Source organism: Eretmochelys imbricata, chromosome 1, assembly GCF_965152235.1.
Source record: "Eretmochelys imbricata isolate rEreImb1 chromosome 1, rEreImb1.hap1, whole genome shotgun sequence".
NCBI lineage: Eukaryota > Metazoa > Chordata > Testudines > Cheloniidae > Eretmochelys > Eretmochelys imbricata.
In genome coordinates, this window is record NC_135572.1 from 335,849,852 (window position 1) to 336,060,353 (window position 210,502).

Below are 210,502 nucleotides of genomic sequence, written 5' to 3' on the forward strand. Positions count from 1 at the left end.
CTAAGGAAGTTCAGATAAAAGGTAAGGTTGGCTGTAGGATCCTATCCATAGGAGAGATTCCTCCCTTTATGGGGTATCCGTAGGTAGCCATAACTAGGGAGAGCCCCTCGTTTAACAATTACTTTGGAGATACACTACCAAGCAGGAGTGGCACCAGAAATAAAGGGACAGTGTAAAGGCACACTGTCTCTGTGGGGCTGGGCAGTATGGTTACTAACTTTCTACTAACAGAAAACCAAACACCCTTGCCCTGCCCCTCCTCTGAGGCCCCACCCATGCCCCCACTCCTTCTCCAAGGCCCCACCCCCGCTTACTCCATCCCACCCCCTCACCCGTTTCTCGCTCTCCCCACCCTCACTCACTCATTTTCACTGGACTGGCTCAGGGGGCTGGGGTGCAGGAGGGGGTGAGGACTCCAGCTGGGATGCAGGCTCTGCGGTGGGGTCAGAAATGAGGGTCTTGGGGTGCAGGCTCTGGGCTGGGGGGTGCAGCTGAGATGTTTAGAGTATGGGAGGAGGCTCCAGGCTGAGGCAGAGGGTTGGGATGCATGGGTGGGGGCTCTGATGTGGGGCCAGGGCTGATGGATTTGGGGTGCAGGAGGGTGCTCCAGGCTGGAACCAAGGGGTTCGGAGTGCAGGAGGAGGCTCTGGGCTGGGGATTGTGCGGGAGGTGTGAGGGCTCTGGATGGGGGTGTAGACTCTGGGGTAGGGCTGGGGATGAGGGGTTTGAGGTGCAGAAGGGTGCTCTGGGCTGGGACTGAGGGGTTCAGAGGGCGGGAGGGGGATCAGGGCTGGGGCAGAGGGTTGGGTCACGGCGGGGAGGGGGTAGTGAGGGCTCAGGCTGGGGGTGTGGGCTCTGGGGTGGGGAACCTTTTTTCTATCACAGGCCATTGACCCCCAGAAACCCACCCACGGGGCGCGGAGGCTCGGGGCTTCCTCCCACAGTGGGACCAGGTGGCACAGCCCCGCGGGGGGGAGTGGGGGGAGAGCATAGAGGCTTGGGGCTTCCTCCTGCAGCAGGATGAGCCAGAGCAATGGCTCCAACCCCGTGGGGGGCAGGCATGGAGTCTCGGGGCTTCCCCCCACAGTGAGATGATTAGGCCCAGTGGCTCCAGCCCTGCGAGGAGGCGCCGAGACTCAGAGCTCCCCCACCCACAACAGGATGAGCCGGTGCTCATGGCTCCTGACCCGCGGAGGGGTGGGGGGCCTGCTGGCCAGATGAAATTAACCGGGGGCACTGGTGGATCTGGCCCACATGCCCTAGGTTCCCCACCCCTACTTACGTGTAAGAGCCAGGGGAGGGACATACCGTCTGCTTCCCAGGAGCCTGCAGAGCTGAGGCTAGCAGGGAGCCTGTCAGCCCTGCTGCGCGGCACCACCAACTGGACAGTCAACGGCCCGCTCAGTAGTGCTGACCGAAGCTGCTAGGATCCTTTTTCGATGGGTGTTCTGGTTGAAAATCAGGCACCTGGTCACCCTAGGGCGGCCCTGGACTTTTGTGGATTCTGTAGGATTTGTTTGGTTTAGGGATGATCCTGCACCTCTCCAGCAGAAAAATGTGAGGGGAAACTTCAAGAAATCTTCAAATTTTTCCTCTTTCTTAACATTCTACTCGCAGTTTTACTGAGGGAGAGGCCAGCCCAGCCCACTGAATTCAGTGGAACTGCTTGCACAAATAAGTGGTTTTGAAACAAGTCGCTTAGGTTGTAAACTATTCAGACAGGGAACATGTTTAACTGTGATAATATGATCACTGTAATTCGGTTTATGTATTCTGTATTATTGTTTTTGCTGGTCCTTTAATTATCATGATTAATTGTTGCTATTTGAGGTGTTACTCACTACATAAGAATTCCTCTATGGACAAGATCGTAGTATCATAGAATCATAAAATATTAGGATTGGAAGAGACCCTCAGGAGGTCATCTAGTCCAATCCCCTGCTCAAAGCAGGACCAATAAAAACTAAAGCATGGGCTGGGCTGAGATAATGTAATGTTTTTAATATTTGTGTCCTGTTTGTAAATTTCATGATCCTGTGAGGGAAGATCTGTTTACACTGACTTGAGGGTGATACTAAATCTCTATAGATGTATGTAATATTTTGAGCCCTAAACTCTCTGGGGCAAGATTGCCTTCTTATGTAACCCTTCTGCCAGGCTGAGTTGATAGCAGCAAGGGCCGCATTCAGTACACAGGGGTTCCCTCTCATCAAAGCAAATGCAAAACTGGCTTGAGCCCCCACCCAGTGACCTGGGAAAATCTTACACACACCCCTGGGCGCCTCAAAGAGGCAATACTTCCCCTCTCGCAAGCACAGAGTCTTGGTGTAGTAGAGAATCTTTAATAACATGAGGTAAACGACATCAGCATTAAATTGGGAAAACACCACAGCTAGTGTTCATTAACCAAACCATGAGCAAAGACCCACCCCAGCAAATTGGGCGACGTCCGTTCCCTCGGGTTCTTGAGTCCCACAACCCAAACGTCTCGAGTCCAGCAATCCAAAAATCACCCAAAGTCCAAAAAGTCCAGCCCCAGAGTTCAAAAGTTCATCTGCAGAGTGTTACTCCCCAGTCTGGGTAAAAATGTGCATGTGGGGGGGGGGGGGAAGAGGTAAGGGGCACCTTACGTGACCTGAAGCTGACTGACTGCCCCACAGGGCTCCGCTCCGCATCTCACAAATGGCTCCGCTTGCCATCTCACGAACGCTCTGCCAGCCCATCCACAAACAGCACCACTGCGCTCTAGATCTTCAGGCTCCCCACTACTTGGCACAGTGCTCAGTGATTTCAACTTGTAGTAGTGGGAGCCTTAGTGTTGCTGCACCATAAGGCCAAAGTGAATTCAGCACAGTACCTGTAACTAGACTCTTAATACCCCAAAATTAGCTCTGGCATTCTACAGTAGAGAGAGACAGAGGTGTAATTGATGTTTCAGGCCCTCACAAAGGGAGCCCACACCACCCAGTACTAATACCCCTCTCAATTCACAGAGTTTTGGAACCCAGGTCCCTTGCCTAGTGAGTGCTACTTAGTTGATGGTGAGTCCCTGCATCATACAAAAGGCCAAGTACAGTTCCACTGTCCTTGATTCTCATAATCAGGGTAATAACAATTTATTCTTCCTGCCCCAATAACAGAGACACTGGGGATCCCACAGCAGCCAAAGTGACCATTTGGGCAGCTATGGCCTCTTTCTAGGCGGGATGGGTGTGCCTATACAAATCAGATCAGCCCCTGACGTTCTTTTCCACAACTTGCCACACCTCACCACCAGATGTCAGGGTGGAGCTCATCCTGACTCCGCTTACAATTATATTGTGTTTTTATGATACCTATACTGGGCCACCATAGGAGCTACTTTAGTACAAAAAATAATCTGACTTTATTCTGCTGAATATATGTACATTACAGAAAAAACAATTAAGATCTAACATGGAAAAAATATGAACAGGTCACAAAATAGTATGATATGATAATAAAATGTATTTAGTGAGAGACTCCTCTTTAACACATGGTAATTCCTTAACTACAGAAAAATAAATATAATTGAGTCTTGACAACAATCTCAATGACAATTTTTTTGTCAGTCATCAAACTCACTCTGATGTGTTTTGACATACTAACAGTAGAGTCAAACTCCTCCCAGTATTCACCATCAGCCAGATAGAGCCTACTTTTTATGACTCCAACCAATCAAATCTCTTCCTACAGCTCAAGAGGAAACAAACGTCTGAAAAGCTTCTTGAATTATAGCAATTTGAATCAAAGCACTAGTCTATACTATAAAGACTTTGCTGGTATAACTGTACAGCATATACCAGTAAAAGGACCTAAACCATCTCCTTACACAACAATCTATACCATTAAAAGGACTCTTTACCACTATACATTTTATTTACGCAGGTGATTTTGCTTGCATAGCTATATTGATTGGGGTGTGATTTTTGTCCCCTTCTCTACTCCTAGCCAACATAGCTATGCTGGCAAAAAATTGTAAATCTGGCCTACAAATGCCTCTCCACTGCCTCAAGTCACTTGGAGGTGAGGACTCTGCACTTTATAGGATAATGCCAATAAAGAGGTGAAGGCATAGCTCTCAAAACGTTTGACTCTGACTGTGCTTTAAGGAGGATTGTCTTCTATCTACAGAATTATTGGCGTAACTAAACCATTAGAAGGGTTTTATAGCATTTATACTATAGAGTGGGACACAGTCTCTTTACAGCTTTCATTAAGGCAAACCTCTGAAAATGATCATTGTGTAGTTTTCTTTATTTGAACACAGGTCTCATTCCAACTCACATTATATCTTTGTTTTCTTCATCTCCTGCATATGTGGTTGCCAACCCTCCAGGATTGTCCTGGAGTCTCCAGGAATTAAAGATTTTTAATGAAAGATTATGTCATATGATGAAACCTCCAGGAATAAACCTAACCCTACTTGCATAGTGTGTGTTTCTAAAGATTTGTAAATGTTGAATATTGGTATTTTTATTACTTCACAGAACTTTGAAAAAAATGAGTGATGCTGGTGAAGAAAGTTCCAGTTCCAGTGACTCAGAAACAGAGAAAAAGGAGCCTATTTATGCCATACCTCCATCAATTAATATCCAAGATGAGGGATCCATTGATGTAACTGCAAGTCCTGCATTTCAGTATCTAGATGAGGTACTGTATGCCTAGCTTTCTAGAATACAAGTGTTAATAGTTAGTCTGAAATCCAATAACTGTTGGTAGCAACTGAAAGTTGTTACCATTTTTTGTTGTTTGGCCTATGTGAAACAAGTTGGTGGTCTTCTCAGTTTCCTAATGGATAGGGACCCACATCACAAAAACAACCACAACAAGAAGATCTGGTGTTGGCAGTTTTGGTGGAGATGTCAAGGATTAATGGGAGATGGAGACAGATTTGCGCTCCATAATAAAGGTGGTGTCTCGCGGTCAGAGTTGTTTGGGCTGGAAAAAGCTTGCACTGTGGTTGCCCATACTGAACTTCTTCTGTGAGTTAAAAGAGGACTTCATTCTCCAGTGCTGCAAATCTAGTACTTTTTACAAGAAAAATTTTCACTTTAGGGAAGAAATTATTAAACTTGGAATATTCTTCAATAAGGTGAAATAACCATCACAAAGCATTAATTTTACTTTTACAGATGATGCAGCTGACAGCCCCATCGGTAGTCTGCCTTCTTTCTTCCCTAGACATTAGAGGACAGGGATCACAGAGCTGTTTGGCTATATTACAAGATTAGAGCATGCATAGGGGCATATATCTTGCAGGATGGAATGCACACACAATAGTTTTTCTCTGTAGGTAGGGAGACCATGGACACGGTCTTGAGGAGGCTGTGAATGGTGCTGCTTTATTTTTATGGTATCTAATTATTTTTTGCAGCTAAAATGATAATTTTCACAAAGGCTGCATGGGGGAGAGGAAAGCTACAGTTAAAAAGCATCACAGGCTCTGTGAGCGGCTAGTGGTAGCAGAAGCCATTTGGAGCAAAGCAGCTTTGCAGGGCTGCCTTCATTAAGGGAACTGTTAGAGACTATTTAATTAAAATGTTTAGAGTAATAACTTGAAAGTTCTGTTAATTTGGTAATAATCATATCCTGGATTAATAAACCCTTTGGTCTTCAACCTCAGCATTTATTTACTATAAATATAAATACAACATCTTCTGAGTTTAAGGAGCCCAAGATAAAGTAGTTACTTTATAAACAGGAAGCATGCTCAAAGCTATCATAATAAACTCAAGGTAGCACAGTACATGACAATCTCCTAGATACTCAGTTCAATTCAAAGGGATCCCTTAATCCCCAGTATTTCTGAAGACAGCCTGAAGTAACAGCTCCAGAATGAGCTTCACAAGCTTCTCAGTGCTATGAACCTGCCTAAAGCTCAATCATATAGATCCATATTGATGAAAATGAAACTAAAACTGTAACATAGCTAACTGACCTTTTGGGAGATGAGGTACAGAGCTGCTGGGAGAGGTAAATGCACTTGCAAATTAGAAATAGGACAGGTTTCAGAGTGGTAGCTATGTTAGTCTGTATCAGCAAAAACAATAAGGAGTCTTTGTGGCACCTTAGAGACTAACACATTTATTTGAGCATTAGCTTTCGTGGGCTAGAACCCACTTCATCAGATGCATGGAGTGGAAGATACAGGAGCAAGTATAAATACATGAAAAGATGTGAATTGTCTTACCAAGCATGAGGTTAGTCTAATGAGACAATTCAATTGACTGCAGGATACCAAGGGAAGAAAAATAACTTCTGAAGTGGTGATGAGAGTGGCCCATTTCAGACAGTTGACAAGAAGGTGTGAGTAATAGTAGGGGGAAATTAGTATTGGGGAAATTAGGTTTAGGTTTTATAATGACCCAACCACTCCCAGTCTTTATTCAGGCCTAATCTGATAGTGTCCAGTTTGCAAATTAATTCCAGTTCTGCAGTTTCATATTGGAGCCTGTTTTTGAAGTTTTTCAGACTCCAACGTGAAACTGCAGAACTGGAATTAATTTGCAAACTGGACACTATCAAATATTGGCCTCAATAAAGACTGGGAGAAAGTTATTTCTCCTCCCTTGGTATCCTGCTGTCAATTGAATTGTCTCATTAGACTAACCTCACACTTCGTAAGACAATTCACATCTTTTCTTGTATTTATACCTGTTCCTGTATTTTCCACTCCATGCATCTGATAAAGTGGGTTCTAGCCCACGAAAGCTTATCCTCAGAAATAGGACAGTAATTCCAAAAATTCTCAGTTATTTCAACTTGTGCTCAGATTTACATGGAGAATACAACTCATGATGAAAGGTAAAAAATTATGGAGATACCTATAACTGGTCCCAAATTATTCTGCTTCTTTGAATGAAATGGTCAGAAAAAGCTTGTCAGGAAACAAAATTAGGAAATGAATCTCTTGATTTAGAATCTGCTAAGGACTCAGTCCAGCCCCTTCCCTATGATAAAGGCCTGTAGAATTAAATATTAACATATATCCACAGTATAGTCTTTTATGTGATGGTAAAATTATACAAAAGATTTTAGGGAAATTTCTGCATATTAGAATTGCTAGAAGTACAGAGAAGGGCAACAAAAATGATTAGGGTATGGAACAGCTTCCATAACAGGAGAGATTTAAAAGATTTGAACTGTTCAGGTTAGAAAAGAGACAACGGGGGGAGGGGGAATATAATAGAGGTCTATAAAATCATGAGTGTTCTGAACAAAGGGAATAGGGAAGCGTTATTTACCCCTTCATATAACACAAGGGGTCACCCAATGAAATTAGTAGGCAGCAGGTTTAAAACAAACAAAAGTAAGTACTTTTTCACACAGTGTACAGTCAACCCAGGGAACTCGTGCCAGGGGAATGCTGTGAAGGCCAGAACTATAACTAGGTCAAAAAAAAAAAAAAAGTTACATAAGTTCATGGAGGATAGGTCCATCAGTGGTTATTAGCCAAGGTGGCCAAGGATGCAATCCCAAGCTCTGGGTGTCCTTAAGCCTCTGACTGCCAAAAGTGGGGACTGGACAATATTGTTAACCACTTATGCCAAACAAACAATCTGTTCCACCTTGTATTTAGTTGTGATACACAGAGTATGTTTCCCAGACCTGAAGAAGAGCTCTGTGTAACCTGGAAAGCTTGTTTTTCTCACCAACAGAAGTTGGTCCAGTAAAAGATATTACTTCACCCACCTTGTCTCACTGATATCCTGGGACCAACACAGCTACAACAACACTGCATGTGAAGTTTGGCAAAGTTATAAGCAAGTTAAAACAGGGTCTTATGGGAAGTGTTGGAGAACTTTAGTAGGTGGTGCACTTATAATATTAAACTTGTATACAAAAAATGAGCATATAAAGTGCATAAGGCATTCGTGAACAGAGCTTTTGATGTGATTTTTTAAAAGGAGCTAATAGACTACTTTATTCTCAGGGTAATTTTCAACAATTATTACTTATACTTTGTTTCGGTCAGGCTTTTCGTTTTTAGTCACATTTCTTTTCTTCCAATAACATGCGTTTGGTTTTGTTCAATGAACTTATGGAGTACTCAGAGATAAAATGTATGACTTCAGTCACAAAGAGGTCTGTGCATTGATGCTGAGTTCAATTTCTATGAGTAGCTTTCAAAGTTTTCCACTTGAACGGAAGCAGATTGTCTCTGGTTTACTGGTTAGCCATTTATGCCTATTTAGTAGCAAATACTATACCAACAGAGACACCTTTCAGTATTTTAACATTTATTTTAGAATAGATGGTCCTTTTGGCAGTGAACCTCCTGTTCAACTCAGTCTTGCTTTTCACATGTAAATAGCAGATTGCATGTTTGACTCTTGCTGCACAAAGTATCTCTTATTATTTTGTAACACATTTTGACATTTAGCCTGCTTGCAATAGGTAAAAACTTTTTTAAATGGTTAAAGGGATGAATAAAAGCCACTTAGTCCATCAAGATGTGTTCCTTTTCAGCAAGTTATTTACTATCAAGATGACATCAAGATGACTAAATAGTTTCATTGCTTTTTCCATTAGCAGAGTTGTGGGGAGGCGGGGAGGAGGCTGTTTCATGCATTTGAATCTGATGTATGCATGGAAATGAACATCCAAGTGGTGTTCTATTTTATTTTTTTACTGGTGTGGAGTTAAAATGACTATTGCTTTATGTTTCCACCATTTATTATTGAAATGCTTTTGTAGTTAATCTTCATATCCTGTGAAGATTTCCTGAAATCCCATTTTCCTCCAGTGTAAGCGAAAAGAAATAAATCCCTGGAATCTACTCTGTATGGCAGGGATTGGCAACTTTGGCCCATGGCCTGTCAGGGAAATCTGCTGGCAGGCCAGGATGGTTTGTTTACCTGCAGCGTCCGCAGGTTTGGCCGATCACAGCTCCCACTGGCTGCGGTTCGCCATTCCAGGCCAATGGGAGCTGTGGGAAGCAGCGGCCAGCACATCCCTCAGCCCACACCACTTCCCGCAGCCCCCATTGGCCTGGAACAGCGAACCGCAACCAATGGGACCTGCAATCGGCTGAACGTGCGGACGCTGCAGGTAAACAAACCGTCCTGGCCTGCCAGCGGATTTCCCAGATGGGCTGCGTGCCAAAGGTTGCCAATCCCTGCTCTATGGATTACTTTAATTGGAATCTATTTTGTATATCATAGCTTATCATTTTAAGTTTTAATAGATATATTTATAGGGCAAATATGTACCCCATGAAATAAACTCCTCTAATGTCATCTTGAATTTGCTTCATTCTAGACCACATTTGTAGAATTTGGCCCTAAAAATAAATAAAATTTACCATGATTTGATTTAAAGTTACTTGTCCATTACCTAAGTTTTTAGATGCATTAACAATTAAGCAAAATTAACATAATTCTTCCAACAATTGACTGCAACAAAAAGTTCACTCCAAGTTTACAGTTACCCTCTGCTGTAATAAAAACTTACATACAAAGCCTTAATCCATTACCTGACCTATCTTAAAAACAAAATGTTCCTCATAGCTAACCTCCCTCAGACAAAGGCTTGAATGAACAGATGGGTTTTGCAGTGTGCCCTGAGGTATATCTATATTCTTCATTCATTGCAGCCTTTTCTCATGTCTTATACTTTATATTTATATTTTTTGTTTTTTAAAAAGCATCTCAGAATTTATGCTTAAGGCCTTTGTTTACTCTGTGGCAGCAACCCCCAAATTCCACAACAAAGTTAATTTAGTCTGCTGTAAAATACCCTTCATTCCCACCCTGTCTCCCTGTACACTCACATGCACACATACAACAATGGTTCTGAATTGAATTTGTCACTGGTTATTTTCAAGGATTCCCTGCTCCTCATCTCATCCCTACCACAATGCCTAATTGTTTTGGGGTTGGCGTCAAATTAAAATGTTTGTTGATTTTATTTATAGACCATAAAAAGCACCATACACAGGATCTGAGTTCTCTGCAAGTTATTCAAAATTACAAACCAAGTACAATTCAATCAGTTTACCCCATCTATCAAATGGCAGCTGATAATGACAGGTTTCAGAGTAACAGCGGTGTTAGTCTGTATTTGCAAAAAGAAAAGGAGTACTTGTGGCACCTTAGAGACTAACCAATTTATTTGAGCATAAGCTTTCGTGAGCTACAGCTCACTTCATCGGATGCATACTGTGGAAAGTACAGAAGATCTTTTTATACACACAAACCATGAAAAAATGGGTGTTTCACCACTACAGAAGGTTTTCTTTCCCCCCACACCCCACTCTCCTGCTGGTAACAGCTTATCTAAAGTGATCGCTCTCCTTACAATGTGTATGATAATCAAGATGGGCCATTTCCAGCCCAAATCCAGGGTTTAACAAGAACGTCTGGGGGGGGGGGTAGGAAAAAACAAGGGGAAATAGCCACTCCCAGTCTCTATTCAAGCCTAAGTTAATTGTATCCAATTTGCAAATGAATTAATTCCAATTCAACAGTCTCTCGCTGGAGTCTGGTTTTGAAGTTTTTCTGTTGTAATATCACAACTTTCATGTCTGTAATCACGTGATCAGAGAGATTGAAGTGTTCTCCGACTGGTTTATGAATATTATAATTCTTGACATCTGATTTGTGTCCATTTATTCTTTTACGTAGAGACTGTCCAGTTTGACCAATGTACATGGCAGAGGGGCATTGCTGGCACATGATGGCATATATCACATTAGTGGATGTGCAGGTGAACGAGCCTCTGATAGTGTGGCTGATGTGATTAGGCCCTATGATGGTGTCCCCTGAATAGATATGTGGGCACAGTTGGCAACGGGCTTTGTTGCAAGGATAGGTTCCTGGGTTAGTGTTTCTGTTGTGTGGTATATGGTTGCTGGTGAGTATTTGCTTCAGGTTGGGGGGCTGTCTGTAGGCAAGGACTGGCCTGTCTCCCAAGATTTGTGAGAGTGTTGGGTCATCCTTCAGGATAGGTTGTAGATCCTTAATAATGCATTGGAGGGGTTTTAGTTGGGGGCTGAAGGTGACGGCTAGTGGCGTTCTGTTATTTTCTTTGTTAGGCCTGTCCTGTAGTAGGTAACTTCTGGGAACTCTTCTGGCTCTATCAATCTGTTTCTTCACTTCTGCAGGTGGGTATTGTAGTTGTAAGAATGCTTGATAGAGATCTTGTAGGTGTTTGTCTCTGTCTGAGGGGTTGGAGCAAATGCGGTTGTATCGCAGAGCTTGGCTGTAGACGATGGATCGTGTGGTGTGGTCAGGGTGAAAGCTGGAGGCATGTAGGTAGGAATAGCGGTCAGTAGGTTTCCAGTATAGGGTGGTGTTTACATGATCATCGTTTATTAGCACTGTAGTGTCCAGGAAGTGGATCTCTTGTGTGGACTGGACCAGGCTGAGGTTGATGGTGGGATGGAAATTGTTGAAATCATGGTGGATTTCCTCAAGGGCTTCTTTTCCATGGGTCCAGATGATGAAGATGTCATCAATATAGTGCAAGTAGAGTAGGGGCATTAGGGGACGAGAGCTGAGGAAGAGTTGTTCTAAGTCAGCCATAAAAATGTTGGCATACTGTGGGGCCATGCGGGTACCCATAGCAGTGCTGCTGATTTGAAGGTATACATTGTCCCCAAATGTAAAATAGTTATGGGTAAGGACAAAGTCAAAGTTCAGCCACCAGGTTAGCCGTGACATTGTTGGGGATAGTGTTCTTGACAGCTTGTAGTCCATCTTTGTGTGGAATGTTGGTGTAGAGGGCTTCTACATCCATAGTGGCCAGGATGGTGTTATCAGGAAGATCACTGGTGGATTGTAGTTTCTTCAGGAAGTCAGTGGTGTCTCAAAGGTAGCTGAGAGTGCTGGTAGCGTAGGGCCTGAGGAGGGAGTCTACATAGCCAGACAGTCCTGCTGTCAGGGTGCCAATGCCTGAGATGATGGGGCACCCAGTATTTCCAGGTTTATGGATCTTGGGTAGTAGATAGAATATCCCAGGTCGGGGTTCCAGGGGTGTGTCTGTGCGGATTTGATCTTGTGCTTTTTCAGGGAGTTTCTTGAGCAAATGCTGTAGTTTCTTTTGGTAACTCTCAGTGGGATGAGAGGGTAATGGCTTGTAGAAAGTGGTGTTGGAGAGCTGCCGAGCAGCCTCTTGTTCATATTCCGACCAATTCATGACAACAACAGCACCTCCTTTGTCAGCCTTTTTGATTATGATGTCAGAGTTGTTTGAGGCTGTGGATGGCATTGTGTTCTGCACGGCTGAGGTTGTGGGGCAAGTGATGCCGCTTTTCCACTATTTCAGCCCGTGCACGTCGGCGGAAGCACTCTATGTAGAAGTCCAGTCTGCTGTCTCAACCTTCAGGAGGAGTCCACCTAGAATCCTTTTTGTAGTGTTGGTAGGGAGGTCTCTGTGGATTAGTATGTTGTTCAGAGGTGTGTTGGAAATATTCCTTGAGTCAGAGACATTGAAAATAGGATTCTAGGTCACCACAGAACTGTCTCCATTCATTTGCAAATCCTCCTACCTTTCTCCAAATTCCAGGTGAAATAAATAGGCTCTGCAACATGCCCTGAAAGTCAGTGAATATTTTGGATCAGATATGGGAGGGCATTCCAGTGCTTGGTCCCTGCCTGCCTCCTCTCTCTTATATCAAAGGGGACCTAGAATCAACAATCTGCTGATTATAACTGTGTCAGTCTATCCTGGAAAAAGACTGTTTCTTGGGTAGAGTAGTCCCAGACCATGTAGGTCTTCTTAGGTCAAAACCAGGATCTTAAAATTTATCTGGAAGCTCACAGGTATCCAGTCTAGGCCCTGGGAACAGATGTCAAGTGTTCTCTCTATGAGACACCTAGCTTAAGAAGTTGATAGCTGTCTTTTGCACCTGTTCTAGTTTGGGAATGGATGACAGTTGCAACATCTGAGTACAAAAGGTACAAAAGATAGCCTTCCGTCTAGGTGTAGATAGTAAACTGCCTTCTTAATCCACTGCTGCTACTTGATCTTCAAATGTAATTTTTGATCTAGATGTACTCTTCAGGTTCTACATTTGCATAGCTAATGGCAATTGAAAGTCCTTAATCTTAGGGTCAGATATAAGCTCCACCATGTTTTCTGATTATTGCTTCCATCCTACCAATATTTTGTTTTGATTTAACTTGTATTTCATTTTAGATTTGAAGTAAAAGTTCATCTGAGAATCTCCAAAGTGATCTTGGACTTTGGTTTTCAGACAAAATATGAATAGTTGCTTTAGCTTTTCTATTTTCAGGTCTTTGGGACCATTCGTGATTCCTTGGACTTAAACTCACAAGTCATTAGCCAATATTCAATTTTTTAAAATAATTTGTCTGTTACAGCCTGTTGTGTGATTAAGACAACTCTATTTTCCTTAACTATCATTTTTATTTCATTGTATTATTTTTTCTTCAAAATATATTAATAAGTAGCTAACTTCCTCTGTAAATCACAATTTAAAGCTACTCTCATGCTGTCAGTTTCTGTGCCCCTCAGACATATTGGAGTTTTGACAAGTACAGTTTTGCAAGAGGTTGTTTTTTCCAGCTTCTGGGAAGCTGTAAACAGGCCTGTTTGTGCAAAATAAAGTTAGATCACATTTTTCTAGAAATATTTTGTTACATATGATTAATGGTGCAATTCCATGATGATGAAAGTAAATCAGCTGGTAAAAAAATGAGTAGCAAAGGCTTATGAAAATATGAATTCAGATGTGGAAAGTGAAACATGATACAAGAAATACTATAGTAAGACCTACCAATATTTTGATTCACCACATGGATATTTGAAGACCTGAGCTAGGCCCTTTGGATTTGGTATTTTGGTACCTGCACTCTATCTACTGCCACTCCAAACTGGCCTGGGCTCTGTCATCTCATTATGAACACAGAATTGCTATGTATGAGGACCAATAATTTCATGTTTATGATGCTTATTTTCTGTAGCATTTTAACCAACTTACAAATTACGTTAAAACATGCATCTGAAGTAGTGTTTTTTTACCTATGAAAGCTTATGCCCAAATAAATCTGTTAGTCTTTAAGGTGCCACCAGACTCCTTGTTGTTTTTGTGGGTATAAACTAACATGGCTACCCCCGATATTAAAACAAAAATCACATGAAAAACAAAACTACATTAGTTTTTCATGCCAAAATTGAAGGTTGAATATAAAATTCCTGTCTCCTCTTAAAACAAACTGAATGCACGTGACCCTTCTGAGCTCCAGTGGGATGGCAGTTTGCAGACCCAGGGATGCAGAGGTAAAGATAGAAGCTGTACTATGGTACTTCTGCAAGTTCCTGAGGATTTTTTTTTAAATACACCATTCTGACTCATCTTGAAGAAAAAGCTGGAATGGAGTGAAGGTGCCACAACTTCTACTGCATTGTCCACAGAATTTACCTTATGTGGCAACTGCCACAAAATCCTCCTCTCAGACACAGAAATCCTGTTTTTCTGGAAATCCAGCTGTCTTCCCATCTGCCATGCCACCTAACTTTTTTCACTGGGCAGGCTTCAGTTGTCTTCTGCATGACTCTTCCTTACTCTGAGGAGGGAATTCTGCCTGTTTTCAGTTCATGTGGTCCACTTAGGTCCTGAATCTGTAGAAGAAGGAAATCCCCAAGAAAGCTTTTATGACCACGCTACTTCAAGCTGGTGACCCCCCATATCTTTCAAGGTAAAAACTGGAACTTACCCCTGCAGCTTATGTGAACCCACCTCCTTGGGAACCCAGTCTCCATGCCTACTCCCATCTCCATCTATTCCCAAGTGTTTGACCTCTTTCCACCTTGTTGACTCCTACTTCCTTCCAAGTGCCTGTCCCCATCCTGTTCCCATCCACTGGTGCTTTCCCCCCAGCCCCCTCCAGCTTCCCAGTTCCTACCTATTTCCACCCTTTTTCTTCTTTCCCAGTTCTGTCTCTTCCATCTTGCCAAATGCTGCTTCCAGTCTGCTTCTACTGGTGCATTGTCAGTAGACCCTTCCATTCATACTGCATTTGGCAGCCAGAAGGAGGCAGAAGGCACTTCCCTCTCGCAGGCCAGTGGCTAAGCAATGTTTTCCCTCAGAGTTTGAATCTCTGTTGTTCCATCCTCAGAGATTGATGGACCTGATAGAGATCCTCCACTCAAGAAAGACTTAGATTCTGACTTTAGTCTGCAGTAAATGGTGGTCTGCCAATACAGGTGCAATTATCACACTCCTTTTATCCTCATCAAATTGAGAGATAAAAAGGCATAAAGCGACAAAATCCCCATGAAGTTTTATGGGTGTTTTACCCTTTCCAGTGTCAGCTCAAGCTCAAAATGATAGATGGGGCTTGTGCTCATTAATTAAGGGCAATATTGTGGCTTTCACACTGTCAGTGAAATCCTGTTTCTGCTGCTTTGGATCTGTGCAGCATGGGAAAAGTTGTCTGACAAGGATTCTTCAGATGGAAGAACTTTTCCATGGTGCATAGACTAGGGATGAATGTAAATTTGTCTTACTTTGAATATATTTTCCTTATTTTTTTCCTCTGCTCAGTGCAGGAGGAAAGAAAGCAAGTCACCAAGGAGTTGGTTACATATTTCTAGTTCTTCAAATATTTGCATGGATCCCACTGTTTGTGTGTATATGAGAGTACAACACAGACAAAATCTCATAGTAACCCTTCCTTTTCTGACCTGCACAGATTTAGACCTGGCCCTGGCATATGTTAGAGCTGCCTAAGAACTACTTTGAACTGCACCAGCTGGCAGTGTAGTCCCCAAAGGGCCATCCACTCACTGAGAATTGGCAGAGTCCAATGGTACATTGGGCAAGCTCCCTGCACTGGATAGGGTGGAGTGACATAGAAGCTGGCTACATGCCTGACCAACCTGATTGCCTTCTATGAAGAGATAACTGGCTCTGTGGATCTCAGGAAAGTAGTGGACATGATATACCTTGACTTTAGCAAAGCTTTTGATAAGGTCTCCCACAGTATTCTTGCCAGCAAGTTAAAGTATGGATTGGATAAATGCTCCATAAGGTGGATAGAAAGCTGGCCAGATAGTCAGTCTCAACGGGTAGTGACCAATGGCTCAATGTCTGGTTGGCAGCCGGTATCAAGCGAAGGGCCCCAGGGGTCAGTCCTGGGGCCGGTTTTGTTCAACATCTTCATTAATGATCTGGATGATGGGATGGATTGCAAGTTTGCAGATGACACTAAGATGGGGGGAGAGGTAGATATGCTGGAGGGCAGGGATAGGGTCCAGAGTGACCTAGACAAATTGGAGGATTGGGCCAAAAGAAATCTGATGAGGTTCAACAAGGACAAGTGCAGAGTCCTGCACTTAGGAAGAAAGAATCCCAGGCACTGCTACAGGCTGGGGACCAAACTGCTAAGCAGCAGTTTTGCAGAAAAGGACCTGGAGATTACAGTGGACGAGAAGCTGCATATGAGTCAACAGAAGCTGCATATGAGTCAACAGTGTGTCCTTGTTGCCAAGAAGGACAACGGCATATTGGGCTGCATTAGTAGGAGCATTGCCAGCAGATCGAGGGAAGTGATTATTCCCCTCTATTCGGTACTGGTGAGGCCACATCTGGATTATTGCATCCAGTTTTGGGTCCCCCACTACAGAAAGGATGTGGACAAATTGGACCGAGTCCAGCAGAGGGCAATGAAAATGATTAGGGAGCCAGGACACATGACTTATGAGGAGAGGATGAGGGAAACTAGGCTTATTTAGTCTGCAGAAGGGAAGAGTGAGGGGTGGGATTTGATAGCCGCTTTCAACTACCTGAAGGGGGTTTCTAAAGGGATGGAACTAGGCTGTTCTCAGAAGTGGCAGATGACAGAACAAAGAGCAATGGTCTCAAGTTGCAGTGGGGGAGTGTCATGGTGTATGCACACCCCATCCCCCTTTGGGGCAGGGCAGAGGAGTGATATCACTGCAGTTAATCTCCCTGGTGGCCCTTGGGCAACTGCAGAGTTACAATGGCAGCCCTTGGACACAGGGCAGCACAGCCTAATAGAGTCACTGTGGCGGTCCTCAGACACAGGGCAGCATAGCCTACTGGCTAGAGTCACTATGGCAGGGAAAGGTGGAGGTGTCTACCAGATTGGTGACGGCCCAGGTAGGGTGGACTGGGCCCACCCAACTCCACCGGGCCCCAACCCAGGGCACTAATAACGATGGAGTGGTCCATCACTGGGTCAGCAGGAAATCCCACTGAAACACGCTGACCTCACCCGGGCAGGAGATACCACTCGCTCACCCTCCCTGGGTCACTTCCTACCAGAATTCCAGACACTGCTGTCTGTGTGGCATATGGGTCTCTGAGCTCATCACCGTGGATGGTTCTCCGGAGCTTCTTGGGCTCTGGGTCTCCAATTCGGCTCACTGGGTCTCTGGCTCTTGTAGGCAAGGGCTGTTACGGCTCTTCAGCTGGAGCTTCGGCCAAAGATCCTTCCCCTCCAGCAATCAGCTCAGAATGAGATGGCCTGCTCCCTTTTATACTGAGGCAGCAGTTGGAGCATGCCCAGCATGGCCTGGGGGGCGGGACTTCTGCCACCCATAGTGTGGGGTTAACCCTTTCTTTTCCAGTGCAGGGTTTGCACACCCTGTCACAGGGAGGTCTAGGTTGGATATTAGGAAAAACTATTTCACTAGGAGAGTGGTGAAGCACCGGAATGTGTTACCTAGGGAGGTGGTGGAATCTCCATCCTTAGAGGTTTTTAAGGCCCAGCTTGACAAAGCCCTGGCTGGGATGATTAAGTTGGGGTTGGTCCTGCTTTGAGCAGGGGGTTGGACTAGATGACCTCCTGAGGTCTCTTCCAACCCATATCTTCTATGAGTCTATGTCAGCCTTACAGCAACTGAAAGCTCACCTCTCCTAGGGAATCCTCAGCTGGCTATATACAGCTATTATCTGGCCTCTTTGCACTGCCCAGGCGTCACACTGGCCAGTATAATTCAAAAGATACCTTGTAACTACAAAAACCTTTAAGCTTTCTTAAGCCAAAATATTTTAAATCTAAATAATAGTGAGTTAAAACCGATATATTGTAAATAACCATATTTTTAAACCCTCTAGGTAAGGGGATAATTCTAAAAGTGCTTGTTACCAAACTATATAAAAAGGGTAAAATGCCTAGAAAAATTGCCATTTGCATTAGTAGTATTATAGGAGAAAAATATTTTTTCTGTCTTGTATATGAAGCTGAGTGAAAGTATTTAGAATAAAAAAAATCTTCTTGCTGTTGATCTATATGCATCTACTTGCTGAAATGTGCTCATCTATGTCTTTTCACATGGTAACCATGGTAGTGACAACATGTTTCAATAGCATGTAAAATCTGTGCCTTTTCTATCCAAACTCTAAAAACCTGACACAGCTGCAGGAAGAATTTTCAAAACATCAGCTTGTCCAGGCTCATTCTGCATATTATATGTTTGAAAGACTTCTGGAACAACAAAAAGCCATATAACTATGTTAGCACAGATAGGAAAGACAGATGTTGCCTTCACCTCCACCCACAGTAATCTAACAAAGTGAACTAATTAAGTGAACATTTTCTGTCCAGTTGAAATGGTCACTGGTGAGCCAGCACAGTGGTGATAATGTGAGCTGACATTTATTATAAAACCTTTTAGTGGGTGCCCAAAATTAAGCATGGTTGGTGGGAAATGCTGTAAGAACTGCAGATTGAATATGGCTACAGTCTGGCCCAAGAAAGATAAACATGGTCAATAGATGTTTGCTTGCTTCAAAAAGGCACCTGATGAATCTGTGAAATGTCACATATACTAACACACTGATAGCACTGTATAGGAGCTACTAGTTCAACTGCTTGGTGGGATGGAGTAGGGAGCTTCAGCTGGTGTACTCTGGATAGTGTTAGTGAGCATAAAGTAAGATTGAGCAGACCTCTTCATTTCACAAAATCATCTTCAGTCACGATACACTGGTGATGGACATGGCATTCGCTTCTCTCAGCAGGTGAAATACTTGGATAATATCCAAAGAAAAGAGCAAGTTAAGTTTCCAAATATGTATATGTATAATATATGACGAGCATAGTGTGGGTTCATCGAGTCGAGCATTTGAGGCACCAATTGAAGACTAGCACAAATGAGTCTGGATGGGGATTGTGCTACAGAGGCTCAGTAAAGCACTAAATTATTGCTTTTATTTACTGAAGAATTTTAAGTGATGAAGATCTGGTTCTGAGCATTTGTTGCTATAGAAAGCTGGAGGTTCTGAGAGGTCATGGCCTTACTATTAAGTGCTCTACATTCCCCTCCACTTTGAAGCATGGGGTCAGTGTGTAGAGGTAGAAAGGCCTTTGAACTCACAGAAGTGGGGAGTAGAGCCAATACAGTATGCTTCCTCTACCAGGACCCCACAAAACCCTTTCATGTGGCCATTGTATGGTTGGAGTTCTGATTTTGTGGGATTTTTGTTGCTCAGTCCTAGAGACTGAGGAACAGCTTCTCTGCATGATGTGATCCCTGCAAAACAGGCAGCATTCCTCTTGGATTTTCAGAGATATAAATACTTTTAGAAGCTACCTTAATTTCTGGTATACACTATCACCTTCACACAGATGTAAAGTGCAGTGCAAGTTTGGTGGGGCCAGCTAGTGGCAGCTCAGCTCCTGGAGAAGCCGTGAATCTAGGAGCAGGAGTGACGTGGAGGTGCATAACTTCCCTATGATTGGAGCTTCCTTTGATTTTGCAGATTCCTGAGATGCATGAGGTTTGGAGGTGTCACATGCTCTCTGCCTTCTCTACAGTCCAGATGCCTATGCCTTGCTTTTCCCATCTAAATAAGGGGAGCTGTGACCGTTTGCTGTATCAGAATTTGTGATTTACAATTTTGTAGTAAAACTATTAATCCATTTGACCTTGACATATGTCATATATATCTGGTGTGAGGACTTGAGGAAGGGAAGTAGAATCTGACCTATTGTCTTAAAACAGTTTTCTGTGGGATTTAATATTGAAGATTGTGGCCAAATTCACCTCTGGAAGAAGTAGTTAAAGTTGAGGGAGTTGTGCCCACTTACATTAGTGTTAAACTTTGCCTAAAACTTCCATCTGACTGGAACACACCATTGCAGCAAGGGGAATTCTTTACACATTCCAGGGATTGTATATGAATAGAAGAACATAAGAACAGCCACACTGGGTCAGACCAAAGGTCCATCTAGCCCAATATCCTGTCTTTGGCAGTGGCCAATGCCAGGTACTTCAGAGGGAATGAACAGAACAGGTAATCATCAAGAGATCCATCCCCTGTAACCCATTCCCAGCTTCTGGCAAACAGAGGCTAGGGACATTATCCCTGCCCATTCTAGCTAATAGCTATTGATGGCTCTATCCTCCATGAACTTACCTAGTTCTTTTTTGAACCCTGTTATAGTCTTGGCTTTAATAACATCCTCTGGCAAAGAGTTACACAGGTTGACTGTGCATTGTGTGAAAAAATACTTCCTTATGTTTATTTTAAACCTGCTGCCTATTAATTTCATTTGGTGACCCCCTAGTTCTTGTGTTATAAGAAGGAGTAAATAACACTTCCTTATTTACTTTCTCCACACCAGTCATGATTTTATAGACCTCTATCATATCCCCCCTCAGTCATCTCTTTTTCAAGCTGAAAAGTCCTAGCCTTATTAGTCTCTTCATGTATGGAAGCTGTTCCATACCCCTAATCATTTTTGGTTCCCTTTTCTGAACCTTTTCCAATTCCAATATATCTTTTTTGAGATGGGGCAACCACATCTGCACACAGTATTCAAGATGTGGGTGTACCATAGATTTATATAGAGGCAATATGATATTTTCTGTCTTATCTTTTCCTTTCTTAATGATTCCCAACATTCTGTTAGCTTTTTTGACTGCTGCTGCACATTGAGTGAATGTTTTCAGAGAACTATGCACAATGACTCTTTCTTGAGTGGTGATAGCTAATTTAGACCCCACCATTTTATATGTATGGTTGGGATTATGTTTTCCAATGTGTATTATTTTGTAACCCTTCTGCCAGGTGGAGCCAGCAGCAACAAGGGCCAGGTTCAGTATCTAGTGGTTCCTTTTCAACAATACAACACACAACCAGCTCGAGCCCCCACCCAGTGACTTGGGACAATTACACACAACCCCCTGGGTGCCTCAAAGAGGCAATACTTCCCCTCTCGCAAGCACAGAGTCTGAGTTTAGCAATAACTTTAATAAAAGGAGGGAATTAACTTAGCATTAATTTGGGAAAACACTACAACAATGGTTCATAAACACAAACCATGATCAAAAGACCCACCCCCAAGTAAGTTGGGCAGTGTCCTTTTACCCTCATTGTCTTAAATCCAGCAACCCAAAAGTCCCTTTAACGTGCCTGTCCCTTCTCTATACCCCACTCACATTTGCTGTCCTTTGGCCAGTGCAGCCCCAGAGTTCAGAGGTTCATCCGCGGAGTGGTGGGGGTAAGGAGGCACCTTACATACCGCACTGCTCAGGCACTCACTCATCATCCCAATAGCCAATTGCCATGCCTCTGCAGGGCTCTGCTGGCCACTTGCCACACCCCTCCACCAGCCACCCTGCTGATCATGCCTCACCACCAGCTTCCCTGCTAGCCATACCTCTCCATCAGCTGCCCGCTTGCCAAGCGGTCTTCAGGGTCCCCCACCCACACTTAACACAGCTCTCAGTGATTTCAGCTGTTACTGGGGGAGCCACACTTCTGGTGCACACTGTGCAGTCTCTTGCAATAAAGACACTCTCCCAAAGTAGGTCTAATACTTAGACCTAGGTATCAGTGATTTCAACTCTGTAATATGTAACAAGACTCTCAATTGAGTCTAAATTAGCTCTTTTATTATACCATGGAGAGAGGACAGGTCAAATGGTGTCTAGGACCCTTAAACAGGCCCAGCCCACCAGATACAAATACCTGTCCCCACCCTCTCTCAACTCATTGGGCTTTGGAACCCATATCCCCTGCCTAACGAGTGCTGTTAAGTTGAGGGTGAGTCCCTCCATTGGGGTATGCCAGGTACAGTTCTGCTGCCCTCGGTTCACACAACAAGGATAACAACACTTTATTAAAACCCTTTATTAGTCCTGCTCCAATACCAAGGAGACTGGGGATCCAACACCAGCCACAAATTATCTTTTGGGCAAGCAATCCCATCATGCTGAGCATCATGCAAATGAGATCAGCTTCTGAAGTCTTTTTCCACAGCTCACCACTAGATGTCAGGAGAGAGCTCATCCAGACTCTGCTTACACATTTATTAACGTTGAATTTCATCTGTCATTTTGTAGCCCATTCACCCAGTTTTGTGAGATCACTTTGTAACTCTTCACAGTCTGCCTTCGACTTAACTGTCTTGCATAGTTTTGTATCACCGGCAAATTTTGCTACCTCACTGTTTACCCCTTTTTCCAGATCATTTATGAATATGTTGAATAGTACTGGTCCCAGTACAGACCCCTGGGGACACCACTATTTATCTCTCTCCATTCTGAAACTGACCATTTATTCCTACCTTTGTTTCCTATCTTTTAATCAGTTACCGATCCATGAGAGGACCTTCCCTCTTATCCCATGACAGCTTACTTTGCTTAAGAGCCTTTGTTGAGGGATCTTGTCAAAGGCTTTCTGAAAATCTAAGTACACTATATCCACTAGATCCTCCTTGTCCACATGCTTGTTAACCCCCTCAAAGAATTCTAGTCGATTGGTGAGGCATGATTTCCCTTTCCAAAAACCATCTTGACTCTTCCCCAACAAATCATGTACATCTATGTGTCTGATAATTCTGTTCTTTATTATACTTTCAAAGAGTTTGCCGGATACTGAAGTTAGACTTCCTGGCCTGTAATTGCCAGGATCACATCTGGAGTCTTTTTTAAAAATTGACATCACATTAGCCAAGTCATGTGGTATAAAAGCTGATTTAAATGATAGGTTATATACCCCAGTTAGTAGCTCAGCAATTTCATATTTGAGTAAGTTTAAACTTTTAGGTAATACTTTGCTTTTTAAAAACAAAAACAAAAACAAACCCTTTTCTGTCATTTCTATGTCAGGTAAGTTTTTTTATTTTTTATTTTTGGCAGAATACCCCCTTTTTAAATTAAAAAAAATAATGAGTTGCAGTAGTTAAATTATAAACACAGTGTTCCAGGTGTGGTCTCATCTTATCTCATTTTAACTTCCTTTGAAAATGTCAGATAAATTTAAACATAGTTGTGGTCTGACACTTGCATGAAAAGCTTCTTAGAGAAAGAAATATTTTAACTCAACATCTTAAGTAGGTCTTTTCTGAAGTTTTGAGAGACCCCTGTGTCTGTCAAAAGACCACTGAACATGGCGTTTTAACTGAGATGAATAGAGTTATTCCCACTGTTACTTGCATGAAAAATGGCAAATCAGTGCTGTTTAATATGGCTTTCAGTTCTAAAGATATTCTTTGTCTTTCCTTCTCGGTAGTTTTCTTTGTTTAAACAACCCCATGGAATGCCAGGAAATTATAGCATGCTTGGCTGATCACTTTGAACAGATGAGTTTTATTTCGTATTCTGTGGAAAAGTGTCCCATAGGACCTTTGCTTGAAAACCTGATGTTAATAATCTTCATTACTAAGAATCCAACATTTAATTGTATCCAGATCAAAAAGACAAGTGCATTTATTAGATTAAAAATTTTATTATCATATATGTGTTTTTTGTAAATTGAAAGACATACTTTGCATTATTAAGCCCATGTGTAGAGAAAGAGAGTGTTTAGGTTGTATAAGATTTCTTTTTTAAATGCTTTAATTCAGAGATGCTAAACTTTGTCCAGTCAAGGATCATGTTAACAGCTGTACATGAGCCCAAAGATCTCACATAATTTAAAAACAGATCAGTTTACAGCTGCCTTATCTTTAATATGGAGATGCAGCCTATGAAAACTACAGGGTCTGGGACCCAATCGTTCTGCAGCAGTATATGAGTAACCTGATATTGATGTCTGAGAATTCAGCCATTGGTATTATGTGCTCGCCTGTAGTGTCCATAGACTGCACCTCCATAGCTGGAAGGTACCCATAGTCAGCTGTGTAAAATTCCACAGCCCTTTTGTCAACAGTTGGCCATTCTGAGTTCGCTTACTGCAGTCTGTTTCATCAGTGATTGAATTGTTATAGAACATCAAAGGAATAATTTGTGAGATACTGTGTTCGAGGATTCAGATCAAGGAACCTTTCAAACAGGTACTATAACTGCCGTATGGACATAATGGGTGTGAATTAGCCTTTATTCATACCAGTGTAAATTGAGAGTAACGCCATTGAAATCACTGAAGTTACACTTGTATAAAACTAATGTGAATAATTGGAGAATCCAGCCCAATAGTTCTAGGAAGGCAGTATCCAGCTTTGAAAATATCAACATTAGACTGATTTTTCCCTTTAACAACATGTCAAGAATCCTGTAAATAATATAAATAGTATTCTGATTTTTAAATGTCTATATTTTAAAAAAAGGATCATTAAACAAGAAACAAAGGTCAGTTTCACTTGTAACAAATTAGCTGAGTAATAAGTTTTCAAATACATTTCTTTTTCATTGTTTAGGAACAGTTAGTGCACTTTATACCAAGTGATTAAATACAATAATATTCTACTAAGAATCGCTCTTCTAGCCAGTGCATCAAAAACTTTTTTTTGTTTAAATAATTCCTTTTTATCCTGAAATATAATGTAACTTCAAAATGTGTTCTCGAGCAAAGAGTATACATCGGATAGTATTAAAATCTTCCATCCATCTTTTAAAATGAAAACATAATAAAGCAAATGACATTTCTCATCAAAATATTTATAATTCCTTTAAAATATATTAATATCTTATAATTTGGTCATTGTCACCATAGATAATTGTACATAAATCACTAATGCACAATTCAGTTTGGTATATCGAAAAGTAGTAAATGTCATGTTTGTAAGTATTGGACCTGACTACGCTTAAAAGTTTTGCTGGCATAGCTATGTTGGTTAGGTGTGAAAAAGTCATACCCCTGACTGATGTAGCTATGCCAGGAAAAGCCCTACTGTAGATGCAGTTATACCAGCAAAAAGTCTTTGTCCCACTATAACTTACTTAGTTCTGAGAGCCAGTATAACCTGTCTAAGTACAGACAAGGCCTTAATCTTATCAAATTTAAATTCACTATGTACAGTATTCATTATGATTTGGAAAATCTCTTTGGTTTGTAATTCATGAAATGTTTGAACGTCTGTTACATTTTATTTCTTACACTTCAGAACAACAATAACAAGAAAATCTCTGCTTCCCTTCTGTTCATTGTATAAAAGTCATTCATTGTGGGGAAACCCTACTTTGATTTTATATTTGGGTGTGTGTTTTTCTACATAATCTTTTCCCTGGTGATAAATAAAAAATTCTGACAAGTTAAAAAAAATTAAGTTTGAATCCTTGCAATCTCATAAAGTTCACCTTGAATAGAGGATGCAGAGGAAGGGAGATTTGGGTGTGAAACCACGCGGTTTTAGGCTGTAAGGGAACCAAACTCCATTTCTGTAGATCTGGAGGCAGTAATACAAGAACTCAATCCTTTCTGATGCTTCCTGCTCCAGTCCTGCTAGCATAGCTCTCTGACAAGCTGTGGAGCTGTTGACTTTCCTTCATCAAAGAAGCAAAAAGCGTGGTCTCGAAGCAAACAGCTTGGGGGACAACATCCTGTGGAGGTGCTGTTTCACTCCATACTTAGTCTACACACCCTTTCCATTTCCTTTTGTTCAACTCTGCAACTATACTTGGTTGGATGGTCTTTTGATCAAGGGGATGGACTGGGAACTCAGAAAATCTGTTTTCAATTCCTGACTCTGTGTCCAATGTTGCTTTGTGACTTTGAGCAAATTAGGTGATCTCTGCCTCAGTCATTTTAAAATAGGATACCACTTTCTTAGTTCGTGGTGGTGTTGTGATCATATATTTGTAATATTTATGAAGGCACAGATGATATAATGAGATCCAGATAAGCAGATACTGAGTTTCATCCTAAGTGGTTACATGTAATCAGAAATGTTTGCGAGATATTTTCAGGCAAAAAATATGGGTTTTCATTCAGCTACCTTTGTAGAAGTTTTTAAAAGTTGTAGATTGTAGAAACCTGGTATGCTGCGGATAGTAAAAGTACAACTGAAACATTAAAATCAATGCCTTCAAATTCAGAATTTAGCAATGCTGAAGTTTTAGCAACAGCTACTCTGAAGCATTAAAACTGTCTTTATGGGGCATGGAGGGGGATCAATAAACATTTTATGTTGAGATACTTTCTTTCATCTTGGAAGGATTATATTAGAAATGAATATTAAAATACTCCAATATTTGTATTTTGAATATGATACTGAATAAGTATGATGTTTTTAGTATGACCATTACAAACTGGTTACAGCGGAGGATGCTGATTTATGGCACAAAGGCTTTGGGTCTGATCATCATTTTTACCTGTTTAAAAGCTTGCCTATAACCATTTGGAAGATCATTAGAAACATCATGCCACGTGCCCCAGAAAATCCCGTTGCGAATACCTTTGTATTTTTTGTGATAGTATTTGCCATTTAGGTTGGCAGACAAACATTTATCAAACCACCAGCCAGAGCTGTAGTAAGCCCCACAATTTCCTGATGGATACTTATCATTGTCTTTGTCCGGAGTACTGAAGAATTTTTGATCGTGGTTGTAATGTTTACTGAAGTGCAGGGCATCTCCGGCTGTACCACTGTAGCCACTGACACTTAGACGGTACTTGAGATATTCATTGGCTACATAGAACTGTTCATATTTCGCATACTCTCGAAGACCATTGAAATCTTCAAGCTCAATTCTCAGCTGCATATCTTTGCTTTTGGTCAGGAGATGAATTTTATCATTCCCCAGCCAAAACTCCCTGCTGAGATTTCCAAAGCCATTTTTGTAGTCATTCCATGTTCTGTTGAAGTTAATGCTACCATCTAGACGCATCTGTAGCACTGTCCAGCCACCTCCCATTGATTCCATGTCACAGTAAACCTCAAAGCTATTATTTTTTGGATCAGGAATAACTCTGTAGATTCCATTACGCCTTCTACCTGCTGTGTAATGATCAGCACAGTCTCTCTGCATTAGTTGTATAACTAGGGGGAAAATAGATAGTATTAGTACGGACAGTCTTTTATTTAATATTTTTTAATATCTAGTAAACCACATCAAGCATTCCAGACTATGGTAATATAAAAAATTACATTTTAAATACACCGTGTATACTCTTCAGCACTTTTAGCAGTATCTTGCCTGGAAGTTCTCTCTCCTATTTTTCTTATTTATTAATGAATGCAAAAACAATACAAATGATTAATGTTGATCTAAAAATGCTACATAGCTCCATTAAATTGTCTTGCTGCTTATTTCTTGCATGTATATCCATAAGGAATAATGAGTTAAATTCCACAAAACTGGTTCAAGGAGGTGCAAAACACATACCCTGAGGGTTGCATCCTGTGGGATGACTTATCTCTCCAGAGGTCAAATAGTGTTTCTGCAGTCAGAGTTCTGGTAAGTGTGGGCATCTTTTATTCCCATCAAGGCTACTCCATAGGTATCCACCACCAGGAGCCTGTTGCATCAGATGGCTACGCAGCCACCTTGACAACACTGCATTTCTGGCCAATATTGCCCACTTTTCACTGGGCTGGCCTCTTCCCCTCTTCCCTTTTCACTCAGTGAAGTTGTTTGCTATTTTCAGCCGAAGTTGGCCCCCTCTGTATACTTTCCATTATTGGAACTCTTTTTCATGAGCTAATGGTGGCATATTTCAGTGGTGAATTTGGCCTAATATTTCCATTCTATTATTTCAAATGCTTTTTAACTCATGTATTCAACTATACCTTAATTTTCTCTTATGTATTGTAGAATTTGCTCCTCTTGTGGAATATATTCATTGTACTTTGTCATATTAATGTCTATAATTCAGTACTTTTCATGCTATAGTATGTCATATGAGAAGTTTATTTCATATCAGGATGACTTAAAGATGGCTCTTAGTATTGGCTGTTAGTCTAGACAATGGGAATTTTTCATATGTCAGTGGTCAGTTATTTACAATACTTTAGGAAATAGGAGGAAACTAGTAATTTTATGCCAATTCTATGATCCCTAGAAAGATGTAGCTAGAAAAGTGACAGTGCTTTCCTGTGCATGTAGAATTGCTGACTTCATAATAAAGAAATAGTCAGTATGCCTATCCATTTGCGTAACTCATCTTCCTATCAATAATTTATTTTATACAAAACATGTTTTCCAGGTGTTTCCTGAAGATTAGAAATCCATCTATAACCACTTTAATACTGATGCTGTGCTCAAGAGTTTTCACAGGATATGCTGCAAATGACACATTCCTAGAACTTCATGTTCCACAACAAAATATGTTCATTAACATAACAATATTTCATTGATGTCTTTCAGAGGAAGTGTTTTAAGTGTTGGAAACTATTTTGAGAATGTTTATTCCTACTATAAATTCATTTAAATGCATGGGTGTGTTTGATTACATGTTTTAATTGTATATCACCACTGGAAAAATACAAATGTTATTAATAATAATAACTGCTTATTAAGAGGAAATGAGGAAAAACTTCAGAAAGAGAGCATTTTATAATTATTTTCTCTGCAAAAGTTAGTAACTATTTTATTTAAGAAATTACAGAGAGAATAAATTGTTCTATTGAATCATAGAACAGTAGAACTGTAGGACTGGAAGCGTCATCTAGTCCAGTTCCCTGTACCCAGGTAGGACTAAGTAATAACTAGACCATCCCTGATGGGTTCATCTAACCTGTTCTTAAAAACCTGCAATGACAGAGATTCCACAACCTCCCTGGGCAATTTGTTTCAGTGCTTAACCACCCTGACAGTTAGGAAGTTTTTCCTAATGTCCAGCCTAAACCTCCCTTGCTGCAGTTTAAGCCCATTGCTTCTTGTCCTATTCTCAGAAGTTAAAGAGAATAATTTTTCCACCCTCCTCCTTGTAACAGTCTTTGATGTACTTGAAAATTGTTATCATGTCCCCCCTCAATCTTCTCTTCTCCATACTAAACAAACCCAATTTTTCCTCATAAACCATATTTTCTACATCTTTAATCATTTTTGTTGCTCTTCTCTGGACTTTCTCTAATTTGTCCACATCCTTCCTGAAATCATGGTGCCTAGAACTGGAAACAATACTGAACAGGTTATTTTGAAGAGTTATTTTGTCAAATGAGGAGACTAAATTCAATCTTTAAAGTGTGAAAGAGAAATCTTATTCTTTTATTGTGTTCAAATCTCAGTGTAACCTTAACTTTGTGGTTGATACTAATGCTGCCATGGAATGTACATATGTTGTATATGAGACAGAATTTAACACGGGAGTTAATTACATAGAATAGGGATGCCAATGTTACTCAAGGATATTCTAGGATTACATAAGTGACTTATTTATTCTCCTCCACTCTTGAGTTTTGTGGTCAACCCTAACTCATGAAAATAATAATAGTTATTAATGGTTTTCTTTGTTTTACTTTCATCCACATATCAACTGGAGTCATGGAAGATTTCTGATAGATAAAACTTTCTTTTTAACATCCAGAGACTAGAGACAACAATTTCAAACTTGAGTACCTAAAGTTAAGGATCTAAATCCATATTTAGGCCCTTAACTAGGGCCTCATCCAAAGCCTATTGAAGACAATGGGAAGACTCCCATTTACTTCAATGGACTTTGGATAAGATGGTAAGTGGCCTAAGTTTCAGAATAAATGTGAACAAAGAGTATCTGTCTCAATTACACATCTCCTATGGATCCAACCCTACTCCTACTTAAGTCAATAATAGTTTTGCCATTGACTATACTGAAGTCAGGATTCGGTCCTATGAGCGAAAACTAGTTGTCATCCTTTCTAGTTTCATAATGCACATATTACCATAACATTTTCACTATCACTGTTGGACTGTTTGTTATATATAAATGCTATGTATTAATATTTTTACCTGCCTGGATTTAGACTGTAGGTTGAACATTACTTAGCATCAGTTACCTTTTCTACATGTGTTATAGTAACACAAGAATATAGTAACACAAGACTGGCCTGGCCTGCGCTAGTGACCAAAACTGATGTTTCAGAAAAAGGTGGTGATGGTGGTGGTGATGAGAATTTAGAATGCACCTACCCAATCATGGAGAGTTGTACATAATGGGTAGGAAAAGTTCCTTCCTGACCTCTGTGACTATCTTATACCTGAAGCATGACATTTGATTACTGGTATCTAGTAAAGACATTGCTATTAAATAAAGTTGTTCTTGTGTCCTGTTTGTGTTTTTGCTGATCTTGTTTTTCAGAATTTCAGCAGTGCATTCGTTGTACTATCTGCAGTTTTCTCTGATATTCTTTAAATAGACTAGTATTGTAGATGGGAGTGAAGGAGGGCAGGTCCTGCAGGTATGCCTTCCGATAGACAAAAGACCTGTCTCTAATTTTATACGTCATACTTTTTTTAGCTTGGAGGATTGGTAAGCAGTTTTGTGGCTCAAAAATTTAGTGCAGTGACCTGTTGTTGTTTTAATCACTAGAGAACCCTTTTCTTTTTATGTATGGTATCTGGATGGCAGAATACACTTTTGTGAATGCCTCTTACTTCTAAAAATCCTTAAATGTAATATCAAAATTGTAATTACATATAGACAATGTAAAAATTAAAATGCTAATCATATTAATTTTGCAAAAGTAAAGGTTAACATGATATAATCTACCAATTCCATTTCTTTTTCTTTTAATAATCATAACAGGATTTTTAAAAAGATAAAAAAATAAGTCCCTCACAGCATGGTATTTAAAAGGAAATAAATCCCCAAACTCCCACATTATTGTCTCATTTTACATTGTTTATATATTAGATTCTTGCCAATATTCCACTATTGCTAAAATAGCGCTGTGTGCCTTCCATTTGAGAAGCATTAATACTGATTAGATTTTTAGCCAAGCCTTACATGTACGTGTAGCTATGGTAAATAATGATTTTGTTATCCATCTATACAACTTACACCTTCCACTAGATTCCTTTGTTGTTAGCTAACACTTTCCAGGCCATTTTACAACAATTCCAGGATATTTTTAGATGTTTCTTTTTCCAGTCTTTCATTATGAAAGTCAGATAGTAAAAGTATTGAAATCTTAGGGCCAGATCTTTCTCATTCCCTTCCCCTAATCCCTCAAAAATGTGAAAAAACATCCAAGCCAAAAATAGTTGTTCAGTTTTCAGTGTAATGCAGAATTAAAGTGGATATTTCCTTTTGAATACAATGTAAAATAAAATTTAAATATATAAAGGAATTTCATTTCCATCTTAATATTTGGGCTCTGAATTGCTATGGCAGCAGTATGCGAATATGAGTAAATACAATATGCATATCTGCTGAACAAATGTTAAAATAAATGTTCCCTTCGGAGGGCTACATTTTAAGTACTATGTTAGAGTCAAATCCTGAGAGGTACTGAGTACCTGCAACTCCCACAGGAGTTGAAAGCACTTAATATCTTCCAGCAAGTCCTTCCTGGCCACAATAAGAGTGAATTTTATAATGCTTTTTAATTTGTGAAGATGATAGGAAAGGTATTTGTGGTAAAATATGTTTAAATTGTTCTATTAAATAATTCTACAGAATACAGAAAATTTATAAATATAGCTTCACTTACCAGGACTTGATTGTATGACTGGACACTTAGAAGAACATCTGTCATCCAAATTGTTCACAACATATGTCAGATTTGCTACTTTGCTGTCGACATAACTTTCTACGTTGTCCATGTTGATGAGGCTTATTTTTTCCAGATGACCCTGCAGTGAGTGGATCCGATTCTTTGCATTCTTCAAACTGGCTGACAGTTTATTAACTTTGCTCTGTAATTCCTTTACTCTGTTATCTTGTATCTTACTGTTTTCTGTTGGGACTTCTGTATTAGGTGCCAGGAATTCAGTACTATCTTTTTCTTGGTTGTCATCTGCCTGCAACTTGCAGTCTTGGCAAGATTTCTTCAATTTGTTTACTACATCTTTAAGATTTTGTACTTCTTTGAGAGTCTTCTCAATCAGTCTGAACTGCTTGGGTAACTGGATGGTCATCGGAGGCAGGTTTATCTGATATGGACATTCCTCTCCTTCTTCACATTCCCCATTGGTTTTGAGCTTTATAGGACAAGCATCAATAGCTTTGCCTTCTTTAACATGCTCTGTATGTTCATCTGCAAGTGCAGAAACATTTGTAAAAGCAAGCAGAGCTGTCTTAAACAAGACTAAGTAAATGAGCTTCTTCATCTTTGCAGTGAAACTAGCTCAATGAGGAAGTATGCAAAACTGGAAGAACTTTTTATAAAGGCAGCTAGCAGCCTGTGAGTTAACAGATAAACTGCCTGCACTGTTCTCAGAAATGGGTGGGAGTTATTGCATCACAAGTTGCAGTGATATTAATAGCGGAGCAAAGTAAGTAGTCCTTGGCAAAAGTAGCTTATGCATAATAACATAAGCAAAATGATAATATTCATGTGCACAGATAGAGTATGAAGTTTATTTTGAGCTCTTATTTATTTTACTTTGATTTTTCTTTTGGAAACAAAGTATTTTCTTGCTTTAGATATCTGTTTTGATATGCTACAAAATTCCTGATTCTTAACATTGGAGTATCATAAAATTATACTTAAAAATTGACATTGTGGACCATGTTATGTCCTCTACCTTGACAGGTGGAGAAGGTCATACTGTCTGGAGTGGCTCACAAATGTGAGTGCCTACCTTAGGACAGACTGTCAGAAAACAGGGCAGATATCCCAAACTGGTGGTGTATTCTATAATTAGATTTCACCAAGCCAGTAACAAATATGAACTCCTGGATCACTATACCAGTCTTACCATGAAGTGACCAACAGTTCCCTCAGACTCTCCAGTCTATCATTCCACTCAGACAAACTGAACTTTGTGATAAAAGGTCACTAAACCAAAAATCACACCATATCAGGTTGCTCCCAGTTCCAAGAGACCAGTTACTTACCCCAGATCAATTGGTACTCCAGATATGGAGAAGAAAAGACTGTGAGGGGACATGATAACAGTTTTCAAGTACATAAAAGGTAGTTACAAGGAGGAGGGAGAAAAACTGTTCTTCTTAACCTCTGAAGATAGGGCAAGAAGCAATGGGCTTAAATTGCAGGAAGGAGAGTTTAGGTTGGACATTAGGAAAAACTTCCTAACTGTCAGAATGGTTAAGCACTGGAATAAATTGCCTAGGTAGGTTGTGGAATCTCCATCATTGAAGATTTTTAAGAGCAGGTTGGACAAACACCTGTCAGGGATGGTCTAGATAATACTCAGTCCTGCCTTGAGTGCAGGGGACTGGACTAGATGGCCTCTCGAGGTCCCTTCCAGTTCTATGATTCTATGATCTTACACCAAAGACAATTTTGGCAGCCAATTCTATAGTAAACTAATTATATGTTTATTAGCTAAGAAAAATGAATGAGAGTTATTGAGAAGTTAAAGCAGGTAAAATATATGTACAGGTGAATCCAAATGGTGGCCACGGTGTAATAAATTGCCAAGTTTCCCAAAAGTCTTTTCAGGGTACTCAGATTGTCTCTGTAGAGCTCTGCTTTGCATCTAGTTCACTTCCTTGTAAGAGTCCAAAGAATCCAGAGATGCAGAATCTTTCCTTGAATCCATTCTTATAGTTTCTTCTCACAGAAAACAAGCTGACAGGGTCACTACCCACAAGGGCTTTTCCTTTGATGACAGAGAGTGAGGAATGCATCTTGTGTCTTTGACCTCTGATCATTACACACAATGACCACTTGCTTTGAAGTTAGTACTTTTCTGTTAAAGTTCTTCATTTGCGTTCCACTGGCTTCCTTCTTGCTTGATGGGTTATTTATTTACAGGGGTATACACAATGTAAATGTTTGCTATTACATTATAACAGGAGACAATGCATGTAACATCCCATTAGTTTTCATGAAGTTTAAACACCAACTACACTTACACATTTAACAATTACTTTGATCTATACTAATATACAAGTGAATTGACCTGGGGCTTCGGCATGAGCTGGCACTTGGTCGCCTGCACCACAGAGAGAATGAATAGTACCCCCTCTTTCCTGGGACTTGGTGGAATCACCTCTGCTAGAACTTCCCAAAGTCACTGCCTTACAGCACTTGGGGGGACTCAACTTCTGAAATAAAAAATTGTCTCCAATACATTTCAAGAACATGTTGGATAGTCTGTGCCCTGATGTGTCATTTTCCCAACAGATGTGGAAATGTGAAAATGGCAGAGGTGCTTAATGATTTCTTTGTTTTGGTTTTCACCAAGAAGGTTGGTGGTGATTGGACATTTAACATAGTGAATGCCAGTGAAAATAAGGTAGGATCAGAGGCTAAAATAGGAAAAGAACAAGTTAAAAATTACTTAGACAAATTAGATGTCTTCAGGTCACCAGGGCCTGATGAAATGCATCCTAGAATACTCAAGGAGCTGACTGAGAATATATCTGAGCCATTAGCAATTATCTTTGAAAAGTCATGGAAGACGGGATAGATTCCAGAAGACTGGAAAAGGGCAAATATAGTGCCAATCTATAAAAAGGGAAATAAGGACAACCTCAGGAATTACAGACCGATCAGCTTAACTTCTGTACCAGGAAAGATAATGGAGCAAATAATTAAGCAATCAGTTTGCAAACATCTAGAAGATAATAAGGTGATAAGTAACAGTCAGCATGGATTTGTCAAGAATAAATCGTGTCAAACCAACCTGATAGCTTTCTTTGACAGTGTCAAGGTTCCTCCCCCACTCTGAACTCTAGGGTACAGATGTGGGGACCTGCATGAAAAACCTCCTAAGCTTATCTTTACCAGCTTAGGTCAAAACTTCCCCAAGGTACAAAATATTCCACCCTTTGTCCTTGGATTGGCCGCTACCACCACCAAACTAATACTGGTTACTGGGGAAGAGCTGTTTGGATGCGTCTTTCCCCCAAAAATACTTCCCAAAACCTTGCACCCCACTTCCTGGACAAGGTTTGGTAAAAAGCCTCACCAATTTGCCTAGGTGACTACAGACCCAGACCCTTGGATCTTAAGAACAATGAACAATCCTCCCAACACTTGCACCCCCCTCTTTCCTGGGAAATGTTGGATAAAAAGCCTCACCAATTTGCATAGGTGACCACAGACCCAAATCCTTGGATCTGCGAACAATGAAAAAGCATTCAGTTTTCTTACAAGAAGACTTTTAATAAAAATAGAAGTAAATAGAAATAAAGAAATCCCCCCTGTAAAATCAGGATGGTAGATACCTTACAGGGTAATTAGATTCAAAACATAGAGAACTCCTCTAGGCAAAACCTGAAGTTACAAAAAAGATACACAGACAGAAATAGTTATTCTATTCAGCACAGTTCTTTTCTCAGCCATTTAAAGAAATCATAATCTAACACATACCTAGCTAGATTACTTACTAAAAGTTCTAAGACTCCATTCCTGGTCTATCCCCGGCAAAGACAGAATATAGACAGACACACAGACCCTTTGTTTCTCTCCCTCCTCCCAGCTTTTGAAAGTATCTTGTCTCCTCATTGGTCATTTTGGTCAGGTGCCAGCGAGGTTACCTTTAGCTTCTTAACCCTTTACAGGTGAGAGGAGCTTTCCCCTGGCCAAGAGGGATTTCAAAGGAGTTTACCCTTCCCTTTATATTTATGACAGACAGGGTAACAAGCTTTGTGGATGGGGTGAAGCGGTAGACATGGTATATCTTGACTTTAGTAAAGCTTTTGATACTGTCTTGCATGACCTTCTCATAAACAAACTAGGGAAAATCAACCTAGATGGAGCTACTGTAAGGTGGGTGCAAAACTGATTGGAAAACCATTCCCAGTGAGTAGTTATCAGTGGTTCACAGTCATGCTGGAAGGGTATATCAAGTGGGGTCCCACAGGGATCAGTTCTGGGTCCAGTTCTGTTCAATATCTTTATCAATGATTTAGATAATGGCATAGAGAGTACACTTATAACGTTTGCAGACGATACCAAGCTGGGAGGGGTTGAAAGAGCTTTGGAGGATAGGATTAAAATTCAAAATGATCTGGAGAAACTGGAAAAATGGTCTGAAGTAAATAGGATGAAATTCAATAAGGTCAAGTGCAAAGTACTCCATTAAGGAAGGAACAACCAGTTGCACACATACAAAATGGGAAATGACTGCCTAGGAAGTACTGTGGAAAGGGATTTGAGGGTCATAGTGGACCACAAGCTAAATATGAGTCAACAGTGTAACGCTGTTGCAAAAAATGTGATCATCATTCTGGGATGCATTAGCAGGAGTATTGTAAGCAAGACACAAGAAATAATTCTTTCACTCAACTCTGCACTGATTAGGCCTCAACTGGAGCATTGTGTCCAATTCTGGGCACTACATGTCATGTAAGGTGTGGACAAATTGGAGAAAGTTCATAGAAGAGCAACAAAAATTATTAAGGTCTAGAAAACATGACCTATGAGGGAAGATTGAAAAAAATGGGTTTGTTTAGTCTGAAAAAGAGAAGACATAAAAGGTTGTTACAAGGAAGAGGGAGAAGTATTGTTCTTCTTAACCTCTGAGGATAGAACAAGAAGCAATGGGCTTAAATTGCAGCAAGGGAGATTTAGGTTGGACATTAGGAAAAACTTCCTGTCAGGGTGGTTAAGCACTGGAATGAATTGTCTAGGGAGGCTGTGGAATCTCCATCATTGGAGATTTTTAATAACAGGCTAGACAAACACCTGTCAGGAATGGTCTAGATAATACTTAGTCCTGCCATGAGTGCAGGGAACTGGACTAGATGGCCTCTCGAGGTCCCTTCCAGTCCTATGATTCTATGTCTGGGTAGTTGAAGTCCCCCATCACTATCAAGACCTGTGCTTTGGATGATTTTGTTCGTTGTTTATAAAAAGCCTCATCCACCACTTTTTCCTGGTTAGGTGGTCCGTGGTAGACCCCTACTATGGCATCACCCTGGGGTTTTTTTACCCCTTTTATACTTACCCAGAGACATTCAACAAGTCTGTCTCCGATTTCCTTTTCAACTTCAGTCCAGGCAGTCAGTCCAAGTATACACATTTTTGATACGTAAGGCAATGCCTGCTTCCTTTTTTCCCTGTCTATCCTTCCTGAGCAAACTGTACCCTTCTATACTAATATTCCAGTTGTGTAATACAATATGCTTGCAGACAAGCATTCACTTCCAGGATGCATCTGTCTCTGCCTGGGCCCCATCCTTGCCCAGAAGGATTGAGGAGAACACACGTGCGTCCCCAGCTCCTTACTCCCAGATCCCTGTAGTCACTTCTGATCTACTCAGGGTCATATCTTGCAGTATCATTAGTGCCAACATGGATGAGTAGCATGGGGTAGTAGTCAGATGGCCGGATGATCCTTGACAATCCCTCTGTAACATTTTGGATACAGGCCCCTGGCAGGCAGCATACCTCCCAGGATGCCATGCCAGGCCAACAGATGAGTGCCTCCACCCGCCTCAGAAGACAGGCACCAGCCACCACTACCCTACATTTCCTCCTGGGAGTGGTGGCTGCGATCATATGAATTAATAATCTCATGTTCACTAGAAAACAGCATCAGCTATTCAAGAAAACCTTCTTTTAACCTTGATAATGTGACTTTGTTTATGAATTAAAAGATTTTTAACTTGCCTTTTAATTCATGACTAAGATGAAAAGGATGTAGGAGGTATTTCTGAAAAAAAGTTCCAATGCTCCTTCCTCTGTTGCTCTTTTTCCCCCACCCCCTCAAAAAAAATTTCTCTAAATATTTTTTTCTACATTTTAGTTTAAAAAAATATTTTGAGCTGGTTGTTCACTGCCACGGTGTTGTCAGCGCTTATGATTTCATCTTGGATCTCACATTGGCTGGTCTGTTTCTTTTAAACTGCAGATCCTGGAGGCATGTGATTGGGGGGAGAATTTCAGCTTTCATTTTTTAAAAAAAGTAAGTTTCTAGCCCTCATGGTTTTGGAGAAATGCTTGAAAATGTGACTCAAGTGCACCCTGAAGGCTCAGAAACGAGAAGGCAACTCAAAATATATTCTGTTTTCAAAATCATGATTTTTTTAAATCATTTTCGTGATTTTGAGGCAGCCTGATCCATAACATTTAAATGCTTGGGATTGGCAATAATGCTGCTGTGTAACTGCTGTTTATATTTCTTGAAGATAACAGTTGTCTGTGTCCTTGCCAGCACATAGCTACACAGGTTTAAAATGTACTGTTATCCTTTTTCTTCTTTGTGGGTGAGCTGTTTAATCTCTCCTGCAGCTGAGGATATTTTCCTGCATTTCTATATTATAATGGCCTTTTGCAGGATAAGAAATATCACTTCTGTTTCCTCACTTGTAACTATAAAGATGGGTATTTTTATAGCATCTTTACCTTTCATTTGTTCATCTGCCTTCTGGTTTTCTTTAACAGTCCCTTTAAAATACATATCTGCTACCTCATTTAGCCCAGTAATAGGTCCACAGCAGGCTCAGAGCAGATGACCATTAATTAATTTATAATATATTTATATTGTTAAAGCTAACGAAATGTTAAAAAAATCTTGCCATCCTATAATGTATATACCAGATACTTAACAAAAGAAGAAGAAAAAATCAAATTTGCTAGATGGTATCCAAGCCAATGTATAGTTTGTATAGACTGCCATAGGAGTTTGTCTGAGTAAGGACTAAGTAAATAAGGATCTCAGGATTTGGCCCATATATTGTAAAAAGTAGAGATTAAACGTTGTTTAAACCTTGAAGTACTCTTTTGGGCAAAAATTCTGCTTCATTCTGAATAACTTGAATACCTTAATTTCAACAGCATATGGGATACTTGTGTAATAAAGTGTATTAGGCCTCCATGTTATCTCAGCCAGGTTTGGGACTTAGCTTAAGAGTTCTGGCAGTGTATTACAATATCTGTTTGCAACTTCCTGCTCTTTACAACTTGCATTGAATTCATATGAGACAAGTCTTCATTTGGAGTTGTGAGTGCTCAGCAGTTCTGAAAATCAGACCTTTATTTCCTTAACCAAATCCTCCTCCTTTTGACTACCATGTTAATTCCAATTGAGTTCAATAGAACTATTAATTTGAATAACATGAACAGAGTTTGGCTGTTCAGTGGGAGGTCGTCTGAATAAAGACTGAGTAAAAACTAAGGACCAGATCATATCATCAAATTTTAAACAGAAGTCCCTATTGAAATCATTAGGGAGCACTACTGAAACACCACTGGCACAGCATGGACCTGAATAAGGACCTCAGGATTTGGCCCAAGGTTAATACAGGAAATTTCCTTTTTCCTCTTTTCACTTATATATTGCCATAATTGTCTATTCTTTCAGGTTCTCATTTAGAGTAAAATCGTTTGAAACTCTTTCAACACCATTTAAAGGACATTACTGACCTCAAAACACAGAGCCAAAAAAGAACATGAGCTATACAATTCTATCAGATCTCTTAAAATCCTCAACTTCGATGATGTTCAGCTGAAGCAGATTTCCTCATAACTTGCTTAGGTTTCTGGCTTGATTCTTGCCTAAACATCAATTGTCATCATAACCATCAATGAGGTAAGAATCTTGAGCTAAAAATGAGTTTCCTTTAAAGGAGCAAAACTTGCTTCTTTGATTAAACCCATAAGACTAAACCATCTCTTCACGTATCATTGAATATTAGGGGATGGTCTACGACGGTTCCACAAGCTCATCTGCCCCACTTAAACTTAACATTTCCTGTTGCACCCAGATGACTGATACTGAATGTCAAATATTTTTTCAGCCATAGCAGGATTCCCTGAGGCAGGTGCAATAATGACAATTGTTTTTGTGCCTGCGCTTTTGAGGAGTTTTGTATTTTGAAGAATATTAACATTCTGCTTAGAAGGATATACAAAACTTGTCAGCCATCCTTATTCTTCTGTGTTTGTGTTCATACATCGAAACAATGAGTCCCTGGAGCAAGACAAACCCATCAGAAGCAAGAAAGAACACAGAAAATAGATTCTAAACTTTATGCAGCTGATTGATAAAGGGAGTTACTTACTACTCAAATAATGTTATATTGAAATCCCAAGCACAGAAAAATTGTAAAATGTTAATATTTGTGCCCTTGTGCCCTATATTGAGACAAAGGACTGTAGTTGGAAGTGACTTTTTAGGTGTTTGAAATGAAAGAATAAACAAGGTTAATTTCAATTTAAAATTATGACTATCATTCTATGTTTTAAAATAACTAAAAGAATGGTCAAAATGTTAGTTATTAAAAATATAAATGATTACAGGAAATGCAGCATAGAAATGAAAGATAGAGACTGTGATTATTTCTGTTGAGGTTGCAGAATTTATGTCAAATATTTTATAATAATTGCCTAAATAAGCAGAAATGTGTTAGCTGCACTATTTTGCTGGAACATTGGCATTTTTATAATGTTCAATTCAAGCCTTCCCTTGGAAGCCCTCATGTATTTCATTTTTATAATGATCACGGTTAATATCTGTTATCATTGTCTATGTCGAATACTATATTTAACTTCAATCTTTTGCTTCACATGCATGCAGGATGCTGGTGCACATGACACAGGATGATTAGACCCTCTGTATTCAAGGTACTTGATGCTAATGGGATTGAAGATGGGCTGAATTAAGGGTTTCTAGAGGCCCATACTGGTTGGGTAGTTCATAAAGAAGAAATTAAAAAAAAATATGAGGAAGCTAGTCAAAAATACTGAAGCTTGAAACTGAGTAAGTCAAAGTCCTTAGACTTGTCAATTATACCATAATTGAGTCACAGAAGCCCTATTGTGAAGGATTAAGCTGCTCAAGAGGGCCCTTATTAATTATTGTGTTGTGGGGGGGAAGGCCCCAAAATATTTTATCTTAGAGAAGTGGTCCCCAAACTTTTTACCTTGCGCCTCCCCTTACTCCTGTCCACGCCCCCCCAGAGCTGCCCCTCTGCCAAACCTGCCTGGCGCTGTAGCCCCAGATGCCAGGTCACAATGGCAGGAGCAGGGAGTAGGGCCCAGCCCCGCAGAACAGGAGCCGCCACTGCAGGGTAAGAGTGGGGTGGACTCCGTTTCTAACCCCTCCTCCACCCTGGGGTCTCCCCACTACACCAGGCTAGCATTAGGATTCCGGTGCCAGGATGGAGGATGCTGCTGCAGGTCGTCGGTGCCCTCTCAGCAGTTTAATATAGTGCATCCGTTGAATTATGAGGCTACATCTGCCCTTGCTTATGATTTTATGCCTTGTGCTGGCCATCTACACAGGAGTGAATCTCTTTCCAATAAAACAGAAGACGTGAAAACTTTATACAACTTTTGGAGGAAATGTTAGGGTCTGTTAACTTCTGATGCAGTGAGAGCCAGATTCTGCCACTTTTGCTCACATGAAATAATTCTTCACTCTGTAAGTAATTCTATTGGGTGGGTTCATCACCCACTGAGATCTGCATGCAGCTGTCCCCATCCCAGGGTCTGCCACTTCCATGTCACAGTTTTTCTCCGTCTTCTCCCCCAACCCCATGGAAGAAACTCCATGGGTCCTTGGTCCACAGTAGAGGAGGGGACAGAGATTGGTTGAGCTGAAGGCAGGAATTCGCAGGCTGGGAAGATGGACAGTGTCTCCCTCCAGCCCTGTGAAGCTTACCTGGAAAAGATAATATATCTTAGGGTTATATTCTTTCTTCCATTGAGTCTCCTTCCATGGCTCCTAGGAACAGCTGTGGCAGAGAGAGTTATTGGTTGCATCGCATCAATGAAGTTGTAGTGCCAGGGATGGGAGGAACAGAGCTGACGTTAAGCATAAGCAGATTAAGCAATTGCTTAGGGCCCCAAACAGCTCAAGGGGGCCCCCTATTAATTATTCCTGCTTAGGGCCCCTAATGGGCTAGCACCAGCACTGGGAGGAGATGGTTTGCTGGGGTCCAGAGCAGCTGTGGAAGCACAAGTCTTTTTCCCTATGGCTCTGTATTTCCTACAGATTCCTTAATTTGCATGGTTTCTGCATGGGGCACATGGAAAACCCATCCTCTCCCAATGGAAAATTGTGGAGGGATCTCAGCAAGAGAATTGTTGCAGATATATCTTTTCCCCAAATCCCCTCCTCCATGTGTCTTACAACAGGATGGGGTGATTCGGCCCAATTATTTCATAGGACTTCTCACAGAGTAAGAGTACTCAATGAGAGTAAAGAGGCAGAATTTGGGTCCTACCTTTTTCTTCTCTCATATAAGAGCAAGACTTCTGAGAGAGAGTGAGATAATATAAAAATGTAACAAAATGAGAAAGTTACATACAAAAGATAGCTACAAGTTAATAATCAGTTAAAAATAAGAATTAAATAAAAAAGTAGGTAAAATAAGAGGGTAAGAATAAATATAATAGGAAAGTAAAAATACAAGTAAATACAGTAATAAGATACATACTTCTATTATGTAGTTACATTTATGGAAGTGTAGGAATATAGAAAGCAAAGAGAAGAAACTCCCAAGCAACCAGCACTAGCAGCCAAATCTTTAATCCAATTTTCTAAGAATTCTTGATTTGGATAAGTATTTTATTTTACCCTGCTTTTGGGGTAATTTTTTTTAAATTATGGGAGAGAGTCTTGTTGTTTAATGCGTATGGGAATCAAAGAAAAGTGTTGTGTATATACCAAAAGGAAGAGAAGCAAAATGTATATTAGTACATTTGAAACTTAAAGGTTTTGAAAGGCCCAGGAATTTAAGAGAGGTGACCTGCCTATATTCCAAACTCCAGACCTGACATAATCTACTCCCAATACAATGAAGTGACCTAAATTGATTCCAGATTCTACCTTTAATTATACTAGATTGCTAGAAGAATTAGAAGGAAACTGCCACTTGTTTAGTCGGATAGCCTCGTCTTGGAGGCATCCATTTTACAGGAACGTGACAATAGCAAGTCTGAGAAACCTAATGAAAAATTGTTTAAACCAGCTCCTACCCTTGTTTTAGAACTTTTAAATATATGCAAACTAGAGTGTTGTATCTTTATTCATTTTATTTTTCTTTATTTTTCAAAACATACTGATATAATGAAGGCCAATATTTTCAAACCAGGATGCCAAAACAGTCTTCTGGATATGTATCTAGGCTCCTACATTAAAGTTCCGAGCAGCTACAACTTCCATTACCCTCACTGCTACCCAAACTGTGCTGGCTTCCTGATGTACTGCCAGGATTTAGCCATACATGTTTTGTTTATACACTGGAATTCTTACCAAATGTAAAGCAACTTAGAAACAAGTTTTCATTTCCTACATTAAGTGTCCACATTACCATTGTTAGGAATTACAAATTACTACCTGGTCAGACTACCCATTGCCACAGGCCCATCACAGTTTCTGGGGATCATAGGAACACTGCATCCACATGTTCTTTTCCTTGGACATACTACCTGCTCTCGGGGCCAGGAAGGAGGAGTAGAGCTGCAATGCCAGCTCTGTGATCTCCAGAAATTTCCCTTTACAAAAAGGGAATCCTCAGAGGGCCAGACCAATGCAAAGGAGTCCTAGTATGTATGAGATTCTGGCCCTTGGGACAAAAGTTTAAAAAAGTATTTAGGTGCCTGGTGGATTTTCAAAAAAGCATTTATCTGTATCTTTAGGCAAATACATTTAGCAGTCTGGCTTCTAATTTCTGTCAAGTGATATTATAATTTATGAAGTGAACCTAGGGTTCAGAAACACAGAGATAATGAGCTACATTGCAAATTGTTGCTACAGCTCTTACAATAGCTTAAGCATAGTATGATCTTTCTAAAAATATTATTGCACAGTGCAATTCCCTGATGGATACTGCATTTGCCTTACAATGGGGCTAGAACACATTTCAGTCCAGAAAATAAACAGTATTGTGTAATTAGCGAGACAAGGTGGGCGAGGTAATATCTTTTATTGGACCAACTTCTGTTTGTGAAAGAGACAAGCTTTTGAGCTACACAGAGCTCTTCTTTAGCGGTGACACTCTGAATACCTTTCCAAGAGCTCTGTATTTTGTTTAATATTGTATATTCCCAAGTTTTATCTCTGAGTGCTAATTAATTCTTGATTGAACCATTTCTTGATTAGATCAGAATTATCTATAGTAATCTCTCATTTTTAATGTTTTAAAATAATTTTACCTAAATTGTATCCACTCTGACCCATTTCAGTGGGACTTTGTGTAACTGTCTTGTGTTGTGCAGCATTGTAATGCATTTCTAAAGCATGACAATATTATAGTACTGTACATATCTAGTGTGACGGACGTTATAGGTGTTATCAAGATCAGAATGTGGCTCTCAGACTCAGACCCACAGAGCTACTTAGGTGCCAAAGTTCCAGTTTTAGGCTCCACTGCAATCCACGAAACTGCCAAACCCTGTAGGTCACTCTGTGACTAAATTTTCAGGGTAAAAGTTCCATCTGCACCTAAGTTTATTCTTCTGAGCATGCACACTGTGGTCTCCCTCTAGGCACCAGGAAGCCTATCTCTTGTTGTACCAATAAAATAAAAACCAGCAGGATCTTATTAAAGGGAAAAAGGCAAAATACCACATTTATTGTGAATACAGAAAGAATCCTAGTAAGCAGTTAGTTATAGTTATAACATTCCATTCAATCTCATATTTATTCACACATTCATTCATTCATACACACACACACACACACACACACACACACAGGTTCTGCAAGGTTTTTATCATAGTTACCAGCCTTAGAGTTGCTCATGCCAAGCCACTGGCAAGGTGGCCTGGACATGAGGAGGGAGCAGGGCCTTGTCAGATGCTCATCTGATGCTCCTGGAAGTTGGTTTGCAGAATCAGACCCCCAAAGTTCTCATTTTTTAGAGTCTATTTTTATAGGAATTTCTTCCTATGCCAGTCTATGGGAATTGCTGCTTCATGCTGTTGCTGAATCAATCAGCAGATAGCACATTCCTGACGGCTCCAAGATGTTATCTTGTTCTTTGGTTCTCCCATTCTTGAGGCTGTTGGGTGGATTCCAGTCTGCCCTCCGGGGGGGGTCCTCTGGTTATTTCCACTTGACGCCTTCTTCAGCCGATGGACACTGGATTCTTAGGCTGGCACCTCCCTGATCATTCAGTTATTATCCACACAAAGCATCCATCCACATACATCCTCTATCTCTATTTTAATCACAATTGTTAATACAACAAAAGGGCAGGGAGTCTCTGGGTGCTGTTTCTGTTGTTAGAGTATTGCTTTGAGTCTCTCTCTCTGTGAATTGCTTTGAGAACAGACTCTGTCTTAGAATGTACTAACACAATTAGCAGCTTACAAGTTTCACACATAGAGGGAGAGAAACAGTACCAAAAACCAAAAGACCTCTTAATTAGTAATACCCTGGAATTTAAACTCTGGGGAATCAAACTCATTTGTGATTTTAATACAGAACTTCTTTAATATGATCCAATATAATCCCCCTTTTGACACTAAGATTTATAATCGTCAGTGTCACTTTCTATGTAGCCTATTCAAGAGAAAGTACTGTGAGGCAATTTGAGTTTGTGATTCCAATTCATGCCACATACATGATCCTAGTGATGTATCTTTACTACAAGGTTCTGGGGCAACAGGCAAGGTGAGGCACACCCACTTTTGAGGAGTCCATTCGGTACAACCTCTAGTGTCCAATAGCTTCCCTCCCTCCCCAGCCCACTGGCTCAAGGTCCAAGAAAAAGGAGTATTTGTGGCACCCTAGAGACTAACAAAAAAGAAGATATTGTTAATGTTACTCACTTTACTGATTTCAGAATACATTGAGCCTGAGAGTGTAGTGGAATGGAAACCGTTTATACAAAACGAGAGAGGGGTTGCAGCATTGCAAGGCATACTCTCCGAGGAGGGCACACAGCAACATTTTGGGTAAACTTTACAAAACCTAGATAGCCTGTGACACATTTTCACTTAATTAAAAAATGGCATGCCAGTAACTATTGCAGTCTTGCTGCAAAGTGTTGCAATGATCTCTTTCTTTTTTAACAAATGCATCAAACCCTTAATATTTCCCAATATGACCCAGAACATTTTGTGTTCCAAAGTAGCTAGTGCAGGTATCTGCATTTCAGTGCATCCCATAGCTATGGCTGTGTAGTTTCCTATATCTAATATTTTTTTTTTCTTATGGATAAGCCATGTGGTAGTATTAAGCCATTACTAAAGATTCCATCGGCCTTTTAGGTTACCCAGACCAATTTGGACCAAGTCTACATTGGCATGTACTTGTTTTTGTATCAGGCTGTCCTGTAGCTGGGACAGAAAGCTTAATTTATTTTTAAGTTCCTGCAGGTCTTCAGTATTTTTTTTTTTTTTAAACACACAACGGTGCTAGCAACAAGACAAAACACAAGACAAAACATAGAACACAGAACACAATTTCTATTGTGACAGTAGATTCATGGTATTGGGTTGCTTTTCAGCTGGCATCAGCTTTTCCTGATTTTCTGAAAGACAAAAAGAACATGTTTCTACCCCTTTTGGGGTGGCAGATTATTGCTTAAAATATTTCTTTTACAAATACCCTTGCTGATTGCAGGCAAAACAGAGAAATTGCCCCCATATTTTCCTGTTTTTGTTCTATAGGCAGGCCAGGTTTCAATGGCTTTTATCTTTTAAGGGTTATGGGGAAATTATCCCACTGTTTAGTCATTAAATCCCTGAGTTTTCCTTCTTATACAGCAGACCAAGTTTATAATGTTTTTCCTGCTGTGTTAAGCTTTAAGTTTTATTTACAGGTAATAACTGAGAAGCATCATTACCATACGACCTTAAAGGATTTTTCCAAAAATCATACACACTATACGTTGTTACAGGGATACTTATTATCATTAAATTTATTAAAATTATCTTGTTATCCCATGCCTTTTATTTAGACAATTTGTTTGCTGACAGGTATATCCTTTATCTGCAGCTCCTTTGTGCTGCTAGTTCTTTCCTTCCTTTATCGTTTAGGTAATTTGCATTTTCACAGACACTTCCTGCTTTTGGATTTAAAGCCATCAGCAGCTCAGAGAGTCTATCTTAAAAGGGACACAATCAACTTTCACCAGAGTTTTGATTACTTTTAACTTCTGCTTCCAAAACACACAGCAATCTGAAAAAGAAAACCCAACCTATTGTGGCTCCCTTTGGAGCCCTAATAGCATTTTAATGAAGTAGCATGGTATGTTTGCATTTCTTTTGCCCCTTCTACAATATACCCTGCACATGTTCTGGGGCAAATGCACATTCCTTCCATAGTTTAACTTCTATAACATTATCCAGATCCATTTTTACATAAGGTGTCACTATTTCTTTTTTTGCTTACAGAGTTTTCATGTACCTTTATCAAAGTGACAGTCTTTTTACTCAGAGCCATTTTAAGACTCAGTGTTTCTAACATTGCTTCTTTTTGTTTTGTGCACCTCACCCCTGCTGTTGCTTCAGAGAGGCACTGTCTTTTTTTAATTATTTTTTTTTTACTACAACTCTCATCTGCTATTTTGTTACAAAAACAAATAAACAAACAAAAAGAATCCAAAATTTTTTTTTTTATATTCTCCTGATTTTGACTGCCCTGCTGCAGCCACAACTTAAAAACATTTTAAATTTTGTAAAGCATTGAGTTACCTTTTAAGGGTTAAATGCCAAATCCCAAAGCCAAACAACACTAATTACCTGTGTCTAGCAAAAAGGTCTGTCAGTTTTGCAACTTTGAATTAAAGAGTCAAATGGATTTTTAGTGGCATTATTTAAAACAAAAACAAAACTAACTGGTCCTTAGAACTTTACATATTTACACACACACAGACAGATACATACACGTTTTCTTTTCCTTAACATCCCTTCCACACTGCTCTGTTTTTTACATCTTACATTCCCTTTATACATTTGAGGCAGTTAAGTTCCAATAGAACCCTCTTATGTTCTTTTATCAAATTTGACTAAATTGTCCAGTCAAATGATTTTAATCAGATAGTTTATTTTTGCCTGGCTAATTTACAGACATTCCTTTGGAAAAGGGCCCATTTTTCTTTCAGAATGGCTGCAAAGAAACCAAGAATGCTCTTTCTCTAACAGGTTTCAGAGTAACAGCCGTGTTAGTCTGTATTCGCAAAAAGAAAAGGAGTACTTGTGGCACCTTAGAGACTAACCAGTTTATTTGAGCATGAGCTTTCGTGAGCTACAGCTCACTTCATCAGATACAAGATCTGATACATCACAGATCTGATGAAGTGAGCTGTAGCTCACGAAAGCTCATGCTCAAATAAACTGGTTAGTCTCTAAGGTGCCACAAGTACTCCTTTTCTTTCTCTAACACTTTTCCTTTTTAACATTTTCGGTTAAAAGTTGTTTGGGTGAAATACAAAGTTTAACTGCTTAATTCCCTCCAGCCTCTGCAGAGTTAACTTTTTTTTTTTTACTCTCTTTTCTCTTTGTAATTATGCCTGGGGGTGCCGTACATAGGGCCTTTCCCCCCTTTACCTGCGTCCCTCCAGCCTCTGCAGAGTTAACTTTTTCACTCTTTTTGTATTCCTCTCTTTCACTATTTTCAGCTGGCTTTGGGTATTTGTAGCCAGCACCTTCCAATTCTCTGCTCCCTTTTCCGTTTGTGCCTTTTCCTCTTTACATGAAGACAAGCGGAGGGAAGAATCCTTACATGCCTCCCACAACAACCAAATTGCTGCTGCATCTCTTTTGGCAGCACTAGAAGGTTTGTATATGAGGATATACTGAGCCAATCTATCCTCTAGGTCCGAAATAGTGCAGACATCAGCTAGGGCTTGTTTAGTCCAAGGACTGTGCCCACATTTTTGAAGGATTTGTTTAAAAGGTGTAATTTGTTTAACAAAAGGTGAGGTTGGAGTTCCTTCTGACTCCATTCCTCCCTCTGGTACTGGCTTACCCTGTTTTCTTTTAAACATCTTAACATGGATATTTCAATCTCTTTGTCACTGCTGGTATTACTTAGCAAGTGACACAGCCTAGATTCTGAAATCATAGCTTAATCTATGCGTTTTTCCCCTGCTACCTTCCCGGAGGCCAGCAGGTCCCCTGCTACCTTCCCAGAGGCCAGCAGGTCCAGTTAACCTATTTCTCCCTGCTACCTTCTCGGAGGCCAGCAGGTCTGGTTAACCTGTTCTTCCCTGCTACCTTCTTGGAGGCCAGCAGGTCCCCTGTTACCTTCCCGGAGGCCAGCAGGTCTAGTTTAATCTGTTTTCCCTGCTACCTTCTCGGAGGCCAGCAGGTCCCCTGCTACCTTCTCGGAGGCCAGCAGGTCTGGTTTAATCTGTTTTTCCTGCTACCTTCTCAGAGGCCAGCAGGTCCCCTGCTACCTTCTCGGAGGCCAGCAGGTCTGGTTAACCTAATAGAAATGCCTAGCTCACTAGAGCTGGCGGCGTGCACACTAATATTTACAATAACTGAGGTTTTTTACCAATATTCCCCCTTTCGCATTTCTCCACCAAAATGTTGTACCAATAAAATAAAAACCAGCAGGATCTTATTAAAGGGAAAAAGGCAAAATACCACATTTATTGTGAATACAGAAAGAATCCTAGTAAGCAGTTAGTTATAGTTATAACATTCCATTCAATCTCATATTTATTCACACATTCATTCATTCATACACACACACACACACACACACACACACACACAGGTTCTGCAAGGTTGTTATCATAGTTACCAGCCTTAGAGTTGCTCATGCCAAGCCACTGGCAAGGTGGCCTGGACATGAGGAGGGAGCAGGGCCTTGTCAGATGCTCATCTGATGCTCCTGGAAGTTGGTTTGCAGAATCAGACCCCCAAAGTTCTCATTTTTTAGAGTCTATTTTTATAGGAATTTCTTCCTATGCCAGTCTATGGGAATTGCTGCTTCATGCTGTTGCTGAATCAATCAGCAGATAGCACATTCCTGACGGCTCCAAGATGTTATCTTGTTCTTTGGTTCTCCCATTCTTGAGGCTGTTGGGTGGATTCCAGTCTGCCCTCCGGGGGGGGTCCTCTGGTTATTTCCACTTGACGCCTTCTTCAGCCGATGGACACTGGATTCTTAGGCTGGCACCTCCCTGATCATTCAGTTATTATCCACACCAAGCATCCATCCACATACATCCTCTATCTCTATTTTAATCACAATTGTTAATAGAACAAAAGGGCGGGGAGTCTCTGGGTGCTGTTTCTGTTGTTAGAGTATTGCTTTGAGTCTCTCTCTCTGTGAATTGCTTTGAGAACAGACTCTGTCTTAGAATGTACTAACACAATTAGCAGCTTGCAAGTTTCACACATAGAGGGAGAGAAACAGTACCAAAAACCAAGAGACCTCTTAATTAGTAATACCCTGGAATTTAAACTCTGGGGAATCAAACTCATTTGTGATTTTAATACAGAACTTCTTTAATATGATCCAATACTCTGACCTAAGCTCCAGAGGAATCCATGAGCCAGGGGAAGATAGGTATTTGTCCACCTAACTCACATATGGGGCCCAGGCTGGTCAGCATGCTCGAAGGCTGCCTACCAAAACAGTGGTGGGGCTGCTGCTATCCACCTTATAACTTTTAGCCCAGTAGTTATAGCACTCATGTGGGCAGGGGTGAAAGTAACTTAAAAGTCTTACTGGTACGGGGGCCTGGCTCCACACTCCTTTAAGGGGCGGGGCCTCAGACAGAAAGGGTGGGGCCTTGGGCAGAAGGGGCGGGGCTGGGGGGGTCAGCCTCCCCCAGCCAGCCCTTCAGCACTGCCTGGCCTAGGCCACCCGGGGCTCCTGAAGTGATTTAAAGGGTCCGAGGCTCTGGCCACTGCTGCAGTAATGGTGGCGGTGGCCAGGAGCCTTTTAAATCACCAGGCCCCAGGGAAGCTGCCCCTTTTGTCCCCCCCTTGGCGGCCCTGGGGGGCCAAAAGGAGCAGTTATGCTAAAGTGCTGCCACGGCAGCGCTTTAAGGACCCCACCGCTCTGGGGGAGAAAGGGTTTGCATGGGGGGATCTCCCACCTCTCAGGAGGTGGGCAGTAACCACTGAGCTATGGGTTGTTCTGATGTGGAGCTCCCTTAATCCCTCCTGTAGAAGTTGTTCCAATGTTGATTAAATAATAAAGAGTCATTGGGCCAGAGAGAGAGTACATGTGTGAGACTGACTCTATAGTCCAGTGGTTATGGCATCCACCAAGGAGATGCAGGATACAGTCCCCCTGCTCCAATGACTCTTTAATTATTTATCTACAGGGGAACAGTTTAGACAGGAGAGTGAGGGAGCCCTACATCAGACTATCCCATTGCTCTGTGCTCTTGAGAGGTGAGAGACCCCTGTTCAAATCATTTCTGCACCTGAGGCAGAGCAGGCAATTGAAACTGGGTCTCCCACATCCTGGGTGAGTGTGTTAGCCATTGTGCTAAAATTTTAAGGTGGATGGCAGCAGCAACATCACCACCTTCTCTTTCAGCCATTTTGTGTGGCGTGAGGAAGGCACCTCACTCATTCTTACAAGAAACGACTTAGGTGCCTAAGCTGCCTGACTCCAGGAGAGGGGTTCCTGTTCTGTATTGCTAGCAGATATAGGTGACTCCCAGCACTCCAGACCTAGACCCCAGACTTATGTCTCCATAAGAGTGATTGGGTTTAGGACACACTCCTCTAATCAGCATCTTGCATTGGCTATCTTCCATTGCTCCCCACCTAGCATGCTGGCTTTTAGAATCACATTCTGAGGTGCCTATCTCTCCCCATTCATTGTATAGGGACTTAACTCAAGCTTTGTGGATTGCAGTGATGTTCTTGTGATTTTCTAGGACCCTAAATTTTAGGTGCTGCAAAGTTTAGTATCACAACACCTATGTCTCTTTGTAGATCCAGGTCTCATTTCTTACTCAAGAAAGATGGAATAAAGCTATCAGAATTTGGTCCCAGATGCAGAGTAGTGGAAATAAAGGTTATGTCTTCCCTGCAAATATATATATATATATATATTTGTTTATATTTGACAATGGAATGACTAATGCACATTAACTATCTCACTGTAAAATCCTATTTGAGACAAGGTACTGTAATTTTTTCCACTAGATAGATAGGTGAGGTCAACACTACCCCTGTCTGTAGTTCATATCACCTAGCTGTGAAGCTACAGTGCCTTGACTCCACTAGAATTTAACAGTGAGATAACTAACTCACATTAATAATCTCACATTAAAACACACCTTTATTTGATAATGAAGACAAAGCTGAAGCTAAACAAAATTCTACAGCATCTCATAGGAAAATATGACTTCAGTGTGATTCATCTTTCACAAACTTTTAGAAACAGAGGTGAAATGCAAATATTTGTAAATTGTTATTCCAATTTAGCTTGCAGTATTTAAAAAAAGAAATCTAACGCTATATTTCAGGAATAAAGATTTATAAATATTTTATAAGTCTGGTTAAAAGGGTGTATATATCTATATATATATATAGATATAGATATATATAAGCTAAATCTGAGATCCAAATGCAAAAGCTACAGTTTAGAGATGTCATATATTTGTGACTCTTCCCGGGGGATCTGGGGTCCAGAAACCCAATAAATAGAAGATGCTGATTCGTATGTGTCTTCTTTTATTAAAATGTTTAATGGGCCTGATTCTTATCTCACACCAATAATTTTAAGTCAGTATAATTGTACTAAGAAAAAGGAGTATTTGTGGCACCCTAGAGACTAACAAAAAAGAAGATATTGTTAATGTTACTCACTTTACTGATTTCAGAATACATTGAGCCTGAGAGTGTAGTGGAATGGAAACCGTTTATACAAAACGAGAGAGGGGTTGCAGCATTGCAAGGCATACTCTCCGAGGAGGGCACACAGCAACATTTTGGGTAAACTTTACAAAACCTAGATAGCCTGTGACACATTTTCACTTAATTAAAAAATGGCATGCCAGTAACTATTGCAGTCTTGCTGCAAAGTGTTGCAATGCATACTGTTCGGATAGATGTCTAAGGGCCCAATTCTGCAGTCTTTACTCAAGCAAAACTCTCATTAACTTACATGTCTGAGATTTTTTCCTGTTGTTTTACACCTTGTATAGTCATTAACACTTGCGCACAGTGCCTGTAAAGCTCTAACAAGTCAAAATGGTGGCATTTTACACACAGTTTGCACAGGTACAAATATACGGTGCAAGAGTGGAGACTGAGGCCACAATGTCTGTTGGCTTCAATAGAATTACTCTGGATTTATATAGGTGCCACAGCGCTTAATTTGGCCTACCTTGTATTTCTTGGTCATACATACATTGGCTAAGAAGTTCAGAACCCATGGTTTCACCTACAGTTTTTATGATTCCCTCTCCCCAAATGCTAATTACAATATCTATGCTCGTCTGTGGTAGATGACTCTTGAATGGCTGAGAAAGGAGATTGAAGACAGAGCCCAAAGGAAGGACTGATTGTTGAGATACTTTGCAGTGTTAGTTTGAGCTTTTGTTGCCTTGAAAGGGATCTGACTTAGATGCTTTCAGCTGAAGTATGAACAGGGGCAGATGGACTGCAGGAAGGGCTGGAGATGAAGACTGTCTGCAGCATCATGCCCTATTGCAAGCGGGTGCTCTGGCATCATAAAATCCTCCTTCCATCCACACAGAAGAACATTTAACATGGATTTGAGGATGCTTTAAGTCTGGGCTAGTTAGCATGGCTGAGGATATGGGCTTGAGATTGGAATTTGCTTCAGCCCAGACAGGCAAACTGCCTACTTTGCAGTGAAAATGCAGACTACTCAATCCCAGATGCTGTTAGTCCTCCAGTCCCATCCCACAATTCTACCTGGGCAGTACTTTCTTGTGGAACTCCTCCCTTCTTCTGCTGTGCATTTTAACCCTGTTTGCCTGCTCCATTTCTGCTGCACTTCCACAGCATTTGAACAGAGATCTCATCTGTGACAAACGGGGGCTATGTTTATACAGTTTATGAATTTTGGTTAATATTGTGCAGTTGGTTTATGAAAAGCAGCTGTATCCTGAGTGCCTATATGTATGAAGATCTACCAGGTCCTGTAGCAGGTTCACAGCAGACAAATACAAGGAGCTAGTGGTGCTTAGGATTCAATTATACTATTCAGGTTCAAACAACTGGCAACAGTGGGTGAGCTCAAGCCTTGGAAATCCAGTTTAGCTTACTCTTCTGAAAGGAGAGGGGGAGACAGAAGCAATGAAAACTTATCAGGAGCAGAACAAAGGCAGCCAGCAGACCAGGAGGAGTTTAAATAAAGGAATTCACAGGAATAGAGGGAGCCAGGCAGGAAGAGGACACGTGGGGCAGAAGAAAGCAACAGAAGCTAGGTAAAAGGGAGATACCACCCGTCATGGAACAGCCTCAGGAATGGGACAGCCTGCCTGTGGTTCCTAATGACACCTAAGGGAAGGCTGAGCTAGAAAGGGAAATGTGTGCAATGTTTGTTGTTTGTATGATTAAGTAAAGAACATAAATGTGTTAGAGTCTGCAAAGTTTGTGTGTTAACTACTGTGTGCCCCTGAGAGTTAGACTGTAACAAAAAGTTTCACACCTTTGGGGTAAAGTTCCAGGAGAGGGTATGTTTAAGTCCAAGGGCATTCTAAAGCTCACCATTGTGCACAGAGGGGCTAGGCAGCTGTATAGGGCTCCAATTCTCAGGAGGGAGTGTTAGGCTGTAGGTCTGTACTTCCAAGAGTGTGCCTAGGGATCCTGAGATTGGGGCAGTGGCTGGACTGCATTCATGCTCTGTAGGCTTAAAATAGCCGGGGGAGCAAGGGACACAGCATGGATTCCCTTCACGGCAGTCCTAGTGAGTGGCCATGAGGGAGCACTTGCTAGGATCTGTGACACCATCCAAGAAATCCTCCTGTGCTGGCAGTTTGCCAGAAGCTGACACCTGTCTCCTGCTAAAGCTGTGGGGTAGTATCAATAAAAAACATAATTTAGATAAATGTACCCAACATGAGATTTTTATGTTTACTAGGCAGGAAAGAAATAGGAAATGGAGAGGCAAAGAAGTCAGCTGGGTGTGCTATGAATCACTTTGTGGTTTGTAGACTGAATTCCTTAATAACTTTCTCATTAAAAGTTCTTGTTGCCAAATGCTGTTTGCTTTCACCTGCAGGACTGCCTGCATTAATAATGAATAACTCCACTTGGAAGTTATTTACATATTGTTCTCATGTCATGGCCACAGACAGCAGCTTCATTCTAGGTGAGATTGAGTGAGTTTTCAACCTGTGAATGAATTTGTAGAGTGGCTCAATTTAATGCACTGTTAAGACCCACAGGATAGCCCACCAGAAATCCATTCCAGCTCAGGGGGTAGTACAGCCCTATTGTGGATGTAGTTACATGGGTCTGGCATGGGTAAGGCTTTGCTGTGGGGACACTCGACCCAGACAGGGCTAGCCTGGCTGCAGTGAAAACATGGCTTTTCTACACTGGGAAATTAACTAGAATTACTGTTGTGGTATGTTTCAGAGTAGCAGCCGTGTTAGTCCGTATTCGCAAAAAGAAAAGGAGTACTTGTGGCACCTTAGAGACTAACAAATTTATTTGAGCATAAGCTTTCGTGAGCTACAGCTCACTTCATCGGATGCATTGTGGTATAGTTACTCTGCAATAGCTATTCTAGAATGCTTTTGCACTTTAAATTTACAACCTGCTTTAATATTTAAAAAACAGGCTGAGGTCTGGTCTTTGTTTAAAATTTAGGTTGACACAGCTGTCAATCAGAGGTATAAAAAAACCCACAACCCCTGAGTGATGTAGTTATGCCAACCTAACACCCTGTGTAGACAGCTAGGTTGATGGAAGAATGCTTCCCTCGACTTAGCTACCATTGCTTGGGGAGATGGTATTCCTACATCAATGGAAAAACCCCTTCCGTCTGTTTAGGTTGTGTCTACACTATGGGTTTATGCCAGCATTGCTACAGTGATGCAGCTATGCCAGTATAGTCTCCGTAGTGTAGACATACTCAGGCAAAACGAAGATTCCACCCTAGAATCTCTAACAAAAGCCATTAAGATATATAGTAACTGGCCTGAGGCTCACACAGGGGGTAGGGCTTTGAAAAAAGGGAGTTTCTCTGAGAGGGGGGAAAGTGTCTAAGAGAAACACTTTCTGGAAGGCTAAGAGCTCTTGGGCTTACTAGAAGAATGTAAATGGGTATGTTCTGTTCCTGTAACTCAAGAGGGAAGCCCATCTAACTTAACTCGTAGCAAAGTGTAAGGTTAGATGAGTCTAGATATGTGTGTAGACTGCTTGTTTTAAATCCCTTTCTCTAACACTTTGCTCCATTTGCTAAAAAAAAACAAACTACTTGTTTTAAGAAGGCTGTTTGGCACTGTATAGCATTAGTGACAGGCTCCTGAAACAGGTCCAGTCAGACCTGCACAGTAATAAGTAGTGGGCAGGTAGAGAGTGGCATTCCCAGGTCATGGTCTAAGAGAGGGAGAATTGGGTACTTCCACCTCCAGACAGGTAAGGGCTGCAGACCTAACACCTTAGGGGGTACACTCAAAGAGAGCAAAATGGGAACAGAGGTCTAATCAACTCTGTAATTGTGATGTGTTCTTTATGCTCTTTTATGTATACTACAAATTATTAAATAAACAAGCATCTTTCGTGTGTATATTTTTATTTTATATGTTACCGAGAACTGAAAAAAAGTCTGCCAACACTAATTATAAAAGTCTAAGTATACATAAAAATGTTAATGTCTCGTGGATTTAATAACTGTCTATTCCCCTTTTCTAGTTATTTTCTGCTGGAAAGCTCCCAGGCACCAGAGTTGCTGCGCTGAAGGCGAAGTACACCGCTCTGCATGAGACTGTGATAAGGTACAATACTTGCAGATTTTCAGTATATCAGTTCTTGTTTCATTGTGAATACTTGATTATAGAGATTAGCCATGGCCATAATTATTTTTCTGAATTGTTTCATTAGCCAAAACATTACATGCTTAAAGTAAAAATCCCCCAGTGCAGAGGCGCTGCACAAGATCATATACATTGTTCAAGACCCGCTTTACAGTGATTGGACTTAAAAAAGAAAGCAGAAAGGTAAGAAAAAAAACCTAATATGGTTAAATGGCAAGATTTAAGAGGTAATTTTGACCTAAACAAGTATCCCTCAGAAATCTAAACATAGTGATGGCAATGGAAGAGCATAAGCTACAGTGGGTGAAATGTAAGGTAAAAATTAAAAGAGCTGAGAGCAAATATGTAAAGCAAATAGCCAAAGATATGAAAAACACAGAATAAGAAATTATTTTGGTTTATCAGAAGTATGTAAGCGGGGGAATAGTCCCGCTATTGTGGGGAACTTTCCTGGCTTCTGCGCTACCCCAGTGAAGTGGGCTAGCGAAAGGATCTGAGTCCTCACTCCCACTTCCTTTTCCCAGTGGCCTCCCTGCCCTTGAGGACTCCCCTTCCACTCTCCTTTCTGGAACAGTCCTTGTAACCCCAACAAGGCTGGGCCCAGGATTCCCGGGGGGCTCGACCCCCAACCCTGCTGTGGTCACTAGGACAGGGGCTAGGGTGTCCCCATTCCGGGGTACTCTCTCTGCACTGGGCACTTCTCTGACCCACTGACCATTACATACAATTTAAAGCAAATGCAAGTTATTTAATTAACAATTAATTTTAAAAAGAATAAGGGAAAGTGAGAAAGGTTAAAGGAAACACATCAAGCTGCTCTGTGGCAGGGAACATCACAAGCAGTGTCTCTGGAATGTCAGGGCAGTTCACAGTCTGTTCCTTGTATGTCCCAGGCCTTCTTCTCAGACCCTGGCTGTGCTGTAGGGATGCTGTGGGTTGGACACTTACTCTGGTGGTGGCCACACGCTCTCAGGCTCTAAGTGGTAGGACCCTTCTTCTCAGTGTCGCCCCTGCCCTGTCGGGGTTACGATCCAAGCCTGGCCTGCAGAGCTTCTTGGCTGAGGCCTCTCCCCGTGCTGGGCCCACTGCCAAGGGTCCCCCTCGCTCTCTCTGGCTGCTCACCGCACCCAGCTCCAGACTGCTTCAGCCCCAGCTCCACCACTCTGTCTCTGCACTGCTGCTGCTCTGCCTCCAGCTGCCTGGGCTGCTTCTTTGGCCCCTCTGCCTCTGGTTGCTACAGCTCTGCTCCCAGGACAGGTCTGCTTCCTGGGCTGCTTTTCTGGCCCCTCTGGCTCTGGTTGCTGCAGCTTTCTTCCCAGGGCAAGTCTGCTCTCTCTGGGCTGTGCCTCTGGCTTTGGGGCTGCAGCTCTGCTCCCCAACTTAGCTACAGGCCCTGCTTTCTCCTTAGCTCAGCCCCACTCTGTCTGGCCCAGGCAAATCCAGTTCACACAGAGGACAGGACCTCCCTGGCCTCCTGACTCCCTGATTAGCCTGCTCACCCTGTCATTCAGGCTGACATGAAGCATTGGCCTCTCCCCATTGTTCCTGGAGGCTGTCAGTCTCAGGGTCCTGATTCGCCATTGACCCTTCCCCCTTTTTAGTACTGGGAGCTAGCAACTACAACACCCCCACTGAATGTTAGTAAGGGGGCAATGGTCCCCTTACAAGTAGGAAACCTGAACTAATAAGGTTTAAAGGGCACACTTAAGGAAGATAAGAATATTGCTGAGACTCTAAATAGTGTCTTTATATCAGTTTTCACCTATTTTCACCTTATTTGAGGGCTTAAATGATGTCTAGGCCTTGTGCTGACCCTCTGCATAGGAGTGAATTTTACCGAGTGGGAACATTCTCAGTTACTTTAGATAGGATTATAAACAAATTGAGCTTCAAAGTGTAAGCCAAACACTGTTAGGTTGTTCCATAATTGTCCACTATGGGATTTCTTGCAGCTTCTCTTGAAGCAGAGGGTACAATCTGCTGTTAGGTACAACATACTCCATTAGGTTTCAGAGTAACAGCCGTGTTAGTCTGTATTCGCAAAAAGAAAAGGAGTACTTGTGGCACCTTAGAGACTAACCAATTTATTTTAGCATGAGCTTTCGTGAGCTACAGCTCACTTCATCAGATATCTTCATCTTCATCTGATGAAGTGAGCTGTAGCTCACGAAAGCTCATGCTAAAATAAATTGGTTAGTCTCTAAGGTGCCACAAGTACTCCTTTTCTTTTTGCGTATACTCCATTAGATTCACCTTTGATTCCACACTGCAATTCCTATCTTACTATTTTAAAAGTTGTTTCACTTTGAAAGAGTCATTAACTTGAATGAGATTCCCTGTTCTTAAAATGGGGATTACCACTGGAACGAAAAATATTTCTTCTCAAAACAGAAAAATCTTCTTGAAAGAGCTTAAATAGGATTCAGGTTGGTATGTAGGGACTCACACAAGACCTATGCAGTACAGTGAATTTCACCCTTTAAAAGCTAAAATACAACTCATCCAAACACTACAGATTCAGTTCCTGTTACACAATGCATTCTTAGTTCTTGTTGAACTATGTGGTTTTCATATTTTCTTCTTAGAATAGGAAGTAGTTATCTACCTTGCAGTGCAATGAATTGAATTTTTTCTGTGTGCCATTTCAGCTGTCTGTGCTATATGACCAGTTTAATGTTTTGCTTTTATACTAGTGCCTGTGTAATTTGAATTTCTATGTTTTGGTTGTTTTAATATTTCTATAATGTATCCAGTTGTTTGGTAAGCTTCATTTTGGTATATCAAAATTGTCTGAGCTAAAATTTGGTGTATAAATTCTCCATCTGGGAGATTCCAAATTCCTTTTGCTTTTTGGGTTTTTTTGTGTGCGGGGGGGAGGCATTCACTTCTTTTTAATTAGCAATGGTCAAATAGTAGTGCTTTGATTGTTTCTGATCTTTTGTGAACCTCAAAACCAGTTTTAACTTTTGAATTTGAAATTTTCTACGCTGTTAGTCAATGTGGCTGAACTTCTTTTAGCATAATGTAAAATTAATTTGGTAAATTTATTCGTATTCAGAAAGCATGAACAATAATTCATATAACAAAGATTTCAGTACAGTAAATTGCATAACATGAAGGTCTCATGATTCATTTATCATTGTAACTATTCCATAATAAGCAATGCATGTTAATAATAGTCTTACTCTTAAACATCAACTATTACAACAAGCAAAGTCTGCTACATTGATGGATTTATTACAAGACACTGTGTCACTATATACAGCCAGACGTTGGTAATACAAGCAAAGTCAGGCAATTCATCAGTGATGAAGTCAGGGAGGGTGATGCACATTAAACAGCATAATAAACCTGCAGATTAGGATCACTGTCCATCGTTGCACTGGGCTCCTAGAAGAAAATTAGGCTGGAGGGATAGGCAATAAATAGTGGGGCCAGGATTTAACCTTAGATGAATTGGAGTTTTTCTGCTGACTATAATGGGCCAGGATTTCACCCTGATATATGGCCTGTATTTTTCTGTTGGTGATCTTCTTGCCTCATGCCTGTCACCTCTCTAACAACAGGGAATGGATAAATGAAAGAATCTCTCTCCTAAGAGCCAAATCCCTTTCCTGGCTTGCAAAATCTCCAGTAACATGAGATGCCACTCCACCTTTTCACTTAATTGTGGGTTACACATAGGATTGTAGCCACTGAAGTTGAGACCTCAAGTAATGAAACCAGTTTGGCTTAACAGTGAAATCTTCGGTGAGCTTAAACACAAAAAGGAAGCTTACAAGAAGTGGAAACCTGGACAGATAGGAGGAGTATAAAGATATTGCTCAAGCATGCAGGGGTGTAATCAGGAAGGCCAAAGCACAATTGGAGTTGTAGCTAGCAAGGGATGTGAATGGTAACAAGAAAGGTTTCTACAGGTATATTAGCAACAAGAAAAAGGTCAGGAAAAGTGTGGGACCTTTACTGAATGGGGGAGGCAACCTAGTGACAGATGATGTGGAAAAAGCTGAAGTACTCAAAGCTTTTTTTGCCTCAGTCTTCACAGCCAAGGTCAGCTCCCACACTGCTGAGCAACACAGTATGGGGAGGAAGTAAGCAGCCCTCAGTGGTGAAAGAACAGGTTAAGGACTATTTAGAAAAGCTGGACATGCACAAGTCCATGGGTCCAGATCTAATGCATCCGAGGGTGCTGAGGTAATTAGCTGATGTGATTGCAAAGCCATTGGCCATTATCTTTGAAAACTCGTGATTCCCTAACCCTATATACATGAACAAGTAAAGCCCTACCCAGAGGCTTTGAAAACTCATGGCGATCAGGGGAGGTCCCGGACAATTGGAAAGAGGCAAATATAGTGCCCATCTTTAAAAAAGAGAAGAAGGAGAACCTGGGGAACTACAGCCTCACCTCAGCCCCTAGAAAAATCATGGAGCAAGTCCTCAAGGAAAGCATTTTGAAGCACTCGGAGGAGAGGAAGGTGATCAGGAACAGTCAACATGGATTCACCAAGGGCAAGTCATGCCTGACCAACCCGATTGCCTTCCATGATGAGATAACTGGCTCTGTGGATATGGGGAAAGTGGTGGACGTGATATATCTTGACTTTAGCAAAGATTTTGATACCGTCTCCCACAGTATTCTTGCCAGCAAGTTAAAAAAATATGGATTGGATGAATGGACTATAAGGTGGATAGAAAGCTGGCTAGATTGTCAGGCTCAACAGCTAGTGATCGATGGTTCCATCTCTAGTTGGCAGCTGGTATCAAGCGGAGTGCCCCAGAGGTTAGTCCTGGGGCCAGTTTTGTTCAACATCTTTATTAATGACCTGGATGATGGGATGGATTGCACCCTCAGCAAGTTCACAGATGACACTAAGATGGGGGCAGTGGTAGACATGCTGGAGGGTAGGGATAGTGTCCAGAGTGACCTAGACAAATTGGAAGATTGGGCCAAAAGAAATCTGATGAGGTTCAACAAGGACAAGTGCAGAGTCCTGCACTTAGGATGGAAGAATCCCATGCACCCACTACTGGCTGGGGACCAACTGGCTAAGCAGCAGTTCTGCAGAAAAGGACCTGAGGATTACAATAGATGAGTAGCTGGATATGAGTCAGCAGTGTGCTCTTGTTGCCAAGAAGGCTAACAGTATATTGGGCTGCATTGGTAGGAGCATTGCCAGCAGATTGAGGGGAGTGATTATTCCTCAATATAGGTGACCTCAATATAGGTCAGCATATGAGATACAATAATATAATTACAAGGTTTCTTTCTGGTTCCTTTTTAATGTATGATCCTAAATACTTTTATTTAACACAGTTTACAGGAGTCAGAGATCCAGCTGTTGCAGGAGGCAAAACATTTCACTGTAGAAATAGAACAGCAGAAACAGGCACTGGAAAAAGCTGATCAGTTCCCAGAAGGATTTACCAGTGAAGTCTCCAGGATGAGACAGCAACTTCTTAAATATCAGAATGAATATACTGCTATTAAAGAAAGAGAGTATGAACTTCAGTACAGGTTGAACAGGTAGGTGATGTTCAGGTTCACTTCTGTGCAATTTTTAAATAACTCAACACTAAAGAGATAATATGCAACATAACCCCATTTCTCCCTGTATCTTTGTTTGGATACATTATTTTCCTTCTAAACAGTTATAGTGTTGCTGTGTCATATTAAACAGTTGCCATGACTTTCCCCAGAGGTGACTACGTGTCAGTGGTGGATGTAATGACTCCTGAATGTAATTTGTATATCATTTTAAATGTATAGGGTACTTTGGAGTCCTTTGAGGTACTGTATAAATATGAGATTAAAATAATAATCTGTTTCACTGTGTTCTACAGACTTTGGTAAAGACTATTAGTGGAGCATATTGTCCCATCATTCTGTTAACCAAACTGGCACCATTATTAGGTTTCACTGGGAAACTTCTATTTTTTGGACTGTTTTTAGTACAAATGAAGCAAAATGTCTCCGAGACTCAGCGATTGGGCTTGTGTTGAAATGATATGATAAATATGTTTGCCTTCAGAACTAACTTTTTTAAACCCCAAAGTCTATACATATTCAGCCTTCTCTATTAAAGTAATAAAAGAAAATGTAAGCTATGTCTATACCGTCTGCAAAAGAAAAGACTAAATATAGTCATTTGTTGTGGAAAAAATAAATGCTTGACATTCTCTTGAAAGGTTGAGTCTTGTAAGTACAGCTTTACATTTTAAATAGCTGGGTTTGGTTGCAAAAAACACTGTCTGTGTTCAAATTATCTTTCCACTTCTATTCCATAGAGAAATGAAGTATAATTGTCATGTAGTATACTTGAAACTTTTATAGTACAATTACAACTGAATGCTATCTCTTTTGAAAAAAAAGTGTCTGTGTATATATGTGCTAATGGAATACAACCCATAATTCTTCTTTGAGTAGTTGTCCCTATGGGCACTTCACTTCAGGTGTGCATGCCCACCCTTTTGATGGAGATTTTTGGAAGTAGTGTCTGTAGGTCCACACCTGTGCCCTGCACATCCTCATGCTCTGGTCTGAGGGTATATAAGGCAGGGTGGACCCCTGCTGCTCAAGTTCCTTCTCAACTGCCTGTGGCCTGAGATAGAGTCTTGTGTGTCCCTTAATTAGCTTGCTAACTCTTTTTTTCCTTACTCAATTTTATTTAATCTATTTTATTTTTCATTTGTTTTCTTTGCACTCTGTGCATTTGGGGGGATAGCCCTCTATTCTTTTTTTCCCAGTAGCGGCGGTTTCCTGCCTACCTTGGATCCCTTTGTTTGGGGCCCTCCGCTCTGCCCCAAAACCACAGGGTTCAAACCAGACCAGACCTGTAAAAGGTCTTTTCTTTTCAGTAATGGACATTCTTGCTGCCTCCAGGAGCATGCACTCCATCAAATTGTAAGGTCTGCTCTGGCTTCAAGAGCAAATCTAGAAAGCTGAGGGAAGACCAGTTCAAGTATTTCTTGGGGCCTGCTACCATTTCACAGCCCAACTCCTCTCCCCCTACTCCTGCCCCTCCCTCCCACATCAGCCTTGGGAGATCCAAATGCCCTGTCAACCTCCACATGTCCAACTCTCAAGCCCAAGTCCCAAGGGACAGCGTTTACACCCCTGAGGCATTCCAAGAAGAGAAGGCATAAGTCCTCTGATAAGGAGTCAATGAGGGAAGAGAAGTTACCCCAAAGGTGGGTCAGTAAAGGGATCTCATGTCCAGATGTGGATACAGCAGAGGCTCCTAACCCCTTCCAGTACCAAGTCTCACCTACTTCCGAAAAAGGCTTCTCCTGCTTCCCGTGTCAAGAAGACATGCTTGATACCAGCATTGGTATCCAATTTGGAGCCCTCTAGACATAAGGACTCCTTCGAGAGGCCAGCACCAACCCTGACTCCCTCGATACCAGCTCCTCCAGTACTGCCCATGCTAGAAGGCCAGGAGTTTAGAAAGCCTGTGGATCACGCAGCTATACAATCCCCAGGACTGGCAGCTATATCACAGCAGAATGTTCAACAGCCCACTTTGCTGGTACAGATAGGGTGACCAGACAGGAAGTGTGAAAAATCAGGACAGGGGGTAGGGAGTTATAGACGCCTATATAAGACACAGCCCCAAATATCGGGACTGTCCCCATAAAATCGGGACATCTAGTCACCCTAGACAGAGCACATTCCTGCTCTCAAAGGACATCCTAGTCCTTCAAGAACCTGACTGTCCTCTCCTGGCAGGTACCAAGAGAAATTTCCTGACAGTACCATTAGCCCAGCCAATATCTCCATGCCTCAGGCACATGCATGTCCTCCTGTACTGACCCAACCTCTGGTTCCGGTGACACCTTCAGTACTGACGTGACCTCTGGTACCACTGCAGCTCCCCCACTTCCTCACCTCCAGAAATGGGTGAGGATACTTCTTCAGATTCTGAGGTTTCTGTTTAGTGTACCACAAATCTCCCATTGAGACCTCCCTCCCTTGAAATCTACTTGGAAGAGGAGCTTCCAGAAACTTGCAGTGATGAACCCATGACCCACAACCTATACCCCATCCTCCCTCACATTGGGCTTTTTGGAATCCTTGGACCAGATATGGTGACCTGTATTACAGAGCTCCCTCCAGCAGGAGGTCCCACTCAGAGGAGTATCTTCTGGTACACGAGGATCCTGCCTTCTCCTCTCCTCACATGACAACACTCTGAGGAACATGATCTGGGAGCTGAGGAAGAGGTACCAACATATAATTCCCCCTGGATGAGGCAGTGATGCCTCCTCCCCCATTCTGCACAGATGACTTTAAGGTCTTTTAGGACCTTATGAAGAGGATAGCAGAGTCCTTACAAATCTCCTTAAAGGAAGTGCAAGAACCCCAACACAGCCTTGCAGGTATCCTTCACTCCTCTCCTAAAGGCAGGGTTGCCTTGCTAATTGGTTGCAATCCTCTGGGTTTCTCACAGAGGTCCAGAACATGGCTGAAGATCATCTTTCTTTTGATGGCCACAAGCTCTTCATTGACGTCACTGAGTCCCTCCACTCACTGAAAGATTTGAGAGCAACCCTCTGCTCCTTGGGCATTGATGCTCCTGACACAAATGAAATATAGCAGATCACAGACAGCCCAGAGATCTTGTCCAGCTCAATACCATACATATAAAAAACCTGCAAAAATCACATAGGAAGAAGCTTAGGTACCAAAGGAAAAATCCCTCTTACCATCACCCCACCAACCTTTTCTACAAAGCAGTCCTTTTTGTCATGAGCCTGCAGATCTCAGACATGGATCCATGGGGTTCCCAGTTGACTGATGCCTGCTTGCTACCAATTGACTGGGTGGAGAGACCATGAAACCTGAAGCCACATCAGGGAGGCTTCCCTTGGGCCCCAAAAGGAGGAACACGAGAACCCCTGATTGGTCAGCACTTCCTATTTAAACCCAAAGAGAGGCACATGAAGTTGTCTGTGCAACGGGGTGAATTCCTGGCTGGCTGCTGCATTGGACCCTTCTTTTTCTTCTGACTCCTGAGCCCCACTTTCCTGACTTGTTCCTGGATCCTGCTTCCGTGCCTTGCTTCTGGTTCCTGTTTTCCTGACCTGTTCCTGATTGCTGCCTACCTGCCTTGTTCCTGATCACTGCCCCTGGTCTCTGACTCGGGTTCCGGCTTTCATCCTTGGCTTGACTCCTGGATCTGATACTTAGCTCAACTCCTGGCTCTGACCCTTGGTTTGACTGCCCAAGCCCCAGCCATGACACTTCTGATGGTTTGGTTGAGAGCCACGAATCACTATCCCTGGACACTGTATTCATAACCCTTCCCCCCTCCCACCTTTCCCCCTATGCATTTCAGACCATCATGGGAGCAGATCATGTTGGACAGATGGGTGCTAGAAATCATTGCAGCAGGCTACACTATTTGCCTCATCTCCATCCCCCCCCTACCTTCCACCCCTCTCAATCCCCTTTTGGGGACCCTTCTCAGAACTTAGGGTTATAACAGGAAGTTCCGTTCCTCCTTTTTCATGAGGGGGCCTTCATATCAACTTACTCAAACTCAGAGCTGTCCGATATGTATGCAGCCACTTCCTACCCTTCATACAAGTGGTCAGGATCATGACAGATGACAGAGCTACCATGCAGTGTATAAACCACGAAGAAGGAGCAAGATCCCCATCTTTGTGCAGAGTCAATAAAGCTTTGAAACTGGTGCATAACTTGCCACATTGATATCTCAGCAACTTACCTACTGGGTCTTCAGAACACTCAGTGGATATACTGAGCAGATATTTCTGCCAACACCGTGAATGAATGTTTAGTAACCCAGTCCTATGGGAAATCTTCTTCACCTGGGGCTTCCGAGTGATAGACCTTTTTGCACCCTCAACTAACACAAAGTGCTGCAAATTTTGCTTGAGGGATGGTCTGAGCGCCGATTCTCTGGGAGAATTCCTGGTGAAATCATTGCAGCTGTCTCCACTCCCAGTCGCAATTGCTGCTCTGCACTTTCCCACAATCACCATTACTTCTCAAATTCCTGAATAGAGTGAAGTAAGAGAAAGCTAAAACTGTTCTCATAGCTTGGCTGAGGCAAATATGGCTCCTAAATCTGATTTGCTTGTCCCTGCAATCACCTCTTCACCTGCCTCTAAGTCTGGATCTTCTGATGCAGGAATCCAGAAAACTGAAGCACCCCAACTTCTCTCACCTATATTTCAAGGCCTTGCTCCTGGATGGCTTACAAATCAGCTGCTCATCTGAAGTTCACAATGCTCTGATGAATAATAGAAAGCCACCCACTAGTAAGTACATTTCCACAAGCGTAGCAGGGGATACTGTATGTATTGCATAGAACAGATTTTTCTGCCAATTCCATATCTTAATTACTTTCTTTTTAGCTAATTTTGCTCTAAGAGGAAAAGGCACCTGGAAAAAGAAACAAATGGATGTGGGGAGAAATGAGGGAACATCCTGGGAAGCATCTGGAAAAAAATTACTTGTTAGGAGATAACCAAACCACTTGTATTTTCCAGAAATAATTGTTAAATTCAATATTTATCAAAACTCACCAATAATTCACAACTGAGCTGTTCAAAATATTTGGATTTTGACCTCTTTCTCTCAATATCTTCTAAGTATTTCATCAATTTCATATCACTTTTACAGTGATGGTGTATTTTAAATTTGTGTCTCTGGATGATATTTTTCTCCTGTATATCGTCTCTCTTTACAAAAAGCATTTTTCCATGTCCTACAGAAACAGACCTTGTGTATTTTTTGTTTCTGCAGTCTCTTTCACACTTTCTTTTCATGTGAATTACATACAGTATCTTGCTTGATTAGAAATATACTTTTCTGGATTAGTCACTCTCTGAGAAATGTACTGTAAATGGTAATCAGAAGCTTATTGTTATTTGTTTATTCAGTGTATGGGGCTAGAGTGGGGTCTAAAGAGCATTATGGGATGGGAGTGAAGAATCTGCACTGATACAAGCTCCTGGAGGCATCATACCTCAGTGGGGGAGTGCACACATCAGTGTCAGCTAAACCGTTTTCTAGGGGGCAATCTGTGCTTCCCACTCTAACAGAGTACTCCAGCTCTATTCCTCTCCCAGAGTACACGGGCCAAGATTGTGCCTAGCCTCTAAGCAGAGGTGCAGGAGTGGAAAAGGCTCTTAGTCCTGTCTATCTGCCACACATGTTCCTCAGGGTATGAATGCCTAGGTACCATGTGTGGTATCTGATGTGTACCCAAAGCAGAATTTAAGGCTGCTCTTTATGTGATGTACACACCAATGCTTACAGGCATACATATCTGCAAGTGTCAGTCTTCATATATGGGTTTGTGGGTGGGGAGAGAGGGTGTTGTTGTCCAGGAATGAGTGGGATATGCAAACTGGGCCGGGGGCGGGGGTTGGGGGGAAGAGATGGTGCAAATGGGGTAAGTCTGGTGGAGCAGTGAGAAATCAGTGGGGTTGGCTACAGAAGTGAATTAATATGTGAATGTGTGGCAGGAGTTAGTGAGCATATATGGGGGAGCAGGAGTAAGTGAGGTTGTGAGTGGGGAAAAGCAGGTAAGGGGTGTAAATGCATGCATGTACCCAAAGGGGCAGGATTGACAACTACCATTTGTGAATGGCTATGGGAATGTGGGGGAGAGTGAGTGGTGTTATGAGTGGCCAGGACAGAGTGGTGTGGTGTAGTTAATGAGTGAAAGTTCATATAAACTAATGTAGGATCGGCATGTATGTTAGCGTGTTTAATATGGTTCGTCACAGTCTCTTCAGATCAATACATGCATTGCCAATATCACAGTACAATGAGTGCTGTGCTTTAGACCCCTTTTAGTACATATCAAGTGCACCCTTCAAGTGACAGGCTTGGTTTCCATCACGTCTCTGTCAGGTGGAGCCCTGCAATCCAAACCACTCTTGGACTGGATCTCTGGGTTAAACTTCACACAATCAATTGTACTTGGCACCTGCAAGAAAACTTCTCTTCAGAAGTCTGTGACCAGCAGCTGATTAAAGTGACTCAAAACAAATATATTGTTTATTCACCTGACGGCATAGAGCAAACAGGGAAAAGGGATAAAACTATGCAAGCCCTATATGCCTGGTTCTTACCTACACTTTATTCTTTCCTTGCAAGTGTTGAGTAAGTTCCACTCAGCCCAACCATCCTTACTCCAGGGCTGGGTGTGACAGTCAACCCCTCCAGCATTCTCTCTATCTCTCTCAGGGTATGTCTACACTGCAATTAGACACCTGCAGCTGGCCCATGCCAGCTGATGTGGGCTCTTGGGGCTCAAACTGTGGTGCTATTTAAGTGTGGTGTAGATATGTGGGCTCAGGCTGCAGCCCGAGCTCTGGGTCCACCTTGCAGGGTCCTAGAACCCAGGCTCCAGCATGAGCCATAATGTCTCTATTGCAATTCAACAGCCCATTAGCCCAAACCTGGGAACCTGAGTCAGCTTGCATGGGCCTGCTGTGGGTTTTTAATTGTTCTGTAGACATACCCTGAGACTCATGTTTAGCCATTGCTGTCTGCTCAACACCTGTCCTTCATAGACTGAGGACTTCAAAGGTTTAGTATCCCCGTTGATCCCAGGTTCAGGCCTGGGAAGAATAAACCTTGCAAGTCTAGTTGGAGCCAGGCAGATGGGTATTCCCCAGTTAATAGCTTCCTGAATGTTTGCTCAAGGACCCTTTGTATTCTCCCTTATGGTACCTTATCTTTGTAGTCAGGCAGGATAATATCAAGCATCTAAACTGCAGTGCACATGATAATCATAAAATATAATACAGATAACTCCCTCATTCTTCACAGGCAGAAATAAGAATGTCTCCTTTTTGCTACCAGACTGAACAGAAAGTTAACTATTTTCTACACAGAAAAGAGAACAGAAAGCAAATCAGCATTCATTTCCATGTTGAGGGGAAAAGCTAGTCCACAGCCTAATCTAAATGTCGACAAGTCCTGCCACTGCAGCATGGGGCATCTGCTGCAGGCCAATTATATTAAAAAAATTGGATGTCCTGAAATCTTCTAGTTGGTAAAGACCTCTGATTTGATACCATATGTCAGAGCAATTATCAGATAATCTTGTCAGTATTTAAAGATGTTGGGTTTTTACTTTCTATTTTATAACTATTTTAAAGAATTTTCAGCTTTTTATTGTAAATCTAAATCTATGTTTCCTGTAGCACCTTACTTAGTGTCAGCATCTTTTCACCAAAGTTCCATGCTCAACTTGTCATAAAGGTATTAGATTAAAGGAGGCTAAAATTATGGCAAAGGAATATTTTTTTCTTTAGTCAAATGGTATTGATGAAATTGACTTTCAGATGTAAGCCACGATGTACAAAACCTTACTAACAGGTGATAAATTAAGGGGAAGATAATAAAATTTAGTCTTGGCACAATTCCGTGCAAGGCAATGGAGTTGCTTCTGTTTATAGCCAGGGCTGTTATGGCCTAATAAACAGTACAGAAAAAATACCAGATGAATAAAGGATCAGAGAAGCATTCAGCAAAGATCAGCCCTAATCTAATGTAACTTTTCTGTCTTGGTATGAGGTTAAGAGTTCCACTTTTGTGGGGTGAAAAATGAGAAAAAGTCTCTTTTCTTTCCTAGACCATGACAGAAATAAGAAGTGAAACTAATACGATACAAATTGTATTTTAAATAGTAATCAATTGAATTGAAAAAGGAAGGTGTATAAAATAGACAAGATTTATGTGACTATATTTTCTTTTGAAAATAATTTCCATTTCAAGCATAGGGGCTAATTCTATAACCCTAACACTGAGTAACTTCTTAGTCACACAAACAGTGCCACTGGAGTCAGCGGGGCTACTCACAGAAATACTCCTCAATGTGAGACAGGGATGCAGAATCAGACCTGACATTTTGTACAAGTCTGGAAAATTCTTTAACCTCTGGCAATTATTTCAGGATTAGCCATTCAGTTTAGTGTAACTGATTTAAAGGCAAAGAGGTAAGCCTTTCTCTATACTTTCCTACTACGAACTTTTCATCTGGTGGAGTTCAAGGTAAGGTTGTTAAAGACAGCAAGTAAGTAAGCCTGAACAACTAGTCCCTTGACTGTTCTTCAGCATGTGCAAGCTAAGCATGTTTTTAAAGTCTTCCAGAAATCTCATGCTGGTGTCTTGTCATCTCTAATACATTCACGTTACGGACATAGGGCCTGTTCCAGGGAAATGCTGAACACCTTCTGTGGACTGTTGAACACTCTCAGCTAAAGTCAATGGCAGTTGAAGTGCTCAGCACCTTGCAGGATTGAACTCAATGACTTAAAATGTTCTGTTCTGGTTATTGTGTTTATTGATTAACTAAAACAGATCTCTATTAACAACTACCATTTATATTTCCTAACCACTCTTGAGTTTATTTTTGTATCTTTATGGCAGTTTGCAGCTGTAGACATCTCTCAGGGTAAAGTCTGGAACTTATTTCAGTTAAGTGTGTGTGTGTTTAAACAAACTATATCTACATTAGTTTTGCATGCATTTGTAGTCATTGGCATGAAAATGAATAAAGTAGCATGAAAAACAAGTGTCTGCATTCTCAAACACAAATGCTTAGGCTTAAGGGTTCTGTTCTTTTCGACTGTGTATGAGTTGTTCTGGTTGCCAAAATGATTAGGGTTATAAGCAAGTAAAAATGAAGAACAGATTCACCAAAGGACATTATAGAAAACAGAATTAGAGAGTCTGATGCCTATTTCCTTTGTATATTATTATTAATCTGTGTAGCACCAGCAGTATGCTACGTGTTTTACAGACAGTTATGAAAATTAGGACCTGACTCAAACAGATTACAATATACAGAGGCTAAGGCTAAATGGTAAGGCTAAAATTACAAAGGCTAGAGGGTAAGGCCAAACAATAACTTTTACAAAAGTAAAAGAATACCGTTTGAGAATAATGAAGCCAGAGAGAAATCTTAGACTTTTGCAACTTGAAATAAACAGCTAAATCATGAGTGCACATGTAATGTGTATATGAAATTAATATTGTAAATGAAGTATTTTAAGTTTGACTCTACTTGATCTTTGGATTTTAATTTTTTAAAATTTAATATTTTAAATTAAATTTAATATTTAATATCTCTTCTCTTATTCCTTCTCTTGCTCCTGGACTTGCTTTTCGTGAAAGCAGTGGGGAATTCAAGGGAATTATAACTTTTGTGTTTGCAACCCTCTGTTGCCACAGAACCTGAGGTATTAAAATCCTTTAACCTTAAGATGACAAAGCTTTTGTTGTGAACTTACAATGGTACCAAAGGAATCTGTCCTCATGAGAGAAGATTGTGATGAGAAAGGGAAATTGTGCCAACTTCTTTCTCCCCTACAGTTTTAAGATTGTCCTTGTGATCCTCCTGGGGTGATTTTAAAGAGGACACTCCCTGGCCTAGCCAGCTAACAAGCACTGCAGTACCCATTTAATTAGTTTTGGTGGCAGCTAAATATAGGTGTGGGTACATTTTCAGAATGGGGATTTCAGTAATGCTGTTGTGATTATGCAAGCCCAAGCAATTCTACTAGATATCCAGCTAAAGTGCCTCAGGGTTGTAAATTCCCCTTATTAGTTATGTATTTAGACAACCCCAATAACTCAGCTGTGTAAGTGAAAATATTCATTCATTTGTGTTCAAATAGCAAAGTACCCCCAAGGGAAAATTATAGGGTTCGGTTGTGGCATTTGGGCGCCATAGTAGGGGGAGCAGTACAGAGCCCCACCACAAAACCTGGGGAGAACACACTGGCTGCTACACCTGTCTACAAGGGGCAAGTCTTACATTCTCCCTACCCATCTTTGGGGTGCTGTGCATTACAGGGGAATACAGAAGGAAAAGTCCCTGTGCCACATAAGGGGTAATGGCAAAGGCTTTTTGCACTGTTTTCACTACACACACTCGCACTGTGCATGGGCCAAGTGTAGTCTGGCCCACAGTGACTTGTAAAAATAATACTAAATTAGGTCCTAGTTCTTCAAGCTTCACTCATAATGGCATAAGTAGTTCCATTGAAGACAATGAAACTGCTCTTGTGCTTAAGTGTTACTCAGCAGGAGCAATGGTTGAAGAGTCAGAATTTAAATACATATTATTATTTTATTTTCTTAAGGTCTGTATCCTGTACTAACTATTGAGAAAATAATTACAGTATGAGTTGTAATTTTTTCTGTTACAAAGCAATCAACAAAAGATGCCATCTGAAATCTTGTACTTTTGGCCCCAATTTGTCTTCCTTTCTTTTATTAAATAATCTTATGTCTAGATGTGTATATACTAACAGATTCCTACTAATTCATCAGGATGTTCTGACTCACTAGTGCAACAGAATGTTATAGCCATAACCATATGTTTCCATTACTTCCATATCTGAAGAGCAATCAGTTGCGGCATATGAATATCCCGTAAGAAACTTTTACAATACATAACTGATTCCATGTCCAGACAGCAGAACCAAGAAGAATTCTAGCTTCTCAAATAACATAAGATACAGTATAAATAGAGCAAATTAAGCAGATGGGGAAAATTCAGCAAACATCAACTGTAACACATAATTCTACATGTTTAGACTTATTCCTAAAGTTATTCCTGATTTTGATCTGTCTGACCCATAAATTCCCTCTTCTGCAAAAATGCATGGAGGGGAATAAGTTCAAGAGCTATAGCACCTATGAATTTTGTCCCCAAGTTCCTGGGACAAAAAATGCTACAGATGTTAGAGAATTATGGGTATCTGTTCTTCAGAACTTTTGGATCCTAAACAGCCTCACTGAGTGATTCTCCTTCCAAGATCACCTCCACCTCTTCCCCCACCCCCTCTTGGCAGTGCCAATTGCCAAGCTGCCTTTGGCTGACAAACCATTGCTGTATTTGTTGACCACTCTTAGGGAGCAATTGCAGAGTATGTATCTGCACTAATTGGTGAGAAAAATAGTTACAATAAAAGTTATTTTTTCTCTTACAAAGCCAGCAGCTAAAGATGCCACTTTCCTCTTTATAACAACCTGTTACATACTTGAAGACATATCATGTCCCTGCTCAGTCTTCTCTTCTCCAGACTAAACTGTGATGCACTCTATATGATTTTATAAAGTATTTTATAAAAGTATGAATGTGAATATAATGTAACTAAAATATGCTTCATGCAAAAGGTCTCTTGTAAGGTATCATTACAAAGCTTATAATCTACTGAGTGTGGTAATCCTATTTGTATAAATGTATCTGAAACTAGAAATATGAAATATAACTTTTGATGGCCTATTGTAGTTATGCAAAGTGTGGGCCATTAATGGTGGTTTGGAATCTTGATGGCTCCCATCAACCAGGATAATTGACTGTGGATGGCTCTGTGTGCAGGGAGGCCTTCCTGTGAGTCAGGCTGGGAGGAATGAAGGCTTGGGGGTCTCACAGGACATATGATCATGTCACCTGAACTGGAATCCATCTTTAACCTGTTGCTTTTCCACTGAGAAGGAGGGGTGGGAACCCAGAGGAACAAAGGATTCCTGCCTTATGCAAAAGATATATAAGCGGGTGGAACAGAACAAGGGTGGGCAGCCATCATGAGAAATCCCCTACCTACCACCTGAGCTGGAACAAGAGCTGTACCAGGGGAAAGGATTGTGCCCAGATTAGGAAGGCGTCCAGTCTGTGAAAGAAACGTATTGAAACATCTCTAAGGGTGAGATTTCATCTGTATTCAGCTTCTTACTGTATTAGCATAGACTTGCGGGTTTTATTTTGTTTTGCTTGGTAATTCACTTTGTTCTGTCTGTTACTACTTGGAACGACTTAAATCCTACTTTCTGTATTTAATAAAATCACTTTTTACTTATGAATTAACCCAGAGTATATATTAATACTTGTGGGGGGCAAACAGCTGTGCATATCTCTCTATCAGTGTTATAGAGGGTGAACAATTTATGAGTTTACCTGGTATAAGCTTTATACAGGGTAAAACAGATTGATTCAGGGTTTGGACCTCATTAGGAGTTGGGCATCTGAGTGTCAAGGACAGGAACACTTCTGTAAGCTGCTTTCAATTGAGCCTACAGCTGTTAGGGGACGTGGTTCAGACCTGGGTCTGCATTTGCAGCACGCTAGTGGGTCTGGTTCAAATCAGGCAGGGTGCTGGAGTCCAAAGCTGGCAGGGCAGGAAAGCAGGAGCAGAAGTAGTCTTGGCACATCAGATGGCAGCTCCCAGAGGGTTTCTGTGATCCAACTCATCACAGTAAATAAACCCAGCTTTTTCAGGCTTTCCTCATAGGTCATGATTTCTAGACTTTTGAAAAAATTAAATGTAGTTCTCTGTGTGGGCTAAGTGAAACAAAGCATCATTAAATCAGCCCTCGGGGGGTTGGACTAGATGACCTCGTGACGTCCCTTCCAACCCTGATATTCTATGTTAAACCAGCTGTTTCTGCACGTTATAACTGGACCAAGGGTAATGTACAGATTTTTTCTTTTATCCTCCAAGTGCATATGAAAGTGAGCTTTACATGCTGGGCAGGCTTTAAATGTTCATTTCATAATGACAATCAGGTCATTTTCTTTTTCAAGGTTTTTATGCCACATGTCCCCAGCTAAGTTTAACAGGTAACACAGGTCACAGGACAGCATTCAGAAACAAGCACTTAATGCTCCAACTCCCATGCCTTTTTCATATATGTTTCATGTCTGATACAAGAACAGTGATCCAGTCAAAGGAAACCTCATGTTTAACCAATGTTTTCCATATTGCTTGGCTAGCTGTCTTAAAGTTCACAGAGTCTAACATTACACAGTCCAACAGAATTATGTTTAATTTCACTTCACATTCACATTCTGGTTTGCTTAAAACAGCCAGTATGTTGAGAACTTATCTATCTTCTGCATCTGTGATCTTGTTAGTGACAATGCTGATCCCATCACAAGTCTTCAGCTTTTATTTAATTTCATTTACATGATTATCAAGTACTCTTGGCAAGTGGAATGCTGTAGATGGCTCAAACGTGGTGTGATTCCAACATTTCTCAGGTTACATTTTAAATACTTCTTTAGGCTTATACGGTCAAGGATTTCCAATGTCAGATTCACTGCACAGAAAGCCTCAGTAAGCTTAAAAAGCTCTGTCCATCTGTGAAGTTGTTCATCTGTTTGTCTATGAGTTGTTCACCTAGACACCATATTTTTGCACGTTTTGTTTACTGCTCTTTTCAGATTTCCAAGCCTCTGCTTTACATTTGTGGGATGCTGTCTCCAAATGTTTTATCTCAATTTCCCTTATGACTGTTATCTCCTGGTATGTTGCATGTAGAACAAAATAATAAACCTCCACTTTCATGAAAGATATTTTTGGGATATTGGGCAGATCACTCCCTTGTACTTATGCTTGATATTTTACACATCATCATCATCATAGCTGTAGACTAAATCCTCTGTGTTTGCAACATAGCACTGTGCTTGTAATGCTGCTAAGGAAGGCATCCGAGCTGGTCAAAAATAAATATATAATGTCTTTTTAATAGTTACGTGAATTATGTAACATAATTTTATGTAATGCATGCTACTGTTAAAACCACATTTTTCAAGTAGTCAAGTTCAATGCACTTTGTTAAAATCCTGAACACAAAGAAAAATCCCAGACACAAAAAAAGCCATGGACACAAAGAAAAATCATGGTATCAATGACATTTTTTTCCACTGTGACAAACCTGCAGCCTTCAATCATAACATATGACAACCATTATGAAGATGACATCAACAGTAGAACATTCATTGGCTGAATAACAATGACTAGAACTTGAAATCAGTGTCCATGATAGCTGAAACCAGATTTAAGGGTGAAAGTAACATTAAGCACTTACCAGTATGGGAGCTCGAATACAGGCCCCTGGAAGGGGTGGGGCCTTGGGCAGAAGGGGCGGCGCTGGGGCTCGGCCTCCCCCAGCCAGCCCATCCGGGAGCCCCAAGCCCTTTTAAATTGCTGGCCCCAGGGCAGCTGCCCCTTTTGCCCACACCCTGTCGGTGGCCCAGGGGGGCAAACGGGAAAACAATGTTAAAGCGCTGCCATGGCAGTGCTTTAAGGAGGGTCCTTAAAGCACTGTCGTGATAGCGCTTTAACATCGGCTGGTACAGGCTGGTAGCAGCAGCCACTTCTTACTGGTACACTGTACCGGCCTACTTTCACCCCTGACCAGATTATACCCACATTACTTTATGGTTGTAAAACATGAGTACTGACAAAGCATCTGGAGAAATAGCTGCAAACATTTGAAAGGAGGTGATTGCACCATATCCTAGGCATGACAAGACTAAATAGACTAACAAATTATGATATCTGTAGAAGACTGAAAGTACATTGCAAAAAGAAAAGGAGTACTTGTGGCACCTTAGAGACTAACCAATTTATTTGAGCATAAGCTTTTGTGAGCTACATAAGCTTTCGTGAGCTTACATGAAGTGAGCTGTAGCTCACGAAAGCTTATGCTCAAATAAATTGGTTAGTCTCTAAGGTGCCACAAGTACTCCTTTTCTTTTTGCGAATACAGACTAACACGGCTGTTACTCTAAACCTGAAAGTACATTGTGTGACTACAATCATCAAAAGCATGCCTAGACAGAGAGGACATGGATGTTCAAGGAGACAATGGTATAACACACTATATAAAACCATCCAGGCAACACCCCAACTGGGTTAAATGGCGGCTCAGAATAGATTTGGTTGGAATCTGTTTATAATCTTGGCCCTACCCATGCTTGGTGTTGGAAAAAGATGATGATAAGCATGCTGATGGTGAAGATAGTCTTTATGCTAAAGTATACAGTTTTTTGCACTCAGTTGTTACTAAATGCTCTTCTACAGTTTATCTCCTTCAATATCTATTTTTTAAAACCACATGTTTTTGATTTCAGTTTTATTAAAGAGTTTAGAAAGTGCCCTGAGATATGAAAAACATCTCTGAGGTTTCTTTAGGTATCTGTGCTCTAATTCTGTGTTGATATTTGGATTATTCTTTATGCACCAGATTCTGCAATGAAACTTGTACCTATATAATGAAATTTGTTTTTCATACCCTTATAACATCTAGATCAATGTTATGGTAAGACTGACCTAAATTCAGTTTTAAAATGGTATCCAAATTGTCACAGATGTTATTTCACATCACTTTTTAATGTTGGATAGCATGGACTGTTAAAGGTCTCTTTTTATTGCTTTGCATATTGTCAATGTGCTGATCTCTATGATGATTTTTCTGTAGTTTACAAGAAGACAAAAGACTCCTGCAACGGGAATATGAGAGAATCCCCAAGCAAGGTGTAAGTATGAAATACACCTCACTAAAAAAAGTCATGTTTTGAGTCCTGTTGGATAGCATGTAAAATAAGAAAACTATGCAGATGAAGATACTATTGTAAAAACTAGAACAGTAGATTTTTGTAACATCTGGAATATGTGGAAAAATCAAGAGGTAGAATTCAAACGAAAGGCTGTGTTGTGTAATTCACTTTTGAGAACCCTAGGACAAACACGAAACATTTAACTTATAAAGACATGTACGGATAGATGTCCTGAGAGAACTGTTCAAATTACAATTCTACTAATTCATAGGGCAAATATTGAAGTAGTACTTCTGGAGGAATTCTATGCCACTCCGTGGTCGCAGAAGTCATGTCATCCACAAATTGCTTTGCTTCTCTGCAGAAAAATGACTTCTGAGGGGAAGCAAAAGGAAGCTGCAAGAGCAGTCACTTACCCCTCCCCAGCAGCCAGGAGCGGCCGGTGGAGACATAAATCATCGCAGGGGAGGAGAGATTGTGTATCCATGTGGGGGAGACATCACTCACTACTGGGGGGCAGGGCTGGGCATGCATGCGTGTGTGCAAGTAAGCAAACGAGGGTGGTGTAAAGGAGCCTTTTTGTAAATGACATGTGATGGGGCAAGGCCAGATGGCTATAGAAAAGTAGTGGGAGATAGATATATTAGCTCCAGGCTAAACAAATCCCTGGTACCAGGATAAGTGAAATGGCAGCTGCTTCAGGTCAATTAAGACATTTGGGGCCAATTAAGAACTTTCCAGAAGGCAGGGAGAAGGTTAGGTTGATTGGGACACCTGAAGCCAATCAGGGGCTGGCTGAAACTAGTTAAAAGCCTCCCAGTTAGTCAGGTGGGTGTGCATGTCAGGAGCTGTGGGAGGAAGTTGCACTGTTGGAGAGGCTGAGTAGTACACACCATATCAGGCACAAGGAAGGAGGCCCTGAGGTAAGGGTTAAGTGGAGCTTGAGGAAGTGACGCTGCTGGGGAGGGGCGGGTGGAGTAGCCCAGGGAATTGTACATGTAATGTTTCTAAAAGGTCAGCTGCCATAGCTGATACTATTAGGGTCCCTGGGCTGGAGTCCGGAGTAGAGGGTGGGCCCGGGCTCCCCCCCCACCTTTGCCCCCTGATTAATCACTGAGACTGGGAGACAATAGAGATGGTTCAAGGAAGGATAACTTCTCCTCACCTCCCTCGCTGGCTTATGATGAAAATGGCTCAGTAGACTGTGACCCTTGTCTGCAGGGTCACAGTGAGCCTCTGAGGCTAGCGAAATCTGCCAGGAAACGCGGGACCCACTGAGGCAAGGACAGAGCTTTGTCACAGACAGTATAGCCTTATAAATGCTTATGGTGCTTTAGTGATTAGAACTGGTCTAAGTTTTCAGACTGAAAAATTTCCCTTTCAAAATGTGCTCCATGAACTGTTTACTACTGACCTTTCTGGAGACTGTCAGTAGCCAATACAAATTGTGAGTTTGATACCCCAGCCCTCATTTGCTCTTCAGTTACCTATGATTGTAATACTGAGCATATGGCTGCATATATTTGTTGACTAATAACTAGAAATAAAGGATCAAACTTAGCTACATTATTATTAGACAAAGGGTGTTGGGAAATTTCCTCCAGTGCTCCCCACTCTCATTCTCCATCCATTGTATTGTAGTTTAAATAAATTCCCAGAATTTTGCAGAAGTTTAAAATATTGTGCACAGAATTTTAAAAAATTTGGTGCAGAATCCCCCAGGAGTAAAGTAGTAACAAATTATATTTCATATCATATACTGTAATACATATATCATTCAGAAGAACTAATCTTAATCCTTTCTTACAATATTATTCCCTTTCCACAAAATATAAAAGAGGTCTTTATATACTGCTTGCTTTTCTGATCATCTTAATCCTCCCACTGTGCTCAGAATTTATTTTTCTTCCATTCAAACAATACCAGTGGTGTTTGTTTCATGAAATTGCCCATCATCTCATTAAAGGCCTGATTCTGCAATTCTTGCACATTTTGAATAAAAAACACTCAACAATTAATAATTGCAACAAAAGGTAAATAACATTCTGCATGTGAAAACTACAAATTCAAGATCAGTATTTGGGATAGTGGGATGTACAGCTTTTCCTGGTGAAAAATCCAAATGAGCATTGCAGATGGTTCTTCTGGTTTCAGCTGGCTGACCAGGTTTAGAGCAGCGGATCTATTGACTTAGAGGTTCCTGGCACTGCAGTTTATTGGAGCTTCTGGTCCTCCAGTCAAAACCAAGTCTTCTTATCATATGTGCAATGTGATGCAGGTGACACATAACCAGGATTCATCACTGAATTTGGTCCACTGGTTGGATCATTAGCTTCCCCGGCGTGAGCCGGGTACTGGCGGAGAGCACGATATAGTAACCAACAGAAGCCAGTTGAAGGATTGTAATAGTTTTTACTGGAATTTTCCAGGCTTTTACTTTTACTTTGCCACTTTGAATCAAGCCCAGGTTGGTAGTAGCCAAAATTTAGCATCTACTGGCTGTACAGTGGCCTTTCTGAAATGAGCATTACAGTTGATGTTAAATCGACTATTGGCACAAAGGCCAAAGTCTGGACAGACATGAAAATTTAACTTCTGCTCTCACTAATAGGGTTGTCCTTCCATGTCAGAGTTGAGACATGATGATGGAGCAGTGTGCGGTAGTTAGCACTGCTGCTGCTTGTTTGAATCTGTTCTATGGGTGAATAGAGGTCTTATGGGCTATCAAGCCAAGACTTATAAAAGAAATAAATCATCAGAACAGTTGGAAGACCTAAGGCAGTATGTATGTATATGAGAAAATATCTTTAAGAGTTATATTTATTTTAAAATTTAAATTTATCTTACAACAAAATATAAAAGAAAATTTGGTGGAAATATGATGGAACCAAAGAATTTTAGGAGTTTTCATAATTGTGAAATAGGAAAACTAAACTCATGTGAATATGCAAAAATACCAAAGTATTCAGGCTTCTCAGTCTTTTAAAGAAAAGGTGCACTTCTCTAATGAAAATTCAGAAATTATTAAACAAACAATACAATATTTTTTAACAATTGTAAGCAAGAAATGTACTTTCCCCCCAAACCAATACAAATTTGAGATACCTGATCTTTGTCTTTACTTTTAAAGGAGACAGAAAAGAAAACAAAAGTGTTGAAAGAAAACTGTGAAGAGCTCCGTAAAGAAACAATCCAAAGGAGAATGGAAATTAAAGCACTGAAGGAAGATGTGACACCCAAGCAAAGGCTGATGTTAAGAGAACAGAAAGAAGTAGAGGAACTTCTTGAGCAGCAGGATGAGTTAAAAGTAACACAAGAATGAGTGTATGAGTGTGTGTGTATGCATGCACACGCTCAGGGAAACACACTGAATAGTCTGAATACTTCTACTGTCATTCGAATATGTACTACCATCAGTAGGCATGACATAACAAAACACAGCATTAATCAATAATCATGTATCATGCTGCTATTCCATTCCCACAAGTAGCCCTCTGGGAAATTATAGGCATAGTACTGACAACAAGTAGCTTTCATAATGGTCAGAACTCTTAGGCTAATTTCAGGTGTATAAATATTAATGAACAAGACAGAACACAGTATTCTGTGAGTTATAATTAGAGCGGGTCAAGAATTTTCAGTCAATCTTTTTTGATGGAAAATGTAGTTTCTGCAAAATTTTCTACAGGAAATTTTCAGTTTTGCTGACACTTTTTGATTTTTCCATCATGAAAATGAAATCAGTAACTTTTAATAAACACACACACACACAAGCTTGAGACCTAAGATAGGTAAAATTCAGAAGACGTGGATCGGTGAAAGGTTTGAGGTCAGATATTTCATGAACCAGGATGGCTGGAAATAGGAGCTTAATAGCATTGGAAAAGCAGGGCTTCCAGTCTTTCAGAAGGACACACAGCACTTCTTTCCAGACCTGTCAGATCTTGAAATATTGGACCTTAATAATGTGAAATATGTATTTATAGAAAAGGTATTTTGTGTCATTTTTAGAGTGTTTTGTGGCTTTCTCTGAGCTCTGGTCAGAACAGATTTGCCCTAAGAATTGGAGCTAGATTTTCTGGTGCTCCTTGACATTGAAAATCTAGGCCTATATATTTATAGCATATGTACATTATTTGTGAGTTTTGCAAATATAGTTTTGCATATCTGGTGCACTAGTCAGTAATAAAAATAGCAGCTGTGTTCTTTTGTGGGACACACTCATGTTACTGAAAAACACACATTTCTGTCCTAGGTCATATTAGTAGTTCAAAGAAAATGTTAGTTCTCTGAAATTATGTGACATTTAGAGCCTGTTGGTCTAACATTTTTGTTTTATTACTAGGATGAGCTAGTCCGCCTCCATGCTATTCCTCTCCAGCTTGGAAAAGATATGGACAAGATAAAACGCAAAACACTGTATGTTTTTAAATGTACCTAACTAAAATCTTTTCATTTTATTTTTATTATTTGTTTTCTCAGTAATATCTTGGTATAGAGACAACTAACAAAGTTTAAGTTCTTGATACAAAATTCTGATCAATGCATACAGTGTGTCCATAATCTACTTAATGAGCAATATCCATAAAACTGAGTCAAAAGGTATAGCATCAGCAGGGAAACATATCTTAGACTTGAAAACAACAATAAAAAAGGTTTTGGAATAACCTTTGGTCACAAACCATAAAAAGTCTGTTAATACTGCATATTGAGATGGTTGATATCAGATACTACACAGATCTTACCTGATATCCCACAGATTTTTTTTCATATGTGGAACAATACTATAGATCTAAATTGATGGTGTAAGCTAGCACCTAGCACTTTTAAACACATGCCAATCCTCAGCTGCTGAACATTAGCATAGCACCATTGGCTACAATAAAACTACATCCATTTTCACCAGCTGAGGATCATGTTGTGAAATTACCAGAGCATCCAGATTTTCTGGGAACAAGTATTTAGTTACAGTGCTCTGATCCTAGTCTTCCTATAAAAATTATTTGGTCTAATGCTTTAAATGGGGTAGATAATATCCACTCATCATCTGTTATGTTTTCCTCCTTATTCCTTACACACTTCTTTTTGCAGCCAATGGCAGGTTTCTCTGTTTCTATGTTGGGTAATTGGTACAGTAAAGCATGAGATATACTGGTCAAGGAAAAGCATACTTCTTTGAAATGCAACCAATTGCAATTTGGCTACCTTTTCTTAAAACACGTAGTGGCCAAACTGCTGTCCTAAGTTAGCATTCTTTGTACCTTATTAACCTATTATATTACACTGAAGTTTATTCTATCTCCTGACTTCATTCTCTACCTCTAATTATTTTTCTGATGTTACATTTTTGTAAATAATTCCTTGCCTCTGCTCAATTATTTAATTTAAAAAACTATACATTCCTTTTCTTTTTCTTTCTTCTTTGTCTATTTTTGTGTTTCTAGTTATCTAATTTCTTTGTACAAAAACGGATTTCACATGTGTATTGCCAAGCTGGACTGTGGCTTAGCTATGGATTTGGGAATGGCTTACTGCAAAAATATACATTTGAACCTAAACTGTAACTTGTGCTGTAGTGGTGCTCAAGTGAAAGAAGAGAATGGATAAAGCCCAAAAGGGAGAACTGCCCACTGTAACAAGTCATCAAGAGCGAGTGATCTGAATTCAATCTTCCAGTCACTTGGCATGCTCTCACCAACAAGTGTTAGCTAAGGGTACATGATGCCCTAATTCAGAGGAGCAGCAAAATGCGCTTCCGAATACTATCCCCATAGCCATGAGGGCTCCTGTCCAGGGCAACAGAACAACTGTAGCAGAAGAGATGCTGAGCAATAGTTCTGCTTCTACTCACTGCAGCAGGAATGAAAGCATTTGGTCTTCGGTCTATATTTCTAGAGCTGGATCCATTTTTACAGATGTGATATTATACTGTTTTAAAATGTGTTCTCAGAGCTATAGAGAAGAAGAAAAAAATTCTCGTTGACCATGTTCAGGAGTTAAATAATGCCCTTAAAAAAATGGAAAAAAAGAGTGAAGAAGTATTGGAAGAAAAGGAAGATGTAATGAAGGAATTGGATGGAAAACGAGCTTTGCTTGAAAGCAAAGAGCGAGAATTCAACCATTTGACAAAGTTACTAGAAATGAGCAAAGAGAATGAAGCAACAGCCCTGGCAGACAGGTTAGAATAGAAGGCATGAGCCATGTACTCAGAAATGGTATGGGTGAGCACTCATCTATTCTGAATGAATTATTCTTTTCTTGGTTATTGCTTGAAATAGCTTTATTACTGACTTCATAAAATCACACTATTTAACATTACTCTAATTTCACCATGGATTTATATAATTTCTGTTCATTGAGTTATGTTGGTGATCAAAACTTGATGTTATCATACAAGAGAGAAATGCAGTAAGGTCCTGATCCAAAGCCCACTAAACTGCATGGAACAGCTCATTGATTCAGTGGACATTGGATCAGGCCCTAAATGAGAATCCACAAGACAGAGGCTGATAACAATCTTCCACTGTGCCTGAGCAAAGATTGGTTTCAGAGGAGAGGGGTGCTGACAAAGGCCCATTTGTGGCTCCATGATTCTTCTGTCCCACTCCAGTAGGGAGGGGCAGCTTTAAGTTATACTGCTTGCAGAAGACCTGCCTCCAGCAAAGAATTGGGTATAGCAGAGCCTTGCTCTGCCACACCTCCTCCCCTCAATTCGCCTCTGACATGGTCACCACCTGACTCACCTCCTCCTGACCCCTGACATCCTCCCTCCCCACTTACACTGGGCAGCACAGCTTTGGTGGAAGAGGCAGCAAAAGCAGGTGGCAAAGCTGGAACGGGGGGTGGGGGTGGCAGAGCCACCTTTACCAGCTTTACAACAGCCAGAGATTCCCAGTATCACCAACCAGAAGTGTTCAAACATCTTGAGTCATGCCTCCCCAAATCATGATATTATTTAAAAATAGTACATTTGGGATTTTTTTATGTGCTTTCTGGTTTCTGACCCGTTAAGGTTCATGCTGGTCATGCTTTCAAGCATTTCTTTGGAACCAGGAGGGCTAGAAACCTGCTTATTGTTTTGAAGTGAATGCTGAGGTTCTCATATAATCACTGGGCTCTGAGAGCTGTGACTTTAAGAAGAACACCAGAAATCATGAGAACTGTAATAACATTGTGAGAGCTGGGAACAATGGATTACCCCTACACAGGGAGAATTCCCTAGGGGATTTCTCCAGGTGATTTAAATGAGTAAGCAAAGCAAAGTGAATTTAGCGGCTCAGAAAACCTAGCCCAGCGATTTTCAAGGGAGCATAAGGGTGCTAGGCACCCACATTCCATTGAATTCCGGCTGGATTTGGGCAGCCAGCTCCTTTAGACTCCCTTATAAATCCCCGCCTCTCTACATCTGGTAATCAATATAAACTGCTATAATGCTTCAAATCTCAGATCTAGGAGATATTATGCCTGAATCTAGCCAGCTTCAATTTTCTCCTTTCTTTGTGGGGAAGGATGTATACCTGTAATAATAGCCTTACCTTTAGCAGTAATCCTTCTGCCCTTTCTGTTTGTGTCTCACATTAAAGAAGATTGGAGGAACTGATAAATGGAAATTTACAAATGAACACAATTTAGACTCCCTTAGATATTAAATATACATTTTAATTCTCACTTTAAGAAATAGAAATAATTTCTCTCTTATACTATGAGTAATTTTTTAGCATTGTTGAAACAAAGCATGGGAGTGTTGCCATTGGCTTCAATGGCATCAGGATTTCACCCATTATGTTTTAGGAGAATGGCAATTAATGTGTGACAAGATAGTTTTTTCTATTTTATTTTGCTGCTCAGCTGCCATAATGCTTTTCCAAACTCAATGTAAAGGGGTCATGTTTGTTTGCATACATCTATTGGACAGGTTTTCTCTTTCTGAAATATTCTATATATCTATGCAGGGCTGGTCTGGAAATTGGTTTACGTAACTGTCTCTTGGAGAAGCAAAAGCAGCATGATAATCTGGTTTTTAAACAAAGAGAGAAAGATAGAGATTTGAGAAATTTAAAAAAGATGGAGATGCAACTGAAAATCGCTTATGATTCCTTGGAGCAAATTAAATTACTGCATGAGAGGCTCACATTAGAGGTCTGTATGCAAAACACTGATGAGAAGAATTAAAAATATTGCAATAGAAAATCAAATTAAGAAATGCTTTTAAAATGGTTGCACAAAAATAAAAGTAAGACAACATTTTAAATTTCTGTGTGCAGAATACAGGCTGTTGCTAACATTTGTACTCAGAGTTCTTGCATTTATAGCTCTCATAAGTACTACATCTGTTTGGCTGTATCTGTATATGTGAGTATTTGTTATCTGCACAGCGCCCACAACATGCAAGGCACTTTACAGCCATGAAAAAAATATAGTCCCTTTACCCAGAGGACCTTACTAACTAGATCAGGGGTGGGCAAACTTTTTGGCCCGAGGGCCACATTGGCATTGCAAAACTGTGTAGAGGGCCCGGTATGGAAGGCTGTGCCTTCCCAAACAGCCTGGCCCCCACCCCCTATCGGGCCCCTCCCACTTCCTGCCCCCTGACTGCCCCCCTCAGAACCCCTCACCCATCCAAGCCCCCCTGCTCCTTGTCCCCTCACCACCCCCTCTTGGGACCCCCCCATCCAACCCCACCTCCTCCCTGTCCCCTGACTGCCCCAATCCCTCTCCAAACCCCCATCCCCTGACAGGCCCCCTGGGACTCTCACTCCTATCCAACCCACTCACCCCCGCTCCCTGTCCCGACCCCCCCACCCCAAAACTCCACCCCATCCAACTGCCCCCTGACAGGCCCCCTGATACTTCCACACCTATCCAACTGCCCCCTGCTCCCTGTCCCCTGACTGACCCCTGGGACCCCCAGCCCCGGCCCCCTTAATGCTCCTCAGAGCAGCATGTCTGGCAGCCGCGCCTCCCGGCCAGAGCCAAACATGCTGCCGCACTGCCCTGCAGAAGCACACAGCTCCGCCGCCCAAAGCGCTGCCTGCACGGCAGCAAGGCTGCAGGGGAGTGGGAACAGCAGGGGAGGGGCTGGGGGCAAGCCTCCTGGGTTGGGAGCTCAAGGGTCAGGCAGGACGGTCCTGTGGGCCGGATGTGGCCTGCGGGCCGTAGTTTGCCACCTCTGAACTAGACAACATACAAGTACAATACAGGGAAAGGTTAAGGAGCAACATGAAGAAGTGTGAACAAACAACAGACTATTACACATATCTGCTAGTGCCACCATTTTATTGTAATCTTTGCTGAGGAGTAACTGGGATTTGTAGGCTGTTTGAAGAGGTGTGTTTTAGGAGGCTGGAGGCCTAGCAAACTGAGTCGGAAGTTTAAAGGCATGCCACCTGTGAAGTGCTGTAAGTATTGTTATCCCCACTTATGAGAGGGCAAAATAACTGAGTGGTTTGCTCAAGGTCACAGAAAAAATTAGTGATAGACATGACTAGAACCCAGGATTACATGGCTCCCAGTTCTTTACTTAAATCACTAAAGCACACTTCCCTTTATATTGTGCAGGTTTCTTGTATATTACAGTAAATCAGATTCTTCTTTGTTTTAACGTGATTCCAGGGAATTGATACCATTTGATGTTTGGTATTACGAATAAAGTACTCTCCTCTATGTTTCCTTCATTCCCACTCCAGTTACATGTCTGTTTATTTCCGCCCTCTTCCTTCATTTCCCCAATTCAATGTCCACATGGCTTTCTTTGTCTTCTTTTCACACTCATGCCTTCTGTCACTCTGCCCCTTATAAGAACAGTTTAATTCGTCTTGTCTACCAAGCACCCTCCTTCTCCTCCTTCAAATCCTTCCTTAAGGAATTCCACTGCTCAAGTGAGCTGTAGCTCATGAAAGCTTATGCTCAAATAAATTTGTTAATCTCTAAGGTGCCACAAGTACTCCTTTTCTTTTTGAGGAATCCTCCTGATCCTCTCCTCACTAGTTGTTCCCCAACTCTCCATTTCCTGAACTATTGTTCCGTGCCTTGTGTTGGCTTTGTTTTTCTTGTCTGTTGAAGATTGTAAACCTGTCTTTCAAAATTCTAATTCCCCCTTGGCAAGTAATTCTTTTTGCAGGATAGTAAAATATCATCTCAGTAAAAGGCTAGTGAGCAGATATGCCAGGCCTGGTACAATTTCATTACAATTTTGCATGGCTGTTGTAAGCTCTTTGGGGCAGAAAATGTTTACTATATTGTTTTAAAAGTGCTGTTTAAATTTATAAAGCTGAAACTATTACTTTATAATTTTACTTCCGCTATCCCACTCACCATTGCAAAAACAAAAAAGGAATTTCCTTCTGAATTCATCTCACTGCTTATTACTCACCCTGTGACACAATTCAAGTGGGAAAAAATGCACACGAAGTTGCTGTTGTTTTCCAATCAAGGATTATGCAAGACACAAGTTTCAGAGTCAGCTTATTTGAAATATTGCTTAATGGGCTGATGAGTGTCCCTCCAGTGATAATAAAGGCATTAACCAGCTGCCTCTTAGTAAGTCCAAGGAAATGGGACCTCTTCTGTGCTGCTGTAAACAAATTTTGCTGAAGAAAGAACCATAACTGGCCACTATGGTTGAATGTCAAACTCAAACTGACAAAAATCAGGGGCATTCTGAGTTTAAAATTCACCATATCCAGTGACATCCTCACCCCTGCTCCTTCCCCTTTATATCAGGTAACAAGGCTCAAGCAGCATAAAGGTGCTCTGAAAGTTCAGTTGCAACAGGCACTGTGGAAGTCAGCCGTAAGGTTGCCTCCCAAGAACCATCTTTCAAGCTCTAGCATAGAGAGTGTGCCTGGGGAGGGGGGCCACAGAACACAGCCCTGTTGAGATTCTGGACAGCATGGCCTGCAGGCCAGCCCCAAGAGACGGCTGTAATTTAGACAGGCCCTGAGGACTATCTCAGATATCCTGGGGGCTTCTCCAGCCCACAGAACAGTCCAGGATCAGGAGCGCACAAAGGTGGTGTAAAGCAATATGGCCAGCCTCAAGAGATCAAAAAGTATGAGTAAGACCCTCTCAACAGCTCAAAAATCATGTCAACCCCCGAAAATCATGAGCTTTAAAAAAACATCAAATCATGTGACCGTGGGCAAGTCACTTGGGTCAAATTTTCAAAAGTGGCATCTGATTGTGAGTGCCTCTGTTTTTGGGAATCCAACTTGAGACACCTTGAGCCTGATTTTTCAGCTCCCTTTGAATTGAATTGGAATTGTGGGTGCTCAACAAATCTGAAAGTCAGACCAAAGTTGTCTCAGATTGGGCACCCAAAAACTAAGGATGCCAAAATCAGGTGCTACATTTGAAAATTCTGGCCTTTATTTTATTGTGTTTTAATTTTCCCATCCATAAAATGGAGATAATATCCACCTTTGTAATACTATTTAAGAACCACAAATTAAGAGAGCTGTGTAAGTGCAAAATATTATTTATTATTTATGTTAGTGTATAGAATTTTGAATCTGGTTGTACTTTGAAAATGGCATCTTGGGGTTCAGAATTTATTTTGGCTGTGTGACTTCTGGATCCAGTGTACTCAGTTTGCAAGTGAAAAAAATACTATTTCTAACTGCCAGCATTGCAAACTCGACACAAGCTGTCCCTCTTACATACTGCTACTAGCAGAGGTTCTTCAAGACACGTTAGTTCCTCTGTGGCACCTGTGTTATCCCATTGTCTCCAAATTATACCCCAGTGAAACTTTGCAACACAAATGTTTTTAGTGGAATTACACAGATATAATTTAATTGGAACTTAATTTCTAATCAGTCTAGGCTTCATTATAATATCTGAGTCACTAAACAATTCTGATGATGATGAACAAGATGGAGTATATTCAGCTCACTCTATTATTTGTTTTGGCTTCTTCAAGGCTAACAGGAGTAAGAAGCCCTAAAATTGCATTAAAAATCACTAAAAGCAGCAGGTATGACTTTCATTATATACAAGGGATAAATATTGACCCCCATTAAGTCAATGGCAAAATTCCCATTGTCTTCAGTGGGGACAGGATTTCACTGAAAAAACTATCTATGAAGCTAGAAGGTGATATTTTTACAGTCACTTATCAGACCAGAACCATGCTTTATGTTGCAGTGAAACACTGACTCTCAGGAATGGCAGTACCGACCCACTTATGTTGTTGTGAAGTTTAGGATTTATGGCTAACATTTTCCAGTGAAAATTTGAGAAAATTACTTTTAATGCTATTATTTATTTATTGTTTGTATTACCATAGTGTTGAGGAGCTATGGTGATGGATCAGAACCCCATTCTGCGAGGCATTGTACAAAGACAGAACTAAAAGATGGTCCCTGCCCCAAAGAGCTTACAATCTAACAAGCTGCTTGAAAGATATTATCTATGTTTACATCTTTTCATATTCTGCTCTCACATCATTTTGTTTGCTTGATTTGTCTTTGTAGGTAGATGCTATCCCTAAAGATGATGGGACATTGGTGGAAAGAAGAAGAGAACTTCAAAAAGAAGTTGAAATGAATAAGAGAAATCTGGCCCAGGAGGTGAACAGCTCTCCTTCCTTATATTTCTTTCTACAGCAAATAGCTTTCAAACTACAAGATAAAAGGGCTGTTTGCAGAAAGTTTGCCAAGCATTTCCAGTTGTAGGTGTCCAGTGAGATAATGTACAATGGAATCTGTTTTATTTTAAAACACTGTCAAGGTATTTGTCGTATTTTTAAAACTTATTTTTGCTCTCACTATAATTGGTCACCTATTGGAAGTATGAGAGAGAAATATGCTTCCTAATTAAAATGTTCTCTCCATTATAGGATCCCATCTACACTACAGCTGGAACTGTGGTGGGTGTAATTGGCTTTGGATATGGCAGTGTGACCTTATTAAAGCAAACCCAGTTCAGTATGTCCACAATATAGATTTTCATGTAAATTGTGTGTGCTTGCCACCAACTGCCACACTGTCAACAGTATTAGTGCATTCTGGGAAAATCTAGGTGACTGTCTTATAATACCTCGGTTGCTGGTTCTGTCTGAAAGTGTTGGTGTGCTAAGCACTATAATGACAAGCTCACTGGAAGTGATAGATGGTGTTTTTCAGATAGAGATCTCACAATTCCCGCCTCTTGTCCACATAGGAGTCTTTCTTTTCATGCCAGTCCCAGAATTCATTAGCATAATTGTTTATTATGGGCATTTTAAGATGTTTTGACAATCTTGGTTGTTCAGGCTGCTGAATGTTCTGGGCTTTCTTATTTTCATGCTCAATAATCTAACGGTGGTTGGGCCAGAAATGTTCCACTGTGACAGAGCATTTTGGTGTATTATTGTAGGGCATCATGTTATGGTTCTGTTAGCAGTGATTTTTTTTTTAATACCCATGTAGACCAAAACCCTTACACAGACTTTGAAGATATAAGCAAAAAAGAGCATTTCAGATTTTGTGCCTACCAGCATTGATACTACAGTTCATAAATAATATTAAAGTGAAGTTTGGTTTTACTTTAGAAAATGACAACAGATGTTGAGGCCCATATGTTAGAACAATGTATTGCTGAAGAAGATCAGCTTTTTAAAGAGCAGGAACGCTGCAGAGATGAGTTAGCCCGTCTTGCACGCCTGACTCAGGTCAAAGCTGATGAGAGGGAACAGAAATCTAAGGACTCCTTAAAAGCACAGGTAAAAATGTATGGTTCATCTCACTAGAAAACTGTTTTTGAGTGTATTAGATTATATTACTTATCAATAAAATGATCAGTCAACATAATCTCCTGCTCCCACATCCCTTGAGAATTCTGTCATAACATGAGGTTAATATCATGACATTATGTTGATTCATTGTCACCTTATGATATAATATAATAACAGGACATCAAAATGTCATCATGCCACAATGCAATGTGATGCCACCTGATTTCAGGCGTCACAAATGCCTTCAAAACAAGAACAAGCTATAAAATAATGGGACAGAATCTAGATACCTCAGTCTAGAAATTCAGATCACAGAAGTTGCATATCATACTCCACAAAGACATGAGTATCCAAAGAATACTGATCGTCCTTCATTCCGAACGCAGGCTACAGTCCAAATTTTTCTGACATATTGTAGAATGTAATCCCTGACGTTACTTTTGGTATAAAAGAGCAAACTAGAACAGAACATAAGAACAGCCATACTGGGTCAGACCAATGGTCCATCTAGCCCAGTATCCTTTCTTCCGATAGTGGCCAATGCCAGGTGCTTCAGAAAGAATGAACAGAACAGATAATCAAGTGATCCATCCCATGTCACCCATTCCGAGCTTCTGGCAAAGCGAGGCTACGGACACTTCAGAGCATGGTTTTCCATCCCTGCCCATCCTGGCTAATAGCCATTGGTGGACCTATCCTCCATGAACTTATCTAGTTCTTTTTTAAACCCTGTTATAGTCTTGGCGTTCACAACATCCTCTGGCACAGGGTTCCACAGGTTGACTATGCGTTGTGTGAAGAAATACTTCCTTTTGTTTTTTTTAAACCTACCGCCTATTAATTTCATTTGGTGCCCCCTAGTTCTTGTGTTATGAGAAGGAGTAAATAACACTTCCTTATTTACTTTCTCCCCACCAGTCATGATTTTATAGACCTCAGTCATATCTCCCCTTAGTCGTCTCTTTTCCAAGCTGAACAGTCCCCATCTTCGTAATCTGTCCTCATATGGAAGCTGTTCCATACCCCTAACCATACTCTTTTCTGTACCTTTTCCAATGCCAGTATATCTTCTTTGAGGTGGGATGACCAGATCTGCACGCAATATTCAAGATGTGGGTATACCATGGATTTATATAGAGGCAATTTGATATTTTCTGTCTTATCTATCCCTTTTCTAATGATTCCCAACATTTGGTTAGCTTTTTAGACTGCTGCTGCAAAATGAATGGAAGTTTTCAGAGAACTATCCACAATGACTCCAAGATCCCTTTGTTGAGTGGTAACAGCTAATTTAGATTCCGTCATTTTATATGTATAGTTGAGATTATGTTTTCCAATGTGCATTACTTTGACTTTATCAACATGGAATTTCATCTGCCATGTTGTTGCCCATTCACGCAGTTTTGTGAGATTCCTTTGTAACTCTTTGCAGTCATTTCCTTCTTATTGTGCATAGGGTTGCTGTCTGCAATTTACTGGCACTGTGACATTGCATATATGCTATGATGTTGCATAATTCATACCAAATATTAACTTCTGTTCATAGAAACAACCAGGGAGGCCAAAATCTAATCTATCTATCTATATATCTATGTATTTGGATTTTTGCCAAGTATATAAGAGTGCCTGTCCAGTGCTCTTGGCACCCGTGACAATCTTTTAAAAATACTTTAAATAAACAGATACATCAGTTTTCCCATATCAGATCAAAATAACCCAGTAAAAGCATAAATATAACCACTTAATGCACCACACCAGACCTACTGACCGGGGCGGGGGGGGAAGGAGAAACAAATGGGGCAATTGCCCGGAGGCCCGGGTGATTTAAAAGGGCCTGGGGGCCTCTGGCCACCACTGCTGCCGTGGTAGTGGCAGCCAGGAGCCCAGGGCCCTTTTAAATCACCACAGGGCTCCTAAGCATGTCTGGGGTGGCAACCAGCAGCGTATTAATGCCTGGGCCAACAAAGCCTAGGCCTAGGGCGGCAAATTTGCAGGGGCGGCAAATTTTTAATAGCAGCCAGAGGCTGCTTCCCCCAGTGCCGGTTTGCGCCCTCCAGCCCCGTCCCCACCCCAACTCCACCCCTTCCTTGCCCCCTCCTTCCCCCTATTGGTCCCCTTTCCCAAATCCCCGCCCCAGCCCCGCCTCCTCTCCTGAGCATGCCGCGTTCCCCCCTTCCCCCTCCTTCGCAAAGCTGTTTCGCGCACAAGCACTGGTAGGGAGTGGGGAGAAGCAGGACCCGGCAGCGCACTCAGGGGAGAAGGCGGAGGTGGAGTGGAGGTGAGCTGGCAGGAGGCGGGGGAGCGGCAATTATTGCTGGGCCTAGGGGCGTCAAAATCATTAATCTGCCACTGGTGGTGACTGCTCCAGGCCCTGCGCTTTGTGGGGCCCTGCAATTGGCCAGCACAGTCAGTCCCAGAAATGATGGGTTTGTCACTTCCTCTCTGGGCCCCGCATCCTGCTAGGGATGGCCCTGGGGCCTGGAATTGCTGTCAGTGGGCCTGCAACACATACACAATGCCCAGAGTCCCACACTACATCCAGCCAGTCCACCCCACTCCCATCTTATCATGGGCAAGAAAGAAAAGAAAGGCCTTGCAGGGCACCTTGAAGGTTAATAAACTCGGTTACAGTTCTGGAAGTAACTAAGTTCAGAAGGTCCAGGACTCAAATGAAGAACCTAGAAATGTACCTTTCCAAGCAATCGTCCATGATTGTTTGAAAGCCAAAAAAGAGTAGGGACCAGTGCAAACCCAGACTAAAGAAGCTAGAGAACTGCAATTTCCTTCCTGCCAGGAGTCCAGGACTCAACTTCAGACATGTCTTTACCAGACAATCACATCATAAAGGAAATGATAGGCTGAGGAATAGAAACAACAGGCCTCAAGACAGAAGAGTTGCGAACTGGTTGCCCTTGCCAAGTCTCGTGAGAAATGGGAGAGAGAGCAATAGACTTTTTTTCTCCACCTCCTTCCTATAGATCTTTCTTGTGCTGTCATCATAGCTGCTTTGCTCTCTCTTATTTCTCATCCTTTTTCTGAAAAGAAGATGAAGGAAATTTAGGTGCCAAGGTGCTTTAGAAAATCCCACTGGGTGCCTGTCTGCATCTTCAAGTGGCTAACTGCCTTTAAGAGTGTGGCCCAAGGTGACTTCAAGAAAAAGCAAGAATGCTGAGAGATGGAAGTAACGCCGTGCTCAGACAAAGAGAGACAAAAAGACTGAGGGAATTAGGGCACTAAATAGCTAAAGGATACAGAGCTCTTTTGCCTCCTTGCATCCTCACAGGCAGATGATGCAGTATCAGGAATCCTGCTGAAATGGGAGTTAAGACCTAATTTGGATAAGAGCAAATGGGGCATGTTCATTCTTAGTACAACCCTACTGACCTCAATGAAAGGATTAATTTTGTCCAGTGATTTACAATATTCTCATTATTAACCAATCCTGCAAGGTATTCAGCTTCCCCTGAAAGGTGTTGTGTACCCTCAACTCTCATTGACGCTAGTAGGAATAGAGGATATTCAGCAACTCTTAGGTGTCAATCAACAGTTTGCAAGCTGTATGCTTTCTCAAAGAAAGACTGATAAATGTTAAGATGCAGCATCAAACTATTATCTTAACTACGGTAATAATAATGTTGTTGAATGACTTTATGTAAGTGAATTGTGTTCCCTGAAATTGTTAGCAATCTTTGAAAGGAAGGTTATTATCCCTCTTTTTGTCCTTCATGGTTACTCTTCCACTAGTAATCAAAAGACTAAAAGACATCTCTGATTTTACTATAGTTAGAACAAAATATGAGTCTTTAGAATAATTTTCCTCACTGCTTCCTTCTTATCTATGAAAATTCAGTTTTTGTAACGTCCTGTATCATTTAAGATGACATAAAAAAGTTTCTTCAACTCAACTTCATATTTGGAATTTTCTTTGCAGATCCTGACCTATCAAAAATGTTCAATGCTATTTATGTTTCAGATAAGGCTCCACAACATTATTAAAGAGATAAAAACAAAGGAACTTGAAATAAGGGAATATAAGAAGAAGAAGAAAGCAATCCAAAGGCAGTAAGAGAATTATAACAATACACTAGAGGAAATGACACTTTTTCTAAAGCAATAACCCATTTAAATTATTTATGTATAAGCATTATAATAACCATTTCCTTAAATACTTGCATTTTTTCAGACTCAAAGGATTTGCTAAAATGTATGACCTTATTCGAAATGAGAGAAACAAATGTGTAAACCTGGTGCAGACTGCTCGCCAGAAAACAACTGAAATTAAAGAGAGAGCAAAAATGCTAGAGAATGAGATGGAAATTTTAAGGAGCAATGTTATAATTAAAGAAAGGTAAGTGTCAAAGTAAATATTTCCTTTGAATAACATTCCTGGATTCCTTTAACCTCTGAAGGCTTAGGATATCATTATTTATCAATGGATGGTGTTGTAAAGTGGGACTTGTTCATTATGAGGCAAAACTTGCCCCATCCTCCTCAGTCACAGGGAGCCCCAGACGCTGGTGTGATTCCATTGTGTGTAGGCAGGAGGCAGGATCTCAAGAGCCCATTCAGGGAGTCTACACTCACTGTGAACTGTGGAGCTCAACTCTTCCATTTGTGAATTGTGGCGCTCTTCTTGTATTTACAGCTCTATACAGCTGGGTTTGAGAGTCAAGTGGGTCAGGGGAGGAATGGAATAAGGACATTGGATCTGCCTCTGTACATAATCAATGGCCTTTGCACTGCTTAGAGCCAGAGCTACTGATGCTTTAGTAGCTGCACAGTGGTTCCACCCCCTGGGAACAAGAGTCGTTCTTACCCGGGTGACATGGACCTGCCTGGTGCCAAGCTTATTTACTTGGTCTTTGCATGGGAAACAGGATTTAACACCATACTGTCATTGGCCTGCTGCAGTCTGGGCAGTTTAGGGAACAGATGTATTGAATGTGTCCACCAAGCAAATAGTTCATCCATAAAATATTTAATAATACTTTGTACTTCTGTAACAGCATCTATCTCAGTTTTCTTGACAAATATTTAAATAAATCTCATAGCACCTTGTGAAGTAGAGAAGTCTTATTATCCCCACTTACTTGAGGGGAAACTAAGGCAGAGAGGCTTAATGACAGCCTATGTCACGAAGCTACTCAATGGCAAAGTCAAAAACAGAATCCAGGAGACCTAACCATGAGATCACACTTCCTCCTATAAAGCCTCTAGTGTCTGTTAAGATTAATTTCTTTATAGCAGAGATAAATAGTATTTGAACTAGCAGTGATACTCACTCCAGATGGAGTAAAGTAATTCTAAATACCATCTTATTAGCAATTTAGAAGAATGGACTATGTGGAAACTGAAATCCAATTTATCAGTGAGGGAGCATCATCCAGTGGTTAGAGAATACAGATCTCTGGGAATCATGAGTTCTAGTTTTTATTCTCATTCTGCCTCTGATTTGCTATTTGATTGTACTTCAGCCACTCAAACCTCTCTTTACATCAGTTTACTCATCTGTAAAATGGGGATGTTAATACTTTTCTCTCTCATGAGAGTGAGGTGAGGAATAATTCATGTTTGTAAAACACTTGGAGATCTTTGAATTAAAGGCACTAGAATAGTGCAAGACATTATTTCAGTATTATTATTTAAATAGAGATAGAGTTAGACTTTATGTACATTTAGAAAATTTTGCATCAGTGTTATTTCCTATGACTTTATCTCCTGCGGCACCCTGGGAGGCAGAGAATAGCCATAGTGCATAGCCCTTCTCTGTGCCTGACGCACCTCTTATTCTGAGGGGCTGAGAATGAAAGAATTGTAGAGGCCTTATCCAGTTCTATACAGAGTTGGGAGGCCCTCTGCAAAAGGGGCATTCTTAGAGGGTTGTTTCCACCCCTTTTAATGCTCCTGTGTACTGCCAAAGAGGTGTAAAGGGCTTTAGTGTAACTGAGGATAAAGGCCAAGTTCTGTTATATTAAGTGAATTGAAATTACAAAAATCCTTCCCTTTTCTCTGTTGCTTTTATTAAAGAAAACTGCAGAAAAACCTTCTGAAGCATTCAAATAATATTGCAATCAAAGACAGCATCCAAAGTGATGTCTGCAAAATTACTGCAACTCTGCAAGAGATGAAGGAAAAAAGAGAGCAACAGTTACTGGATGTTGACAGACTCACCAATATGCTCACCCGCATTGAAGAGGAAATGGTGCAGCTACGCAAAAAATATGAAAGGGCTGTTCTGCGTCGAAATGAGAGGTAAGAAACAGGGTAATTTGACACATAAAACACCTTGAGTCACTTCCATGACATTTCACTTATTTAAAATGGTAACCAACAATTGATGAAAGATGCCATTTCTTCATAGGATCTAGTTCTGGTGTCCATCTGCAGTTTATTGTTATAGATAGGGTTGCCGACTTTCTAATCACACAAAACCGAACACCCGTGTCCCGCCCCTTCTCTGAGGCCCTACCCTGCTCACTCCATCCTCGCTCCCTCCATCATTCGCTGTCCCCTACCCTCACTCACTTACTCATTTTCACCGGGCTGGGGAGGGTCCCTTTTTGACCAGGTGTTCCGGCTGAAGATACTGTTGTATTTTGCCTATAAATATAAACTGGCCTTAGATTTATGTTTAAATTTTGAAATGGAAAATAGTCCTGGAACAGGCCTACCATTAGCCAAAGTTATTTTTGTTTGTTTCCTTGTATCAACAATATTTTTAAAAGGAGGAAACCTTCTAACCAGGAATGCTAGATACCTGGAATTTGGCCTCACTAGAATGGCAATATCTGAATTGAGAGTGAGAAAGCTGTGCATTACAATATATAGTTATTTGGCATTTCTTCATTGGTTACATTGTACAACCCACAGAATAATATCTATAATAACAACTGTATTGGCTACTGAATCCCCTGAGAGATTAATATCATCCTCCCCTGTTTGTGTATAAGTGCACAGATGTGGTATGAGAAGGCACAAGAGATGAATATCACTGACCAGGATAATCCATTCTTTAAATAAACTTCCATGGAAGGTGTCAAGGTTCCTTCCCCTCTCTGAACTCTAGGGTACAGATGTGGGGTCCTGCATGAAAGATCCCCTAAGCTTATTCTTACCAGCTTAAGTTAAAAACTTCCGCAAGGTACAACCTTTGCCTTGGCCTTGAACAGTATGCTGCCACCACCAACCGTTTAAAACTAAAAACAGGGAAAGAGCCCACTTGGAGACGTCTTTCCCCAAAATATCCCCCCAAGCCCTACACCCCGTTTCCTGGGGAAGGCTTGATAATAATCCTCACCAATTTGTACAAGTGAACACAGACCCAAACCTTTGGATCTTAAGAACAATGAAAAATCAATCAGGTTCTTAAAAGAATAATTTTAATTAAAGAAAAGATAAAAGAATCACCTCTGTAAAATCAGGATGGTAAATACCTTACAGGGTAATCAGATTCAAAACACAGAGAATCCCTCTAGGCAAAACCTTAAGTTACAAAAAGACACAAAAATAGGAATATACATTCCATTCAGCACATCTTATTTTACCAGCCATTAAACAAAAGGAAATCTAACACATTTCTAGCTAGATTACTTACTAACTAACAGTTGTAAGGCTGCATTCCTGATCTGTTCCCAGCAAAAGCATCACACAGACAGACAGACCCTTTGTTTCCCCCCCTCACTCCTGATTTGAAAGTATCTTGTCTCCTCATCAGTCATTTTGGTCAGGTGACAGCGAGGTTATCTTAGCTTCTTAACCCTTTACAGTTGAAAGGGTTTTGCCGCTGGCCAGGAGGGATTTTATAGCACTGTATACAGAAAGGTGGTTACCCTTCCTTTTATATTATGACAGAAGGCAATAGAATTGTCAAAAAAGTATGCTGGGAGACCAGCACATAGGTTATGTTTACAGCTCTATGTCCACTCATTCTTACAGACATGAACATTTTTGTAATTGGTTAATAATACTGTAAAGGATTAAATAAGGATTTTGTGAAATCTGTGCACATTTTCAGAGATGATTGCTAGTGCTAAAATCTGCCATTTGCATTCTTGAATGGAACTAACATTGAATGTGAATGGAAAATTTTAAAACCTGATTTTAATTTTGGGTCTGTTGCAGTGGTGTTTTGCTCATAGAGCGAGAGGAAGAAGTATGTATTTTCTATGAAAAAATAAACATTCAGGAGATGATGAGTAGAAATGGTGATATTGAGATGCAAGTCATGGATGAAAAGATCAGATTTCTGAAGCTGAAGCTAGCTGAGAAAAAGAGACAGATTGAGTTGTCCCTGAAAATACTGCCCATGAAGAATGCCTTGGATGCAGATCTGGTGGTACTTCAAATTCAGGTAGGTGGAATTAGAGAACTAATTTTTGGGAGGGTAGGTTTTATTTTCATTTTTTTAAATACATAAATTATTTCAGTTTGTACTACTCTGTGTTCTGATAAAAGAAATTAAACCACAGTTGTGGGAATTTAAGTTCATTCTATATGAAAAGCTACAGTGTGAACAGTATGGTTGACACAAACGGACAAAACATTAAGGTACCAATCCAGTAAAGCACTTAAGCATGTGCGTAACTTTAAGAAAGTTTGTAGTCCTATTGACTTCAGTCAACTCACACGATTAAACTTGCACACTTGCTGAAGTGGTTGGGGCCTAAGATAAGAATAATGTTGCTTTAAACATCAGCATGGTTAAACTGTAGGATAGGCATAAGGCATCATGTAAAAACAGGCACTGTCTGAAATTAGTCAAAAATGTATTGGCTGTGTCTTTTTTCAGTCTTTCCACTTTGCAAAATAGTAGCTCAATTCACTGAAAATACTTGACCTTAAACCTACTCTGGAGACTATGCTGCCTACTATGATATAATCCATGTACATGTTCCCCATACAAAAAACGGAGTTTTAGCTCTCATTACAAAAATGACATTCAACAATTAACAAGCTGTAGTGTTCATCATTGTTGTGGACATTCTTCCTTTGCTTTCTGAAATGGCTCATTTACTTCTGACCTTATCTCCAGATGGTAATCTTTTCCATATATATTCTGTTTGCTTCTGTACAGAATTGTAATTTATGGTGCATCACTGATGCTAGTAGTTGCATAGACTAGAGATTGTGACTCATCGTAAGATAACACTGCAGTATTCTATTACTTCTGCTCTTTTAGGGAAATTGCATGTACAGCTAAGAGAATACAGTTTCGCATGGTGTCTTTCATAAAACTGTACCCCAAAGAACTTTATAGGGGTTCTGTAATTAATTGAGTTACAGAGTTACATAATGAATAGAGGGAGTGAGAAACTATGGAAATGAGCCAGAGGGAACAAAGATTTTTCATCTGAGATTCGAAATGATATGGTGAGTCAGTCAGGCAAGTGCAGTGACAAAACACAGAGGTGTTGTTTCCTGAACTGAAGCAAAGAGAGTTGTGAAACTTTGGGTTGATACTGTAGCAGAAATTGTAAACATCCTGTAGCTTCTCCTTCATGGTGACACTTCTTATCGAACATAAAGGTTTATGTAAAGGGAGACTATTGCTGTTTTTTGTTTAGTTTCTCATGTAATAAAATCAGCATAAAATCAGAAAGCAGTGAAGCATAGTGGGCATGATATTAATGACAGGGTACGTTTCAGAAATTTTCCCAAGTGGGAGATTGTTCCAGTGACCAATGGCAAATAATGAGTCATCAGAATTTTAAAAGCAAGAGGTCATGCCCTCATATTGTTCTTACTGTAGGCCAGTTGATCCAACTCTCTCATTACTTCTGCCACTTTCTGACATCCCAATTAGCTCTTTCGGAGTCAACACTCCTCATCTGAGATTGACAATAGGCACTGTCTCTGGTAAGACACATTCTATTTGTTTTGTTGTATCTCCTAGATATGGATGAAAACTATAATCTGGAATCCAAACTCAGAATTTTGGGGTGGATTGCTGAATTTGAAACTCTGGACTTGATGTGAATCTGTTCCTGGGGCTTTGGTCCCTGGTTGGGTTCAAACTCATAAGTGTTCTAGTATCTGGTTCCAGTTCAGATGTACCAAGTGTCTTTCAAGAACAGTCATTTGCATAAGATATTGACCCAATGCAGTGGATCCAAATCTGACCCTTAATATTGATTCAGTTTTGAATTCAATCAGTGACACCAAACCTAATTCAGTCCCTGAGCCAGCCCCTGGTCTCTAGGAAAAATGGTTTTATAGGTAATGTACTGGACTAGGCTTTAGGAGCTCTGGGTTCAATTGCTGGCTCTGCCACAGACTTCCTATGTGACTTTGGACAAGTCACTTAGGCCCAGATCCTCAAAGGTATTTAAGCTCCTAACTTTCATTTATTTCAATGGAAGTTAGGAGCCTAAATACCATTGAAGATCTTGGCCTTAATCTCTCTGTGCTTCAGTGCCCTATTTGTAAGATAGAAATAGCAACATGTCCTTTCTCCCACCCTTTGTCTGTCTTGTCTGTTTAAACTATAAGTTTTTCGGGATAGGCTGTATCTCTTACAAGCACAATGAGACCCTGATTTCTGGTGGGGGCTAAATGCTTCTATAATACAAATAATAATAATAAGTATCTCTTTTCTGTGTTCTTTTCTCTGTTTTTTCTTTCTTCTGTTGCCTGTGATCTTTTCTTCCTCTTTTCTACTTCCTCTTTTCCCTTCTTTATACTTCTCAACCTTTGCTACCCACTTTGTATTCCAACTCTTTACTATTCTTCCAGCCTTGACTGCCATCCCCTCTTACACCCACCACTTTTCTTCCTCTCCTTCTCACCCTTGCCACTCTCTCCACATGCATCTCTAGCATTAGAGTGTGGTAGATTCTAACGTCTAATGCCAGATAAGCTACTAGCAATAGAGATCAGAAACTAGTAGCATACTAAATATCAAATAATAATCATTAGGATTAGATGCTTTAGTTACTATCAGTGTTAGGCATCTAGTCAGGGCTGGCCTTACCATGAGGCAAACTGAGGCAGTCACCTCAGGTGCCAGACTGTGTGTGTGTGGGGGGGTGCCACTAGGCCCCAGAGTGCCCCCAGGTATAAATACCATACAACCTTTAATTGGAATTGCATATCCAGGGACTGGTTCTGCAGACTGAAGTGAGCCATGAGCACTAATCTGTCTTCATGCATCAATGAGAAATATTTGGCATTAAATGGTAATTGGTCCAAAGTGCAGACCTGCTGAGCCACTTAGTGCTTAAGGAGACAGCTTCACTCCTAAACCAGCAAAAAGGGACTAACCTGTGAGAGGTAAAGGCATTAACCTCAGAATTTATCCAGTGTCATGACGGGGTGAAAAATTTATGGCTTGTTTTATGCAGGAGGCCAGAACAGATCATCAGAATGGTACTTTCTGGTCTTAAAATGTAAAATCTATGAAACAAGAAACAGTTTTACCCACAGCTGACACTGACGTATAAGGCAAGTGAGTGAAGAAAATAAAGAAAGAAGATTATAGTCAAACAGTTATACAAATACATTAGCATGGTTATTTACATGCATGCCATTTATTTTTTGTACCCTTGGGTTGAGTACCTTCATATAAAGCTATATGTATTCTCTTTCACCTGTGAAAATGAAAACTTTGCATTGATACTATTTAAGCTGCTTATTATTTTTATTTTGAATACATTATAAAACCTTTTTCTCATTACATTTAAATGCATACTTAAGAATCTGGGATGTTTGCACTTCAGAAACACCCGTAAGTCTATATTTAAGTTTAGTGTGAAACTTTATAAATGTGTCTGGTCTGAGTTGGTAGGTGTATCCTCTGACAAAAACATCATTTATAGAGTAGAGACCCACTCCTGCAAACTCTTGAGTGAGCGGTCTCTACTCACATGACTAGTCTCATCAATATGGATTGTGCAGATGAGTAGGTTTACATGACTGAGACTCAGATGTGAAATACAACTGGAACTGTAGCTACATCCTGTTATTTATCATAGACTTGTTTTTAAATTCTTCTTTTTTGCAAAACTCAGTGTATTGTTGTGCTTGTGTTTCTAGTTAACTAGCATCAAAAGTATTTCTCAATCCCCCTGTGGTCCAACCCAAATGATGCATGTTTGCAACCAAAACATGGTTGGACAAATGAAGGGACAGCAATCTTACATTGTGACTTGTTTGTCTAATGGCTAGTTCCCTTTTTTAAAAGTTTTTAAGGTTCTTTTCTGTGTTGCTACTTCTTAGAACAGGAAGAGATGGCTGCTGCTTTTTCGCAAGAAAAAAGTGCTTAAACTGAATGTTCTGGTGACTTTCCATTATCATAGCAAAAAACCAACGAGGCATCCAGCGGCACCTTAAAACTAACACATTTATGCATCACGAAAGCTTATAGCTAAATAAACGTGTTAGTCTTTAAGGTGCCGCTGGATGCCTCGTTGTTTTTGTGGATACAGACTAACATGGCTACCTCTCTGATACTTGGTATCATTATCATAGCAGCACATCTATCAGCTCTCACAGATCTGTGTTTGCATTTCTACACATCAAAAAACACATGGCCAGCACTGAACCTCCGGTGAACCTATTCCTGTGGTTAGGCCTAAATATTTCTTCATTTATGGTAAATCATTGTGGCTGCAAGAGCCCAAGACAACTATCTCCCTCGTAATTTTTCACCTGAGAGTATACGGATTGTCTTTAGACCTAATTATTTGCATCATGTTTATGTTAGTGCTGAAAGATTAATATTCCAACAGATTAACCCATGATAGATTACTATAGATATACCAAATATGTCATGTTGCAAAAATGGACTAACACTGTATTGCCAATCCTGCAAGTTCAAACATCAGGAGGTAGACTAAAAAGAATCAAGAGATTGGCTTAAAAATCATGAGATTTACAAAAATTAATCACCTATCTTTTTTTGTCTGTGATCGGCTGTTTTTAAACTCTCATCAGGAGCCCCCACCACCATGTACATGTGCATGCCAGATCGAAAAGTTAACCTGAAGCGTACACAAAATGTACACAAAAATTGGCAGATCACCATCTGCCTATTGTCTCTGAATTTGTATGAGGGACGTGTTCTCCCCAGCATCCTCCTCTCATAATCCCAGAGAAATCTCTTTGGCAGTCTCCTCAGCGCCCGTCTGTGCTCCCACGGAAACCAGTGCCAGGTCCCTTCCTACTTCTTTCAGCTTTTCCCCGACACTGAACTCTACCTTCTGCTGGACTTTACTCCTGTTCCCTAATCATATGGCCCTGCTGCCAGGGCCCCTCTTTGTCCTTTGTCGCTGTCTTGTGTCCCTTGATAACACCCCCACAGCCCTTGCCTGTGTCACTTGTCCTGACCTGTGTTTCAGCTAGCTACTTTTATTTCCTCCCATTACCATTGGATCTGAAATTGCCTTCCAGTATTCAAAAACTGAGCTCACAGTGGCTCTGTCCAGCCTTTAGGAGCAATAGCTTGGTGAGTTTACAGAGTTTTGTTTCTTTGTGTGTGTGTGTAACTTATTGAGCGGGAAAGCTATGCCGAAGAAATGAGAAGTTGGAGTCTGTGTTGTGCCTCTTGGACAGGAGCCCAACAATGTTCAAGGAGCTGAAGATGTGAACTGCTGTACAACTTGTAAGCGTTAATAGCAACATCACTAGCGTCGGTGTCTCATTTTTATTTCCGCTATTGAACTTTTTTTTTTTGCCTCTTTCCTTTCTGGGTAATTTCTGTTACTGGGTTTCCACAAGTACAGACTCTGAGGCATTTTCCCTCTCTGCTCTGAGTAATATAGGTGCCAGTACAAAGATAACAGGCAGCAGGGGCCAGAAGAGGAGGGCTGGTCTCAGCAACGTGGCTGTGAATCGTTGGCCTCAGCAGTTGCACATATACTTCCTTTGTTGTATTTCGTATGGTCTATGACTAGTCCCTATTCCCACTCCTGGGACAGGCAATGGAGAACAAGGTAGTTCATCTCAGACACAGGGCTGTTGAGCTAGTCCTCATCTGCTGCGTACAGAGTGATCAAGGCACTGAAAATACGGTGTATTTGCATGATTCAAAAAATGGTCTGGGGATAAAGAGGGAAATGAAACCCCCACTTTCTGGTGAAGAGAAGAGAGTTTCCATCTATCCAGGGTTTGCCTGAGAGCCATGGTGTCCTCGCCTAAAGAAAATTCTCACTCTAGTAATCCCACAGCAGCCTCCCTTTCTGCCCTCATTCCATCCTCTGTGTTCTCAAGGGATCGGTTATGGATTCCTCCAGCCACTCCAAGCAGGAAAACTCTCCTTTCCGCCAACCCCCCAGCTAGCTGGACTTGGTGCCAAAGGAGGCAGCTTTTTTCCAAACCTCCCACTGAGTACACCAGAAGTGCGGGAGTGTCTCGTCACTCAAAGGGCTGGCGTCATGCACGCTGACATTCCAGAGGCATGATTTACCAAGAGAAGAAGCCCAGGTCACTTTGCTGTGTGTGAGGAAGGCCTCGGCTGAACAAGTGTTTGAAGATGGGTTTGAAACGTGAATAGCTGTTGGGGGGGCCTGTGATAAAAACACAAATAAGGCTAATTCTGCCCTACCAATCTATCCTATACCCCCTCATTAACTTCAGTAGGGTTCTTAGTGTATAAATCAGCCAAAATTGGACCAAAGCATCACTAAGGACATCAGTGACTGGTTTCAGAGCGGTAGCTGTGTTAGTCTGTATCAGCAAAAACGAGGAGTCCTTGGGGCACCTTAGAGACTAATAAATGTATTTGGGCATAAGCTTTCGTGGACTAGAACCCACTTCATCAGATGTATGGAGTGGAAGATACAGGAGCAGATCTAAATACATGTATGCATCTGATGAAGTGGGTTCTAGCCCACGAAAGCTTATGCCCAAATACATTTATTAGTCTCTAAGGTGCCACAAGGACTCCTCGTTGTTGTTTTTTTAAGGACAGCAGTATAATTCATGAGATAAGACCATTTAATTTCTCATCTGTGATTGGCTACTTCATTTATCATGTAACAATGACTTTTTTGTTTACTCACCAAACTGGTTGTTTAAAACCACCACAAACCTGACAGTTATGTTTTCTTGTTTGGTAGTATTCTCAGTGCAAGGACAGAATTAAAAGTCTGGAGAAACACTTTTCTGATCCTGAGGGGAAGAACAGAAAGCGAACCCTGGAAGGAAAGGACCCATCACTACCTGAACTGTTCAAAAAGATTGAAGAGGTAACACAGCATGTCTGACAACAGAATTTATCACAATAGATGGCTGGATTACCCTAGAACTGTGGTTCTCAACCCATGTGACATCATCAGGGCCATACAGATCGTATATATACTGTATGGATGCAGCCCACATATAACAGAGAGCTGCATATGCAGCCCACAATGGTAAACAAATTGAGAACCATTGCCCTAGAAAAATGCAAACAGTCTTTTCTTTTTTATTAAACTTCTACATGGAGAGTTAAAAAAACCTTTGAGCTAGGCTTGTGGGCACTGCAGCACAGCACACAGCTGTCCATGAAAGCTGTGAGGAGCAGCTCTGCATAGGAGCAATCAGGGCAGACCACAGCAGCATTAATGTGAGCCCACAGGTGCCCAGTATTGTCAACCCCAAAACCAACCTAAATCCAAAGTCAGGTTGCCAATTAAAAAAAAAAAAGTAGCTTAAAAAGCATAAGACTTTTTTATACAAATGTATATTTTGCATTCTTTTTATTTGCTTTGGTTTTTGAGACTTTAGGACTTACATTTTTCAGGTTTCTCTCTACAACCATGAAGAGCCAGAAAGTTCCTTTTGTTTTAAATTAAAGCAGTAATACAGAAACTAAATAAGCTCTGTACTGAGACTTGGAGTTAGTGTTAGAGTTGTAGTCTTGGTCATTCAGGAAAGGATTCATTTTGAAGTGGTTATTTATTTACACAATTTGAAAAAGCTGTCAAGTCTGTAAAAATGTATCTATTGCAAAGTGATTGTGAGCAGATCTTACTCCTACTCATTCACGGTTGTGTATGGGTTTGTTCTCATTACAGTTAGAAATACAGCTGGTACAAAAGGAGGAGAAATTGTTGGAGAAGGACTTTATTTATGAGCAAGTTTCACGGCTAACAGATAGACTTTGTACCAAGACAGAGAATGGGAAGAAAGACACGCTGATATTAGCAAAACGGGTAAGTATCAGATCAAACTCTTTGTTTCCAGGCATCCAGTATGTATCCATATTTCTTATTTCTGAGGTCGGGTTCTTAATAGCTAAGCAAAATGGTGAAGGTAGTCTCCTTTTTGAATGAATCCTCCAACCAATAGTTTCCAACAACTATGTGGACCTGCTCAATAATAGGAAAAACACAGACAGGCTCCATGCTCCTGCAATCTGAAAGGAGATACATTGAGCCAGCAGGCAGGTTTTTCTTACACACTTAGGCTGAGATAACCACACATCCTTGCGTTAAAGAAAATTATCAAAACAATCATTTTTCCTTATGTCTATCACATTTATTTCTGCCTGCCTCATAGAGCTAATATTTTGAAAAGATAAAGGAGGCTCTCAGAAAAGAAAAACCCAACTTAAGAGGTTTGTTAAAGAAAAAGCAATGTCAGAACAGAGACACTGATAACAAGTGAGGTGAAAAGAGACAACCAAAGACAGAAGAAAACTGAAGTGAATGAAGAAAATCTGGCTCAGCCTTGTTTTCTTTCCAGGTATTAGGGTTGGAGTTTGAACAGATCCAGATAAATAAGAACAGACCATTACAGCAACAAACATGTTTAAGTTGTTTTCTACAGGGAAATTTAACATGGCTGCTGCTAACCTATGTTTGTTTAAAGTGTGGTTCTACTATTAGGAGTGACTGTAGAAAAGGATATTGTGGATAAAAATGGCATTGATTCTTTTCCTCTTTCAATAATTCTCCATAATAATGGTCACTTAAACACTTAAAGATGCTGTTTCTAACTATCATATATGCTGGGAGTCAAGCTGGGGTTCGTTCTTGTGCATCATCACCAGTAAGAGCCTAGCTGACTTGCAGAAAGGTTACCTTTGTACAACCCCATTGTCTTGATATTATACCTCCAGTTGCCTTTACTGGGCTCATGCAGGCATAAGTGAATACAATTTGGTGTACCATGCTGTTCACTGTGCACAATATGGAACAGCTTGCAGGATGAAATTCTGCACTATGAAGTTAAAGAGTTTTGCTATTGACTTCAGTGGGGCCAGGATTTCATCCCTGGCCTGCCTTTTTAATAGCTGGGTTGGTTCTGCCGTGCCAACAGGAGTGAAAACATTGTACTCACTGTTTTTACTGAAAGTGAGCTGGTATGGCTCTGAATGTACACAAGAAGCAGACTGGGTGACTAGGAATGTGACATTTATTTTTAAATGTACAACCATGCTTTAAAAAATAGACAGTTAAGGTGAATTTTTCCTCCATCCAGTACCGAACCCCCAGCCTCTATTTTATGGTCCCTTGGGACAATGACAGTTTCACAAAAATTATACATTATTTTCTTGGCTCATCAGCTGGGTGGGGATTTCATGGGTACCTTATGTGAAAATTTTTCCAATAATTTTTCTGCCCCACACTTCTGTACATTGTATTTTCAAATGTGCAAACAACAAATAAATTAGGCTTTTAAATGCATGTGTAACTGAACAGTGTATGTAAATTCACAAATAAGTGGCAAGTTATTTGTGCACACACAAATGTGAACACTAATTTTTTTTAAAGACTAGGCCAAAAATAACAGTATGGCTTAGCAGTACTAACATTGAAAGTGATAACTAATAGGGTTAAGGGAGATAGTTTTCCTTTCCAATTCAACAGAAAAAGAAATAGACAAACAATATGTGCATTAGCTCATATATATTATATTTATCTTACTTTACTGGCTTTTAAAAATGATTAATATGTATTGTACAAATAAAAGCACTATATCATCCAGAAAGTCATATAGATTTTCTGTCTTTCCTATTATCTGCCAGTTTGATGAAAAAGTTTTCCATTAATTCTCTGAAAATACAGATCCTGAAAGCAAGATTGGTTCTTAAGTAAAGAGAAGAACTGGTTAAAGTATAATGTTATTGATTCCAGATGAATGAACTACAGCAGAAAATAAAAGATAAAACCAAAAAGATGATGGCGCTCATTGCAGAGTTATCCATGAAGCAAGCAATTACCATTAAACTGCAACAGGAAATGAGGGATAAAGAACAATTTTTGCTGACTGTCTCATCAAGGATAGAAAAAGGTCTCCCTCCTCCTAAAGAAACAGAGATTGAGTGGATGAAGGTATTGCGCAATGAGGAGATGCATAAAGCTGCAGCTGAAGCTAGAGAGAAGGTAGGTTTTTGTCATATGGTACAATTTGAGATTCATTCACATTGTTCCAGTTTATTTACTTTTTTTTAAGGGCTTTGCTGTGTGGCTTCTTATTGGCCATCTCCCATCCCCCACAGTTTGGTGGCGGGGAGTTTTCTTGAAGAATAGGGCAAGACTGACCTAGGAAGAGCTTGACCTTGTGGAAGAGCTTATTGCCAAGCTGCTTTGTGGAAAGTCACAACAGAAGTCCTGCATACTGTATATAATGAAAATTCACCAATTGGTCAGCTGGTGTCTAGTGCTAAAAGGAAGCTTTACATATCAGTTTAAACATTTTAATTGTTTGGATAGTGGCAAGATAGAGGAGCACTGATCTTTTCAGATAATATACTGAGGGTTCAGTTTCAGGATGCGAGTGCAAAGGAAGAAACTAACCCCACCTTTTCTCTTAGGCGCTTGTAGATGCTAGACTGGCAGCGACAAAGGGAGATTAGATTGCTAGATGGCAGTGAGCAGGAAGAGCACATGGGAAAACGCTGCAAGTTCCTTAATGGGCAGCTTGCCTCCTTAAAACCAATTGGGACAACCAATGATCTGTAGGGGGAGAGTTCACACTAAGTAGGGGCAATATTATAAAAAGATGTCCAATTTGTATGAGGTTCCCTCAACCTCAGGCTCACGAGGCAGGGGAAAAGTATAATTTCAGTAGGGTGCATTAACAGCACTCCTGACAGCACTAGCCTCCGCAAGGGCTGGATGAAGGCAGGCCATGGTCTTTCCACCTCTCTCTGGCAAAAGCTGCCTGAGCATCGAGGAGTGCCCAGTGCACTCATTTAAAGAAAGTACTGCCTTGAGGCCAAGGAAGGCTTCCCCAACAAAACTGCTTTGGAATTAACAGTTTCCCCTATGTTATGACAGTCACTTCAGTATTTTGTACCTCAGTTTCCTCATTTGTAAAAATGGGGATATTAGTACAGTAGTGTTCTTTGTAAAGTGCTTTGCCCTATAGCTGAGAAGTGGTAAATGGAGTTCTAAGTACTGTCTTCACCATGAATTGCAAAACAGACTGTCAGTGTTGTATCCGATTAAAAATGTGTTTCTTCACAGCGTACTGCAGAAGAGGAAGAGTATGCATCGCCAAATAGTGTCTATACAACAGCGGAGCAGCGCCCCAATGCATACATCCCAGATGATGAAAATGTTCTCCCTTTGCCACGTCCCTATGGTGCTTTGGCTCCTTTCAAACCAACTGAACCTGGTTCAAATATGAGACACATAAGAAAACCTATTGTTAAGCCAATTGAAATCTGAACAAGTGATCCTGTTCTACCTAAACCATAAGTCCAGTAGCAGCAATTGACTACGCAAAGCCAACAGCTCTTAATATTGTAAATGTTTTTAAATGTTTGCTAGCAGTTTGCCAAAATATTCACACTGTAAACAAAATATTTTTGAAGTAGACAGTATAGCTAAATAGTCCCTGCAGCACTTTATTCTTGCTAATAGGGGTTCAGTATGCAATACATAGCAGTATTTTGAAATGTTAAGAGGAGTGAACAACAGTCAAAATTGGTTTTTAACTTGTTTATTGTACCTGTTTGTACTTTATAAGCATTTAACAAGAGAACATTTTGTAGCTTTTCTTTTTAATATGAACATAATTGAACTATGTCCTTATTCATTATACAAATAAATCAATATGGGGAGCAGTTTGGACTGAAGATAATTGCGAAGCATGTCTGTTTAAATCAAAAAATGCCCTTTCTCTCACTACAGACCAGTGAGAAAGCTAATCCTCCTTTATCACTGATGGCAACCATAGTAGAGGGAACAAGTCCCATTATTGAGAAGGAGCAAGAGGAGAAGAAAGAGTGAATGATCTTACATACTAAGAAGTAAAGTGAAAAAAGGGCCCTCTTTCTGGGAGCTGAATCTCTCTCATTCAACACTACGAAATAGGTACACAAGTTTGGGAACATACTCCCCTATTTGAAACTATGCTGAGAAAAGATAACAGAGGTAGTTATACAGAGAGCTTGAGGAACATACCGGAATTAAAAAGAAAAAAAGTAACATCAAATTCATTCTAGTTTACTACTTCTGAAACTTTGGCACATTTTCTTACCTAAATGGAAGTACATCTGTTCCATGCTATTTCAGCATGTTTGAAGTTCACAAATTTTCCCTGTTTGGTAACAAAGCACTCCCCTTTTTTTATTGCTGTTAAAGCTCACAGCTAAAAAAATAAATGGGTTAGGTCAGTTCTGTATAAATATAGCTGGGAACTGAAGGAAAAAATCTGTAGCAATTTTTTAAAAATCTAACACTTGATCTAAAAACATTAAAAGTCATAGGGGCAGAATTAAATACAATTCATCAAAGTCACTGTAAAGATAAGCTTCCAAAGAAGCTTTCTTATTCTGCTGTATTGTACAGTACATTATAAACATCAGGAAAAATTCTTATACACATTACAGAGAGAGCAAATATATTAAAACCCAACTCCAAAGGCATGGGGGCAGTACTGTTAAGAGATGTACTGCCTATATGAGGAATTTATACACCTTTATTAATACATTATATACAAAGAGTTACTCCGCATTTGTTGCCTCTAGCCTATACTATGCAATCTCAAAGAAATCCTTTATACATCAGTGCAATAACAACTGCCAATTTCTCATTATTTCACAATGTAATTGGACTGTTCTTTTTTAAGAATGTCTTGCCTGTAAGTCTGGTATTAGAATAAAAATAAAATTCTAAAGAAACTTTTCCCACCATATTCTGAAACTTTCTACACCTACTCCTGTTAAGCCATTCCACAGTGTAAAACTGAATAATAAAAACATATTTAGCTGGAGAGCCAGGTCTATATCAGATATATTTTTCCCCCAGCTCCAATCCTTCATCTTCCTTGTATTTACTAGCAAGTCTGCAATTTCAGTCTAGTCCCTGCTCAATACATGCATGAGTAGAGTGGAGCATATATTATTTTGGGCAGCTTTTTACTAGTTAATGGTTGCAACTGAAAACTGGGATCGTTTCATAGGACATTTGTTTTCTAAATATTAACAATTTTTGAGAAGTATTAAACCCTGGAATTTTAGTTGCAAATATGCTTGTTGAAATGTTGATATATGTAGCAAGACTGACATGTTTTTTGAATTAACCCAATATATTTTAGCAGTACTACAGGCCTAAAAGCATCATGGTGTGTTTCAGTGCTGTTTCCTCTACAAATTTTGCATTCACATTGTCTTCTTCCTCAAATGGATTCAGACCTGGAAAAGCACATTGAGAACATCAGCATTTACAAAATGAATGTTCTTCTGCACCAATACTTTCAATCCCCAGGACACCATGACCAACATTTTCAATCTGGGGTACCCAAAGTTAGGATTAAAATGTATTTTCATAGATGTGAAGCCCTCCCCCCAGCTTTCATTGATTTAACTTGGACGCTCAGCATCTCTGAAATTCAAATGCTCAGTTTTTAAAAGTTTTCGCCCCTAGTTTTTTTCATAAGGAGAAAAATATTTCTTGTAAGGACCCGGGGCTAGATTCACCAAGGTTCTTAAACATTATAATGCCTCACTATTTGGAATTCTCAGCCCCAAGTTAGGTGCCCCAGCTCCTCATACAGTACATGGAAAGAAAGAGTTCAATGCCAAAGAAAGATTCTCAGAATCCAGCACTTTGAGTGGGGAGCCACCTAAAGCAAGCGGGGAGAGAAATGCAGAGAAAAAGGGGTGGGGACTTAGGGCCCAGGTAAGTGGCCCAATCACTAGGCTCTTGGGCATTCTGGGGTGGACCTCTCTCAATCTCTCCTGTGAGAGGTAGTCCATTTGGTATAAATATTTAAATATTCATTTGGCAGAGAGCAAAAAAGAGTAACTCTACAGCCTGGTGATTAGGGCACTTGCCTAGGATGTGGGAGAGTAAGGTTAAAGTCCCTGCTCCGGTAATATTTATTTATACAAAAATGAAACAGCTCCAAATAAGAGATTGAGAAAGACCCATCCCAGAATCCCTTATAACCTGGTGGTTGAGATTTACCTGGCATGTAGAAAACAGGGTTCAAATCCCAGCTCCAAATCTAACAGAGCAGGGATCTGAATCTGGAACACCCACACCCCTGAAAAATTCCCAACCTGCTTGCCCCTTGCTGTCTTTTGAGTGGGCCTGACCCTAGAGGTGCACTCTGAGCACACCTACAGGATTGGGCCGCATTGGAGAGGTAGGCAGGGAAACACCTTGTTTGAGAATCCTGCTGGGGCTTTGGTTTGAGTGGGATTCAAGCAGCTCATTAGCTGTTGGGCAGCATCAGAACTTAGGTGGCTTTGAGCAGGCCCACGCAGAGAATTTTGGTACTGATGGGAATTTAATCACCCACAGGGTTAGGTGACAGCTGAGACGTGATTTTGCACATGTCAGTGGAGCCGAAATGTTGGGCTTAAGTGACTATCTGCCTCTCTAGATGCCCAAGTACCTTTGTGAATCTAGCCCATAAGGTCTGATCCAGAGTCCACTGAAGCTAATGGGAGCCGTACTATTGACTTCTATGGGTTGTTTGTTTTTTTGTTTTGTTTTTTTTTAAACAGACTCATAGAACCTTTAAAGTCTGTATCAATATAATATCAGGTCAGAAGGTTGAGTCTGTCAGCCACTTTTATCTAAGTACAAGCAGGTCAAATCCTGAAGATTTTACACAGGCAAAACTCTGAAATCAATGGAAGTTTTGCTTGAGTATAAATTGAAGGAGGACTTATAGAATGTGGCCCTGGTATTGTCAGTTTCGTAATACTGTTACATGAAATCGCAAGCAATGTAATTTAGGGGGAAAAATTTGTGGATTTGATTAACATTTAACCTTGGCTACTTGCCAGCTTTGAAAGGTGTTAGCCCCCTTTGCTACAATCTGGAGACACCAGCCTGCTTCTTACTGGGACATAAACAGAACATATCCCACAGGGAGGAGACCCAGAGACTCTACAAGGTGCACTGAAGACTTTGCTATTGATTTTATGTTAGAGGCACTCAAGTTGACAATACAGATGGGCACCAGTATAAAACCTTAAAATAGATTAAACAGTCAATGGGATTTAGGCTCCTAAGTGCAGCAATGCCTGAATACCTTTAAAAATCTGGTCCTACGCCCTTTATGGCCAGGGACTTAGGATGGTTATGATTCCCAGACAGATCATGTCACCAGAAGGGAACCATGTGACAGAAATGCCAGAACTATATAAAAAGCTGGCTCAGAAAGGGACACACCAACAAGGGAGTAAGTGGTGAGATATGGAGAAGGGTTTTCACTAAGAAAGGTATGGAAGCAGTGAGCCAAGGAGGGGCCAATGAACAGATAGATGCTCTGGAAAGAGGTAATTGGTTCAAGGCCTGAACGAAAGCGAAAAGAAGGAAAAAACTCTAGGACAATACAGAATTGGTGTAGGCTGGAGGCTCAGTGTTGGTACCACTCTTTAAAAAGTACTAAGTTGGAGCTTCCAACAAAGTGGGAGGAAGTCCCCTATCAATTGGAACACCAGAGCTGATGCCTGTGGAGGAAGGACTCTTGATTGAGCCTGGAGAAGGCAAATTTTTGCATTTTAGCTTGACAAGAAGATAAACAGAAAACTGCAGCCTGAGGAGGTGAATAAACTATTTAGCCCATGGATGGCCGTTTAGGACCATGTTGTTTTTAAATGTTTGGTTGCCCCCAAAGGGAGAGAACTCTTATTGAGGTTTGGCCAGAGAGCTAAACCCCAAATTGCCCATTTGTCAGGGAGAAACTACCCACCATTGGCTGAATAAGGGAAAACAGAGTAGTGATACCAGAAAGGTAAGAAGCCCATTACACACACATGTAATTCTTATGGAAAGGTTAATATACCCATAGGTAGATAACTACTACTGAGAGACTGGCAGGCATTCTGTATACATCCCTTCTAAAACCAAAGCTGCATGTGTGGTTTTTAATAATGCGTTGCTAACCCACATGCCCCAAGCGGATTTGTCACTTCGTTTTTATTTAAAGCTCTTAGCCTTTAAACAATAACTGAGCTTGCAGTTATACCTGAAACAGGAAGAAGTCATTCTAGCCTGACTCCTTTGGTTTACTTCAGCCACACCACCCTGGCTTTCCACTATATCCACTGGTGCCCTTTTGAGAGAAATCAGGGCAGGAACACTTTGAGGGGCTGAGGATGTTCACAGCCACGGTGGGAATTCCAGCTTTACACCACTGCTTTTTGTAAGAAAAAGCAGTACTGTTCTACGTAAAAACCCCAAACTCCACTTCTCTGCATGCGCACAGCTTCCATTAGTGGAAATGGGAGCTACAGGCCCAATCCTGCACCTATGGAAATCAATGGCATTTGGCCGCAGTCTTCCATAGGGACAGGATAAAACCCTATGTGCACATCCAGGGGCACAAGGACAGCTCATTAAAGGAACAAGGTACAGAAAGAACCCACTTCTCTTTGGTTCTTGGGCACTACTGTTATAAACATGCTGGACAGACAGACAGACAGACAGACAGACAATGTTACCTTGATCTTCTATCTCTGCCAGCATATCAACTAAGTAGTTAAGTGGCAGAAACTCTACATGGACAGACAGTCTGTCCACCACTGGTCTGTTATGCTGTAAAGGAAAAACACTTTATATTACATCACAAAAGTGGTAAAGTAGCTAGTTAAACACTGAGTTAAGAGTGGCTAACAGTCCAAATGGTAGAGTATACATTGGGCTCAAGACTATCAAAGCTAAAAGATTAAAAAACAAGCAATTGCCACCACCAAACTCTTACCTGTCTGTTCCTAAGTTTATCAAGCAAAAGTTTAACGGAGTTCCTTGCAATAAAATTAGAGTTGACAGGATGATTCCACAGCTGACTGACCTTGTGACCAATTGCCTATTAAGCAAAAAACAAACATAAAATAGATGCAATGCAATGCTGAGCCTATTGCCCTTACGTGACAGTTTCTGTCACAATAGGTCTCACTACTTAATGACTAAGCACCAGAGTGAGAGTACACTTAGAATCAATCCATCCTCCCTCCCAACAGCACCCAATGGCTAACAGCTCATTATAGATTCCACACTGTGAGCCGTGCCTCAACTGACTAAACCATTCCTAGAACAAAATACAGAAGACAAAGAAAGCTTTGACACTTTTTTTTTAAAATACAACCAAGTAAAGAAACTCTTTTTACAGAAAAATTCTATTGGTACTTTCAGTGATTGGAAACACACAACAGTCCACATATTCAAGTCAGCAGGACCGATGAAGTTCACCCAAGAGGATGTAAGGAACTAGCCCAAAGCAATCTGAATCATTAATGATTATCTTTGAGAACTCAAGGACAAGTGAGGTCCCAGAAGCTGGAGAAGGTTATGCATAGTACTATTTCCAAAAAGGGGGAAAAGGAAGTCCCACAGAATCGGACCAGTCAGCTAATTTTGATACCCAGAAAGATACTAGAACAAACTATAAAATAATCAATTTGTTCAAACCTGGAGGATAAGAAGGTGATAGCTAACATTGGTTTGGCATGATTTGTTCTTGTACTCTGGTGATGGAATCAGTTTCTATCCAAAGCACATGTCCAATCCATGTCAATAGATCTTGGTTTGGGATTGTTCTGGGCCAAAAGACATGGAGGATTTTTCTGAGGCAGATTGTATGGAATGAAGACAGTTTGGACATGTTATACTTTCTCATTCCCCAGCATTCTGCACTATAAAGTAATGTTGAAAGTAGGCAGCTCTGATAAATCTTGAGTTTGGTTTTGGTGTTGTATTTTAACTGTATTTAAGCTCATAAAGGTGTTCCTGGCTTTATTGATTTTGTTCCCGATATCCTGGCTTGTTCAGTTGTCCCGGCTGATGGTGCTGCCCAAGTATGTGAATGTTTCTACATTGGTGAGAACATAATCCTCTATTCGTACTGGTGACGGTGAGGCAATATTAAAGGTCATATCATCTGTCTTATTGTGATTGATTTTCAGTCCAATTTGCTGGATGAACGCATTGAGTTGAGTTGTTTTTTCTTGTATATGGTGTTGGGTATGTGATAGGAGAGCGAGATCATCTGCAAAGTCCAGATCTGCAAGGGATGAGAAGGGTGTCCCTTTAATGCCTCTTGGCATATCTTTTGTTGTACGCTGCATTACCCAGTCAATGGCAATGTTGAAGAGGATTGCAAACATGCAATCCTGATGTACTCCTCTTTTGATTTCAAAACTGAGATCACTCTGATGTAAAGTTGAAATAAAAGCTTTTGATTATGTTGATTATATATAGAGGGATTCCATATGCCCACAGAATGCGCCATAGGCTGGTCCTGTGAATGCTATCAAAAACCTTCTCAAAGTCTCTGAAGTTTATGTAGAGCTTCTGTTGCAATTCTAAGCATTGTTCTATTATGTTTTATGTGAAGTGTGAAGATCTGGTCTGTGCATCCCACTGTTATTAGGAGGACCTCAAAGGTTGTTATAAAGAGGATGGTGATCAATTGTTCTCCATGTCCACCGAAGGTCAGACAAGTAACAACTACCTTAGTTTGCAGCATGGGAGATTCAGATAAGATGTTTGGGAAGTCTAACTATAAGAATAGTTAAGCGCTGGAATAGTTTATCTAGGGATTCCACAACCGCCTTGTCACTGGAGGTTTTTAAGAACAGGTGAGACTTCATCCTGCCTCAGCTTGGGGAGGAGAGACTTGATGACCTCTTGAGGTTCCTTCCAGCCCAACATTTCTATGATAAACTAACAATTAGCAACTATGGTCACGTTGGGCAGGGCCAGTAAAACAGCACACCACTGCCACACAGGGATCCATGCTCAATCCTCTGCCCACTGGGTTAATGCGTTCTAAAAGTACTACAGAGGCAAGACAACTGGAGTGGAAGGGGGAAGGTGAGGAGTTAGCCCTTCTTTTTCCTGTCATCATTACTGATGCATCAGTGATTGGCTTTGGAGGTGCCTTATCAAGTTCTTCTCACCAGAGGCAAGGCTGCTACACTGCAGGAATCTCCCCCAAAAGAAGATTGGATTTTACCTCAAAGACCATAAGGTGGCATGGTGTGTACATGCTTTTCAGATGCTTCTGCATGAATTATTGTACATAATCAGCACTCAGTGTAGCAATATTAATCACATCCATCAGACGCTCTACATTTATAGGATTTATTTGTATTCTGGTAGCACTCACAATGTGCTGGTTTCCTTGGAAGACAGTATGGCAGTGATCTACAATTCAGGATATAGACATAGCCTACTGGATTTGGGCAGTAAACAATGGGGTGGGTTAGGTAATCAAGAGTGCTACATGCAAATCAGTAAACAGAAATGCAAAGCTTCCAGAAAGAGATCAATGCATTAGCTTAAATATGATTTGGAGTTAGCTGATCTCCTAGCAATAAAACCCTGCTTAATCTTGGGGGAGGCTTAGGTTCAACTTCCCTTTCTGGTCTCTTACTAAGCTGGAAGGGGTGAAAACTGCATCTCACATTTTTCAACAGGAACTCCTCTAGTTCTTTAAGGGGCAGAGGTAACAGGCTCTAAGAGAGAATAATTTGTTACTACAGTAGTTCTGGGAAATTACTTTGGGAACATGTCCCCCTTTCTCTGCCTTCCTACTCACAAGGGTAAACAAGAGTCACAGCTTGATTTTACTAAAAAATAAAAATAAAAAATGTGATAGCTAAGAAACCAGGCTCCAGAGTTCCTTTTGCTTCCAGTACCAACAAGAATCCAGTGTAGTAAGAAACCTCATCAGTTAATAATTGGGTAAAACCAGACCTACGGACTAAGATTGAAATAGGTTTTGCATATATAATTACCAACCAGAGTATGCATTACAAAATGACATAGGAATAGCTTGTACTGCCCTAGACAATATATATTTGCAACAGGTAGTAAAGTTGGACAGGAGTAGGAAACTCCAGGAATTAAAGGGAAATGCTTATTAGTCCCAGCGTTAACATGGATCACCAATACTAAATATTCAGAGAGTTTAAAAAGCCCTCTTTCCTCAATGTAATAATCACCCTCCTCCCAGTCACTGTCAAACTTAAAGAAAAGGTATATGTAGCTAGGGCCCTGAAGATACACAAGGTGAACTTCATCCCTGTTCAGTGGACCAACATGCACTATTTAAGTCCCAGCCAGTTAAGCCATCTTATGATGATTTACATGGGACTTAAGTCTTGAGCTCAGATCAATTTCATAGCAACTGGATCCAAAACCTAAGAAGCACCCCATGCAGTTACCTCAGGAAGTCTTGTAAAGATACTAAATTTTAGCTTTTCATTCTTCTCCGTGTTGTCCAGATCTACAAATTAGAGAGGGAAATAAATAACTGACCATGACTTCAGGGCTATGGCTTCTTAAATGAACTCAATAGCAAAATACACATTAACTTATATTACACCCTTTGAGATAACAGTTTTGAGTGCAAATATTCAGACCTATTGGGAACAATTAGAATTTGAAGCAGCACCTTCCAAAAGCATAATAATAGTTTCATAACCCTGGAAATTACAAGATATGGTGTACTGTATCAATCTGTACCTATTTTCTTTTACCCACTGGGGAAGTATTGTGTTACAGGTTTGATTACAGTAGCATAACTACTTTAGTTATGTTATAGTGTGGTACAGAGAACCTCAAAGTTACAAACAGCGGCGTTACGAACTGACCAGTCAACCACACCCCTCATTTGGAACCGGAAATACACAATCAGGTGGCAGTAGCAGAGGAAAAAAAGAACGCAAACACAGTACAGTACGGCGTTAAATGTAAACTATTAAAAAAAAATAAAGGGAAAGCAGCATTTTTCTTCTGCACAGTTAAGTTTCAAAGCTGTATTAAGTCAATGTTCAGTTGTAAACTTTTGAAAGGACAATCACAACGTTTTGTTCAGAGTTACATACATTTCAGGGTTACGAACAGCCTCCATTTTTCCAAAGTGTTTGTAACTCTGAGGTTCTACCTATTGCTGTATTCCAATAACTGATTCAGATAAACTGAGTTATGCTAACTGCTCCCTTTAAGCTAAAAGGACAATGAACATAGTTGTGGTCATTATATTGTTTATGAAGCCACAAACTGGTTTCATGAAGATGTTAGCTTTATGATGACTGCATAAAGTTGGTCCTATGCCAAGAAACACAAAGTCGGATAATGTGGCTGCAAATTTGGAAAATAATTCAAGAACATAGTGACTGGCGTATTTGAGAAGTGATTATGCAAAACATGATTTTTCATATGCTGCTTTGTACACTATTTCTTCTTTTAAAATGTTCACAAAACATAGAAAGAACGGGGTGAGTTTCTTAGCCTACTTACAAGAAAGCCTAATGAAAATAACCACTCTGGAGGTGTAACAGCATATTTTAAAAGTTCTTTAAAGCATGATGGTCTTAAACTCCTGGGTTTTTTGTTTTTAAAAAGACTTTATTGCCTTGGGCAGAATTTTCTGGACATTCCACCAATGCGAGCACCAAAAGCATTTTGTCTGTTGTATACATCTGAGGAAATTTGCTGAGGCAAGCTCACCCAGTTATTTTGAGGGAAGGGGCCTTTTTTTAAGCTATAGATAAATCCTATGAAAATCATTAATGTTAATGTGTCTACAAATTTCCTAGTTTAAAAATGAGACTGGGATCCATGTGTGATCTGCTGAAAGTCTCACAATGGATATTTCCTGGTCTATGGCATCAGGGATAGTGTTATGTAGGCTCATGCCCAATTCTGTCCTCTGGAACAGCTGTGCGACCACATGCACTTCAAAGCAGCTCCACAGGAACAGCTTTCAACAATAACTTTCAATTCTAAGTGAAGAATTGAACTCTCGGCCCTTGTATGTTTCCTCTCTGTACCGTAAGAGTAAAAAAACCCAACATTTTAAAAAAGCAGCAGCCAGTTGTGCAAAGAGCCATGGGTGTCCCTTCAAAATATACCAAGGGTATCCATTTCCAAAGCAGACTTGTTATAAAGGAATGTAATCTAAGTGTCTATGGTTAAATCCACTATACCTTTCAAAAGTTTTATAGCGCATGTCTCAGTCAGCTGCAGCACCCCGTTATCAATGTAATGCAGCAGGGTATGCAAAGGCAGACATCTAACTCCAAGCCCCGTGTGCAAAGTATGAAAACCTGCAAAGAAAGGACCAGTTGTTTGTGCAACAGAAATACAAACAGTTTTGTGCAAAGCCTCCAATTACAGCCATGCCATGCACAGCACTTAGTTGATAACAATACTTCCTTTACTAACACCTATATTTTTCTATTTATGGGAAGAGAGGAAGAGTTTATCAACACTTGCCTTGCAAAAATGTTTAGTCTTCATGTTATTTAACACCTCCACCCTCTGCAACAGTATTAAGTTAAAGTGAATACATCAGTTTGAAGATTAAGCTAGTGTAATCAGTTCCAACTAATACTATGTTACAATAAGGTAAAAACCCTTCTTCCCTAGAGGATTTTCTACTTATAATATGAAACTGCTGAGTTCCCGTTATCTTAATGCACCCTGCAAGGAACAGGAAGTGAAACGCAGGAGTCTGGAGACATGCCATAAAGTAGTTACTTTATTTTAAAATATTTTTAATTCACAAAAGAGTGCTAAATATTCTATAAATTGTTTGTTGGCATTTAAAATTTCTTATGTATGTTTCTTTTAGTCCCACCCCCCTCTCAATTAAATCAAGAAATAAAACTCAACATGCATGATATGTGGTTACTATCCACACTCCAGCATAGCATGAACCAGCACAAAAATGGCTTCAATACTGAGGGAGTTTTGAGATTCATGTTTCTGATCTAATAGACTCAGATCTATCCCCCCAGCATGTGGTTATACACATACTTTGGTCTCACAACTAACAGTATGATCATAAGCTAAATCCTTCCGCAAAAACATTCTTAACTGGATTAAAATCCAGACAAAATCTATCAGGTGTCTGTAAACCCCTTACTGTTTTGGCAAATTAAACAACAACATGCGATTTACAAAAATGTAAAACATTAGTATTAAGAAATTCTTCCTAAATTTAAAAAGAAAGTGCTTTGAAAATTGTATGGGGGATTATCAGAAGCCCTCAGTAATGGAAGTCTAGCACCATCAAAAGAAAAACTGGTTAATTTTCATTACATCCTTTGTCCCCTGGATTTCTTGAGCCAAACTCCTTTCTAATTTATCCCTGTGGGTCCCTTTATATAGTCCCTGTATCCCTAACAGACTGAATAGCAACTTTAAAGTGCCTTGTAGCATTCTCACTCTTCATTTTAAATTAAGTCAACATTTTCCCATCTTTTCTTTCCCTTCTTCCTTGTGTCCCCTACTGAGACATCAGTTCATCTGGATAGGGGGAAGGGTTACTTATGATCACCGTTCCCAACGGATCATGATCATAAAAGAATAAATGGATACAAATCTGACAGCAGGAATAACAACATTCAAAAACCAGTAGAAGAACACTTCAATCTCCCTGGACACTCAACAACAGACTTAAAAGTGGCAATTCTTCAACAACAAAAAACTTCAAAAACAGATTCCAATGAGAAACTGCAGAACTGGAATTAATTTGCAAACCAGACACCATCAAATTAGGCCTGAATAAAGACTGGAAGTGCATGGGTCATTACAAAAACTAATTTCCACATACTAATTTCCCCCTACTGTTACTCACACCTTCTTGTCAACTGTTTGAAATGGGCCACCCTCATTACCACTACAAAAGTGATTTTTCCTCCCTTGGTATTCTACTGTTAATTGAATTGTCTTGTTAGCACTGACACCCACTTGGTAAGGCAACTCCCATCTTTTCATGTACTGTGTATATATACACCTGCTACTGTATTTTCCACTCCATGCATCTGATGAAGTGGGTTTTAGCCTACGAAAGCTTATGCTCAAATAAATTTGTTAGTCTCTAAGGTGCCACAAGGACTCCTCGTTGTTTTTGGTTCAAGTTTGCAGCCACAGTGTCCAAGAGCAGTTACTGTGTCACAGTTGGTTGGTGACCCTTCTGAAAACTGGCACTAACTGAAACTTTCCATCTCTGCAGCCTTCAAGGACTGCACAGACATGAAAATGTAGGCTTCGATAGTGCAAGCTGCTTCACATGAGCAGACTCTTAAGCTGCAGTCAATGGACATCTACAGGGGCACAGGGCTCACCCCTGGGGGCAGCTGCAGGATCAGGGCCTCTACTCCATCCTCACAGCTGGAAGTTCAGGGCTGAAATACATTAGCAGGGCAGCATGAAAAAAAACAGTTTTGCCACTGGATGTCGTTTACGTTGGTAGCCCTTGAAACTGAAAGTCCAACCCAGCTACTTTCTGAACTAAAAATTCATTAAGAAGGGGAAGGGGGAAAAACAAACATGTAACTGTAGGTGATGCTTTGCCACAGAATTGAAATGGTGCTTGGAAGTGAAACTTTTCAAAAACTACATGATTTGCCATCTTTGTTGTAAGAATTGACGTTTGTTTTATTTCACTGCAGGTGTTTATGGAGAGCTCTTCCCCACACAGCTGTACTGAGTACATCTCAGGCCTGCCAAAGTTAACACAGCGTGCACTTACTGTAAATGCTATTGGTCTGGAAAAAAGTCAAAGCAATGCTCTTATTCTCAAGGGTGGAATAAAATAATGAAACAGTGTCACAGGGCTTACCAGGAGGCAGGGGCATACACATTCCATTGGCAGCTTCTAGAATCCGACTCATGATGTGGAAAGCCGAAAACTCTGCCACGCTTCCTCGCTCGTCCCTGCATTTAATAAAACTGCCTGTTAGCAGCCAAAGACATCGAACTTCCCCCATGGCTTAGTCACTTTGTGTGACAGCTAAATGAACACATTTTAAACAGAAAGAATTCATTGTCCTGAGAGACCATCTTAAAAATTTATTTAAGAGTAAAAGTTACTGGATTCTTGTTGTTGTTGACAATTTGAAATGTGGTTGTACATCATCTATGTGGAGTGCAGCATACCTACCAGTCTCTGCCATGAAACAATGAGCTACAACTTTCTAAGCAGAGTACCAAAAGTTAGACACTTCTTGTCCATAGGTATCTGCATAGGGATGTAAGTGGCCTGATTTTTCAGCACCCACAACCCAGACTCAAACCAATGGGAGCTCAGTGAAGCTTTTCTTTATGCAGCTTTCCCCCGCCCACTAGTGAAGCTGCCCTCTGTTGCCTACCTGGTGTTGGGTTTTTAGTCAGGTGTTAGCAATATAAATACTACCAAAAACCAACCATGGCAATGTGGACTTGGCAAAACCATTTTGCCACATTCTATAAAACTTGCTGTAGATTAATAGAAAACTCTTGCTTACAAGCAGAGAACGCAGGACTGAAGACTGTATTTCCTCCAAACAGCTTCCATTATCCGACAGATCAGATCCAGCTAGAACAGAAAGGGATGTGGATGAGTTCTTGTGTGGAAGGCCAATAGCCTCTGCTAGCATTTCCAACACCAGTTCACAACATAACAATGTGTGGATTTTAGGTCTCGTCTGATTATTCCGATCAGGACTTCAGCCGTTCCCATCGCTTTTGCAACATCTGAGATGGGGGAGCTGCCTCCTTTAATCAATGTGTCTCTCAGGCACAAGAAATCCTAAAGCTAATTCACTAGTATCCCTACAGCGTGCACAGCCAAGCTGGCCAACACAGATTATTTAACTACAAACAGATGTGAAAAGACTCCATGATTGTGAGGCAAATGAAAACATAATGGCTGCCTGACTGGGCCTTTTGGTGGGGGAAGGACTCAAGAGCCCAATCCAACTGACTAATGTTAAAAGCAGTGGGATAGTCAACTTGCTGCACAAATCTAAAGGGGAAGGAGGGGAGACCACAAGCTTCCTGCCTGTGAGTTGCAGACCCACCATGCAAGAGGCGAGTGCACGCAAGTGAACTCCTCTCCTCAGACCCTCCCAGTTCAGTCTCTCTTCTTAGCTGGTTTCCAACACCCACAAACAAGTGTTCGGCCCACACAGTCTCTTTCTTGTGCTCTCTGGCTAACCTCCAGCTCAGAACTATTGGCCAGTGCCAGCTGCTAGTCCCAGTCACCTCTGGCCTCTCTAAGCTTCTGCAGCCAACAGAGAACCTGCCCTTGTATGAGAATGTTGAAAGGATTTCCTAAACATGCTCAGTGCAGCGTGCAAGTCCCGCCTCATTCCCAAAACCTCAACTGCCATATAGGGCTGTTTGCAATAATCCCATTAATATTAAATGAGAAGTGTTTTTGTAGCTCACCACCACCACAAACATCTGGCATGTCTCTAATGCCGTTCATCTTGGCGTCTCAAAATTCTTTAGAAATACTAGTTTGGAGGGATTAATTGAACACTCCTAAAGCAAATATTATCCCCATATTCCTGGGGGTATACAAAGGCACAGAGAGGTTAAAGTTTACTTCCCCATGGTACAGTGATGAACTCATAACACAAGCCAGATAACTCTGAATAACATTCCAGTATTTTCCAAGTTCAAAACTTTTTGGACTTGATGGGAAATTTCAGTTGAAATACCCTGGAGTTCAGCAGTTTCTCTTTCATTTCCAGGAAATGAGAATGACTTCCAACTTTTAGGCATGCACCAGAAAAATCATGCCTCCTGTCTGGAAAGGCTTTCATTTCTGGTCCAGTAAGCAACAGAATCCCTAGTCTACATCTGGAGTTTTAGCTATATCTGAAGATTAGCACACAGTAGGGAAGAGAAGTTTCTAAAGGAGTTCCCAACAAATTATGCCACAGTCATTTGCTATGCTATTACTTGCATGACAAAATTGGATGACTGCAGGGACTTGGTAGAGTTTGAGTAAGCACATACTTATCCAGCTTCTACCCAGTTCAGAAAAAATTGCAGCTTACAGGTGCAATTTGGTTCAATTATAATGATGTAACCAAGTTTTGAGTGTATGCAAGTCATTTGACGTTGTTTGTATTCAGATAGCACTTCAGAGCCCCCACTGTGCTAGGCTGTACAAAGACAATCCCTACCCCACAGTTCCTGCAATCAAATACACAAGAAAAAGTGCGGGGAAAAGGAAGCATTATCGTTATCTCCAGATGGGGGACAGTAAGTGACTTGCTCACGGTCACCTAGTGAGTCTGCGGTAGAACGGAACATGAACATTAATCCAGTGCATTAACACCAGAACATTCTCCATCTCAGTAAGAGTAACTGAACCATGGAGTAGAAACTGGTAGAGCAGTATAAGCCTCATCTCTTGGTACACTTAAAACTGAACTGGAGAAAACCCAGATAAAGAACATCAGAAGCAAAATGGACTAGACCAGCCAATATTGCAGAGACAGGGCTAATATCTGCTAGAGGGCCTGTGCCACTTTTGAATTTTTATGCCTTACTTTCCGAGATGCTGAGGTTCCACGGAGGTGCTCAGCCACTCTGGCTTTTCTAAGATACTTCTGTGATGATTAAGGCTGCGTGCTGGTCGCGGAAGTCATGGATTCCGTGACTTTCCATGACCTCTGTGACTTCTGCAGCAGCCAGCAGCAGTTTGGGTGTGGGGCAGGGGACTCAGAGTTCGGGCTGGGGCAGGAGGTTGGAGTGTCGGGTGGCGCTTCCCGGCTCCCGCCAGCATGTCCCTGCAGCTCCTAGGCAGAGGGCCTGGGGACTTCACACACTACCCATGCCTGCAGGCGTTGCCCCCGCAGCTCCCATTGGCTGAGGTTCCCAGCCAATGGGAGCTGCTGAGCTGGCACTTGTGGTGGGAGCAGCGCGTTGAGCCCCCCTGGCCTTCCCTCCCCATAAGAACTGCAGGGACATGCCGGTTGGAGCCAGATAGGGAACCTGCCAGCCACGCCAACCCTCCCTCTCCCCACCAGCACCAGCAGGGGTCCTGTGTCACGCACTGCCGCTACCTGCCCCCCCAGTACAGGTCCTGGGCTGTGTGCTGCTACCCACCCTCCCACTCCCCAGTGCCAGCTGGGGTCCCGGTCTGCGAGCCACTGCTCGCCTCTCCCCCACCACCCACCGCATCCCTGGAATGCCCCAATAGAACAGACCCCCCAGACCAAGTTTTAATCAGGAATCTATAGTAAAAGTAATGGACAGGTCACAGGCTGTGAATTTTTGTTTACTGTCGGTGACTCATCCATAATTTTTACTAAAAATACCCATTACTAAAACGTAGCCTTAGTGATGATATATGAATGCCAAGAACAAAACTAAACCCACTTTTCATTACTTCCTGCTTTGCTGGTTCCTGCCCTGCCATACACAGCTGAGATTACATTAAAGAATGCTGGAAAGAGAATCACATTCAGGCCACCTGACCAATAAATGGGGTATGGGAAATGTAAAGATGTTCTGAATTTAGTGACAACTCCAAACCAGGATGCGGGGAGATCCAGGTCTAGTGATAGACTTCTAAAAGAATCTTGCAAAGCGTGCCAGCCAAATGGCAGGAGTAATTTTTATGGGCATCTTGCCTTTGTTTTTAACAACTTTGTTTAGTTTCTGTCAAGGTGCCTAGAGGAATGGAAGCCTATAAATTGCATATTAAGAGAATTCTTGCTTTAGGTAACATTAAAGAGCAAGATTCATCACAGGTTTGGTTATTAAATAGTGGGGGTTATTTTAAAGGCTCAATCTAAATTGATTTGTTTTGCCAGAAACTTTTGCAGAACAGGGCTCAAAAAGCATTCTGACACCAAAAGGTTCTTGTCTTTGTTTACATGAAGAGGGAACATATGAAAATCAGAAAACTGTAGCAAAAGAGAAAATGCAACCCGGTTCTACTTTAAGCATCAAGCATTCATGCTGCAAGCAATCTTACAGTTCTTATTTTATCAGTGACTAGTTTTCTTCTCCAATATTTCTTCTTCTTATAGACACACAGATCTAGAAAATAGATACTGGTTACTGAGTAATGAGCCAGGCACAAGACACAGAGAAAGACAGTCCTTGTCCGGAGAAAGTGATCTAAAAAACCTAGTTCCAATAGTAACTTTTAAACTTGGCAAATAAGGAAAAAAAATTCAAACTAACCAGTTTTGAAACATAGTCCAGAACTATCTGGTCAATCTTCATTTTCCCTACATATTGTAGGTGCCTCATAAGATGATCTTTCAACTGAGCAACCATCTGGAAAAGGAAAACAGCTGTTTAGGTGCCTTCTCAAAGTCCAAGCGCCAATTCACATGAACTAGCACAACAAGTTTCTGCCTCTGTTAAACAAGCAGGATTTACACTGAGATCCCTGGCTATCACACATTCTCACCAAAGAAAAGAGTGATTTTAAACAGCCAAAATTATAACTTAGAACAGATCCAGCTCAGTGGACCAATGAACATAACACAAGGCTTTCAGTTATCCCTGGACCACACTTCTCCGCCTAACAGGAGAAAGCCTGCAAACCTAAATCTCTATAAACTCTACTATGTTACAGTGGCTGCATATATCATAAGTCCTTCTCCTGGAGGAAAAGAGGATTCTTCAGTATTCCAGTTCTCAGCATTCAACTTTAGGTTGTGGAGAAATAATTAGTAGGATTTGGATGAGAGGGCCAGGCTGAGAGAGGAGTCCAAAATGAGCCCTAGATTTTGAGCGGCAGAGAACAAGAGAAGTGCTGAGGGTTTCAGAGGCAAGATGAGGAGATCAGTTCTAGCCATGCTGAGTTTGAACAGGCCACGAAATCTGCAGGAGTAGATGTCCAACAGATTGGCTAAGATGTGGGACTGGATGGAGGGGGACAGCTCAGGAGTGGAGATTTAAATTTGCGAGTCATCAGCATGGAGTCAGTAGATGAAGTCAAGTGAGATCACCCTGGGAAAAATGGTGTAAAGGAGGCGGTGGCCCAAGAATAGATGCAGTGGGGTTACAAGTGAGGTAGAGGGCAGGTGAGAAACAAAGGAGAAAGTGGAAATGGTGTTAAGTGGGGAGCAGGAAAAGGAAACATGATCATGGGGGATCTTGTTGATCTTCTCTTTGAAAGTCGGCCAGCTCTTGCAAAGAGGGAGGACATGGGAGAGGGATTAGAAGGGAGTTAAAAATTGAAAGTAAGTGACAGGGGCTTGGGATGAGGCCCAGTGAGATGGAAAGTCAGTGTTTAGGCAAGGCATACAGCAGCATATAAGAAAAAGAGTAAGCTTGTACTGGAGGCAGTTAGGCTTTGACAAATTAGCTTTTAGCTACGATCTGCCTCCTAATTTTCATTTTTAGGGCTTAGTGTCTTGACCTGAGAGAAGGGAACCAAACTGATTCCTGCATGGCAGCATGTTCTGTCCCATTTCTAGTCTCAACATTGATTAGCCTAAGTCAGTGGTGGGCAACCTGCGGCCCGTCAAAGTAATCCACTGGTGGGCCGCAAGACAGTTTGTTTACATTGGCCATCCACAGGCATGGCCTTCCAGTGGTCGTGGTTCGCTGTTCCCAGCCCATGGGAGCTGCAGGCAGCCATGCCTGTGGACAGTCGATGTAAACAAACTGTCTCGCGGCCTGCCAGCAGATTACCCTGAGGGGCTGAATGCGGCCCGTGCCCACCACTGGCTTAAGTGATCTTCTAGTGAACCACTGAATAAAAGATTTAGCAAGAAAAACTACAAATAAATATTATCAAATTTATTCTTTACATTGATTAAGGTTGTGTGTCTTCTACTGCACAGAATGTAACAAAAATACTTACTAGTCCAATTAATAATCGCTGCTGGTAGTCTTCCTCTTGAAAGAGAGGAACTAGCCTTTCCTCTGAAATAAACAGAATTAATATCATTCAAATGCATGACTATTCAGAATTAGAGAGACTTCCAGGGACTCCAAAAAACACTTAGAAATGAGTAGACACAAACAGGAGGCATAGCGTTCCCATTCCTAGAAAGATTCAGAGAATAGTCACGGAACAGAAAATTGTCACAAGGCAGTCTTCCCCAGCTGCTCTAACATGGAGACATTTGTGAAAAAAAGCTTATTCTCTTCCCCTCAGTTCTCTTATAGAAACAGCATCACACATTGTTTCTATAGCTCTTTCCCTCAATCTCTAAGACAAATGTCGCCACCACCATTAGCCCTTTAGAGCCGGCAGGTCCAGAAAACCCAGTGGTAACAAGAATACAAAATGCGCACTGTTCAGATCTTGACATTTACAACTCTCACCAAGGGCAAACATCTGGGCGGGTTTGCTATACAACTGGATAAGCAAAGTAGCCTTTTCATAGCATGCACCTCCTACACTCACAGCAGAACTCTTTGGCCTGGCTATTTCAGTTAAAAATTGCTGAGTAAGGTGAACCTAAATATCCGACCGCACTCCCTTTAACTGCATGGAAGAAAGAGGTTACAAATAAAAGGACAGATATAGAACACAACAGCCAGAGCTTGGCATCTCCTGACTCCTTATGAGTTCTTCCTGTCCCATGAGATCAAACAGCCTGACCCTGCAAGATGCCGAGCATCACCACTTTCACAGACTGGGATTAGAGGACTTCACCGGACATCTTGCAAAAATTGGGCCTTAAATTTAGAAGCATTTCCCTTCAACTATCTTTTGCCTGCCTTGAAGTATATGTATTTAGCTACTCCTTGGGCAAGCCACTTAACCCCTCTACCTCACTTTCCCTATCCGTACAAAGATGGGTCTGGCTATCCCCATTTTAAAATACTTGGAGATCTATGGATGAAATGAACTAGGTAAATGGTCACTATTACTAACTGGAAAGTCTATAGGCACAGTTGAGGTTCTGATACTAATGAACTATACAGACATAAATATGGTTCTTAAACCAGCATCTTTAGAAGACACGGCAGTGGTTGCAATGTAAGGCTACAGAAGTTTAGCTAAGGCTACATGGGGTCCTAAAAGTCAGAATCCAAAGCAATGATTGAAGGATAGGGGAGGCGATCATAATGTTGGATACTGGAAGTTAATGTTGCCTTGATATTCTAAACATGTCTGGATTTGTTTAAAGCTTTTAAACGAGTGACCAATACCTAGACTAGCACAGTGATGTAAATGAGGTGGGACTGCAGTCTGGAAATCTTGATTAGATTGTGAATGGAAACCTGAATTACATGATAGAAGCAACACTTAAAGGATAAGAGAGGTCCTGAAAGACCCAAATGCCTAGCAACGGAAACAAGAATAGCAACTTATGATTTGTCAATGAATTTTATGGAAACTAAGTTTTAACTAATTTTTAAACTAATAAGTAGTTGTCTTGCAGGTCATGCTAGCATTTCTGAAATGATTCCGAGATGCTGCTGATCAGCTCTGCTCAGCAACTGATTGAGTCTAGCGCCTTGTCTCCTCTAGGATTTTTCTACCATAATCTCCCAATGGATGCAGCTCTGTAGCAGTAGCACTGTAGAAAGCTATAAGAAGACAAAGCTCAGATGTTTAACAGTCATCTATCCCTGCTTTAAGGAAAACTCCTTGTGTAGACAAAGCCTAGATGACTGTGTTTGAAGAGCACCTTTGAAAATGATCTAGACAATCTCACCCAGGTCTCCTGATGCTTAACTATACATCAGAGAGAGACTCTTTCCCTGCATTTTAGTTACCCCAACTTTACCTTCCTCCTCCCTCAGATCCTTGAATGGCAAACAGGTTCAAAACATATCTGAAAATGAATTTTTCAGCCCATGGTATGTAGACTGTAACCATTTCAGCATCCTACCTAGCCACAGAGTGCATCAGTGCATGTTTTCCTTACCCAAGTTCCATGCAGCAAGATTGGAAAGCACCCTAGGGAAGGAAAACTGAATTTAAATACTGCTTCAAAAGGATAGACATACACTGAAAAGTTACTTATCTACATGCAGCTAATCAGATTTAAAATTGCATGTATTGGCCATGTTAAATTAGCTCAGTTTTAACTAGTATTATGGATAGTGGCATAAAATTAATTTAAACATGTTTTTAAAGGAAGAAATCTTCATTTCTAATGTTCAGTTTTAAAGCCCAGAATGCTGGATTCCCTGGACAGTTTTGTGGCCATCATCAGGAGTCCCTGATGACCTGGGTTGACTGACACCTGGGTAACCTCCCATAGGTGAGGTGAATTGGCCAGGTATGTAGCAACACTGAGATGCACCTAGCTTCACAGCACTTCTAAGTTCAGAATGGTCCACTTAAAACACAGCATTCACTTTAATCAGAATAAAGAAGGGTAAAATCACCAATATTTTACCTACTTTTTTGCATTCTCAAAAATATTCCTCAAATACGTTGTGGTTCTTCTTTCCTCTGCTTTCTACATCGGAAAAACAGTTGCAGAACTATTAAAATTCTGCCAAATAAAAGACCGATGAACAATAGAGCTAGCTTTCCCTTCTAATGGGGATAATGCTACAGTAGTGCTCTCAATCACTCTGAAAAGCACAACCTGCAGCTGGCAGAACTCAGGAAACCTGCAGAAAGCTAGAGTAGCAGAAATCCAAGCCCCCAACCTGGTGGCAGATTGTGGAATACAGATTCTATCTGAACCTATAGGTAATAATTACAATCACTGACTGCCCTCCCATAAGCGCTACCCAATTTCCTCATCAAATGTCTAATGAGATGAGTTCCAACAACTCAATTCTTTACTTCTGTATTCAGCTTTTAAGCAATGCTCACATGATGGAAACATAACTATGGATGCTTATCCAATCTGTTCATTTACCTTGTCTGAAAGTAGCTTATACCATTCTCTCCTGAGCACGTTGTTGTTGTAATGCAAGTGTGGCTCAGCATATTTCACACACTCCAGGTTTAATGTTAGCTTTTCCCAGAAGCCTTTACAATTGTGAACCTACAAATATATAAACGAAATCGTGAATATAAACGAAATCGTGAATACAAACTGCACAGTTGTAAAAATATTTATTGAGCTTATCGCTCAAATGACGACATGAGAGAACTATGATAAATGCAGGGCTGGAAATCACTCTTGGGTTATTGTTTTTTTAAGCCATTCTTGTACTGAGAAATTATTACTTTAGTACTACTATACAAGAAAGCTATGAAACCTCTTACACAAAGGTTCTTTTTCAGCATAGCAGGTGAACATCCTGCCCATTTTGCATCCAGGGAATGTTAGCCAAACAATGCAGACACTTTGTTCTTTCAAACTTCTCCCATTTTTATCTTTTGATATTTCTTTTCTTTATTTGGCAGTGGCTTTCTCCTCCTCAGCCATAACACTGCATTCTACTGGCATGCCAAGGTTTGTACCATTACAGAATTGCATTAGCACTTCTGTTAGAGAGAGTCCTATTTGGGAAGTTGCTATAACAAACTCAGTCCAGAAAAAAGGGTTTTCCACAGCATTTTTTAAACCTTTGATTTTAACATTAAAAATTGACTTAAAACCTAGGAAGGTAACAGGAAAAACCAAACACATACAGTTCTGATTTCCTGAGCCTGTTTTTGCATCTAGAATTCCACACTGGGTCTGACTTTAAGTTATGTATTTTAAATGGAAATTTGAGGCCATTATTAAGGGTCAGCAGCATGCACTGTACTGGACAGGACATAGAAGATTAAGACACTAATTTTTGGAAGATATTTGGGAAAAAAAAGCCCACACTTTTAAGCTTTACTCCTCTATTCCTGTCACCCCTCCTGTCTGTCTGCCTTTCCTGGTACACCTTTCCAACCACCGCCATCATCTTAGCAACATTTTGGGGGCACCAGCAGGCCTTTGGCTGCCTCTGCCCCTTGCCACAGTGAAGTTACCAAGAAAACTAAAACGGCAGTTCTGACACGGTTTCATAGCACGGAGCACATCTTACTGGAGGGTGACACATGGAGACTGGCCTCCTTCCCTGCACTTTAATTCATGCTCATATGGACCACTTCCCTTCCACTGTCAGTCACACAAAAATCCTGTGGCAACTACAGCTATGGCTTACACAGAAAAGGAACATCAGGAAAATAAGGTATTTTTAGCTGTAGTTTAATGCAGTTTAGCAGTGGGAAAACAAGGATAAGAACTAGCATCTTGCCCATCCTGATCTGGAGACCACCTGTTGCCCACAGTATCAAATCTCTGGTCTAGGACTCAAAATATTTTGAATAAAACAGCACTCAGTAGAAGATGGAGAGAAAAATCAAGAGTAAGTGTTCTAAACATCCTATCTGGTCTAGGTTGGGATAGCTGCATAGTCAGTGAAAGTAAAATCCTGCACTTTCAGTGGGTCAAACAAGAATTCATCTATCCTAGCACTGCAGGGGTTGTGTTAGACCATCAGATGCTTTCCTCCTTTCAGCCCTGCAGCATCCACAAGGCCCACCTGAGTTAGTGTGCCCTCAGAGTCAGGGACCTACCTCCCTGGAGACCAGTCAGTTATTCCTCCAGGCTTCTTCGAGGGCAGGCGTGACCATCCTTAATTACTCTAATTTTTAAACAAACATTATAGGCCATTTTCCCTTGTATGTTACATCTTCATTCAATATTGTATGGAACTGCTGCCCTGAGCAAACAAGCTAGTTCTATCCCTTCCCCCTTAACATTATTTCACATCTGCTTTTGAACCTGACTAGCTGGCTATTGGAAAATTCATCCTGTGTACGCTTTCAATGCATAGCGCCCAAAGTTCACTTGCCTTTGAGTAGTCCTATCTTTCTAGAAGCTACTGGCTATTTCTCCCCCAGAAGTCTCTGACACAAACCTATTCTCCAGCAATCACAGCCTTAAATATAATAGTCTAAAGCTTTCAAAAAAGGGACGAGTGATTTTGGTGCCGAACTTGAAATACTTTAAAGGAAACTAATTTTCAGAAAGTGCTGAGCAACCATCCACCCAAAAAAACCCACAGACCCTTTTAAAGGTATCTAAAATGGAGTATCCAAAATCATTTCAAAAAGTACAGGCACATGTAACTATTCACTTAATTTTCTATTTCTCCAGTTGCACTCAAGATCAGGCATGCCTTTGAAAGACAACCTACAATCCATCACAGCGAATTATGATATACTCCCACATAATTCTGAGGAGACACAGGCTAACTTTAAGCCATACTATATACTTTAAAATACAGTCCCCAACTTTCATGTGGCCTTAGCTGATAAGGGTCAGTCTGGGTTTTAACATAATTTAATTAGGTTAAACACTTTAGGTTAACACAATTGACTGAGATTTTTGGTCGTAAATAGGCAAAATAACTAACTCTACCAAATATTACTACAGTATTATTTTGCATAAATGTTACTGTTCGGTTTCAGAGGAGCAGCCGTGTTAGTCTGTATTCACAAAAAGAAAAGGAGGACTTGTGGCACCTTAGAGACTAACCAGTTTATTTGAGCATAAGCTTTTGAGAGCTACAGTTAGGTTAACAACAGCCAGAATATACAACAAGGATGACCTCTAGTGACCAGTTTTGATAGTTGCAGTTGCACAACCTTGTGGATCTCCTGGCGTCCCCCCTTGCATTGTTTTCAAGCCATACAAACCCTTGTTTGACATGATGAAAAGCTGCTTTTGTCTAGTGAGTCCATAACAAAGTGGCCGGTTTTAAGATTAAAATTTGATGCCACTGAAAACTAAAACCAGCAGCATCTTTTGGTCTCATGTAAGATGTTACCAGATTAAAGTAAAGGATTGTTTGTTGCCTAAAATCTTGGTTTTCTCTGGCCTGTCCAAAGAGAGAAACAGGGCCAGGCTGGGTAAGAATTGGAGGCGAGATCTCCATAGGTGCAGGTGGAAGTGGTGTTCATTCTGCAGGCTGCCCTAATCCAGACAGTACAGGATTAGTGGCCCAGCCTGACCATTAATACACTGAATTACTGAAGGTGTCATTTTTCAGAGATGTGAAACCACTTGTGAGGGCTTAAAAACCTCATGACCCTTTTCGCAAGAGCAGTGGTGTCAGACTATATTTACCCAACACCATGAGGAATACTTGCCTGAACTCCTCTTGCAATTTTGAATGGCTACAGCGGTCCTCTTCACCGCCTATCACACGTCCACGTAGTATATCTGTGTGCTGCCACCTAACTTGTGGTGGAGGATGAATAGCTAACTGCGATGGGAGGCACTAGGTAAATATACAACAAAGCTCAATGCTTACTCCCTGCCAGCTCAGCAGGCCGTGTCACTCCCCCATGCCAGGAGACTGCCTTTTCTGATGCCTGCCCGCTTGCCGATTCTGTGTGCCTCACTCTTTTCTTTCAGATTCTTCAAAACTCTTCCTTCCAGTTAGCCTTCCAACCCAGACCTTTATCCCACTCTTCCTGACAGATTAAAACATGAGTGAGCATTAATATATTAACTTGTTCAAAGAAACTGATCAGATCTCTATGTAACACAAACCAACATATTCCATGAGCTTACAGTGATGATCCTGGCCTCTCTTGCAACCCTTTGTTCCCAAACATTGTGTTTGTTATCCCGAGGTAGGCTGTTGAATTTAGGATCCATTTTCCTACTACATATGGCGCACCCTCAAATGGGAAGGAATTCCCTGGGAGCACTCAGAAGTTCACGAAGGGCACGGGGCCACTAAATAGAAAGCTCATCAAGGTCGGGAGACGTCACCTTGTCCATGAAATGCCTCACGCACCTGAGAGACTGCAGAAATACAGTGCCAGATTCAGTTCTATGTTCTGGTTGCTTTTGCACTCTTGGGCAACAAGAGCCACTTTGAACCCCATTAACTGGCCAGTTAAACTGGATTTATGATGGTTTTGTATCATTGGAGCAGTGTAAACAAGCCAGAACAGAGCACTGAATCTTACCCAGGGCATTTGTATTTTAGCCTCACATAAGAGTCAGAGCACTTTGCAGTCAAAAGTTTCACAATCAAGAAGTGCAACTGCTAAAGACCTTGCTCCCAGAGGCTTGAGGTTAAATCTCAGACAAATTAAACAGCCTGCTAATTCTGACCTCAGTGAGCACATGCAGCATATGGTGACCAAAGATCCATCTCAAAACCTGATCTCCCAAGTGTCATCAACTCCCAGTGAAATCAATGATAAGCAGCTAGGCCCAATTCTCCACTCACCCTGGTGTAAATCAAGAGCAATCCCACTGATGCTAGGAAAATTGGGCCCTTAGAGCCAGTTAAAACTGAAATCTTAAACTAGTTCTGAGCACGTGGGGAGTAAGAGCACTTCTGCCTTAAGTGATGCCATTTGACAATATTCTCAAGTTCCTGAGCATGCTATGTCCAGAATACAACTCCCACAAGACACCTCTGCTCACATGCTGGGTTCCCAGCACTTTGAACATTACTCCTATGTTACTTGTCAGAGTGATTCTCCAAACATTTAGCACAGATCTCACTACTTTATTTATCAGTGTCCTTACAGCCATGTTCTCCCAACTGCCAAGTGCTCTTAACCTTCATACAAAGTGAAGACTTCAGCTGAAGGGAGTTGTGTGTTTGTGGGGTGGGGGGTGGGGGGGAGATGAAGGAATCGTCAATCAGCTTTCATAGCAAATACAGGAACTACAGACAGACAGATTCCCCCACCCCGCCAAAGACTATACCCTGTTCAACTTCTGTATGAGGAGAGATTAAAAATACTGGAACTGTTCAGCTTGGAAAAGAGACGACTAAGACAGGATATGGTAGAAGTCTATAAAATCATGACTGGTGGGGAGAAGAAAGTGAATAAGGAAGAGTTATTTACCCCTTCACATAACTTGAGAACCAGGGGTCACCCAATGAAATTAATAGGCAACAGGTTTAAAACAAGCAAAAGAAAATACTACTTCACACAGAGTCAACCTGTAGAACTCGTTGCCAGGGGGTGATGTGAAGGCCAAAACTATAATGGGGTTCAAAAAGGAATTAGATAAATTAATGGAGGACAGGTCCATCAGTGGCTATTAACCAAGAAGGGCAGGGATGCAACCCCATCACTGGGCGTCCCTAGCTTCTGATTGCCAGAAGCTGGGAGTGGACAACAGGAGATGGATCACTCGATGATTGCCCGTTCTGTTCATTCCCTCTGAAGCACCTGGCACTGGCCACTGTCAGAAGGCAGAATCCTGGCCTAGATAGACCATTGGTCTGACCCAGTATAGCCATTCTTATGTTCACCAGGTTCATCTCCTTTCCCATACCCACCTGTACCCATACAATTGGTTTGTTTAGGTGAAACAGCCACTTTTTCTGAACAGCACGGCCAGAGCGATCACAACAATGCAAGTGCAGGGTACCATGGCCAAAATGAAAGGAAAAACCCTGAACTGCTGGTGCTGATGAACATTAGGGATGTAAAATGTTAACCGGTAAGCATTAGTTTTGCCATTTAACCTGCCTTAACCATTAACCCCCGGCCTGCTAGCTGCCCAGCCAGAGCAGACCCAGCTGTGCTGGCTGGATCAGCCCCAGCCACTTAATTGGTTAAACCATTTAAACAAAATATTTTAATTGTTTAAACGGTATTTACATCCCTAATGAAGATATAGTGACACCTCCAATGGGCCCAGTGAGAGGGGAGATACATTAGAAATTCCCCATGTCCCCAGTGCAAAGAAACTTCCCCCGTGTTAACTTCAGTCACAGAATGAAGAGGCATCAAACAAACTGGAAGGCACCCTTGGCAGGAGCCAACGTCCTTCTGAAAGAACAGGACAAAATCTTGAGAAACTACAGTGCATTTCTGAGTCAGCAAAATCTGTCTGGAAAATTCATGTTTCTAGCAACCATAAAAGTTACTTAACCTAGAGCAATTCTTTCTTCATCCTTATTTTCAGGTAACAGGTGCATTACAGTAACGTTTATAAGGAAAGTGACAACCCACATCCTTCCTACCAATAGCAACACCTTCGTATGTAGGAACTTACCTTTAATTCAGGTAAAGAAATTATGTCTGTTATGCATGTTATTCCGGGGATAATCTATAAACAAAGAGTGGGAAATTAAAACATTAATTTAGTCTAAAAGATACAAACAGATACAACAGATAACAACATAAAAATCTGAAGATTTCAGATCACTTTCCCCTGGGCAGTAATCTAGCTAACCAAGACAGCACATTCACCTCTGCACAAAAGTAGTATGGAAACTATTTTCTCTCCGTGCTGGGATGAAAAGTGGTCTTGTCTGTCCGGATTAAAGTATCTTGAGAGACCCAGTATACAAGATAAACAGTCTCCAGCCAACACAGTATAAAGTAAATGTGTGTTTGGGGTTTGAAATTTTAAGTAACTACCATTTAAATAAGCTGCCAGCTCACCAGAACTTTTGTTTAGTGTTAATGAGGAAAATCAGACAGTAGGCCTTACTGGAGAAGGCTGAAGACTGGAAAACTTTTGATTGGCTGGTGATTGTGTTATCCATGTGTAGACCTGCCCAATGCTGTTTTCTCTATAAAACTTTCATAATAGTAATGCTCTCCAGATTGTGTACTTATTGGAAAGAACTGCAGGATCCTGGTGACTAAAATTACTCTGCATCCATTGTAAATACACATGGGCACACGATAACTGGTATATTACTACATAAAAACCATAACCAATGTAATCATTCATAACAGTTACATAAATGCAACCTCAGCTGTTATCACCGACATTTCATAAATGCATTTACCAAAAATAAAGATTCCTGAAAACCATGACACATTAAGTCTAGGTAAGATAAAACAGGTAAAAAACAGACAAGCCACTAGATATTCCAAAAAGAATAAATTTGCTTCCAAAAGCAAACAGGGTTACAACACATTTTAGAAAGAAAAAAAACCCTCTCCCAAAGTTGTTAGTGCTCGTAGCAGCTGATTTCTTACCCCATTCCAGTACAGTAGTGATGTATATGGCAAAAGTTTATCCAGTTTGCTAGTCTCTGGACACATTGTCCAGTATAGGGAAGCTGAATGCATTAAAAAAAGAGAGAAAGAGAGATTTACAGAGACAAGGCTGTTTAAAGGTATAAGTTACCAAGAAAAAGCTTTATAGTCTGTTCCTTTTTTACTCGCCCTTTCCCTCACTCATCTGTCAATTAATTGTTTAGGGACAAATCCTGATGTTGCCACTGCAGCAGCTTCCTTAGCAGTGGAACCTGATATGACTCCACTGCACACAGGGAGGAAAGGAATTCCAGATAGCCATGCAGGGGTATCAGCTGCTTAGCCTCAGCTCAGCTGGGGTCCCCCAACAGACACACAGGAGGCAGGGCTCAAATTGTCTGGGCCAGGGGATCTGCGGATATGTGAAAATGCCACAGGATACACCAGCCATTATCCTGAAGCAACCTTCATGGAATGGCTCCGTGACCTGGCTGAGGCTAAAGGAGAATTACTCCTTCCCTTCTATTCATCTTTCTGGCACACATCCCAGCTATTCGAACCACCTGCTAGGCAGAGAATTTGGCTCATGAAAGGCCAAAATGGTAACGGAGCTCTCTTCCTGCACAACTAGGTAGCGAATCACATTTGTAAAGCTGTACAAATTGCTATAAAACCAGGACTGCAATGTACTTGTCTTCTCAATTAGCAACAGAGTACAGCATTACAACAGCTGAGTCACCCAACCAGGAGTACAACTAAAAAGATGAGCTAGCAGCAGCAGGAGAGTCAGTTTGCAGTTGTGTGGCTTTACCGTCGGATGTCTCCCTTTAAGCAAAAACGTGCAGTGTGTAGTTTAACACGCAATGCAAAAAAACACCTACCAATGATAAATTCCTGTAAGGGGTCAAATGTATAACATGTTGACAGGTTCTCAGAAATCCACTGAATAATCTGTGAAAGTCAAAAAATGGAGAGTTTGTTACAGTTCTGTATTTAAAGTTTGTGTTCAAATGAAAGCCTCTGGAACAGTCCAGACAATGAACCCCTTTCACCTGCAGCTCAGTGCTCAGTCAAACAATATTTTCAGAACGAGAACCATTATACCCATTATAATGGTATACTGGAAGCATGTTGGGGCCAACCTGGTCAGCTTCTAGGTGCTACCACAATACAAATGTTTGATGATAATAGTGAACATGCCTTTATCTTTGTCCTGTAAGGCACCCAGCACACTCGTTTTCGCACTGAAAAAGTAAATGTCCAGAAACATAAGGAATTAAGCTATATTCCCACCTGCATTTCCAAATCTGTTGTATTTCTGACATGTAGAAGAGCACAGTGCAGCGCTGCCAGTCTATCACTGTCCAGTTTGCTGTTACAGAGGAACTGCATCAAGGAGCACTCATTTATTCTCACAGTAAACATCCTTCCTGAGCAGCAATCCCAGACGACGGACTTGAATGGGGACTGGATGGAACTTTTGTGCAGCATGTTGATTCTCGCATCCTCACCTGAAGGGAGTGGGTTTGAAGGAAGAAAGGTCTTTGTGTACATAAGCTCTATTGACCACAGATTTCTCCCCTCTGCCAGGTCCCACAATCTCATGGTCTCCAATGGTCAGAAATAATCTACCCCTCCTGCGTTTTCTCTCCCCTTACCCACTTTAACTTCCCACCCCACCCTACTGGCCTGCTGTTTTCAGAAGTGCTAAGCACCCACAGGTCCCTTTGAAGACCGTGAGAGATGCAAGTGCTCAGTACATCTGAAAATCAGGCCCTACCTGTCTTATTCCATAGCGCAGATCACCACTGTGCCTAAGCACTCAGGGCAGGTCTACACTACCGCTTAAGTCAATGTAACTTACGCTGCTCAGAGGTGGGAAAGAGACACCCCCCACCCCCGAGTGACGCAAATTACAGCGACATAAGCGCTGTCCACACCGGTACTACGTCAGCAGGAGATGTTCTCCCACCAGCATAGTTTCCACCTCTCATGGAGGTGGAGCAATTAGCCGACAGGAGAGCGCTCTCCCGCCGGCATGCAGCGTCTTCACCAGATGTGCTAAAGCGGCATAGCTGCACTGGTGCATCTATGCCAATATAGCACTTCTAGCGCAGACCTGCCCTCAGTCCGAACTGCTTCTTGGCCATTGTTCTTGAAGCTTAAAATGACTGGATGGGATTCATTTAATGACATTCCTTAACTGCCTTCAGATAGCAGCATCCATTCAGTAGTGCAAGCAACTACCTCTACTGCCTAGGACTTCAGTAGTGCACTGAATGCCTTCTGTTTTGGGGAGGGAGAAACAAAGTATCTAAGTCTTGCTTGAATTTGAATCACTATTGTAGATGGCCACCATTTTAGTAACAGAGCAGAGTGAGTTAGTCTGTGCCACCCAGAACGACGACATGCTCACATTGTATTAGGCCATCCAAACAGCAGCATGTGCCAGACTACAAGAACAGGGAGATTCTGCTTTGTAGTACTAAATTTAAACATAACCCAAAATCAAAACTACTTTGCATATACTGGAACTGATTCACCACTGAGTTACTCCATTTTTCTGCCAATGTAATTCCAGGCCCACTGCATGAGAAATCACACCCACCATGCAGAAAATAAAATAATGCTTCCTACCTACCTCGGGTATTTCCGCAGGAAAATATTTATTTACAGCTCCACCTCCAACCAGCTATGAGCATCTTTTTGACATTGCTGCATATGTCGGAGCTGCACAAGTCCTAGCACCCTACCTTTCTTTTACCCAGTCAGAAAAATGGCCTTCTGTTTCCAAACAAAGGCCTTCTGTTTCCAAAAACAACCCATTTCCTATAAAGTACTGTTATGTGGAAGTGAAATAATGTGCCTTTCAGATGAGACTTCAAAACAAATTACATTACTCTGATCAGGTGAAGGAAATGCAGATTTCCTCTCCCCACTCCACTCGAACATACATACACAAACTCAATTGGAGGAAGGAAATGTAAAATCAAATTTGCATCTCCATGTGAAATTTGAGAACACTGGAGCATCCATAAACATGCATAAGGGGATGGGAAATTATTAAATTGAGGCAGAGAATGCAATTCACTGAATGGTCTTCTTTCATTTCATAACACGCTAACAGTGAGTAATGGATGAAATAAGAAAGTTCATCATTTCTTTTTAAAATTGAGTGTGCTAAAAATACATGTCTTACTCTGCCTGATCCCAATCTTCTAGCCTTTTCGGAGAACAATGTACAGTAATGCAGATGCGAGGCCAATAAAATTAACTGAATTCTCCTCCAAAGGGAGCTGAACATTTTCCAGAGTCTCCACCAAAGCCAACAATAAAAGAGATGCTAAAGACTCCAAAGTACTGAAGTTTTACTGTACCTGTCAGAAACAAATTATAGCACATCAGGTCAGGATGTTGAGTATTGAGAAGGTGTAGAAAGTGGCCAGGCAAATAAACAGCCACATAATAGTCTGTTCAAAATAAAAAGACCCATCAATTTGAGCAACTGTTAAAATATTTACTTTGGGAGGCTGGGATTTATGAATTCTCAGCCCATTTCTCTTTATTGGAGCAGGTTACGTCTAGGAGATATAACAGGAGTTAGTTAATAGCAGTTGCAGTGTTAACACAGGAAATATAGGTGATATGTTCAGGTTTCCAGGGGAGGATGTGAGAGGCTCATGCCACTAAAGAGCACTATAGTAGTTGATCTCCAGAGAAGTCAACTTCAGAGGAAGTTGCTCACTGACAGTATGAGGTATTGCAATATCAAGTTCCAAAAATGGAAGTCAAGTAAGTTGCAAGATGTAGCAAATACCGTAACTTAAGAAGGGACGGGGGGGACCTTTATGTCCCTCTTATGAAGAGGAGAGGGACCACCAAAAGGCTGGAGGTTAACAATTTCTCTCCCTTCTCAAAGTGGGGAGAGGAAACAAGAGAAGCTAAATTAGCAACCTACCGAGATTCAAAAAAGCTACTTCCTTCACTTGTGGGTAATCTGTTCTTTGTAGAGCAACTGTAAAGGTTTTGCTGTAACCTGGGAAGACACACATGAAACAGCAGTTATATGCAAAATATAACTAGAGAGAGAGAGAGAGTATGGAGCAATGCAAGTCTATCCAAACCACAGAACTTCTGAGATTGTTTGTCTTTACTATGTTATATTTCTGAACAAATCTTCCTCTGCCTGGACTGAAACACTAGTCTCTATTCTTACCAAGAAGCGCTTAGAACTAATGGATTAATTTTCCAGAGATTATAAAGCCAGAAGGAGCCACTGTGATCATCTAGGCTGACCTTCTGTATAACACAGACCACAGGACTCCCCTGAAGTAATTCTTGTTTGAACTAGAGCATATCTTTTTAGCAAAACAACCAATCTAGATTTAATTGCCAGTGAAGGAAAATCCGCACAACTCTTGGTAAATTGTTCCACTGGTTAATTACCTTCACTGTAAAAAATTTGCACCTTATTTCCAGTCTGAATTTGCATAGCTTCATCTTCCACCCATTGGATTTTGTTATACCTGTGACTAAAGTCCATTATCAAATTTTTGTTCATTATGTATCTGCCTATAGACTGTGATCAAGTCACCTCTTATCCTTCTTGCTAGCTTAATTTATACAGATGGTTTTCAATTAAGTCAGTGAGAGCTGCACCTATGCCTGTGAAAATCAGGGCTGACCTGCACCCGTAGACACTCAAGCTAGGAGCTACCAGTTCCATCTCCCACACACAGTGCCTTATTGTCGCAGGTACAACATTTATCATCTGTGGATGCAGCTCCTCCAGGATGGGTGTACTGCCCCCAGCTCTGCCCACTGCACTGCGTGACCAGGGACAGCTACTGATGAGCCTGGTGCCTGCCCCAGCGGGCAAGGCTGGGTGCGGGACGGGGAGCGGTACAGCCACACCAGAGGAGCTGTGAGCATGGGGTGCTGGCTTTTGGGAGCGGCGGCCCACCAGGCTGCTGCTTTCACTGCTGCAGTTCCCAGCAGAGCCCTGTTTATTTTGTAAGGTATTCTGGTACAAAATGACACACTAAAATAAAGTAAGAAAGAACAATTGAATAAAACAGATTAACTGTACCTTTATGTAAAAAAGAAACGGAGTATGTGACCTCCATAGGAATATCAGGAGCCTGACTACAACACAGACAAAAACTTCCTAAAAAAATAAAGAGATTAAAATGAAGGTTGGTTTTGTTATCATACTTGTTCATTGAATAAGACACGTCGGCCTTCGCTGATTCACTTTATATTTCTCAAAAGATGGATACAGGCTGCAGAACCCAATCCTAAAAACTAAGACTGTTTTAGACTAAAGATAACAAAGATGCTTTTTCTTAAACAACTTTCAGGACTATAGAAATATGCATACATCAAGGTAATAGCTTACATAACATTTAGCTAAAGAGGAAGAAGGCAAAAAGGTTGAGTATGAATAATAAGATAGGGAAATGCAGGAGAAAATACACTGTAAAGCAATTTTGGGTTCCGAAGGCTCAGCAAATCCCTCGAATTCAGAGAAACTGCATTATTCAGCTCTTTGCTGTAGAAAACATTCTAGCACCGTCTGAACCACTGACCAGACCACGGTACCTACAGGAAGCCCCAATTTCTGGAGATTATCTATTAAAAGCTGCCAAGAAGCAATGTTGTAATTCAACCTCAAGAGATTTCACTTTATTAAAAGTGCCTAGAACTTCTGAGCACGAAGCTGTACTATAGCATTGCACTAGTAATGCTACATATTTGGCTGAGGCATTTAACTTTCAGGAGAGGGGAAGAGAGAGAATTTCCTCTGGCTGAAATTCATGTTTGTTTCCAGCGTGCTGAATAGTTTTGGTAAGTTTGATAGAATTTTGCTTGGATATTTGAATTACTGAAACATAAATAGATGGGGTGTCCCTGATCATTTGGGGCCTTATGGAACATGCAGAACTTTTAAAGCAGCGGCATAAGACCACAGCAGGAAGGTTGTGGCTTTTCTGGGCCTCTTTCAGTGCTATTTTCTTGCCACGGTCTTCCCTTCCACTTTCATTTTCACACGCTGGGAAGGACAAAGTGTGCTGTGGAGTACACTGCCCTATAAACTGCACAATTTGAATTGAACGTGCAAACTAATGATCTTCAATTCAGATTAATGCATTGGTGCATTTGTATGCAAAATGTGACCAGAGAACTGGATGGCTCAGTAGACTGCTAACGGGATACACGTGCTTTCATCTCTCAGAGGTTGGTAGTGAACAAAAGGAGTTGCCATCCAATGGCTTTTCAGTGACTTAGATAAAGGGATATTGGTCTCAGTCCAGTTGCAAGTAGACAGGTACACATTTCACAAGAGCCACCACATCTGACACCACGTTAGCAATCTCAGTCAAGAGGTCAAAGACAGAATATAAAGTGACACATAAAGTGAACTATTTTCTTGCCTCAGCTGGTGGTTCCTGCACGACTGACACACGTTGGTGGACGGTGTGGAAAAGACTGTGTTGCTAGTGGTCAAGTTGCAAAGGGTACTGTCGTTTTTCTGTTTATCCACAGAACAAGAGAGTTTACACTCCAGCACTGTTCACAAGCAGTAAGTCTCACACAAACCACTGGGCCAAATTCTCTGCAGAAAGTAATGGCATAAATGAACCCAGCTCCACTGAAGTCAGTGGAAGTGCAGTCATTACGTTGGAGAGTTTGGTCCAATTGCTTTTGAAGTGTGATCAGCAGGTTGTACATTCAGATATTTGATAAACTCTCCTCTTTCTTCTTCAAAAACAAAGAGGGAGAAGAGGAGAAAATGTGGAGGGGGGCAGGGAAGAAGGAAAGCCAGAAACAAAAAGGAAGAGTTTAAAAATATAGTTCTGCTCATGCAACTCCATGATAAGATTTTAGGACATACAAGAGTCAGGAAATAGCAACTATAAACTCTGCGACTTGGCAACTATACATTAGGACAATGAAATTATCATTGAAGGAGTCATGCAATTCCATATATGCATAAAGTTATATTTCCTAGGAAACTAACTTTAATTTCTTGACTTTTGTTCATGTAGAATCTCAACCATAATGTTGCATTAAGATATCTCCTGCAGCATCAGAACATCTCCTAATTCAAACACAATGTGTCACTGGACATAAATGGCTTGCATCTATCCTGTTTACAGACTCAATGCACAACACAGCCAAAGGAGAGTCATCGATATGCTAGCTAACAAACAGTGAAGCAGAGGAGGAGATGAGTCTTTTATTCCACCTTATTGTCTATGTTTCTGAAAGATCAATAAGCTAAATTGAAAATAAAAATCTCCAAGTTAAAAAAAAACAACAACCTCTAATCACACAAAGTTCCTGCGACCATACCAATGGTTAAATAACCATTAACGCTGTTCGGAAAACAAAAAGTTAATTCTCAGACTTGTTTGATCTCCGCTAATTTGTGAGCGGGGTTTTTTGGGGTCTAGTGACATTCTATCTTGTTAGTGCTGGCTATGAGTAACAGGGCTACTTTTCTTCTGCTACGGAAGTTTGAGAGAGGAAAAGCGGATTCATTCACTGTTGAGACAGGCTATGGTCACTAACAGTTTTTTATTAAATTGGAAATTGCCTAGAATATTCCATTTGAAATTGTGCCAGTTCTTTACTGGAAGCAGTTTAAAACAGAATGAATAAGAGCCCTACTATTAATGGTTTGTAGCCTCTGAAGTATGCTAAGCTCTTCACAGAAGACACAATCCCTTCCCCAAAGAGTTCACAAAGTAAATTTTAGATGAGTGAGACACAAACAGCAGAGAGGAGGTGAGGTGATAAAAAAAAAATGAGGTTACAGCAATAGGATCTTGCAGTGCTCAGTTTATGCACGTGCACGTAGGGCATGTCTACACTATAAACTTACGTCAACCTATGTTAGGTCGACTTACAGCCACCGCAGTAATCACCACAGTGGTTCATGTCCGCTCAGCCTTTCTTCTGTCGATGGTGCCCGTCCTCAGCAAGAGCGCTTCCACCGACTTAAAGGGAGGGATGACAGAGCCAGGACTCTCAACTCTGTGTGCAGCTCCCCGCCAGTAGACCGTCTCCCCTCCCTGCATCTTGGCTCCCTGCTCCCCGCTAGGAACAGGGCAGCTGCATTGGGCTTCTTGGCTTTCTGCAGGGAGCACAGCAGCCAACCGGACCTCAGATGCGGAGCACCCCACCGGCAGCCCAACTGCCCTCGCGCCCAGGCTCTTGGCTCCCCACTGGGAGCACAGCTGCACCCAGTGGGGAGCTCTGTGCCTGGAGTCCAGTCAGCTGCCCTGTTCCCAGCAGGAAGCCAAGACGCCCAATGCAGCTGCCCCATTCCCGGTGGGGAGCGGGAGCCTGGGAGGGGGGCAGCCGGCTCCCAGTAGGGAGATGCGCCTGGAGTCTGGTCGGCTGTGGTGCTCCTAGCGGGGAGCCAAGAGCTTGGGGGGCAGCCCAGATCGTAGTGGGGAGCCAGAACCCTGGAGGGAGCAGGGCTCCCTGCAGGAAATGAGGAGCCCAGGCAGCAGCCTGAGCTGGGAGCCTGGGTAGCACCGTGGCTTGGAGCAGAGACCAGACAGCAGCCCAGCTTGGGAGCCAGCGTTCTTGTCAATTTCACAGCTCCGCAGGACAAGAATGCCAGCCAACAGCTGTAAGCAACAGTGTCTACAGGGACACTGCGTTGCCTGAACCACACTGACACAAGCCCTACACCTCTCGCGGAGGTGGAGTTATGATGTTGGTGTGGTACGGCACTTACGGAGGCGAGAGCAAGGCTGCAGCGTGCACACTGACATAATTAGCTGCCTTACATCAGCCTAACTCTATAGTGTAGGCCAGGCTGCTGTTGTAGCACAGGTGTCCACTCCAGTTGTGTTGTTAGATCCTGGGCTGCTCCTGGGGATGCGCAGGTAGCATCTGCAGTCAAGAGCATTTTTCTATGCACGTCTGGTAGAGAAGGTGAGACCATTCTCTCTGATGCAGATTTTGCAACAATTATCCAGGCCTTTGTCAGCTTAATATTCGCTTGCGATAATGTACTTACATGGGGCTACACCTTGAGACCGCTTGGAAACTGAAGGTCGTGCAGAATGTTGCCGTCTGCTTATTAAGAGAAGTTTCACCTTGGATGTGCATTACATCTCTGCCCGGGGATCTGCTCTAGCTGCCAGTAAGTTTCTGGGAGCAGTCTGAGGTGTTGGTGCTACTGTATAAACCTAGATGGTCTGGGACTCAGTTACTTCAGAGAGAACATGTCTCTCTGCGTCCTACAGCAGGAGGTGAGATCGACAGAGATTCTTGAGTGGGCACCACCTCCGAATGAATAGCAGGAAGCTTGACTTGGAGTCTGCTAGAGCCAGGCACACTGACAAACCCACCACTTTTCCTAGGCTTTGGAGGTTGATGGGGAAAGCTAAGACTCTGAGGGACTTCATGGATACTTATGCCCAATCCTTTTAAATGTATAGGATGAGTGCCCAGAGAATACGATGGGCATCTAGAGGATTTTATAAATCTAAAGAAATGTAAGTGTCTCACAAGGTATTCCTGCACTTGGTTTTTTTACCCTTGAAGACATAATGACTGAAGGCAGTAGTGAGCATAAGAATGCGGGCTTCACCCCAGTCCTCATCTGTGCACTCCACAGATCAGCGTAATTGGTAGGCTCGGCTCAACAGACTCTGAGGACTGAATAACACTGCTGACAGATCTGAAGAAGTCTGCATTAGAAGTCTGATCCAAAAGATCAGTGAAGCAAACAGAAAGATTCCCACTGACTTTGATAAGCTTTGGATCAGGCACTATGTGCCTGGCTCAAGATAGGTTAGTTACTCCAGACCTTCCATAGTCATTAGATTAAAAATCACTACAGCTACAATTTCCTGCAAGATCTGCTATGAGTACAATACATCAGGAAAAGTTAAGCCATAAACATATAACAATGGGCTCCTAAAACTTCTTAGTAATTAGTTACACTACTACATGTCAGTGTAGTAATCTGTAACATATGATCATCACAAGACAGTTTTTCATTATTAATTACCTGTTTTACTGGTAAAAACTTGCAGATTCAGAGATCTAGGTTCCATCTCTTGGTCTTGAGAGTAATCGTATCCAAAATTCACAAATCTAGAAGTAAATAGAGACCATTAAATGCATTTCTTCATCCACAATGATTTTTAAAGAGTACACTGAACCCATGAAAGGTCACAAGGGAAATATAAGAATTAGATTATTATTAAACATTCCATAAGAAAGTTCAATTAAACAACAACTGATCAGTCTGTTTCTGTTATTTTACTCTTAGGGTTGGGATTGCAATCTAAATGCAGCAATTGCTTCATAACCATATTTAAAGAGGGGATATCCCATATGCCTGTAAGTTATTTCTTCACTGCACCATACTGCTTAATCCCACACGAGCTGAACCAAAGTGAAGGAAAATTGTGCTGGAGGGTCTCAATTTATTCACTCACCATATCTGAAAGGTCAAAAGGTTTGGAGCCCAAATCTACCACATGCCAAGTGGCACCTTACTCTGTGAGTAGTCACACTGATTGCAATGGGAATAGTCACAAAATAAGGGAAGGGGGCAGCAGAACTGGGCTAATTTCATTGGTGTTACCAGTTCTGCATTTTGGTTCTTTTTCAGATTCTAATGTTAGCTGTAGTTTTCACAGATCTTGGAAAAATTTAATATGGCATCAGTGTTAATTATTAGCTACAATCTATCAATAGTAAATTATGCACTAAATCATTTTTTTTTTTAAATGGTCCTCCTCCAGACATATTTCTCGACCTTTCCACAAAGATCCAGATGAGTTTTAGCAATTGTGAAGTTGGTTTTCTTCAGTACTATATCATAACTGTACTGGTCCTGTAAGGTAGGCTCCATGGCCAGCACTGCCAAGCTCCAGCTTTCTACTTAGTACTGAAGCATGCTGGGAGCGCTAGCAGGGGGGGACAGTTTGGAACTGTAAGCTACCACTGCAAGGCATGCTAGGAAAGAGAAAGGGTATATAAATAGCTATCTTCCCTCATAACAGGAAGAGATGGAAACAAAAGAGGAGCTGTTGGTCTGCCCAATTACCAGTCTGGAGCTGAGCCCAGTAGCTGGAAAAGGAATCCCAGAAATGGAATGGAAGTTTTGGGAACACTGCCACAGGCCAGCTGTAGAGAGGATGTGACCTCAAAAGGAAACTAAGGAAAGTTGGTTTTATTTGGATAGGGACATTGTATCCCCCAGGAAGGGTGGTTTAGTCTATATTTGGTTCTCCAGCCAAACTGCTCCCAACGGGAAGGGACCTGTGACCGTGTTAAACTTCTTGTCTGGCTTCACCACACCAGGGAAGGAGATGAAGGAGGGGAAAGCTCTCAGGAGGGTTTGAAGATCATATGTGACACTGCTTCCTCCCCTTTACCTTCACATAAATCAGGTTACAACAACAGGTACATGAATTCAAGTCATACAGTGCAAAGATGCATGCAATGCCAAATGAAGTTAATGTACTAATAAACCAAATTTTAGACACACACGTTGACAAATGAGACAAAAAAAATACTGTGATCCACTTACTTTAATCCTGTGTCTCTTAAAGAGATGTCCAGGGGTGCTTCAAGCTGTTAACCCAAAAATCAGAACACACCTACATTATTCAGTATTTAAGGTTGGTTTTGCAGTCCAGTAAAGGATCCATCGGGCTCACTCACTCTTCATTCAACTCACCAATTTCACAAAGGAAAACGTGGATTCATCAACCACCACTTGATCCTTTTAAGTCATTCAAGAACTCAGAAAATAGTTCCCCCTCCCAGTAGGGGTTTTATACAATTATGGAATGGGATGCTTGTGTCAAGCCAGTGTAAACGTTTAATGTCTTTGTACGCCTAACTAAGGCAAGTTTCATATTTTAAAAACAACTTAAAATGTGTGTCATGGGGATGCCATACTGTCTTTATATGAGAAGAACATCAAAACAGCTGAGCTCCAAGGCAGCAACGCTACATGGATTTGAAGTAAAGCGGGGCAGGGAGTCATGCTCCGGGCTCATCAGCCCTCAGTCTGCCTTTTAATTTACAGTGCACTGTGGGCAAAATTCACTCCCACACAGAAGCCTCACATATGATCCCCTAGAGACCCACTTACCCAAACCTTTAGCTGGGATGCATCCACTTCCACGTGTCAGGGCACCCACGCAGGCCCCAAGCACCAACATGAATTTCAGGCTTTGTCACAAAGACTCCAACCCAGATACCTACAGGGTGCCCTCAACACTCAGTGACATATAGACTCAATCCTGTTTCCATCGAAGTCAATGGAAGCAGGAGCAGGCCTTCATTTCTCCATTTACTGGTAATTTGATTTGCAAGTGCTGCTTAATTCCACTGGTCTAAAATTAGAGTAATTCCATGAACTGCAGTGGGATTGCACAGCTATTCTAGATGGTTTAAATAGTACTTAGTCCTGCGAGGAATGCAGGGGACTGGACTAGATGACCTCTGAAGGTCCCTTCCAGTCCTACGATTATATGTTAATCCAAAATCAGTGGAGTGACTCGAATAGATTTAGATTAGAATCTGGTCATTACATTTTGAAGAACGTTTCCAAGGTTTGTGGTTTTATATAATAATTCATGCTAATAAAAATATCAAATACAAATACTTGGGAACAAACATAATTATCATCCCTTGAAATATATAGCTAAATCCCTCCTCAGACTAGCTATATGACAACAAGTTTATATCTATGACTTACTATTAAATTAAAGTTTTCATCAGGATAAAACTGGACACATTTTAAGATATTCCTTGATTCCTAAAATTAAGAGAGAGACTTTTATTATAATAATCGAGCCACATCACGCAGACTGAGAGATGGTTGGAAAGTCCATCATTCAGCCCTGTTTGCTAACATGCATAGGGCAACAAGTGAATGAGAAAAGGCAAAAACCATACACTAAACCCTCAAATAGCACTCCCCAGCACACATGCTTCCTTCTTGTCCCAGATCAGTTGTCTATCTTCTGTCTAGAATTGGTTATGGTCTTGTGCAATCCCCAGTCACTCTCCTTTGTCACACGCAGAAAGCCACTAGAAGGTTACATAACCTTCTGCTCCACAGAGACTAAAGCTATTGAGAACAGTATTTTATTTTGCAAAACTCCAAAGGGCCTCTCACAAAAAGTAGAATAGAGATGAGCTCTTCATTATATATTACACTTCCCATCCTTTCTGAAATACTCCACCTAATTTCAGTGCATCAAAAAGACGAAACAAACTAGCACTGAAAGTCCATTTTTGTTCATGCATAACTTAGGCTAAGTTTGGCTATTCCCATTAGTCAGAATGAGAAACAGTTTGAAACTTTCTAGCAAAGAACCATGTCCTCAGTTGGTCCATATGGTCTATGCTTTCTTACATCTATATGCCCTGGCTTGCAATCGATATTCTCTCATAATTTGGCAAGCCCATATTCCTAGGGCACATGTGCTAGCTATAATAGGTTTAGATAATCACACACATCAGCACTACCTTTAAAAAAAAAATCTCTCTGTTACCCTGGGAAGCACTGACATCATATCTCACTGCAAATACTCATATGTAAACAATAGCATGGAAAGTTGAATTTAGGCCTCTAGTTTTCATTACCCTACTCTTCTTACTACCCAAAATAATCCAACTCACACCATTATTACTGGCTTTTAAACTCAAACTTTCATTTTAGAAAAATGAAAAAGAAATGAAAACACACAGAGATTCAATTTTTTCCCACCTTTGGAACAATGTAGAAGAGTCTTTGTTCTGTCATATCCCATTGTGCCCAAATGAGATCATCTGCAACTCTGTCTCTTGGGAGCTGGCCTGAGTTTTGAATCACCTGAAGGGAAGGATTTAAAAAATGAGCTGAACACTATAGGTCAAATACTCTTCTGTAATGAAGATGATGAACAACTCAGGCTTTCAAAAGATAAACAGCAGCACACAGAACAGCCTGATAGTTTTAATATTTCCAAGTAGCTTAATGTCCTATTTGCTCATTTCACAAGAGTCTCTGTAAACCAGAGGGTCTGGCACTTTGCAGAGGCAGTATGTTCAGTTCAGGAGAAATATTTGCTAGCTCCCAAGGAAGTTCCAGCTAATATTTTCTAGATTGGCACAGAGTTGGGAGAAGAAGGGAAATCACAAAGAACAACTTACCCACCCAAGTCCCTTGAAGGTGGGGAGGGAGAATAGATGGCAAGCTTAGTCCCAGGGAAGGGGAGAGAAATGGGATGTGAGATGCTTTTGAACTGACTGCAACAATCTTTATTCGCCAGTGAAGGAGGAAAGTTGCTAGTTCCAAAGAGAGTCTTGTCCCCTCTTTCCAAACACATGATGTATGAGGAGGGAAGAGGCTAAAATAGTGGGAAATGATTAGGACCATCTAAGTTTACCCTTGGCAGATGCAGCAGGACGTCATTTCAAGTAACAGTTAAACAGTTTATTTGACAGAAACTGGCATAGACTAAGGGCCTGATTTTCAGTTACTCTAAAGCTCTTTTCCCTACTCTTACAGGTTTGTTTTTTAAATTGCACCCACCTTAAAACACCTTTTCACCGCCGGCGTAGTGTGAAAGGCCTTACAGTAACTGAGAATAAGGACTTGTAGGTTTGGAGGGGAAAAATTTATTTGCCACAATTAAATGAATCATGGTTTTCATGATACAGCATAGATTCATAGACACTAAGGTCAGAAGGGACCAATTCAATCATCTAGTCTGACCTCCTGCACAACGCAGGCCACAGAATTTCACCCACCCACTCCTCCGAAAAACCTCTCACCTATCTGAGCTATTGAAGTCCTCAAATCGTGGTTTAAAGACTTCAAGGAGCAGAGAATCCTCCAGCAAGTGACCCGTGCCCCATGCTACAGAGGAAGGTGAAAAACCCCCAGGGCCTCTTCCATTCTGCCCTGGAGGAAAATTCCTTCCTGACCCCAAATGTGGCGATCAGCTAAACCCTGAGCATATGGGCAAGATTCACCAGCCAGATACTACAGAAAATTCTTTCCTGGGTAACTCAGGTCCACCCCATCTAACGTCCCATCACAGGCCATTAGGCCTATTTATCATGAATATTTAATTACCAAAATCATGTTATTCCATCACACCATCTCCTCCATAAACTTATCGAGTTTAATCTTAAAGCCAGATAGATCTTTTGCCCCCACTGCTTCCCTTGGAAGGCTATTCCAAAACTTCACTCCTCTGATGGTTAGAAACCTTCGTCTAATTTCAAGTCTAAACTTCCTGGTGGCCAGTTTATATCCATTTGTTCTTGTGTCCACATTGGTACTGAGTTTAAATAATTCCTCTCCCTCTCCGGTATTTATCCCTCTGATATATTTATAGAGAGCAATCATATCTCCCCTCAACCTTCTTTTAGTTAGGCTAAACAAGCCAAGCTCCTTGAGTCTCCTTTCATAAGACAAGTTTTCCATTCCTCGGATCATCCTAGTGGCCCTTCTCTGTACCCGTTCCAGTTTGATTCATCCTTCTTAAACATGGGAGACCAGAACTGCACACAGTATTCCAGGTGAGGTCTCACCAGTGCCTTGTATAACGGTACTAAAACGTCCTTATCCCTACTGGAAATACCTCTCCTGATGCATCCCAAGACCACATTAGCTTTTTTTCACAGCCATATCACATTGGAGGCTCAGTCATCCTATGATCAACCGATATTCCAAGGTCCTTCTCCTCCTCCGTTGTTTCTAAGTGATGCGTCCCCAGCTTATAACTAAAATTCTTGTTATTAATCCCTAAATGCATAACCTTACACTACTCACTATTAAATTTCATCCTATTTCTATTACTCCAATTTACAAGGTCATCCAGATCCTCCTGTATGATATTCCTGTTCTTCTCTAAATTGGCAATACCTCCCAGCTTTGTATCATCCGCAAACTTTATTAGCACACTCCCACTTTTTGTGCCGAGGTCAGTAATAAAAAGATTAAATAAGTTTGGTCCCAAAATTGATCCTTGAGGAACTCCACTGGTAACCTCCCTCCAGCCTGACAGTTCACCTTTCAGTAGGACCCGTTGTAGTCTCCCCTTTAACCAAATTCCTTATCCACCTTTCAATGTTCATACTGAGCCCCATCTTTTCCAAATTTAACTAATAATTCCTCATGTGGCACGGTACCAAACGCCTTACTGAAATCTAGGTAAATTAGATCCACTGCGTTTCCTTTGTCTAAAAAATCTGTTACTTTCTCAAAGAAGGAGATCAGGTTGGTTTGGCACGATCTACTTTTTGTAATATTATGTTGTATTTTGTCCCATTTACCATTGACTTCAATATCCTTAACTACTTTCTCCTTCAAATTTTTTTCCAAGAACTTGCATACTACAGATGTCAAACTAACAGGCCTACAGTTACCCGGATCACTGTTTTTCCCTTTCTTAAATACAACAACTGCATTAGATTGTCTGTGATTATTGCATTTCATTTTAAATAGGACACACACTAGTGGATTTGTATAGTCTTCTAATAATGGCACCACTGATTAATGTTGCTACTAGCAATTATAATAAGGATTCATATCATATGTTATAAATACAGGGGAATGAATAATTCAAAGCATTCACATCACCACTTTCAAACTGAATTTTAGATGCATCATTCGGTTTTGTTGCTACTTCATGCATTCTTCATACAGATCATCTTTCTAAACTCTCCTCCATGTCAGAGTCTTCGAACACAAGGGTGAGGGAAAGCCCTTTCTTATCAGGCAAGATATTTAGGCTTTGGGGAAGCTGTGAAGCTCTAAACATACCCTTTGATTAGGTCAAGTTCATAGACTTAAGGAGAAGGCAATGAGAGGACTAACTTTCCTGTAAGTTACACAGTATCTGGTTGAATAACCTATTATACTATCTGTACATTTATTAACATAGCTTTCACAGTTGTAGCCACAGTTTAAAGCATTACCAAAACAATGACTTAGAAAGGTCAGAAAAATCACAATAGAAAACTGGTTACAAGAATAGTCTTCCTCTAGTTTTTCCAATAAAAGCTTCAAAAGAAAGTTGATTTCTTACCACTTTGTGGTGATCTTCTGTGACAACATGAATGTGAAATTGTTCAATATCTTTAAAATTAGAAATGTTGAAATTCAATTTTTTAAAATATGTTAATATGGTTAGCAAAACACTTTAACCACCTAGCACTGAAAAGTTGTGAGCTGCCATATTAGTATCAAGAAAAATTAACTCCTCGCATAATAGTTAATCTGAATAATAGGCTAAATCTTACAGCCTTACTCAGGCAAAACTTCCATCAAAATAATTGAGATTTTCCCTGAGTAAGGGCTACAAGATATGGTTGCTTATGGGCAATGCATTAGCTAATCAAAAATAAAATAAGAACACAGTAAAGACTGGCCATTCCTCCAATATTGGGGAAAAAAATCTTATTAAAGTACACCTTTGTTGGAATAGCATCTGTAATATTACTACTGGCCGAGACCTTTCTTATTTCTATATTGGCTTTTATGGAAGGGACAAATAAGTAAATAAAAATGGATATTGACGTCAAATTGGCAATATTGTTCTAGTTTACAGTGTTTCAAAATAATAGGATGTCCATGTTTAACCAGAAAAGCAGTATATATTCAAAATATTAACTCAAATACTTACATTTATCTTCTGAAATTAGTAAGAGATGGCTTTCTGGAAAAGGATTTCTGTTTGCAACTGGATAGAGAAACTGTAAAAGGAAATTATGTAAAAATGATGGTCAAGAGACTTTGTTGCTAAAGCTAATCTAAGCTGTTTATAATTTTTAAGAGATTTATTTGACAGTGGAATAACTTTTGTATACAGACTGCCACACTGACAATCCTCCATAAACAACAGCAGTGTTACTACAGATGAAAATCATCATCATTTGCTATGAATACAATCTTAGAAAGATTCAATATAGATAAAACAGACAGTTCAAACCAAAGGCATAGTCTACTTATAGTGTACTAAGTATTAGGAAAGCATAATGTATCTCAGTTACATAATGCAATATTTTTGCATGGGTAACATGAAACAGGTACTTTTAAATTCCCCTGCTTTTTCACTTTAAAGTAATAAACGAAAAGTTACAGTCAGATTAGTTGAACCATTTACCTGTACTCTGATACAGGTATCCACAGCCTTTAGGACTCTTACATTATTAACTGGGTGAATTTCAATGACCAAGGTCAAACACTTAGATACTGCAAAAAGAACACAAGTTTCAAACTATATTAATCTGTTTTATAAAGTTTTGTTCTACAAAATAAGGGATACAAGCAAAAGTAGTGTTGCAAAATCCCAATAACAGTGTTAGTTTTACCTTCACAATTAAAAATAAGCTACTTTTGGTACCTGGCTGCAGTAGCTGATTTACTCTTTCTTCCTTTGTTGACTGAAGAAAACTGACTGCTACTTAACAAAAAACAAAATATGTATATTCACTATTTCATCTTAGTGAACATTTCCAAATATCAAATCACATAAAATCTCACGGAAGAAAATTCATCACTGAACCAAACTTTAAAGAAACACCACAACAGATACTGTAGATCCATTAGACATGCAGAAACTTAAGAAGTGGTCAGTTTGTTTAAAAAGAAAAAAGCAGTCACAGTAATCACATTGTCACCTAGATATTCTAGTGACAGATGTATTAAAAATGCAGAGAAGGAGATTGTCATGAGCTGCTTCTGAGTAAAATATTTCTTATTATTTCTAGATTGAAATTTATCCAGATTAGTAAAATAAAAACTTTTCTTTATCATGACATCGTATAATTTTAATGAGATAAAGACGACACTTACCTAGTAACGTCTTTTCATTGTTGATCGAACAACTGATTATGTGTAGATCTTTTTCAAAGGTATACAGATGCTATTGAGAAATAAATTTCGAGTGAACTACATAATGTGGCTTGTTTTGTTTCACTCACTTAATACAAACTATTTTTAAAGTCTCTACTCCTTAGGAAAAACAACACTGATCAGTATTTCTTCAAAGTGTTTCTTTAAACAAACATTCCAAAGGCCAGAAGAACTATATTCTGATGCTATGTTTTAGCACTCTCCTCCACCCTTTATGCGTTGCTTTTTTTCCTTAGGCCTCCAATCTGCCAGTAGATCTACACAGGCAAACCCTTAAGTCAGCATGAAACCCCAATGATTTCAACACAGCTCTGCACAGGCCACCCACATGGATCTAAATGCAGGACTGTACAATCTTCTTTTCTAGGATCATGTCTTCATATACACGTGGCAGCACACAGCACCTTGTGGGTGCACATGTAATACAAGTAACAAAATAAATAATTGCTTTTTAGTAGGGCTGTCAATTAATTGCAGTTAACTCATGCGATTAACTAAAAAAAATTAACTGCAATTAAAAAATTAATTGTGATTAATCACACTGTTAAACAATATAATACCAATTGAAATTTATTAAATATTTTTGGATGTTTTTCTACATTTTTAAACATATTGTTTTCTATTCCAACAGAATACAAAGTGTACAGTGCTCACTTTATATTATTATTTTTATTACAAATATTTTCACTGTAAAAATGATAAAAGAAATAGTATTTTTCAATTCACCTCATACAAGTGCTGTAGTGCAATCTCTTTATCATGGAAGTGCAACTTTTTATAAATGTAGATTTTTTTTGGTTACATACCTGCACTCAAAAACAAAACAATGTAAAACTTTAGAGCCCACAAGTCTACTCAGTTTACATTTACAGGAGATACTGCTGACTGCTTCTTATTTACAATGTCATCTGAAAGTGAGAACAGGCATTCGCATGGCACTTTTGTAGCCGGCGTTCCAAGGTATTTATGTGACAGATATGCTAAACACTCATATGCTCCTTCATGCTTTGGCCACCATTCCAGAAAACATGCTTCCATGCCGATGATGCTTGTTAAAAAAAATGTGTTAAATTTGTGACTGAACTCGAGAGAGAATCGTACGTCTCCTGCTCTGTTTTACCCGCATTCTGCCATATATATTTCATTTTATAGGAGTCTCAGATGATGACCCAACACATGTTTGTTTTAAGAACACTTTCACAGCAGATTTGACCAAATGCATAGAAGGTACCAATGTGAGATTTCTAAGGGTAGATACAGCACTCGACCCAAGGTTTAAGAATCTGAAGTGCCTTCCAAAATCTCAGAGGGACAAGGTGTGGAGAATGCTTTCAGATGTCATAAAAGAGCAACACTCCAATGCGGAAACTACAGAACCCAAACCACCAAAAAGAAAATCAACCTTCTGCTGGTGGCATCTGACTCAGATGATGAAAATGAACATGCATCGGTCCGCTCTGCTTTGGATCATTATCGAGCAGAACCCGTCATCAGCATAGATGCATGTATTCTGGAATGGTGGCTGAAGCATGAAGGGAACATATGAACCTTTAGCACATCTGGCACATAAATATCTTGAGATGCCAGCTACAACACTGCCATGCAAATGTCTACTCTCTCTTTCAGGTGACACTGTAAATAAGACATGGGCTGCATTATCTCCTGCAAATCGTAACCAAATTTGTTTGTCTAAGCCAGTGGTCCCCAACCTTTCTGTTGCAATAGCATATTCATGTTCCCAGAAGAGTTTGGTGGGCACCGGATGACCTGCCGCCAAAATGCCGCCGAGAAGCAGCGTGTTCAAGAAGCGCCGCTGCCGAAATGCCGCCGAGAAGTGGCATCATCGAGAAGCAGCAGCATTTCAGCGGCCGGTTGTCCGGCGGCCGTGCTCCTCAGCGGCGGGTTGTCCAGCGGAAGCACTCCCTTGTCAGTCAGTTGTCCCAACGGGCACCACGTTGGGGACCACTAGTCTAAGCAATTGGCTGAAGTAGGACTGAGTGGACTTGTAGGTTCTAAAATTTTACATTGTTTTGTTTTTGAATGAAGTTATTTTTTGTACATAGTTCTACATTTGTAAATTCAACTTTCATTATAAAGAGATTGCACTATAGTACTTGTATTAGGTGAACTGAAATATATTATTTCTTTTGTTTTTTTACAGTTCAAACATTTGTAATCAAAAATAAATATAAAGTGAGCACTGTGCACTTTGTATTCTGTGTTGCAACTGAAATCAAAATATTTGAAAATGGAGAAGACATCCAAAAATATTTAAATAAATGGTATTCCATTATCGTTTAATCACACGATTAATCACGATTAATTTTTTAATCGCTTGAAAGCCCTATTTTTTAGAAAACACGTTTAATTAGGCTTTTTTTAAAGACTCATGAGTGTTCATATTTGCCCGACACCGTATAAAATAAGTCAGATTGCTGTGCAGACAGGTTGCTACAAAACGCTGTTTGAATGCTTTACGCTGGGGTGTGGAAAGGTCACAACAGCAACTTTTATTTAAAAACAAATGCTTCAGACAGACCTAAGAATGTCATTTTTAGGGCATCAAAATCTAGAAAGCAGAGATATTCTCCTTTCTAGATCTACATGTGGCATTAGCCTTACCTCATTTTGTTTATTAAGAGGATCATATAATCCAATGCAGGTATTTCTCCCACTTCCCTGTAAATTAAATTAAATAACTATCAGTTTATCTAGATTTACGTAGACATTTGTTAAACATTGTTTTCTCTTGTCCAGCGTTACTCCCCTCTTCTCTCCTATCACCAATTCTTTCCATTCCCGTTCACTCCCATCCATTTTCTGGCCTTTGGTTTCATATGTATTGCTCTATGACTTCAACTCCAAAAAAGGGGTGTGAGAAAATGGGGGGGGGGAATTGATGTGTGTTGTTTTTTAGACCAGTTACATGTGACAACTGATCAACCCCACCACCCACAACTGAATCTGCATCCCCGTATAAGCTGAAATTCATTTCTCTACTTCACTGAAGCTCAATGCAGGCTCCCCGCTCAACCTCCACAAGAGCAGGGTGGCAATGAAGCAATATCTTGGCACACTCTGTGCACCATGGAAGTGGATTTTGTGCTGGCCCTCTGTGGGATATTTTGGGGTGGGATGCACCAGATCTGGGGGATCTGCAATTATATGGATCCAGTGGCTAAAAACTTCACATCTGGACGCAGAGAGATTGCCACATAGCCCAGTGACCTACTTGCAGTTGGAGGAAGAGTGTAGCCCCTACCCTGCCTATCAAGACAAACGCTAAAAAGATTTCACAAGCTGTTTAAAAGCTCCAGATTGTCAACACAATTATTGACAGTCTACTGCCTTGTAAAAAACAAACACTATCTACAGCTGATTTATATAAAGATGTACTGGTTATTGTTTACACTACTTCTGAACACAAACAGATTAAACTGTTTCCTTTTCAATGGACAAGACTCTTTATGGTTTTCCATGCTTTAGGTTTTCCAGATCTATTTCCATTTTTGGCCTCTGACTGGCAGCAAATTGTTGCATTTCCATTTTCAGTTGGAAGCTACTGTCACTCTCAAAGCGTGCATAAAGTTCCCAGGCTAATAAGGCTACATCCAGGTATGCAACCTTGCACTCATCAGACTACAATCGTTGAGTCTGCTCGATACAATAAACACCACTGTTTTTAACAACAGAGCATGAGAAAAAGGACCTGTAGTCGTTTGAAAAATTACTGCACCCTGTTTTGTGAAGTAGACATAGGGCCCTTCTGTTTTTGTTGTTGTGGTAATAAACACTGATAAATTCCCAGGAAAAATTAAATAAAATAAAACTAAAAATGATGAAAATCAGTGCAAAAAACTATTCATAATTTTTCTGGGTAAATACTGGGGTTTATTTTGGTAAATGGAAAGACGGGGAAGTATTCAACAGATGAACAGAATTCAAAGCATTAATCAACATGATTTGCTGCAGAACCAAAATAGAACTCAAAACATAATGCCACCTCTGAGTTTAAGAAAACAACACATCTCTAATCTCCAAATAATACTTTTCATTTGAATAAACAGTTTACTGTTGTAGACCTAGAACTATTAGCCTATAAATATTTACATTTAATAATTGGACCGCACCATTTGCCGCACATACACTTAACTTCATCCTTTTCTCCTGGTTTTGTTTTTCTTAAAACTTTCAAATACTTCCTTGTGTTCTGAAACGCATTCTGATACAGATTTTCATTTCCTTCCTATTTTAGTGTGTAAAATCTTTAAACTGTTATCTGCTAACAGCTTGAAATGTGTATGTGGTGGGTTTAGATTCATCAGGAAGTTCAGATTCACATGCACTTCAGAGTTTGCATGCGTGCCTATTTGTTTAATGTGTGTATCTTCTAAACTAATACTTTAACAGGCAGCTTTGCATATACACACACAGACTAACGTATTATCCTAATACATAGATCTCATGCAATGTATTGTATTTTCCTAATAAAACAAGTTATTTTTATATAGTTGAATGATACAAAAGTAGGGTGAAATCAGAAAAAAAATGAATACTTTTTGTGACACCCAGAAATTTTTCAGTAAAAATCGGTTTAAACTGAAAATGAAGGGGCTTAAGTACATATAAGGCCTGATCATGCATTCTCTTAGGTTTCTATACCTGCTGCCACAACAGCTCTCGACAACAAAACTCTTCTATGCTCCTATTTTATTTAAAAAAACCGCACGTGCTTAAGTTCCACCGACTTAAAATGAATCAACAGGACCAAATTGCGACCTTCCTGACTTCAGTGGGAGCAGGAGCAGGCCCCTATAATCCGGCATTTTCTGTACTTTGCTAAGAAAAATGTATTTCATAAAAATGGGAATCACAATCGTAATAAGCAATCAATCTAAGTTCCACATCAGGTCTATGCATGTGCTAGCATATTGTTACCAAGTCCACTTACAGGATTCCTACACTGCTTTTCAGGCCAGAAGTGATTACCCTGTGACTAATAAGCTGTTTTTTTAACAGGTATGGGACAACTGTATATGCCAGGAACGACAAAGGCTACGTTTTTTCTAATCTCAACATTTTATAATTTTTGTAAAAGTTTGAAAATAAGGTCCATCCTCCTCCTTCCACTGATCGTACACACAATACATTTGGTCTTTTTGCACTTGGCAGATACAGATGGTTTTCCAATTATGTTTAATGGGACAGAAGCCAAAATAGCTCAGTATCGTTTACATCCTTGTTTGTGCACAAGCCTTGCTGATAATGTCAGTATGAACATGAAGTGCTCTGACAATTGTCAGAGTTAACTGCTGCTAGAGAGCCAGTAGGAAGGACACATGTTTACATGTGTCTCACAGAAATGGTGGCTCACTGATTAATATAGTTTACAGTGGTTATTTAAAATAAATCTAAAGACTAAATTGTCTTGGACAACACAATAAGATCTGCAGTTAACCAACACCAGTATGCAGTAATGAAGTTTTTTCTCCACAGTTAATATAGGGAAGAACAAGGAAACCTGCAGATACTGGGTTAACCATATCTATTGATCTTGAATAAAATGAGAATGCTTTTCGATATCATTTCTGTATATTAACAGAGTAGCAACATGAAAAAATACGCATCATTCAGAAGACATTCTTCACCAGTTTGCAACAGTTTTACGGTAGGTCAAAAATGGGACTTTAACTACTTAACAGTTACCCACACATACAGTAAAGTTTAGATAAATTCAAGACCCTGTCCCTTCCTGCACAAAAAGAAGAAAGTCATAAAAAGATCAGCAGATGGAAACGTTTTGCCATACACAAGAGAACAAAGTAGATAAAGCAGTACATTTGTTATCAGTCAATCAAATAAGTTACTGCAGAACAAAAATCACCTTAGGTGGAATCCTGCCTCCCTTAAGGTCAACAGCAGAAACTCCAGTTGCCTATCAGTGGAGCCAGCATTTCACACTTGAGGCTTAAAAATGGTCCATTTTCCAAGCTTTAACAATTTGATGCAAAAAGCATCTTATGTGGAGGATGAAATTTATACTTTTTGTACATAGCTCCAACTTCTGGAGAAAAAAGTTAGCACACTCAAGGGTCTGGGATAATTCAAACCCCCATCATGCAATTGCACCAGCATGGATGGACACAACCCTGCACGGAATCTCAATAACTTCAGTAGGAATCTATCTGGGCATTAAGGCCTGCACGGATCCCACAGCAGGTTAGACACCTTATTTGTGTGTCTCACATAGACAACACTCCTCTCTCTAGGAGAAGGATGCTTTTTTTTTTTTTAAACATACAACATATGATCAGCCCTCAAATTTGCCCAGTGGTGAAAATACTCCAAGGAGTACTCTCCACTCCAGTAACAGGTTTTAAAACTTAAAACCCAAACAAAACATATATGTGGCCTTCCCACGGGAGCAAGGCTCCAGATGCTGGTTCTGTAGGAGACTGACCTAGCCGGGGGAAGGTCAGCCTACTTTGGTGAGACAGGAGGACTGGGGAATTAACAAAAAACATGTTCTTCAGGACAGAGTTCACAGCAGTCTGGGAGGTGGAAACCTCATGCAAAAGTGTTCTCCACTCTGCTACACCCAGTTTTCAGGATCTCTCGTCTGCCCCGCTACCACCACCTGGCACCACGCAGCCTGCAGAGGTTACCTCAGCCCTAGGAAATGTAACAAGCTGGGGACAGGAAGGCAAACATGCTCAGCAAGCTCAGTGAATCGTGCTGTTTCTCCCAAGAGCCTGGCTGCCATATGAAGTGATAGGGCTGGCCAGTCTGCAGCCCTGGAATGCTTAATGCAACATTCCATACATGCTAGAAAGAAGGCACTTTCCCCTTACAAACAAAAACTGGCCTCCTCAGGTCTGTGGTGCCCTGAAGATTAGCTGTCAACAGCTGCACAGATGAACTTTGCATGGATCAGAGTAAAATATTAACAGATTTTTGTGTAATACAAAAAACTGGTATTTCATGAAACTAAAATATTAAAAACAAACAAAACGATAAACAAAGGGAGCTTTGTTAATACTGCCGGATGATGCATAAAGGCCCCATAACTCCCCTGGGTGTCCTCACGCAAAGGAGAGCCTACATCCACAAGAAAAGGGAATTCTGCTCCCCTGCAGCCTCTTCCTTCCCCCATCCTTGTGGAAGTCCTGCTGGATGCTCTGCAGAGTTTCAGCTCTGCTGTTGGCAAGTCAAAGAATAAGAGGCATCCCTTGCAACGCAGTGCCATCGAAGTGCACTGCCCTGCAGCCTGTGCCCCCAGCAGATCCCCTAAAATCCACATGAAACTGGGTGGGTACTAATAGATTTTGCTAACTGAACCCCAACTTCTTCCAAAGAGGGGGAATCGTCCCCAAGCCAATTGGAGATTCTCACAACGCCACAAGATTTAATACTGAGTGTTTCTTCTTCCTTACGTGCACTAGGGAGAACAGAGCCCTAAATGTAGGCTTTTGAAGTCGAAGTGACCGTAGCTCTGAAGGATACTAAACTAGTTAAAGATACTTCATAGTTCATGACAACTACAAATATAAGCAGGGTTTAAAATTACACAAAACACAGCACGAGGAGGGTTTTTTACCATTAAAAAGTTTAAAGATGTCACTTATACAGATCCAAGTTTAAGTGAAATAGCTCCGCTTGAATTCAGTAGATTCTGTCTTTCTTGAGCAACTCAGCTCTCAGGGTGGAAGAATGTGCTGTTTCTGAAGAATTTGTCTAAGTAATGGCTGTTCGTTCAGGATGAAATCCTGGCAGCAGTGAAGTCAATGGCAAAACTCCAATGGACTCGAATGGAGCCAGGATTTCACTCTCAGTCCCTTCAGCCTTGCCCCAAGGAAAAAACAGTTTTGTAAGTAACCTAAAAGGCATCTAAAACTTGTAATCGATCAAATTACAGGTTTTAAATCCCAATGAAAAGAAACGTAAAATGCAAGTATTAGATTAAATTAGACAAATTATTACTTTCTGGTATATCTGAACAGACTTCTATGCTGTAGACTCACCTTCCAGGTATAAATAATTTTTCCATTTCTTTCAACATTTACTATGTACGGATTTGCTGCACTCTTCTCAAAAGTGTCTGAAATAAGAAGTATTAAAGGCATAAAACACTCATTTGGATTAATTCATTGTAGAACTTATGTAGGTTTAAAACAAATCAGCATTAGTCTTACATCTGCAAAAACACTTAAATGAAGGCCTTTCTACAGCGTATTGTGCGCACGAAAAAATTCCTCTCTTCTTGAGGAAGACAGTATAGTACGCAGGCTTCTATTTAATCCTGAATGAAACTTCAAATGAGATGTAATGAGTTTTAAAACTTACAGAAAAGGAGCTCAGTTTCTAAACACTCCCCACTCACCCACCCAATAACATGGAAACCATGTTTGAATTAACAGTTCTAATTGCCATAATAATGGAATTCAACCATCTCCTTGCAAAATTTCAAGATCAACTCCTATTTTCCATTAGGATTCTAAATAAGGTGTTTGGATTCATTGTATGCTGCTTACAGCAGATCAGTTTCAGCCCATTCTATTAAATGCATACAGGACTTTAGAAGTTAAGTAATGGCTATGCACTGCAAGGTCTCAAACTGCAATCCTCAGAGCACCGGCTGGTGGTCAACACAGAGGTAGAACCAGCACCACGACGCCCATCACCTTGTTTCCAACTGCTTCTCCAGGCAACTCAGAGAAGTACCGGGAAACGAGGCAGTGCCATTCTAGCTGCCTCCTCCACAGGCCACTTCCACATAACGAGCAGGGTAAGAAACAGAATTTTCCCTTCGTGACCAGAGCCACCAGGAAGCTATGCAGCCAGGCAGTACACACTGGGGCAGCGGTTCTCAGATTTATTTGATCACACCCTCTTCTTTCTGTCTGTAGCAGTTTCACCCCAGCTGGGGCACCTGGCTAGCAGCCACCACTCTCCGGCCACCCAGCTCTGAAGGCAGCACTGCCACCAGCAGCAGCAAAGGAGCAAGGATGGCCTGGCATGGCGTGGTCCTGCCACCCTTATTTCTGTGCTGCTGCTGGCGGCGGCATTGCCTTCAGAGCTGGGCGCTCAGCCAGCAGCTGCTGCTGCTCTCTGGCCACCCAGCTCTGAAGGCGTGCAGTAAGGTTTTTTTCCCCCTAAATCTTTTCATGCCCCCCACCCAGCACACATTCCACACATCCGAGTTTAAGAACCGCTGCACCGGGGTACCTGGAAACTAAGCCGCACAAGGGCACGTGCAAGGATCCCATGTGTCAGGGAACCATAGATAAGAGAGTGGGGGTAGAGGAGGGAGAGAATCATCAGAAAGCCACGATGGACATGAAGGGAAAAGAGAAGGACCAGGCAGCAGGGAAGCCCAAAACAAAAGGAAATAGCATATGTATGTCAAAAAGGACAAATCTCATATCACATTAAAGACAATAAAAAGGCATGCCTTCCTTATGCCACTTTTCTAGCAGCTGTGGTTGCTAAAGGGTTGTTGCATCACAAATGGGATCTTGATTGGGAAAGGAAATGTAGTCCATAACAAGAACATTTGATGGCTTCATTTTAATCATTGTATGGTAGTTTGTAACAGCAATGTGGTTCAGAAAGTGGGAATGGAAAAAATCTTCAAGATTCCAGTTAGGTTATTAGCTGGGTTTGACACTAATAACTTTGTGGCTTTCACTTAAGGCTGGTAGAGAGTGCGCCTCCTCCTTATAGTCACGTATTTTTATACCATAAACTGGCTTGCACTAACACAATTAGTAATGAAAAGAACACCTCCTTTGTTTTATTTATTACTGTTAGGATCAATTAAATTCAGAACACTGGCATTTTGTTGCTAGGGAGCAAGGGGGAAATCCTGGCTTTCTTTACACTAATAGATTCATCACTTTCCACAGCTGTCAGATCACTCAAAGTCAATTACAACAGCATTACACCAGAGATGATCACCCAATAGTAGCCCAGAAGATCTGTCATTATCCCTTCGAATGACACTATACCCTACATTGATATTAATGGAAATTTCATTGGATTCACCTACTTTTACTAATCCTGAAAGTTTAGAGAACAAACAAATCCTTTTCCACATAGGAGACTCCCTCAAGGCAGAATTCACTTCAACATAGGGGGCCCACACAATACCCTCTGTATCACAGGGCCTCCTCATCAGTCCAGGATGGAGAGGAGGGAGGACATGTTGAAGGAGCTACACACCACAAAGGTGATTGTCCTGCCACCCTTACTAAGCCAGCACAGACTGAGCATTTGGAGTGGACTGGGGAAGTGATCATTAAATCTGCACTTGAAAGATCTAGTGGCCAAAAACCCAAGAGCACAAAGAACAATAGCCAATATCCCAGTCCACAGACTAGAATAGCAGGCAAGCACCCACACAGCCTGCCTGCATGTCGAGGGTGAATACTGTCCCATCAACCCACAGGCGCTGACTTCCCCTCTTTCCCATGGGTGCTCGATCCCCACTCTGCCCCCGGACCTGCCCCCACTCCACCCCTTCCTCTTCCCACCCCTTCCCTGCCCTGCATTCTGAAACTTGCTTGAAGTCTCCTTTATACCGATGGCCATTTGTGACTCTCCAGCAGGTTACCACCACCACCAGATTCAGAATAGCCAGGAAGACTTTGTTCAAATATTGCACAGTTTTAATACATAGCAAGAAGTGCTGCTTGTCTTCTGAACACTCACATGACTGGGCTAAACAAAAATAAGTCCAGATTTCCTTCATAAACAGTTGAAAAAAAATATTTTCATGTGTTTATTTTAAAAAGTTTAATTTCTTTAGTTCTGACCAATGTTTTACAAACACAATGCTTCTACTAGGTAGGACCTATAATTGGAGATATATCAGTTTGTGAACACAACATACGTGATTGCTAAGTTCAGCATCACACAAGATATTTTTGTCCAAAATCCAGTGATTTGAGCCCTAATACTGACAAAACTTATATGGATGCTTAATGTCATTCATATGAGTTGTCCCATGAGAATAAAGTTAAACATGCGTGTGAGACTTTACAAGATAGCTCTGTTGAGCATGAAACTGTAGCAACAGGAGCTGAACCCGAGATAGTTTAATAGTAGTTTAACTAATAGGCTACAACGCCCTGGGTGCCTAGACACAAAAATAATTTATTTTTAAAAGGTAGAAAAGTCACTATGTGAACAGAAGTTGAAATGCTAAACAGTAACATCAGATGGGTTTATTCTAAAAATGACTGTTTTTTTGCATTTTTAAAAAGGCCGTGCATGGCCTGCATCGGTCTTAAACAAGATGGTCAGTGCCATGTCCACACTATAGGACGTATTCATATCACAGTAAATCACTCCAGTATATAATGATAGATGATAATAATAATACCTAACGTACGTGGAATACTTTTCCACTACAGACTTTGGGGTAGGAGGGAAGGTAAGGAATTTATTTTTAAAATAATGGGAACTTTCCTATTTACCTTTGGTTTTGTATAAACTTGTTTGGGGCTAAATCAATCTGACACACCCCTTTATAGTGCAACAATACATACACAGTTGATTTTTTTGAATTGCGTATCTTGCCAAAAGGTCTCCCAATAGACATTCAGAATTTAGTACCTATACTAGCATCTCTCTCTACCAGGATTAGGGCCCTACCAAATTCATGACCATGAAAAACGCATCACGGACTGTGAAATCAGGTCTCCCCCTGTGAATTCTAGTTTTTTGTGTGCTTTTACCCTTTACCAGGGATATCAAACTCAAATCACCATGAGGGCCACATGAGGACTAATACGTTGGCCCAAGGGCTGCATCACTGACACCTTTTAATACAAAAGCCTCCCCCCTGCCCCAGCCCCACCCCACTCCACCCCTTCCATGAGGCCCCACCCCTGCCCCACCTCTTCCCAGCCCCTATTCCAACCCCTTCCCCAAATCCCAGCCCCAGCCCCACCTCTTCTCCGCCTCCTCCCCTGAGCACACCGCATCCCCGCTCCTTCCCCCTCCCTCCTGAAAAGTCCTAAGTGCTGCCAAACAGCTGTTTGGCAGCGGGAAGCACTGGGAGGTAGGCAGAGGAGCGGGGCGGGGCGGTGAGCTCGGGGGGGCGGAGGCGGGGGGCAGGGGAGCTTGGCTGCCGGTGGAGTCGGCGCCTATGGTGGGCCATAGGAAATAACTCTGTGGGCCACGTGTTTGAGACCCCTGCCCTATACTTTGCAGATTTCACAGGAGAGATCAGTGTTTCTCAAATTGGGAGTCCTGACCCAAAGGGAGTTGCGTGGGGGGGGGGTCGCAAGGTTATTGTAGGGGGGGAAATTGCATTATTGCCACCCTCACTTCTGCGCTGCCTTCAGAGCTGGGCAGCTGGAGAGCAGCAGCTGTTAATTGAGGGCCCAGCTCTGCAGCCAGCAGTGCAGAAATAAGGGGGCATTACCATACCATGCCAGCCTTATTTCTGTGCTGCTGCTGGCAGTGGCTCTGCCTTCAGAGCTCAGCTCTCAGCCAGCAGCCGCTGCTCTCCAGCTGCCGAGCTCTGAAGGAAGGACCATGGCCAGCAGCAGCGCAGAAGTAAGAGTAGCAATACCGCAAGCCCCACTATAATAATCTTGTGAGCCCCCCACAACTCCTTTTTGGGTGTGGACCCCTACAATTATAACACCGTGAAATTTCAGATTTAAATATCTGAAATCATGAAATTTACTATTTTAAAAATCCTATGACCATGAAATTGACCAAAATGGACAATTTAATAGGGCCCTAAAGATGATGATTTTTATGCTATTTCCCTCTGCTTTTCTAAACTGAGTCTTCCGTAGTTTTTAAAAAACAGAATTGAACCAGTTACTTCACAGGTGGGGTGGGGGGGAACCACTGTGCCAAAAGTCCACTGGGTTTATTTATTGCTTCTCAACTCCCACACCACCCAACAGAATAATTTAGCAATCACCTATTGTTGTGGCATCTAACCATTAATTTAATTTCAATTAGCATTCATTTACAAGATTGATTAAAGTTTTTTGTTTTTTTAAAGGGGAGGTTACTGGGGGAAAGTACTGAACCAAATTTTTGGAGAAATGGGGAGTGAGAGAGGAAAGTTTTGTGAAAGAAAGGGATAACATCTAGCATACATGATAGTAGTCTGTTAGTAGGAAGTTAAATCTACATAGGTTATTTCCTGTTGTCATATAAAATTGTTTCACTTTGAACATTCTTTGCCAAATTTATCTCTGATGCATGAGTGACTTTAGTGGAGAGCTAAGGATGAATTTGACTCACATTTCAAAGTAGTTGCTTTTAAATACACATACTTTAGAATAACCTGTTTAATGTTATATTTGTTTTTAGACTCAGTGATATTTACTCAAGGAGTTCGCAGCTCTTGGCATGTCACCTTCAGTGCAGTCTGCATCTCATGTTTGTAACAGAACCATTTTCACTTCCCTGCCATAACAGATGAAACTCCCCGATTCTCCATTTTTAAAAAATAAATAAAATGTCACCATCTAAAATATAAACTCACAACATACGGAATAACTTTGCAATTTGCATCATTTTTAAAGTGGACATTTAGACAGTGTACTTACATAAATAATGAGTGGACTGGATTCTGCACATGCCTTTAATGGCATTTGAACGTGGTGTAAATCGGTCCAGCATTAGGCCCAGCAATCTTTGTAACTGGCAGCCAAGGAGCACACATATGGGAAAACCATAACATATATCAAGGCAGACAGGTATTTCTAGATACTTTTTGGCAATGGTTCACATATCATGCTCCCGGCACCTGACTAAACCATGCCAAAGAGAGACACTACTTCACTCATTTAGGCCCAAGTTTAAACACACCTAGGCTCTTTTGACATGGTCACCGCTCAGCACATAAATAGTATGTTGTTGTTATTACTGCCATAAACTAAACTAAGGTGCTCATTCATAAAAAATTAGATATCAGCCAGCTTGGCTTTGACCCAGCAAGGACATTAAAATCACATCATGTCAAACTTCTTCCCCCTCCCTTTGTGTTATGTCCCATTTTAAGAAGGGGGGGGGGGCTGTGGGGATGTTTAAAGGGCCGGGTAACCATCCATATGTGCACACACTGCAGAAGCCAGGGCCACATCTGGGAGGGCGAGGGCACTTGCCTTACAGGTGAGCCGAGGACAAGACAGACATGGCTAGCAGGGGTGGGGGCGACCCTACAGAAACCAAGCCTGCGTGGCCGGCAGGGAAAGCGCCTCCCCCAGCATCAGCGTTACCTAGAGCCGCTGCCGGACCTTGCGCCAAGAGCCACGGCACCACATCGCTCTGGAGATCAAACTCGGCGCTCAGCTGGAGCAGCATCCCGCCGGTGCCGGTACCGGTGCCGCCCTCCTGGCCCCTGGCTGCAGGGGGAGGCGCGGGGCAGACTCGCAAGAGCCCGGGTCCTGGAGGGGCCGGCGCACCAGCCTCCCCGCTCCCGTGCAGCTGGGCTTGCGCCGCCCCTCTGGCCCCGGGAGCCGGCGGCGTGGGCGGGGCGGGGCGCGACGCTTCCACCCTCCTCCTCCTCCTCCTCCTCCTTCGGGCCGCTGCTTTCGCCTCTGCCCGGGCGCGGCCGCGCTGGGAAGAGCCCAGCCCCGCCGGGAGCTGCTCCAAGCGGCAGCCTACTGGGTGCCCGGGATGTCATTCAGCTCCCGGCGGCTTGGAGTGGCTGGGCGCGCTGCTCCCACAGGCTGCAGCAAGAGGGGAGGCTGCGCTGAGCAAAGGCCTGGTGTTGCACGCTCCGCTGCAGGCCGGCCGGTGATTTTTCGTCGGCCCGGGCTTTCACCGGGCTGGGGGGGGCGGGGGGTTTGTTGGTGGTGCTTTACGCAGACTGCTGAGAAATGGTCCGTCCCTGCCTGCTGGTGATAAGTAATTGGTAATAAGATAAACGCTGGAGGTTGGCAGTGGGACAAAACCAACCCCCAGATCCAACGCCTCCAAACTCAGGGGAATGTTGGCTTCTGGTCCAGATCCGCTGCCCTTCGTGGCTCTAAAGCCCTCCAGGAGCCTGTAATGAGGGTATCACAAGCTAGTGGTGTCAGCAGTAGGTGCGTGGGCGGGAGGGGGGTGTTGTATTATTAATCATTCTGATATTATTACAATAGCACCCAGAGGCCTTCGTCAGAATCATGCCCCCTTTGTGCTGGGCAATTTACAGGCACAAAGTTCCCCACACACCAGCACCAGAGAGACTTCAGATTCAGGCCACAGTCTTGTAACTGGGTCAGCACAGCTGAAATCCAGCACGAACGATGAGCTGCCCAGTACAATAGCTGCTTATACAATCATCAAACTGGAAGGGACCTCAAGAGGTCCTCTAGTCCAGTCTCCTGCACTCAAGGGAGGACCAAGTATTATCTAGACCATCCCTGACAGGTGTTTGTCCAACCTGCTCTTAAAAAATCCCCAATGATGGAGATTCCACAACCCCCCCCCAGGCAAGTTATTCCAGTGCTTAACCACTCTGACAGGAAGTTTTACCTAATGTCCAACCTAAACTGCCCTTGCTGCAGTTTAAGCCCATTGCTTCTTGCCCTATCCTCAGCGGTTAAGAAGAACAGTTTTTCTCCCTCCTCCTTGTAACAACCTTTTATGTACTTTAAAACTGTTATCATGTCCCCTCTCAGTCTCCTCCAGACTAAACAAACCCAATTTCTTCAATCTTCCCTCATAGGTCATGTGTTCTAGCCCTTTAATCATTTTTGTTGCTCTTCTCTGGACTTTCTCCAATTTGTCCACATCTTTCCTGAAATGTGGCGCCCAGAACTGGACTCAATACTCCAGCTGAGGCCTAATCAGCGTGGTGTAGAGCAAAAGAATTACTTCTCATGTCTTGCTTACAATACTCCTGCTAATACGTCCCAGTGGTTCCCCTGGCCCTCATGGCCCACACAAGCCATGGGAGTAAGGAGGTTCCACTGAAAAAACAGCACAGCTTCAAGTTCAGCTCCACAGATTGCAGCAGAGAGAGAGAGAGTGTGTGTGTGGCGGGCTGGAGGGGAGGGGGACAGTGCCACAGAGGTGCAGGCCGGGAACATCCACACATGGAGGAGCACACTCCCAGCATCTGGATCCAGGGGACACAGTCTGGGCCAGGATCAGAAATATCAAAGCATCAAAAAGAGAAAACATGAATGGTGAATGAACTATTCTCTACTATGTGTACTGTGAGAATCATATGATACCATCTTTTGATAAGATCTGTATCTTATATAATGTGGGAAAGGAAACCAGCTTCCACAAAGTAAGAACTATACAGAGCTAATGTAGAGCTCGCCAGTATAATCCATCTTTGTGTCAGTGGCAGAGCTAATCTGGGGTGAGGGGTGACTATCCCCTGGCAGCCTTTCAGTGTATGGGCAGTGCCTTTTCAAGAGGATGATGCAATTGACAAAATTGCACAAGAATTTTCACAAGGAGCTGGAGACTAAGCTGGCCCCGCACTCGTCCGGCAGAGACGGCTCTTGTCTTGCCGGGCAGAGGCAAGCTTCCAACTCCGGGCATTGTGACCTGGTGCATGGAGTCATATGGCAGTGTGGCCACGTGCCATGTTGCAACACCACTCACTCAAATATTGTCTGGCTGCCCCTCCATCGTGACTGAGGATGGCCAGTCCAAACCTGAATAGCACTGATGAATGCAGAGAAATTAGAAGCAGAGGGAGAGAGAGTGGGGTGAGTCAACAATGGGGATGAAGGGGAGTGAAAGACAAGTGTCAGGAGCCAGAGCTGTCTGGAGGGGGAGAACAGAGGAAAGAGGACAAGGGCAGGGGCCGAGTGGGGAAGGTGAAGAGAAACAAGCGGGAAGAGGAAGCAGGAATAATGGGCCAGTGCTGAGACGAAGAAGGGTTTATAACCACTACAGCACACTCTCCTACCAGGATTCTTGAGTCTCATTATTCCCCCACTGTCTAGCAAACAGCTGTGAAACCTGCTGGCAAAATGTGTCTAATCTGCTTCTAGTAGCTGGTCCACATAGTACAGCCTACTACTGCTACCATTAGCTTAAGTGATAGAGGTATGTGCTATGGATTTAAAGGTTGCAATCCCATGATGACCCTTGTGGGAGGTCAATATGGTTTTCAGATGATAGAATTTCTGCTTTTTTTCAATGTGTTTTTTTTAAAAGGCCTAGGAAATTACCCACAAAATTATAAAATGTCCAGGACCCGATCCATCCTGTTTCATTTCCAAGTCTCAGAGTAACAGCCGTGTTAGTCTGTATTTGCAAAAAGAAAAGGAGTACTTGTGGCACCTTAGAGACTAACCAATTTATTTGAGGTCATGATCCATTGTGCACACTGAATTAAACAAGAGTTTTTTGGGGAAAAAAAGTATGTGAACTTGTCATTAAGGACTGTATCATAAAGTATGTGCACACAGGGGGTGAATGAAGGTTGCACAGACAACCTTAATTCTAGGATTTCCTAACTTTTCAGTGCTTGATGTTGCAACCTTACTATTCTTTTAACATAGTTGCATGCATGTTCATAGAATATCAGGGTTGGAAGGGACCTCAGGAGGTCATCTAGTCCAACCCCCTGCTCAAAGCAGGACCAATCCCCAATTTTTGCCCCAGATCCCTAAATGGCCCCCTCAAGGATTGAGCTCACAACCCTGGGTTTAGCAGGCCAATGCTCAAACCACTGAGCTATCCCTCCACCTACATGTTATATGTGTGTGTGTGCACAGGTGCCAACTCTGTGGGTGCTCCAGGGCTGGCGCACCCATGGAAAAAAATTAGTGGGTGCTTAGCACCCACCGGTAGCCAGCGCCCCCCACCCCAGTGCCTTCTGCCGATCAACTCCTCCCCCATCCCTCCCAGGGCCTCCTGCCCGCCGCGATCAGCTATTCTGTGGTGTGGAGATGGTGCTGGGGGGAGGGGTGGGATGGGGCCTTGGGGGAAGGGGTGGGGTGGGGGCGGGACCTAGGGCTGAGCGGGGGTTGAGCACCCCAGGGGAAAGGAGGAATCCAGCACCTGTGTGTGCGTGTGTAGCACACCGACGCTTATTTCCCAACATTTGTTTGACAGACGGCAAACACCTATATAAAGTACAGGGAAAACTTGGATCCAATAGGAAATAAGCCAATGAAAACAAATATTAAAAAGACATTGAAATGTCTGAATGATTCTTAACTTAGCATTTGGAGGCAGACTTCTTTTGAATGAGGGTAGGAGAGATAAGCAGAAAATACTGTCAAATTTAAATGAAACTCAGAGTGGCCCATTTAGTGGTATAGGCAACCTCAGCAACTGTTTGGGACCCCACCCTTTGAGAACCAGCATGCAGACCCTTGCAGCTTATTGCCAACCCAGTCTTCTTCACACCATTCAATCAGTGGGAGCAAAAGGGGAATCACTGCCTGAGATCTGCCTCTAGAAGCAGGATCCCCAAGAGACGGTACTGGGTTTTGCTTGGAGCCCTGTTAATCAGAAGGCTATCCCATACCAGTATTACTGCTTTGTGCTGTCATGAAGGAGACCTAGTTCATTCCCACTGTCTCCTCAAGACAGTAATTGTTGGGTGTCTACTACAGCAGCTATCACCTGAATAGTGACTAATATTTAGCTGAGATGGGGTTGCTGCCCCTCCCTTCCTGCTCTGCCATTGTTTTGTCCTGTTTTTATTTTCTCACTTCCCCTTTTAATGTTCAATGCTGAGACCCATTTCCTCCAAGACTGAAGGAAATGCCTCTGTATAGATTGGCGATTACTACATAAAGTGATTCTCTGCTTTGGGAGACTGGTGGCAATCTCTACAGGCCCAAGGAGCCAGGTTAACTCTTAGCAGCATGATGCATTCCTCACAAACCGCAAAGCTGACTTGCACTTACATTTTTTAAATCATTCTCTAAGTAAGAATAAGAAACTGTACAGTATATAATACAGGTTCAGTACACAGGTATTTAAAACTTCAGAGCTTGATCCAGAATCCAATAATATCAATAGTAAACCTTTCATTGACTTCAGTGTGCTTTGAATCAAGCCCTAACTCCCCAAGCTATTTTAGGTAAATAAGTAGAGCCCTACGTGGATACAAAAGTTGTATCCACATCCGAGCTGCAAACATGGTCCACGGATATCGGTAGATATAAAGCAGATATCCGCAGATTTGCAGGGCTCTATAAACAAGGATACATCAGATGTACCTTATGGTGGAAAAGAAGCTTGTTAAAGAAATACTCTGAATTTACAAAAATATGTATTTATTTACATGTTCTAATTTTTGTTAAGGAAAATTATAGTTAAAATTCAATTTACTGCTAATCATATATGCTGTTTGTTTACTTTTTGCATTTCTCTCAGCTTGCACAGTAGGGTGTCCAGACAGCAAATGTGAAAAATCGGGACAGAGGGTGGGGGGTAATAGGAGCCTAAATAAGAAAAAGACCCCAAAATCGAGACTGTCCCTGTAAAATTGGGACATCTGGTCACCCTATTGCACAGTGAAACCCAACTGTGAGCTTCACTTTCTGTTTCTAGTCAGATTCACTTCCTGGTTCTCACGCACTGCTACATTGTTAGTGTTGGTTTGGGTTTCCAGCACTGCAGTGAATATTTAAGTGTAAAAATTAAAAATTAAATAAACCAATATGTTTTAATATGATACTTCTACTTATACACATTTCTGTTAAATCCTTTGTGATAGAACACACAATCTGTGTCCCTAATCCTGCAAGTTACTCTGTGCAGATGAACCCGTGTATCTGCTCTATAGAGACCCTTTGAAGTCAGTGGAGCTCCATGAGACTTAAGAGTCTGTCCCCATGGACCAACTTGCAGAATGGAGGCCTAAATCACAATCCGTTATGAAAAAGAGGCAGATTTAGTTATTTGCTTCTTGCTTTTGTTTTTTTAAAAAGGTCCTTTATTAAGGACAATAACTCACAGTAGGTTTTCAGCATATCACAGGATTGGACCTTGACCCTGTCAAGGTTGGTGGATATATCATCAAAAGTGCTTTTGATCATGTGATGATCAGATATAGGATTCTGTAGAAAGGTTTAAAATTCTTATGCTTATTGCACACTTATTTATTCTTGCCATTGTTTCTTTGCAGATAACTCATGTAGCTGGAATTACAGAATCACTTGTTTAAAATATATTTTACTAAGTTAAATAGACCTATAAATAAAGAAAAGTATGAAACATTAGGCCATGAAACTTCCATGTGTTCTTTATAAAGAACCTCCACTTAAGACTTCTGACCATAGTGGAAGCCACAAAAAAGGGTATCTGAAGCAATTCAGTAAAAATCTTAGCAGTGTGGCAAACATCTCATAGCTTCTTTTGAAAGTACTGTACCACTTACTGAGGCCAAGCTCCTTTCCAGATGGTCTAGCAACAGAGGATTAATTGTGATCTCTCCTGGAGAGGGGATTCCTTAACGAACTTTGTCAGCCAGTGTAAGTTTTTGAATAAACAAAAACTATGTAAATAAATTACTCTGTACAAAAAGGTTGGTCGTTGTGTTCTTGTCAATGTCCCTAGGAAACACAAATTGGATGCAAATTACAATATACATTTCAGTAGTAAACATAAAGTCAAAATTCAAGGGGCAGTTTATCAGGATAGTTTTACTGCAAACTATGGAAATAACAAAATCTCTTTAAACACAGAACTTCCCTTTCTTTTACAGACTTCTGTATCACATTTTCAGACACTATAAAAACAGTGGGCCAGACCCTAATGTGGTGTAAATCAGAATAGTTCCCTTGAAATCAACCAGCTGAGTACTGATCTTGCAAGATATAAGCGTTCTCATACAGATTTCATTGCTTTGTGGATATGTATTCCCATGCTTTGTTATAATTAATGCTTGGAAATATTTAATTTCTCAGTTTAATTACTACTGAAGAACCCTATTTTGCTACTCATATGTTGAGTAGTACTTTACTCTGCAAATAGGCTCACTGATATCAACACCACAGGCCTGATGCAAAGCTCACTGCTAATGAAGTAAGGTACAACAGTGGGAGGGAGGGAGGCAGAATGGAGCCCAGAGAGATCTGTGACTGTGGTCTGTTCTCTTCCTTCAGTTCTCTCTCCGAGGCTCCATCTCTTAGGCTCCTTTGTTCTTTTCACAAAATAATCCCTGCAAGCACTGATCAAAGCTCTGAATACACGCTGACTCAATGGCTGTTTAAGGAACTACTTGCTCTGGGTTTATTCTCTCAGAGGGAGCCTCATTAAGATCATCAGTATGGTTTAGAACTTAGATACTTGCTATTGTCTTTCTGGTCTGTTATTTTTTATTTTGTTTTTCACTTTAATTCAAGAGGATGCTATTTATACTCAGTGGCAGGTTTAGTAAATACTGATAACATGGATTGATACAACACTGCATTTGATTAGCACATTAATTTTAATTTGCTCCATGTTTTTTCTTTTTGTTTACATTAATGTTGATTTCATTATAATTTTGTGTTTTATTTTAAAATAATAAAATACAACAATTTAAAAGACAAAAAATGTTTCCTCAAATGTTGCTACTAGGAAGTTAAGACTTCAGCATGGACTACAGCAAACTACAGTCAGTGACCACATAGTACTAACACTACATCATCCTCCTGCTATAGCAAGCGTGGGCAAACTTTTTGGCCCAAGGGCCACATCTGAGTATGGAAATTGTATGGCGGGCCATGAATGCTCATGAAATTGGGGGTTGGGGTGCGGGAGGGGATGAGGGCTCTGGGGTGGAGGAAGAAATTAAGAGTTCAGGTGTGGGAAGGGGCTCTGGACTGGGGCAGGGGGTTGAAGTGCGAGGGGGGGGGGTCAAGGGTGCAGGCTCTGGGCGGCGCTTATCTCAAGCAGCTCCCCGAAGCAGCGGCATGTCCCTCCTCTGGCTCCTATGTGTAGGGAAGCCAGGGGGCTCCACACGTTGCCCTGTCCGCAGGCGCTGCCCCTGCAGCTCCCATTGGCCACGGTTCCTGGCCACGGTTCCTGGCCAATGGGAGCTGCAGGGGTGGCGCTTGGGGCAGGAGCAGCGTGCGGAGCCCCCGGCTGCCCCTACACATAGGAGCCAGAGCGGGGACATGCCGCTGCTTCCGGGAGCCGCATGGAGCCACGGCACAAAGCAGGGCAAGCCCCGGACCCCGCTCCTCAGCGGGAGCTTGAGGGCCGAATTAAAACAGCTGAAGGGCCAGATGTGGCCCCCGGGCCATAGTTTGCTCATTGAAATCAACAGAAAACCTCCAATTGACTTCCATGGGCTTTGGATCAGGCCCTTAATATGCACATCTTCGGATGATTATTTGATCTTTCCCCTCTCCAGCTTCCTGTTCTATTTATTATTGGCCAACAAAAAGGTGATTTCTAGTTACCATTTTAACAATACCTCATCTGTACGTTACACCATTTGCCCTTTTGATAAAACCCAGCACTTTAAATAAATTCAAATCCTCCATCCAAAGCTTTGAAAACATTTCCCTAATAGGTCCTAAAAATACCTTTTATTTGTCATACACATTAGCTTCAAACAAATGACACATTGATAAACAGGGAGGAGTGTGTAGGTGTGCTTGATTTGCCACACAGCTGTTTCTTTTTCCAAAATACTTGCAGAATACAGTCTGACTATTTTTAACAATGAGCTATTTATAAGGTGCAGCCCTTCCTTAATCAGCCAAAATTCCCCATTAACACTGACTTTTAGGGACTTCATCTTGCAAACCCTTACTAATGTGAGGAGCCTTTACTTGCTTACCTGACTTCAGTGAGCCTACTCACATGAGTAAGACTTTGTAGGATTGGTCTCCAAGTCAATTGTAGGATCAAGCCTGAGTTATGTACGTATTATTTATACAGTGCTATATAGTGCCATGAATGTACAAAGAAAGAACAGATACAGAGCAAAATTCTGTTCAAAATTCAGTTGCACTGTCATAAATCAAGGATAACACCATTAGGTTTACATTGCTGAAAATGAGAGAAGAATTCAGACCAAAGTTTTTACATTTGCATTTGCCTTATTACAGAAGGGATTGGGTGTAAACGGTAAAATGTTTCTAAAACATAACAGAAATATTAGTAAAGTCATTTAAATGTGTTTTAATAAGTTATTATTATAATGTTTTAAATAGTACACCATTGCAATAATAAATTATTACGTTGTTTGATATGATCATTCATGGAACCATCTCAGCCTATTAGCAGCTTAACTATACAGAACCTATTGAAAAAGGTTAAACATTAATTTTTCATTATGTATGGGCAGATTGAAATAATAGCACATAGCATTAACATCTTCAAAGCACCATATGATCATTAATCAATTAACCACTACTACACCCCCCTGAGGTAAGTAAGTGCTACTATAGGAACATAGGAATTGCCATACTGGGGCAGACCAATTATCCGTCTAGCCTAATAGCTTGACAGTGGACAGTAACAGATGCTACGGAGATTACACAAGAAATCCATACTGGAATAACCTGCCTATAGGGGAAATTTCTTCCTAACTTCCATCCATTAGTGAGTGTTGATGTCTTTTATCCTATCTATAATTGTGAATGTTTTTATTATCTGTATATATGTCTAATGTGTTTTAGAATCCTACTAATTTATTTTCCTCAGTGGTATCTTGTAGCAATGAGCTCCATAACAGAAATTACAATGAACAGGCACAAGGGTAAAATGCCTACAAACTGCATGGACACTATTTAAAAACCATAGCAGAAGTTCAAACTAAATTTATACCCCAAATAATAATAATAAAAAAGTAAGAGGACCAAAAAAATGCCACCATGGCTAAACAGCAGAGTAAAAGAGGCAGTTAGAGGCAAAAAGGCATCCTTTAAAAATTGGAAGTCAAATACTACTGAGGAAAATAGGAAGAAGCAAGTCAAGTGTAAAAGTATAATTAGGCAGCCCAAGAAAAAAATTGAAGAACAATTAGCTAAAGTCAAGAAAGCTAACAACAAAACATTTTTTAAAGAACATCAGAACCAAGAAGATTGCAAACAGGCAGTGGGGCCACTGGACAATTGAGGTGCTAAAGAAACACTTAAGGAAGATATGGCTATTGCAGAAAATGAATTCTTTGCTTCTCTCTTCACTGTGAGATCTCCATACCCAAGCCATTCTGTTTAGATAACAAATCTGAGAAACTGTCCCAGATTGAGGTGTCAATAGAGGAGGTTTTAGAACAAATTGATAAATTAAAGAGTAATCAGTCACCAGAACAGATGGTATTCATCTAAAGAGTTCTGAAGGAACTCAAATATGAAATTGCAGAACTTCTAACTGTGGTATATAACTTAGCACTTGAATCAGTCCCTGTGCAGAGGACTGGAGGATAGCTAATGTAATGCTAATTTTTTTAAAAAGCTCCAGAAGCGATCCTGGCAATTCAAGGCAGGTAAGCCAAACTTCAGTATGAGGCAAATTGGTTGAAACCATAGTAAAGAACAGAATTATCAGACACATAGATAAACACGGTATGTTGGGGAAGAGTCAACACAGCTTTTGTAAAGGGAAATCATGCCTCACCAATCTATTAGAGTTCTTTCAAGGTGTCAGCAAGCATGTGGACAAGGTTGATCCAGTGGATATAGTGTACTTGGACTTTCAGAAAGCCTTTGACAAGGTCCTTCACCAAAGCCTCTTAAGCAAAATAAGCAATCGTGGGGTAAAAGGGAAGGGTTTCTCATGGATCAGTAATTGGTTAAAAGATAGGAAAGAAAGGGTAGGAATAAATGGACAGTTTTCACAATGGAAAGAGGTAAATAGCAGGGTCCCACAAGGAACTGTACTGGGACCCGGCTGTTCAACATATTCAGAAAAGTGGGGTGAACAGTGAGGTGGCAAAATTGGGAGAAAATACAAAATTACTCAAGATACTTGGGTCCAAAGCTGACTGCAAAAATTACAAAGGGTCTCACTAAACTGGCTGACTGAGCGACAAAATGGCAGATGAAATTCAATGTTGGTAAATGCAAAGTAATGCACATTGGAAAAAATAATCCCAACTATACATACAATATTATGGGGTCTAAATTATCTGTTACCACTCAAGAAAGATCTTGGAGCTATCATGAATAGTTTTCTGAAAACATCTGCTTAATGTGAAGCAGCAGTCAAAGAAGCTAACAGAATGTTAGGAACACTTAAGAAAGGAATAAATAAAAAGACAGAAAATATCATAATGCCACTATATAAATCCATGGATGGCTATACCTCGAATACTGTGTCATCTAAAAAAAGATATATTAGAATAGGTAAAGGTACAGAGAAGGGCAACAGAAATGATTAGAGGAATGGAACAGCTTCTGTCAAGGTTCCTTCCCCACTCTGAACTCTAGGGTACAGATGTGGGGACCTGCATGAAAACCTCCTAAAATTACTTTTACCAGCTTAGGTTAAAACTTCCCCAAGGTACAAACTATTTTACCCTTTGCCCTTGAACTTCCACTGCCACCACCAAACATTTATCTGGGTTTATTTATTAGGAAAGCGTTGTTTGGCAACGTCTTTCCCCCCAAAATCCTCCCAACCCTTGCACCCCACTTCCTGGGGAAGGTTTAGTAAAAATCCTCACCAATTTGCATAGGTGACCACAGACCCAAACCCTTGGATCTTAGAACAATGAAAAACCATTCAGTTTCTGAAAAGAAGGATTTTAATAGAAGTAAAAAGTAAAAAAGAATCACCTCTGTAAAATCAGGATGGTAAATACCTTAGAGGGTAATTAGATTCAAAACATAGAGAATCCCTCTAGGCAAAACCTTAAGTTACAAAAAGACACACAGACAGGAATATCCATTCTATTCAGCACAGCTTAATTTCTCAGCCATTTAAAGAAATCATAATCTAACGCATATCTAGCTAGATTACTTATTAAGTTCTAAGACTCCATTCCTGTTCTGTCCCCAAAAAAAGCATCACACAGACAGACACAGACCCTTTGTTTTTCTCCCTCCTCCCAGCTTTTGAAATTATCTTGTCTCCTCATTGGCCATTTTGGTCAGGTGCCAGCGAGGTTATCCTAGCTTCTTAACCCTTTACAGGTGAAAGGATTTTTCCTCTGGCCAGGAGGGATTTTAAAGGTGTTTACCCTTCCCTTTATATTTATGACAGCTTCCATATGAGGAGAGATTAAAAAGACTGGTACTGCTCATCTTAGAATAGAGATGACTAAGAAGGGATATGATAGAGGTCTATAGAATCATGAATAGCGTGGAGCAAGTCAATAGAGAAATATTATTTACACCTTCACATACCACAAGAACTGGGGTCATCCAATGAAATAAGCAGTAGATTTACAATAAACAAAGGGAAATACTTCTTCACACAACACACAGTCAGCCTGTGGAACTCATTGCCCTGGAATGTTGTGACGGCCAAAAGGATAAATGAGTTTAAAAAAGAATTAGGCAAATTAATGGAGAATAGGCACTTGGCTGTTAGCCAAGATCATCAAGGACTCAATCCCTTGCACCATGTTCCCTAAATCTCCAACTGCCAGAAGCTGGGACTGGATGACAGGGAATGGGTCACTCTAAATTTCCCTTTTCTCTTCATTCCCTCTGAAGCATCTGGCACGGGCCACTGTCAGAAGACAGGATGTTGGGCTAGATGGACCATTGGTTTGATCCAGTATAGCTGCTTTTAAGACTCCTCAATCTCTGGAAGTGCCTCATTTTTATCATTTGAAAGTAGTGGTTATTTAGCTAACATCCTCTGTGGATTGATGCAAAGAAGCTAAATGATTTTTTGCACTGTCCTTATTCTCGTCATTTACTAATTGGTAGTCCAGTGGACCCACCAATTCTCTCACAGTCTTTGTAACTCTGATACTGTCAAATAGTTTCTTGATATTTGATTGATGCCTTTGGCTAGTCACATATCAAATTCCCTCTTAGCCCTCCTAATTTCCATCTTACATTTTAGTTTATGTACCTTTCTGTTCTAAACCCTAAATAAGTGGCCTGATTTTCAGAGGTTCTGGGCATTCACAAATCCCACTGAAGTTGATCATTGAGGATTTAATATTTTAGATATTTGTTCTAGTTTGTATGTTTATTATTTAATTCCTGTACAAGTGCCCAAAAGTTCAGAGGGGAACATCTGAAAATAAAATAAATAAGATAACCAAATCTTAGCTTTACTCCTCCAAACAACTAGGTGACCTGCTGCTCTTTTATGGCAGTCCCAGTCACAGCAAAATAATTAAGGGGGAGTTGAGATTTGCTCTTAAATCAAGGATTCAGTCTCTTTGATTTATATAAATTGTTTGACTATATGTTATATTGTACATGAAATATACAATGTATCCTTCTAAATTTTATAGTAATCATAGGTGCTGACTCCATGAGTGCGCCAAAAAAACCAGTGGTGCTCAGCACCCACCGGCAGTCCCATGGATCAGCTCCTCCCCAGCACTTCCCACTCGCTGCAGATCAGCTGTTCAGTGGCATGCAGGAGGCACTGGGGGGGAGGGAGATTGGGGGCAGAAAGAGGCAGAGGAGGGGGCAGAACGGTGTAGGAAGAGGCGGGGCGGGGACTTGGGGGAAAGGGTAGAGCGGGGGCAGGGCCTGTGGCAGAGCAGGGGTCGAGCACCCCCTGGGAACTCAGAAAGTTAGTGCCTCTGATACAGAATAATTTTTTTTGAATTTTACAGATATTCCAAGGGTAAGTCCATTAAATAGTTGATGGGTTAAAATTAATTGAAAAATGGATCCTTTATGAAATTTAGCATCCTGTGTTAGACTTCTTTGATTTGTCCTGTGGAATTTTAATAACAATAACAGACTTTTCAACTTTTCTGTATAGTAAAAACTCACTGAAATCTTGTTGCATAGGTTATATTTTACTTTTTTTTTATTGATTATTGGTTGACCAATGATGAATGATCATTTTTGCCATTATTTCTTAAGTGAAAGTTTATCCTTCAACAGAGTTTGGCACATAATCAGTTTCAGAGAATTCCATGAAGATTGCCCAAAGCAATTCTCCTGTGAGGAGGAGCAAAAAAAAAAAGCAAATGTGTCTTTAAAAATCACTATCACCTAATTTGGGACTAAAAACGCTAAAATGTCTTAATTATACTAATATGGTTATTGCATGAGGTCACAACGAGGTAGAGTTAAGGTTGTCTGGGTGCCCTAACTATACATTGTCATACCTTAATTTGTTTGCATTTCTGTTGAGTTCGGCCTGAATTCCAAATTTCCCGGATTTTATAATGTTTATTGTTCTAAAAATTACAACATCACTGTATTGTATTTTACTCTTAAATTACTGATATGTACTGTTACAGTTTTTGGCTGAGAGTATAGATGTGGCTCAAGCAAAAGCCTTTCTTCCCCTTTCATAAGGGCTAGATATTTTAGACTTGGTGGAAAGTATAAATCAAGTGCTGAGATACAAATTTGCTTGATAGTCTTCGATTTGCCTTTCTTTAAAACCCTGAGATAACACAATTAGTTCTTAATGCAAAGGTGCACGGAGGTCAGCATGATAAATTATTTAAACGTACTGTTATATCTCAAATTGTCTGAAATGTGGTGAAATGAAGTCAATAGAAAGGGTAGAAATTTATAGAACCCACAACCGATGTGCTATTGCACATTTTTAGAAAGGTTTTAGAACAGCTCAACCAATGGGAATTTTGCAGAGCAGTAACATTTCTTATAATCCAGCTGAATTTAGAAAATTTGTTCCTTGTCTCCAACAAAACAACTTGCTGATGTAATCAGCAGAGTCACCATATTCCAGAGAGAGGCTAGCAGCAGCCTGCAGAGCCACAGTTCCAACCCACTAATCATGCATTGTTCATACTGTTGAGAAATGATCTGAGGAATCCTGTAGGAATGCATAGCATGCAAGATCTCATCTCTCAAAATAATTTGAGACTGTAGCCTTTTTAACTGTGATGATTTAGCAGCTATGTTTCTTAACATGAGAAATACATTCTTGTGCCTTTCCAACTGGATCATTTTAACTAGGGTTAGGATCTGCAGAGGAAAACAAAGTGGTTAGCTGTGAAGATCCTTTTTTAATGACTGATTTACAGAAAGATAAGTCTGTACTTCTGTGTAAATGTTTACATACTCAATTGTTGTTGCATACACAATAGACCACTTAAGTGTGCTTTATCCAGATTTCATTTATACAGTAGAACCTCAGAGTTACGAACACAAGAGTTACGAACTGACGGCCAACCATACACCTCACTGGGAAATGGAAGTACGCAAACAGGCAAGAAGAGAGAAAAACAAAACAAAAAAAAATACAGTACAGTACTTTGTTAAACATAAACTACTAAAAAATAAAGGGAAAGTTTAAAAAAGATTTGACAAGGTAAGGAAACTGTTTCTGTGCTTGTTTTATTTCAGTTAAGATGGTTAAAAGCAGCATTTCTTGAAAGAGAACCATTGACATGATTGGGCTGGATGGGGAAAAGTGTAAATAAAGCACAACAGTATAGGGATTGCTACAAGGAATGGAAGATAAAGCTGCATGTTAGTGAAAATGTGTAAATACAGAGTGAAATACAGAGGTTTTCTTTGAAGAGTAAAAATGTAGACACAAAATTATGCTAGACCTGTAATTTACCACATGATGATATATCATCTATTTATACTTGTCCGATGCCAGTGACAGCACTGGCATTAAACCATGTATGTCCTAGTAACAGAGTTGGCTTAGGGTTGTTGTATTGTTCCAGATGCTAGATGCATATTTAAGCCACTTCTGTATCACAAGAACAGGGTCAAAACTACCATGAGTTAAATCCTGTGGTGCACATTTTAAACACGGTAATCAGATCTGTGGGTAGACTTATACTTTGCTACCCATGCTAGAACAAGAGAGTAAGTCCACAGAAAAGTGTGGGGCAGGTAGGCATTGGACTTAGAAAAAAAATAAAACTAGTAGAGAAAACTTTTTAAAACTGACTCCACTCAACGTAAAAATCAATGAACATAACTAGTGAAGCATCTTTGTACTTGTTTTTTCATTTGAAATAATTCCAGAATAATAATAACTAAAGGTTTGACTGCAGATGAGGCTGACTGAAAAATGTTACATTTTCAATAAAGTCTGTTCCGTTTAGACTAAAACTGGTAAGATGCAAAAAACTGCAACAAAGGCTCATTTAAATATAGTAATATCCAATTTCAGTAATATAACAAGTATAAATAAGATGTCCATCAATTTAGTTGGTAATTTTCAAAGCTTTCCACTAAATATTCTGCAACCTTCTCAAGTATTTGAAAACCATATATACTCTACAGTTATTTCTCTGCTATTTAGAGAATACGTGTAGCTTGCTTTCTGCTATTAGTCTGTGCTAGTATCTTTATTGTTGACTGTACTGTGGCTAGTGTAACAGAGCCTTTGTTGTGGTCTCAGCTAGAGCCATTATGCCCTGCTGGCCAAATTTTCTCCACATGGACTATAGTGGGGTTATGCTGGTGTAAATGAGGGGATTATTTGACTGTTACTTTAAGGACCATGGGCCAGACCCTCAGCTGTATAAACTGGTATGGTTCCATTGAGTTTAGTTTAGGATTTGGCCACATGTTTTGTAAATTTTGCATTGGGGTTTACCTATTTGCAAATTGGGCTTGTGCAAAGGTATACATGCACTTTTGAAAATCTGCTCTTAAAGGTCCAGAGACTAGCTAGAATGTTGATTTTACTGGTGCAAATAAGGTCAAAGACATTGAGGAGAAGAGTAGCCAAATTCTGCTTTTCCCCCTCTATGCAAACTAAAAAAAAATAATTGTTTTCTAAACTAAATGAACCATAACATTTTACAAAAGTGGCCTCTAAATTTGCACTTTCTAGTTTTGTGCTTGCAGCTTCAGGTAGCCAAGATTTTATGCAGCTCAGATTTTGGATTTTTACAAGCAAATGTAATTTGTACTCCTTTGGATGCCTATCCAAGCATAAGAGCACAAAACCTTGATATGCAGTTTTAGACCTATAATGTTAGAGGGAGTTACCCTCAGCAAAAAATCTGGCCCTGAGGCTGGATTGAGGCTGCTTTGAAGATTTGACCCTATATAAATGAGTGTAATGTAGACAAAATGATTGCAGTGCATCTGGAGTATTTGTTTTATTTAGCAGTTCATCTGAACTTGTTCTTCCACATTCCTGATATCAACTACTAAAACCAGATACCCAGAAGAGCAGGCAGCAAACAACTCTACTGGTTTCCCCACACTAATCTTAATTCCTTTATGTATACATTAAAAAAACTCAAATACCCAAAGAGCTTTTGTAATACATGCTCAACTATCCTAAACTCTTGCAAATATAAGGTAATATAAAATTAGCATGGAACTGAAGCAAGAGACTTGATTAATCTGAATTTATCACCAGGTAGGGGAAAGATACAGTGACATATATCTGAAATTAATCTGAATACATTCAATCTTTGTGATAATCATAATGACTCAAATGATCTCCTTCTGAAATTTCAAAGTTAAGTCTGTACTTCTCAGATCTGTAATCAAGGATGGGTGTGTGTGTGTGTGGCGGGGAAACAGTGATGTGGGTAACAGACAGGATTGCATTGCATTAGAATGGAATTTGCTTTTTCCACTGATCCAATATAATATGCCACATTTGGATAAAAAGTAGTAAAGAGATGGTAAAGACATTTCCTTTCATTTAAGTTTATTGAACTCAATTGTATCAAGTTAGACATTAACTTTTAGGAATGCTTTACTGTATTGCTAAAAGTATTAGGAAAGCTTGCCCTGCATTCATTTCTGAACTGACAGCAAAAATCAGGTTTGTTTGTTTGTTTTTTAAAGTGACCAGTTCTTTATCTAAGGAGACACTGCACCATAAAAACCTATATATGAAAGACTTTTTTAAAAAGTCTTATTTTGTGCAACAGCTGCAGTTGGACAAAAATCCTGCAGTGTATGGAATTTCTTTATCAAATCAACACATTGCAGTTCAATATTCCCTTGACAGTGAACACAGCAAAATCAAAGCCTTTAGATACTTTCCTTACTGCTTTCAAAATTATTTTTAAAAAACAACTTAAAATAAATGTATTAATACCCCCACTGTTTTCATTGCCACAGGAATCCTAAACCTTGCTGATTTAACCCAAGTCACAACAGCTACTTTTTGAAATAGACACCTATGTCTTAGTCATTACAGTCTAAGTAGAAAATAATGTGCTTTTTAAATTTTCAAAGTATTTAATATAACAGAGCCTAGCAACTTGGAGGAACTAAAATATACAAATAGCATTTGCTGTACTGGACCAAACTGACAGTCCATGAAGTCTGGCATCCTGCCTCCAATAGTGGCCAACACTCAGTGTTCTAAACTTCATGATCATTTACAGGTTAGTATTTTTTCTTCCCCCTGTCCCCACCTCCCCACCCCCCACCGCTTCTGCACCGCTGGGTTAAACAAATAAGTGGGGTAATATGACTGTCCATTGTACATTGTTAAAATATAAGGTAAAACTAAGGTATCCACTTAGTGTGCTACTCTAAGTCCTGTGGTGAAATCTTGGCTCCGTCAAAGTCAATAGCAAAATTTTCATTGAGTTCAATGGGACCAAGATTTCATTCTGTACCGGCTAACTTCTGCAACATGCAAATTCTGCTTTCTGGGCTCCACAGGTTAAAAGGTAGTGGAAAATTCATCCAAGTGTTTTTAAAATGGTGTTTGTATATAATAAAAGGGCTAAGTGGTGTTGTGACACAAATTGTTCATCTAGAAGAGAAACTTAAATCTTGCTCATGACATAAGTGGAAATGAATTTGGTGGCTTGATTGTAGACTTCCTTAGGGAAGTATCCACACCACAAAACCTCAGCATGGTGAACAGTCTTTATTCAGGAGAGCCCTGAAAGGAAAGGTTCTGCAGATTACAACTGAATATATTAACAGAGCTGTTTGAAAAAAGTTTACAGAGTATCAGTCTGTGCTTGAGTCAAATTCTGGATGCCTGATACATGTAGTTGCACGCCTGAAATCCCATGGGCAGAAGGGGGGACCCTTGGGAGGAAAAAAAGTCACTCTGATTTCTCTCTCTCTCAAAACCAATGGAGATGAGACACTATAGGCACTTCATGACAGGACTCATAGAAGGGTGTTCTGAGGCCATGGCCAACCTGTTTTTGATTTATGCCCTCAATCTAGCTATAGGTTTTAGACTCCTCGCCACCAATCTGAGCAGGAATGAGCTGTACAGGAGCTTGGTGCCACCCAGAATAAAAGCATAAAACCCCCATCATTTGTGTGGGGGTGTGTGCGCGTGTGCTCACATTGCAGTTAGAAAGAAGAATGTGATCTGAAGTCCATATCTAGTTAGTATTATTAGTTATTTCAAAAGCATTATGTGCCTGCTCCTGCAGGCATTGAAGTCAATGACGTACCTCGTATTGACTTCAAAGGTGCAGGATCAGACCCTAAATTAACCCCAGTATTAGAAATTGCTCCAGCATGTATTTGTACAACATGCAGCTTGTTATGTCAACTCTGATGCTTCCATTAGGAGGTTTTTGCCTCTTTTGTAAATACTGTCATAAAAAGCAAAGCATACTAAACCATTAATATCAGTGTTAAAGAACACTATAGGCTAAATTCTGACATGATGTAAGCAGACAAAAATTTGAACATATTCTTTTATTTTTGTTTTCCTATCTCATGAACCCCAGCCCACTGACATAACTTGTCTTTTAGCTCTTTGCGGCTAGGGCTGTCGTTCACTAGATGTTTGTACAGCATGTAGCACAATGGGGCCTTGATTTAGGCTCATGCTCAAATAAATTGGTTAGTCTCTAAGGTGCCACAAGTACTCCTTTTCTTTTTGCAAAGACAGACTAACACGGCTGTTACTCTGAAACCTACCATAAAGTTGTTATTCAATAACAAAGAATAAAAGTAGTTGTAATTCCTTTGAAGTCAATGTTGCACCGACCTTCACCAGCTCTGAATTTGGCCCTGTGTGTCTGCTTAACCTACAAAAAGATCCAAAATTAAAGTTCCAACTGAGAACTATTACTATAATTAGCTGTTCCCATTTTGCTGATATAGCAACACATAGTCTATGTAATATCGCACACTGTTCTGAACTTCTGGAAGCCTTACGTGGGGTGAGTTACAGAGTTGAATGTTTGAAGATGTCTCTGCTTTTGTGAATGTGAGTCAAATTTAAAAACACATTCCTTAATCCAATATATTCAAACACTCTACAGGATTGACATCACAATGAGGTACAATTTCAGATTCTTCCTTCATTTAATATGGTGCAACCCCAATGAATTCAATGGAATTGCACTGGTGTAACTCAGGGCAGAATTTGGTAGTTTTAAACCTTTTAAAACCTATGTTAACTCTCAAGGCCAAATTCTCACCTTTTTTACACTGGTGTAAATCCAGAAGAACTTGGATTAGTCTGTATAAATGCTGCTGTAAGTGGGAGCATGATTTGCCCCTAGGAGTGATGTGAAGATTAATTGGTTAGCATTTCTACAGTGCTTCAGGGTAAGTATACATAGCAACTGGGATATGTGATTGTAACACGTGTAGACATACTTGAGTTAGCTTTGATCTATCTAGTTACCCTCAGAGTTATAAAATGCAGTATAAGTAATAACTGTTGTTCAATAGGAGCCATATGCTCATAATCTGAGCACTGAATTATACATACTAGGTCTACCTGGTATGTCCAAAATCTTGCAAAATTTACCTCACTGTCACCAGTATTTGCTAGCATTCTTATTTTACGGTAAGTAATAAACTATAGAAAATTGAGTATGGTCACTACGTGTCTGACCATGCAACATTAAATACTGGGTGAAAAGTCTTACCTCAGTGCAGTTCATGGTAGTAACTACTACACCTCTGTTATTTGGTGGGGGTGACAGCAGAAATAAGAACAACAGTAACAAGGTCATTTTGATATCTTCATGAATGATTTGGATAATGACATAAAGAGAATACACTTATAAACTTATAAAGTTTGCAGACGATACCAAGCTGAGAGGGGTTGCAAGCGCTTTGGAGGACTAGATTACAATTCAAAATGATCTTGACAAACCGGAGAAATGGTCTGAAATAAATAGGATGAAATTCAATAAGGACAAATGCAAAGTGTCACACTTAGGAAGGAATAATCAATTGCACAAATACAAAATGGGAAATGACTTGCCTAGGAAGGAGTACGGCAGGAAAGGATCTGGGGATCATAGTGAATCACAAACTAAATATGAGTCAATATAATCCTGTTGCAGGAGTGATGTAAGCAAGACATGAGAAGTAACTCTTCCACTTTACTCAGCACAGGTGAGGCCTCAGCTGCAGTATTGTGTCCATTTCTGGGGACCACACTTTGGGAAAGATGTGAACAAATTGGAGAACGTCCAGAGGAGAGCAACCAAAATGATCAAAGGTCTAGAAAACATGATTTATGAGGAAAGATTGAAAAAAATTGGGTTTGTTTAGTCTGGAGAAGAGGAGACTGAGAGGGAACATGATAATAGTCTTCAAGTACATAAAAGGTTGCTATAAAGAGGAGGGTGATAAATTGTTCTCCTTAGCCACTGATGACAGGACAAAAAGTAATGGGCTTAAATTGCAGCAAGGGAGATTTAGGTTAGACATTAGGAAAAATTTCCTAACTTTAGGTGTAGTTAAGCACTGGAACAAATTACCTAGGGAGCTGTTGGCATTTCTATCGTAAGAGGCTTTTAAGAACAGCTTAGACAAACACCTATCAAGGATCTTCTAATAATATTTAGTCCTGCCTCAGTGCAGGGGACTAGAGTAGATAACCTATTTAGGCCCTTTTTAGTCCTATATTTCTATGATTCTGTGATTCAACAGATCCCCTTACCTCAGTCCCTGCATAACATAGAATGGGGATGTCAAACATTCAGGCCGCAGAATGAGTTTGGCTTGCTTGATGCATCTGCGTTTACGAGATCCAGAATCTCATTGTTCATTAAAAATAGGTGTGTTCCTAGTAGTAAAAAAAAAAGCTTTCTAATATGAACTGAGTAACTGAAGTACTGATAGGTGTCAGAGGGGTAGCCGTGTTAGTCTGTATCAGCAAAAACAATGAGGAGTCCTTGTGGCACCTTAGAGACTAATGAATTTATTTGGGCCTAAGCTTTCGTGGTCTATAACCCACTTCATCAGATGCATGGAGTGAAAAAAAGTAGGCAGGTATAAATATACAGCACATGAAAAGATGGGAGTTGCCTTACCAAGTGGGGGGTCAGTGCTAATGAAGCCAATTCAGTTACGATGGATGTGGCCCATTCCCAACAGTTGACAAGAAGGGGTGAGTATCAACAAAGAGAAAATTACTTTTTGTAGTGACCCAGCCACTCCCAGTCTTTATTCAGGCCTAAATTGATGGTGTCAAGTTTGCAAATTAATGCAGTTTCTCACTGAAGTCTGTTTTTGAAGTTTTTTTGTTGAAGAATGGCCACTTTTTAAGTCTGTCATTGAGTGTCCTGGGAGATTGAAGTGCTCTCCTACTCGTTTGTGAATGTTACAATTCTTGATGTCTGATTTGTGTCCATTTATTCTTTTACGTAGAGACTGTCTGGTTGGCCAATGTACATGGCAGAGGGGCTTTGCTGGCACACGATGGCATGTATCACATTGGTAGATGTGCAGGTGAACGAGCCCCTGAACCAGCACAGCACATTTCCCAAGGGGTGCTTGACCCCCTGCTCCTGCCCCCTCCACCCCAGCACCTCTTGCACGCTGCTGAAGAGCTGATCCGTGGCAAGCAGGAGGCCCTGAGAGGGAGGGGGCAGAGAAGCTGATCAGCGGGGCTGCTGGCGTGCAGGGAGGTGCGGAGAGAGAAGGGGAGGAGATGATTGGCAGGGCTGCCGGAGGGTACTGAGCAACCACGGAATCAGTGCCTATGTGCTTCAGTGTTAACATTAACTGTTTTATTGCTGAACATTTTAATGGCTGAAATGGGAAAGTGGATAGTAGTGAAGTCCACCAGAAAATGGGAACTGGAAGTTGCTGAAGGAAGGAAATGCAGTGGGAGGGACAAAGGAGATTTACAAAGAGAGGAAAGAGGGAGGGAAGCAAGAAGAGGAAGATGGTAAAGGAAGAACAGGCAGAAGTAGTTATAGTCTACAACTGAACAATATTAATTGTGACAATAAGGTACTGAACAAATATACAATAATAGTAAATAATAACAAAAAGCTTAGTTACTACATAAAGGCCAGATTCTCCCCTGAATCTTTGTGCAAATCTTCCTGAGATGGGGTATACAAACCCCACACTTGGAAACAAGAGGTTAAGGAGCTGCTCTGGGCTCAGCCACCCCACCCTACTCTACCTGCAAGAGATGCACAGACTGGAAGAGGAGTTAAATGGAAGCAGGACAGCTCATTTGGGCAGGCCAGGGAAGGGAGAGGACCTTTCACTTACAGTTCCTGAGGAAAGATCTGAGGAAAGGCAAGATCTCTCTCTCTCTCTCCCCCATCAACAGTGGCCTGAAGGTCCTGCCCTGAGGGAAGGGAGGGTCTGCTTCTGATAGACCCTGAGAGGGAGGCATTTTCCACTCTCACATACTAACCCAGTTTGTTTTGTAAGTTCCCAGTGTTTTGTTTATGGATACCCTAGAAGAGGAGAGGCTTGGAACTGATCTGGCTGGAGGGCCAGCCACAGGAGGCAGCCGTTGCCCTAAGAGGGAAAGAGCTGCTGTGCCAACCTGGCCACAAAGAGGTGCCAAATGATGAGCTGACCCCCTTTGCACCTTCCTGTTACAACTGTGAAATTTGGACACTACATGGGTGGTAGGAAGAGGCCCAAGGAGGGCAGCTTTAAGGTTGAAGGGTCTAACCCCCTGACCACTAGGCAACACTCCTGATGAGAGACAACCATCACACACTCATTGACATTTGTAGGAGTTCTGATGTGGATGGAGGGTAGTATGTAGTCATAAATTTATAACCCTGACCATTGATCATTATTAAAAATTGAATTAATCCTTTAATACAGGAAAAGTTTGAAACTCCTACCTTCCCTCAGCTCTTCCACCAGCTCCAGGTAACCCTAGTAATACGCAGCAATGTACTGCTCTCTTTTCACTCTACAGATAAAAGTTAGTCACCCATGCATGCACAGCAGATCCTGTCGTCTCTTAGCTAAACTTACAAGCTTAGCAAAAAGAAGTCCAGTCTAGAACTTCCAAAGGTTGATAACTCTGAAATCAAAATCAATTGTCTCTGCAACAAGCAAAAGACCCTTCTCTTCAGTAAGGGTTGTTTCCAATCCAAATTTCAACTTTAAAGATGCAGTGAATTTAGATGTAGACCTGTTTTGGAAAAAAAATTGCAATATATATATATTTGTTCTCCTTGTGCTCATGTGCCACACATGAAAGGAAAATTCACTTTCATGGAGAAACCAAGCATGGAATGTTTCAGCCCTAAAAGTAAATGTTTCAGAAAGTTATGAATAATTGAAAATGAAAGTTATAATGGAAACTGTTATATAACCTTGACCATAGAAATTGACAAAATAGCTTTTTCTCCTTTGAGATCTAGATTAAAATATGCTAATCTTGTATTCCAAATAAATATGGCAATATTTCCAAACATTGCCCATGTAAATCCCATTGTCTTCCTATATTTTAATAATAATATATTGAATAAAATGAGAGAGAAGTTAGAAGCTATTTTGATGGTGATAATGGAAGATGCAGCCAATGGATTCTCTTTTTAACATTTTCAGAGGAAAAAGGAAACAGGTACTTGAGAAGTATAGGTGTGACAACTATAATATTTTTGAAGAGTCGGAATAGGATTTAGAGCTAATTTTTAATTAACAACATTTTTTCAGCAACAGTGTGGTCAGATTATCTTAAATACAAAGATATATATGTGCCCTCATAAAATGTAATTTCCTCTGTATTTAATAGAGAATAATATTCCTACTATAGAATTCTACAGGTTGGTTTTAAAATTCTATATCTGTGCTATCATTCCATCTTAAATTCCATGGGATTTTTCCTCAAGGTAATTTTCAAGTAAATGTAATCTTTCTGAATAGGCAGGAAGAACAAAATACATGTCTTGAAGTTAATAAAAAATATTGCTCGAGCATGCAGGGGTGTAATCAGGAAGGCCAAAGCACAACTGGATTTGCAGCTAGCAAGGGATGTGAAGGGTAACAAGAAGTGTTTCTACAGGTACGTTAGCCAGAAAAAGAAGATCGGGGGACCTTGTGGGACTCTTACTGAATGGGGGAGGCAATCTAGTGGCGGATGATGTGGAAAAAGCTGAAGTACTCAATGCTTTTTTTGCCTTGGTCTTCACAGACAAGGTCAACTCCCAGACTGTTGCACTGGGCAGCATAGTATGGGGAGGAGGTGAGCTGTCCTCAGTGGTAAAAGAACAGGTTAAGGACTATTTAGAAAAGTTGGACATGCACAAGTCCATGGGGCCACATGCAATGCATCCAAGAGTTCTGTGGGAGATGGCTGATGTGATTGCAGAGCCATTGGCCATTATCTTTGAAAACTTGTGGTGATCAGGGGAGATCCTGGACAACTGGAAAAAGGCTAATGTAGTGCCCATCTTTTAAAAAGGGAAGAAGGAGAATCCAGGGAACTACAGACCAGACAGCCTCACCTCAGCCCCCAGAAAAATCATGGAGCAGGTCCTCCAGGAATCTATTTTGAAGCACTTGGAGAAAAGGAAGGAGATCAGAAACAATCAACATGGATTCATCAAAGGCAAGTCATGCCTGACCAACCTTATTGCCTTCATGATGAGATAACTGGCTCTGTGGATATGGGGAAAGAGGTGGACATGATATACCTTGACTTTAGCTAAGATTTTGATACGGTCTTCCATAGTATTCTTGCCAGCAAGTTAATGAAGCATGGATTGGATGAATGGAATATAAGGTGGATAGAGAGCTGGCTAGATCGTTGGTCTCAACAGGTAGTGATCAATGGCTTGATGTCGAGTTGGCAGCCAGTATCAACGGAGTGGCCCCGGGGGTCTGTTCTGGGCTGGTTTTGTTCAACATCTTCATTAATGATCTGGATGATGGGATTAATTGCACCCTCAGCAAGTTTACAGATGACACTAAGCTGGGGGGAGAGATAGATACGCTGGAGGGTAGGGATAGGGACCAGAGTGACCTACACAAATTGGAGGTTTGGGCCAAATGAAATCTGATGAGGTTCAACAGGTACAAGTGCAGAGTCCTGCACGTAGGAAGGAAGAATCCCATGCACTGCTACAGGCTGGGAACCGACTGGCTAAGTGGCAGTTCTGCAGAAAAGGACCTGGGGATTACAATAGAGGAGAAGCTGGATATGAGTCAACAGTGTGCCCTTGTTGCCAAGAAGGCTAACGGCATATTGGGCTGCATTAGTAGGAGCATTACCAGCAGATCGAGGAAAGTGATTATTCCCCTCTATTTGGCACTGGTGAGACCACATCTGGAGTATTGCATATAGTTTTGGGCCCCCACTAGAGAAAGGATGTGGACAAATTGGAGAGAGTCCAGCGGAGGGCAATGACAATGGTCAGGGGGCTGGGGCACATGACTTATGAGGAGAGGCTGAGGGAACTGGGATTGTTTAGTCTGCAGAAGAGAAGAATATGGGGGGGATTTGATAGCAGCCTTCAACTAACTGAAGGGGGGTTCCAAAGAGGATTGAGCCAGGCTGTTCTGAGTGGTGGCAGATGACAGAACAAGAAGCAATGGTCTGAAGTTGCAGTGGGGAAGGTCTAGGTTGGATATTAGAAAAACTATTTCACTAGGAAGGTGGTGAAGCACTGGAAAGGTTTACCTAGAGCGGTGGTGGAATCTCCATCCTTAGAGGTTTTTAAGACCCGGCTTGAAAAAGCCCTGGCTGGGATGATTTAGTTGGGGTTGGTCCTGCTTTGAGCATAGGGTTGGACTAGATGACCTCCTGAGGTCTCGTCTAATCCTAATCTTCTATGATTATATGATTCTAATATAATGCTGTAATAGAAAAATCTCATTTCTTTGTTTCTCTGCATGTGCAACTTTTAAGTGCTGTTCCTGCTATCTTTCATACAAACAAATTGTTGCTTAGAATGCTGGCGTGACCTTTGCTGTGACTTGTGAGATTGTTTCACTCTTCCTTTTGAATAAGCAATAGCAAGTTATTGCATGTTTAGGGTCACATTGTCAAGTGTGCCGTCAATTTTTTAAAAAATATACACACAATTTTTCTTGCAATTTGTGGGTCCAATATTGCAAGCAAAGGGTAGGATGAAATTTTGCATGAAAATTTCATTTGTATATGCAAATTTTAGGGCATACACTAAAGTTTGTGGGAACAAAATTGGATGCAATCTCAAAATTAGGCATTTAAAATTAATTCTTAGAAAAATTTAACCCATAAAGAATTATGTGGCATTTGCAAACATATGTAAGATCAGGAGGAAAGGGAGATTAAATTGTGATCCTATCAGTTTTGTCAACATCCCTTTAAATGATTTCTTCTGGCGGAGTCTAATATAATTTCAGTAAAATGCCTGAAAATTCAGATTTTTTCTGATCATCCTATTGATTGTGATCTAACTTTAATACACAAGAGAATAGACCAGATGCCCATTGAGAGCTGATCTACATCCAAAGAGAGGCAGACCAACATCAGTCCACCAAAGGCTGGGTAAGGCTAACCAGGCCTATTTAAATAGACTGCCAATTTCTGTTAGGATTGCCAGGCATCCATTTTTCAACCAGAACGCCCAGTTGAAAAGTAACCCAGTTGAAAAGGGACGCTAAAAGTCCGCCAGCGCCAGCGGGGCAGGTAGGCTCCATGCCTGGCTCCACATGGCTCCCGGGAAGTGGCCGGCATGTCCCTCCAGCTCCTAAATGGACGGGTGGCTAGGGGGCTCTGTGCACTGCCCCTGCCTGCAGGCGCCACCCCCACAGCTCCCATTGGCTTCTGGCCTACCTAGGAGCCGGAGAGATATGCTGGCTGCTTCCCTGGAGTCGAGTGGACTTCCTCCATCCCTGGGAAATGCCGGGGTCGCCTGAGGTCAGCAGCACCCGGAGTGTACACCCCAAACCCTTCCCGCACGCCAACCCCCATCCTATCTCTAAGCCCCCTCCCACACTCCAAACCCCTTGGCCCCAGCCCAGAGCCCCCTCCTGCACCCCAAACCCCTCATCCCCAGTCCAACCACAGAGCCTGCACCCCCAGCAGGAACTCTCACCTCCTCCCACACCTCAACCCCCTGCCCCAGCCCTGTGAAAAATGAGTGAATGAGCGAGGGTGGGGGAGCATGAACAGTGGAGGGAGTGGAGATGGACTGAGCAGGGGCCAGGGCCTTGGACAAGGGGCGGGGTAGGGGCAGGGCCTCGGGAGAGGGGCGGGGCAGGAGTGTTCAGTTTTCTGAAATTAGAAAGTTGGCAACCCTAATTTCTGTTCTGCCTACAAAGCGCAGGTAGGAAGATTAGAACCCTCTTCCTACAGAGATTAAACAAACAAAATAAAGAAAACAAATTCAAAAGGGAAAATGAGTTTTCTGGAGTTTGTTAGCCTCTGCAATCTGTTTTGGCTACACATTTGATTTTCTGTATATATAGGCTCTACCCCAGCACTTTCATCCTTTCTGAAAGACTCATCTTAGGATGCAGAACTTTTAAGTGTTTCCACAGTGTTGAAACTGGGATTTTCCATGCATATTATTTGCAAAGGTGATGTGGGATTTTTGCAAGATTGCTTCTGTGTCTGCCTGCGCAAATCATTGCTTTGGAATTTTGCACCATCCTCATAAAAGAAAACTGAACACAATCCTACCACCATGAATTAGCCAAAAACAACATCTAGAATATGAAAGTTTTGATGGACCCAGGATCATTCAGTCTTTATTTTCCCATGACTGCACTTGTACCGGGACTAGCAGCATTTGGTAGCTATAGAAACAAGCACAGAATCTGGATCTGCAGAATGTTTGTTCAGACTAGAATCCCTGGACAACAGTCAATGATGTCCAACTCCCCTTCTCTTGTAGTGGGCCTGAGAGAGTACAAATAGCAGCTGTCTCATGTAGTGGATCCAAAAAGAAGTCTGATCATGGCCTACTTGCTTCTTCTGAAAGCAGCAGTGGATTCCAGTATCAAGAGATGTCTGCTCCCTCATTGTCATGGTAGGCAGTAGGTTAGATAGGAATTTTTTACAGAAATATGCCTGCAGTTGCCACAGAGAACTATGGGCCTTATCTACAATTTCAGTACCTATTGTTATAAGTGGACATAGAGGGAACTTGAGGGGTCATCTAGTCCATTAGCCTTGCACTGAGACATGACCCAATATACCTAGACCATCCTGACAGATGTTCGTTTAACCCAGGAATGGGCAACTTCAAGGTAGCAGAGAACCCCAAGATCTACTAAAATCCTTTGGCAGGGCATGCAGGGAAAAAACCAAATACAATAAAAAGTGATCTCTAGATGTTAACTGCTATGAGCTCTATATAGCAGCACTTCTAATTCATCCTCTTTGTATAAAGAATCAATTTTTGGTGCCTTATGGGAGTTTAAAAAACAACAATATGAGCATCTCCTGTTGGAAAAAGCAGAATAGAACACTTCAATCTCTCTGGTCACTCAATAACAGACCTAAAAGTGGCAATTCTTCAACAAAAAAAATTTCAAAAACAGACTTCAACGTGAAGCTGCGGAACTGGAATGAATTTGCAAACTGGATACCATCAGATTAGGCCTGAATAGAGACTGGGAGTGGTTGGGTCATTACAAAACCTAAACTTAATTTTCCCAATACTAATTTCTCCCTACTGTTACTCACACCTTCTTGTCAACTGTCTGTAATGGGCCACTCTCTTACCACTTCAAAAGTTATTTTTCCTCCCTTCGTGTCCTGCTGTTAATTGATTTAACTTGTTAGACTGACCTCACACTTGGCAAAGCAACCCCCCATCCTTTCATGTATTTATACCTGCTCCTGCATTTTCACTCCATGCGTCCGATGAAGTGGGTTCTAGCCCACGAAAGCTTATGTCCAAATAAATTTGTTAGTCTCTAAGGTGCCACAAGGATTCCTCGTTAGGATTTTTGTAATTTTAAAGTTACTGATATCCAGCTGAACTGTAGTAAGTGTTTATATAAGCATTTCCATTATACAGTGTGAAGCAACTGGGTTGTGTTTTGAGGTAGTAATGGCCAAAAATAGTATTTTGACTGGCTTCAAATCATTTGCACTCCTTTAACCTAACTTTTAAAATTAAATTTGTCAGGATAATGATACATAAAGTTGTGTAAACTAGGTTTTTTCTCTCAATTTTTTTAAACAGATGAATTATTAATCTATAAAAATGGTCAGTAAAATATTCTTTCATGAATAATGATGCATTTTACATTTTTTTTTAGCATGTATTGTGTATTTTGGAGCCCTTGCATTAATGCATTAAGTGACAGTAATAGGACTTGACATATTTATGCAGGAACAGCTTCATAAGATACAATATATACAGTTCAGTTCTGTATAGGTATGGATAATATACTCTCTTGTAATCATTTTGAACTATAGCATCAATGTATTATATTCTCCTTGGGACAAATCCTGCAGGCTTTACCCAGGCAAGCTCCCACTGAAATAAAGTCAAGAGGAGTTTTACAAAGAAAAAGACAACCGCCACTTCAGTCCATGCAGCAGTATGCAAAGGTGTGTTTATTCTTATGTTCTGTTCTTGGCTCTACCTCTAATTCTCTTTTTGCCATGCCAAAGTAAAAAAAAAGTCTGTGTGCCTCAGTATTCTCATCTGTAAATTGGACATAATACCCATCCCACAGGAATATTCTGTTAATGAATGTATGTAAAATGTTTTGAGATTCTCAGATAGAAGGTGCAATATAAGCAAGGCCCTGTTTTCTACAGCAAGCTCAACCTAAATTCTGCAACCAGAAATGCAAATTATTATACTTCTTTATTATTGTTGGAGATAGGTCTAAAATCAAGTCCAAGATGCAGGTGCACCTAAACTTTGGAAAAGTTAGATTCAGATTGGGATTTTGCTGGTTGGGCACATCTATTAGTTACTATTATTATTATGACAATTGCTCATTACAAATGTTTAAAATATATAGTGGTAGACTTGACTTCAGGTTTCTTTGCTTTTGTTAGTTTAGTATTGACATGCTGAACATTGATGTGTTGTTTGTACTCGTGAGACATTAGCCTTGTTGCCTAGCACTTACTTTCAAAGGAACACCAAAATCCTAGAATCATAGGACTAGAAGTGACCTTGAGAGGTCATCTAGTCTAATCCCCTGCACTAAGTATTATCTAGACGAGGCTTTCTCAAACTTCATTGCACCGTGACCCACTTCTGACAACAAAAATTACTACCCAACCCCAGGAGAAGGGATTGAAGGCTGACCCCCACCTGAGCCCTGCTGCCCTGGGCGGGGGGGGCCAAAGTACAAGCCATACCAGTCCAGACAGGGGGGCCAAAGCTGAAACCCAAGGGTTTCAGCCCTAGGCAAGGGGTCTGTAACCTGAGCCCCACCGCCCAGGGCTGAAACCCTCGAGCTTCAGTTTCGGCCCTGGGCAGTGGGGCTCAAGCTTCAGCCCCGGACCCCAGCAAGTCTAAGCCACCCCTGGTGACCCCATTAAAATGGGGTCACAACCCACTTTGGAGTCCCGATCCACAGTTTGAGAACCACTGATCTAGACCATCCTTGACAGGTGTTTGTCTAACCTGCTTTTAAAAATCTCCTGTGATGGAGATTCCACAACTTCCCTAGGCAATTTATTCCAGTGCTTAACTACCTTAATAGTTAGGAATTTTTTCCTAATGTCCAACCTAGACCATCATTGCTGCAATTTAAGCCCATTACTTGTAGTCCTATCCTCAGAGGTTAATGAGAACAATTTTTCTCCCTCCTCCTTATAACAACCTTTTATGTTGAAAACTGTTATCATGTTCCCTCTCTATCTTCTCTTCCTCAGACTAAACAAACCCAATTTTTTTCAGTCTTCCCTCATAGGTTACATTTTCTAGACCTGTAATCATTTTTGTTTCATGTAAGAATTCTGTTAATAGCTATGCTATGTATGAACCACCAATGGCACTCAGAAGTGGTTAAGTCAAACTTTTACGTTCTTTAAAATTAATTTTTAGAATCTTACATTTGGAGCACAGTACTTTGAATTTAACAGAACTGGACAAAATGCTCAAAGCAAAATTTCAAACTGTGTGAAAACCACCAGATTTAAAATTTTCTATAGACTCAAAATTCAAACCATATTCTAAGACATGTAAACATCTTCATTAAGAAGCGCAAACCTTTCAGGCAAACCTGAATCCAGGTTTGCATGAACTCACCTCAGTCATGTGAAATTCTCAGTTTCATATGTGGTTGGAGTTAAAATGGGCTTAAACCGCAAAATTTAGATCCCACCTAGATTAAGCTCCTTAACATTCAAGGAATTGGGATCATTCTGGGGCTTTGGCTCAGTAGAGACAGAGGACCTGATTCTTTACTCTGTTATGCCAGTTTTTCATCAGTGTAACTTTGTTGACTTCACTTAATACAGTCTATAAGTATATCTTGGCATATTTTCAGGGCTTGAACCTGCCCCTTTGGGAGTCAATGGCAAAATTCCCAATGACTTCAATAGGAGCAAGATCAAACCGTGAGGTGACAATTACTAAAACAAAGAGAGCGTTACTACAAAGTATCTGTTTGTGTGGATCTGGATGTAGTCACATTTTCCATATTTTTGCTACATGTAGTGTTCTCTGGTAGAAATTGCAGTTCAAAATGTTCAACTATAGTAGCTCCTACTGATTCCTGTTGTCAACTAGGTTTAGGTGAAAGAGTAACAGGGTTATTGAGCTACTGGTTCCTGGGGACTTGGTGCTCAGTAAAAAAAACACCAAAAATCCAGGAGAAGGATTCTAGTAGATTATGCTAGAATTTCCAGGTGGGCTGTTCTTACCTATATCAAATATGACTTTCTACTTGTGACATTTTATCTACTAAGTGTCTTATTCTGGCAGGCTTCCTAACCATTTCTTCATTGGCTATTTACCATACAATACACCAACATAATAATTGCTTGTGTGAAATTAACTGTCTAAACAGCATATCTAACATAGGATATGTACTGCAGTACAGGAAATAAAAGTGAAACCTATTTGCTTCTTATTTCTCAAATCCTTTTGTGACTGTTGCAGTCACAAAGTATCAATACTCCAGCACCAATGCTCAGTGCAGTATGTCTTGACATGTGGCATGACTTTCAGTGAAGTAAAAGGCATAGCGTATCTTAGGTGTTTGTCCTCCATTGAAAAAACAGTGTGCAACTTCCTTGAGAGGTCTGCCAGGTATTACTGTGCTGCAGTATGATTTCTCTCACATGGTGTACTGAAAGGATCTAATAAAATGAACATATTACTGTATTTCTATGCTGAGTTATACTTTGCTTACTTAGAATATGGATATTTCATTTAATATCTGTCACAGATCAACAAACTACATGTGTAGATGAGTGTAGTTTATTCATCAGTTCATAGCCACAAAGGCCCCTGGAGAGCACTAGATATCCAGATGGCACTAAGTGTTGGATTTTGCATTTTGATCCTTGAGGTGGCTAATGGATGTATTTTTTAAAAAATCACATGTAGACAGACAGCTTCCCAGTGCCTACGCATCTGGCAGTGCATCATGTACATTGTTTATTCCAGCAAGTACATACAATATATTGCACTTATGAAATGTGCCCAGCTGCAGCAAGAGTTTGGTTGACGTACAGATTTCAGTTCCCCTGCTCCATTCTCTTCATTCCATCCCCACTAAAATGTAAAATATTCTATTAGGCTTAATCATTAACTTAATTTCTTTGCATTTGGCAGGCTGTCTGACAACTTCCAAGTTATTAATATTGTTTGTATTGTGTGACTTTCGCATACTATAAAAGATGAGTTTGAATGGCAAAGTTTATTAGAAAAGATCAGAAGACATTCAGGTTCTTAGTGAGTGTAACTATCTTAGGCTGTCAGATGGCTTACCTGAAATGAGTTCGATGGTGTGTTGTGTTGATAAGAAGGAGTCTGGGGCCAGCTGAAGGTCTTCCACTTTGCATAAAATACTTAGATATTCACTGGAGAAGGGATTTGAACCTGACTTTCCCATATTCCAGGTGGGTACTGCTTGCCTTTTATATGCATTGAAATGTAGCAGTTGGAACAATATTGCAAATGGAAATCTATAGATGGAGAAAACCTTTATTAAAATTTTGCACACAACATTGAATTAATTCTATTGGCCAGTAATTTTCTCTTTGAAAGACTTATCTTTTGAGCTGAGCTTCGTCAAATATCAGAGGCATGCTCCATTGCAATCTTCAGCATGATCTGCATTTAATTTGTTTCATCATGTTTGTACAAGTGAAATATTCTACTATTTATAACAAGTATCTATTTATATTGAGGTCCCACATGTTCAGATCAGAAGGGAAAGATATCCGTTGTGATGACCACTGCCACAAGCCCTCCCCAAAACCACAATCACCACATTTGTCATCTTTTTTCATACTCACTGAATCAGAAAACTGTTTGCCCTTTAGTTAATAATAACTGCAGCATCGCAAGCAGCACTTGACCATAAAATTGGAATTGTGACAGGCTGCATTTTTAAAGCAATATTTTAGGGCATGTGTATTTTGATCTTATGACTTCATGACCTCCTACACACAGATTATTATCACACCATATGACTATATGGGCTACATTGTCCATTATTTTCCTTAAAACATCTATGTGGGGGAAGGGCCCAGTGATTAAGTATTGTTTCTGCATTCTGTCACACCCATTTTACAACTGAGGGAACTGGGGCATATGGAGGATACAGACACTTTTGAAAATGTTGATCACTAATTTTCGGTGTGCAGTTTTAGCCTCTTGATGCCTAAAGTTGGGCAGTCAGAAACTGAGACACACAATTAGTAGATAATTTTGAAAATTTATCCTTAAGTGACTTTCTCAAGATCAAAGACAGTGTCAGGTTTAGAGCTGGGATAAGAATTCTCAACAAGGAGTTCCTAGCTCCCAGTTCTGTACTCAGCCTTTACTCATGTAAAATTTCAGTTTAAGCAGATCTCAGTTTCATTTTTTGCAATATTTTTTATTTCTAGAAAAAGATATTTTAATGACTATACCATACCTCTTTCTCTAGAGTATTTTTAAATTGAAACTGGGCATACGTTTAAAAACTTGGGATTTTATCTGAGTTCCCTGTTGACTTTTCCATGTTCCCCTGGTATTTTCTGATAAGGCTGATGCCACAACACATTCTATAACATCACTCTAGAGCAGAGCTGGCTAGTGGAATTTCAGGAGACCTAAAAAGAGAGCCTAGTTTTGAGTTGTTTCGCTGACTATAGTTATGAGCATGAGTACTGGGGATATTAAGTTTATATGGATATTCATGCAATTTTATTTATTTATGTAGTTCACCTTGATTAAATTTAATGAATTTTATGTTAAAATCTCAACCTTAACTGTGGCATTAAAGGGATCAGTCCTGTTTATTTGAATCTTTTTATTTCAGCTTTGTTACTAATAAGACTCTACAAGCTTCAATCTGAAAAACAGTTTGCAAACAGAATTGGCTTTCCTACCATTATTCACAAGCTTATTTTTAGCTAATGTTACTGAACATGGAAGCAGTCCAGTTTACATCCTGGTTCTATTTCCTGTTTACATGAACGAGCCTGGTGTCACCATCATATTCTTGGACCACTCTGGAAGCCAGTGTGTAGCCTTCCTTCCACATCTGAAATGAGCAGCATTACACAACAGAACTATTGATGTATTTTCAGATAAACAGATAGGAATATTAATGAGCTTATTGTTATGTAATATTAAATGAAGTGAGTGTTAATACAGATATAAAGTGAAAACTTGTCCATTGAAAGTCAATGGCAAAACTTCCACTGGCTTTAGTGGAGCTAGGGTTTTACCCATGGAATGTTTGAAGTTAGATAGAAAAGACCTATTCTGATGTAGAATTGCTCCCTGTAATACATTTTCCAGAGTTTTGTGGTGCCTAGTTTTGTTTGCCAAGTGAGAGGGCTTCCACCACCTCCCTTAAGAAACAATTAAAATCAAGAGTTGCACCCACTGATACAGAAAATGAATTTGGCCTATAAAGTGGCTTTCATTAGTAACTGCCATAAAAACATGTTTTTCAGATCAGGAGGTCATGGGGAATTCAGAGGATATAGCTCAACTTTCTTGAGTCTCATCAACATGTCTTATGCATTATATTACTAGTTCTAGTCCCTCTTACCACAATTTTATTATAAATTTAAAGTCCATATACGGCATAATCTTCAAAATGCAATTCAATTATATGGTGTCAAATAAGAATATCAGTGCACGTTAAAGGGACATGGTCAGATCATTTAGGCCCAAAGTTTAGCTTTTAGTCTTAGAAAAAAGTGGTTTTACAGAAGCTGATATGAACTGAAATATTTCCATGAATTTAAAAATAGAGGCAAATGCAGCTCTAAGGGTTATTTAAACATAATAGCAAACTGCA

General features: G+C 41.0%; 3 protein-coding genes across 4 annotated transcripts; 1 reads left to right on the forward strand and 2 right to left on the reverse strand.

Moving 5' to 3' along the window:
• Nucleotides 1-4,521: 4,521 nt before the first annotated feature.
• On the forward strand, nucleotides 4,522-111,672 carry CCDC146 (coiled-coil domain containing 146). Its single transcript, XM_077835971.1, has 18 exons — nucleotides 4,522-4,671; nucleotides 56,901-56,983; nucleotides 62,337-62,546; nucleotides 78,285-78,342; nucleotides 81,494-81,670; nucleotides 82,709-82,782; nucleotides 84,314-84,541; nucleotides 86,316-86,502; nucleotides 90,837-90,932; nucleotides 91,895-92,065; nucleotides 96,009-96,139; nucleotides 96,261-96,425; nucleotides 98,105-98,329; nucleotides 100,199-100,427; nucleotides 107,131-107,259; nucleotides 108,070-108,207; nucleotides 110,134-110,382; nucleotides 111,469-111,672. Exons 1-18 carry the CDS (start codon nucleotides 4,522-4,524, stop codon nucleotides 111,670-111,672), a joined length of 2,904 nt encoding a protein of 967 aa, XP_077692097.1.
• FGL2 (fibrinogen like 2) lies at nucleotides 23,673-32,423 on the reverse strand. The gene is made up of 2 exons (XM_077836004.1): nucleotides 31,758-32,423; nucleotides 23,673-27,164 (listed from the first exon to the last, which is right to left on the reverse strand). Exons 1-2 carry the CDS (start codon nucleotides 32,374-32,376, stop codon nucleotides 26,458-26,460), a joined length of 1,326 nt encoding a protein of 441 aa, XP_077692130.1. The 5' UTR covers nucleotides 32,377-32,423; the 3' UTR covers nucleotides 23,673-26,457.
• Nucleotides 110,558-174,387, reverse strand: GSAP (gamma-secretase activating protein). 2 transcript variants are annotated; one of them, XM_077835983.1, is made up of 31 exons: nucleotides 174,215-174,387; nucleotides 167,984-168,060; nucleotides 162,585-162,641; nucleotides 159,903-159,972; nucleotides 159,451-159,507; nucleotides 159,211-159,299; nucleotides 158,731-158,800; nucleotides 158,134-158,183; nucleotides 154,821-154,925; nucleotides 153,804-153,863; nucleotides 152,625-152,668; nucleotides 151,092-151,177; nucleotides 146,145-146,222; nucleotides 145,014-145,091; nucleotides 144,433-144,525; nucleotides 142,349-142,566; nucleotides 141,937-142,006; nucleotides 141,056-141,138; nucleotides 140,118-140,171; nucleotides 134,004-134,132; nucleotides 133,534-133,592; nucleotides 133,053-133,084; nucleotides 131,030-131,091; nucleotides 129,394-129,489; nucleotides 125,709-125,779; nucleotides 125,045-125,139; nucleotides 122,403-122,522; nucleotides 120,636-120,697; nucleotides 117,170-117,274; nucleotides 116,910-117,003; nucleotides 112,057-113,642 (listed from the first exon to the last, which is right to left on the reverse strand). In XM_077835983.1, exons 1-31 carry the CDS (start codon nucleotides 174,297-174,299, stop codon nucleotides 113,551-113,553), a joined length of 2,541 nt encoding a protein of 846 aa, XP_077692109.1. In that variant the 5' UTR covers nucleotides 174,300-174,387; the 3' UTR covers nucleotides 112,057-113,550. The 2 variants fall into 2 exon arrangements, with proteins under 2 accessions (XP_077692118.1, XP_077692109.1); XM_077835992.1 differs by lacking the exons at nucleotides 158,134-158,183; nucleotides 159,211-159,299; nucleotides 159,451-159,507; ... (2 more) ...; nucleotides 167,984-168,060; nucleotides 174,215-174,387 and having other exon boundaries at nucleotides 110,558-113,642; nucleotides 158,731-158,745.
• Nucleotides 174,388-210,502: the final 36,115 nt, after the last annotated feature.

Excerpts from the sequence above, each read along its gene's own strand:
- CCDC146 (XM_077835971.1), top strand. The coding sequence starts at position 4,522 with ATGAGTGATGCTGGTGAAGAAAGTTCCAGTTCCAGTGACTCAGAAACA. Across the intron at positions 78,343-81,493 it reads AGAGAATCCCCAAGCAAGGT|GAGACAGAAAAGAAAACAAA; the intron begins GTAAGTATGAAA and ends TTACTTTTAAAG. Across the intron at positions 98,330-100,198 it reads GTTCTGCGTCGAAATGAGAG|TGGTGTTTTGCTCATAGAGC; the intron begins GTAAGAAACAGG and ends GGTCTGTTGCAG.
- FGL2 (XM_077836004.1), bottom strand. The coding sequence starts at position 32,376 with ATGAAGAAGCTCATTTACTTAGTCTTGTTTAAGACAGCTCTGCTTGCT. Across the intron at positions 27,165-31,757 it reads AGTCATACAATCAAGTCCTG|TTATACAACTAATGCAGAGA; the intron begins GTAAGTGAAGCT and ends TTTTCCCCCTAG.
- GSAP (XM_077835983.1), bottom strand. The coding sequence starts at position 174,299 with ATGCTGCTCCAGCTGAGCGCCGAGTTTGATCTCCAGAGCGATGTGGTG. Across the intron at positions 151,178-152,624 it reads TTAAGAGACACAGGATTAAA|ATTTGTGAATTTTGGATACG; the intron begins GTAAGTGGATCA and ends ATTTACTTCTAG. Across the intron at positions 120,698-122,402 it reads CGCTATAAAACTTTTGAAAG|ATCTGGACAACACGGAGAAG; the intron begins GTATAGTGGATT and ends TCTAATTTGTAG.